This window comes from Vipera ursinii, assembly GCF_947247035.1.
Source record: "Vipera ursinii genome assembly, chromosome: 1".
In the NCBI taxonomy this organism is placed as follows: Eukaryota; Metazoa; Chordata; class Lepidosauria; order Squamata; family Viperidae; genus Vipera; species Vipera ursinii.
Window position 1 is genome coordinate 216,646,902 of NC_139512.1, and position 257,014 is coordinate 216,903,915.

Here is a 257,014-nt window from a genome sequence, read left to right on the forward strand (position 1 = left end):
TGAACTCTCAGGCTTCCCCCTTCCATTATATATTCAAGATGGACAGTATTTTATTGTTATGTATATGGAGGGGTGTGGGTCTATACACATGTTGTATGTAGTATGTTTTAGGTATGTGTCATGTATGTGTTTCACTTTGAGAGTGGGCAACTAAATTTCATGTTTTGATGTGTGCCGTTGTGCCCACAGTAAAAAATGAGAATAAAGATTTTCTCATCTTGATGGCTGACTCTGGCTGTGAGGAGATCTACATTTGGTAGCTGTTCTGGTGTTACTGCAAAATTCAGTCCTTTAGATAACACATTTCTCACCTATCAGTCAGACATGTCACTGTCCTCTCTCATCTGGATTGATTTTTCTGTTTTGTGTGCTTTTTCTTGTCTAAACCGTAGGATAGAACATTTGCCTGCCTTTCCCTTGTAATGTTGTGCTAGTTGTGCCTTTTTCATAAATTCTGTGACCTCCGCCAATATTTCTCTTGGAATAAGTTATTTCAGCTCTTGAAGTTTGTGTTCTACTCTCTCTTTCAAAACCTCAACTGCAAAATTAATCTATCATTCTTTCGTTGAGAAGTTGGAGCTGTGCTTTCAGTAGGAGGTTTTCTGTCCTGTATCCTATCACTGTTGAACACAAGTGCGGGCTGGAGTCCGTGTTATCTGTATCTCAAATTGAAGTGCAAATCCGTTCATATTCCTGCACCATTCAGGAAGGGCATTCATCACAAAGTATATGGTTAAAGGTCTGTGGGGAGTCTCAGTCATCCACATCATAGTTGTCTCAAGGTGTTTTTTCAAAAGGCACAACTGGACTGTTTTTCCTTGAACAAGAAAACATTTGGCTTCTCATCCAAGAAGCTTCATCAATTGTGACACTGGGGGGAATGGAAGGATAGGTTCTGACAGTTGAGAAGGGATGGTTTTAAGTTTGGAAAGTAATCTATGGTATTTTAAGTTGTATAATATATTAGGATAATATGAATTTAAAGCTTAGTTGGAAAGAGGAATAGTTTTAGACAATTGATATAAATTGTTTTATCTGGGATTGTTTTTATTGGGTATTAGATTGAAAAGTATTATTTTGTATTTGAATAATCATTGATATGATATATATATATATATGTTTGGAGTTTATATGAGTTAAAGTTCGATAGTTTAAATAGTTTAGGATTGTTTGCGTAAGTTAGATTATAATTGTTTGTATTTTTATACCCTGTATTTTGCTCTGGGAAGTGGGGGGAGGGGAAAGGGAGGGAGGGGTTGGGGAGGGGGAAGAGGGTGGGAGGGGAGGGGGTTGGGAGGGGTTTTTTTTGGTTTGTTAAAGATAAAATGTATTGTAAAACTTTTTAATAAAAAAAACAAGAGAAGGGATGGTGGGGGGATGGAAGGATAAATACTGACTGTTGAGACTGGATGGTGGGGGGATGAAAGGATAAATACTGACAGTTGAGATTGGATGGTGGGGGGATGGAAGGATAAATACTGACCGTTGAGACTGGATGGTGGGGGGATGGAAGGATAGGTACTGACCGTTGAGACTGGATGATGGGGGGATGGAAGGATAGGTACTTATGGGATGGTGGGAGGGGGAAATGGAAGGATTATATTTCTTTGCAGTAACTGATCATTAACACCCTCTCTGAGAGCTGTTGAGGCCACTTGGGGATTTGTCTTCTTTATCTGTTTATCTGGGTTTGATCTCCTATGTTGTGCCATGCACTTGTGAAGTAGTTGTTTTGTTTCACCAATGTGCAGATATGCATGTTTCACTGCATTTTATTGCATATATCACATTGCTCAGTTTGTGTCTGGGTTTTATCCTTGAGGTGGACAAGCTTCTGACTTTGTGTATCCTATCCTGTTTAAAGTGTGTATGTATTTGTGTTGGCCGAAAATGTCCTGAGCTTTTCAGATATGCAATGACAATGTTGCTATATTTGTTGTTCTCTTCTTTGTCTGTAATGGAGGAGCTTCTCCTGGGTCTTTTTATTTTATTTTATGAAGACCCAGTTAGGATAATCACAAGTTCTTACAGATTCCTTGATATGTTTTTCCTTTCTCTCTTAACTTTCAGCCCAGTCATGTAGGGTTCTGATCACTCCCATTTTGTGCTCCAGTGGGTGATGAGAATCAAAATATAAATACTGATCTCTGTGTGTGGGTTTCCTGCAAACTTCAGTGTTAAGGTTTGGTCTTTCTTAATGTGCACTGCAGTCCAGGAAATCCAGACTGTTTTCCTTAATATCTTCTTGTGTGAATGTATCTATCCACAGAGTTGATGTGTTTGGTGAAGGCTAGAGACAGGATGTGCAGTTACGTCTTGTTATATAGATATAGACTGTTATGTTCAAATCTGAAACATTTTGTTCTGCATAAATGAAGAGTTATATTGATTTTTAGTGAGTTTAACTTCTGGAAAGATAGCCAAGCAAGTTAGCAAAGATGATCAGCTTTTTGGAAAACCTAATCCCAGGATATTTATCTCTTAACATGTGGACCCCATCATGTTCACTTAATGCAAAAGAAATTCCAGGATTACTCCTTGCAGTACTATTTTTTAAACTATCATGTAGATAGAGTTAGAAATAACATACTTTAAAAATGCATTCAATTTGGCAAACTTTGGAAATTGCTATTTTTCTCTTACACTGATTTCAACAAAGACATCCTCCCTCCCCATAAATGAACAAAGAAATAAATAGAATCCCCAGCAAATTCATTTTATCTCCTATCTCATGAGCCTGATTTAACTTTACAAAAAACAATCTATTATGTGCTGCTAGCTGCAGAGGCAGAGCAGGTAAAAATGAACTCTGTTCATTAATGTATAACCAAGCGGTTTTTCTTGACTTGTGCTATGATTATTTCCAAGTAACAACATTTCCAGACATTTATTTATATTTAGATTTCAAATAAAGTTTTAATATAGTTTCTTCCCTATCACAGCTTTGAGAGATCATAGTTTCTTAGAAGGATTATATGGATTACGCATAAGATTAATATTCATTTAAAAAATCTATTTAGAGCTAGAGGATTAAGAGCAAAAGTTGATCTGAAGAAAAGCCCTGGAAGTGTAATTTCCCAGAAATGCCTCCTCTTCTTTTTCTCAAAACAAATCTGAAAGAAGACATTGGCCAACCACTGAAATGTGTCACACAATCTTATTGGGCAGAGAATAGGTTGCCTTTATGTCAATCATAGGCTTGATTACATTGTCTATTCCAGGCATGTCAAACTCACGTCATGTGACGTTGTGCGACGTATCGGGACTTTTCCCCCATTGCCGGCAATGGGGTGGGTGAAGTTTCGGCATGACGCATGAGGCCCACGGGCTGGCAGTATGACATGCCTGGTCTACTCTCTTTTGTTGCTATACAGCATTGTGCCTGACCTAATGTTGTACTATCTATTTTTTCACCTTCTCTTCTTCTCCCCATCCTCACCTTTCCATTCTGCTATCTTCTCTTATAAGAGAAACATATGAACCTTTTTACTGCCATGAAAAACATAAAAGGCTTATTCCTCTCCCCAACATGTCCCCATCACCATCTTTGTATAGTATGTGAAATCTAGATTCTTCTGGTGAATGAATCTCCTCGTTTGAAATTCACAGACTTCTTGAAATAAAAACCTATTTAAGCTCTTCATTTAAACATTGGGAGGAAAAACTTTTACCTTGCAGGTCTTTCCACAAAGATTCAATATGGAACAAAATGATGGGGATTTATGAAGAATCTATCCCTATTCAGCTTTTGCAGAGAAAAATCACCAGCAAAGTGGGAGTGGGAATGTAATATACCTATATATTGATCTAAAATGCATATAGTATTTAATTACACCCTTATTCTGATAAATTTTTAGTTTCATGGCAAGTAAAGAAATACTATTTTGTGTGTTTGCTCTTAACGGTAAATGTACAGCAGAATATTTTAAGAAATACATATTTTGCATGCAATACTCTTTCAATCCCTAATGGCACATATAATTTATATTATGAATTGTTATTTGTGGGATGATCTGAATTGGAATATGATCTGTGCATGGCCATGCTTGATGGATCAATCTGGGACTGAGTCCTTGATGACACCATGATTCAACCACTGGGGGTTTCTTTAAATCTCTTGACAGGGTCTGGGTGGAAGAGCAGCTGCAAGGAAGTCTGTGGTCCACCACTGATTTTAATCCTAGGAAAAATGGCTGATTGTATCCAGGACTTCAAAAGTGCTATTTATAATGTATGCCAGAAAGAAATTCCAATAAACCCCAAGTGGATCTATATTCAGAATTTGTTCATTTTGAATGTGATTGGATTCCTTTTCTAACAAAATCTTAAGTGAAAAGCTTATGGCTTCAGCTATAAATAAACGCCTGCTACTGCTTATATATAAACTACAGTACCGGTAGGTGCATATGCAATTTACCAAACTCACAAGTGCATCTCAGCTGACAAAGGAAGCTCTATATTGCTTTCCATGGCTTTTCAGCTTGCATATCAATTCCTTAAATCTGTTCAGATGCAGGAGTGCAGCTCTGTCTCCCAAATTTGAACTGGTGACCCTTTAAACATGATGCATACAAACAATTGGTTGATGGGTGGCTATACAAATTGAATGAATGAATAAATGGGGTCCAAGCAATTTCTTCAGTCTTGTATGCCATTTTGTGTATTCGTAAAACCGAGAAGCGGCATGTGACCCACTTAACCAATGCCATGATTTTACCACTGTAATTTGGAGTCAGTTAGTCATACATCAAGGTCTACTTGGATTATTATGAGCCTCAATATAAAGCATAGTTTTTATAGCTTTATATCCTGTACTTGTTTTCTAGTACAAAACATTTCCTCTCCATGTACTGAACATGGGGTCCCTGACTCCATTTTTTTTTCTCTTAAACCTAGGACAAACACCTCTTGATGCAGCGATTTACCTCTTGAAAAATCCATGAAGTTGAAGCTTAGAAATCAAATTTTTCACTTTTATTAGTCCTCTTCATATGATTGACTGTAAATTAAAATTAAGACATATATACCATTTTAGAAGAAGGGGACGACAGAGAATGAGGGGGCTGGATGGAGTCACTGAAGCAGTAGGCGTGAGCTTAAATGGACTCCAGAAGATGGTAGAGGACAGGAAGGCCTGGAGGAACATTGTCCATAGGGTCGCGATGGGTCGGACACGACTTCGCAACTAACAACAAAAACAAACCATTTTAGAGTAGGAAAATATGCTGAAGAACTATTTAGCCATAGTAATACAATAATCCGGAATAAATTTATTTATTTATTTATTTTATTTTAATTCCATTTATATCCCGCCCTTCTCCGAAGACTCAGGGTGGCTTACAAGCTTAGCAGTAGCCTTCATTCTATGTATATGCCTGCTTAGTAGGGCTTTCACACACACCCCAAACGGCATTATTACAAAGTCAGCTTATTGCCCCCAACAATCTGGGTCCTCATAGATATAGATACATATCATGCTAGTTTCAATCCAATGAGCAATATCATAAAAGCACAGAACAGGTTAAGAAATTGTAAGGAAAAGGCAGGAGAGATTAAAAATAAAATGATTTCATTTAGGCTCCCCATCTCATCTGAACCACTGTAAACACTTATGCAGCCACCACCTGGAGGCGCCAAACGGTTCCTTCCTTCTCCCCCCCCCCCCCACTCCGGTCACTGCCCTCCCAGTTTCCCCCAGCTCGCCCATCCTATCCGCACCAGCCTCCCTCGCTCATCCCGCGGGTCTCTCCGCGTGGGGTTTTCCCAAGGTTTCTGCCTCAAGAGCGGCTGCTTCTCCGCGGTTCAGGCTCGGCTGCCGGCAACGCTCAGGCTCAGCCTTGGAGGAGAGGAACTCTGCCCTCCGTCCGAGATGGGGCGGCGAGAATTGGCGGGAATGCGCAAGAAAGGAAAAACCAGGCTCTCTATTCACAGCAGAGGTTGAGCCGATGTGCGGCAAGAAGGGTTGCCTTATATACCGCTTCTGGGAGAGCAAGGCAGGCGCCGAATTTTTTATTTTTTATTTTTTGGGGGGAGGGGGTTGTTTAGGAAAAAAAAAGACCCCCAACCCGGGAGAACCCACCCTGTATAATTTAAGATTCAGTGTGCTGTATGAATTAAATAAAGGCATCATCATGACTGGCTCATTTTACGCATAGTAAAAATAGTTTTCTCTCTCCTTTTTAAAACAGCGACAAAAATACAAGTATATAAAAGCAGCAAATACAAGAACGTATTTCTGTTCAAAATGGCATTTATACATACACGCTTCTGTGTTAGGAAATGTTAATATGATGAAGGTGACCAGATTTGAGAAAATGGCTTTCATTATGGGTATTCAAACTTTTTTTTCAGCAATTTTCTATGTGTGTTGTGTACATAACGATTTTTTTTATTAAAACAAACAAGCCAACATTAGGCTTCATTATAAAATGTTGGGTGATTTTCCAAATTTCTAAAGAAAATCATCTCCCTAGAGTGCTTAGTACGTACCAATTTGCTTACAGCACCACTACAGAAGGTAGGAAAATTATAGTTTGTGTTTACTGCCAATTTTGAATTATTTTGTTGATCAGTTAATGACGATCAATGTGGAGGGAGATACAGAGTTCTGGTTCTTGCTCTTCTGCAGGCCTCAAATCAACAAAGGAATTTCCTTAAAATAATTTTTCATAATTGTGACTTTTCAACTTGACTATTGAAAAAAATACATACATATTCTTGCATGCCTTTCCTTGGTAAATTCTGTTAATATATTCCATTTTAAACATACCTACAGCATAGCCTTCCGGAAAGGCATGAAGACATAGCTCTGCAGCCTTGGTTGGGGTGCATAAAAAAAACAAGTGATCATGGGTCTGGTTAGCACCCTGAACTCCCTTCCCCTGACTTTTAATTATTTTTTAACATCACTTGCCTCTTTTAAATGTTACGATTTAAAAAATGTTCTTAACATTTCCACACAGCCATTATCCTCATCTTCAGAATTCCATCTTTTGAGCTGATCAGCCTTTCTCTAGATGGGTGTGTGGGTGGGTGTGTGCACGTGCGCGCTCGCGCTCGCGCACACAAAACAATCAGCCACCAGATGGTATCCCCTCCCCCGTCATTCTTTATGCACCAGTTTCCTTCTGATACAGGTAGTTCTCTACTTATGACCACAACTGAGCCCCGTATTTTTGCATTGCTAAGCAAGACAGCTAAATGAGTTTTGCTCCATTTTATGACCTTTCTTGCCACAGTTATTAAGTGAATCACTGCAATTGTTAAGTTAGTAACATGGTTGTTAAGAGAATCTGGCTTCCCCATTGCTTGTCAGGTGGTGGTCACAAAAGGTGATCACAAGACCCTGGGACACTGAAACCATCATAAATACATGCCTGTTACCAAGCATCTGAATTTTGATCATGTTACCATGGGGATGTGCAACTGTCACACAGGTGTGAAAACTGGTCACATCATTTTTTTCAGGGCCATTGTAACTTGTGTCATTAAACAAATGGTGGTAAGTGGAGGACTGCCTGTAGTCACTGCGTGGAGGAAGCAGCATAAAAGAAACGGAGGGCTCTTTCTTACAGGAAGGAGGAGAACATTCCAGGAAATGTGAGAAAGAGAGGCCTCCTTCCAATGGAAAACTGTAGATCCAGAAAAAAAATATACGAGTGGTCCTAGTGGGAGTAGGAGCTGAGCTGCTAATTAATAAGCTCATCTTCCCAAAACTCACATGAGCTTCACGTGGGATACACTTGATTTCCAGTCTGGTCAGTGTATTTTGCATGAGCTCAGGGCAGGGCAAAAAAACCTGATCCATATTTGGTAGGAACAAGTGGCAGCTTCAAAGATACTTAATTTACAAGGAAGCTCTTGCTACAGAGCTGCTTCAAAAACATCAAAGTCCTGTGAATCCTGTTCACCTTCTGAGAAAGGTGACTGAACAGTGCCAACACCAAATTCATTGTTAACCTGAACAACTCCTCTGAATATGAAAGAAAGATTACGTACAGGTAGTCATTGACAGTTCATTTAGTGACTGTTCAAAGTTACAACGGCACTGGAAAAAGTGATTTATGACCGTTTTTCACATGACAGTTGCAGCATCCCGGTGGTCACGTGATCAAAATTCAGATGCTTGGGAACTGATCATGTGATCACCTTTTATGACCTTCGGACAAGCAACGTCAATGGCAAAAACACAACCGTGTTACTAATTTAACAACTGCAGTGTTTCACTTAATAACTGTGGCAAGAAAGGTCATAAAATTTTGGGCTTAATTATGGTCATAAGTCGAGGACTACTTGTAGTTGATTTTCTTTAAGACAGTACTCACTTCATCCATCCATTCTTCGGGGCAGAGATCTACATTTTTCCTTTTTCTCCTTTTGTATTGGAAAATTAAACAAGGTGCTTGAGGGAAAAATCATTGGTATCCATGTGATTTGTCCATAAATATATTATAGGATTTTGATGTACGTGGCAAAGAATGACATATATCCAATTACATGATATCAAAGTAATTGTTTGGCCTTATTGGAGACTTTACTGTGCCACTGTAGGTGGCAGACTTGTGCTACTTTTTTCTCAGACTTCTAAATGTTTCTGTTTTGGGCACAAGATAATTTTTGAGTGGCACATTATACAAAGCAGAAGTGTAGTTAAATCCAATAATAAATTCAGATCTAGAAAAAATACTTGAATAAACACATTTCAATCGAATAGGGTGTTATAAGTAATTCACTTCATCCCCAAAGGTAAGAACCCCGTTTCCTTATTTATCAATGTCCTATTAACCACAAATTTGCTATTGTTACTGATGTGGCCTTGGTTGTGTATTCTTCTGAGCTCACCTAACAAATGCTCCTTGAGACTGTTCTTTCCCCCCTAAAAGCAGATAGCAATATTTATTACTTCTCCAAAAGCAATATTTATTACTTCTCCAAATATCACATGTTGGCTGGGAAATTGCTCAGTGGCCATTATTTTGATTTTCTACCCCCCAGAAATGACTGAACTGCAAACATGTGACTGTAATGCTTGTGCTTGGCATGATGACATAGGGTCACCCACCATGGGAAACCTGAAGTCGGGAGGCAGAATTATTGAGAGGATGGGAAAGCTAGGTTCATTATTCATTCTGTTCCTTCCTTCCTTCCACCATACTCTCCTTGAGGTATTAATGTATATATTATATAGCATGTGGACACATGCATCTGCGTATGCTTTCTTGGCTCTTAATCTCACAACATATAGCCCATGGAGTCAAAAGGCCTTAGATGACCCAGTGATATATGGTATATACAATGTTAGGGCCCAGGGAGCAGAACCAGCAAGTCATTTTCATGATCACGATATATGCAGTGTTCACACATATGGATATTATTTCTGTTAGTGATAAAAGTGAAGAATTGAAGCAATCAAAATTGGAGGTTTGTTTCATTGCCACTTCTTCTCTGTTACAATTAAAAATAACCCAGAATGAGAAATTACCACTGAACTTGCAAGTCCACGAAACCTGGTCTCTCACCAACTATAATTTTTACTCTAAGTACATTAAAACACACAGGAGACATATAAAACCTTCTGAGTTTAATTTAAATTAAATCAAAATTTAATTTTTGTTCTGGTCTTACTTAGCCTCTGGCTGGTTGCTCATCAAACAGCACGTATGCCCTTGATCTATTGCACTAGCATGTGATCTGTTCTGCGACAGAGTGGAGCATTCAAGGAAATAATGGCATAATTTTGTAGATGCACTGATTTTAGACACAGTACTCTTTGTTCTTACCTGGGAATTAGTTCCCCATATGGGATCTCAGTGCAGACATAGATAGACTGAGGTTTTTAATATGCAAACAAAACTCCAGTGCATTTGATTTTGGAGACTATTGAAAAAGTAAGAGATTCAATGTCTGAATCTGATTTGATTAATTTCAAATGGCTAAGCAAAATTAGCATATGGGATCCATGGAACCTCTGTTCCTATTAATCTATTTACATTGCTATCTGTAATCATTCTTTTCCATAACAGGGAAATTCTGCCATATTTCTTTCTGATATTTATAGCATGAACGTTCTATTAATATAACTGAATATATTTGTTTAAACCTCCAGGGAAGCATCTACCATCTGCTGAGAATAATGCAATAATTTTCCATTAAGCAAACATTTGGTATTTTCTTACACTTAATTCCATATTCAGGGCCCACGTGTGAGAAGGGGAATGTAGAATTTGCCAGGAATCGAAAGCCAGGAGGTATATTAGCACAACGTAAAAAGAAGGAAAAACTCTGAACTATGACAACCTATCCCTAACCTATTCTTATTTCAAGTCTCCTATGGACACGGTGGCTCAGTGGGTTAGGACACTGAGCTTGTCGATCAGAAGGTCGGCAGTTTTGCGGGTCGAATCCCGAGTGCTGCATAACAGAGTGAGCGCCTGTTACTCGTCCCAGCTTCTGCCAACCTAGCAGTTCGAAAGCACGTAAAAATGCAAGTAGAAAAATAGGGTCCACTACAGTGGGAAGGTAACAGCATTCTGTGCGCCTTTGGCATCTAGTCATGCCAGCCACATGACCACAGAGACATCCTCGGACAAGCGCTGGCTCTTCGGCTTTGAAACGGAGATGAGCACCACCCCCTGGAGTCGGAAACGACTAGCACGCATGTGCGGGGGAACCTTTACCTTTACCTATGGTGCACTACTTGCCACTGTTACTGAGCTTCCATCTTGCTGCTGGTCATTCTCTTCTCCAGTATTTAGCTGGAGAGACAGAAAGGTTTGTTTTTCTTTCTAGCATGTTTCTCTTATAATTCAAGTCTGTAGTTGGAAAGACACATAGGTGTGATGTTCTGTAATTATAAAAATTAATCATATCTTTATATAAATTTGTTTAAATAGATTGCCATCTATCCTAAGATTAGACTAAGCTAGACTTCATTATGATCACAGTCAGAAAAGAGTGTATGAATAAGCATTGCATAACCATTAATTTTTAAGATTCATAATAGGTGGAGTTTACACATCATATAACAAACTTTAGCAGCAATTAAGGATAACATGTCTGTGTTACTTAATAGGTGATGTGAGTAAAATGAGTAAGAATATCCTGGAAATTTTGAGAAAAGGAAAATCAACTGCAAAGAGGATGTCCTTGTAGAACTAACAAAACACGGGCTGTAGGTTTTCTTAAATAATAGAATCATAGAGCTTGCACCTGCCTCGTAAAGACACCATAGTTTGACGATATTTTCTTGTACTTTCCTTCTAACACTGTGGTTAAAAGGAGCCAAGGATAAAGATCTTCTGAATTTTGAACCTGTAATCTTCTCCAGATAACTGACTGATTAGGATTTGAGAAATTGATTGTTAATGACTCTATCACGGAGGCCAGCTGCATAATCCAATTGGTGTTCTATGTCTAAAACAGTTTGTTTCAAAACTGAGTTGGTTTGCTTTGGCCCCAGTAGCAAAAGACCTTTCCAAGAAAAGCCTTGGAAGTGCAATTTTCCAGAAATCGCTTTTTCCAGGTAGAACCAGAATCACCTACTATAATTAAAGGGCTATACTAGATGGACTAGGTAATAATTTTAGCCCAAAATTAAAGATAATAATCCAGATTCATATTTAAAGATAAAAGGTAAAGGTTCCCCCGCACATGTGTGCTAGTCGTTTCCGACTCTAGGGGCCGGTGCTCATCTCCGTTTCAAAGCCGAAGAGCCAGCGCTTGTCCGAGGACGTCTCCGTGGTCATGTGGCCAGCATGACTAGACGGCAAAGGCGCACGGAACGCTGTTACCTTCCCACCGTAGTGGTCCCTATTTTTCTACTTGCATTTTTTACGTGCTTTCGAACTGCTAGGTTGGCAGAAGCTGGGATGAGTAACAGGCGCTCACTCTGTTATGCAGCACTCGGGATTTGACCCGCCAAACTGCCAACCTTCTGATCGACAAGCTCAGCGTCCCAACCCACTGAGCCACCGCATCCCTTAGATTCATATTTGGGACACAGCAAAAGACCTGGAAAATATTTCTTAAAAATTTGGAATGGACTTTATTTCATGTTGCCATCTCATGGTAGAAATCTAACTGAACTAGGCAAAACTGTAAATAACTTAAGAACAGCTGGAATGAACTGTGCATCTGGATTAAAATAAAAGATCTTCATTGCTGACTTCTATGCCCTTTGAGACACTTAATCCTGATGGGCAGTTTGGGCTCTGGAAGCTTGTAAAACCATCCTTAGATATTTAAAGGTTGTGACTTATTAGGTGGTGAGCTTTTCTATTTGTCAGTTTGGTAATATGGGGTGTTTGGAAAATATGAGGATCTTACACTTGGAATAGTACTATGGAGTCTTGTTGCAGTCAAGTAGAAGACCATGCAAGGCTCTTTTACGTATCATTACTGTTCTTGGCAGTTAATCCACATTCAAAACCAGAAAATCAAGCATCAGTGCTAGCATAAAAGAAGAAAAGCTGTTGAAATCATTTAATGATTACAATAAAAAAGTGCAAAAGATTCACAGCTAGCTGCTAACTTTGAACCTGTCTTGCTCCAGAGCTGGAAATAGAGAAAGGATTGTGCTATAATGAAACACCTTCAAGAAAACCACCAAGCTCAGACAGCGCCAATGACCCCACACTGTACACTATCCTACGGACGTTATATTAAGTCATGAAATGAGGGATCAGAGTGACTGTGAAGAGAATTGCCTACTATGCAGGAAAATGCAAGAATTGACTCCTTTCATTTGCATTTCTAATTATCATCTCTAAGCCAGGGAGGGGCCAGTCTGTTTCTTGGTCACCTGGTCAACCCAGTTAAAAAGGACAAGGTGACTACAGAAGTCAGTCTTCCTTGCAGCCAGCCCGTCTTGCAGAACAGGTGCCAAGCCCCAGAACCAGACAGAAAGGGACAATCCCACAGCACACCTGTCTAACCAACTGGAGCTAAGCAAGTTCTTGCCCCCAGCTCTACTGTCACAAACCTTTTCCTCCCAGCGTCAAGGGATTGCTTGAATTGGAGGTCTTGACTGAGATAAGAAGGAGGGAATCTGCATGTGGACAATGCAATATATGTGGTAGCATTTGTATTTGGATGGTAATCTTCAGAGAATACTAGGACTTTGGGCTGAGTTGGGGAGTCAAAAGGCATCTGAAAGAAAACATTGGGCAGCCATCGACTATATATATATGTTTTCTGAGGTTTTCGCGGGTGTTTGTATGTAGATCTTTGGTCATTCAGGTTTTTTCCCACATAGAATTGAAGGTATAAGAGCAATGTTTCGACGAAATCTCATCCGTCATCCTCAGGCTGGTGGCTTCAGCTTCCTTCTTCTGGGAGAAGTGTGTGGTAGTGGCTGTTTGTTCCTCTGCACCACCTGCTCCACCACATACATCGGACAGACCAACAGAAGAATAAGTGCACGCATTGAAGAGCACAGGAACTCACTCAGAAAGGGAGAACAAACTTCATCCCTGTTCCAACACTTTAAAGCCACGGGACATGAAATTGATTTTAAAAAAACCAAAACTATCGCCATACCTTTTTGTCATTTGTCAGCATCCTGGTTTCTCAAAAGCAGTCATACAAAAGGAGCATCCCAAGCAAAGTGGCAGGCAAATAGGCTTCTTTCCACTCAGCTACAGTAGATGATGAAATTGGCTGCACTAAGAAGAGTTAGGCTACCACAAGGGTGCTATGCAGGTCGTTCTCGAGATACGACCGTAATGGACCCTGCTCATTAAAGTTGCACCTTGTGACAGTCATTAGGTAAAGCATCCTCACTTACCTGCTTTCCCCGATGAATCATTAAATGCATGTCCTGGTCATGAAGCGGAGCACGGGATGTCTCAGGTGGGAAAGTCCCTTGGAGGCCTAGAACGGGCTCAAGCCTGCCTGCCCTGGCCATCCCAAAGTTTCCCCAAACCAGAAGACACCATGTGTTCTGCCTCTAGCCCCTTGTGTCCCATAGGCCTTTCACCACTCCCACTGGGTCCCCCTTAGGCTGATTCCCACCCCACCAGGCCAAACTGCTAAGCTTGTAAGCCGCCCTGAGTCTTCGGAGAAGGGCGGGATATAAATGGAATTAAAATAAATAAATAAATAAATAAATAAAATAAACACCCTCTTCCTCCTCTTGTTTTTGAAGACCTCCAAGGCCTTCCAAAAGGGACGCGGTGGCTCAGTGGGTTAGGACACTGAGTTTGTCGACCGATGGTCGGCAGTTTGGCGGGTCGAATCCCGAGTGCTGCATAACAGAGTGAGCACCTGTTACTCATCCCAGCTTCTGCCAACCTAGCAGTTCGAAAGCACGTAAAAAATGCAAGTAGAAAAATAGGGACCACTACGGTGGGAAGGTAACAGCGTTCCGTGCGCCTTTGGCGTTTAGTCATGCCGGCCACATGACCACGGAGACGTCCTCGGACAAGCGCTGGCTCTTCGGCTTTGAAACGGAGATGAGCACCGGCCCCTAGAGTCAGAAACGACTAGCACGCATGTGCGGGGGAACCTTTACCTTTTAAGGCCTTCCAAAGTGCTGGAATGGGTTGCTTCTTTGTGTGAACAGGGTGATTCCAGAAGCAGCCACCATTTTGTCCCACCTCCAAAATGGCGGCCACATTTGGGTCACCATTGTGTGGCCTGGGGACAAACAGCTTTGTTTTGCTGTCTTGATGAGGTCTATACAGTGATTTCTGCAACAGCTGTGCAGATCTTGTTAAGGCAGCAAAACAAGTTTGTCTGCGGTCCGCCATTTTGTTCTTGGTCAGAAGTGGGCAGGGACAAAATGGTGGCCGCGTTCTGGTCACTGCTGCATGGGCCAGGGACACGTGGCCTGCCCTCCTTCTCCAACATAAGGTCCAGAAACTTCAAAAGGTAAGTGCAACGGACATGTGGGGAGCAGGCCCAAGTGCTTGCGGGTCCTGGAAGTATATGAGGGGTGACAGATGTGGAGCACTACAGCGTCCCTATGGCTGGTCCTATGTGTGAATGACCACTGCAGCCATTGTATCTTTGAAACAGGATTGCATGGGATTTGGGGGCATCTGTGGTAACTTGGAATGTTTGTTAAGTGAGCTGCTGTACCTCAAGGAATATCTGTACAAACTGCCTCACTATGGTTTATAAAACCCGATTGTTAAGTCCTTTGCATTGTAACTAAATTAAGGCTAAAAATAAAAGCAGCTAATGGAAGGAAAGAGGGTGAAAATAATAGAAACGAAAGCTAAGATAAGTGAAGTCAGTACACTTTGAAAATGTGAGCATAATTCAGAAACCTTTCTTAAGATCCCTTCCTCAGGATATATTTTTATAAGAAAAAGGATTATGGGGTGATGTGTGGTTTTCAGCTATAGAAATGTTGTGCAATCTGGGTAGAAAAGAGGTTGCCTTTCTGCATCTAAATTATTGTCCTTTCTACTCAAGCATGTTTCTGCAGCAGTATGGATGGTTTTAAACAAATAGGATTGGGGGAGTACTTAACTGTAAGGATAGGTTTCTTATAGCCCATTTTGAAACCGCTGCCTGCATATTTTGTATTTCCTCAGAAATACAGGCAAGCTGCAGGATGTGCTGCTAGTTCTCATTGCTCAATTATATAGATATAGCCTATAATATTCAAATGTGGAATGTTTCATTCTACAGGTTGCCCTCAACCTTCAACCTCAATTGGGACAAGAATCTTGGTCAATGAAAGAAGTGGTGGTGAAGAAAGATGCCATGTGATTGTTTTGCTTGTGCCCCCAGTTGGGGTTGTTAAGCAATCTCACAAGCCATTAAGTGAACAGAATCCCAGGCAGAGCACAGGGTGCCTCCCATGGGTAGAAAAGCCCTGGAAATCCTAGTGTAGCCTTATGCAGTATCATTCCACTGGGGGGGGGGGCACGCGGTGTTTGAAAATCCTCCCTGCCAAAATTCAAACAGGATTTTCAGCTCCTGAACCGAAAGACACTTAACGTGCTACCTGCATCAGACCTTCCAGGATCTCTCCAACTCCCCCAAAGCTCCCCATGCTGGCACAGAAATCTTCAAATAGGAACCACATGATTGCAGAGAGTTTGACAATCAACTGTAAGTGCAAACCGAGTGCCAAGCACTAAGATCGTGATGGAGGTGTGATGATGTGATGCTTTGTGAGTGCCAGAAATGGCCGTAAAGCACCTTTCCAAGGCCATCATTAATTTGAACCGTCCTTAAGCAAAAGATAGCAATTCTGAGGACTACCTGTATATAACTGAAGAGTTATATTGATTTTTTAGTCAGTTTGCCTTTTGGAAAGATGGGAAAGCAAGTAAGCAAAGCCAGTAACCTTTTTTGACAGCTTAATCCCAGGACATCGATCTCTTTAACGTGTTGGCTCCATTTTCACTTTATGCAGTACTGCAAATTGAAAAGAAATTTCAGTATCACAGTACTATTTTGTGATCTTTTATGTAGATGGCTAGAAATGGTACACTTTCTTTTAAAAATAAGAGATGGATACAATCTGGCAAAATTATGTTGTCTGTGAAAGTCTACTAGTTTTCTCTGACTCCTACTTCTACATAGGCACCCCCACCAATAAGTGAATGAATAAATATAATTGCAAACAAATCCACTTTTAGCTCCTATCATACCAGCCTGATTTATACCGATAGATCTTGACTTTCAACAATTCATCCAGTGAACATTTGAAGTTACAACGGTACTGGAAAAAGTGACTTATGATCGTTTTTCACACTTACAACCACTGCAGCATCCATGGTCAGGTGATCAAAATTCAGATGCATGGCAACTGGTTCATATTAATGATGGTTTAAATATCCCATGGTCTTGTGATCACCTTCTGACAAGCAATGAGGAAGCCAGATTTACTTAACAACCATGTTACTAACTTAACTGCAGTGATTCAGTTAATGCTGGCAAGAAAGACTGTAAAATGGGGCAAAATTCATTTAACAACTGTCTCGTTTAACACCAGAAATTTTGGGGTTAATTGTTCTTGTAAATCAATGACTACCTGTACTTACAGAGAATAATCTATTAAGTGCTGCTGGGTGCAGAGACTGAGCAGGTAAAAATAAATCCTTTTCACTAAGTGAAACCAAGCAGTTTTATTCACCTGTGCTGTGATTATTTCTAAGGAGAAACATTTTCAAAAAATTATACACATTTAGAATTCAAATAAGGACTTCTGGTTTTGCACGGTAGTGCACGGTCACAGGATTGCAAAGCTCCGCTTCCCGCAGCTCTTTTTGTCCTGCCAGGGGATACTAAATGGGTCTAAAGCTGCCCCGAAGAGGCGGTGAAGAAAGAGGGGTGCCCCAGTGATCCAGGAATGACGGCGGTCGTCCCATTCAAGCTAGGAATTCCCTCTAAACCAACAGGAGAAAGGCTGGCCCCACCTTGGTAACCAGCCCAAGCTACTTGCAGCTGAAGTCCACAAGTACTCACCAGAACATCTGTGAACAGCGTGCTAAAATGGGTGAGAAATTTGATCTTCTCTCTTCTACTCTATATCCTGAACTTTAGGAAAAGATACCCCGAGGAGCAAAAAAGCCTCTGAAAGTGAAAAGGAGGGGAAGCTTTGCCCCTCTCTCCCACGGAAGGAAGCGAAAAATTAAACTATTAAGGGGGACAAAAAACATACTGTTGCTGACATCTAGTGGTGGAAGAGAATATATAACTGTAGCTGTTTTCTTAAAAGTATTGGCAGGACACCAAGAATGAGATAACCTACTTCTTTGATTTTTAAAAAGAACTAAACAAAACACCCCAGAATCTCAAAGCCGGCGATAAGAATAAAAGCCTGACAAAATGGATCACAGAGATACTAAAAAATCTACGACTTGAGAGACAAAAAGAGATAAAAGAAATCAACTTACTGATTTGCCTCTCCCATTCTTAATAACACCCACAAGAAAATGGCAAGACTTTTTAACTAAATGGAATTGATGGATGAGAAAAGCAGTTTGGTGAAAGAAAAAGACTAAAATTAGATTCAAGGGATCAGAAGATTGGACTTATCAGAAGCAATTTTTAAAGATTAAGCATTGGTTTGGATATGGTTAAAATACAATATGGACTACTCAACCAGTAATTATTTAATGGAATAGAGTTAAAAGACTTTTTATGATATGAGAAATGTAAATGTCTTATCAGATGCAATTTTTAAAGATTAAGTACCTGTTTGAATTTGGTTAAAATATAACATGGATTACCTTATTAGTAAATATCAAATGGAATAGAGTTAAAAATGAAAAAAAAATGGAGGATATGAATGAATTTTAGTTTGAGAGAGATATATTTTTCTTTTTCTTCTTTCTTATTCTGAGAATATTGTATTTTTTTATGATGAGCAATGTAATTGTTGGGAGGATTATTGTGAGAGAAGCAGCTTAGATATTTAACCATATATCAATTTTGAAAAAATCTTAACAGATAAAAATGATTACAATTTTGTGGGGAAAAAGTCTAAATGAGAATGTTGAAAACAGGACATATAATGCAACCAGGATGATTAATAGAAAAGAAGTTCTATATTGATGCTATTACCAATTGGATAAATGTTAGAAAAATGTTTATATTTAACCTCTTTGTTACTAAAATATTAAGAACTGTATTAACCTGTTTGCAAAAGAGAACAATATGGGAAGAAGAGAAAATCAAGGAAAGCTGTTATGTAGAGTAAGATATAATACAAGTTGACTATTATTGATAGTTGTGAAATGTGAACCCAGACAACATGCTGTTTACTAAGCACTAAGGTTGTTAGTTTTTAAAAAAATCAATTTTTTGATTTTTTTTATTTCTTGAGTTTTGAGATATTATAGTTTCTTAGAAGAATTATATGGATTATATATGTTAATATTGTTCTTTAAAATTCTACTTAAAGGATTATGTTTACTCCTTTCAGATTTTTACCAATTGATGGAAGAGCAGCAAAATAATTATTCTCAGCAGTTTCATTTATAATCAGCCTGTTTAAGGATTACTACTAAAATCTAAACTCACCATCCTTTGTCCCAACTAAAAATAGACTTTTTGATTAGTGTGTTAATTTAGTAAAAAAAAAAACTAGTACATGAAGATGTTACAAAGTAATTTCATAATAGATTTAATTAACTTCCTTTTCAAAATGTGGCTTTATAGACCAAAGATTTTTCCAAACTAAGGTAGTCCTCAACTTACCACAATTGAGCCTAAAATTTCTGTTGTTAAATGAGACATTTGTTAAATGAATTTCCCTCAATTTTACAACCTATCTTGCCTCAGTTGTTAAGTGAATCACTGCAGTTGATAAGTTAGTAACTCAGCTGTTAAGTGAAACTGGATTCCCCATTGACTTTGCTTGTCAGAAGGTGGCAAAAGGTGATCACATGATCTTGGGACACAGCAAGTGTCATAAATATGAACCAGTTGATAAGCATCTGCATTTTGATGACATGAACCATGGGGATGCTGAAAAGGTCATCATCGTGAAAAACGGCCATAAATTACTTTTTTCCAGTGCTGTTGTAACTTTGAACAGTCACTAAATGAACTGTTGTAAGTCAAGGACTCCTTGTACTGTGAAATACTTTACAGCAAATGGGTAAAATGCAGCTAAACCATATTGCAATGGTATGATACCACCCAAGAATAAAGCTCTTTCCATCATTATCTGCCTCTATCAAACTTCTATGAAAAAATGTTAAAATTGCATATATGTAGCTTGCAGAAGATTAAGAGAAAACTTGACAGATGTTTTCAAATATGCAGAAGGATATTAGCAGAAAAAGGAGTAGGTTCCAGACGGTTGGATTATAGTAAATGTGTGGGACTGCAAAGCTGCTGATTTTGCAAAACTTAGAAAAAACTTTCTAATGATAAAAATAGCATAAAAGTGGAATCTCAGAAGGTGGTGAGTTTTCCTTTGATGGAATTCTTGAAGAAGGCTTGCATCTTTCATTGAGGAACTTGTATTGAGAGAATTTTAACTAGATAAATATAAATCCTTTTGGTAGATAGGCAGGCAGGGTGGTACATCATAAACTGGTGATTTTGGCTCATGAAGAGCATTAGATAGTTAAGTTTGACCTGTGTTTGTGCTTTCATATTATGCTCATCACTACAAATATTTTACAGGGATCAAAGCTGATGTCTGAAACTGTTGTCTTGTAGCTTTGTCTTTAATGAATTTGATCTATAGTTTAAGAGTGGGTTAATTCATACAAGAACAAATGGGTTGATTTCTGCAGATCAATTTTCTTTTAAAGGAACAAAAGCTTACCAGGTTGTTTATCTGGTCCCTTACTGTTGAACATCCCCATGTCTGCTGCTTCCACAAAGCAGATACTTTGGTTACAAAGTTTATAGTGTACTGAGACTTCAAGCACTCCACAAATTGACTTACTCTTTGTAAATATTGTGTGACATCATGCTTGCTGAATAGTTTTGGAAGATAGATGAACTTACTTTAATCTTTCTGTTACTGGATTTGACAACTGCCTGACAACTTGGCAAATGTTTTTCTCTTTCCCCCCCAAAAATCAGCAGTTTTAGAATTACTTGTTTCAGTTTTGATAAAAGAGATTGCTATATTATTGTGATGCTTGTAGGATTCATATTCTATTTTATTAGAAAATTCACCTATGAGGTAATACATACAATTCTGCTTTACACTATTATTTCATCTGTATAAGTTATATCTAACGGCTCTTTTGGGGAGTAAACTTCAGAGTTATTAGAAAGCTATATAAAGAGCTTTATAAAGATCTATTCAACACTGGGAAACGTCAGGAAGACACAAAGGCATTTTGGTATTTCAAATTATGCCCTGTGAATCTGGAAAGTAAATGTTCTTCAGATATTATTTTGAAATTCTAAATGAGTTTTGAGACAGTATGGTTTGTACCTACACTGCAATTTGTAATGTTAGTGTACTCTCATTTAATTGGTTTCCCCCAGGTGTTCAAAATGTCTTCTTTTGCCAGATCTGTCTCAAGAAATTAAAAGAGAATAGTGAGTAACCAACCATCTTCTTTGTGTGAAAATTTGGGGCAAGAGTGGGGATAGAAGAGCAATCCTTCCTCTATACCACACTTGACCTTCCTGTTCTTTAAAAAGCCTTGAAATTTTGGAGGAAAGGAAATGGAGCAGAGCCTCTTAAGAAAACCCCAGACCACTTAAGAATTTCAGTCTTTGGGAGATATAAAGGATCTGAACTCCCTTTAAGATGATGGGGAAAATATGCACATTATAACAAGCTATAAAAAATATATGAGATTTTAGATCGGGCCAACATCAGCGTGGAGTTTCTGGGCCCACCACTTTCTCCCAGTAAGGCCTAAAATGCAGTGCCATATAAGGTTTTTTTTTAATTATGAGAAATTTAATTGCAGTGGCATTAAGGAATCAGCCATTCTTTTTTTCATCTCAGATGTCTAGGCTTAAGCAGGACCTAGTACTGTAGAATGAACTTTCATTGCTCTAAGCCATCATAAAGCATACATATCTATGGCAAGGAGATATCTCTGAGACACAATGATATCTTTGGGTAAAGTGATTCATGTTACCTTACAGCCACAGTTGAGTTTACAATCAGAATTCAATAATGGATTGCCTCCAAAACTCACCAGTCCTCTAAAATGCTATAACATCTTTTCACATGCAACTAATGCAGTGCTGTGATAGATGCAGCACTACAAGGCTTGGAAGTTGATTTGATTAACTATCAGCTCATCTCCTCCTCCAGAAGAAATGATGACAGTGGTGACAGCTTTGGAACTACAGAACTCATTGATGGAAACTCCTGTCTTTTGCCTCCTAACCTTTGGCATTCTCCCCTCCTATAGTCAACATGCTGTGGCATCTTGCCACCATCCTTCCTCTTGATTGTTCCAGCAGCCCAACTCTCGCTCCCTGGAGAAATCAAGCTGATAAAGGAAGAATGAGGGCAATGGTGGAGTGATATGTGGTTATCATTTTGGAGTGCTTTTGGAGTGATATGTGTTTGGATGTGCTGGGCAGCTCCATGGGAGAATGAATGACAACTGGGACGATACCAGTACGTTGATATAAAACTGAAGGCTCATTGGATCAGAGCTTGCTTCTTGCTGCACTGCAGGGGTGTCAAACTCGCAACGTCACAGGATGTGTTGTGACGTATTGTGACTTTTTTTTCATTGCTGGCAATGGGGTGGGCACAGTTTCAGCTTGATGCATCCCGCCCATGGGCTGGCAGTTTGACACCCCTGCTGTAAAGCTAACAGGTAATCTTTCATTATCCAAAACACCATATGTACCATTTAAAGGATTTCAAAATGCCATTAATTCTAATTAGGGGGTAGGTTTTTGGGAGGGGACACATCTGCAGGTGAATAGGACATTTTATGCATGCTCACAACCACCCTTAGCTATTAATAGAAAGGAAGACGTTCGAAATCCAAACACAGTATATTATTACCTTGGGGGGGGGAAATGGACTGGCCAGTTTGCAATCAATATAACAGACATGAATTGTGAATGTTGTGCTACAGTTCTGCAAATACTGTAAGGGGAAAAACAACAAAACAAATCCCAGCCCAGCCAGAAGAGAAAGGGAACGAAGATTGTCTAGAATCACAGTCCTGTAGGTACAGTCCTGCGATCCTAATGATTTGGATAATCAAGGCAGAACAAGTTTCGGCTGCTTCTTCATAAGCGTTTATCTACAATAACAAAGGTCATATAAAACACCGCCTTTCCGATCAGGATATAAGTTGATGGCGTCACTTCAGCTAAGGGCGGCTTCACCTGGCTAAGCACTTTGCTTCGTGGGGCTGCCACACACGCACCTTAACTGTTGCCATGACGAACCCAAGCCGGCTTTTCTTTTTTTTTTCTTCCCTTGCGTGGCCAAAAAAAAAAAAAAAAAAGCCGGCTGATTCAAGGGATGCTGACGGGAGTTTTAAGCCCCCCCCCCCCGCCCCGCGCCCTTTCCTTCGGTCGCCCTCAGCGCTTTATATGGTCTGCGTGCCATCCCGCCAGCATCACCGGCGGGTCCACCTCGGTTGCTATCGCGTTGTTTTCCCTCCCCCGCCTTGGCTATCAGCCGATTGGAGGCGAAGGGTGGCTGAGCAAGAGCAAGCAAACGCAAGGGAGTCACCCGCTGATTTTGGGTGGCCCGAGGGCAGCTTATATCTAGAGAAAAGGCACGCACCTAGATCCGTCTGGGCTGATTGTCGCGCGTGCCATTCCTGGAGCTCAGTCAACAAGTCCCTTGGGGGAGGGAGAGAGGGAGAGAGAGAGGGAGAGAGGGCAACGAAAGCGAATCGTACCAACCCGGCCGCACCGAGGCCAGCCTTTCCCGCTCGAGTTCAGGGGCTACACTGGCAGAGGTCTTCAACCTCGGCCCTTTTATGCCTCGTGGACTTCAACTCCCAGAATTCCTCAGCCAGCATGGCTGGCTGAGGAATTCTGGGAGTTGAAGTCCACGAGTCATTAAAAAGTCCGAGCTTGAAGGGCCCTGACCCGAGGAGAGCTGGCAGAGATACGCGAAGCAGAAGGCTCCCCCGTGCTGTCTTTTCCTTCCCGCTGCTCCTCGCCCACCTCTCGGTGGGGGGGGAGATCCTTCTGCCAGCGAAGGCTTGTGGGTAACGAGGAGGAAGAAGCCATCGCGGTTGTAGTAATCGTGCAGCCGCCGCCGCCGCCAGATTAATTAAGCTTGTAATTGCAAAGAAAGGGTGCCGGGGGGGAGGAGGCGGAGGAGGCGGTAGCGGCAGCAGCAGCTTCAGTCCCTCGTTCGGCCGAAGTAGCGGCAACTCGCAGAGGTCAGTGCGGGGCAGCCCGCTCCCTGGAGAGAAACGCCTCCGGAGAGAGACCCAGCGAGGCGGGCCCAGCCGCACTCCCTCCCATCCTTCTAGCCACAGAGGAAGAGGAGGAGGGAGGAAGTCGGCCGCCGCCGCTGCCGCTTTCCCTCCCTCCCTCCCTCGTCTTCTCCCCGACGGGTAGTGAGTGACCTGGTGCAAAATGGCCGAGGCAGCGTGGGGGGCCCGGTCGTAACTTGCCTTCCCGCCTTGTCGCTGCCGAAGAGACCCAAGGAGAAACAGGAAGGCCGCGGCGGGGCTTCCCCTTTCCCTTCTCCTTCCAGGCGCCCACCTTCCCCTTTCTGGGTTGTTCATGCCTGGGAAGCGGGCGGGTGGAGCAGCGGCAGCAGTGCCCGCCCCAATTGGGAGGCGAGGAGGAGGAGGAGGAGGAGGAGGAGGTCGTCCGCTTGCCCCTCTTTGGCTTCTCCTCCGGAGAGAGGCCTGGCCGGGTGAGGCCGGGACTCAGCCCCGCTTTTCTCCGCCCGGCGGATTTGCTGCTTCCTTCGCCCCAAACTCGGCAGACCCCGAAGTGGAGAGCAATCGGCGGTACTGGAGACTGCGGAGAGTCTCCGCCTGCCGCCGCCGCCTCCTTCTCCTCCTCCTCCTGCTCCTGCTCCGTTTCCAATCGGGCGACGGTCTCCGGATCTGATCTGGCGCCCGAAAACCCAGAGAGACAAAAAGGCGGTGAAAGATCCGTGGCGGACGGGAAAATGAACCACCAGCAGCCGCCAGAGGCGACGAAAATGTCTGCCTCCCCGCCGCCGGTATCCGGGGAAGGGCATTTGACGAGCCGGCAGAGGAAGTTGGAATCCATGATCCGGGACCCCAGATCTCCGGTCAATGTGGAAAGTTTGTTGGTGAGTTCAGCTGATGGCGGCGGTGTGAGTGTGTGATTAGAGAGAAACTGCAAAAAAAAAAAAAAGAAACACTAAAAAACAAAAACTAAACTGAGATTGAGGGCAAGCAAGGATGAGGGGCAGAGCTGTATCATCTCCTTTGGGGTGTTTTAAGCTACATTACTTAGAACAGGGGTCTTCAAACTTGGCCCTTTTATGACTTGTGGACTTCAACTCCCAGAATTCCTCAGCCAGCTTTGCTGGCTGAGGAATTCTGGGAGTTGAAGTCCACAAGTCATAAAAGGGCCAAGTTTGAAGACCCCTGACTTAGAAAGAATGCAGCTCCCGCGTTTTCCGTGATTGGGGAAAAGAGGAGAAAATAGCTCAGGACCTGGGTGGGAAAACCAGAGCCTGCTCCCACTTTTGCGTTGGAAGCGCTAGGCGGGGAGAGGAAGATGTTGTACTGCACACCAGTCCAGTTTCTCAATATGGAGAGTTTGAATACTTCTGACTGGAGGGCCGGACAGACTTTTAACTATTTCGCGGACGCTTGTGTCTAAAATACAATGGCCATCCTGTGCTCTGCCCCGCTCCCTGCGCTCGAAAACGCTCAACACTGAAGGATTTTTTTTATTATTATTTGAGAATCTGGGTTGAGTGGATTAAGAACACTTTTTTTTCTCACGGAAGTGTGTTGACATGGTGAAAAGGGGAAGGGGTGGTCTTACTGAAGGAGTCTGCCCCTCCCATCCCCATCCCCAAAATAAATTCCCAGGGAGAGTATAGATGAGATTTCTGGAACAAAACGTTATGTGTGGTGAAAAAATAATTATTTGCACAGTGTAGGGTTGTCCCTTACCTCTTCCCAGAATTTTGCTATTTGGGAGTCAAAATTCAACATAAGAGTTCTTCGGTCATGGAAGTTTTTTGTTCAATTATTTAGGCATTGTGCATTTTTAAGTTGCTTGTATTGGGAGGTCAGTCTTTGCCACTAACTTTTCAGTGTCATCTTTGTTTTTCAGTGATGCTGTAGTGAACTTGATTTCTGTTAATGGGAAATTAATGTGGACTTGTTGAATGCTCTATGAAGGCACTTTAGAAATTATGGTCATACTTCATGAACCAGTGTTACCTTGAGAAGGTAGATTCAGTAGGAATGATTAAATTTACTAGCTGCACAAAAAAATGAAAAGAAACTTTAGTTAGAGATGTTTGTATACAAGGAACACTTCATTTCTGCTAGAAAGCTTATTAAGGAATACCATTTGAAATTCTTCCAGTCAGTTTGCTGCCTATATTTTGTGATAGCAGTGACCTCACACCAAGGTTGCAGAAAAAGAATGTTTTTTCCCCCCAAGAATTTTTTTCTTGCAGGCATTTTTTTGGTGGGGGGAGCAGCTGGAGCCATCTGCAAAAAATGACTCAGTTCTATTTGGCCAAAATACAGGAATTGACTAAACAATATGGGTATCTCTGTGCTACAGCAATATATGCTTACCTCAGACCCTCCAGGATAGGATTTATCAATCTGTTTCTTTTCTGTAATGTTAGCACTATAAGTTTTACAATTCTTACTCTGCCTCAGTTTAAGAATAGCTCTGCTGGATTAGAGTTTATTTATTTAGCATATTAGATCTACAAAGGTCATACAATCACTGACATACCAATTTTGTTTAAATAAATACAATACACCATAGGAGTTAAAATATTAAATTAAGATAAAACCATAATAAAAGCAGCATAATATGGGGCCATAGAATTGCAGTGGGATAGATGTCATAATTTGATATCTAAGGATCTAACTGTGGTGTAGTTGTGATGAGATCATCCCAGGTGCCTTGAAATTTCCTGAGGAGACATTCTTAAACTATATGTGTTATAGTTTGTTCCAGAGCATCACATTGACATTATGGGCTCTCGGCCATTCCCCACTTAAAGAGCTTTGCCTTTGTTCTGGCATGGCCTGTCTTGATTCTATTCAGATGGTTCATATTTTGGGGGGGGGGGGCAGCTGCATTTCTGGAAGTGGTTTTGTTGGATCTGCATGATTTGTTTGGTTATGGTTATTAAAACTCTCCCATCTTAATCATCTAGATCAGGGGTGTCAAACTCAATTTCATTGAGGGCCGCATAAGCATTGCAGTTGCCCTCAGGGGGGCGGGTGGGTGTGGCCTGGGTGGGCGTGGCCTACTGGGTGGGTGTGGCTAGAGTGCGTATGGCCTACTGGGTGGGCATGGCCCGCTCTACATCGTTCGCATCAAGGGTGCCTATGGGGGCCTGGGCAGGAGTGGGACAGATCTGAGGGTCTCTGGCAGAAGGAGGGTCTCTGGGCCAGGGCCAAGGCAGTGGGGGCCGTTCCCTCACTGTTTCCAGGATGGCTTTGCGGGCCACGTGAAACCACTTCGCGGGCCGGATCTGGCCCCCGGGCCTTGTGTTTGACATGTCTGATCTAGATCGTAAGATTGGTTTCCTAGACTTAAGCCTGGTGAGAGGTAGATTGTCTAATTATATTTTATCTTATTCCACTGTTGGATTGTCACCTGAGATCAGGAGGGGCAATATTAGAACATTTAGCCATGAGAGGGGTGTGGATTTAAGAGTTCCAGATATTATTCTTGTTGTGTCATTAAGGTGAACATCAGTCTTGTTAGTATGACAATGTATTCCCCATACAGGTGTGCAGTATTCAGCAACAGTATACTAATGATTGTGGATCAGGGTAAAACCCACATAGTCCAGTGTTTTCTTTTCCATAATGGCCACTCAGGTGCCTTTGCGGTGCTTAGAAACAGGAGAATGGAGACTTTTCTCCTCCCCTTGTTTTTCTTGCATCTGGCATTTAGAATCATATTTTCCCAACATAGAGTTGAAATTGGCTCTTCAAGATCTAAGTCTTGATTGATTTAAGAATTTATCCCTTTCCCCCTTAAAATCATCTAAACATAAAGCCTTCACTGTGTCTTGTGGTACTGATTTGCACAGGTTAATTAATGTGCTGTATAAAAAAAACATTTTCTTGCCACTTTTAATATTCTTTCGTTCACCTTTACTGGATAACACCTGGTCCTAGAATTTTAAGAGAGGAGAAAAATCTTCCACTTTATCCATGTCAAATTTCACTTTATGTACTTTGATCCTGCTCAGTCACTCTTTTTCCCAAACCAAACAGCTCTAGATACTATGTTTTTATCTCAAAAGGAAACTGTTATAAAACCTTCTATTTTGCATTTTTAAAAAATGTTACTTTTTTTTTAAAATCAGCAATGAGAACTGCGTACAATATTATAGATGCAAGTATAACATAAATTTGTAGAAAGACATTGCAGCGTGGGCAATTTTATTTTCACTTGCTTTCCTAATAATCCCTAGCATGGAGTTTGCCTTTTTCACAGTTACCATGAAATGAGTCAACAACATTTCATTGAATTATTGTCTGTGACCTTAGCATCCTTTTCCTGGATAGTTACAGACAGTTCAAACCAGGTGAATATATGCAAAAGAATGCATCACATTACACTTAATTTAATTGAACTGCATTTACTGTTTGGTTCACCATTCTTCCAGGTGAAAGAGCTCTTTTTGGAACTTTTTACAATCACTTTTGAATTTTACCACCTATCTGGAAATTTGACAGCTGATTACTTTTATGTCAAGATTACATGTGAATAATATGAAGTTAGAAAGCATCATTACAGACAAGGTACTTAAAGGACTCCTTATTTTCCGTCATTGAAAAAAATTATGCATTCTTACTCTAAATTTCTATTTTGTTAACCAATTATTTTATAGGTTTACTTACAGGACATATTAGCAATTATATTTGCAATTAGCAGTCTGTTGAGGGCCCATATTTGATTTTCAAAAAGACTTTGACAATTTCAGTAAAGTCACCTCAACATTTTTTTGCATGTTGATATTCTGAAAAATCTTTATAAGGATGGTAAGGCAGAATTTTTCTATGCAGAATCCAGGCTAATTTTCTTTCAGCACAGCATATTTTTCCATATACGTATTTTGTGTTTTTATTTATCACTTCTGTCCATTTGAACAAAACAGATCTTAAGTGGGGTCTATAATTTCCCAAATCTCCCTTGGATCATCTTTTTAAAAGTTGTGCTTCGTATTGGATACAATTTCGCACTAAGTCTGATTGAGGGACAAGTCACATATTTTTGCCAGACTGTCAGCAATTTCATCTTTGAGTATTTAAGAACTCCCAGATGGATGTGATCATGATCTGATGATTTGTTATTGTGTCATCACTTAAGGTATTGTTGATTGTTACTCAAATTTTCTCAGTTGATACAAATTTCTCTTGAGAAAGTTAATACAAGGTGACTGGGATATCTTTCTGTTATAGCAGGCATGTCAAACTGCCAGCCCATGGGCCAGATGCGTCACACTGAAACCGCGCCCACCTGATTGTCGGCAATGGAGAAAAAGTTCCGATATGTCACGCGATGTCACATGATGTCACGAGATTGACATGCCTGTATTATAGAGACAAATAATTGATCCAGTTTTTTGTTATCTTCATATTCTCCTTCAGCAGCTCTTTCTGTCCTTTCATATTTAATTATCCAATTTGTTTTAATTTAGGATTTTATCATTTCTCTTTAATCTGTTTTGGAGATATACTCCTCCTCTAATAATGGTAGTAATGCTTCTCTTCCCCTATTATCATGCTTTTCTCCCAGAATTTGGCTTCTTTTTTCTTCATTAGGATGGGCTTTCCATTACTTGAAGGACATTATCTTGAATTACACAATTTCCCAGACAGTACAAGAGAATCATGCTGGCTTCTTCTTAGATTTGGTTTATCCTTTCTTACACCATAGCCCGTTATCGTCTTGTTTGGAAAAAACTAATTAGGTAATCCTAGAAGACATCAGACTGAAGTATTTTGCTAAGGATAATTGTTAGAAATATTTCAAAACATTTCAGTGCTTGTACCCAGAAGAATATAACCCTATTACAAGCAGTATAACATTTTACCCTTTGAAGGAAGAATAAGTATTTAATTCTGATCTGATGCTTCTTTTCAGTTGTTCTGTATTAAAAACTGTAGTTTTGAATGATTTCTTATTAACGTGACAAGCCTTTTCTGTTCTTTAAAGCAGTCTGATTTTATTCAGGCCTCTGCATTAGTCTCTAAAAAGTTGTAGCTGCTTTAAGAGAAGTATTAATGAGATGGATCTTTAAAGCAGGGGTATTGTTTTCAGACCGATTTGGGACTTTAAAAAAAGCTGTTTTAATGTTTGGCAGAAATGCCATGCTTGTGCAAGTCTGAAGTATTTATTTTGAACGGCACAATTGTGCTATATATTAATACTGTACAATTGATTTGAAGTAATTTCACCAAGAAAAGCTGGTAGTGTGTCAGATTTTTCTTGTGCTTTTGTGAAAAATATACTTTGTTTGCTCAGTTTACTACATGGTTTTGTAGAACAGGGCTTTTCAATTTTTTTCAACCATTGTGCCACTTTTAGGATAAGGCAACATCTGAGTACCACTAGTTGCCTAGCAAGGTGTCAAAAACTTGATGACAAAAAAAGGAAAAAAGTGATGAAATACAGGTAGTCCTCGACTTTCAACAGTTCTCTTAGTGACTGTTCAAAGTTACAATGGCCGCCGAGCAAGACGTCTGCCTGCCTGGCGGTGCTTTTTCTCCTATCTGAGGTTTTCATTGTTGTGAGCATTTCTGTTGAGGATTGGCAGCTGGGGTGGGGGGGTTGGTTTTTATTTCCCCACCCTCTGCTGGGTGGTTGCAGCAGGTTTGGGTCACTTCACATGATCCTGGGACACTGTGACCATCGTAAATATGAATCAGTTGCCAAGCATCTGAATGTAAATCACAAGACCCTGGAGATGCTGCAATATTCCAGCTGATCAGCGCTTCTTCTGGGCTCAGCAGAAGCGCCAGGATGAGCACCAAGCTCCAGCTGGATCCTGGCGCTGATCCTGGTGCTTCCGCTGAGCCCTGACAACCCTACAGCTCCAGCCATCTCTCGCTCAGGCTTGTGCGGTACTACCACCAGTTCAGCTCATTCCCCTCCCCTGCTACCACTTTTCTAGGATGGTCGTGTACCACCTGCCAGGTGCCAATGTACCACAGGTGGTACCCGTACCACTGGTTGAAAAGCCCTGTTGTAGAAGAAGGCATGATTGCACAACTCTTGTTTAAATAAAATAATTTTTTTCAGTGACTGAGTTCTTTGGATACACATAGGACAGATCAATATCATCTACTTGATATAAAACTGCACTGATTTTAAGGAAAATTTAAATAAGCTTCATTTTTATTGCAGTTTTGTTCATAAGAGAATGTGTCCTTTACAACTATTTCATGCTTGATGTGTGTTAGTATTTCAGACAACTTTGTTTAAAGTGGAGGATCCCCATAGTCCAGACATGTCAAACACAAGGCCCGGGGGCCAGATCCGGCCCGCAAAGTGGTTTCATGTGGCCTCTGAAGCCATCCTGGAAACAGTGAGGGAACGGTCCCCGCTGCCTTGGCCCTGAGACCCTCCTGCTGGAGACCCCCAGATCTGTACCACTCCTGCCCAGGCCCCCATAGGCACCCTTGATGCCAATGATGTAGAGCTGGCCATGCCCACCCAGTAGGCCATACGCACTCCAGCTGTGCCCACCCAGTAGGCCACACCCACCCTGGCCATACCTACCCGGCCCCCCTGAGGGCAACCACAATGCTGATGTGGCCCTCAATGAAATTGAGTTTGACACCCCTGCCATAGTCTATATAAAATAAATGGATTTCTAGTTAAATATGGATATTGTGGTACAATTAAATGTATTTTTTACTCAGACCCCAGAAAGAAAAGACCCTTGTTACTTGACAAGTTAATGTGTGAAAGGTTTGTAAAAGTTGATAGATTTCAAATTTCATTGTGATTAGCAGTTTTTACAACAAAGTAGGTAGTGATAACAGTCATGATTCATAAATAGCTTGGCATATTAATAATAGTTGTAAAATATACAGTTTAATTATTAATATTAAACAGCAGTGAATAGGATTTTGTTTAAACAGAAACAGGACTTTCCCTACTTATGTATTTATCCACATTTGTTGAGGAATTAATGAATGAGCGCTGTCTATATCAGTTTCCTTAATGGGAAGAATTTTACCAATTTCTCCTTATGGGAATATTTTTCTACTGAACATCATTAGAGTGCTGGAAATAATAATATTCAGCATTTAGTTCTGCTTGCGCTTTCAAGAATAAATGTTAACTTAATGGAGTAAATTAATGGTGATTATTTTGTGCATTTTTAATGATTTAAAATATTGAAATCATCCCATCTTCACAATGATTAGTTATAGGAGTGTTACAGGGACTGTACACTTTTTTCCTGTATGTGACTTACCTTTCCCTTTATCATTATTGGTATTATATATGGTTATTAGTCAGAGTGGTTAAACACATGAAAGGATATGCTCAAGTCTAACACTTTAAAACTCTATGGATTGTTCCAGCTTAGTGGTTGCCTTTATTCTGCCTTCTGGTAAAGATACAGCAAAGGCACCTCTGGCAGAGCAGGATGGAATTCTAATTCTATCAGCATCAGCATCTGCATCTCTCTTATACAGTATGTATTTATCAAATTGCTGATTTAGCCAATAGGCTTATATCCTGCCTTTTCTCGAGGTTTGAAGTAAGGCACTTAGGATTTCTTGTTCCACTTTTATCCCCACAACCACAGCCTTGCACAACAGTGGGCCTGTCAAATACTGATGGACTATAATACTTATGTTGTTGTTAGCTGCGAAGTCGTGTCCGACCCATCGCGGCCCTATGGACAACATTCCTCCAGGCCTTCCTGTCCTCTACCATCTTCTGGAGTCCATTTAAGCTCACACCTACTGCTTCAGTGACTCCATCCAGCCACCTCATTCTCTGTTGTCCTCTTCTTCTATTGCCCTCAATCTTTCCCAGCATTAGGCTCTTCTCCAGTGAGTCCTTCCTTCTCATTAGGTGGCCAAAGTATTTTGAGTTTTAGCTTTAGGATCTGGCCTTCTAAAGAGCAGTCAGGATTGATCTCTAGGACTGACCGGTTTGATCACCTTGCAGTCCAAGGAACTCGCAGGAGTCTTCTCCAGCACCATAGCTCAAAGGCCTCAATTCTTTGGTGCTCAGCCTTTCTTATGGTCCAACTTTCACTGCCATACATTGCAACTGGAAAGACCATAGCCTTGACTATATGCACTTTTGTTGGCAAGGTGATGTCTCTGCTTTTTAGTGTGCTGTCTAGATTTGCCATGGCTTTCCTCCCCAGGAGCAAGCGTCTTTTAATTTCTTGGCTACAGTCCCCATCTGCAGTGATCTTGGAGCCCAGGAAAATAAAATCTGTCACTACCTCCATTTCTTCCCCATCTATTTGCCAGGAATTGAGAGGGCCGGATGCCATGATCTTGGTTTTCTTAATGTTAAGTTTCAACCCAAGTTTTGCACTCTCCTTCTTCACCCGCATACATAATACTTATTTCTAGTAAATGACAATTTATGAGTTGCCTGTCTTATTCTGTGTATAACCTGATTACTCTTTTATTAGAACAGTGTTCTTCTCAATATGTTAAACTACTTTTGCGTTATAAGCTGTTTCATTTCACTGTGACTTTAGTACAGTTTTCTGGATTTACATAATACGTTGAGCCATAAACTCATCACACAGACTGATATGTTAGGCTAAAGTGTGTGTTGTGCAACCACAGCCATATTTAAAGTTTTTGTTGTCAGCAACAGGATAGCAACAAAAGAAAAAAAAAGAAAATATCTCCATTTCTTTTCTTTTTTTAGAAGTGTTCGTTTCATACTTAGCCATGAGGTGTTATGCTCTATTTTGGATTAGACTGAGACATAAATACAGCCAGTGTAAAGACTCCTCATCACTATTAATCAGGAAAGAGGGATGGAATGGAATGCTACAACATTCACTCTTGGTTGGGTTCAGTGCTTTTTAACATTTTCATTAACAATACGCATGAAGGAATAGAAATAATAATGCTTTTCATATTTGCAAGTAACACAAAACTGTGGGATGGCTAATGATTGAAAATGATTTTGAGAAGTTCGGGAAACTGTTTAAAAGTCAATAGAAATGCATAGGAAAAACTCAAGTGTGCCAGTGTAGAATATGGGATACTTGAGATTGTCAAAAACATGTTATAATAGTCATTGCAAACTGAATAATATTAGTCACCAGTGTGATATGGCTACTAAAAAGTTAAACACCTTTTTAGAAGGCATTCTTCTGTGCCTTCTATTCAGTATTTTTTCTAACCTTTGTAGTGATACATAGATAGGAAAAACAACAACAACCTTACTCTATCTAATGTTGTCTAGATATGTTGAACTACAGCCTGCTTCTCTGCCAGTCAAGGGTAACCAGAAAGGCCAGGAACAGACAGGTTAGAATTGATAAAATAATTTAGTCTAAGAAATCAGAAGGACAGCAGGTTGGGGATATCTATTTTAACATTTGCTGGATTCTATGGGATTTTTTTTCCATAATCTTAACTGATTTAGTAAATTAGTAGTTTTCTCAAATTATGCATTAGTGCTGGTCTGCTGTTGTGCTAGTGCAAAAGATGATTTACTACATGAAAACATAGCATTAGATTTAAAGTTGTTTCAGGATAAATATTTCTTTTAGTAAGGCTTAAAAGGAGTGTGTTTTCTAGTCGGATTTGAGTTACTATACCGTGCATGAAATCTTTAGTCAAATATATTATGCAATGCCACTTCAGAATCCAGGTCCGATTTTCATAACATTAAGAGTAGCTCTGGTTTGAAGTGCATAGTGGTTAGTGTCCTAAGCAGTAAAAGGTCAAGAGCAATTCTGCTTTCTATTAAAATTAGTGTTTGATTTGCATGAGTGGAACTACTCTAAGCTGAACGCGACAGAGCTACTATTTTGGCTTTGACTTTGAAAGCAAGCCTTTATTTAACATCTTGTCTGCTAGCCATAGTTGACAAGGAGTCCCCATGCGAACAGGTAAGCAAACGGAAGGCAAATGCCTCATCTCTAAGCAGTCGTTCTGCTTGGTCAGTTCCTGGGTAGGAAGTTTGAAAACCTGATCTGTTAATTTTTTCTTCACCCTGTTTGGTAAAAAAAAACATTTTAAAAATCAGACAGCTAGTTAGTTCCTCGTTCAGATGAAGCGTTGACTGCAATTCTGTGTTCATTCAACTGAGAGAAGAGGAGGTGTTTGTAAGAGATATGTATAGAGCTGTGTTTATTTAAAGTTCCATATGTATCCTATTGAGAATTTTGAAAAACTCAAATGAACAAACAGTGCAGATTTTGAAGAAACAATGGCTTTCTACTATATTTTTTTAAAAAATCCCTTGGAAATGTAAATACATTTAAGGTCAGTGCTTTATGTTTGAAATAATGAAAGGTAACTTGCCTTGGGGATAAGAATCCCATCTTTTTCTCCATTAAAGCTTTGGATCACTGACAGAGGAGAAATAAACATATTAATTTTGGAACCTCAGACAAAGAACATGCCAAGTGCACAAAGTATTAAGTAGTGGCAGAATGTGGTAGATTTCATATTCCCAGTGGGCTTAGTGCACTATAGTTATTAGTAATTTACTGTTTACAAATTTAAAAGGGAGTAACAACTGCAATCTGATATTTGCTAAGGCTTCACCAGAGGGCAGATCTGAATGAGAGCCCTGTGTTTTAATCTCGTCTTATAGTCACCAATGCATAAAGGCATGGGCAATAAGATACAGTTGCCTGATGTACACATCACACTGTTTCCTAATATGACATTCAGTTTTGGCTTAGCCCATGATCTGAATGTAATCATTATGCTTAGTAAATCATAGTTTATGATGTATATAAAGTAGAGCTAATAGTGTCTTATTTATTTTACAGTGGTTAATGCTTTTAAAACCATAGGAATTAGCTTTTAATTGTACTTGATGAATATGTTTCCCATGATGACAAAGGTAAAATTTACTTCAAGCTGAGCCTGGTTCCTGATTATTTCTTGGATAGTCAGTCCCATGCAGGTTTTTTTGCGACTTTATAGATATGTTTTGACATTGCTTTCTTCAGGGCTACATTTTGATTTCCCAGTCTAGCCTAGAACCTTGGGATTTCCTGGTAATCTCTCAACTAGGTATTAAGAGACTGAGCCTGCTTAGCATTTGAGAGCAACCAAGATTAGCTTGGTACTACCACTTGCTGAGTTAATGGGGAAAACTCATTTTAATTGTGCTTGACTTCTGATGATTTCCGTGTAGTTTTCTTATCACCAGCATGGGAGAGGATTTGTAGTGCCATGTTTTGGAATACTTTTCAGCTTTCTACCTTTGTCTGCAACTTTGGCATTCCTTGATTCTCTTATCTGAGGCCTAACTGTGTTAAACTTTTAAGGCTACTAGAAAATTGAAGGTCTGCTAAAATAGATAAATCAGTAGTGTTAATACAGTCAAATTAGAATAAAAATATAACTTGTTCTGTAATTCAGAATCAAGATGCCCTCAAAAACCTCTTGCTTCTGTTTTCTCTTGCTAAGAGTTTTTAAAAACTTAGGATGCAATATGGTCCCCTGCTGTCAGTATCCATTACTAGTGGAACATAGCCATAGGAATTAGCCACATGCTGTGTGCTCTGTTTCTAGGTGCTGAATGTCTCATTGCCCCATGAGAAAGAAGGGTTTATAGAATAAACAGAATAAGAGAGTTGGAAGGGACCTTGGAGGTTTTCTAGTCCAATCCCCTGCTCAAGTAGAAAACCCTGTACCCGTGGTGGCAAACCTCTCTGTGGGCATGGGCGCCGTCGCCCTGGTCAGCTGGGTTTTATAAAACCTTTTCACTTTAGGCCTCCTCCGCCATGTGCAAAAAAATAAAGGTTCAATTAATCAATCAATTTCAACTTCTCGCTGGGAAAAAAAAGATCTTGTAAAGTTGGAATTGATTGATTGAACTTTTTAGTCCCACCCAGTCTGCTGTTACCACCGCAGCCACACCCACCCAATGGGCCGTGTCCACCCAATTGGCCACACCCACCCAATGGGCCACGCCCACCCAGCACCCGACGATTCATAAGTGGGTTTTGGGTTGCAGTTTGGGCAGTTGGTCTCTACAAGGTTCGCCATCACTGCCCTATTTCAGACAAATTGTTGTCCAATTTCTTCTTAACAACCTCTAGTGTTGAAGCACCCATAACCTCTGGAGGCAAGTCATCCTACTGATTAATTGTTCTAACTGTCAGGAAATTTCTCCTTAGTTCTAGGTTGGTTGTCTCCTTGATTAGTTTCTATCTATTGCTTCTTGTCCTGCCTTCAGGTGCTTTGAAAAATAGATAAACCCCCTCTTCTTTGTGGCAGCCCCTGAGATATTGGAAGACTGCCATTATGTCATCCCTAGTCCTTGTTTTCATTAAACTACAGTAGATATACCCAATTCCTTCTACCATTCTTCGTATGTTTTAATCTCCAGTCCCCTAATCATCTTTGTTGCTCTTTTCTTCATTCTTTCTAGAGTCTCAACATATTTTTACTGTATATTATGGCGACCAAAGCTGGATGCAGTATTCTAAGTGTGGTCTTACCAAGGCATTATAAAATGGTATTAACGCTTCACGTGATTTGGATTCTATCCCTCTCTTAATGCAGCCTAAGACTGGCTCATATTTAAGTGATTGTCCACTAGGATCCCAAGACTCTTTCGCTTACTACTATTTAGCCAGGTACCACCTATTCTATGCCTGTGCATTTGTTTTTTTCTTGCCTAAATGTAGGCAAGAAAATTAATTTCATTTTGTTAGATAGGGCCCAGTGTTCAGGTCTGTCGAGATTCTTCTATGTCTTGAGCCTACTAGAGTGTTAGCTATTCCTGCCAGCTTGATGTTGTCTGCAAATTTGATGAGTTTATCCCCTCATCTAAATCATTGATGAAGATATTGAAGAATACTGGGCCTAAGACAGAACTTGAGGTACCCCACTGCATGCTTCCCTCCGTGTAGATGCAGTTCTGTTAAGGACTACACGTTGAGTGTAGTTGGTCAAACACTTACAAATCTGTCTGGTGGTGATGCTGTCTAACCCACAGTTTTCTATCTTATCAAGTATTAGGTTATGGTCTACCTTATCAAACGCCATACTGAAATCCAAGTAAATTATATCTATAGCATTTCTCTGGTCCACTAATTTTGTCACTTTGTCAAATAATGCAATAAAATTTGTCTGACATGACCTGTTTTTGACAAACCTATGTTGGTTTCCGGTTATGACAATATTTGCATCTAGGTGTTCACAGATTTGTTGCTTGATTTTTTCCCCAGAATCTTCCTAAATGTTGATGTCAGGCTGATAGGTTGTAGTTTCCTGGATCCATTTATTCTCTCCTTTCTTTGAAGATGGCAACTGCATCAGCCCCTTTCCACTTATCTGGTAGTTCCTCGGTGCTCCAAGATCTTCAAAAGATGTAGATCAGTGATTCTGAGATCATGTCTGCCAGTTCCTTCAGAATCTTGTTGTATAATCCATCTGGTCTGGTGATTTGAATTCATCTAGAGTGGATAGGTGTTCTTTTACCTTTTTCTTGCTTATTTTGGCTTGCATTCTTAAATAAAATACTCCTTTTTTTGGCTGCCTGTCCTTACTATGAGGAAAAGAGAAACCCAATGTTCGCATGGTGAATATCCTTCTCAAGATGTTTAATGTGTGAAGGGATCGAGATATGGAAGAGCTGCCCTCATCCTCTGTCTACTTGACTGTAATACATTTAGCCTGAAGTCCGAAAGTAAGCTATAATGTTTACATTAGCGAGAATATAATGCTCCATGTGATTCAGATTTTGCAGAGATCTATGTTTGAATTTCAGTGCAAGGACACGATTTTTTTTCAAACTTCCAAATTAGTGAATGTATGGAGGACAGGTATAGAAAGGGCTGAATGCTGTATCTTGTCCCCATTCACTTTGTGGTCCAAAGCTACCCAGGTTTTTGGAGGTGTATCCAAAATGCTATCATATTTTATGTTATTTTCAAGGAAAAAGAATGAATTACTCCAGCACTGGATTTTTCTCTCTCTCCTCCAGGTGGTTCGTGTCAGATTCTCTTTGCTACCAGATATCTGAGTGACCTTGCTTTATATCAGCTGATTAAGCAAAGTGCTATTCACATTCCATAGCGTCCACATGGCAGCATGGACAAGCAGCAGTGATGAGTGAAACAGTTGTTGGCTTAAGCCTCACAATGCTTTTGCCATTCTTTCCAGCAAGACACACTGCCAGAATTAAAGAGCTAGTAGGAGTTACTACCAGAGTGAGGCTGGGCTGGGGGTGCTGCATGGGTATTCTTTATGAATTTCTGCTAAAGACAAAGTTGCTGCATGAAGCCTGCATGATGTGCCATTAGTTGCATGCAGAAAACCTATATACCGTATATACTTGAGTATAAGCCGAATTTTTCAGCCCACTTTTTGGGCTGAAAAATTCCACTTCGGCTTATACTCCAGTCAACAAAAAAAAACTTACCGAGGACTTGTGCGCGGCCGAGGCTTTGGTGCTTCCGGGATCGCCCGCACCTCTCCCAAGCCACCGCCGTCCGAGACCTGCCGAATTTGGGGAGGTTTGGGGAGGTGCGCGCGCACCTCCCCAAACTCCGCGCCTTGCCTGCCTGCTTCTTTCCGCAGCGGAAAGAAGCAGGCAGGCAGGGCGCGGAGGAACGGAGACTTGCCGACGTTTGGGGAGGTTTGGGCGTCTCCCCAAACCTCGGCATGTCTCCGTTCCTCCTGCCGACCTTTGGGGAGGTTTGGGCGTCTCCCCAAACCTCGGCAGGTCTCCGTTCCTCCTGCCGACCTTTGGGGAGGTTTGGGCGCCTCCCCAAACCTCCCCAAACCTCGGCAGGTCTCCGTTCCTCCGCGCAGACCTGCCGACATTTGGGAAGGTTTGGGCGCCTCCCCAAACCTCCCCAGGTCTCCGTTCCTGTTTGGGGAGGTTTGGGCGCCTCCCCAAACCTCCCCAAACCTCGGAAGGTCTCCGTTCCTGTTTGGGGAGGTTTGGGCGCCTCCCCAAACCTCCCCAAACCTCGGCAGGTCTCCGTTCCTCCGCGCAGACCTGCCGACCTTTGGGGAGGTTTGGGCGCCTCCCCAAACGTCCCCAAACCTCGGCAGGTCTCCGTTCCTGTTTGGGGAGGTTTGGGCGCCTCCCCAAACCTCCCCAAACCTCGGCAGGTCTCCGTTCCTCCGCGCAGACCTGCCGACGTTTGGGGAGGTTTGGGCGCCTCCCCAAACGTCCCCAAACCTCGGCAGGTCTCCGTTCCTCCGCGCAGACCTGCCGACCTTTGGGGAGGTTTGGGCGCCTCCCCAAACGTCCCCAAACCTCGGCAGGTCTCCGTTCCTCCGCGCAGACCTGCCGACCTTTGGGGAGGTTTGGGCGCCTCCCCAAACGTCCCCAAACCTCGGCAGGTCTCCGTTCCTGTTTGGGGAGCTTTGGGCGCCTCCCCAAACCTCGGCAGGTCTCCGTTCCTCCGCGCAGACCTGCCGACCTTTGGGGAGGTTTGGGCGCCTCCCCAAACGTCCCCAAACCTCGGCAGGTCTCCGTTCCTGTTTGGGGAGGTTTGGGCGCCTCCCCAAACCTCCCCAAACCTCGGCAGGTCTCCGTTCCTCCGCGCAGACCTGCCGACCTTTGGGGAGGTTTGGGCGCCTCCCCAAACGTCCCCAAACCTCGGCAGGTCTCCGTTCCTGTTTGGGGAGGTTTGGGCGCCTCCCCAAACCTCCCCAAACCTCGGCAGGTCTCCGTTCCTCCGCGCAGACCTGCCGACCTTTGGGGAGGTTTGGGCGCCTCCCCAAACGTCCCCAAACCTCGGCAGGTCTCCGTTCCTGTTTGGGGAGGTTTGGGCGCCTCCCCAAACCTCCCCAAACCTCGGCAGGTCTCCGTTACTCCGCGCAGACCTGCCGACGTTTGGGGAGGTTTGGGCGCCTCCCCAAACGTCCCCAAACCTCGGCAGGTCTCCGTTCCTGTTTGGGGAGGTTTGGGCGCCTCCCCAAACCTCCCCAAACCTCGGCAGGTCTCCGTTCCTCCGCGCAGACCTGCCGACCTTTGGGGAGGTTTGGGCGCCTCCCCAAACCTCCCCAAACCTCGGCAGGTCTCCGTTCTTCCTGCCGACCTTTGGGGAGGTTTGGGCGCCTCCCCAAACCTCCCCAAACCTCGGCAGGTCTGCGCGGAGGAACGGAGACCTGCCGAGGTTTGGGGAGGTTTGGGGAGGCGCCCAAACCTCCCCAAACAGGAACGGAGACCTGCCGAGGTTTGGGGACGTTTGGGGAGGCGCCCAAACCTCCCCAAAGGTCGGCAGGTCTGCGCGGAGGAACGGAGACCTGCCGAGGTTTGGGGACGTTTGGGGAGGCGCCCAAACCTCCCCAAACAGGAACGGAGACCTGCCGAGGTTTGGGGACGTTTGGGGAGGCGCCCAAACCTCCCCAAAGGTCGGCAGGTCTGCGCGGAGGAACGGAGACCTGCCGAGGTTTGGGGATGTTTGGGGAGGCGCCCAAACCTCCCCAAACAGGAACGGAGACCTGCCGAGGTTTGGGGACGTTTGGGGAGGCGCCCAAACCTCCCCAAAGGTCGGCAGGTCTGCGCGGAGGAACGGAGACCTGCCGAGGTTTGGGGAGGTTTGGGGAGGCGCCCAAACCTCCCCAAACAGGAACGGAGCCCTGCCGAGGTTTGGGGAGGTTTGGGGAGGCGCCCAAACCTCCCCAAACAGGAACGGAGACCTGCCGAGGTTTGGGGACGTTTGGGGAGGCGCCCAAACCTCCCCAAAGGTCGGCAGGTCTGCACGGAGGAACGGAGACCTGCCGAGGTTTGGGGAGGTTTGGGGAGGCGCCCAAACCTCCCCAAACAGGAACGGAGACCTGCCGAGGTTTGGGGACGTTTGGGGAGGCGCCCAAACCTCCCCAAAGGTCGGCAGGTCTGCGCGGAGGAACGGAGACCTGCCGAGGTTTGGGGACGTTTGGGGAGGCGCCCAAACCTCCCCAAACAGGAACGGAGACCTGCCGAGGTTTGGGGACGTTTGGGGAGGCGCCCAAACCTCCCCAAAGGTCGGCAGGTCTGCGCGGAGGAACGGAGACCTGCCGAGGTTTGGGGACGTTTGGGGAGGCGCCCAAACCTCCCCAAACAGGAACGGAGACCTGCCGAGGTTTGGGGACGTTTGGGGAGGCGCCCAAACCTCCCCAAACAGGAACGGAGACCTGCCGAGGTTTGGGGACGTTTGGGGAGGCGCCCAAACCTCCCCAAAGGTCGGCAGGTCTGCACGGAGGAACAGAGACCTGCCGAGGTTTGGGGAGGTTTGGGGAGGCGCCCAAACCTCCCCAAACAGGAACGGAGACCTGCCGAGGTTTGGGGACGTTTGGGGAGGCGCCCAAACCTCCCCAAAGGTCGGCAGGTCTGCGCGGAGGAACGGAGACCTGCCGACGTTTGGGGAGGCGCCCAAACCTCCCCAAACAGGAACGGAGACCTGCCGAGGTTTGGGGACGTTTGGGGAGGCGCCCAAACCTCCCCAAAGGTCGGCAGGTCTGCGCGGAGGAACGGAGACCTGCCGAGGTTTGGGGACGTTTGGGGAGGCGCCCAAACCTCCCCAAACAGGAACGGAGACCTGCCGAGGTTTGGGGACGTTTGGGGAGGCGCCCAAACCTCCCCAAAGGTCGGCAGGTCTGCGCGGAGGAACGGAGACCTGCCGAGGTTTGGGGACGTTTGGGGAGGCGCCCAAACCTCCCCAAACAGGAACGGAGACCTGCCGAGGTTTGGGGACGTTTGGGGAGGCGCCCAAACCTCCCCAAAGGTCGGCAGGTCTGCGCGGAGGAACGGAGACCTGCCGAGGTTTGGGGAGGTTTGGGGAGGCGCCCAAACCTCCCCAAAGGTCGGCAGGAGGAACGGAGACCTGCCGAGGTTTGGGGAGGTTTGGGGAGGCGCCCAAACCTCCCCAAAGGTCGGCAGGAGGAACGGAGACCTGCCGACGAGCCGCGGCTACACAGGGTATTCCTGTGTATTCAGGCTTGTAAAATGGCGGATCGAGCCTCTGCTGGCGGCAGAGGCTTGCAGAACGGCGGATCGGCTTATACTCGAGTCAATAACTTTTTCCAGTTTTTGGGGGTGAAATTGGGGGTCTCGGCTTATACTCGAGTCGGCTTATACTCAAGTATATACGGTACGTTGAATCCCAAGGAAGAATAAAGCAAGAATAAAGATGCCTTTTCAAAGTTTTATTTTTCTCCCTGTCTACATCAGGGGAGCAGAACGAAAAGTGCTCTTTCCCGAAGTGTTCCAGTTACCCAGTTCTATTTAAATATTAAACACAATTTATTTTGTGTTCTCTAAAGGCACTTAGGTTAAAAAACAAACCTTACAGATGCAGCTGTTCTGGAAGTGAAATATCTCTAAAGGTAACAAAGTCTAAAGTACCATATTTGGAATAAGGGTAGCAAGAGCCTGCCTGCCTGCCTGCTGCCTTTTTACTTTTAGGATATTTTTTTTCTATCTCCCTCAACTTTAGTGGTAGAATTAGGAAACGTTTTACCACTTGAACATAACGATGATATAATCAGATGAAAGTTGGAATTCAATTACTTTGCAACACAGCAGAATCTAATTATATTGCTGATCCAAGAATATGATTTGATAATGACCTTTCCTAATTGACCTGTCTTCTTCAATAAAATAAAGCATAAAATAAATAAATAGTGAGTCATATGGAAACAAAAGTTTATTAATAATTATTTACATGGCAACCCTCCTCTTTAAACAAAAATCATGACGGGTGAAAAAGCCTATTTTAATTTGCTTTCTTAGGAATGTGCCGTTAGTAACAATTTAAAAAATTAATTTGGCATTTATTTTTAAAAGCATTCTTTGTGGAAGCACTGTTGGAATCAATCGCTGAAAGATTATTTTAAAGCAAAAGTAAACTTAAGTTTATTGAGAGTGACTTAAAGAGTTATAGATGGCTGACATTGGATCCTTCTATAGTTTGTGCATTGGGCAGATGCAAATTATTCTGAGACTTCCTTTCTAAAATGACAGAAGTAATGACAACTTGTACTCCTATCAATTTCATGTTGACAGTCTTATGGGAAATCTGATGGATCATTGTGAATATTAATTTTCAGCAATATTCAGTGTTTCAAAACAGGAGAATGGGATTAATTTTCTAGAATTAGGACAATCTGCAAGAGACCAATACATTTTGAGTTAAGACGCCATTCTGTATCCTATGGAAAAGAAGAAGAGGTCTTGATATAAAGTGTTTCATTTATGGCTTTCTGAGGTCAGTTTAAGATTAATACATGTCCCAATTGAAAACAAATATCACTTCGTCTAATAGGCACTTTCACACCACAAAACTCCTCTTTTTCCCCCCTCTCTTTTCAATGAAAGTTGATTTTCCCTTGGAAATGTTCTGTATTTTAGTTTGGCCGTTTTGATTATACTGGTTCTTGATTGAACCACCAAACCTATTATTTCAATTTGTTATTTGAATTATTTACTGTCAGGGATTGGTTAATTGAGGTTTCAGCTTTCCTGTACGCACACATTTTGTGTTCAGTGTAATGAGGTATGTGATTGCGAACACAGATGATTGTGAACACATCTAGCAACGATTTCCATTGGTTGGGTGCTTTAAAAAAAGCATTGTGATTGCAGAAATCATAGCTGTCTTAGTTGTGATTGATTCGTGTGTTTGACTTTGCACTGCCAAATATTTTTTTAATGTGCAGCAAGCATCTTCTGTGGCATAGCCTTTGAACTTTAAGTAAATAATTAATACCCTTTTAAGTTAAATGCAGGGCATTGATTCCTTACCATGATATATTATGCTTATTTCATTCAGTGTTGGATTAGAGGAATATTGACTGTAAATTTATGTGTAAACCGCTGGACTGCTTCCAGTTGTGATGTGAGAAAGTCTCGAGAGAACCAGAAAGCCTTATTTGTTCATTCTGCTTCAGGATGTGACTTTTTTTTTTAGTTTTCTCCCTTCTGCTTGTTCCTGAGTTTTAGGGCAGGAAAACACAAAAATAAACTACTTGTAGTTTGCTTTCCTCTTGAAAACAGCTCTCCCAGAATTTAAGTAAACCAAATATTGGTAGTTGATTACTGGAAGTTTATAGCAGTTCAAACAAAGTTGGTATCAGTTTGGGGCTTTGTAAAATATGCACTTAATTAGCAAGTAGTATCAAAATACTTAAAACTTTTTAAAGTTTAGATTTGAAGCTTAAGAAAGTAGATTTTCAGTTAAATGTATTTGTCCTGTTTCTCCCCCCCCCCCCCCCCCCCCCTTCAACCATAATATCTGATAAACGGCCAAATTCCAAATCTTTGGCGTATAATTCAACATTACCTTAACATCTTTAACATTTAAAGGGTTTTCCCAAAATCTGCTTATAAACATTACTATACTAGCCCATACTATCCTAAATGATCACATGACCATATGATATGGGTCAGTTTTTATATTTTCAGTTTTAAAAAAAATCTGCTGTCCATGCTTTCAAATACATTCTTTGGAGAGTCTAACACGCCTTAAATTCATCTTCTAATCTAAAGGGCATTAAAAGATTACGAAATTGCGATAATATTGGTACTCTCAAAATGAAACTTATTAGCATTTAGTTGGGATAAACAGACTGGAAGGGTAAAATTAAGATACAGTGCTTAGGCCAGGGCTTTTCAACTTTGTCAGAGATTGTACCACTTTTAGGATATGTATCACCAGTCGCCTAGCAGGGGGGGCGTGGCCTGCTCAACGCCACTCAATGGACACAGCTGACCTGTGCTGGCAGGCCTATTGGGATCGGGAAGGCTCCAAGGAAGGTAGCTGGGGGGAGGGGGAAGCAGGAGGCTTTCCAGCAGGTGCCGCCTGGCCTGCAAACACAGCGCTGCCCCTCCACTTTCCAACGCCAAAATTCCGGAGTAAAGTTGGGTGGCATTTGAGTGCCCCTGACAAGTTGCAAATTGAACGTAGCCCCTCGCTGTCTCCAGGGCAGCCCCGGGCCAAATGTATACAACGTGGGGGCATGTCTATCCCCTCCTCCTTTTGTCTTCAGTGTAGCTGCAACTGACTCCTTTCCCCAGGCTACGCGCAGCTTCTGGAAGCGCCAATCAGCTGGAGCCCGGCACAGATCCTGGGGCTCAGCAGAGCCCCAGCAGCACCACAACTCCAGCTGACTCTCCCACAGGCTTGTGCTGCATTGCTGCCGCTTCAGTTCATCTCCATGCTACACTTTTATTCATTATTTTTACACTTTTTTTACAGTGCTTTTCAACCCATTGTAAGCGTACCGCCTGCCAGGTGCTGACGTACCACCAGTGTACGCATTCCACTGGTTGAAAAGCCCTGACTTAGGCTGTAGAATTGGAAAAGTACTTTGCTATTGATAACAATAACAACAACAAAAATCCAGAGTCTGGTGCAGCTTTGCTGGGTGGATACCACAGAAAGGAAAACCATTTGAAAAACAAGACATAATAATAATAATAATAATAAGACTAAGAAAAAGAAAAAGAAGAAGAAGAAGAAGGAGGAGGAGAAGGAGAAGGAGAAGGAGAAGGAGAAGAAGAAGTTGGAAGGAACCTTGGAGGTCATCTAGTACAACCCCCTGCTCAGGCAGGAAACCCTATACCATTTCAGGCAAATGGCTGTCCAGTCTCTTCTTAAAATCTTCCAGTGTTGGAGCATTCACCACTTCTGGAGGCAGGTTGTTCCACTGGTTAGTTGTTCTAACTGTCAGGAAGTTTCTCCTTAGTTCTAGGTTGCTTCTCTCTTTGGTTAGTTTCCATCCATTGCTTCTTGTCCTGCTTTCAGGTGCTTTGGAGAACAGCTTGACTCCCTCTTCTTTGTGGCAGCCCCTGAGATATTGGAACACTGCTACATGTCACCCCTAGTTCTTCTCTTCATTAAACTAGACATACCCAATTCCAGCAACCGTTCCCTATATGTTTTAGTCTCCAGTCCCCCAATCATCTTTGTTGCTCTTCTCTGTACCCTTTCTAGAGTCTCAACATCTTTTTTACATTGTGGTGACCAAAACTGGATGCAGTATTCCAGGTGTGACCTTACCAAAGCATTGTAAAGTGGTATTAGTACTTCACTTGATCTTGATTCTATCCCTCTGTTAATGCAGCCTAGCACTGTGTTGGCTTTTTTGGCAGCTGCAGCACACTGCTGGCTCATATTGAAGTGATTGTCTACTAGGACACCGAGATCCCTCTCACAGTTACTACTATTGAGCAAGGTACCACCTATACTATACCTGTGCATTTGATTTTTCCTGCCTAAATGTAGAACCTTACTTTTTTCACCATTGAACTTCATTTTGTTAGATAGCGTCCAGTGTTCGAGTCTGTCCAGATCCTCCTGTATTTTAAGGCTATCTTCTGGAGTATTGGCTATTCCTGCCAGCTTGTTGTCGTCTGCAAATTTGATGAGTTCCCCATCTATCCCCTCATCCAAATTGTTAATGAAGATATTGAAGAGCACTGGGCCCAGAACAGAGCCCTGGGGCACCCCACTACACACTTCCTTCCATGTAGATGCAGTTCCATTGAGGACCACACGCTGAGTACGGCCTGTCAGCCAGCTATGAATCCATCTGATGGTGATGCTATCTAACCCACATTTTTCTATCTTATCAAGTAGTAGGTCGTGATCTACTTTATCAAATGCCTTACTGAAGTCCAAGTAAATTATATCTACACCATTCCTCTGGTCCACTAATTTTGTCACTTGGTCAAAGAATGTAATAAGGTTTGTCTGGCATGTTCTGTTTTTGACAAACCCATGTTGACTTTTAATGATGACTTTGTTCGCATCGAGGTGTTCGCTGATTTGTTGTTTGATTATCTTTTCCAGAATCTTCCCACGTATTGAGGTCAGGCTGATAGGTCTGTAGTTTCCTGGATCTATTTTTTTCCCCTTTTTTGAAGATGGGAACTACATCAGCTCTCTGATGGGAACTACATCCAGTCCTCTGGTAGTTCCCCAGTGCTCCAGGATCTTTGAAAAATATAGTTCAGTGGTTCTGAGATCACGTCTGCCAGTTCCTTGAGAACTTTGGGGCGTAATCTATCTGGTCCTGGTGATTTGAACTCGTCTAGGCTAGACAGATGTTCACTTACCATTTTTTTGCCTATCTTAACTTGCGTTTCTATTCTGTTTTTTATGGCACTGGTTTTGGTAGGTTGGACTGTTTTTTCCCTTTGTGTAAAGACAGATGCAAAAAACGAGTTAAATAGTTCTGCTTTCTCCCTATTGCTTGTCACTTTTTTGCCACTTTCCCCCACTAATGGACCAATCATTTCCTTAACTTTTTTCTTGTTTTTTATATGTTGAAAGAAGCATTTTTTGTTATTTCTGACTTTGGTTGAAAGCCTTAGTTCATTTTGAGCCTTAGCTTTCCTCATTTCATCTTTGCAGGCACGGGCTATTTGCTGATACTCTGACTTAGTTATGTGCCCCTCTTTCCAATTCTTATACTTGTCCTTTTTATCTTTCAATTTATCAGAGAGTTCTTTATGCAGCCATGCTGGTTTCTTTTGAGAGCTGTTATTTTTCTTTGTTGGTATTGTACTAGACTGGGCCTTTATTATCTCACTTTTCAAAATTTCCCAAGCTTCTTGAGGTTTTTTCCCCTTTAGGATTCTCATCCATGGAATTCTTCCCATGGTCTCTCTAAGTTTATTGAAATTAGCTCTTTTAAAGTCCAAGACTCTAGTTTGGCTGTGTTCTATTGCTTGTGCTTCCAGAATGTTGAATTCCAATATTGCATGATCACTTCCCCCCAAGGTTCCTATGGCTTCGACATTTTCTATCATTTCTATCATTTTATGTTACCTCTTTTCAATTTGAGAATGGCAAATAAGTGCTATAATATGTTGCAATAGACCTATCTGCAAACTGACTACAACGTGTAGGAGACTGGAATGCTAAAGTAGGAAGTCAAGAGGCTATGAGAGTTTGACCATAAGGAAGGCTGAGTGCTAAAGAATTAATGCTTTTGAATTGTGGGGTTAGAGTAGAGTCTCGAGAGTCCCTTGGACTGCAAGGAGATCAAATCAGTCAATCCTAAAAGAAATCAACCCTGACGGTTCTTTGAAAGGACAGATACTGAAGCTAAAGCTCAGAGACTTTGGCCATCTACTGAGAAGACAGGACTCATTGGAAAATAAGTCTATCTTTCCCAGCATCAGAGAAGATGAGATGATGAGAAGCAATGAACATTTTGGGCAAGGTCCAGGAGACAGTGGAGGACAGAGGAGGCCTAGCATGCTGTGGTCCATGGGGTCGCAAAGTGTTGGACACAACTTAGCGACTGAACCACACATCTGTGAATGGTCTCATTTAATTTTAAAAGGCATAAGGGATTTTATTTCAGCTTGGGAGATTTATTTTCTTTATTTACACATTTATATGGCTGTCCAACTCAAGTTATGTGACTGTGACAAAAGACAAAAAAATCATAATAATTAGTGCAAAATAACACAGTGCATTAAAACATGCTAATAGTGCTGAAAATTTCTATACTTCACCCATTGGGGATTCCACTTAACCTGATCTCAGAGCCCCAAACACTGGTGGAGTAAAATAATATTAGAGCTAACTAAAAATCTAGGGCATCTAACTGTTCTAATAAACACCTGATTTTTGTATTATAGATTGTACAGATAACTCTTCTAATGAATAACAGTTTTGAAACCAAATCTTTTATTTTTAAAATTTTCATGCCTCAGTCAACTTTTCTGCATAACATGGGAGCATGCAGAAAGCAAGCTTTCCCCATCCATGTGCCTTTTATGTGTGTTGTTGCTTCAGTACTTAGAATTCACAGCCAACAGAGAATGAATACTCTTCAGAGTAATAATTGACAAGAACTGAGGCAGAGGCTTCTAATGGGGCCTGTAGGCATTTAAGTGTCAAAGGTAATCTTTTTAGTACCTTCCATGCTCTCTGAACCACCTGGATTGACTTAGATATTTGAGATTAGTATAATGTAGAAAGAAAATTTGGAGCTGGTGGCTAATGAAACTCAACTCCACCCCCCAAGTAGAGGTCCAAGAGCTCATGTAACATTGCTGCTGGGGAGCTAGGTCAGAGGTCCCCAACCTTTTGGGCAGCTGGGACCAGTTCCGTAGAGCGAGGTTTTTCCACGGGCCAGATGGGGGCCTTGTTTCACATGCTGCCTGCATCCTGCAGATGGGGCTTTGCTTGCTTGCGTGGCCTGGTTTCTGTCATGCTGCGGATCGGTGCCGGTTCACGGACCGGGGGGGGGGGGGTGGGGACCTGTAAGCTAGGTGGTCAGTGCATCAATAGGTGTTCCAGGTTGTCAACAAGTGGCACTTCCGCGCCCAGGAACTTTCATCCAATCTCATGTGGTGCCCTGCTACTACCATGTATATTTCATTAACTATGGCAGTAACCTGTCCGGTCATAGCATTAAAGCTGCAGCCGGTTCTGAAAGCCTTGAAGGGAGATTTCAGCATGGCTGCCCAGTCAGGTCTCAGTTTGCACATTATTATTCTTGGCCCCTCCCTTTGGGCCCAGCATTTCCAAAGGTATTGTGCCACTAAAATTGGGCCATAAACTGTGAGGTCAAGGTGGCACTGTTTGTCAAAGTAATAAAACAACCTCAGTGCATCTTTTTATCTGTTAACTTGCCAACTCGCTGCAGTACAACTTGCCTTGGCCAACTTGTTTCAGGAAAACTTGACAAGATTTACGCTAATATCGAAGAAATGGTGGAATAGAATCATTAAAGGATGGCAGAGAACGAACAAAATGAAATGTGAATGCCAAAAAATAAAATATGGCATTCTAAATAATTAAATTGAATTTGTTGAATTGTCCTGTGGTGAGTTGGCCATGACAAATTGTCCTGAGGCAAGTTGGTCGTGGTGAGTTGACCACAACGAACTGACCATGACAAGATGGCTGTGGCGAGTTGTCACATTCTTCTTTTTAATCTTATCCATCTCAGCACAAAAAAAAAGTGGCTGCAGCCTTTGTGGTGACTCTGTTCAAGTATCCTTCCTCTTGGAGCTCTTTAAAAGATGCAGCTTATGGCTACAAAAAGTTTGCTAAATCCTGTGATTGTGTGCCAAAATGGTAGTGTAGTACTTTAGGCAGCAGATTAGTAACTGGGAAACTATGACTTCTAACCTAGCTCGGGAGTTCATTGCTTCCATGACGGCCATGGACCTGACCCAAGTAATTCAGGGCCTGACTCATGTGGGGGGTCACACTCTCAACCTGATTTTCCTGTCTGGACAATGGTTGGATGATTTGGGAGGGGGTTCACCAACTATTGTTCCCCTGTCATGGTCCGATCATTACCTCTTGTGGCTGGTCTTCCGTTATGCCACCCCACGCTGCTGGGCTGCGGAACCGACCAGGTGGTTCCGCCCCAGGCGCCTAATGGACCCAGAACGATTCCAGATGGCGCTTGGGTCTATACCCATCGCCCTCACTCACAGCCCAGTCGATGCCTTGGTGGATGCCTGGGAAAGGGTGGCCGACGAGGCACTCGACTGTGTTGCACCCTTGCGACCCCTTACCTGGTGCAGATCCCGTTGGGCTCCCTGGTTTTCTGCGGAGCTCCGGGAGATGAAGCATCGGAGACGGGGTCTAGAGAGCAGTTGGAGGTCCAGCTGTTCCGAATCTGACCGATTGCAGTTAAGAACCTTTGTAAGGTCTTATCTTGCGGCGATGAGGACAGCGAGGGCTAATTACTTCGCTGCCCTCATTGCATCCGCAGATAATCGCCCGGCCGCCCTGTTTAGGGTGACTCGCTCCCTTCTTAATCGGGGTGAGGGAGGATCCCTTACAGGGACGGGCCGAGGAGTTTAGCCATTATCTGACGGACAAAATCGCTCAGATCTGGGCCGGTTTGGACTCTGACTGGGCAGAGTCTGACGTGGAGGAATCGGACGGTCTTGAGCATGTTATCTGGACTGAGTTCGATCCTGTTTCCCCTGATGATGTGGACAGGATTATGGGGAGGCTGAGCTCCACCACCTGTTTATTGGACCCGTGCCCCTCCTGGCTGATTTATGCAGCTTGGGAGGGGACACGAAGCTGGTTCCAGGCAGTAATATCTGCCTCTTTGAGTGGGGGTGTCTTCCCCGCGGCCCTGAAGGATGCAGTGGTAAGGCCCCTTCTCAAGAAGCCTGCCCTGGACCCAGCGATCTTAAATAACTATCGTCCTGTCTCCAACCTTCACTTTTTGTCGAAGGTTGTTGAGAGTGTGGTGGCGCATCAGCTTCCTCTGTTCCTGGAGGAAACTGATTATCTGGACCCATACCAATCGGGTTTCAGGCCCGGGTACAGCACGGAGACGGCATTGGTCGCGCTGGTGAATGATCTCTGGTGGGCTCGGGAGAGGGGTTGCTCCTCTGTCCTAGTTCTATTAGATCTCTCAGCGGCTTTTGATACCATCAATCATGGTATCCTATTGCGGCGTCTCAGGGGGTTGTGAGTTGGGGGCACTGTTTTGCAGTGGTTCTCCTCCTGTCTCCTGGGCCGCTCGCAATCGGTGTTGATGGGAGGGCAGAGGTCTGCCCCGAGGCCTCTCATTTGTGGAGTTCCTCAGGGGTCGGTTCTCTCTCCCCTTCTGTTCAACATCTATATGAAGCCGCTGGGCGAGATCATTCGTGGTTTGGGGGTGGGGTATCATCAGTACACTGTTGATACCCAACTTTTTTTCTCCACCCCGAACCAACCCAGTGATGCCCTCGCCGTGATGTCCCGTTGCCTGGAGGCGGTCCGGGTCTGGATGGGAAGAAACAGGCTTCGTCTCAATCCTGCCAAGACTGAGTGGCTGTGCATACCAGCATCTCGGACTAACCAGCCTATTCCATCTTTAATGATGGGGGGTGAGGTGTTACCCCCCGTCGATAGGGCACGCAACTTGGGTGTCCTCCTGGATTCGCGGCTCAGTTTTGAAGACCATATAGGAGCCGTGACCAGGGGGGCCTTTGCCCAGGTTCGCCTGGTGCGCCAGTTGCGGCCCTATCTGGACCGAGATGCCGTACGCACAGTCACTCATGCACTCGTGACCTCCCGATTGGACTACTGCAGCGCTCTCTACATGGGGCTGCCCTTGAGGACCACTCGGAGGCTTCAGCTGGTGCAGAATGCAGCTGCGCGGGTTGTGATGGGGGTTTCCTGATACTACCACATAACACCTCTGCTCCCCGAGCTGCATTGGCTCCCAGTTGCCCTCTGGGTGAGATTCAAGGTGCTGGTGATTACCTATAAAGCCCTAAATGGCTTGGGTCCGGGATATTTGAGGGAGCACCTGCTGCTGGCATCAAGCTCCCTTCGTCCTGTGCGCTCCCACAGGGAGGGTCTTCTCAGGGTACCGCCGGTAAGAGATTACCGGCGGACAATACCCAGGGGGAGGGCCTTCTCTGTGGGTGCGCCGGCCCTTTGGAACCAGCTGCCTATAGAGCTTAGGACTGCCCCTGACCTCCGTTCATTCCGCCGGGACCTGAAGACCTGGCTGTTTGAGCTTTCTGGCCTGGACTGAGGGTATTGGGGTTTTAACTGGTTTTTAACTAGGTTTTTTATATTCAAGGTTTAATATAATCATTTTAATTGCTTTAACTTTTGTAATTGTAGTATTGTTTCTTTTAAAAAACCTTGTGAACCGCCCTGAGTCCTACGGGAGAAGGGCAGTATATAAGTCTAATAAACTAAACTAAACTACCTTAGGTGAGAAGCCATCTGGGTGAGCTTGGGCCTGTCTTCTCTCTCAGCCCTAGGAAGCAAAGGCAAACCACTTCAGAAAATGTTGGCAAGAAAACATTAGAATACATTAGTAGTCTAAGCAGTCTCCCGAAGTCAACATTGACTGGAAGGCACTAACTACCTTTCAGTGTGCACGCGCATCTCTGTGTGTGTAATCAAAAAATGTACCGTAATCACAATTTCATAAGCTACATTCTTGAGATAAGAGAAAACAACGAGGCTTAATTTTGAGAAAAGTTATTAGAATTAGGTAGAGGTTTTTGGAGACTTGCTGTGATATAAATAGTTGATCTTTCCAGCCACAAATATTTCTGTTTTCGAAGAAAGGAATCGTTTGCTCTAAAAAATGATCAGCTTTTGTTAAAAGTATTGGAATGACAAACTTCCTTTCTGGAATTGTGGCTATGAGTTAACTTTGGTAACTAATGCAAAAAATATTTTCCATTACATCTATTAACGAAGGCTAAGAACTTCAACCATGTTTCCCACTATATAGAATGGGGGAAGGGGTGCTGGGGTGGGCATAGGAATGTCTACGATTTTATGAGTTTGAAAAACATGGGTTATTTAGTGGTATTTAGCTCTTTGTTTAAAGGCAGATTCCATTCCTGAAAGTTTTTAGGTATTTAAAACTTTAGACAGAAGGAAATTGATTCAAGATATTTTTAAAATGTTCTATTAGGGATCAGATTACTGTTAAAAGCTTCATTTTATCCCAAGAATAGTGTATACAGACTTCAGAACAAGTTCTTCTTTTGGATTGTTGTTCTAATTGTTTGAGAAATTTGGAGAATGTGTTAAGAGATGAACAAATGCCTTACTAAGTAAAGTCTTAAAGTTCTTTTGATATCACCATCAAACACTGTTTGAATTTTTGTTACTTTCCAGAATCTTTAAAGTAGGAATCCACATTTAATTATCAATAATCATGCTACTTCTTTTATCATGATACAAGTAGGTAATAAATTACTTAGATCTGTTCCATTATGTAGAAGATATTTTATACAATCTTTTTCTTTATGGTTATACTTTTATTTTTGTTTTCTTATAATATTTTATATTCTGTCTTGAGTTTGACATACGGTATGTACAGACGGGTGAGGTGTGAACACATAAAAGTAGTATTACAGTATTTGTTGTGCAAATAAAACATGAACAAATGAAAACAATAGCTGCCACGTAGACTTTTCCCACAGAAGATCTTCAGTTGAGAAATGCTTTCAGAGATTGGTTGCATGAAAGTTTAAGTGACCTCTTCCAAACACGCACAAAAAAAATCCACTTTAAACAAACTGACTATATTTTCAAAGAAAATCCATGTATTCAGTGCCGTGCCCTCGTATGAAATCCTGCATATGTTGAACTTGAAATGCAAATCCAAAGACATTTAAACATTTTTTTTTGAAAAATATTGAAGAATGCTGTATGAGAAGTCCTTCTGTGTCTTGCTCTTGTAAGTTATCCCTAAGCAGAGGTTTATACCTCAGGATTTTCTCACAGTGAGGTAGACAGCACTTCTGTTTACACAAAGTCATCTTTGTGACTGCATACCAACCGCAGACCAGTCACAGATTGCCTCTGAACAGAAGAAGAAGGCATCATATGCTGTTGGCGAGCTTCTTAGAGACATATTCTTGGTTCCTGGAAAATAGAGTCCTCTGCAGTGACTTTGATCTAGCAGGACTTTTCTTACATTTTGTAGTTTGCTGTGTTTCTGCCACTTGCAAAAACGTCTTCTACTGCCACTTCTAACATCCAATAACTGTTGAGTGGGTTATTTTTTTGTGGAATAGTAGGAAGCTGTAGTGAAGAGAGCACAAGAAAATTCATTGAATGGGTATTCTCTTCTTAGGATCCAAGCAATTGGAAATGTGTGAAGAAATACTGCAACATTAGTTGTGTGAATCCTGTTATTTTAGAAGTTTAGGGGTTGCATTTCCCCTTTTAAAAACAGATTGGGTATCTATTCGGGGGAGATGTGCTTTGCTAAGTCTTTTCCCTACTGTTCTCTGAAGTTTCGTATGCTAGTAGATCAAGTTTAACAGTGCTGAGGTAAATGGGCCTTTAACAGGACTAAGCAACAGAATTGTGCCTGCTTAGAATGTGGATAGGAGACCAGCAGGAAATCCCACAATTATAGACTGAACTGAATAGCAGAAAACATGGGCGTATTCATGAAGTCACCAAGAATCAAGCACAACTCAAAAGGCAACTTTCCCTTTTTAGCCTACTCACTAACTCAAATCATCTAGTTGGAGTTTATCAAAATTAATGAATGATGACTTCAATTTATTGATTTATGTAAATATAGATCCTTGTTCAGCTTTTAATAATTATTTTTGTTCTTAGTTTTAAAAAAATAGGAAAACCAGCGAAACTATAAAAGCAGTAACGCAATCATAAGTAGCACATAAAAATGCTAATAAAATATATTATCCCTTTGTAGTAGGAATATTTGTAAAACCAGAATAATTTATTCCTTTCTGTGTTAGTGAATAATTCTGTTCTGAAGGTACAAGGAGGGCTGCAGATTTTGTTAGGGTGTTCATATATTGGATGGATGGATGGATGGATAGATAGATAGGTAGGTAGGTAGATAGGCAGGCAGGCAGGCAGGCAGGCATCTTAGGCAGCCATTAGCTTCCATCTCTCTGGACAATAGTCTATTCTTTCCTCAGAGGAAAGAAAACTGGATCACTTACTAGGACTGTGCATGGCTTCAAATTCAGGCTCCAAAGGGTGCTTTGGAAAGGTTGAGAGCATAAGCAAAGTGCTGGATTGTAACCATATAAAGTAGTGTGTTTTCTGCAGTGATACAGAAGACTGGGGTCAAAAGAGCTTCTTCCGAAGGCATGAAACTCCCAAGGCTCCTCTTGAAAGATTTGGCCCTAGACAGTAGAAGGTTTTCAGTGCACAAGCTCACAAATAACCCGTATGAGTTAAAACAAGTTGCTTAAATTCAGCAAAGCAACCCCTATGGTCAATTGATACTACAGTTATCTTACATAGTTTGATGACTGGAGATAGGTGAAGCAAATGTTTTTGAAACAAAATGTTCTGGGGTTTTGGATGATAAAAATCAAATCCTTGCATCATGAGTCTGTGATTGATATAAATATCTGCTTTCAAAGAAGGGTTCAGGTTATGAGTCAGTTTAATTACTTATTTCTAGAAATCCTATTTAAGGATCCAGGAGAAGGATTTCTACTAGGGTTATATGACCTAAAATAGTTGATTACAAATGTACTTTGGATTAAGTATACATTGCCAAAATAAGATGTGACTTTTTAATCACTAAGATATGTTGTACAATACTCGTGCTTATATTTTTAGCAAACGATGAGTATGCCAATTTTATATATAGTAGTAAACTCAGCTTTAAATCTGCAAGGATAGCCGTATTCCTTCCTGACTGCCAGTTGCTAAAACCATCTTTCCAGTCCAGGATGGTTGAATGTATGTGAAGGTGATATTGCCACAGGTTTTAAATGAACTGCTGTAAGATTCTGATTTTCAATTCTAAACAATTGTTTCTCAATTTGTCGCTTTCTTTAAAAGTAGGACAGGGAAAGATTGTAGGAAACAGGTAGATAAGAATCATTAGCAGGGGGATTTTTATTTTATTTTCTAAGTACTGCTACTGCCAGTTCAAATCGTAAAGCAATAGTAAAATACAGGTAATCCTCAACTTACAGCACCTTATTTAGTGATCATTCAAAGTTACAACAGCACTGAAAAAAGTGACTGATGACCATTTTTCACACTTGTAACCATTGCACCGTGGTCACATGATCAAAATTCAGACGCTTGGCAACTGACTCATATTTATGACAGTTGCAATGTCCTGGGGTCACGTGATCACCTTTTGCGACCTTCTAATAAAATCAGTGGGAAAGCCAGATTCACCTAACAACCGTGTCACTAGCTTAACAACTGCAATGATTCACTTAATAACTGTGGCAAGAAAATCATAAAATGGGTCAAAATTCACTTAACAAACCTCTCACTTAGCAGGAGAAATTTTGGGCTCAGTTGTGGTTGTAAATTGAGGACTAGCTACCTGTACACTTGGCAGACTTTCCCCTCTGTGTAAGGATGCAGAGTGTGGTGGAATCTGGATCAAGGGTGGGGAATCCCAAATCTTTTGGCCTCATGCGGCCTCTAGGTCAGATTGTGACACTATACCTGTTCCTTCGATAAGCACTTGAATCTTTATAACTCTGTTTATCAAGGGCATTTGTGAATTTCTATGAAATGAGAAAACAGTGATTTTGGGAAAGATTTAAAATAATCCAGGATCCTGGTTTGTTTCAGATAGTATCCATCATTTCTTTTATCACCAGCATTGTAATTAGAATTGACTCAAGCAAAGGGAGAGGCTATTCCTAATATTATGAAGCATAATAAAACAAAAGAGAGAAAAGTTACACATTGGCATATTTATATTGGTGTGTTATATATAAAGTTTGCAAGTGAGCTAATCGTTTGTGTGAGTCTATATATGTAACGTTCTCTACGGCATGTTATCCATATTTTTATACTGAAGCTTAAGCACTGAAAAATGTGTTCTGCTTAGTTTAGATCAGGGCTTTTCAACCTTTTCACAGACTACCACCTTTAGGACATGACAATATTTGAGTACCACCAGTGGCTTAGCAAGGTGTAAACAACTTAAGAACAAGAACAACAAAAAGGAAAAAAGTGATAAAGTACACCCCACCCAGATGCTCCACATTTGAGAAGCTTTTCAGATAGATTTACTGTACCTGGTCACTCATTCTGAAAATATCTGCACTTTGGGTTTTGACAATACAAATTACCATCCCCATTTGGAACTGGTTACTTGGTCACTAAGTAAGACAGTAGCTAAGAGATGCCCCTGCTGTGCTTTTGAACTCTGTTCAGCTTTACAGACCTGCAAAGATTCTAAATGCAAGGATAGGTTGCCCAGTTATTTTTTCCATCAGTTGTTAACTCTGAACAGTTGCTAAATGAGTTAGTCACTAAATGATGACTACTTTTATCAGTAATTTATACTTCATCCCTTTTCTAGTAATGATTACCTTATCACAGAGATATTCGTATGTCTAATAATTTAGCTGTTGTGCAACCAACTTCTACACGCAAGGTGTTCAGTGAGCTGCCTACCAGTCAGGGCTGATTTTTCCGTTAAAGCACTGCTGCTTCAGACCTTTTACTGACCTGGCTGCCTAGCTACATAGGAGCATCTGCTCCCACCCACAAAACTGCACTGAAGAATTTTACATATTTTATTCAAGTTGAGAGCATCTTTCTAAGTACTTTTCAGAAAGCAATGGATATCCTTCTTCAAAACCGCCTGATTTACATAGAGATCATTCAGGGTTCCATAGTCCTCCCTGCTTTTGTCAGAGAGAAGAAGTTCCTAGAGAGGATCAATTCTTACAGACAGGCCTGCTGCAAGCCTCTCGGGTTAATATGATTTCTTGTTGCTGAACTCCAATACCACAGCCACAGGCAGGACCATACTGGGTAGATTGAGGGGAAATACACCCCAGCAAATATGATTGGGCAGAGATTCCCAATTCATCTTAAGGCCAAAAAAAAAAAAAAAAAGAACAAAACATACTGTTTTGTTGAAATAAAAAATTCTGGACTCATGAGCAAACTCTGAGCCTTAGCAATAACTCAGCAATAGTTAATAAAACAGGAAAGGCAACAGAAGAATCCATATATCTTTCCAGGGTTTCTACAAGTCCATTTTTCAAGACAAAAATGACCAGTCCATAATTAGAGATGACTTCCAGCACCTTCGTTTGCATTCCCAGGAGATTAGCAGCCTATTTTTCCCATTTTAATCCTTAGAACCTCCATTTCCCCCCCACACACACAAAAGGTCACCAAAAGCCACATCCAATGGAGCCCCTCTGTCCCTTAAACAAACAAAAAAAGGTTTCCCTATCCTTCATCAGCCTGATATCTGGGAACAAGGAAGCCCTCCATTTGAAGCTTTCTAAACTTCCTTTATCCAGATTTGGAAAATAAACTGGCTGCCCTAATATTTACCCCAAACTAACCTGAATTCCAGAAATGTGGTTTTACAGCTGATCGGTTGTAGCTGCCCTCGGCCAATCCTGGGCTCCCGCCCAGCTCGCTTGATCGTGTTTCTTTGGAAAACATGCTGCTTGCTAACTTAGCAGAAGCCCCAGGATCAGCGCCGGGCTACAGCTGATCCGCGCATCTGGGCGGCTCAGCAGAAGCGCGGACCAGCTGTGGCTGTGCTCCTGGGCTCCTGCCCAGCTTGCTTGCTCGCTAACTCAGCCTTTGCCTGAAAACACGTGCTTGCTAAACATGCCATTTGCTTGCTCTTCCCCAAAAAACATGCCGCTTGCTCACTCACCCTTCCTCCGAAGCTCGCTGTTCCTCTGAAAACAGACCATTTGCTCTGTCTCCTCACTGCTTTGGTAAGAAAAGCCTCTTCTCTTCTTGGTCTGCCCCTTTTATACCTTCTCTTCTCTCCAGCCTCCTCCACCTTTTCTGTTCCGGTTGCACCGGAAGCTCCAATTACCATGTCGCCACATGGCAAATCCTGGGGATTCTGCCAAGCTCTGCAGCTCCAGCTGATCTAATCCAGGTCTGTGCGGCTCCGCTTTAACTGGTTCCCTCCCCCACAACAATTAGCTAGGGCTCCCGTACCATCAGCCAGGTGCTAAAGTACCACTGGTGGTACGTGTACCACCAGTCAAAAAGCCCTGGTTTAGATGTCTCATTTCTAGCTGGATCTGAGAAATTAGGAACAAAATACATGCAATTTTGTTAATATATGAACAAAACAATCAAATACATTCTTCCTTTTCAAATGTTTGAAAGTGTATACTGTGTAACATTGTCTCTATATAGTGTTTATTTTAGCTTAGAAGAAATGCTGTTTCATATTTGTGAACTTTCATTACTATAATTTTTAAACATAAAAGTTTATATATTTATGTTTAAAAATTATAGTAATGAAAGTTCACAAATATGAAACAGCATTTCTTCTAAGCTAAAATAAACACTGGGTGCAAATCAATGAGCTAAAATTCTGTTCTTTCCTGATGTCCTCCTGCTATTATGGAAATAGGAATATCCTTCAGTTGATTTTAAAAACTTTGATGGCAGAATTAAAACTTAAGTGCAACTAATGGTGTTTCCAGAAAAAGGAGGAACATGGGTTAATTTCTCAGAAAACAATGTTTTTTATAACAGGGAGCAGAGATGGACTATAAGTCACGTGCAATCTTCCCAAGGCTGCTTGGGTATTGCTTCTAAAACCATCACATTTCTTGCTGAATTTTGGAGGCATCGCTGAAAATATTCCCATAGGTTGGGCAGGGAGGACCTATCCTTGGCCAGACTTGTCCTGCCCAGCCAAAGGTCAAGAAAGGTATTTTGGAGGCATGTGCGAGCAGCCTCTGTTTGATAAGTTGCAGCTGTAAATAGAATTGTGCTTGTGCAAGGCATTTTCATTCTTGCTCGTGGCTGCTTCTTCCTTTATGCCCCATCCATCTGCACTTTCTCACCATAGCCACCAGTTCTAACCAGCACACACTCGTCTGTCTGCTGTCCCACATAACTCCCTTGTCACACTTATCTCTTACTTAGTTGTTTATCCTTGCTAGTTTCAGAGGAGAAGAGGGTCTTGCCTGCTTTGCTTTCTCTCACTTTCCTTCATTTTTTTTAAAGGTTCCAGGCTTTGGGTTCATTGACTGCCAGGATATGCTATTTGCCTTATCATCTTGATTCCTACTGACTCTCCTGTCAGAACCATAGAAGACTCAGTCTGGTTTCTTGCAGATTCATGCTAACTGGAGTCAGATTTGCACCCCATACATGTCTATAACTTCAGTTGTTGACATCTTGATTTTCCATTAGAGGAATCCAGAGATATACCAGCAGATTATTGTTGGCGTCTTTTTGCAGTTCTGTTTTGGAAAAGAGCAAGATAGTATGTTTGTATAGGACATATTGAGGATTGCTCTTGCTTGCATACTTCTTAGTGTATTTAGAATTTTCCCAAAAATATGCTATTTGGAATAGAAGCTTGGAAAAAAGAACAAGAGATGCCATGGACTGCACGTTTTACAACTTTCAGTGCAATGACAGTTAGAACTAACAAATAAGCCTTTTTAAGAAATCTGTGGCAGATTTTGTTTATATTCCTAAGGAGAGAATTCTGAAGTTTGGCTCAGTAATCAGACAATTATAGCATGTTTTACCTTTGATGAATGTAACTACTTTTTAGCCATGTTATCTCCCATATTTTACTGAAGAAGAGTGAATACAGATCTGCAAGGCCATCCTTACAGAGTAAGATGTGGCTTCGTGAGAAATGTAGTAAATGGGAGAAAAATATTTCACCTTTCAAAACAAAAATATAATTCTCCATAAATGTAAGTTCTTCTCAATCTATCTTGTAAGGGCAAGATCTCAAACTTCAGGTAATTAGGGCAATTCTTTTGAAATTATTTCTTATTTTACAATAAACTGTTTCAATTATCAAAAACAGAGAATTTGTAAATAGTTACTTCTTGGAACAAATTACATTAGCTAATTAAGTCTTTGTGACTTCTGCAGCATAGACATAAAATGTGTCATATGCTTCTTGACTGTGAAAAGAAGAAAGACAGCAGATGGACTGTGGGATGTGAGAAATGAAGAGAAATAAAATCTCAAGAGTTATTTCTACTTACATATATAGTTACATCACAATTATCATTGGTATTTTTATAGAGTTAATAGGTTTGTTGTCCAGTACTTCTCAGCACATAGAAAACATTCTGTGCTTTTATCAGAAGCCTAATTAATTTCAATGTACATGGGATAATGAAATTGACCAGAACAAATCCATGCACATAATGCCTAAATATAAATGCATTTGCTTCGTTGTGTCACTTTTGCTTTGAAAGCCTGCATGCTTCTGAAATCTCAAATTTTTAACTTAATGATAGCAGGATCTCAGAAGCAAAAAATGGATACATTAGTTAAAATGTTTTCTAGCCTTTGCAATTAGTTTTTCGCACAAAGGGAGGACACTATGTTCCAGCTGCAATTAAGCTATTTTTGGCCAAGTCGCTAGCACAGCTTCTCTATGGGACCTTGCTCATACCCTCAGCTTCATGTTTTACACCACTGGAAAGAGTTCAATCCAAATTTATTAGAACAATTCTCCAAATGCCGCGCTGTGTCCCAAATGCAGTTCTGCGCCTGGAGACAGGATTGATAAAAGTTGAAGCAATAATCTGTATAGCTTCCTTAAACACCTGGCTAAGGCTTAATTGCTTTCTGCAAGGCCTTGCTCCACTGATTCTACAATATAAATTTTCCTCTTCATGGATCAAGACAGTTGAGTCCAATCTTGCCAAACTAGGCTTTTGACCCACCTCAATTCTCAAATTGGACTACGACCAAGCAAAACAAACCTTGTGTCAAAGGGTAGAGGACATCAAGAGGCAAGTGGACGGTATCTTAGTCAGTTGGAGTCAGTAAACCACCTGAAAGCATTCTCACTTGCATGGTGCCATGTGTTTCCTTCGGTCGTCCTGTATGGCAAGTACAACAAGACACCACTGTCTGAAAGACTCTGCCCCTGTGGCTCTGGAGAGGTGGAGATCATTGGTCACATACTCCTTCGATGCTCCTTCAACAGAGCCATTTGGAAAAACCTACCCATTATTGATAGGCATCCTGGTCGTTCAGAAAATAGTTATCTCCAGTGGCTGCTTAAGGATGAGCAGGCAGAGATCACAGCACAGGTGGCCAGATTCTGTGCAGCAGCATTGGGGATTCGCCAGAAACTTAAATAATCATTGTATCTTTTATAATTGATTTTATTACATCAGTACCCTTCCTTTAAATATTATTCTTGGTTTACTACCTGTACATAAATTGTCACGACATATATGGTTTCTATTTTATACCTATCAATGTTTTAGATTTATATCCACTCGTGGAACTCTATTAACATAGTAATAGAATGTCAAAGAGTTATAATATGATTTACTTTTCTACTTGTTCATATATTATTCATTTGCTCTATTTTTGTTCTTTTAAACTTTTCTGGTCACTGACCGAATATTGATTGATTGAATTAGTTTCTGAAAGAAAATTATAAATGGAATGTGATTGACTTCTTACTGCTTTGAAGATTACAATGTCCTGATTAGCAATTTGAGAAACAATATAGTTCTAAACAATTTCCATCAGCCCAACCAATCACAGTTGTTGGTAAAGAGATTTATGGAATTCATGGTTGAACACACTATAGCAGGGGTAGCAAACTGCTGGCCCGCAGGCTGGACGTGTCATCTGGAAGCTGCGCCCACCCCATTGCCGGTAATGGCAAAACCATCCCGATATGTTGTGCAATGTCACGTGACATCGCGAGTTTGACATGTCTGGACTATAGGTTGAGTTATTCCAGTTGCCTACAAAAATAGAAGTATGTTAAAATTCTACTTTTATTTAAATTCTGCAACAGGTTGAAGTTTTGCCAGCCAACTATGGATTACATTCTTGCAATATGATTTGAATATTTTCTAATATATTCATCTCTGAGATGAGGGTGGCCCCATTCCTGCTTGCCTTCTGGAAAGCCCTTAAAATGTGTTTTTTCATCAACTCTGGGAATCCTGTGGAGAGCTGGCAAAGTGGTTATGTGATGGTTGTTCTCTTGCTATTTGGGTTTTTTATGTTTCTTCTTTTTCTGTTTTATTTATGTTTGAATGTTTTAGAGTTTTTAATATTTTTCTTTATGGTGCATGACCCAAACTCACAGAGATGGGGGACTAAATAAGTATATATTGGACATACATTTAAATATTAATGATTTGTAGTAGCCATTCTAATGTGAAATAGTCTCCAGTTTTTGGCTGCAGCTCCCAGCAAATTCATACCTTTATTTAATACTTTTTATATATTACAAGTTGAAACAGATATGTTACATGCTAGAGTGTGTGCTTGGGTTGGTACATATGTCTGTCTATCTCAGTATAACATAAGGTTAATTAGGCTACATTCAAAATTATAGATGGCTCTAAATACACTAAGATGGCAAGTAGCTTAACTCTTATTTTGTAATCTGAAGTTGAAATGCTTGATAGTCTTTCCACATAAACTTTCAGTTAGTTTATTACTAGTTTAGCCATCTCAAAAATTTACATTGAGCTGGGAAGAAGGGTGGGTGCAAGTTTTTGTTCCTAGTGAAATTTTCTAATGAACTGAGGATTTTTCTGAAAACACTTAATATTTAGGGTTGGCCCTCCCCTGGGGCTATTAAACTGCAGCAAATATTTTCACTGTGGCTAAACCTCCTAAGGTTTCTCTCCCAAATACAGGGGATTCCAGCAGCATAAATAAACAGAACAGTCTAGTTCAGATATTATGGGGACACACAAAAAAGACACCTTGGCTGAGAGGTCTAAGGACATTCTTGTGCATATAATTGTGCTGACCCTGTGGATGTGTTTTGTTAGATAAAGCTATTTTTAGTTTTGGCAGACTTCAAACTACTGCAAAAAGGGATAAGAGGAAGTCAACAGTGAAATCACTTTAATAACATATTTTCTACGTGAAGTGTTTTCTATCTATGAGGCCTAGACAGAGAATATGTCATTTCCTGGATTAGTTATTTTCAGTATTGATGGCCTGTTGTGCTATATACTCTCTTGACACCTCACACCCCCCCCCCCCAATTCATTCATCAGGAGTTCAGAACTGTAGTACAGAAGGAGCCATAATCCTAAAATCATTGGTTTCTAAGTTTTGGCAATAATTTTAAATACGCTATAACAGGGGTAGGCAACCTTGGCTCTTTTATGACTCATGGACTTCAACTCCCAGAATTCCTGAGCCAGCATGGCTCATCTTGGAAACCTCTCCCTTTCCCCTCAGCATGGCTGGCTCAGGAATTCTGGGAGTTGAAGTCCACGAGTCATAAAAGAGCCAAGGTTACCTAGCCCTGCACTATAACATGTCTGTACAACATACAGTTTGCAGGTTGCATGTAGCCCACCAAACAGTATTATGTGGTTCACCAGCATTTTTTTGAAAACTCAATAATCCATTGTCATCAAGCATGACTGCTATTAGAAAGCATCTGCTACCGCTGGCTAGATTTTCATAGCTGCTTCTCCTCAAAAGACACTCTGCCAAGCATTTCCAGTGCTTCCAGATCATACCAAACCTGGTAGTTACCGGTACATCATTTTTGCCACACTGTTGTTGAATAGTTGATGGCATGTCAGCTATTCCTTTGTAGTCTTTGATTATTTTTAATGGGACAGTATGGCCCTTTCTCTACTATGAGTTGAGCACACCTGTTTTATACATGGGACTGTCATGTAAACATGTGAAAAAGATGTATATGATTATGGTTGGGAGTCTGCCTCTTCTACCTTACTTCCTCTCTTACCACCTGGGTGTCAAGAGAATTAGGCAATCTTAGAGATTCTTAAGCAACAACTAGGTTTAAATGTAAATTTTTGGTTATACATTCTTTGCTGATAATAGAATGTGACAAAGTAGCAGAAAATAATGAACAAATTTTGTTTAATTTTTATTGTTAAGATATCTACATAACATTACAGGTAGTCATCATTTAGCAGTTGTCTCATTTAACTGACTCATTTTGCAACAGTGATGAAAAAGTAACTTTTCAACCACTGCTTAAAAGGTGCATCATTTCTTTAAACATGGGTATAGTTTTAAACAAAAACATTATTCTAAGTAATATATTCATTTTTACCATAGAAATTCATCCAAATATCTGTTTAAATAGGATTTAAACAAGAAGCATGCAGAAGGAATGAGCGCTTCTTTCTCTTAAGGATGCTGTACAATCTGAGTATGATTGTATGACCCATAGAAAGAAAGGAGATCAAACCGGGAAATCAAATAATAATAATAAAAACTCTTATTAGAGCTTTTTGAAGTACTTGCAGAGTCATTTTGCAAAGTATGTTGGTGAGTGTGCAGTGCCCTTTTTTTGAGGCAGCCACATTTCAAGTTGCTTGGTATGGTTGCTTCAAGAGTTCATCTGTGTATGCGTGTTCCCATATGGCTGCAGTTGCAGTTTTTAGAAACATTCTTCAAATTTCAGAGCCATGGGGAAAAATTTAAACCTTTAAAGAAAATTATAGTAGAAAATGCCCAAACTTTAACAGCAATACCTTGGTATAAAAAGAGTATTTTTATTTGCAGTAACTAAATTCATATGATATTAAGGATTTGGGAATGGAAAAAAAACAGGTAAGCCTGTCTTTGCTTTTCAGCTATGAAAAAAATGATGAAGATTGAACTGACCAGCCAGGGTTTTTTTTTTTTGTAGACTGAAATTGCCTATCTCTAATTTAAAAAGTTTAAAACTCAGTTAATGGAAAATGCATGCACCTGTTTTTTGTAAAGACACTACTTTTTACTTTGTTGAAGAGAACTACTGTAACAAAAAACAAATATTAACCACTGTCTGTGCATCTGTACACATGTGTGAACAATCTGGGAAATCCTTTGAGGTAGCCTCATTGCCTCTGGAAAAGGATGTGTCTGTTTCAGGGAGGAGCAGTAGGCAATTTCAGTCAATTTGTACAAAGGCACTTTGCAGAGTGTCTTTTGAACAATATGAACCACCCAGAAGTTTCATGATTAACATGCAAAAAGTGGGCTGTAATCTTGACTGTAATTATAAAATGACATATATTGTATGTTATACAATTCTAAGTGGAACGGTTTCCTGCTTCTTGTTACTGATGGAAGTTATTTTAGTATCATTTTGAATGTTTCATAATTCATCCCTTTATGTATTTAAAAGGCTTTTGAATACTTAACATCCCCTGAAAACCCAAAAACTTCATCCCACACGAAAAACAAAAAACAGCAAAAATGATAGACTAAAGTTGGAAAAAGAAACAATGTTGTCTTTGTCAAGCTATGACGAATGTTATTCCATAGGGTGTTTCCTATGGAAAAGCTGAAGTTGTTGCTGCCCATCAAACCTCTGACTTCTGAGGAATTTGGAACAGGGCCTTAAATAATGAATAGATCATATGATGATAGACACAGAGAAGAAAATGATCTGCAAGATACTTCAGTCCCAGACGGCAATCCATTTATAACTTTGAAGACACCATGTATTGTTCTCTGGAAACAAACTAATGCCCAAAGCACTCCCCCCCCCCGTGCCCAATTTCCCTCCTTATCATTATTTTGAACATAATTCTCTATTTATAGTGGGATATATATATATATATATATATATATATATATATATATATATATATATATATATATATATATATATATATATATATATATATATGATTTTCTGGCCTTCAAAATTTAGCTAGTTAAATCAGATTTTAATTTATTATTTAAATAGTGATTTATACACTGGTGAAGAGGCTTCTATCATAATTTCTAAATGCATTCTTGTTTATTATACCCGAATACATATTCTGTGGTCCTCCAAGAGAAGGAGAAAGTTCATTTTTGAAAAATATTTAACATGTAAAGCCATTTGTTAAGATTTTTTTCCAAGTTAATTTAACCAAAAATGGAATGATGATCTTAATAAGGAAACAGGTGCACATTTATGAAATCAGCTCTAGTTTAAGTTGTTATGGATGGTTGGGGAATTATTTTTTGCCAGGTTAGAACAATGACTTATTTTTAAATGTCATTAATATTTGTTTTTTGTTACAGTAGTTCTCTTCAACAAAGTAAAAAGTAGTGTCTTTACAAAAAACAAGTGCATGCATTTTCCATTAACTGAGTTTTAAACTTTTTAAATTAGAGATAGGCAATTTCAGTCTACAAAAAAAAAACAAAAAACCCTGGCTGGTCAGTACAATCTTCATCATTTTTTTCCTAGCTGAAAAGCAAAGACATGCTTTCCTGTTTTTTCCGTTCCCAAATCCTTAATATCATATGAATTTAGTTACTGCAAATAAAAATACTCTTTTTATACCAAGGTATTGCTGTTAAAGTTTGGGCATTTTCTACTATAATTTTCTTTAAAGCTTTAAATTTTTCCCCATGGCTCTGAAATTTGAAGAATGTTTCTAAAAACTGCAACTGGTATGAAACACAAGAGCCTGATACCATAACTTGCCAAGAGCATGTTACACCTGTAATTTCAGTGCCCTACATTAGTCACCACTTGGTTTCTGGATATAATTCATAGTGATGGTTTTCACTTATAAAGGCATATTTGGCTTAACACTTGGATACTTACAAGACCTGCTTCTCCTACCAGAACACCCTGTTCATTACATTCATCCCAGAAGGTTGACTTTTGTATACCATTTCTACAAACTGAGAGGAACTAAAGCCACAAAGTGCTGATTTTCCATTGTAGCCCCAATTCTGTGGAATAGTTTCCTCTTAAAATTAAAGTTTAATTGTTACATTTATTCCCTTTACAATGCCATTGCCCTACACTTTTATTATGATCTACATATAGGTCTCAACCTACAACCATTGATTAGTAGACGTTTGAAGTTACAACAGCATTGAAAAAAGCGACTTACAAACCATTTTTCACTTATGACCTTTGCAGCATCCCTGTGGTCATGTGATCAAAATTTGGATGCTTGGCAACTGGCATGTATTTATGAAGGTTGCGGTGTCCTAAGGTCATGTGATCCCCTTTTGCGACCTGACAAGCAAAGTCAATGGGGAAGCCAGATTCACTTAACAGCCATGTTACTAACTTAACAACTGCAGTGGTTCACTTAACAACGGTGGCAATAAAGTGGTGACTAATGTAGGTCATAAAATGGGGCAAAACTCACTTAACAACTGTCTTGCTTATGAACAGAAATTTTGGGCTTCATTATGCTTGAAAGTCAAGGACTACCTCTATTATTTACATATAGTGCCTTTTTTGTTGTTGTTGATTGTTTCTGTAAACTACCCTGAGTCTGTGACTGATAAGGCAATACATCAGTGGAAAAAAAAGATAGATAAAATATTTGACATTATTTGAAGGATGATTGTTGATAGGCCCGTTTAAAGCTAACCCCTGTTCTTTAGCAGGTAATGATTTGCCGTGATATTGATCATTTAACTGATGAGAAGGTTGGCCAAAAAAAAAAAAAAAGCTGGAGACAGGGTTTGCTGAATTTATTTTGTAGTGTTTGTAGTATAATTTGTGTTGTTTTTCTTTTTGAGGATGTACTCATTTTCTCCCAAATTTCAACAGCATCAGAACTAAAATAGTTATTTTTCTGTAAATTGTTTAGGCCACTGAAATAGGCTTTAGGATAGTTATCAGATAGGCAAGTTTTGATCTCACGTTGGTAATCATTTTGTAATAGTTCTTCTATTTCTTCATGATTTAATTGCAAATTACTAACAAACTGATTCTTGATATAGCACTCCAAACAGTTCATTTTGTAAGAATGATTAGAACGAATTGCTTTCTTTACAACAACCGCTCCAAAATATTACCAAAATGAATGGAAGCTGCATTACATGAGCATTTCAGTTGTATGCTATTAGAATCTGGACTTCCTTTGCCTTTTTCTAATGATATTAATCAATTACGGTATAAAGACTCATAAAATGGACAATATTCTGTTCTCTTTCAACATAGTTTATTAACAAAACTTGGAATCTCTTGCTCTCTGTGGAGGTGGTGTGGCTAAGAATTTGAGATTTTCTTTCACGTTATGGCTCATTTGCGGGAAAGAAATGCAAGTATTAGAAGAATGCACAGTCTTGTAGGGAAGAGGTTTATAAGGTTCCCAGGTATTAATTCGGTTATAGTGAAAATTCATAAGAAAATTAATTGATAGCATTTAAAATCCCTTTCTTTTTTGTTGTTTTTTTTACTTATGCTTTGAAAGAATAATATGGATATCCTCCTGTTTCTGGAAAATCTTAAAAATTGCCAAACCTCTGCACAGAGTTTAGAATGATTGAGTTGGGTGATACTTAATTCTTTGTGTTATATCAGTGTAGTTAATTTACTTACCTGAGATTAGAGGAATATTTGTTCATGATGAATACGACAGATGTCATAACTAAAAATACTTTAATCAATTTATATTGTCTTTACTATTTTTTTTCTACTTTTCCCTTATGCAAATCTGCTAGGTACTTGGAAGAAAAAAATGTGAACTTTGTAATGAATAGCGTGATTTCACATCCAGATTTCAAAGAACTAGGGTCTGCTTCCTGTTGTCTGAGAAGTGCTTAGTGACAATGGTATTGTCAAAAAGAATCTGGAACTTTATTTTCCTTTTGTGAAGGGGAGTCTAGAATGTAATGAAGAAAGGTGGTCTCCTACAAAATGAGTTCATGATAGATGTTTGGGTGCCAGCAATCTTAGAATGATCCAGACATCATGGAATGCCAGAAGGCTCTGTGCTTTTCATTTTTTTTATCAGTGATGCAAATGATGGAGTTGTTGGGGAGCCTTATAGAATGTACAGATGAACAAACCTTGAAAAGTGGCTGATTAGTTTAGGTGAAAGTGAGAAGATTCAAAAACACGTAGACAGGCTTCAGCTGTGCGTCTGAAATAAATGGGGTGGAATTTGAAATTTTCATAATCTGAAACAATCTCAATAACTGGAAATGGGTCGCACTGAAAACACAGCAATAAATGTATGGATTTATTCATTCAGTTTCTGTGACCCAACTCCCCATGTCCCCAAGTGACTCTGGATAGTGAAAAAAGTTAAAAAATAAAGTAAGAACTATACAATAATACAAAAATTAAAATACATAGCATCAGAGAAAATATACGTTATCAGTATTAAATTATTTAATTATCATTGATTTTTTTAAAAAAAAAAACAGTTTCCTACAAACATTGGGGATACCAGCCCCAGCTAATAGAGTCAGGTCTTTAAAGACTTGCAAAAACCCAGCAGGGTCAGGGCCAACCTGATCTACAGCAGGAGTATATTTTCTAATTAAATCCCATTGGATGTTACAGGAATTGCTTCTGAGTAAACATGACAATATATATATATCAGATGGTGTCTATCTGGGAGTGAAATGATGTCCATCAGCAGATTTGATTCCCAATTCTCATCCAGTGCCCTTCAAAATCTGTACCAGAATACATCAGAGGTTAGAATTGAAAAGGTGCAGCAGCGAAGACGATAAGAAAGATATGTTTTGTTGTGCAATCAGAAGTTGACTAATTTTGTTTTTTGATAGCCTAAAGTATATATAATATGAACTATAGTGAGTGAAATGTAGAATAAACAATACTGTGTAAAATATAAGAAGATGAATATCATTCTAGAAAATTTGTTCATAAAATATGGATAAACATCATATGCAAATGGGGAGCTTGTGTGTTTGGCATCTCATGATTCTTTATTTGTTCAAATATTCATGGGTTAAGGAAAGGTGACATTTCTGAAATAATCTTCCTTTGGGTTATTTTCCCCTTTTTCTTTTTTTTTCTAGGATGGTTTAAACTCCTTAGTCCTTGATCTGGATTATCCAGCCCTGAGGAAGAACAAAAACATAGATAATTTCCTTAACAGATGTAAGTTTTTCTTACGTATAATATCCCTATGTAGATGAAAAATATTATATTTATATCCCTATGTAGATGAAGAATATTTTATATATTCTTTTATATTGCAGTGACAAACCACTTTCTTGGCAAGGTAATCTTGCCAAGAAAGCTTCATGAAATTGTTCAGGCAGTTGCCAGTAGTCAAGTCTAACTTGAAGACGGGGGGTGGGTGGGATGGGAATCCAAAAGAGTATGATTTGATTTCAAGGGTCAATGATAAAAAAGTTAAAATATGATTTTTTTTAAAGGTACAGTACTTTAACATTTCTTATAATTAAATTTCATAGTTAAGGTGTCCCTGATTTTAGTGGGTAAAATTACTAACCAATGCTGTTTTAATGAATATGGTTTTATTTTGTTTTGCTATTTGGCTTACAACCATTCATTTAATGACTATTCAGAGTTACAACGGCACTGAAAACCGTAACATGACCAATTTTCACACTTACGACTATTGCAGCATTCCCACAGGCACACATTCAGACTTTGGGTGTTTAGCAACTGGCATGTATTTACAATAGTTGCAGCACCCTGAGGTTCTGGGATTGCCATTTGCAACCTTCGTAGGGAGCTTCTGATAAGCAAAGTCAATGGGAGAAGCCAGATTCGCTTAACAACCTATGATTCACTTCACAGCTTCATATTCATTTAATTGTTGTTTGTTGTTAGTTGCGAAGTCGTGTCCGACCCATTGCAACCCCATGGACAATGTTCCTCCAGGCCTTCCTGTCCTCTACCATCTTCTGTAGTCCATTTAAGCTCACGCCTACTGCTTCAGTGACTCCATCCAGCCACCTCATTCTCTGTCGTCCCCTTTTTCTCTTGCCCTCAATCTTTCCCAGCATTAGGCTCTTCTCCAGTGACTCCTTCCTTCTCATTAGTTGGCCAAAGTATTTGAGTTTCAGCTTCAGGATCTGGCCTTCTAAAGAGCAGTCAGGGTCGATCTTCTCTAGGACTGACCGGTTTGCTCGCCTTGCAGAGGATGAAATTGACTGGTTCTATGAAGCCCTACAGCACCTTATTCATTTAATAATACTGTCAAAAAAAGGTTGCAAAATGGGGTACGACTCACTTAATTATCTTGCTTAACAAAATAAATCTTGGGGTCAGTTGTGGTCATAGGTTGAGGGCTACCCATATTTTTTAATTTAAGACCTGCTTTTTCTTATTTTTATAAAGGTAATACTTTGCACTGTACCTTTTAAAAGGATCTGTTTTCTTTGTGCATTGCACTGAAAATACAACCTGACACTGCAGATTAAATGGCCCATGCCATTTGTAATTACTAGTCTTAAATTTCTGTATTGTTAGTGGCTTAGTGTGTATTACCTTTTGTGAATATTTTAATAGCACAAATATTTCTCTTTAAACTTTTTCAGATGAAAAAATTGTACAAAAAATTCGTGATCTTCAAATGAAAGTGGAAGATTATGATGTTGTTAAAGTGATTGGAAGAGGTGCATTTGGTGAAGTACAGCTGGTAAGAACGTAATATCAACATAAAGCTATTGGATTTCCATTAATTTTCTTAAGAATAATGTTTTTCTTTATGACCACACTGTTTCACATTAATTTGGTGCAGGTTCCTTGGGGTAGTGGGTAATCTCAGAATAATTTAATTAAAGTTAGGAATACATAACGTAAATTAAAACATAGGCAAATATAAATAATGTGCATTGGAACAAAAGTGCATATTTAATTTATACTGATAAGTATGAACTAAGTAATGGATTACCAGTGAGTTAACAGAAAGCTTTGTGAAGATTACAGAATAGTGAATGGCCATTTTTAAAAAAAGAAAGAAAACATATTTCTAGATAATTAGAGAGGCAGATAAAAGAAAGTATGGCTTCATGCTGTGCACTGACATAGAATCCATTACAAAATTTAAGAATGGCCAACAGCCTTGCTATGTTAGATAAATTGTAGGATGATTAGGGAATTAGCGGTCTCTTGTCATGATGACTGCATATTATCTCCAGTAATGGAAGCATTGCTTTATTGAATCCAGTTATGAGAGAGTATTGGTGTGTTTGTGTGATTCTGTTTTGTTTTGCAGTTTCTGTTGGCATTTTGTTGACTACTATATGGAAAAACACTATTGGACAAGAGAAGACTGGTCAAATTCAGCAAGGCTCTTTTATATTTTTATATAGAAGATTGACAAATCATAGTGATATTATTAGACATAGCAGATTTTTGAGATATAAATACTACAGTTATTGCCAGGATTCTTCAGAATGAACCACATGCTTTAATCATGGGTGTCAGGACCCACCCCAAACCATGTCTTAGGAAGACAAAATTCTTGGAGTCAAATCTATTCCAAAAAGAATCTTTACTATGACATGCTTGGTTGTAGGAAATGAGACAGGACTTAATATTATTCCACAAACTAAACCCTTATATAGAGTTCCCGGTTTAACCCCCCTTAGCCCCATTTGGTCAGTCCCCCATTCTTTATCTCGTATCATCCCTCTCGTGGGAAGAAGGAACTTAGGACCTTTCATGTTTATTGCTCTCTTCCGTGACACAAGCCAGATGCTAGCCCTCCCTTTTGTTTTCCCAGTTCAAAAGGCTTCTCCTTTCCTTTGAAATGCCTAATACCGGTTCAATACACATCCATTCTCTTCTCTTCGGGAGATGGCAGAATCCATGGAATAATGTTTTAAACATACATTTATGAATATGATATAAATGGATTCTGACAATGGGTCTGAAAGATGCATATGTATTGAAGCTGTTTTGGGGCTTTAATTTAATTGGTCATAGAAAAGAGCCAAATTCTGACTATTAACATCTGAAGTGTTTCTGTTCTAAAGATGGTGCCAACACAGTTGTTGGTGTTTAGGAATGATAAATGTTATATATGTGCAATATAGACGGGTGTGAAACATTTCAGTGGTTCTATAATAAATGGCTTGAAGAATGGGATTTTTTTCTAGAATGTCTTTTTGTCTCTCATCTTTTCTCCGTCTTATGGGAGGGATGGAAGGAACTGGCACAAAAACATCTGTCCTCAACTTCTTGATGATGCTACCAACGCTGATTGTCCATCATGGACATTTATTTTGTTTTGTTTTGTTTTTAAAAGAAATAGGGTGTGTGTATATGGCTGACCATCCTGTAAAAGTGGAGTCCCTTTGGCTGATGATTTAATCATCCTTTCTTTCTAAGAGTTCTACCCTTCAGGTTTCTGGTCTCTTTAATTCTATTTCTTGAAAGCTGTTGACTTTCAGCATCCAGATAAGCTTAGAGAACCGTTCTTTGGTATTTGTTATTGATTCTCCATATCCAACTTTCTGTATTATTTAAAATCTGCTATTAAAAAACTTACTACTTTTTTAACAGGTTCGCCATAAAATAACGCAGAAAGCATACGCCATGAAGCTGCTAAGTAAATTTGAGATGCTCAAAAGGTCAGATTCAGCTTTCTTCTGGGAAGAGAGAGATATAATGGCCTTTGCCAACAGTCCATGGGTAGTTCAGGTATGAATATTTGTTGTGTACAAACTTCGGTGGTAATTTAAGGGAAGTGTAAATAAATGGGGAAAATATACTGCTCAAAAAAATAAAGGGAACACTTAAACAACACAATGTACTGTATTTAATAGTAGGATGTCTTATCTTGTGTTCCCTTTAATTTTTTTGAGCAGTATATAAATAAGTGAAATAGCAATTTTTATGTTTTGATACTTGATGTCTATGGAGATTCTCAGTCATCCAGGTCATAGTTGTCTCAAATATGCTTTTCCACGAGGCAACTGGACTTTCTTGTTTTTCTTTGAAGACGTTTCGCTTCTCACCCAAGAAGCTTTGTCAGCTCTGACTGGATGATGGGGAATAGAAAGATTTATACTACTGCAGACAGCATTTGATACCTTTAGAATTTGATATGAATAGGTAGTATGCTGTTTATGTAATTCCTTGATTTTAAAATGCATACATTGCTGTACACTAGACAATCCTTCCATTGCAGGTAGTCCTCAACTCACAACAGTTCATTTATAGTGACCGTTCAAAGTTACAGTGGCACTGAAAAAGTGACTTACGACTGTTTTTCACACTTAGGCCTGTTGCCGCATCTCCATGGTCACCTGATCAAAATCCAGATGTTTGGCAACTGACTCATATTTATTAGTTTCAGTGTCCTGGAGTCTTTTGTAACCTTCTGACAAGTAAAGTCAATTGGGAAGTGACATTTTTACTCAGGAAAGTAGAAAATAAGGCTTGGGACAAGCAGAAATTTTCACATTTTTGCTACATACAAGAATCTTGTATTACAACTTAATGCTGAAAGCTATAATTATAGTATGGATTCTTATCTACTGTGTTTTCCCCAAAATAAGACCTGGTCTTATACTTTTTTTGCCTCCAAAAGAGGCACCAGGTCTTATCTTTGACGGATGTATTACCTGCTTACCTTAGGATTGCTGCAGCCAGACCTCCCATGCCCTGACATCTGCCTTGTCTCGCCGACCCACTTCTTCTGCGGCTGCTCACCGCCGCTCGCACGCATTGCCCTGGGGCTCTTTTTCGCCATTAGAGGCCTTCAGGAAGGGCCTATGATAGTGAAATGAAGGCCAGGGGCCATTGCGCATATCAATCCGTAGCTCGTTTCTTGGCTGCAGAGGCCTTTCCGAAGGACTCTGATGGCCGGGGCATGGGAGGCCGGCTGCAACTGTCCTACAGTAAGTGGGTGTGAGACTTGCGGGGCAGCTCCCCCCCATCCTCACCCCAACTTGATTTTTACCCATGTGCCTCGCCCCACCTTGTGCAACCAGGTGCAATGGAGTGGGTGGGGTCTTAGGGCTTATTTTGGGGATAGGTCTTATATTGGGCGCATGTGTAAAAATCCTAGGGCTTATTTTTCAGGTAGGTCTTATTTTCGGAGAAATGCAATAACAACTCTCAAAATGGCTGTCAACTTTCCACCCTATGCAATGATAGATGTAGTTATTGCTTTACATAGAGGGAAGAAACTCGTTGATAATGCTATACTGAAATGTTTAATGGCACGTAAAACCTTTATTTCATTGAACTAAACTAAATTATTTTGGAACTCCTAAAATCTAATAACAGTGGGCATACCTTATTAAAACTGTTTTTTTAGAAGCTTAAAGGGGAAAAGCTTAACATTCAGCGTGTGTATTTGGCTGAATGCTTAACATGTTGGCAGTCTTTAGAATTGTTCTTTCTTTTGGAAACAGCTTTTTAGTGCCTTTCAAGATGACCGATACCTATACATGGTAATGGAATACATGCCAGGTGGTGATCTTGTCAACCTCATGAGCAATTATGATGTGCCTGAGAAGTGGGCCAAATTTTACACAGCTGAAGTGGTCCTTGCTCTCGATGCAATTCATTCCATGGGCTTGATACACAGAGATGTGAAACCTGATAATATGCTTTTGGATAAATACGGACATCTGAAGCTTGCAGATTTTGGTACTTGTATGAAAATGGATGACGTAAGTATCTGGGTCATTGTGTCTGTTTCAAAAACAGTGTGTACCATCCAAAGAACCTCATTGTAATAGGGCAGCATATGAATATTAGTGAAAGGATTTTAATTATGTCATGGTTAATATTGAACATAGCGTAACGGTTGAGATACTTACTATGAAGATTTGTGACTCAGTGCTTACTATTGTCATGAATTAACTTGGGTTTCTTGAACCAAGCAACTGTTTCTCAGCTGTTGCCTTAAACTTCTCTATATTAAAATTATACTTTGCTGTTTCTTGAGTATGTCTCTAACACAATATGTATTTTGGGGGTTGGTTTAAGGTACTTGCTCAGTATTCCATTTGTTTGTTTGTTTGTTTGTTTTGTAAAATTGAGATTGAACTGCTGGTTTGGAATAGCATTCTGTACTGTAAATCGATTCAGTCTCACACCTGTTCTCGAGAGATTGGGAAATTTGAAGTGTATTATAATGTAATCATCTATTTTGAAAACTAAAAGAGAAGTAGATGGACAGATGTATAAAGTTGATGAGCTAGGTCATAGTTCTGTGGTTCACGTTTATAAAACCAGAGAGCCAGTTTGGTCTAGTGATGAAGAAGCCAGGAGATGGAGAGTTATAGTTTTTGCCTTAGGCATGAAAAACTAGCTGGATGAATTTGGGCCAGTCACTCACTCTCAGGCCAATCCGCCTTCCAGATTTGTTTTTGTGGGGAGAATAGGAAGAGAAAGAAGTATTAGGCGTGTTTCCTGCCTTAAGTTATTTATAAGAACAATAAAGGCAGGATTACAAAATGTAAAAAAGTAAAAGTAATAGACATGTAACCCTAATCTGTCTAAGGAAGGCAGATGTTGCTGTGCTCTAGTGTACCATGCTGTAAAGTTCTAACTTTGTTATGCTGTCAGTATTGATTGTAAGGAAAGGTTTATCAAATACTCTGCTCTCTTTATTACTAGTTTTCAGAATACCCTAAAGGATAATGACATTGAGAAGAGGCAGTATTTGTGTGATGATCCAGTGATCGCACATAGCACTACTTCTGACTTAGGTTTCTTTCAGAATTGTTTGATCTGTAGCTGTTTTTCAGGCTTTCCTTATTTTTCAGAAGGAACCTGTCAAATGTAAGGAGTTCTACAGTATAGTGAGATGGAAGCAGGAGGAGGGGGAGAATGCACAAAAAAATTATATGTAGCTCTTGAAACCATGGTTTATGCTCCTGACTGAACAAGTTTTCTGCCCACACATTGAAATGGTTTGGAATGATTAACCCTAGTGATTAAAAAATTATATTCAGAGCCAGTGTGGTATAGTAGTTAACATCTTAGTCTAGATGTATTAGTTAGACACAGGGATGTCAAACTGCCGGCCTGCGGGCCAGACGCGTCACCAGGAAACCACGCCCACCCCATTGCCGGCAGTGGGGGGAAAGCTCCGATACGTCGTGCGACGTCACGTGATGTCACGAGTTTAACATGCCTGTGTTAGAGTGATGCAGATTGCAATGTCTACTCACCTATAAATTTAGGGGATAACTGAAGGCAGTCATTTCTCTCCCATACAAACGTACCTCAGAGTGTAGTGAGGATGAATTATTTGGCAGCTGGTAGAATAGAAATGGTGGTTTGTGTCCGCCACTCCATATATGTGGAAAAATATATTCACATTGTTAGCAATTTAAATTTACACAAATATATGAGCTGTCACCGGTGTGACTACTGCCTGTCGATGGCCTTCAGGTTAGGCCAGGGGTGTCAAACTCAATTTCATTGAGGGCCGCATCAGCATTGCGGTTGCCCTCAGGGGGCTGGGTGGGTGTGGCTTGGGTGGGTGTGGCCCACTGGATGGGGTTGGCTAGAGTGCGTATGGCCTACTGGGTGGGCGTGGCCAGCTCTACATCGTTCGCATCAAGGGTGCCTATGGGGGCCTGGGCAGGAGTGGGACAGATCTGGGGGTCTCTGGTAGAAGGAGGGTCTCTGGGCCAGGGCCAAGGCAGTGGGGGCCGTTCCCTCACTGTTTCCAGGATGAAACCACTTCGCGGGCCGGATCCGGCCCCCGGGCCTTGTGTTTGACATGTCTGGGTTAGGCTGACACCGGAAATAAAGATTTGTCCCATGTTTGGGGCCTAGCAAGGTAATCTAAAAATAGTTAACAAGCGTTTGACATATATTCATATTACGTATATATTTCTATTCATGGAAAAAACCAGAGATGGATAGTTTGCCAGCATTTGAGCGAGTTGTAGAGTCTCTGCCTTCTAAATTGTTTGTGGCAGCAGCAGTCTCTTCTTTGTTTTTTCCATTCCGCCCCATCTTTCCTTCTTGCCCACTTTCCTTAGTTGTATTAATACAATTGGCCAGGCAGTGAGACTTTTAAATGTATTCCTACAAGAACACAAATCAGGGTGAGTTTAGAGAAGCTGCTAGGATGATAAAGCTAAGATGACATTCAGTATGGAGCTGAAGTGGAAATTCTCTTTTTTTTATATTCTGTTCAATTTTATTAGTTCCACATTTAGGAGCATTTAACATGAGAGCCTCACCAGTTAATTTAGGACTACCATATTTGGACTGCAAAATGTAGGAAGAGCACTAGCTGTCACAAAAAGATACAAACCACTTTAGTGGTCACTAAATTTTTTGTAGCACTAATTAATTAGAATGGTATTTTGATTGAATCATTATGAATATGTTTTTAAAAATATTTATTTACCCTCCAATACTAAGTCATAGAATTTAAAAAATCTAGCATTCTATTTATTTGAGAATTCCTATGAAGTTAAAACTGCATACAAGGGTCCAAATGGTTCTTACAAGCTAAAGCTACAAATAGAATTTTTGCTATGGCCTTCAAAACACCTGAGTATTGGTTATTTAGTAAGAATATCTTAACCTCATCAGGTGGAGTTTATCAAACTAAAGAGTGGGTGCATTAACTCTAAATCAATAGTTTGTACTGTGGGCACTTTAAAAGGATTGATACACACATCATTTCCCATGCTTATGCCCAGTTGTATTTTACAGGCAGCAATAACTTGGGGTCCTCAGCCCCTGGTCTGTGGACTGGTACTGGGCCATGGCATGCCAGCAACCAGCATGCGCAAACAGGCGAAGCCCCATCTGTGCAGGATGGAGGCAGCAGGGGAAACCACGCCTCCTCCGGTCCGTGGAAAGTCTTTTCTCCACGGAACCGGTCCTTGGTGCCCAAAAGGTTGGGGGCCACTGACTTAAGGGGAAACAGTTATTGCTGCTCATGATGATTAAAACAACAATAACACATTTCTCATAGAGCAAACTCTCACCTGTAAGTAAGAGAAAATATTTTTTGTTACTATGCCAGAATCCCAAATTTATCAGCTCATTGAGCCCTTATGTGAAAATAATGTAATGGGTATTTTAACAACTAGCACTAAAATAATAACAGAGATCGTTCAAAGCTTTCTAATAGCTGATTAGAAAATTTTATTTTATTTTTTATTTTAATTCCATTTATATCCCGCCCTTCTCCGAAGACTCAGGGCGGCTTACAAGCTTAGCAGTAGCCTTCATTCTATGTATATGCCTGCTTATTAGGGCTTTCACACACACCCCAAGCGGCATTATTACAAAGTCAGCTTAATTGCCCCCAACAATCTGGGTCCTCATTTTACCTACCTCGGAAGGATGGAAGGCTGAGTCAACCTTGAGCCTGGTGGGACTCGAACCTGCACTAATTGCAGGCAGCTGGTGTTACTTAAGGAGGCATTAGCCCACTGCTCCACCAACGCTCTTTGTAAGGAAGTTGTTCCCTTGTCTCCAGCGCTCTTAAATTCATCTAAAATAGGCAGTTGCCATAGGATGAGCAGCTGTCTGAAGTACTTGTGGGCGATTTCAGGTCCTTTCCTTACTCAGAGAGGAATTATCGAAGAGCTGGTCTGTTTGCTAGCTCTTCATTCCCCTGTGGTTATCTGCTCTGCTTTTCAGAATTCTCTTCAATCCGTGATTTCTTCCTGTGGAATGGATATGATCTTTTTATCAAGGTTCTTACATGTATGTGTGGAAGAACAACAGGTTGAGAAAGGGTATTGAAAAATATACATAGACAAATGCTTGTTGATTAATAAAAGCAGTATCTATCATGTATTTCCTACTCAGAAGCATCCCCTAGTGGCTTTTCGGTTTATTTTAAAATGAACCAAATAGGTCTTTTTGGAATTAAAAAAAATTCTTATTATGGTAGAGTAGAAGATGTAAGTTTTGATTTGTAGTTATCATTGTTCTATTGCAATCGGGGAACTTTATACAATGGATGGATTTTTCTTTCCCTTTTTGCTTTTATAAATTATTAAAATATTTAATCATGCCATTTGGGGGGGGGGAGGAAATTGAACAGTCATAAACTTGGAAAGGCTTGACAGATCTAAAAATATGAACACCTCCCCCTTCAAATCAGCAGAAATCCCATCCTTTGGGTTTTGTGTATATCTAGGTTGCCAGAAATATGTCTATCAACTGTGAAAACATTTCCTGTCCTAGGAGAGAATGCATTAAATTTTAATATCCCGTAGTTCTCTGTGTATAATGTTCAGCTGGGTGAAATTGTGCTTTGTAGGGCAGCCCTGTGGAATAAAACATTTCACACAGTAAAATTTTATAAAACATGATATAAAATGTCACATTGGAAAATATCATAAAACATTTTCTGTGGTCAACTCCTGATGTTTGACTGCACTATACATTTCAACATGGACTACTTTCAAGGCAAATGCACCTCTGAATATTTCCATGAATTTTTTGAAGTACTTTTCATGTACATTCAAAATCTCTGCCATTGTTGAAGGCATTGAGGAATCTGGGAAGGAAAGATCTCTGAAACAATGACCCAGTGAGTAATAGGTTGTTTAATCTCCAATAAACGCTTCAGACATTTTATATATTTAATAGTTCTTTATCACCAACCTTGTTAAAAGGAAGTTATGATTCCACAGATCAGAGAGCAGTATGCATCCATTAAAATTTAGGAGGAAAAATTATTTTTATACTGATTTTGAAATGAACTAAGTACACGACATAAAAACTTCATGACTAGTACAGTTACTGGTTTATTAAAAAAAATACTGCTAAAGCAGGTTGAAAATAATAGACAAGGATACTTGTACAATGGACATTTAATTGGTCAGTCCTAATTTGAGAAGATCCTCTTTCTGCAAGCTTATTTTAAACTTTTAAACTAAATTTTGGTTAATGTATTGATAGAAATGTAAGCAGTCCCTCTGCCTCTAACAGAATACATTATATCATTTCCTTTGGCTCTGTTATGTAGGCTGTTCCATGATACAGTTCTTTATTTTCTAGATGAAAAGTAAAACATACAGAATTGACACTTGTTTAGACTTGGACTTCATTCTTCCATGGAAAAGCTAGCAGTTTGTGTGTGTGTGTGTGTGTGTGTGTGTGTGTGTGTGTGTGTGTAAATGAGTAAACTTGTTTCATTTAAAAGGTACAACTTCTTGTCACCTGAGCCTTTCTTTGTCTGACCCATACAATTCTTTTGTTGTATCCGTTTTATGGCCAACTGTTAAAGCTTCATATTTTCCTAAAATACTTTTTGCAGAGCCCTAACTACATACATGGTTGCTATGATAAAGTTTTGATTATAATCATAATAATAATTCTTTCTAGGTTTTTCACTAGACTCTTCTAAACAGTGTGGTAAAATGATGCAGAATCTTACTTCTCCCAGATAAGCCTCCCTCTAACTAATTTAATAATGGCTGGTAAGGTGATGCTAATGTGTGCAAATACAGGTAGTCCTTGACTTACGGCCACAATTGAGGCTGGAATTTTGATTGTAAGTTGTTACAGTCATTACATGAGGCACCTACACGACTGCTTTACTCAACAACAGCAATTCAAGCTCTTCCCATTGCACGCATGCCTCAGGGATTGGGAGAGTCCCTGACAGGTCCGGTGCCCACTGGCACATGGAAACCTACAGTGGGCCGGGGTATGTCAGCGAACTAACCCCACCAACACTTGGATCCTCTCTCTCCACCCCACCACGCATGGATCCATTTACCTTTTCATTGACTCGCTCCATCCTGCGTGCAGGCCGAATTCTGCGATGGTTCAGGAAGCTCCTTCTCTTAAATCTCTTGTGTGATTCGGAGGAGTCTTCCGAATCATCATGAAAACGATGATATTTGCCAGCATCTTCTGCTCCGGAGAGAAAAATGCAAGGGAAACTTGACATTCTGAAAGGTTCTCCACGTGAGTTTTTCAGTGTTGAGGCTCAGAGCCTTTATAGCCTTTTCATCTCCAGAGAGGAGAACGAAACTAATGAAAGAGGTGGATCCCGGAGGAGAAAATGCCACAGATTCTGAACATACGAAGAACGGCCGCAGGACTTGGGTTTGGCTAGTCTAAAGAAAAGAAGAAATAGGGGAGGCATGATAGCAGTGTTCCAGTATTTGAGGGGCTGCCACAAAAGAAGAGGGGGTCATGTTATTCTCCAAAGCACCAGAGGGCAGGACAAGAAACAATGGTTGGAAACTGACCAAATAGGGAAACAACCTGGAATTAAGGGGAAACTTCTTGATAGTGAGGACAATTAATCAGTGGAACAGTTTACCCCCAGAAATCGTGGGTGCTCCATCACTGGAGATTTTTAAGAAGAGGCTAGACCAGGGGTGTCAAACTCAATTTCATTGAGGGCCACATCAGCATTGCGGTTGCCCTCAGGGGGGCGGGTGGGTGTGGCCTAGGTGGGCGTGGCCTACTGGGTGGGCATGGCTAAAGTGCATATGGCCTACTGGGTGGGCATGGCCAGCTCTACATCGTTCGTATCAAGGGTGCCTATGGGGGCCTGGGCAGGAGTGGGACAGATCTGAGGGTCTCTGGCAGGAGGAGGGTCTCTGGGCCAGGGCCAAGGCAGTGGGGGCCGTTCCCTCACTGTTTCCAGGATGGCTTCGCAGGCCACATGAAACCACTTCGTGGGCCGGATCTGGCCCCCGGGCCTTGTGTTTGAAATGTCTGGGCTAGACACTTGTCTGAGACAGTATAGGTCTTCCTGCTTGAGCAGGGAGCTGGACTAGAAGACCTCCAAGGTCTATTCTATTCTATTCTATTCTATTCTATTCTATTCTATTCTATTCTATTCTATTCTATTCTATTCTATTCTATTCTATTCTATTCTATTCTATTCTATTCTATTCTGTCCCCTGCGGCACTGAGGCTCAGAGCCTTTCAGAATCCATCTCCGTTGTTAGCGTACTTCTGCTTTCTGGAGGAGAAAATACCAGAGGCTCTTGAATCTTAGCTTTCTGAAATAATGAGACGCAGAGCCTTTAGCTGCATTTTCTCCTTTGGAGAGGAGGAGGAGGAGGATGCTATTGAAAGAAGTGTGTGTGGGGGGGAGGGCAGCTAACATTTTGTGATGCCCAGACCTGCTTTACAAATCTGTGGACTCCATTTGAGTCTCTCTCTCTGTGCCTTAGAACATCTCCAGATTCTGCTGTTGAAATATAGAAGCAAGTTTCAGTGCCCAGTTATATGGTTGTAAAATTAGTGTGCTTAACCACACAAGGAATTTGTCACACTTTAACCCTTACAGGTGAAAAAACTAACTAATAATTGACATGCCTGACTCCCAGTGAAATTATATAGCTATAACATGCTTTTGGAGCTCTTGAAGTCTTTTTAAAATGAAAATGTATCCCCAGTCGGGGGGGGGGGGGGAAGAAACGTTATTGTTGTTTTAAGAATTTTGGTTAGAAAATATTTTATGTATTATAAATACAGCATAGCTTCTTAAATAAGGTTTATAGTTAAGTATACTAAAATTAATCATATTTTAAAGTGGCTTTTAATTAGTATCAGACACAAAAGAATCTTATGTCTAACCTTTCTGGATATGAAGAAAGGGAGGGTAACATTTAACCTTCAGGCTTCTGTCTGCATGAAGTCATTGTAAAGAGCTTAAATTGTTTGAATAACTTCCTCCAGTAATGTTAAGGCAGTCAGAATTTCCAATCTGTTAATTATGATTTATTTACAGTGGTGCTTAGAAGTTTGTGAACCTTTTTGAATTTTCAATATTTCTGCATAAATGTAGATTAAAATGTGGTCTGTTCTCCACACAGATCCTAAAACTAGATACAGGTAGTCCATGTAATGGCCACAACGGAGGGAGCCCAAGATTTCCATTGTTAAGCAAGACTGTTCTTAAGTGAGTCTTGCCCCATTTTACAGCCTTTCTTGCCACAGTTGTTAAGTGAATCACTGCAGTTGTTAAGTTAGTAACACGATTGTTAGTAACATGATTGTTAAGAGCCTTGGTGGAGCAGTGGGCTAATGCCTCCTTAAGTAACACCAGCTGCCTGCAATTAGTGCAGGTTCGCATCCCACCAGGCTCAAGGTTGACTCAGCCTTCCATCCTTCCGAGGTAGGTAAAATGAGGGCCCAGATTGTTGGGGGCAATTAAGCTGACTTTGTAATAATGCCGCTGGGGGGGGGAGGCGAAAGCCCTAATAAGCAGGCATATACATAGAATGAAGGCTATTGCTAAGCACATTGGTTTGTGCTTAAAATTGTAAGCTGCCCTGAGTCTTCGGAGAAGGGCGGGATATAAATGGGATTTAAAAAAAAAATCTGGCTTCCCCATTGACTTTGCTTGTTAGAAAGTCACCAAAGGTGCAACTGTCGTAAATATGAACCAGTTGCCAAGCATCTGAAGTTTTGATCACATGATTGTGGGGATGCTGCAATGGTTGTAAGTGCGAAAAATGGTCATTAGTCACTATTTTAGTGCCATTGTAACTTAGGTCACTGAACGAAGTAAGTCAAAAGACTACCTATAAATAGAACCCAATTAAACAAATAAGGAAAAATGTGACCATTAATTTATTGAGGAAAGTGATGCAAAGATTTGTGAAGCAATGGATGGAAACTAATCAAGGAAAGAAGCAACTGAACACTAAGAACAAATTTCCTGAGAGTTAGAACAATTAACCAGTGGAACAACCTGCCTCCAGAAGCTGTGGATGCTCCAACACTGTAAGTTTTTAAGAAGATACTGGACAACCATTTGTCTGAAATGGTACAGGGTTTCCTGCCTGAGCAGGAGGTTGGACACTAGAAGACCTCCAAGGTTCCTTCCAACTTGTTTATCCTATCCTATCCTATCCTATCCTATCCTATCCTATCCTATCCTATCCTATCCTATCCTCAAGGGTTATCACATAATTTGAAGGGGAAATAATAAAAAATATAAACCAAGAAATTCATAGTGTTCCACCATCAGTACAGGTATTCCTTGAGTTATGATCAACCTGAAAAGAGGGAGTTTTGTCCTATATTCAAAAACCAATAGTCATGCCACCTCTCCAGTTACATAACCGAACTTCAGATATTGGCAACATGGCCACATTTACATAAAACTGCACCCATAGCAAAACTTCGTTGGCTTAACGACTGCCACAAAAAAGGTCACAACATTGGGTGGGTCACATAATCAACCCGTTTATTACTGTTATGACATACGACCATAGTGGTCAGTCTCCATTGTGGTTGTATATCAAGGACTACCACAAACGGATGCACCCAGACTATTAGAGATCCAGGCTTAATGATAGAGCCAAGGTTTTTAAGGCCTTGCTTAAGCCAATAGGATTGGAACAATTCTGATCTCAAAGAGGGATTGTGTTCCAAAGGGTGGGAGCCATGGCAGAAAAGGCCCTCTTCTAGGTACGGTTAGATGGCACTCTTTCACAGATGGGACCCAGAGCATGCCTCTCCTGCTGTTGTATATACCTGAGGAGAGATGGCCCTTTAAGTAATCTGACCCCAGGCCTTGAAGAATTGTAAAAGTAAGCAATCGCTCCTTTAATTGTACCCAGAAGCATAATGGTAATAATGCAGTTCATAAAGCAGAGGTATGACGTGCTAAATGGCCAGCAGCCGTAACTGCCCATGCCACCACATTTTGCACCATCTGAAGCTTCCAAATATTCTTCAAGGACAGCTGCAGACAGAGGTTGATTTGGACAGTTCTGAGTTATGCATTAATGTGGTTTTTAATTGTTCTAGTGTGGAAGCAACGAACAAATCTGATTTTATGTAATTCTTGTGTCTTAATAACGTCCAAAGCAACAGTTGCACATGACTTGTAATGATCAGTCTTTAATATATATATTTCTTTCAGGGTGGATCACTACTAATAACTGGTTACTTTTTTTAGTGTTAAATATCACAGATAACGAGCAGGCAAATAGATAAAAGAATTGGACCTGGAACTTCTGCATCACAGCTTTTATTGCACTATAGCTTACTATTAGTAGTACAATTTAGTAGATACGCTATCAGAAAAATATGCTTGCTTTATACATTTATATGGGCTATATTTCGTAACTGGAATGTTTTCAGTCCCCGAGTTACTCTAAATTGAGGTGTGACTATATATTGTTTTCTGTTGTTTAGGAGCAGCTCCAAAAACTCTCTTGAAATTTACTGCAAACCAGTTGATTCTGTGAGCCATTAACTGGACATAGCATACATTCTCAGCTTTTGTTTACTTTGTCTGACTTTGTTTAACTTTAAGCTTAACTCCTTCACTTCATTGAACAAGACTTCTTTATACTGAGGCCTTAAGCTTCATGAAAAAGAAGCACAAGGCATATTGGTAGTTTGGAAAAAATAGTATGATTAAAGTGGGGGGGGAACCGTTGTGCTTACCGTTAACTATCATATCTAACTGTTTAATTGTCATTGTTTATGTGGTTGAATAGACTGGCATGGTGCGTTGTGATACAGCTGTTGGAACACCAGATTATATATCACCTGAAGTATTAAAATCACAAGGTGGTGATGGATGCTATGGACGGGAATGTGATTGGTGGTCTGTCGGAGTTTTTCTGTTTGAAATGCTTGTTGGTAAGTAGTGTTTCTTCCCCCACCCCTTGCTTCTATATAGATGTTTGTCTTGATAGTACTTAATATGCTCTGGTGATGTAATTGCTGCAAATATATAATATAGACTTGCTCTGTTTGTGAAGGTGTGAGGGTGTGTGCACGCGCACATGTTTGTATGTATGCTCACATGCTCTTGCTGCTAATGATACTGGTCCCAAAATGAATCTGATTTTTAATAGTGCTTTTTAGATTGTTATAAAATGACCTTCCCTAAATATCACGGGAAATTGGGGCTTCTACTTGGCATGACCACATTCTGAATTTACAACTTTAACTATTTCTTAGTTAAGGAAAAGCAGTTTTATTTTTTGGACTCTACAACCCAAATCCAAAAGGAAAGAAAACAAAAATAGGCTTCTCACCAGTTTAAAAGGTCTTTCTGATTATATATAAGTTTTATAATGACGAGTTTATGCCTATAAAATCCTTGTTAAAATAATTGAAAGGAGAAATTAGAGCTTTTTAAGTCAGACATTTGATGTTTTAGATTAAAAAAATGGAGCCGAAAAGGCTGATGAAATAATTACTCAGCTTAAAAATTCCAGATAACAACTTTTCATAGAAATGGCAAATGTTTTGAAAACAAAGATCTTCAGGATGAGATTATCTGACTGCAGGGTTTATATAGCAATTACACACACACACACACACACACACACACACACACACGGGGGGGGGAGAGAAAAACACTGTTTCTTCTCTATGTATTATTTTAGCTAAACATTATATTTGCAGCCTATAACAGATTTGATGGAAAAATGTATATCTAAGGTTTTGATCTCTACAGCCATTGCATAATTTTGAAATTGAAGCTACTTATCAGGATTACTATTTCACTTGGTCCAAAAACCTAGTCCTAAAATAGAAGGGGAGTGGTGATTCCATAATCTACATTTGTCATGGCAAGTGGGCCCCTTTGAATTAAAAGGAAGTCCCATTCTTTCTCAACAGGAAGAAAATTATTAGGGGGTGGTTGGTCAAAAATTAGGAGTGGAGTATCTTTGAATAACAAACAAGTGTTCAGAATTTATAGTAGAGCAAGAAATAAATGTTTCAGAAAATTGCTTTAAATACTAGTGCTGGAGGTGCCTTCATAATAATTTAATAATCATTATAATGGTTCTACTACCAGGAACTTTTCAGATGTAGTTTTTATTTATGAAATTTAGATAGATGTTTTGGGTATCTTTTTATTAGGTTGTTTTATTAAATGAGCTTTTTCAATTGGAATAGATTTCATTACAATCTATTTTTTTCTAAATATTTCAAACTTGTATGTTGAATAAGGAAAGAGAAGGTCAGGCAAAATACAAAAGGATGAATCCTAAATAATGGTAAAAAAATTTTAATTTACACATTTCAGAAAACACTCCTGTTTTAAGGATGCTTCTAGAACAGGGGTGTTAAACTGCCGGCCCGTGGGCCAGACGCATCATCCGGAAGCCATGCCCACCCCATTGCGGGCAATGGCAAAACTGTCCCGATACGTTGCTCAATGTCATGTGACGTTGCGAGTTTGACATGTCTGTTCTAGAATATCTGAACTATTTGACACGATGTATCACAACTTTCAAATCCTTTGCAAGAAGATTATACCTTTTTAAAGTTTCACATTAGAATTATTCTAAGCTAGTTTGTTTTTTAGTATTCTAGATGATTGTATTAATATATATGTAATATAGGTTTGATAGCAACCTCAGAAGTGCTTGAGTAAAATTAACAGTTACTATAGGAAGTATTGTCCCCTTTTTATTGATGGTATTTAAGTATTTCTTTATTATCTTTATAAAAGAGCCCATGATCTTTAAAAGGTACAACAAAAATGTGAAGGCATGCTACAAACAGACTTTCTGCAAAAATTTGAACAGGTGTTTTTTTAAATAAGTAGACATTCTACATCCTGAATAGCATATTTTTAATGCATATTGTATTATAGTTTATGCTTCATGGAAAATCAAAAGATTAGAATGGTGGAAAAGGTAAAGAAACTTTTAATATGTATAGGGCTTAGAGATAGAATAGGCGGGTTTTCTGCAGGGGGCTAGACTATAAAACCTCGAAAGTCCCTTTCAACTCTGTTATTCTGTATGAAAGATAGCAATAGCCCTTAGACTTAGCCCTTAGACTTCGCAGCACTTTACAGCCCTCTCTAAGTGGTTTACAGAGTCAGCATATCGACCCCAACAATCTGGATCCTCGTTTTACCGACCTTGGAAAGATAGAAGGCTGAGTCAACCTTGAGCTGGTGAGAATCGAACTGCCGAATTGCTGGCAGCCGGCAATCAGCAGAAGTACTCTTGCAGTTCTGCACCACCCTGGCTCATCACAAAAGATGGCTTTCACTAGGACATCGGTAGGCAACCTTGGCTCTTTTATGACTCATGGACTTCAATTCCCAGAATTCCTGAGCCAGATATGCTGGCTTAGGAATTTTGGGAGTTGAAGTCCATGAGTCATAAAAGAGCCAAGGTTGCCTACCCCTGCACTAGGATATATAAAGCATCTATGAGTTATAAACAGGAACTTTATCAAAGCAGAATATTCACTGAACAGATATTGACAATGAGATTAAAAAAAAGCTGGTGAATTACTGATTCAAACTATTGCAGTAATATAAGTACATTTCCTATGTAGGATGTCCAGTTTAAGATATATAGTGGTTATGACTCAGTAAATCAACAAGCTATTTAAATTCTTGATTGTATAATATTATGATACATTTAATCCTGAATCAAATTAATTACTTTTTATATATATTATATCTCAAGATTATACACGACTTAAGTTTCCCCTTTATCTCACTGACAAATATTTGACACCATTAAATCGGTGTAAATAAGAACCTTCGGCCCAGATGGTTATCTTATTCATTGGTGTTATATATTGATTATACCAATACCTTTCAGATTTTAGAATGGTTCATGCATTATATATGATATTACCTTTAATTATACGTCATTGTTTTTAGAAGTATCTAGTAATATGAGACTGTTAATTGTAATTCCAAGTACATATTCAGAAAAACTGAAGTTAGCAGTGATTTTTCTGGATATGGAAAATGCCTTTGTTGATACGGTGGAAATTTTTTTAAACAATTGTTGCTTAATTTAAGAATTCTTATAGATACCCATAGACAAACTGCACAATCTGTTCCACTAAGCACTTTTTGAGACAGAAGATTCATAATAGCAAGTTCTCCATTCTCAGCTTCTTAGAATCCCACTTCCTCACGCTGCTTTCTACCCCCTCCTCCCTATTTCTATGGCAAGTTGAGTGGCGATAGAAGTTAGCAGGCATCTTAGCGATTCAACCTTGACAAATTCTCTTCTCTGTCTATGATGTAACATATTTTCTTTAAACATTGGTATAAAAGTTAGTGATACTGTAATGAAATACATAAACCAATATAAGGAATGTTGTATACAGTGAGAGTCATTGTTTTGAAGCATGGGGAAATGCAATTTATGCATACTAGAAACAATTGTCATGTGAGTTTCAGCAAAAGATAAATCTTGTTTAGGGTTAAGGAAGGCTGTACAGTTTTCATGAAGCTAGAGCTTGCAGCTTCTTCCCCCATCTCCTCTTGAACAAGTGAAATAGTCGGTTTCAAAAACAATTTCTGATCTAAAACTAAGCAGGATTTCTCCATATGCCCAGACTCAGGAATACAGCTTGGAACCCTAATGATACATTGCTTGAAGAGGACCAGTTTCCCTTGATAGAATGGAATGCTTCCCCCCACCTCTTTTTCTTTTTTTCCAATGCCTCTACAAGATCTGCTTTTCCAAAGGACATTACGGGTATTTTGGGTGGAAGGAAAAAAGGAGAACTACCATTGTGATATGTGACCAACAAAACATTTAATTTCAACTTATAGTTTTGAACAAACCAGGATTGTAAACCATAATTTGATTCTGGTGTTGTTGAAATAGGAGCTGTATAAACTATGAGCTTTCCAGACATTTTTCTACTTAATTTTTAAAAGAGAAGGGAAACGTCACTTATTCTTGGCAGAGGCAGGGGAGGAAGAAGATTATAGAGGTCCAATTCAAATCTGGGGGGAAAAACCAGCAAGTTTTTGTTTTGAATCTTTAAGGGTTGGATGCTCAATTTACCATCTTGAATGCTATGTTACTCTTTAAGATTCAACTGGAACAATAATGTCTGTACATTTTGACTTTTTAGGAGATACTCCGTTTTATGCTGATTCGTTGGTGGGAACATACAGTAAAATAATGGATCACAAGAACTCACTGCTTTTCCCAGAAGATGTAGAAATTTCAAAGCAAGCAAAGGACCTTATCTGTGCTTTTTTGACAGACAGGTTTGCAAACATTTTTTTCTTCTTATTAGGGTGGATTTATTGATTTAGTGTTATTGAAAACTATTCTGTCCGAACCGGCATTTAGGAGATCTCACTGATACAATCTATGAATACAATCTTTGAGATTCCATTTGTAGACAAAATCTACCTTAAATTTTAAAATTTGTCATTATTTCAGGCAGTAATTTCAACTTGGCTTAATTAAGAGAAATTCCATGAGATCAAGCCCTCATGGTTAGGAGAGGTCCTTTACTCCTATGAAGCACTTATCAGGTTTTCTTAGGAGTCATACAGAATCATAATCAGGTTTACCAGCTTATAAATATGTCACTGAATTTGGAAAGATTTTAGGTAAAAAAGAACCCCATTGGCCATAATCTCCCATCAGACATACATCTGATGTTTGTACTAGAGCAGGAGTGTCAAACTCGCAACGTCATGTGATGTGTCGCGACGTATCACGACCTTTTTTCCATTGCTGACAATGGGGTGGGTGCGGTTTCACCATAACACATCCAGCCCGCTGGCCGGCAGTTTGACACCCCTGGTGCTAGAGGCTGTCTCCTCCTTGTCCTGACCACTCAAACCAAGTTTAAATATTGGTAATGTAAGCAAAATTGATTTCCTTCAACTTGTGTCTTAACTATTATTAATATTCAAAATCAGTTTAATGACCCTGATTTTCTTGATTCTCTTGAGGGCTATGTGAACTGGTGGAAATTACACATATTACTGCAAACCAATTATTGTACTTAAACCTGCAGTTTAAGACCTTCATTTTGTTTAACTTTCTGTCCCCATGTGAGGGCAAGGAGTAAAAAAAATACACGCCAAAATATTAAGTTTTAAAGAGAATGACTCTTGAGTTTATATTCCTTTCTGCTATGATGTAGGCCTGTTTGTGTATGTTTATACGTTTGTGTGTATGCGTGTGTGTATGTATGTTTGTCACCAAGGTAATACTTATTATTAGTTATGTGACTAATTTTGATAGACAAGTTTTTCCTTAGGTGAAATTAAGGAACACAGAAATGTTATGTTAAAAAGAAATGAGTTTGCTGCTTACATAATGATTCCATTATACATTGTTGAGGAAAATATGAATATGTGTATGGGTGAGTTTAAAGGATGTGATCTTTGAAATACTTATTTCAGTAAAGTTTGAATAACTTTCTGTGTTAGGAAGCCAGGTCTTCTGTCACTTATGTTAAAATATTTGCACTGTGGTTTGGCAAACTTGTAGGGTATTTTTTTTTTAAAAAAGAGCTTTTTCCAGCATTCCTTTTCTACTGAGTGCAGTTGGAATTATGTCTTACTCCACACGTGGCATATTGAGAATTCCAGTTATTTCATGCTATATATGTGAAAGTATTGAGAAATCTAGTAGCAAATGCACTGGGAAGATTCAGGTTCCAGTGTTAATGTTAATGAACAGTTAAAAATTATTGCTTAATTTAGGCATTTAGGCAGCTGTGGCGTTGAAATAAAATCTGTGAATAGGTTGCTTCAGAACAGAAAATTGTAGCTCTTATAATAAAATTTGACTTAATTGCCATGTTTAGGGAGGTGCGGCTAGGGAGGAGTGGAGTCGAAGAAATTAAATCTCATCTGTTCTTTAAGAATGATCAGTGGGATTGGAATAACATTCGAGACAGTAAGTACCTTTTAAAATTAAAAAAAAATGCCTTTTCCTTGTGTATGCATGTGTGTGCGTCTAAACTAGTTTAATGTGGATTTATAATGTAAGATATTTACTGTGTAAATAACATTAGTTTTTTTTTAATTATACTTTTCTTCAAATGTAAAAGGTTTATGATTACTTACATTTTTCCCCCAGCTAAATCCCAAAGTAAACTTTCTAGATTGAAAGTTGCTAAAATGCTCCTAAAATCAGGTTCAGTATTTTGTTGTTTTTTTTCCATATTTCTTGCAGTAAATATTTTCATTTAATGGAAATCTCCTTTCTAACAGTCTTATGCACTTGAAAGGGCAGGCTTTTTCCTTACATTCAGAGGCCTTCCCTTTATGAGGTAGGAGAAGACCCATAAATACTCCCATGTTCTCTGTGCTTAAAGAAGAGTTGGATTGGAGAAGAGACTAGGGATGGAGTGGTGGGTGATTATAAAGGTGGAGACCCTGGAATGTACTAACTCATAAATAAAAAATTAGGAGATTTCCAAATTTATTGTGGACCATCTTAATATCCATGTGGTTCAGGGAGAGAGACAATCTATGATGCAGCTATTTGGTTCTTTATGAAGTTTTTCGTTTTCATAGTCTATTGTGATGTGTCTCATTCTTAAAGCAACAAATGTCTATGTAGATTCTCAAATCATCCATATCATGGATGGTTTAAAGGTGATTTTCCAAAAGGTAACTTTCTTGAAGTGAAGTCCAGTTGCCTTTTGGAAAGCACCTTTGGGACAAAAAGCAACTAGAAAAGCACCTTTGGGACAAAAGTAAAGAAAGTCCAGTTGCCTTTTGGAAAAACACCTTTGGGATAAAGCAGCCAACTTTCAACTTGAAAGCTTTTTGAAAGGGAAAGATTACAGGAGCCTAAATGAAACTTAAATCTCTTACATACTTTATCTTACATACAATTATTCTTTTGGGAATTACACCTCTATTGTGTCAGCTTTGTATGGTCAAATATTCTTAATATATAAAATTAATTAAGTTGTTTAATAGGGGTTCTGAAATAAATAAAATTTTGTCCCAGTTTGAAATAAGCAGCCTTGGTGTTTGATTGTTCTGAAGTAAAATAATGTTAATTACACATTGAATTAAAATGGTACAAAATTAAAACTTTAATGGCAAAAGAAAAATGCTGTTTAAATATCACAACATTGAATTTTGTTCTAATACTGGTATTTACTTTTTTTAGCTGCTGCACCAGTTGTACCTGAGCTGAGTAGTGACATAGATAGCAGCAATTTTGATGATATTGAAGATGACAAAGGAGATGTCGAAACCTTTCCAGTCCCAAAAGCATTTGTTGGAAACCAACTGCCTTTCATTGGATTTACTTACTTTAGAGAGAACCTGTATGTAACATACATGTAAAAATATACATACCAATTAATCTGATTTTTAGCAGTGATCTTGTGTGTGCATGCATGTGTGTTACGTACGTATGTATGTATATGTGTATGTATGTATGTGTATGTCATTGGATTATGTTTTTGTAATTCCCAAAATATTTATTACTGCTTTTTCAGGGAAAGGAGAATACAGTACACAGAACAGAGGCATTGCTCTTAGAGCCAGTTATGCTGACCTGCATTTTGTATCTGACTATATCTACTTGCATAGACCTTTTTTGAAGCTTTCTGTTTTAAATGGGTTTAAGAAGCTCTTAGGCTCCTCCCTCATTAATCAAAAAGCTCCAGGGTCTGTTAAAAAAGCTAATGCTAAATAAATGCCTTCATTCTGAGCACAGACTAGTGGGATTAGGACTAGAGCAAATTGATTAAAATGAGTTGATTGTCACAGTGTCTAGAGTTTTTGAAAACTTCTGTTTTGAACAGGTTGCTAAGTGACTTTCCTGAGCTTGGTAAGAAAGTTGAATCCTGTAAGAACAATGGGACAAAGAAAAATGAATTTAGGAAAAATGAGGTAAGTACTCGTATTTTAATGTGCTAAACATTTGTTTCATATGTATGGAAAATATGTGCATCAATAGTTAACTGATTGCACAAATCTAAAACCGCTTGTGAATTATCCAGTTTAATAAAAAGATGTTTTGGTCATTATGTGATTTAAGATTTAGATAAGTAGATTTTTAAGGATAATTTAAATCAGGCAATATAAGTTATTGGAAAAAAAGATGGAAAAGTATCCTGTTTTTAAGCATGTATCTGATTTTTATTTTTTACAGGATGGTGAAGAGGTAAGCACATTATTCTGAAGATTTTTTTATCAATATATATTGCTACACGACACACAAACACACATACAATTTTCTCTTTCTGTCCATGAAATATCTCAGTTTAAGAATTTTTTTGAAAAACTTTGTAAATGGACATTTCATAGCATAGGATTTGTTTCTGTATGCAGTTTTTCAGCAAATTTAGATTGGTTTTAATTTAGGAGATCTGGAAGAGGCTTCACATGTTTTGTAAACTTTGCTTCTTTTAAATTTAACTGTGTAACAGCATAATCTCTTGCGGAAATTTAAGAACAATTTTGATATGACAAATCTGTAAGATTTTGATTGAAGTGTTAATTTATATTCATTAACGTGTATTTCAGCAAGTTCAGCATGTTTTGTACATAATCATAAAAACAATTTACTTTCATGTTGGCAAATAACTAGTAAAGAAACAATCAGTATAAATCAGGAATTCCCAGATGTTTAAGCCCTTTTTGTATTTTGGAGACATCTTGCCTCTAGATGAATAATGTTAGATCTGTCCTTCATTTTGCCTAAGTAAATGTACACATTGATCTCCAACTCAATCTTTCCACCATCTTGCCCAACACTTACGTTTATGTTATCCAACCACCAACCTTCAGCATTTCCATCACCTCATTAACCTGTCCCTGGATTATTAGACCCTCATTTGAAAGTTACTGCATTGCTTTCTACAATTATACCTTTGGTAAAAATTTCACATACTCCCACCACCACCACACCCAAATTCTTCATGCCACCCCAGTTTAGGAACTTCTGATGTAAGCCATATAAATAGGGGTATTTTTATGTGCTAACTTTCTATAAATTCTGTCACTTATAAATGCCTAAAAATCAGGGGATTTTTTTTCTGTCAGCTTATACAATTTCAGGAAAAAATAAACAAATTAGAAGATCAGCTCCGTAATGAAATACAAACCAAAGATGACCTCGAGCAAAAATACAGGTATAACTTTATTTTCTTTATAAAAATTAGAAACTCTTAAAAATATAATTTTAGTTTGTTAAAACGTATAGACATAGGCCAAATGCACTCCTTAAAAATACATGTAGTATAAATGAAGAATCTTTCCTATATTAAAAGCTGTAATATCAAAAAGCAGTTGTATCTGTTACATTTTACATACAGTGTTGTTTGAAAGTTTGCGAACCCTTTTGAATTTTTAATATCTCTGCATAAATATTTTTTTTGTTAGCTCATCCAATTTCTGTGGCTGCCCATCTTAACAAGCGACTCTGGGTGACAGAATTAAAACAGAACAAAAACAATAACAAACATTATAAAATTGAAAAGAGAGGCTGTTGAAAAAGAACAATTCACTAACACAAGCAAGAAGCAGGCCCCTGTGCACAGTTGGGGGCTCACTTAATGAGCCATGAAGGGTTGAAAGGTGATAACCAGCACCCTAAATTGCACCCAGAAGCAGACTGGCAACCAATGGTGCTCATGGAGTAGTGGTGTTATGTGTGCCAAGTAACTGGAGCCCATGCTGCTGCCTTCTGCCCCAGTTAAATCTTCTGAGTGCTCTTCAAACTTGCTTGAACATAGAACAATAGAGCCAGGCTGGGTCAAAGCTTGTAGCACCACATCAGGCCCTCACAGCCTCTAGAAATTGGGACAGGGTGTCCATGACGTCACTCCAGTAGCCTGGGGTAGAGAGATGAAGCTGGGTATCATAAGCATATTAGTGATAAAGTCACCCCAAACCATTGGATGACCTTACCTAGTGGCCTCATGTGGATGTTAGGAGGGGGAAAAAGCTTCAGCCCAGTTACACCCTGTGCACTTGGGGCTTTGGACTGGGTTCTCTCGCCCATCAATACCAATTAGAACCAGCCCTGGATGAAAGAGGAACCGACATAATACTTTGTTGCCCACCTTTAATTCCAGAACTGGTCCCAACAGATACCATGATCGATGGAATTGAAAGCCATTGAGAAGTCAGAAGGAGCAGTATGATTTAAAAATCTGACCTAAAATGCAATGTGTTCTCCATACAAGTTCTAAAACTAAATTGAAGAGAACAACTAAGTTAAGAACATTATATTGTTCATTTATTCTTTGAGGAAAACGAACCAAAGAAACATATTTGTGTCTGTGGCAAAAATATAAAAGTTTTTGCTTTCATAACTGGTGTGCCTCCCTTGGACAGAAATAACTACAACTAAATGATTCTGATAGCTGTCGATTATTCACGTGCATTGGCTTGGAGGGAGCTTAGCCCATTCCTTCTTACAGAACAGCTTCACCTCATGTATGTTGGTGAACTTCATTACATGAACCGCTCACTTCAGGCCCTTCCTCACCATTTCTGAAGGATTAAGGTGAGGGTTTTGGTTTGGCCTTTCCGAAACATTAACTTTCTTCTGCTTTAGCTATTTGCTCTTGCAAATTGTGCGTTTTAAGTCATTGTCTTACTGCACGACCTGTTTTCTCATAGCTTCAGCTCTTAGACAGGTACCCTAATATTTTCCTGTAGAATTTGCTAGTATAATTCAAAATTTCATCATCCTATCGATAATAGCAAATAAGCCTGATCTAGAGGCAGCAAAGCAGGCGGAAGCCAAGTTAAGTACTAGGCTGCACAGATGGCCCAAAGCTTTTGCTCTAGAATGCAGGATTTGCCCTTTTTTGCTAAACATAGCGTTTTCATTCAAGCGAAGAAGAAGAAAAAGGAGGGGGTGTTCTATTTTAAATTCTTCCCTTCACATTCTTCCAGTAACTTTCTAGCTTATCCATGTGGTTTTCACAAACTGCAGAGAGGTAGATAGCAAGGTTCTTTTTGGAAAGTATTGGCTTTCTCTTTATTTTATTATTTATTTATTAATTCGGTTTATATACCGCCCTATTCCCGAAGGACTCAGGGGTGGTTTACAGGGCAGAATTTAAAAACAATACAATATAAAATTAAAATAAAATAAAATTAAGTATAGCCCCAAAAAGTCAAAATCACAATTTAAAATCATTAAAACCCCTCAGTCCAGGCCAGATAGCTCAAAGAGCCAGGTTTTTAGGTCTTTGCCACTCTGCCATGCACACCATTGTTATTTAGTATTCTCCTAGTAACAGCTTTATAAACATTGACATTGGCCAGTGCAAGAGAGGCCTTTAGTTCCTTAGATGTTACCCTGGGGTTCTTTGAGGCCACCTGGACTGTTCCATGCCTTGATTTTGACATGGAATTGGTTAGCTGACCACTACTTTGAGGGTAATAATGGTGTTTAATTGCCTCTATTTGTGCATAGTCTGCCTGGCAGTGGACTGGTAGAGTCCTAAATCTTTACAAATCATTTTGTAACTTTTTCTGTCCTGGTGAATATCAAACCTGCTTTTCAGAAGCCCTAAGAAATCTCTCTTGTTCTAGTCATGAAATCCTTTTACATCCCTGGGCTGTAATGATCAGACTGTGATATTGAATACCTAGAATTCTTTTAAGCCAGGCAGGATCACCTACACTCACATCTGATTATCATCCCATTGATTGAAACACCTGGCTCTAATTTCTCCTTCAAATGAACTGTTAATCCTAGAGGTTCACATACTTTTGCACGTGATGTTGTTTTGCATCATTTTCCTCACCAAATAAATGAACAAGTATAATGTTTTAGATTCATTTGTTTAAATGAGTTCTCTTTTATCTAGTTTTAGGACTTTTGCGGAGAATATGACTCTTTAGGTCATATTTATGCAGAAATACTGAAAAATCCAAAAGTGTTCACAGTGCTGCTGTGTATTGGTATGTGGTGATTTTTGAGTTGGAGGATAAAAAGTTTCACACAGAGCAAAGCTGAGCAATATCCTGCTTGCTGGGGGACAACATATAAAATGGGGGGAGATGTTGAGGGATTACGGTGAATACAGATATGACACTTGTTTGGATCTTGGACTTTGTTTTCCAGGGTTGGGGGGGCAGTAGCATTGCAAATGATTTTTTTGTGGAGGAGTTCAATTCTGTAAAGCCTATTTTTGCACTTACACAAAATGACAGGAAAATATACTGAGGTGATCAAAGAAGGTACTGGGGCCTGAAGAAAATATGTCTAAAAACTGGACATAATCCTTTATTAAATAAGGTTTAATAGGGATTGGCTTAATTAGCGGGTCCTACTACTTCTAACCCAAATCTCCAAATTTAACAAACAAAAGCAAAGTATTAAGTAGTGATGCTTTCTCTTCTTCCAGATTCTTCCATCTGCTATTCTATAGGTAACGTGCGTTGTCATTAAGTAGTAAATAGAGAACAGAAAAGCATCCAAAATAAATATTCTTTTGTAGATCACATTGCTCTCTTTGCTTGTTACTTTAGTTTTTGCAAGCTGTTCATGTCATAATTTGGGTATCTAATGTGAATTTTGAGGGGAATTTGGAAAGTTTAGATCTATCTGTAATTTAGCAGCTGCATATATAAGAGTTGGTTCCTGCACTAGTAGAGATTCAAGAGATCATTATTTAAAGAGCCACCTGCAAACTAGCCAATTATTGTTGAAGAGACCTATCTCCTTGTTGGTTTTATGGAAAGGCTGTTAGAATTAGCTAGAATTATCCGTTAGAATCATATAGGTAATATGGGTATATATTGGTTATAACTTGGAAATACTGTAGTTCATTTTTCAGTTCTTATAAGAATTGTGGGAAATCTGACTTCATTCTACCTATCTCAATAAACCTTGCTAAACAGAATTGTGTAAGAATCATATTTAGATAAGCATTACTTGCAATTTAGCCTGCTGCCCAGGACCTTGACCTTGTACCTATAAATGGTTACATTTTCACTGTGGAGAAGATTTTATACTAAAGAAAATCTTTTTTCCATCTGTAATTCTGTCCCTCTCTCACATTAATTGTTCTACAGAGCTATTAATAATCGTCTAGAGAAAATAATGAAGGAATTGGATGAGGAGGTAAATGAATAATTTGTTTTATATTTTGAGTGTAATTAAATACCGTTTTGAATTTTTGAATTTTAATTTGAGACGCTGTAAGTGTTTCAGAATTAATGCAGGACCTGTTTTTTTTTGGGGGGGGGAATCAGTTTAATTCTTATGTGGCACTGATGCATCTTGGGTAAAAACCTTTACTTGGAAAACCCCAAAGTCACACAACTTATTGACTAAGTCACACTATCTTTATTTGTCCTTTTAATAGAGTGTGTAAACATAGCATTGTCTTCTGAACATTGGTGATGTGTGCCAAATTACTTTAAACTCTTTTCTTTCAAAATAAATAAATAAATAAAGTTTAAAAGCAAAAATAACAATCTGGTGAGGCACTGAGCCACCTGATACCACAGGAAATGTATCTGGGAAGGGAAGGGCAATCTCCTCTGGAACTTAGGCGGACCGATTTCAGCCTTGATTATCTATGTATTTCATTTACATATCTACTTTGGCATGTTTTCTTTACATTTGAGGCAGTGGCACTGCGTCAGTGAAAAAGTATGCAGAATATATATTCTTTTTAAAGGCACAAAAGATATATGTTGCTTATCTGTTGTTTCTTTTGGTAGGAAGTCAACTAAATGCCAATCTTTTATGTGATATTTAGGTATTGGACGCTCGCTTACTAATGAGAACAAATCAGAGGTCCTCTTTGCAATGTACCATGGGGCAGTTCAATCTCTCAGTTCCGTGGCTATAATAGCTGGCCTTATCTGGACTCAGAAACTAAGCAGGGTTGGCCCTGGCTAGTGCTTGGATGGGATTCTCCATGGCTACACAAGGAAGTCGAAAAACATAGCAAAATAAGGCAATGGCAGATCTTTTCTGCATTCTTACCATTCTTGTTTCATGAACCTGCCTATAAAGCCTCCGGTAGGCAAGGTCAGTTTAAAGGAGGTATTTTTTTATCCCGCCAAATAGCTCTTTTGGTATTAGTGATGTAGCCAATCCTGTAAATCAAGTACACTAAATTGATTGCTCCCTATCTTTTATACCTTGGGCACCATCAGCCATTGTGTCAAGGAACCTAGGTCGCACGAGGAGAGTAGGATTTTTTTTACTAGTGCTGGAGACAGCTTGTACAAGTAAACCTCCCATCATCTGAAGTTTTTTTAAAATGCAGCACAAGGTCCATTCAGCATGCTCTGTTATGCTGTGGATTGCTTTGGTTTTGGCTCAGTATGTTTCCTGAGACAGGTTTTTGTAGTTTGTATATCATGGGTTATATTTTCATATACTGCGCAAACCAGACCAATGTGAGAAAGTTGAGGTCTTTCCTGATAACCCGTTCTAGAAATCAGTCCCCTGCATCCTCTTAAGAATGAGGCTGATAGTTCAGAATGGCATGAAGCGTTATGTTAACAGAGAGAATTGTTAAGAGAACTGACAATTACTTAGCAATCACTCATTCAGCAAATATTCAAATTTACAACAGTACTGAATAGCTGGACTTATAACACCGGTCCTTGTACTGACAATGGTCCAACACTCCCATTCACGTGATTGCAGAACTCACTAAGTGCCAGAACTGCAGTTGCTAAGCAGCGCTTTTGCACGAAGTTGCACTTTATGACCGTGTCAATTAGCAATAGAAATTCTGATTCCAAGTATTGTTCTTAAGTGAGGACTCCCCTGTATTGTTTGTGTAGCTAGAAATCCATTTTGCTTACTTTATGCTTTCAAACCCTCATGCTCTAACACAGGGGTGTCAAACTCAATTTCATTGAGGGCCGCATCAGCATTGCGGTTGCCCTCAGGGGGCCGGGTGGGTATGGCCAGGGTGGGCGTGGCCTAGTGGGTGGGTGTGGCTAGAGTGTGTATGGCCTACTGGGTGGGTGTGGCCAGCTCTACATCATTCGCATCAAGGGTGCCTATGGGGGCCCGGGCAGGAGTGGGACAGATCTGAGGGTCTCTGGCAGAAGGAGGGTCTCTGGGCCAGGGCCAAGGCTGTGGGGGCCGTTCCCTCACTGTTTCCAGGATGGCTTCGCGGGCCACATGAAACCACTTTGTGGGCTGGATCTGGCCCCTGGGCCTTGTGTTTGACATGTCTGCTCTAACACATGGAATTCTGGGACTTCTCTGCTGTTTGGGAGCGATTTGGCACAATCCCATCTACTGAGTGTTGTGTTGTATATTTGCTGCAGTCAAATGAGAAATGATTTTGATTTTTGCATTGAGAAAATTTGTGGGACTCCTTACTGTCATTTTAGAAAAAATGTCCCCATCGTGTTTCTCTTCCTCCATGATTTTCCCAGACATCTTCAAGGAAACGGCTAGAATCTTCGTTCAGACAGTTGGAAAGGGAAAAGGCTCTTCTTCAGCACAAGAATGCAGAATATCAGCGAAAAGCAGAACACGAAGCAGATCGAAAACGCAATCTAGAAAATGACGGTACGTTCACCAAAAACAATAAAGAAAAACTACATTGTTTGTGGCGTCAGAGGGGGAGAGCATTGACGAATCCCCATTCTCTGCCTTTGCTGCATGGAATAACTTGTGACATATTGTTATGAAACCTGTGTGATGGAATTAATGCTTTGTTTTTTCTTTCAGTGAACAGTTTAAAGGATCAACTTGAGGATATGAAAAAGAGGAATCAAAACTCCCAAATATCAAATGAAAAAATCACTCAGCTACAAAGGCAGGCAAGTTGCCATTCTGTTTTAAGTTCGACTCCCAGTGGCACTTAAGACTTTTAATTTCCGAGTAACTTCATAATTAAAAGCTATATGTTATGCATTGCTACAGTAAATGGATGATACTATCCATGATAAAAGCTTACTTTTTTTAGTTTGTGTGTAATGCTGCAATGTATTTTTGTGTCTCAATAGCTGGATGAAGCCAATGCCTTGCTACGCACAGAGTCTGATACAGCAGCCAGGTTGAGAAAGAACCAAACAGAAAGTACAAAGCAAATTCAGCAGCTGGAAGCTAACAACAGAGATCTGCAGGATAAAAACTGTGCCTTAGAGAATACTAAGCTCCGACTGGAGAAGGATTTTTTGAATCTGCAGTCAGCTCTAGAATCTGAAAGAAGAGATCGGACTCATGGGTCAGAAATTATCCATGACCTCCAGGGTATGAAAACCAGTCTCTTGGAAAGTGATTTTCATATCATAGGGGCAGGGTATTGTGACTATCCATTTTAACGGGGATTTTAGAGGTATTAAACATATAATTTATCAACATGTCCACATTCACAGGAATCAGCCAACTCTTCTCATGTTCCTTCTGCCTTCAGAATATGTCATGAATGGTTTGGTTTTGTAATCAAAGCATGTAAAGTGTTACACTTTAATTAATATGTAGATAATGCTTTTTTCCTTGTTGAAATCTTTTGAATATTCCTAGGCCGAGTGCTTAATTTGGAAGAAGAAGTAAAAAATGGGAAGAATACATTAGCTAAAATGGAGGCGGAGAAAAGGCAATTACAGGATAAGTTGACAGACCTGGAAAAGGTAAACTTAAGAAAAAAAAGAACTATATTGTTCAGTTGAGCTAATAAAATAAGGTCCTATTCATAGCCTTACAAATAGAACTCTGCAGCACTCCAGATTTGAAGGGGAAGCATGATTCGGAGTCAGCAGCTCCTTTAATCAAGTTACACCAGTCTGGAAAAGTTGCAGCTTCTGTAAAGAGTTATTGACAGATACTACACGAACGCCCAGATTTTGAGTCCTAACCACACATAGTGAACTGGGTGGTGGTTTTCAGTGAATATTGGGTTAATAACACCTTTGAAGTTGGAACAAACTAAAAGCAAAAAGGAAATGCACAAGGAGTGCAGAAAGAGCAGATCCGTCAAAAATCTCAAAGGAACAGTTTTCTGCTTGGTATATTTAAATAAAGTTCAAGAACAGCAACAGGCTTGAAGCATAGGTCCACGCACACAATGCATTTGTGTCCCAAGACTAGACAGTTCAACAAAGCCTTAGACTGTGACAGTCTGAGCATTTATGAAACCTCAATAGCAATAACACTGTGTGCTTGTAAGACATAGTAAAGCATATACACATCTTTGCAGTTTCCAACTGCAAAGTAAAATTAGCACAACATGCCAATATGAACGCTTAACTGCAATCTACCCACAGAATCTCTCTATTTTTCTGTAACAATTAAAAAAAAAGTTAAGAGGCAGAATGGCATACATAGAGCTGTAAACAGTCGTGTTCTGTTTGGCCATCTGCTTAACTTCCCTGTTAACATTTTACTCTCACATCAACATGTCCTTATTTGCTAGAGAAACCAGGAAACTTGAAATATTTAAGTTTTATATTGAGGTTTAAATAAAATGTTCAGAATGCTTTTAACAGTTTTTCTGAGGGCAAAACAATTAGCACATCCATGTAAATTTTAAGGAGAGCTAGGAGAGATTTATTGTAACTAGATTAAGCAGAGTTGCTTAATAGTCCACACCAGAATACTATTAGGAAAACAAAATTTTATATGTAATTAGATGTGTTCGTTTCTATAGATTTTTTTAAAAAAAGAATCATAGTCTTCTCCATGCTACAGAGATGAGGGCACACAGGTTTACATAGCTTTCACCTAACCGGTTTGTGCAAGTAGAAAATACCAGCACCGGGCAAAATAGTATCCTCGTTCTCTTTTCACGCATCACTGTCTCTTTTGGTTTCTATTCAATTTAACATGCTGCCTTGATCAGTGGCTCCTATCATCTCACGTTAGGCTTTTCATCATGGTTTTAATATCCGCTTGCTTGCGTAATAATTAAGGTAGCAGACTGAATACCTAGGTCAAAGCCTACATTTTTTCTTGTCTACAACCAACAGTTCCAATAAAGCATTTTACATGGGGTTTATAATAATCATGAGATATAATCATGAGATATTTTGATTTATGCCTAACAGGAGAAGAGCAACACGGAAATAGATATGACTTACAAGCTTAAAGTCATGCAACAAAACCTGGAGCAAGAAGAGGTTGAACATAAAGCAACAAAAGCCCGACTAGCAGACAAAAACAAAATATATAAATCGATTGAGGAAGCCAAGTCTGAAGCTATGAAAGGTAGGCATTTAATATCACATGTTCATAACTTCATTTAGCATTTACTTATATTCAGCCTCTTATTCAAAAAAAAAATGAATGTGACAGTTTAGCTTCAGGATGACTCCACAGAGAAATGATTATTTGATTAAGGTTCTTCCATCAGTTCAGGAATAGAAGAAAGATTGGAAAAGACCTACATGTATAAAAATCCACATATTTCACTGTTGTAACTCAGAAGCTAATCTTAATTTAAAACTTTGTTTTTGTTTGTTTGTTTGTTTGACCATGTGCCATTAAGTCAGACTATTAGTGACCACATAATTTTTCTCCATGATAATCTGCTCCAATCTAGTTCTTCTTCCAACAGCCTTCCTATGCCACTGCAATGGACTCCATCCATCTTGCTGTCGGTTGCTGTCCATTCTCTTCCTCTCTTTCCTGTCACCTCTCCCAGCATTGGAGCCTGCTCCAGTTTCCTAAGTTTTCACGTGATGTGTCCAAATGAGTCTGGTCATTCGTGCCTTAAGTGAGAACTCTGTTCAGTGCTCCCTTGGTTTGTTTTCTTGTCTGTCCAAGGTGTTATCTGGAGTCTTTTTCAACATCAGAGTTGAAAAAAAAATCTATACTTTTCCTCAGTGCTTTTTTTGTAAAAGAAAAAGGTGCCGGAACTCACACATGTCATACAACCCACCTTGCCTACCCTATAAGGTTCCATCCAAAAAAGGTGCCGGAACTCCGTTCTGAGCGTTCTATGACAAAAAAAGCCCTGCTTTTCCTATCCTGCTTCTTCAAAGTCCAACTTTCACTTTCATAAAGGGTTACAAAGAATACCATTGCTTGCACTATTACAGTCTTTATAGGTATAGACCAGGGGTAGGCAACCTCGGCTCTTTTATGACTCATGGACTTCAACTCCCAGAATTCCTGAGTCAGCATAGCTGACTCAGGAATTCTGGGAGTTGAAGTCCATGAGTCATAAAAGCCGAGGTTGCGAACCCCTGGTATAGACATTTGAATGTCTTTACCACGGCCTTCATGGCTGCTTTGCCAAGCGCTAATCTGTGGGACATTTCGTGACTGATGGAGCCTTTACAGTTATCATCAGTCCAACAAGACAAGTATCTTCACTGTCAATTCTAATGCTGGTTCTTTTACCTGCTTGGTCTGTTTTATATTTAATTTTAGTCCCATTTTTTTCCACTTACGTTCTTCAACTTTTATTACTAGAACTTGCAGATCCTTTGCGTTTCAGCCATCAGAGTAGCACCATCAGCACGGAACAAGTTGTTGATGCTTCTTTCTCTGGTTTTAAAACCACTCTTGGCTATTTGCAGACCAGCTTCCTTTAATATATTCAGTGTATAGGTTGAATAAATAGAGCAGAGTATACGGTTTTGTTTCACTCATTTTCCATCCTGGTGCCCATCTCTTTTTTCTTGTGTTTTCTGTATACTGTGGCTTCCTGACCTCTATATAGGATTGGCATGAGGATTTATTTTATTTTATTTATTTTAATTCCATTTATATCCCGCCCTTCTCCGAAGACTCAGGGCGGCTTACAAGCTTAGCAGTAGCCTTCATTCTATGTATATGCCTGCTTATTAGGGCTTTCACACACACACACACACCAAGCGGCATTGTGAAAAGCTGTGGGATTCCTATTCTAAGCACATTTTATAGCTTGAGATGATCAGCACAATAAAAGCCTTCAAATGGAGCTCCTTTGTTCACACACACTTTCTTTTGTGGATCCCTTTGTCATGGTTCCGACAGATGAAACTCCTCAAAAGAACTTTGGATGTTCTTGCTTTGACATCACTTTTTTCAGAAGTTTCTCTAAGCCTTCTTAAAAGTGTTCTAGCCTATGTTTACTTAGTTTCAGACATATGTCTGCATCTACATTGGGGATGGGATTGGAGAGATCTAGGCAAAATATGACTCACTTGACTGGAGCTTCATTTCTGTAAACACTAAAGCAGGCAGTAGAACTGATTCTCGAATGGGTCATACAGAGAATTCTGCTGCTAACCATTTCATAAATTGTATAATACTGCTCTAAACTTATATGAAAATCTTAAATTATGTAACAAAGATAGTATATGAAATCTCCTGATCAAGTAATGTATAGATATATTAACTTGTTTGCACAAAAAAGATTGTGGGCTTGCTTAATGAAAGTGCTTGTTGTATATGTGTACATCCTATATGTTAAACAGTGAATCATATTTTTAAGCAATATTGAGAATACTTGAAACAGTGCACAAAATGTCTTTAGAGAGAGGAAAAAAAGAAAAGCTTACCATGCATTGGAAGGTTGGGAGACCTGAATAAAGTACTAAAATAATTGTCCATTTCAAGTTTTTTTTATTAAAATGGACAGTTCACAGGACTATTATTAATATGCAGATCCTATCCTGAGTTCTGTCATTTCCCTCTCAAAGTTATTCCATCCTTTTTTGTGTGCCTGAATGTATTACTTAGGTCTCAAGTTCTACAAAAAACGTGTATATATTTTAAACAAAGAATTGTTTGTTTAAAATTGTTTACTATATGCCAATGTGAATTTCCCTATAACAAAGTAGCTGTTTTTTTTCCTTTCACAGAAATGGAAAAGAAACTTTCAGAAGAAAGGGCTACAAAGCAAAAAGTAGAAAACTGCTTACTGGAAGTTGAAAAGCAGTGTTCCATGTTGGACTGCGATCTGAAGCAATCCCAGCAGAAAATAAATGAGCTGCTTAAGCAGAAAGATAAACTAAGTGAAGATGTAAGTATAAACTTTTAAAAAAAATCAATTTTAATATTTGCTACGCTCCATCTACTTACAGCTTTTCCCCCTCGTTTGTTACATTTATGATAAAATAATTCTCTATCAAGATCTAAGTTTTTGTTCCGCTTTTATAATTTATATTGGCTTAACTTTTTTTTTATAAAAACCAAATGTGGACTAGATTGAGAGAATCAGCTGATCCCAAAAAATCATATAGGTAATTTTGAGCACGTACAGTTAGTCCTCGACCTACAACCACAATTGAGCCCAAAATTTGTATTGCTAAGTGAGACAGTTGTTAAGTCATCTCCCCCCATTTTGCAATCTTTTTTTGCCACTGTTGTGAAGTGAATCGCTGCAGTTGTTAAGTGAATCTGGCTTCCCCATTGACTTTGCTTGTCAGAAGGTGGCAAAAGGCGATCACGTGACCCCGGGTCACTGCAGCCGTCATAAATATGAGTCAGTTGCCAAGCACCTGAATTTTGATCACGTGAGGCAATGGTTGTAAGTGTGAAAAATGGTCATAAGTCTGTAACTTCGAATGGTCACTAAATGAATGGTTATAAGTCGAGGACTACCTTTACTATGTTTCTTTGTCAAATGCTAGCAGCATATCATGCTCCATTGGTGCACCTTTTGATGATCACAGTACTTGAGCATGGGCTCAGAGGTTGCAGCACAGGAAAAGTTTAAAAATCAGGAATATGAATTCTAGGGTATAAGCTAAAGGTATGGAATATTTTAGGTTCTTATTTCTCCGTTCTGTAAGTAATTTGAAATGTGAAACTTTTAAATGAAAAACAAAAGCTATTTATATTTCATGAATATTAATCAAAACATTTGGCTACATATTAAAAATTGCCATCTTCATTCCCTGTAGCTCTAAAGAGCTTTATTGGATATTAATGTGTTATTTTGAATACACGTTTACTTGTTTCAAAATTCTCCAGTTCAAGGAAGAGTGTTTAATTACTGATTATATTAGCTTCAAGCCTTGTATAATAAAAACGACAAACTTAGCCTTGGGTATAAATCCCACTGGACATTGACAATTAGTTCTGTGTAAATATCTATTAAATTGGGCCGTAAGACTAGTTCTGAAAGGGCACATTTATAGGACTTAAAGTTTGACTGGAGAATGGGACTGGCTTTCAGTTAGGAATGGGACATTAATTTTGTAATGAAATGCTTCATTATGGCTATAAACCTTTTGTTTACAGTTTCTGTTTAGATACGATTTATCCTACTCTGCAGCTGGAACAAAAATCAGTAAACTAGAAAAAAAATTCCTTGACTAAAACTACTCTTTACATAGGACCATTAAGTTCTATTTCAAAGCAGCTGCGATCCGAGGAGAACGATTGCCCATGATTAACATCATGTAATTAAATTACATGAGCGTGAAACACGTTATTTCCCATGCACGTGGTCGTAAAAATCTGTCTACAAAGTATCAATCTGTTTTGCAGGTGGAAAACCTGACTCTGAAAATTGAACAAGAAACGCAAAAACGCTGCCTCATCCAGAATGATTTCAAAATGCAAAGCCAGCAACTGAATGCATTGAAGGTGTCAGAGAAGCAGCTAAAACAAGAAAATAACCATCTTATTGAAATTAAACTAAGCCTAGAAAAGCAAAATAATGAGCTCCGCAAGTAAGTCCTTTAAGGAATAAATGTTCCGTTCCATTACAATTGATCGTGACTCAAAACTGAGCTGGGCAATGCTAAATTATGGTGTATCAACATGTAGGGTTTCAATCAATTCTTCAGCAGTGTTGGCACTATTATCATTCTTTCTTAAATTTATATGCCGTCCATCTCCCCTATCAGGCAAATGGGTGCTTACAGATCATAAAAACATAAATATAAAAGCAATTAAAACATTTAAACTATGCACATTAAAAACAAAACTATTAAAAAAAACTAGGACCAAGAGGTGGTAATGTCTTCTTACCACATCAGCCACTGCCAACGGTAGGTGCACCCTCAGGGCCCCAATCCAAATGGTAAAACCAAGTTTTAATACCCTTCTGGAAGACCAGAAGGGTGAGAGCAATTCTCACCTCTGATGACAGGGTGTTTCACAGGGACAACGGGACATTCTACACCTAAACTGGGGAGCTCTTGACTTTTGCTTTTGTTCACAGCCGTAAGTCAAAAAACATAACTGAATGCCTCTTTTGCATGTACTGGTATCATAAATTGCTACGGAAAAATTACACTTTAAAACCTCATCGACACAGGCAGTTCTGTGGCTGCGCATCTGCTTAGGGAATAAAAAGAATCTGGGTTTGTTCCCCCTATCAGCCTTGTAAGCCAGATACAGTCAGAGGTGGAGAGCAAAGGACATTTCTGAGGTCATTTGTTTCCCTATGTGGGAACAGGTAGAAGGCGTGTCTCCCTGTCTGCTCTTGCTTGGGGAACATCCATCCAAGTATAACGAAACAGGAAAAGTGTGTGTGTGTGTGTGTGTGTGTGTGTGTGTGTGTGTGTGTTTTACCCCATCTCATAAAGAGCACTTTTCTTCATTCTGCAACAGACAGAAAATCACTTCACTTGATCCTGTTCAGGAAAAACTAAGGAATTACTGTGCTTGGTAGACAGATAGGATTTGTCTTTCAAGCCCAATAAGGATTAGGTAGGAAGAGAAGTGGAGACTCAAGATCTACTATTCAGCCAAAACAGCAAGAGAGGTACAAGAAAAGGAACAAGGAATAGTCTGGGGCCAAATACAAATAGTCCTCGACTTATGATTGGCCACTTAGCAACTTGTTCAAACTTTGAAGTTATGACATATCTCCCCAGTGCTTACTTATGACTTGGTTTCGACCGTCTGTTCCTCCCCCCCCCCTAGTCAGATGGTCACATTTTTGGTACTTGGCAAATTGCCTACATCACACTATTTGCAGTTCCCTTGATTGCAATTTACGATGCACTTTGTCAGAAATTTTAGCCGTTCCTTAATAACTACAATATTTGCTTAGCAGCCATGGCATTTACTCAATAACTGCTGCCAAAGAGGTCATAAAATTGGATCCAGTCTTATGGTGACCTGATTAACAACCAGAATGATTTTACTATCATAATTCCAGACTCAATTCTGGTTATAAAGCAAGGAATACCTTTAGTCAGTTCTGGTTAAAAGGGAAAACCTTCTTTCCAGAGCTAACTTCTAGGGTTTTTTTTTCTCCCCTGAGGATAATGGTGAAGCAACAGCATAATAGGCCCTGTCTAGCCTTTCTGCTAAAGGAAACGGTACATTCAGTGGGTCCAGATAAATAAGAAAAGCTAGAATGTGCAAAAATATCGAGAAGATTAAAGCAGGTTTTTTTATTTCCTTTATGTCTTAAAGAAAGAATTTGTGCGCTTGGGTCAAACAGTCCTGCAACCACAGATCTTGACCAGTATCATATAGCAAGGAATCGGAAAGGACATGACTAATATTCTCTTCCCCTCCACAAGCGTCCACAGTCTCATTGTCTTCCTTTGAATTCCAATTCCTCATTGAATGAAATGTGACGTGACAAAACTTTGAAAAGATTTTTTACTAAGCCTTGGCAATCAAGACTTTGAAAGTCATTCCAATCAGGGCAGAAGGAATATCTCCTCCCAGTATGTCCCCATTTCACCTCTATCTAACTTTCATAGTCCTGCCAACTGAGTGGATTAAGTCCATGAATAGTATGTTTTCTCTTCCAAATATAGATAAATTAACCATTTTTTTCTAGTACATTGTTTCTGAAAGTATATCAGTCTTTATTTAGAAATTGCTGGCATACTACTCATGGACTTAATCCACTCAATTGGCAGATAAAAATAAAGGAGAAAGCTAATGGTGCATTTCAGCAATGTTTGTCATAGAAGTAGTAGTATTTTAAAATTGCATTTATCTTATTCTCTGTCAGAGATCGTCAAGATGCAGATGGGCAGATGAAAGAAATTCAAGACCAACTTGAAGCAGAACAATATTTTTCGGTATGTAGAATATTAACGTATTCAGTATTATTTCTTAAGTGTTAAGCCTTATATATTTTCTGGATTTATCATACAGTTACAAATATTCTGGGCTTTATTGATTTATTAGTCACTGTGCTTTATATTTTTCTAAAAGTTTGACCTAGTAGCATATCTCATACTGTTTTATATGAGTGCATAAAGCACCATCAACAGCATGGGCTTACTGTGGTGTCCCTCAAGTTACAAGACTTAGTTCATGTCCACAAGATTCAGTGAATGTCCAGTTTGTTTCTTTGGCAATAATAAAACATTGCCCTTTTATCAGTCTAATATTCTCTCCAGATATTAGACAGGTCCAACACTGATTAACTTTTGAAAATCAAAGTCAGCTAAGTGGTATGATTGGTTATAATATGATTGCTTACAGGAAAGATGTAACAATCCTATTGTTACCATCTTAGCCCAAATCAATACACTGAAGGATGAAGTTCTTCCCATTCCTAGTCTGAATTATTAATCAGTATATCATACTGGCTGTCATATTCCTAATATATTTTATTATAAATGTACATATAGTCCTGGTGGCCATATAACCACGGAAAGTGTCTTCATACAACTCTGGTTTCCTTGGCTAAGAAATGGAGATGAGCACCGCCCCCTAGAGGTGGAAACAACTGGATAGGGAAACTTTTACCTTTACTTTTATAATAATAAATATGAATATATGTATTAATTTAGTCAGGTAGAATATTTGATAGCTATCATATCTACAAGTGATAATTATCTGGTCATTGTAAGTAATATTGAAAAAAACCACCTTGTTTTACATATATTTTAAACCTGATGAAAATGTTACGAAGATTCCTTATCTTAAAGCGGGCCGCTTTTCTAACACAATTCCTTTCCATTTCATCTGGTTGCTCCAATGCTATAATGTGTATATTGCTTTTCTCTTCTAAAACATTTCAGACGCTGTATAAAACACAAGTTCGGGAACTTAAAGAAGAATGTGAAGAAAAAGCCAAACTGTGTAAAGAAATACAACAAAAGATACAAGAGTTACAAGAAGAGAGGTGAGAAGGTGGTAGCTTAAATAATAGAAGTCAGTGACAGAACTCCTATATAGCATCATCGGCCATAGTGCTAATTTATTAGGATACCAATTTTAATTTACACTGATTTATTGCAGGGATTCCTTGGCAGCACAACTGGAGATCACGTTAACAAAGGCAGACTCTGAACAGTTGGCTCGCTCCATTGCTGAGGAACAGTATTCTGACCTGGAAAAAGAGAAGATCATGAAAGAACTGGAGATCAAAGAAATGATGGCAAGGCACAAACAGGAGCTTGCTGAAAAAGATGCCACGATAGGATCAGTAAGTGATTCACTCGAAACAGCCAAGTGATTCGACAATATGACTCGGATCGTAGCCTTGTCGATCTGTGCAAATTTGTCCCTTGAACATGAAGCATTCCTGTTTGGTGGTTTTTTTGTTTTTTTGTTTTGTTTTGTTTTTTAAAAAAACTGCATGAGAAATTGCAACCGACAACAGTACTTAAAACCTCCTGGGATCAAACTTATTTAGACAGTGTCACATAAATATGCCAAGTACAATGTTACACTGCAGTCACTAAATGCTTTGGCTCTGAATTTGGCTAGACATATTATGGCATCAGAAACGTTCCATACCATAAATTTAATTTCTTTGTCCCAGAATTTACAGTAGCACCTTTAATAGATTTCAGTACTTCTGTTACATGTTCATCAGAGTGTATAATAATGTTTTGAGAGTACAATGTATTTATTTGTAAGTAGTTTAGAGGGATTCTAGTTGGAACATTTTTTTTCTAGCACAGATATGATGACGGTTTCTGATGCAAGTGACTCTGCTTTCCAAATTCCACCTGTGCTAATTTTTTTCAACCCTGTTACTTAGTTTTACCTTTAAACCCTACTACTGTTTGATATGTTTCCCTTACAATCCTGTTTTTAAGCTTCTATTTTTGTCTGCTTCCCACACAGTTGCCATGAGTCCCTTTGCTGGAAGCTTCTGCCTCCTCCCCCATCCTCACTTGGAATCTCAACTCCTACTTAAATGCTTGGTTGGCTTTTTTCTGTTCTATGACTTACGCTTCTTATAATTTCTGTGTCTTAGCTGGAAGAAGCAAACAGAACTTTGACTAGTGATGTGGCAAACCTCGCAAATGAAAAGGAAGAGCTGAATAACAAGCTGAAGGAAATTCAAGAAAGTGAGTATTATTTTAAAAGTAAAAGTAAAAGTGATTGATTTCATGTTAGCTTCACAAATGCTACCTATTTTGTTATTTATTGACAGGGCTTGCCCATCTGAATGAAGAAGAAAATGATCTTGAATTGCTAAGGACTCAGTTTGAAAAACAGCTGGCTTATGAGAGAACAATGAAAACACAGGTAACGTATAAATGAAGTAATGGGAAAGCGACTGCAGTTATCACTGCAGTGTTATACATAAGGGAGGAGAGAAAGGAATGTATTTAATTTTAATCACATGAAGTAGCTGCCCATTTATTCTTCTCTTATGCTCCCTTCCTCCAGGCTGTGAATAAGTTGGCAGAAGTTATGAATCGAAAAATTCCCATCCAACGAGGAGCTGACACAGATGTCCGAAGAAAAGAAAAGGAGAACAGGAAACTGCATATGGAGTTGAAAACCGAACGGGAAAAATTAACTCAGATGATGATTAAATATCAGAAAGAAATCAATGAAATGCAAGCTGTAAGTATCTTACATGATAGTAAGAAACTATTGCATAGTTGTTGAAAGTTGTTCGTGAAGTTTCAGGTATTTACAAATTTATTTGACACTGTGATTCTTTAGCTTAATTTTTCCTGTTTTCTTGAAAATCATTAGAGAACGTCCCACAATTTAGTATCCCTCCAGTGACAGGACACTGGTGGTCACGAGGCAGGGGTTGATGACAATTTAAGTGTTAACACTTCTGAGGAGACTTTGTCTCATCTCTTTCTAATCTCCTAATTTCACTACCTCACCCAACTGTACTGAAATAGTACAATCTATTGTTTTTATTTTCTTTAATTTCCTTTTAGTGGTTTGAGTTAAGAGATTGCTGTTAGAACCATCTCTGTAAGCAAGACTTTATCATGCATTAAAGATTAATTCTGATTATGCTTCATCAATCTCCTTTTACAGCAAATAGCAGAAGAGAGCCAGATACGAATTGAACTACAAATGGCTCTGGACAGCAAAGATAGTGACATAGAACAGCTTCGGTCCCAGCTCCAGTCAATACATATTGGCCTAGACAACAGCAGCATATGTGGCCCTGGTGAAGTAGAAACGGATGATGGTTTCCCTGGTAAGATTTGTCCTTCTCTTTTGGGGAGAGAAAGAGACGCGTTTCAATTGATGACTCTCTATTTTGGGAAGTTCCAATTGAAAATGTCATCTCTTCATCCTTCTGTCACTAGAATTTTAATCCATTCGCATCAAGCTACCTTTGAATGTCAAAAGTAGGTTATGGTTCTTGTGCAAATCCAGATCTGTTGCACAGTTTTATTTCAAAATAAGCAGTTGTGTGAGGGGTTTTTTTTAAAATCTATTTTTCATTAATCCTTTTCTGCATTTTCCCCTCCCCCCTCTTTCTGTTGGGTGCTCAGTTCGTATCACTCAGTCCCACACTTCAGAATCTATGTCTTTTACCTACCAACGCTCTTCCACCTCTGTCAGTATTGCTACTAAACCTTCCAGCTCTTGTGTGTTTCTCAATTCTGACTCTGACTCTGAGGAAGAAGCAGTGTCCTCTGCACAAGCCCCTTCAGAACCTGACGATCCAGGTGACCTTCCAGAACATGTGTAGTGACGAAGTGCTGTTGCCTATTTTCCGTTACTAACACTGAGGGCAGTAGAGACCAAGGAGGAATGTCCCGCATGAGAAAGGAGCAGCAACTAATATTAATCTTAAATAATGTGGATGTTGCATTCATATAGGTGCATGAGATATGCATGTTTTCCCTTTTATCTGCAGATCCTCGATGCGTATGATTTGCTGGGGGGAAAAATTAGGACTGCAAGCTTTTTAATAATTTATTTTTTCTTGCTATTTATTTAATATAAAAAAACAAAACAGGAAAGTGTTAAAATAATACTGATATTGATACGTACATTGACAAAAAGATAAAAAAAACATAAAAAGTGCTTTGATGAAAAAGTGAAAAATACAACAAAAACATAACATATATTATTATAACAATAAATAATTATAATTCCATACTGGTCTAATACAAATGTTATTCAAACACATATATATTTCTAGTACATTTTTAACCTACTGTATTTTTTATAAATGAGGCTCTTATTGCAAGCTTCAGTTGTTCCACTGAAATGGTAGTTTCTGACCATTTAGTGAAGGGAAATTTCAATTAGAAATGCAATTAGATTAAATTAGTCCATCTAATTGTAGCTTTGTGCTTTTGAAAAACACTTTCTGTAATATTTCACTCTCTCCAAAAGCCCAAAGTCTAAATTGAGACTTTATTATGAAACACCTTTCAGTGTAGTTATTTAAAAACCAAATAGTGAGTAAGTTTAAATTTAGAGTTGTGGTGATGGATTTTTTTCACATTATGTTCTGTGGCAAGAGCTATTCATATATTGAACAACAACAAAAAATCCCTCCTGAACTAGAATCACTATCTCCTCAGAAATCAGTCTCTGTATCTTTAAAAAACAGACAAACATGGTAAGAGGATATTCTCCAGTCCAAGTGACAACTTTCTGTAGACTATATAGTAGGACCGTGTCCTCCTGTTTCTGTCGTATATATGATAGACTTTCCCTTGCATAAATCATTCTCTCTTAGCCCAACTCACCTCATAGAGTTGCTGTTGTGGAGAAAATGGGAGGAGGAAGGAGTATTAGGTACTGTCACTGCCTAGAGTTGCTTATAAAAAATAATAAAGGCAGGACCTAAATAAAATTAATTAATAATGCTTTACTTGTTAAAGAGAAAAATAATAGATACATTTATTCTAGACTGCCAATCATGGGATTTTTTCCAGGATATGAAAGATCTATAATGAATTTTCTGCAATGAACTATCAAACATTTACAGGTTGCCGCCCCCCCCCCAGAAAAAACCAAAACACCCCACCCTGTGTTGGAGAGCTAATTTGCTTTTCTGGCATGAGGAGAAAATGTAGGCAATATTTCTAAAACCTTTGAAGCTGTTTCAATCATTGGCTGTTATCAGTACAGATGAATACTAAATAACAAAACATCAGTACTAAATTAATTGCTTAGTAGATGTGTTCTTACACAAGCACTTAGGTGGAGTTCCACATTTTATTTGTAAAATATTTTTGAATATGCTGGTGAAAGCAGTAAAATTATATAAATATGAATATTTGATTGTAAAACAAAATAATATTCTGTTGCTAAGCCAATGAATAAGTATATTAACCACATGGAAGACAGAAGAAAAAATCATGTACTGGATATATTAGGTGTATTTTGAGTCTTTCCATCTCTGCATATAGTGAAATCTTGCTGTTGTCATGTATAAGAGTTCCATGGTTTTTTTTAATCTGTCCATCAAGCTTAAAAGGAAAACCTCTGGTTTCAATTGTACATTTAAGAATTCTCTGAATTAAAGTACATATCTGATCAATATATATATAAAGTAAATATCTGGTCTAGATATTTCTTAGCTTTCTTACATATTCAGCAAAGATGATAAAAAGTGCATTCATATTGATTGTATTTCCAACATATATTTGACACTTTCTTATACATTTTTATGATACATCATCCTATAAAAATTCTCTTTCAAGTTATAATTCAATGCAAATTTCAATCCTTTACTCCACATATTCTCCAATTGATCAGGCATTATGTTATTACCAAAATATCTTGTCCATTTGGTCATACAGTCTTGGACATATTCATCCTCTATATTTATTTGCAACATTAACTTATGCATCTTAGCAATCACATATAGTCATTACTACATAATTATGCAAAACATAAGTCCTGTTTTTTCATTGGTAAAAATCAAACTACTTCTTATCCAGTTTGCATATTAATATCTCTCCAGTTAACGTTCAATAATTTTTATATTCCAACTTTATTTCCAATGCTGCACTTTAAGAAAGATCTATAAAAACAACAATTCTTTAAAGAAGATGCGCTTGCTTATTTGAATTTAAGCACTTCATCCTAAATAATAATTCAAAACAAAAATTGGTGTAATTGGTTTTGGGAGAAAGCACACTACATTCTGTATATTAACTGTGGTGCTCCTCACAATCCTGAAATATAACTTCACAGTTCCAAAGATAAAAGTTTTTTTTTTAATTTTCTGTATTGAACTAATAATCAGGTGGCCCTATTCTAATTCCCCAGCTGAAGGCCAGCCAGATGATGCACTAAGACCCCTTGCAGAGTATCTTCCAATACAAAATCTGCTCTGTTTGATTTTTTGCAAAAATGAGTGGAAGGCAGCAATAATAATGCTTTGTGTATTTCTGCTTTGGGATGTAATATATTTACTAATAAGAATGTGATATAGTTACATGATGTGGTATAACTGTAAGAGAACTTTGCTTGTTTTGCTTGTAAATTTCAGCTGTTTTATTGCTTAAAAGATAGATTAATACAGTGAATAATAAATGCCATTTTTCTTAATGAGACATAACATTAAAACAATGGAATATCTGTTTATACTGTTTTAAAATATTAATTTAATCCCTTTCAGAGTCACGACTTGAAGGATGGCTATCGTTGCCTGCTAGAAACAACACAAAGAAATTTGGTTGGGTAAAAAAGGTAAGTAATACAATTTTTAGGAAATTACTTTGACATGATATGCATCACTAGGCACTATTCAAAAACCAACAAAGCAAATCATTGCTTCTGTTATTGTGCTGCTTTTGAGAAATTATGGACCTGGCTATGTATTACAGTCAAAAGACTGCTTCGCTAATAGTATAAGAAGCTATTAGTGAAGAAACTATTATGCCATACTATTTTGCTATGAGATAAGCTTATACAGTCACAGAGAGTTGTTCCTTGTCTATATTCGCTGGCTTTCTTCTGCTTGGTTAAATTTTTCACAGGGAGTGCTAGGTGTAGAAAATTTTCAAAAGGTGTACTGCAGAAAAGAGTGCACAACAGCCCTCCATCCAGATGTTCAGTTTTAGTTTGTCACAGATCAGAGATCAGCAGTTAAGTAATATGTCAGTTGTTGACCAAAATGTCTGCAAGTATCAAGTTGCTTATCTCCTCCCATTTTTTTTCCTTTCATTTTTGTGTCACACGCTGTTCTGTTTTTATCTTTTGTACAGGTAGTTCTCAACTTACAACAGTTCATGTAGTGACTGTTCAAAGTTACAACGGCACTGAAAAAGTGACATGGCCATTTTTCATAGTCACAACCTTAGCAGCATCCCCATGATCATGTGATCAAAATTCAGACGCTTGGCAACTGGTTCCTATTTATGACAGTTGCAGTGTCCTAAGATCATGTGATCTCCTTTTGTGACCCTCTGACAAGCAAAGTCAATGGGGAAGCCAGATTCACTTAATAGCCAGATTACTAACTTATCAACCGCAGAGATCCACCTAACAACTGTGGCAAGAAAGCTCATAAAATGGGGCAAAGCTCAGTTAACCAATGTCTCACTTAACAACAGAAATTTTGGGCTCAATTAACGTTGCAAGTCGAGGACTGCCTGTACTCGTTTTGTTTCATTTTTTTTAAAATGTAAGCTGCTGATAGTTGTTTTTATTGCAGTGGTATAGAAATATGCTTAATAAATAACTAGAGACTAAAATGCTGAAGTTTCAAGTTAAGATGAAATATGTTTTGTAGGAAGAGAGGCTACTCTCATATTTTGACTGTCCATCTGGAAGATACCTGGTCCTTAAATTGCCTTATTAAAATAACATTTTACATACTTTCATTCTGTAAAATTTGCCTTACAAAATTTGATCGTATAAATAAAATCAATTTGCAGCTTATACTTACATTTGTATTCTTTAACAGTATACAATAGTCAGTAGCAAGAAGATACTATTCTATCATAATGAACAAGATAAAGAACAATCCAACCCATATATGGTACTGGACATAGAGTAAGTATTTTAATACGTTTTGTTTTCATTCTGACTATGGTTGATATTTTTGTGATTCTGGAACACTGTTAACATAGTCTACAGTTGCAAGAAAAAGTATGTGACCCCTTTGGGATTAGGTGGAGTTTTGCATGAATTGGCCATAAAATGCGCTCTAAACGTCATGTAAGTCACAACAATAGAAAAACACAGTCTGCTTAAAATAATACTACACAAACATTAGCTGTTGTCATGTTTTAATTGAACATAACATGTAAACATTCACAGTACAGGGTGGAAAAAGTATGTGAAACCCTAGCAAAATGACTTCTCCAAGAGCTAATTGGAGCCAGGAATAAGCCAACCTTGACTCCAATCAGTGTGATGATATTGGATGTGTTGCTGACAGCTGTCCTGCCCTTTAAAAACACACACCTGTTTTGGGTTTACTGGTCTCAAGAAGCACTGTCTGATGTGAACCATGCCTCGCAGAAAAGAGCTCTCAGAAGACCTATGATCAAGAATTGTTGACTTACATGAAGCTGGAAAGGGTTACTAAAGTATCTCCAAAAGCCTTGATGTTCATGTGTCCACGGTAAGACAGACTGTCTACAAATGGAGAAAGTTTAGCACTGTTGCTACTCTCCCTAGGCATGGTCGTCCTGTAAAAATGACTGCAAGAGCACAGCGCATAATGCTTAATGAGGTAAAGAAGAATCCTAGAGTGTCAGCTAAAGACCTACAGAAATCTCTGGCACATGCTAACATTTTTTGTTGACACATCTGCAATAAGCAAAACATTAAACAAGAATGGAGTACATGGGAGGACACCACGGAGGAAGCCATTGCTGTCCAAAAAAAATATTGCAGCATGTTTGAGGTTTGCAAAAGAGCACCTGGATGTTCCACAGCACTACTGGCAAAATATACTGTGGACAGATGAAACCAAAATTGAGTTGTTTGGGAAAAACACACAACACTATGTATAGAGAAAAAAAGGCACAGCACACCAACATCAAAACCTCATCCCCACTGTAAAACATGGCGGAGGGAGCATCATGGTTTGGGGCTGCTTTGCTGCCTCAGGGCCTGGATGGATTGTTGTCATTGATGGGAAAATGAATTCCAGAGTTTTATCAGGACATTTTGCAGGAAAACATACGACCATCTGTCCGCCAACTGAAGCTCCGCACAGGATGGGTGATGCAACAGGACAATGACCTAAAGCATACAAGTAATTCAACAAAACAATGGCTTCAACAGAACAGAATACGCCTTCTGGAGTGGCCCAGTCAGAGTCCTGACCTCAACCCAATTGAAATGCTGTGGCATGACCTTAAGAGAGCGATTCACACCAGACATCCCAAGAATATTGCTACACTGAAACAGTTTTGTGCAGAGGAGTGGTCCAAAATTACTCCAGATCGTTGTGCAGGTCTGATCTGCAACTACAGGAAACGTTTGGTTGAGGTTATTGCTGCCAAAGGAGGGTCAACCAGTTATTAAGTCCAAAGGTTCACATACTTTTTCCACCCTGCACTGTGAATGTTTCCATCTTGTGTTCAATTAAAACATGACAACAGCTAATGTTTGTGTAGTATTATTTTAAGCAGACTGTGTTTTTCTATTGTTGTGACTTACATGACGTTTAGAGCGCATTTTATGGCCAATTCATGCAAAACTCCATGTAATCCCAAAGGGTTCACATACTTTTTATTGCAACTGTATATTTCAATATGGTCAGTTAGTTAATATAAATTAGGTCGCTTTTGATGAATTTGTATGTTTTTTTTTAATCCCATTTATATCCCGCCCTTCTCCGAAGACTCAGGGCGGCTTACAATTTAAAGCACAAATCAATGTACTTAGCAATAGACTTCATTCTATGTATATGCCTCATTATTAGGCCTTTCAGGCCCCCCACAAGCGGCATTATTACAAAGTCAGCTTATTGGCCCCAACAATCTGGGTATGTATTCCATATTCTACCAACCTACTGAGCAACTGGAGCAAATTTGAAATTTGTGTCATTAAAAACAGTGTTTTTAGGGTTTTATGATTTTAAATGGTCATAAATTTAATACATTTTAATGGTTATTCCACTAATCAAATTTAGATCATTATTCCAAAATGGATGCAGGTGGGAGAATCCATTCTAAGTGGATGGAACCTTGAGAAAATCTATGGAGAGTCTCAGTCATCCAGATCATATTTATCCCAAAGATGCTTTTTCAGGAGGCAACTGGACTTTTTTTTTTTCTTTGAAGACATTTCGCTTCTCATCCAAGAAGCTTCTTCAAGTCTCAGACCTGAAGAAGCTTCTTGGATGAGAAGCGAAATGTCTTCAAAGAAAAACAAGAATGTCCAGTTGCCTCCTGAAAAAGCATCTTTGGGAGAACCTTGAGAAAGCTTTAAATCCAGCCGGTTTGAATCTGACCGATCGCGACTAAGGTCCTTTACAAGGTCTTATCTCGCGGCAATGAGGATGGCAAGGTCTAACTACTTTGCTACCCTCATCGCGTCCGCAGATAACCGCCCGGCCGCCCTGTTTAGGGTGACCCGCTCCCTCCTTAATCAGGAGGTGAGGGAGGAGCCCTTGCAGGGTCATGCCGAGGACTTTAGCCAACATCTGTCGGACAAAATCGCTCGGATTCGGACCGGTTTGGACTCCGACTGGGCAGAGTCTGACGATCAGGACATGGGCGGTCTTGTTGATGTTATCTGGGAGGAGTTCGATCCTGTGACTTTGGATGATGTGGACAGGATCATGGGGAAGCTGAGCTCCGCCACGTGTTTATTGGACCCGTGCCCCTCCTGGCTGGTTTATGCGGCTCGGGATGGGACACGAGGCTGGCTCCAGGCGGTGATAACTGTTTCCTTGAGTGAGGGTAGTTTCCCCGCCGCCTTGAAGGAGGCGGTAGTGAGACCTCTCCTCAAGAAGCCTGCCTTGGACCCAGCTGTATTACACAACTTCCGTCCGGTCTCCAACCTTCGCTTTCTTGCGAAGGTTGTTGAGAGCGTGGTGGCGCATCAGCTCCCTTTGTTCCTGGAGGAAGCTGACTATCTGGACCCGTACCAATCGGGTTTCAGGCCCGGGCACAGCACGGAGACGGCATTGGTCACTTTGGTGAATGATCTCTGGAGGGCTCGGGACAGGGGTTGTTCCTCTGTCCTAGTCCTATTAGACCTCTCAGCGGCTTTTGATACCATCGACCATGGTATCTTGCTGCGGCATCTCAGGGGATTGGGAGTGGGAGGCACGGTCCTTCAGTGGTTCTCCTCCTACCTCCTGGGACGCTTGCAGTCAGTGTTGGCAGGGGGGCAGAGGTCGACCTCGAGGCCTCTCGTTTGCGGAGTTCCTCAGGGGTCGGTCCTTTCGCCTCTCCTGTTCAACATCTATATGAAGCCTCTGGGTGAGATCATTCGTGGCTTTGGAGTTGGTTATCATCAGTATGCTGATGATACCCAGCTTTTTATTTTGACCCCAAACCACTCCAGTGATGCCCTCGACGTGATGTCCCGTTGCCTGGAGGCGGTCCGGGTCTGGATGGGGAGGAACAGGCTTCGGCTCAACCCTGACAAGACTGAGTGGCTGTGCGTGCTGGCATCTCGGGAAATTCAGATTATTCCATCTCTTACTATGGGGGGTGAGCTATTTACCCCCCCCCATAGATAGGGCTCGCAACTTGGGAGTCCTCCTAGATTCACAGCTTTCCTTAGAAGATCATATAGTAATTGTGACTAGGGGGGCCTTCGTCCAGGTTCGCCTGGTGCGCCAGTTGCGGCCCTATCTGGACCGGGATGCCTTGCGTACAGTCACTCATGCGCTCGTGACCTCTCGGTTAGACTACTGCAATGCTCTCTACATGGGGCTGCCCTTGAGGACCACTTGGAGGCTTCAACTGGTGCAGAATGCCGCCGCGCAAGTTGTGCTGGGGGTCTCCCGATACTCCCATGTTACACCTCTGCTCCGCGAGCTGCATTGGCTTCCAGTTGCCCTCCGGGTGAGATTCAAGGTGCTGGTGATGACCTATAAAGCCCTACATGGCATGGGTCCGGAGTACCTAAGGGAGCACCTGCGGCCGGCATCAACTTCCCTCCGCCCAGTGCGCTCCCACAGAGAGGGCCTCCTCAGGGTGCCACCGGTCAGAGAATGCCGGCTGGTGACCCCCAGGGGGAGGGCGTTCTCTGTGGGCGCGCCAGACCTTTGGAGCCATTTACCGGTTGAGCTCCGGATGGCTCCCGACCTTCGCTCCTTCCGACGTGATCTAAAAACTTATTTATTTGAACAAGCCGGCCTGGTCTGATGGGTTTGGGGTTTTAATTACTGTTTTTAATTAATTTATTGTATTCGGGCACAATTGTTTAATTTGTTTTTAATTTTTGTATTTTGTAGTTTTGGTATTTATTGCCTTGTACACCGCCCTGAGTCCTTCGGGAGAAGGGCAGTATATAAATTAAATTAAATAAATAAATAAAATAAATTAATTAAATAAAAATCAAAGTTTGGATTAAGAATACAATTGAAATCTTATTTAAACTCCAAGATGGCATCTATGAAGTAAATGGGAAAACTAGAAATGTTGCCAGATTAAGGCTTCATGTTGTAAGTGATTCCTGCTTAATTCACTTACATTTTTGTTTCATATCTGCATTTCTACTACTGCAGCAAACTCTTCCATGTTCGACCTGTCACACAAACGGATGTGTACAGAGCAGATTCTAAAGAAATTCCCAGGATTTTCCAGGTATCAATATTTAAAAACTTTTAACTAAATACGATGTAGACAAAAATGAGGCGCCATGTTTATTGGACAAACATGAAATAAACACACTGAGAGGCAATTGTTCTATAGATTTTTTTCTCCAAAAAAAAATCTTGGCAAGAAAAATGTGGAAGAAGCCTTTTCTGTCTCAATTTTTCCAGATGTTTTTGTGAGGCATCACATCTTTTATTGAGAAGTATTCTTTTTCTTCGGCAGAAATAAGTTATTTTATAATCACTTTATAATAATTATCATATGCATGCTATCAATTTAAGTGGTGAAAATCATTGGTTTCCCATATTAATAAGAGAAAAATAATTTTGCTAAGAATTATTGTGAGGATGACAAATATTTAAGGAGCATTTGAATCTTTTCCGTAATTAATCTTTTATCATTAGAAATAGGTTTTCTCTATCAGTATTACTGACTCCCCCCCCCCCCAATTCTAGATCCTCTACGATAATGAAGGAGAAAGTAAAAAAGAACAAGAGTTTCCTGCAGAGCCATCAGGGGAAAAATCAAATTATATTTGCCACAAGGGACATGAGTTTATACCCACCCTTTATCATTTTCCAACCAACTGTGAAGCTTGCATGAAGCCTTTGTGGAACATGTTCAAACCTCCTCCTGCTCTTGAATGTCGCCGTTGCCATATCAAATGCCATAAAGATCACATGGATAAAAAAGAAGAAATAATAGCACCTTGTAAAGGTAAGCTTGCGGGGTCCTTAGTGTTCTCTGAGCTTGGTTGTTTTTCTCGCAGATGTTTCATTACCCAAATTAGGTAAGGTCATGAGTGTTCAACTCTGAGCTACACATACTGTATCCTCCTTTAAACATACGTTTAAAATAAATAAAGTGCAAGTTGATTGTAAGTTGATCCTTGGAAAACTTGTGAGTCCATAGCTAAATTAAAAATGTCTTATGACCCAGAAGAGCAGTCTACCCCAGATATGCGCAAGAGCCAAGGATGTCCTTTAATTAGGCTGTATCATTCAGGAAAGAAATAAGAGATTTTAAACAACATGCACTTTCTCACAGCATTAGAGAATGCAATAGAATTTAAATGGCTTATCTTGATTAGCTATGGAGGCGCAGTGGGTAGAATGTAGTACTGCAGGCTACTTCTGCCGATTGCTGGCTGCCAGCAGTTCGGCATTGGATTCTCACCAGCTCAAGGCTGACTCAGACTTCCATCCTTCTGAGATTGGTAAAATGAGGACCCAGATTGTTGGAGGCAATAGGCTGACTCTGTAAACTGCTTAGAGAGGGCTGTGAAGCGGTATATAAGTCTAATTGCTATTGCTATTGTACTTGGCTGAATTATTCAAAGGCTAATGCTGTGAGAAAACCAAGATCATGGCATCCGGCCCTCTCAATTCCTGGCAAATAGATGGGGAAGAAATGGAGGTATTGACAGATTTTATTTTCCTGGGCTCCAAGATCACCGCAGACAGGGACTGCAGCCAAGAAATTAAAATACGCTTGCTCCTGGGGAGGAAAGCCATGGCAAATTTAGAAAGCACACTAAAAAGCAGAGACATTACCCTGCCAACAAAAGTGCATATAGTCAAGGCTATGGTCTTCCCAGTTGCAATGTATGGCTGTGAAAGTTGGACCATAAGAAAGGCTGAGCGCCAAAGAATTGAGGCCTTGAACTATGGTGCTGGAGAAGACTCCTGCGAGTCCCTTGGACTGCAAGGCGATCAAACCGGTCAGTCCTAGAGGAGATCAACCCTGACTGCTCTTTAGAAGGCCAGATCCTGAAGCTAAAACTCAAATACTTTGGCCACCTAATGAGAAGGAAGGACTCATTGGAGAAGAGCCTAATGCTGGGAAAGGTTGAGGGCAAGAGAAGAAGGGGACGACAGAGAATGAGGTGGCTGGCTGGAGTCACTGAAGCAGTAGGTGTGAGCTTAAGTGGACTCCAGAAGATGTTAGAGGACAGGAAGGCCTGGAGGAACGTTGCCCATGGGGTCGCGATGGGTCGGACACGACTTCGCAACTAACAACAACAACAAATGCTGTGAAAAATCTTGCTAAAATTCTGCCTGCAAATTTCAGCTGGAAAGTTGCACTTTAGCTTAAAGTACTGCCTCTTTCAACTTGGCTAGTTTTGACTGGACAAAAACGCTGTTTAATCTGTAATTTAATGTGTTGGTTTTTAAAAAGAAAAATTAAATACATGCATTTTTTAAAAAAATAAGATACGGTTTCTCTTGAAACAGTGTATTGTACTAATATGATTCTGTTCTAAACCACTTGTTTTTAATATATTTCAGTGAATTATGATATTTCAACTGCAAAGAATCTATTACTATTAGCCAATTCTACAGAAGAGCAGCAAAAATGGGTGAGCCGTCTAGGAAAAAAAATTCCCAAAAAGCCTCCAGCACCAGATCCTTTTGCACGATGTTCACCCAGAACGTCTATGAAGGTCCAGCCAAGCCAGTCTCTCAGGCGGCCAAGCAAACAGCTTCCACCAAATAAAAAAGAAGGCTTTCCCCCAAGGTAAAAAGTTATATGTACAAAATTGTGATAACTTTTTAGAACACTACCCTGGGCGCTTGAGGGAGTCGTGCTATCCACCTGTGAAAGTCTTCTACTTCCGCTCTTTAGTTAGTCTCTTATAGCATAATCTTAAAGACTTGTGGATTAGGATCTTAGGAACCATGGATCCTTTGCTTTTCTTATCCAGTGTCTGAGGGAACGAAAAGTTATTGGTTTATACAGCTGTCCTTTATAGTAAGGTTATTTGATTTGGAAACTTAAATCTTAGGAAAATATGTGGTGTACAATATATTTCAAGTCTGCATTTGCATTTTATTTATTTAGCATATGGCATATTATACATGGAGTAGCAGTATATATTAACATTTCACCTAGCATTTGTACTAAAATAGTAAAGGTAAAGGTTCCCCCGCACATGCATGCTAGTCGTTTCCAAAATAAAAATAAATAGGATCTAGGATTTTTTACATGGTGCCTTCTTTTACCTTCGTGATAGAAATGGGAGTTTTGTGATGCAGTCAAGAAGACGTGTTAAAATGTATCCATAGCAAGGGAATGCTAGGTTAACAATAATGCTAGGGAAGGTTGACACAAGCATCAATTTTATTAGCAAGAACTAGGTTGCTTATTTGGAGCCTGCAGAATACAGATATAGGGCTGCACAGTCCATGTGCAATATCTAAATGGCCTGGGAGTGCAAATATTAGCACCTGCCTGCAACAAATGAAAACAGCTGCATTTTCTCTAAAATCATGCGCCAGGTACCCTCCAGCCAACTGATTTACAGTTTTCTTTGGCTTGTTTTGTTCCTGTTGGATGGGCCACCCCGTCCTGCTCATTTTTTCAATTCAGGGTAATAGTATAGAATAAGTCGTCAATGGAATTTCATCCATCTAATAAAGGTATAAATAATTACCTGTAGATCTGAACCCAATGGGAAATATTGGCCCATTTTCACTTGTTAAAAGTGTATCAAGACATGATGTGTTTTGAGTTCCTCTACTTCACCACAGTTTTATTTTATTTTTAGTACTGAGCCTGCCCTGCGAATTATTCTTCACTGAATTGTGTTTTTTCTGTACTATATTCTTTTATTAATATATCAAGAGTAAGTAATAGGGAATTATGGTTGGAGTACGGATGCATGTTAAGTGAGAACTAACTGTGAGAATTTGGCTATAAAGGGTAAATGACAATATTTTGAAATATATAGTATTTGTATAATAACTAGCTCAATAGTTTATATAAAATAGTAAGGAGTTTAAAATATATTAAATTTGCATTGCCCAACTGCTATTACCTATAATGGTGCATAGTCCATTAGGGAGCTATAATCTAAAACCAAAATATTGTCATTTAACAACAAATCAGTTTTGAGTATGTTTAATGGCGTGAAAAGCATTTTGTGTGCATTTCATGCTTTGCCTTGTTTTTTTAATTGTTGCATATAAATTATAACTGCAGAATCATAGATAATTCCATTTAATGTCAGGAAAAAAACATAACTGTAATGCAATAAGTGTTCTAGTTTAATCCAGAGAAAACTATACTTTTAAATCCCTTTGAAATTATGAAGTGGCTTTAAGTGCTACAATTCTTAAATACGAACCTTTAGTTTTACTTAAACTATTAGTGCTAAAATCAGTATTCTCCAAGTAATCATAATTATAGTTTCAGACAGGAAGTAGAGATGCGTAAAATCAATCCAGGAACAGAAAGTTCCAGAGAAATCTGGAAAATTCCATTTCCTCCTGGGTCATGCTGAACCTTTTCCTGGACCATATCATTCTACAATCCATGAGTGAAGCAGTTATTTGACAGCATCTTAAATGGTTGGACCTAACATTTTGCATCAGAGGGCACACTGTCCACAGTTTATCCCTCTACCCTTACAGGATGATCTAACTTAGCTCATATCTTGGTCACAGGGTAATTGGTGGGCTTTCCTATTTGCAATAGCACTCCAATATGTGTGCAAATGTGTATATGCATAACTATAGAATACTATGTACAGTTGCAAGAAAAAGTATGTGAACCCTTTGGGATTATGTGGTTTTTTTGCATGAATTGGCCATAAAATGCGCTCTAAATGTCATGTAAGTCACAACAATAGAAAACCACAGTCTGCTTAAAATAATACTACACAAACATTAGCTGTTGTCATGTTTTAATTGAAGATAAGATGGAAACATTCACAGTGCAGGGTGGAAAAAGTATGTGAACCTTTGAACTTAATAACTGGTTGACCCTCCTTTGGCAGCTAATGTTTGTGTAGTATTATTTTAAGCAGACTGTGTTTTTCTATTGATGTGACTTACATGACATTTAGAGCGCATTTTATGGCCAATTCATGCAAAAAACCACATAATCCCAAAGGGTTCACATACTTTTTCTTGCAACTGTAGGTAGTATTGCACAATTGATACATGGTGTGCATAATATAAATGATATCAACTGCAATTTAAATATCAAAGTTTGGGGAATATATGTTTCTTATTAAGAAAATAGGCTTTGGGTTTAGCTTGTTCCTTCATAGATTAATATAAACAGCAATGTAATTAAAAAAAGGTGGATAAAAGGTTGATTTTATATGTGTATAATGGAGATGTTCCTTCATTTTGACTGCCAAATGTATTTTAGTTTATAGTTGCAGTAGTAGAACTTACAAAGGCAGCTGATATGTTTTGACAGCACAGCTCTACTGATTTAACAACATTTTAAAATCTTCTGATTCATAATCAAATAGTTTTGGTTAACTAATCAGCATTTGAAAAAGCAAAACCAAAAGCCAGAAATACCCTTACAAAAGATAGAAAAAGGGTAGGCTTTAGTTTTGAAGAGGATAACATATCTGTTGGAGAATTCATTGATAGATTTATACAGCCCTTGATCCTTCTTCTGATTTACCGAGGTGCACCTGAATTCCCCTTTGTTGAACTTTTCATCAACATCTCATCAAAGGTTTCTTCGGTCTTATTCGGCTTTAAAACAGGCAGTATGGACATTCATTTTGTTCTGCTTCTCTCAGATGCCCCAAATGAATTGAGATGTCACCACATGATGCCACAATGGAGACTAGGGGCAGAGATAACATACCCAACTGAGCCGTGCTGTAGGAAGAACCACTATGAGGAATTTTATACGGTCAAAATAAAATTTGAAGGGCACACAGGACTAACTGAACTTTAGATTCATTTACTTAGAGCTAGACCACTTAGCACTGCATCTGAGATATGCAGATATGCAAGCCTAACATGACATTCACGTGGTTGCTTTAATCACACAAAGTCATCCATTTGTTTCCGCATCTTGATTTCGTTTTGTATTTTGACACATAAAATTGCAGCAAGTCTACATTTGTAGGGTAAGATAATTCAGTATGAAGTACATAAACTTACTTGCATACGCTTTATAACTTGTACTTGTGTACATTCTACAATGGAAATAAAGCACACGTTAAATCATATTTTTCTGTCAAACTTTTGCTTTTAAGTCAGGAATAGGCAACCTTGGCTCTTTTATGACTTGTGGACTTCAACTCCCAGAATTCCTGAGCCAGCCATGCTGAGGAGAAAGGGAGAGGTTTCCAAGCTGAGCCATGCTGGCTCAGGAATTCTGGGAGTTGAAGTCCACGAGTCATAAAAGAGCCAAGGTTGCCTACCCCTGCTTGAAGTGATAATATCTGTCTAATACAGGGGTGTTAAACTGCCGGCCCACAGGACAGATGCATCATAGCAAAACCGCGCCCACCCCATTGCCGGCAAAAAAGTTGTGATATGTCACATCACGTGATGTTGCGAGTTTGACACCCCTGCTCTAATGTTTTATGGCTAGGAAGTTGTATTCCAGGAAAACTGCTGCTTTTTTCTCATTTCTTCCTCCTTGGAAAAATTCTGAAGCACTAGCAAAATGCTTTCAGAAATAAGGTGAGGTGACTGTAAGATTTATGAATGCCAATTCTACATCATTCCAGTTTGTGAGCACTGACAATAAATGAAAACCCTGGGTCATTTGTGCTGGGAAGCAACCTTGTGTATATTTCCATACTTTATGAGCCACACTTTGACATCCAGGAGTCGATTTTAAGAATACACCCAAGACTTGTGTGTATGATTCTTAAATGTTAATCAGTGTCAGAAATGGTAATAACATGCAGAAGAAAAGAAATGACTGTTTCAGTAGTTTTGATGTTCAGAATTGTTCTTAACTTGGCTCATAATAAAACCTCATTTTCCAGATTGATTGATATGGCATGTAGAGACTGGGATTGGTCATTTGATGATATTGATTTTGATGTTGATTTTAATATTGATGATGCTGAGGACGATCTTGATGATAGCGATGATGATAACAATGTGTTTATTCTAAAGAGGTAAATGGATGACTATCTGTAGGAGAATGCGTTGGTTTTATTACAGCATGCGTTTTCAGTTTTTCCCAGTAGAGCTATATGTGCTGGCTTAAGATATACCGGTAATAATAATAACTTGATCCATGCATGATTTTTATTGCCTTGAAATTATAATGTGAAAGTCCCTTATATTTACACATGCTAGTAGACTTTTCATGTATGGCTGCCTTTGTGGAAATCCATTTTTAAACATTCAGATCTATTCTTTGTTATGTCACGTTGCTGCAAGCTTATATGTAGGTGAAAAGGTAAAAACTTGATTTTCCATGCTTGGTTGTGCCTTCTTCGTACTAAAGTGTGGTATAACTTGCTTTGCAAATATATTACACTAGATAATCAGCATAGGAATGATAGAAACCTCTTGTCTCCATCCCCAACAAGTTATTTAAAGTTAGGCTGGATTTCCTAATTTCCAAATCACCTTTGAGGGGAATATAACCTTTCCTTTGAATCATTTTTCATTGGGAGAAAGATAGCTATATAAATGTTACAGAAAGAAAGAGAGAAAGAAAGAAAGGAAAGAAGAAAGAAAGAAAGAAAGAAAGAAAGAAAGAAAGAAAGAAAGAAAGAAAGAAAGAAAGAAAGAAAGAAAGAAAGTTTTTTCACTACAACCCTCAAGATTTTCTGGCTTTCTATGGTGCACCAGGTTCTGTGGAAACTGTTCGAGGAGAGAAGCAACCTAGAATTAAGGAGAAATTTCATGACAGTTAGAACAATTAGTTAGCAGAACAACCTGCCTCCAGAAGCGGTGAATGCTCCAAGGTTTTTAAGAAGAGACTGGACAGCCATTTGTCTGAAATGGTATAGGGTTTCCTGTCTGAGCAGGGGGTTGGACTAGATGACCTCCAAGGTCGCTTCCAGCTCTATTATTATTATTATTATTATTATTATTATTATTATTATTATTATTAGTAGTAGTAGTAGTAGTAGTAGTAGCAGCAGCAGCAGCAGCAGCAGCAGCAGCAGCAGCAGCAGCAGAAGCACTACTAGTAATACTAGTACTTGGGCTGTTTTGTGACCAAGAGTATCTATGATTGCGAGTTCTAAATGAATACACAAAGACAAAGAAATATTTTGCTTTGCTAATGTGAAACAGGCTGGCTGAGAGATCCAGCATTTCCTCGCTGCCTGCCTCTTATTTCCTTAGAATCCACAGATTATGAATTTGAATTTACTATACTATATCTAAACTGACTGAGGTGTTTTCCTTTTTTTTTTCTTCAGCTAACCACCTTCTGGGAATGCAGTTTTCAAGGTGATCTTCATCCCACTGAAACAAGACTGAAACCTCATACCTTGAGTTACGGCTGCAGTTGGCATCAGGCAGCCCGGGAGTCATGGGAAGCAGAAGGAGGCCCAGGAAAGGAATGGGGATATGCTGCAAGGGGGAGGCCCGGCACAGAAGTCAGTTGGGTAGCTAACGGGTGTGGAGGACATGTGATTGGAAGAAGCACAGGCTGCACGCAATCACAGGGAGGCCGAGAAAAGCTGCACCCTGCACCCATTTTCTCATGCCTCCCTGAGCTTGTACATGTGCACCGCACATACATACACACAGGCTACCTGTGCCCTGTTTCCTTCCCTGTCATTGCATACAACTTGTAACCCTCATTCCCTGGCCTTCTGAACTTGTACCACACTGAGCTCTCCTTCCCCCAACTGACACGTGGCTTGCGCTGGGCTATCCAGGGCCTTCCACCCCACCGCCCCACCCCACCCAGCACCTCTGCACTCCTTACCTGGGATTCCCTCTGCTTCCCACTTAGTGACCTGTAAGACTGCGTCTTGGGTTATCTACTACTAAGGACAACCAGGACTGCCTGGATTGTTGTCACTGAGCAATCATGTGGCATTGTGCTTTACCACATCTCACAATCCCCCTCCCAATTGCAGCCATAACTTGAGGACTACCTGCATTTACAAAGATTCTCCTGTATCACCAAATAATGAAGAAATTCCTTTTACGGCTGTTACCGCGCTGTGCTGCGCCGCGCCTCCCTGTGCCTCCAGCAGTGCCTGGCGTCCCCTTCCTTCTGGAGGTCAAAGCAAGGAAGAGACTTCCATCAGTTGGAATGCCCTCAACAAGTGCCCTCCGCACAAGCTATGGGCCTTGACCTTCTCTGATCACCGTGCCCTGACAGCTTCCGCCCTGACGGCCTGGAATGGTAAGAAAGAAAACCTCAAGAACGCCCAGGAGGAAGACATCAAGGGTGCTTTGGACAGCGGCCTTGCCTGGCAAGGTCAGTATATTCCATCTGGCCAAACAGGAGCAGCTGCCAGGTCTTTGTTTCCAACTATGCTTAATAAAAATCAGAGCTTTGGTTTTATTATCTACTCTCTTTTGTTGCTATATTGTGCCTGAGCTACTGTGATGTTTGCTGTCTCTTCTTCACCTGTTTCCTCCCCTCCCTTCTCTCCCCACCTTCACCTGTCCCTTTTGTCGGCTTCTCTCATGAGAGAAAGATATAAATCTGGCTTCCATGAAAAACCTAGAAGTCCTGGCTTATTCTTTTCTCCAGTATGTCCCCATCACCATCTTTGTATGTGAAATCCAGCTTCTTCTGGTCAACGTCAATCCTCATCTGCAGCCAAAACAACAAAATGTCTCCCAAGCAGGGACGTCTCACTCGCAGACCTCTTGAAATAAAAATATATTTAAACCTTTGGGGTGGGGAGAGATTCTCTTGAAGCTCTTTTCACAAAGACTCAACAGGGATCAAAATGGTGAGGAGTCGTGAAGAATCGGATCCTTGTTCAGTTTTTGCAGAGAAACGCCACCAGCAACTTTGCCAAAAGAAAGCAATGAGTGGCAGGGTCATGTCAGATTGACGAAGACTGCATCTTAAAAAGTGACCATTATACTGTGTGTTGTATGTATTTTGGTGTTTAAATAAATACATTGTATTGTAATGCTGCAAAAGTGTTTTTTATTTTATTTTTTCATTTTATTTTTATACATTTATTCATATTCCATTAATACAGTTTGCAACTATGCACTTGTATAAAGCCATAATGTTGACAGTTATATCATTCATACTTGTTTATTCAGCATGTCTGCACTCAGCAGTTAAATATAACGAAAAGTCACAGGTATGTACTTATTACCTAACAAGCAGTCCCAAGTCTTTTATCAGTTGTGAATGCCTTAAATTAATTTTGTTCCCTTAAAGTTTATCCTCATTCCTGATATTTAAGAGAGAAAAGAATGCAGAGGTTTACCAGCTCTTAAATGCAATTTTGCTTTGTTGCAGAATAATAGTGCACTATGTTTACATGTAATAGTTTATATCAATGTCAGTCTATATGAATGTGTACCTAATAGATTTGAGAGGGGAGGGGGGGAATCAACTAATAAACATTGCTTCCAGAAACAATGAACTGGTAGTATTAGAACTAATATATAACTTTCATGCATAGGTATTTTGAAATCAGTTCTTTGTTCAATTCTCAGTATTAGTCACACTGACTTTGTATTATTACTAAGTGCTATGATTTTCACTTTTTTGCATACTATCCTAGCTGTGTGTTTTATTTCTGGAAAAATATAACTATTTTTACATTTTCATCGCACAATGTTTAAGGAATTTTACAATAACTGAAAAATACTGTAGATGTATTTTAAAAACCTTTCAGTCCTATTCTCTAAGCACATAGCTTTAGCAACAGGAAAATAATCTCAGTTGTTTGTGTTTGAGAACTTTGTGGAAGGAAAAGGCCATGGAGGCACTTAATCTATTTTTTTTATGTTGTACAGAATATAATTTGTAAACTCATTCATGCCCTGTCCATAATTTATCCCACAAATGCATGTTTTGTATAAAATTTGCAGGATGCTATGTTAAACACAATGAGAGTAAAAAAGAAAAAAGAAATATTGGAAACTCTTTGGGATTTTTTTAAAAAAATATGCATATGTATGCACAGTTGTATGTTAATAACAGTGGAATGTAGAATCTATTATTTGAACAAAGGGACTGATACATTTCACTAGATTTTGTTTTTATTTCAGTAACAGAAATTAGGTATTTAAAACGAGAGGACCAGGAACTTTGGTTTCCACCCTCATAAAAATTGGAATTGGTGTAGAACTCCTACATATTTCCCATTTATTTGTGCAGTTATATGCAGTTAACGTCTGAGCTCAACACACACTTGAGATCGTCTATAATTCAAGCCTCACTTGTTAGGAGTTCACTTCCGTAGATCACACACAAGAGATTCACTTGGACCTATAACATGGCTGTTTCCACTGACACAAGCTGAAAATCATGTACCTATAAATTAGTGCATATCCTAGCTTGCACATTTAAATATATTTCTATTTTGGTTAATTTTTAAACTTCATGACATGGTGAAAGAATATTGTCTTGTGTGTGCTTGCTCTGAACAGTGAGTGTACAACAAATTATTTTAAGAAATGCATATTTTGCATACAAAATTTACTGTTTAAAAATGTAAACAATAAATCTTGTTTCAATTCACTAATGGCATACATATTTTATATTATAAATTGTTATTTGTGGGATGATCTGAATTGGAAGAAATATATTTTTTTTAAATAAACTATTTGAGTAAGATATTAATATTAGCAAGTTGATTTTTTTTAAAAAAATAACGTGAATAACTGCACTGTACTTGAAACTGGCATTGTATAGATTCAGTTGGCTCTTACATGGCTATGGGAAAATCTATAGTTAAAAAGTAATTTTATTTAGTATCTTTCAGGCTTTTAAATGCAGATCAGAGCTTTGCTTTTAGAAAGAAGCCTGATCATGATTTACTTTTTTATCCAAAATAATTAGTTTAAGCTTATCAGGATATGAGTCCTTCGGGAGAAGGGCGGTATACAAATAAAATTATTATTATTATTTTTATGAAGAGAATTCTGCATGAATTTTTCTGTCAGAGAAGTGTTCCATCAATTCCAAAATAGGAAAACTGTAACACTATTTTGCTCATGTTCACACCTTCCTAGGTCTTAAGTGTTCATATGATTATTATTAAATTTAAAAGCCACCCAATTCTCAAGGATCGTGCAGATCATAATTAAAGAACTTACAATAAAACATAAAAAATAAAGATACAGGATTATTCTTTGCTGTCTGCACAACGTACGCATTGCTTCTGAAACTGACCATAAGTTGCACTCTTCCATAGACATTTTAAAACTTTACTTTGTTCTACCAGACACAATGATGTAATTCATCCATAGACATGAACTATTCAAACCACCTTGGCAAGCTTCACCACATTAGTTAATGTGAAACTATAAACTTAAATCTTAAGATTTCTTCAGTTAAAGCTTCGTCCAGGACCAATTGTTTTGCTTTAGCCCCCATATTTTGCCATTATAAGTATCAAGAGATCTAAGCACTAGCATATAATTACTAAATTCAGTATGAGCCAGTGTTCTATCTTGAAATGGATGGGTGAAATTCTGCAGTGAGAGATGACGTATATTTTTAGATTTGGTAAGCTAGCATCAGCTGTAAAGAGATCTAATTTACTAACTGCCTCATTCAGTGACTATTCAAAGTTATAATGGCGCTGAAAAAATAACTGACCAATGCCTTCATTTATGAGATCTACAGGGTCTTTTAAGTCACCTGATCATCATTAGTCAGAATATAATCTGGGTCTGACATTTTTATTTTTTCCTCTTGCAGAAAATGAGGAAAGGGGTTATAAAAGAGTAAGCAGGAATATTTGATCAAATTTACCATTTTTTCAGAATTCCTAAATTACATCTTGAGTAATTGCAAGTACTTCCAATGAATGTCTTCTGTGGTCATTTTTCTAGTAGTTATTTTTAAGCAAAAAACAAAAAGAAATCCCGAGTAAGAGTAAAAAAACTCCTCTCTTCTTTTTCCCTTATTTCACCCACTTTCACTTCATAGTAAAAATAAAAATAGAAAAATTCTGTCCTCTTAACCATTTAAAAAACTTTTTAGGTCTCACCAATAGTCAAATCTCTCCTCTTACTGATAATCTCAAAAGGAGGTATAACTCACTGCAAGGAATCTTGCTTGCTGCATCTATAATTAATTGCTTCTTAAAAGGTTAAGAGATGGAGAAAGCAAAGCTGTAAATGTCCATATCAGCTCTGTTGCAGTTGAGAATAGAGATGAAAATTCAGAGTATCTGCATTTCCCCCCCTAATTTAATCAGAAGGAGCTTCTGTCCAGAACACACGTTTAATTCCACACTCTTCCTTGATCCAAAGAGATAAAAGATATCGCCAAACTTTGGAGAGCCCCAGATTGAGTCAGGTTCTCATTACCCACTAGAAGCAACTCTCCAGGGGGGAAAACTGATGATTTTGAGAGATGAATGGATGAAAGATTTGTAAAATTAAGACAGGAAATTGAAAAAATATCTGGCAATGTAAAACAAAAATTCTAGAGTAAATCTGAGGTCCAGGATAGACAGTTTGAAAGAAAATTGGATGATTTATAGGAATTGAGAAAGTCATCTGCTTGAAATATAGAGCGATTCTGGAAGTTCTAGATGAAAATATTAGAAGCCCACTTAATCACTTGTAATCCCTTGCTTTCTGCGAGGGGGGAAGAAATAGGTGATTTCTGCAGGCAATCTCCTGTGCCTGGCTCCTTTTTTTCCTCCCTCCTCCAAAGCAGAGATTATTTATTTATTTATTTATTTTGATTTATATACCGCCCTTCTCCTGAAGGACTCAGGGCGGTGTACAGGGCAATAAAAATAAGAATACAGGATACAAGATTTAAAGTTAAATGATTGTGCCCAATGTAGTAAGTTAGTTAAAAATAATGTTAAAACCCCAAACCCATCAGGCCAGGCCGGCTTGTTCGAATAGATAAGTTTTTAGATCACGCCGGAAGGAGCGAAGGTCGGGGGCCATCCGTAGTTCAGCCAGTAAGCGGTTCCAAAGGACTGGTGCGCCCACCGAGAATGCTCTCCCCCTGGGGGTCACCAGTCGACATTACAAGAGAATGAGCAGACACACAATAGAGAATACACTGGGTTGTTTGTATAATGCACTCACAGCCCATGGCCCTCAGACCCCTTCGAGGCTGTGGGCCCAGCACATTTGTTTTGATGAATATTCCCAACTCTTGTAATCCCTTCCTCTCCAAATACAAACAATTCCTGTCTTGCTAATTATCCTAGTACTGGGCTGAACATTCCAAAGGGCAGGGTAGTTGGGGAAAGGGAAACAGTCATAGTCATGTGATTTCTCACTCAGCGACAGCTTCACTTAATGACAGAGTCCCAATTGTGATCACTAAACAAGGATTACCGGTATGTCTTATTTTAATCTGACTAATCTGATTTATTAAGATTTTAATAGGATATTAAATATTTAATAGAATTTTACTCCGCTGTAGGATTTGTTACTGTAAGTCATAATTTGGAGAAGTCTTGCCTGTTGGATCCTGGCTTTTGTCCCTTAAAGATTCATTACCTCCCTAGGACAGTATTAAGGAAAGTGGCAACAACAAAATAAGTAAGTGACAAAGAGTCTTTCTCCTAAATTTGAGAAAAATCAGTTCTTCATTTGAACACAAAGCCACCAGAAAATAACAGTTTTGTCCTATAAATAAAATTGAGCTTTCTTTTATACCCTGTTCAATAATATTCAGGTATCCTGTTCTGATTTCTTCAAGAAATGAATGCATTTACAGAATGACATAGAGTGCATTCAGAAAGTATTCAGACCTTCACTTTTGCCAGTTTTGCTATGCTGCAGCCTGATTCTACAGGTATTGAATGAAATTCATGTTATTTCTCATTAATGTACACTCAGGACCCCATAATGACAAAATGAAATCAGAATTTTAGAAACGTCTGTAAATTTATTTAAAAAAACCTGAAATATCACATTGGAATTAGTATTCAGACTCTTTGCAACAATACTTGAAATTTAACTCGGGTGCCTCCCATTTCTCCTGATTGCTGCTGACATGTTTCTACACCTTGATTGGAATCTACCTGTGGCAAATTAAAGTGCACATGGTTTGGAAAGGAACACACCTCTCTATAAGCCTCACAGCTGACAATGCATACTGCAAGTGAGCAAAAGACATGAGGTCAAAGGAACTGCCTGCAGAGCACAGAGACAGGATTATTGCAAGGCACAGATCTGGGGAAGGCTACAATAAAATTTCTGCTACACTGAAGGTTCGTAAGAGCACAGTGGCCTCCATAATTCTCAAATGGAAGAGGTTTGGCACAACGAGGACTATTCTAAGAGCTGGTTGCCTGGTCAAACTGGGGGGGGGGCGGGGCGGGGAAGGAAGCCTTAGTAAGGAAGGTGACCACTCTGAGCTCCAGAGATCCTGTGTGGAGACGGGACAAAGTTCTAGAAGGATAATCTTCACTGTAGCCCTCCACTGATCTGGGCTTTATGGCAAAGTGGCTAGCTAGACAGATGATGTAAAGCCTCTCCTCAGTGCAAAGCACATGAAAGCCCGCTTGGAGTTTGCAAAAAAAAAAAAAGCACCTGAAATACTCTCAGACTGGGAGGAACAAGATTCTCTGGTCTGATGAAACCTAGATTCGACTCTCTGGCCTCAATTCTAAACGTTATGTTTGGAGGTAATCAGGCACTGCTCATCACCTGCCCAATATCATCCCAACAGTGAAGCATGGTGGCAGCAACATCATGCTGTGGGGGTGTTTTTCAGCAGCAGGGACTAGGAGACTGGTCAAGGTTGAGGGAAAGCTGAATGGAGCAAAGTACAGGGATATCCTGTTCCAGGTTCAGGACCTCAGACTGGGCTGAAGATTCACTTTCCAACATGACAATGATCCTAGGCACACAACCAAGACAACACAGGAGTGGCTTAGGGACAACTTTGTGGGCTTGTATTAATTTAATTGTATTTTATTCTCTCTTTTTGTATTGTTTTTAACTTGCCCTGTGAACTGCCCTGAGTCCTTCGGGAATAGGGTGGTATATAAATTCAATTAAATAAATAAATAAATAAACTGTGTGAATGTCCTAAAGTGGCCTAGCCAGAGCCCTGACCTGAACCCTGAACATCTCTAGAAGGGCCTGAAAATGGCTGTCCACCGACTGTTGCCATCCAACCTGAGCTTGCGAGGATTTGCAAGGAAGAACGGTAGAAAATCCCCAATCTAGGTGTGCAAAGCTTGTCGTATCATCATGCCCCAAGAGACTCGAGGCTGTAAATGCTGCCAAAGATGCTTCAACAAAATACTGAGTGAAGGGTCGGAATACTTATGCCAATGTGATATTTCAGGGTTTTTTTCTTTTTAATAAATTTACAGATATTTCTAAGCTTCTCTCTTCAGTTTCTCATTATTGGATACTGAGTGTAGATTAAGGAGAAAAAAATTAATTTCCACAACTGTAGAATCAGGCTGCAGCAATAACAAAATTGACAAAAGTAAAGGTGTTCTGAATATTTTCTGAATGCGCATAAGTGCACAACCAGTTTGGTCTAGTTCAGACATGTCAAACACAAGGCCTGTGGGCCAGATGCGGCCCGACATGTGGTTCCATCCGGCCCGGGGACCTGCTCTGAAAAGAGCGAAGGACTGGCCCGCTGCACCTTGGCCCGGCCCAGGCCAACTGGGCGCTGATCTACAAGCTGGTTGCATCCATCAAAGCCAGAACGCGCTCAGCGTTAAATCCACGGGGCAGCCCCACCCCCACCCCCTGCGTGCGTGCGCAAGCAGAATCCAGTGTCCCTGCTGGCTGTCTTGTCATGCATGCTGACTTCACCCAGGATGCTGGCGCTGGCCATCTGCTTTGCACACACTCAGGGGGTGGGGCAGAGGTGGCAAGGCATCCTAGCCACACCTACCCGGCCACCAGAGGGCAACCACAATGCTGATGTGGCCCTTAATGAAATTGAGTTTGACACTCCTGGTCTAGTTGGTTAAGGCACCAGGCGAGAATCAGGAGACTCTGAGTTCTAGTTCCACCTTAGGCACACAGCCAGCTGAGTGACCTTGGGCCAGTCACTCCCTCTCAGCCCGAGGCAAACCTCTTCCACAAAACTTTGTCCAATAAAGTACAGGGACTAGTCCAGATAGTCGCTAGGAGTCCACATTGACTCGAAGGTACACTTACAAACACACACAAACACCCTCTTCATCTCAGATGGAATGCATGTATATGTTTTTCTCTCTTAATCCTTATAAAAATCCTGACAAACCAGGCTAAACAAAATGTAGTTTGCCCCACCCCTATGATAAAATCTGTTGCATCTCTAATTTGACAAAAGTCCTTCGGGATAAGCTGAACTCAAAAGTACTTAATTTCTCTGCTGACAATTTCCCACATGATAAGAGCGGGTCATATGCATATATTTTTATTCCCATGTGAGATGCACAATTATTCAGAAGAGTTAAAGAAATTTTGAAAATGTAATTAAGCTCCTTCACTTAACATTAAACCAAAGCACTTTATTTTCTCAATTAAGTTTAATTGCAGAAAGCTGCATACTTAATTCAAAGAATAGACACATAGATTTAGAAGCTTCACTAATATCTTTTGAAATGCCAACATTCTTTATTGCTGAAATAACTTTCAGAATTAAGCACTAGTGATACATTTATACTTCTTGAAACCTAGTGGGCCACTAGACCAAGTTCACAGAGTTGTTGAAATATTGTTGATGTTCTTTAAGTGTCATGTATTTGTTTATATTTGGAAGCAAAGGTATAAGGTTAGCATTGTTACAGCTACTCAAAATAGTAGCAATACAAATTTGGTTCAAAAAAAATATAGACTGAAACATAAACCCAAACAGAGTATCAAGATTAACATATTTAAAGTGCAGGAACTGAAATACAAGAGGTTTTTTTTGTAGTTGAAGCTGTTTTGAAATAACCTTAACTAAATAAAATACACAGTTCTTTTTTAAGATGAAGATTTAGACCTTTAGAGGGCCATTTAGTATGAGGAAATCAGACAAAGATTTCCTTATATAGGCTAATTTATCTTTAGAGGATAAATTTCACCTTTAAGAGTTGCCAGAAACGCAGTTCTGAAAAACCAACCATTCAATATAAAACATTAGTTTTTTGTTGGCTTGAACTGTTGTTGGTCCTACTGTGGTGTGTGCACACACTAGAAGAGTGGGACTCTCCATGGAGATAACCAACAAATAAGACTCAACCAGTTGTAGAAGTCTGTTATGCAATCTGCTCATATAAAATGAAAGACTTCATTCACCTCTAGCCAATATTTTTTTTTACAAACAATAAGTATAACCATCACAATGCACCTGAAGTGTGGGCACTGAATGTTAGGTACATGTACAGTATGTAAACATTAGCTCTCATTTAATGGAATGTCTCATTTTCATCCATGTCATTTAAAAAGGAGCGGGGTCTGCATCTTAGTCTTGCTTCTTAGCCTTCCGGTATTCCAATATAGTAGCGATGACCCAAACATTAAGAGCCATCATGACTACAAAACGGATCAGAACTAGGAAGAGGAGGAAAGAATACTCATTAGCAACTACATATCTTAAAATGAAACAAGCAAGATAAATCAATTTTAAATTTAGGAAATAGCTTCAATAGCTTTCAAACTAATAGCACAATATCCATGCTAGTAGAAGAAAAACTCCTGAACTTTTCTCCTCATCCCAAAGCATCATGTTGTTCCTTCCCCCCTGACTCCTTTCAAACTCCAAATTTGTAGCTTCCAGGGTTCCTTTGAAAGAAGTGACATTTTGAGGTGGTTTATAGAATAAATTGAATTCCTTCTTGTGCCTCTGAAGCTCCACAAGTGGGGAAAAATTTTTTTTCAGTCCTACTTAACTTTGGGCTTCAAGAAGGGCACAAGATCAGTCACAAACCAAAAACAAGTCCTTCAGTAAAGTGAAGTCTGTTCTTAGAAATGGGTTTCTGCACACCAAACCTTTTAATGCAGTGGGAATATGAATTTGACTTAGAAAAGAGGAAGTGCAATATTAAACCATTACAAAGAAAGATATTTGGAGTCCGGGCGAAGTAGAAAGAAATTCAAAATAACACTGCGATTGGACTAGGTGGAAGTGGAAGTGGAGAGAATTTCTGACAGGTTTTCAGGATTCTGTTACAACACCTTCCCCAGTTGTGATGGGAGTTTCCCGACACTCCCATGTAACACCTCTGCTCCGCGAGCTGCACTGGCTTCCAGTTGCCCTCCGGGTGAGATTCAAGGTGCTGGTGATGACCTATAAAGCCCTAAATGGCATGGGTCCGGGTTATCTTAGGGAGCACCTGCTGCCAGCATCAATCTCCCATCATCCTGTGCGCTCCCACAGGGAGGGCCTCCTTAGGGTGCCGCCGGTCAGTGAGTGCCGGTGGGTTATCCCTAGGGGGAGGGCGTTCTCTGTGGGCACGCCTGCCCTGTGGAACGACCTGCCTGTGAAACTCCAGACCGCCCCCGACCTTCGTTTGTTTCGCCGGGACCTGAAAACCTGGTTGTTTGATTTAGCTGGCCTGGGCTGAGGGGTTTTAAATTTTTTAATTTTAAATTAAATTTTAAATTTGGGCTAAGGTTATTTAATTCTATTTTAATTTTAACTGTATTTTAACTTTTGTACTGTTTTAACTGTTTTTAACTTTGCCCTGTAAACCGCCCTGAGTCCTTCGGGAATAGGGCGGTATAGAAATCTAATAAATAAATATAAATAAATAAATAAATAAATAAATAAATAAATAAATAAATAAATAAATAAATAAAAAATATTAAAAGCGCATTCCAAGATCCTAGGCCATTTTATGGTCTGATCCACTTCAAAGGGCAGACATCTCTCAATTAGCATGTAACTAGTAACATAAGGACATTGTGACAGATACTTACTTACCTCACCACCCTTTGACAGGCTCTAGATCTGGGGTGCCAAACTGCCGGCTCGAGGGCCCGTATGCATCATAGCGAAACCGCGCTATGGCAAAAAAGTCACGATTATGTCGCGACACATCACTTGACGTTGTGAGTTTGACACCCCTGCTCTAGCTTATAAGAGGAATTCCCTTGTCTTATGTAGAATCTTGTGTGACTTATACAGAATCCCTCACAATCACAGTATTTAAAGTCAGCTCTCATAAAGCCGTATCGTCATTTCAGCACATCTAGGTAAAGAAATCCTTTCTGCCTCGATGAGGCATTTGCAAAATTATTTTTGTTGTTATTTTCAAATACAAGGGATTAATAGTAAACTTAAAGCCTGTCTTCCCCAGAAAATATACAACATTTGTCTGCATGTAAACGTACATAATCAAATCTGCACAGGCACAGCAAATTTCCAGTTTTGATCATAGTTGCAAAGAGAACCGTTTCAGCACTCCCATTCAAAGCTTTGGAGGATTAGAGGCCAACGAAGGACATAGACTGGGGTTGAATCCTCCACTCTCTGAAGCACCTTCCCAGGCTTTACAGCACTCTGTGCAAATCCAGCCAGCGTCCTCCACTGATTTTTCCAGTGAATGAAGGGCAGCAGATGACCGAATGATGAAGGGGAAGGGGCGTGTTTCCCCACACCCCACACTGCCTATTTCAACTGCTCAAACATGACTAAGCTTTGCAATCAAGGATGCCTTGCTTCACATCTTCCTTTTGATTCTTAAAGAGAAAGTGGCTTGTGAGTGGGAAAGTTTGTGTTGTTCTATTTAGCCCTTTATTCTAATGAGACTTCTTCCCTATTCCTTCTTCTCTTTTTTCCCCATAGCCATTAAGAACATATGGGTAATTTTGGCATCCTTCAAAGGAGGCCAGGTGAGGAGACAGACACTACAAGGACTACAGGTACCGGTAGTAGTCCACCAAGCAATGTGGACATAAAGCAGAACAACACGAGACTGCATCACTTACTGATGGCAATCTTGGCAGTCCCCATTGCTGTCCTTAAAGAGACGTTCACAGGTCATGAAGCAAGGACCTCTGGCACAATTTCCTGCTGGCTTCCAGCAACCAGTCAGTGGGAAAGCCAGCAGGGTGTTGCAAGCGCTGGTCAACTGGCAAGGAGGTTAGGAAGCAGATAGGTGGCTCCTAGCGGGTGGGGAAGGCCATATGCTGAAAGCACATCAAGGGTTGGTGTGGCTTCTGCCAGGTGGAAGAGGGTGTGTGTGTGTGTGGTGGGGTGCTGATGTGGCTCATTGTGAGTGCAGCAAGGGTTGAGGTAACTGCTGCCGGGTGAGAGTGACTTTCAACCTTCCCTGCTGGCTTCTCCATTGACTCTGCTTGTGGGAAGCTAGCAGGGAGGGGTTACAAAGGGCAACCCTGTGACTGTGAGATGTTGCCACTGTTGTAAGAGTGAGCCAACGGCCAAGTGTCCAGACTGAGATCATGTGACTGTGACTCTGGGGGTGCTGGAATAGCTGAAACCTCAAGGACCAGTGGGAATTGCCATTCGTTCAGCGCCACTGATAATTTCAATTGCTGAAGAAGTGGTCATTAATCCGGGACTATCTGTACTAGTATTTTATTGTTATAGAGTATAATAACAGAACATGAAATCCTCTTGTCCCATAGACGATCAAAGCAGGGTTACTTTGAGTCTTAGGCACCCACTTTTCCCAGAGCTAAGATACTGTTGACTGCTAACAGTTCTTGCGTACTTTGCCAATGTTATCTTTACCTTCCTCTACATTTGCACTCTTTCTGCAGAATATGTTTAAAATCTCTGCTAAAAGACTCCCCAATAATAATGTGACATTACCTGTAGAATCCTTTGTAGTCATCAACGTTGTAAATATTCTTGCTTTATTTGGGAGAGAAAGAATGAAAATTAGCAGGTTTGAAATAAATCAGTTTCATATTTTAGCTGATAATACATTTCCATTCCCTTTCAATCCTGGCAAACAAGATATGCAGAATTATTATTGTGCCCGGTGGAGAAATCTTGTCGAGCATCTGCCAGAAATCTTCCTTTTTTTTTCTTTTGACATGCATTCACATGATCCTTCCAAAAGATTATCTTTCAACAAAGAAGGGCATCTTTCAAGCACTTGTTTTTGTCTTATCAGCAATTTTTATAGGACTCAAAGCCTTATTTCAGCAAACTGCATTTAACAGTAGTTCATAAAAGTTAACTTTTAAATTCTTCCAATAATTTTAAATTTCATTTTATTTGGTGTAGTGGTTAAGGCATCAGGCTACACACAAAAGGTCAGGAGTTCTAGTCCTAGCTGAGGCACAAAGCCAACTGGGTGATGTTGGGCCAGCCACTTTCTCTCAGACCTAGAAAAAGAGGGAATGGCAAATCACTTAAAAAAAAAAACTTCAGGTAGTCTCCGAGAATTAGACAAAACAGAACCGAAGGGGGGGGGGGAGAAATCATACTGAGAAATTCCACAAATGTTGGTAGGATAGATATCACTTACCTGCACAGGTGTATGTGGCTAATCCCCAAGTTGTGGCACTCACTTGTTCAGAATCTCTAGTCTGCCAAAGACACTGGAGCTGAGCAAGTTTACTTGCTGCACTGACCACTGTGCTCAAGTTCTGCAGAGGGGGAACAGGAATGCAACTGTTGAAGCAAAGATCGCATTGAAAGGTGGGAAGTGTCCATCGCTCAATTCTTTTTGTAAGCAGACACTAAATCACTGATGTTGCCTATTTAGAAAAGATTTCATGTCCCAGGGCCCAAAGGGCAGATTCAGCTTCAGATATAACAAAGCTGCTGCCAGTTAATGAAGATGACATTTAATGCTTGGGTCTGCACTGATGCATTACGTAATTCCTTTGCAAGTTAAGGTTAAGCCATACTGAGATTTGTTTGACTTAAGGCTATTGTATAATCCACCTACCATGGCTTAGTTAACAAATCATGGTTAAAGAAATATATTTTATTGCAGATCCTGTTTAATTGGGGGCTCTTCCAAGGTGGTATACCTAATACAAAACAGCAACTAAAATCAGTAGCTCAAAAACAGAACCCCAGAGCAACTGCAGCCCCTTTCTAGAAATTTGCATCTGATGGCAGAAGCAGAAAATACTGTAGAAATGGGAAGCAACTTATTTCTCACCTAATACCTAGAGGGTATTAGGGATGCGGTGGCTCAGTGGGTTAGGATGCTGAGCTTGTTGATCAGAAGGTCGGCAGTTTGGCGGGTCGAATCCCGAGTGCCGTGTAACAGAGTGAGCGCCTGTTACTCATCCCAGCTTCTGCCAACCTAGCAGTTCGAAAGCACGTAAAAATGCAAGTAGAAAAAATAGGGACCACTATGGTGGGAAGGTAACAGTGTTCCGTGCGCCTTTGGCGTCTAGTCATGCCGGCCACATGACCACGGAGACGTCCTCGGACAAGCGCTGGCTCTTCGGCTTTGAAACGGAGATGAGCACCGGCCCCTAGAGTTGGAAACGACTAGCACGCATGTGCGGGGGAATCTTTACCTTTACTTAATAGCTAGAGACATGCTTCAGACCCAACATAAAGAAAAGGGCTGATAAGAAGTCAAGACGTATGGAGTTGTCATGATACCAAGTGGTCCTAAACTGGGCCAGACTATGTTGGCCTAGGCCACCATTTAGTCAGCCAGGAACCTAGCTAACACGGATGAGCTGATGCAGGCTAGTGTTCTACTTCTCCAGGGATGGAGAACTTGAGAGCCTAGGACTACAGTGGGCATGCCAGTTGCCATCAGAGCTATAACTGGCAAAAATTGGTGGCAACTACTTTAGATACATAAAATAATAAAATTAAAATAAAATAATAAAATAAAACTCGACATAGTTTTATTTTTAAAAAGAACTTTCCTCCCAGGAAAAAACCCTTTGGCTCATGCAAAAATGCCCAGCCCAGCCCACAGCTCTACGGTATTGTAAGGTATGGCCTTCATTAATAGTCATGCTGATTAACAGTGTAGTGAAGTAGTGCATGATCACTCCCAAGGTCAAGTGATCACTTTAAGTTAACATATTTATTTCTTCCCAAAGCTAAGAACAAGACGAACTTGAATTTTCTGATACAATTTCTATCCATTCATCTTGTGGTTTCCAAATTTCCATGTTTTCAGACTACTTTGACCTGCCTGGCTTTACAACAACGCAAGCAAATACTAATGTGTTTCAAGGCATATACTGTATACTAACCAGTGTACCCACAGAACGTTTCTAAACTTTATTGAAAACCAAAATTAGTGAAGGAAACAATTAGAGGCTCTCTTTATTATAGTCTCTCAAGCTTGAAGTAGCAAGCTATTTTTTAAGCACGCCATACACTGGGGTCCCAAACCCACATGATCTCACTTGCCCTCCCCCTTTGCCCCCTTGCAGAGACCCATGCTGGCATAAAGAGCAATATCTTCCCAACCAACACAACTCGATTTCAACGGCTACGCCACATCATATGTAATGATGCATCTTAACTCAAGTGAAGGAAAGCAAAAGATAAACAATGAGCTTCTGACTCTTCATTTCCATGAAGTTCCTGCCCGACACATTTTATCGTGGCTTCCCATTATAAAACGCAACATCTAGAATGACTAATTATACAAGCACGTTCTTTCAACTCCTTACCATACTCAAGTCCAATATCCATTCTTGCAGAGTTATAGCATACCATCCTGCCACAAATCTAACCTTTCAGGTTAAGATACATAATACAGGTGGAGGTGAAAAGGACGCTTGGTAAATCTGATTTTAATTGATGCCATCACTTTACAGCACTCACCTCCTTTCCTTATTTGCAATCCTTTTGATATACCACTGATTTCTATTATCTTTAACCTTCACATCCACTTACATTAAATTATTCATCAAGAGAAGATGACTGAACTAATAAGTCTAGAATTATTAATTAACCATTTGCTTTTACTTTGTATGTTCAGCAAAACGGCATCGACCTGCCCCCTCAGGATCCCAAGGAAAGCTCTCTTCAGGTTAGCAAATCCAAGTGTGTATTACAAATGAAAATTGTAAAGCAGTTCAGAAAGAGATCAGAGGATGGGTTCAGAGTGTACAAAGGAAGCATCTGTGTTTGCCTCAGTTACATTTTCCCCCAGAGTTCCAAGGCTGCTTATGCAGCTGCATCCTGTTCCTGGGAAAAGATGTAGCTGCTTTAAAGAGTTGCAGACAAATGCTACACTCGTGCCCCTACTTATAGTGAAGGATCTGAATCCAGAGCACTATAGCTTCATTGCACACATTTTGCAGAGATGGACTTATATTAGTCACAGAATGAATAAGCTTGAAATTCTCAGCTTTCACTTCACACTCCATACTCTGATCCCCACATTTCTAACCCTCAGGCTGCATTGTTAGCCAAATCCACTTAAGAAACTATTGTGCAATAGCCCTGATAATACTTGGGAAATGTCTTTATGATTTCATACATCCTAACTGCAAAATGAGGTAAAATGAGGACCCAGATTGTTGAGGGCAATTAAGCTGACTTTGTAATAATGCCGCTTGGGGGGGGGGAAGCCCTAATAAGCAGGCATATACATAGAATGAAGGCTATTGCTAAGCACATTGGTTTGTGCTTAAATTGTAAGCCGCCCTGAGTCTTCGGAGAAGGGCGGGATATAAATGGGATTTTTAAAAAAAATGTTTCATTTTAGAATCCAATGAATAAAAATTTCCTATAAAAGTGTGACCCCAAGTACGTTATGTAAAATATCATATATATTCACCTATACAAACTTCTTTAGAAGCTTTAGACTCCAAGATCCACTAGTCCCAGCTTGAATACCCAACAATTAACATTGATAACAGATTTTATAGCCCAATAACTTGGCAGAGCCACTTCTTCTATCCCTGAATGAAAAGCAGGCCCACTCTGCTACACTTGAAAATTTCTCACAAAGCCCTTCTGCTCCATTAAAGAAACTTCAATTGCCAATGAAGCACATTAATCCATTAGAAAATGTTTGAACGTGAACAAACAACAAACATGGGGGAAGGCTTATTCTAAATATGGAATGCAGAAAAAACTGCCAGAAATGCTGTATAAATGGAAAAGAACAAATCCATAAGTGAAGGATACATGACTGTGTAAGGCAAAGCATGCTTCATTTTGCCATTGAAATGCAGAACAAGCAGGCAAAGAATGATATCTGAAAGAAAACAAAATAAAAGTTCATTACTGCATGACTGACAAAAACGAAAGAATGGTGGAATAATAAATGAGGAACAAATCCTACCTTGCACAATCATGATGGGATATTCTATATATGTTAGTTGAGGATAACGGTAGTAACTCATGTATCTCAAGCAAACAAGGAAACTGGGGGGGAAAAAGTGTAACTTCAATCAATGGGGTCAATTCAGACATAACCATCCAACCCAGTAATCTGAGAGCAAGCTTTATTGTTCTTTCTATTTCTGCATGTGCCTAATTTCACATCAAATAATTGCTCAAGTTTTAAACAATTTATTGTGATATTCAGACCAAGCCAATGAGTGTAAAGGCATCTCCAAAACAAGGCATAAAGGCAGAATTTGATCTTCCCAGGGCAACCAAAGAAGAGGTATTTATTTATTTATTAAATTCCAATGTCACCTATCTCGCTCTGAACAGCAACTCTCAGTGGTTTACAATTAAAATAATAAAATTTTAAAACATTAAACATTTAAAACAAGGCAGGAGAGAGAGAAAAAAAAGCGGCTGGAATCCTACCCTGATACACTGCTGAGATTGGATGCGTTTTTAGAAGGCTAATTATGCCAATTGTGAGTTTTACTAACTGTGATATTATGGCCATGTAAAACAGGAAACAATAGGAGCCAAGAAAGGAGAGGCAGCTGGATTTCACATTTGGGATCAGTGCCATGTTTGGAATGAAGCTGTACATTTTATACAAAACACATGGAGAGAAATTCAAACCTCTGTAAGGTTCTAGTTTACACTTGGGATTTAGTTCGCAAATAACAAGAAAGCCTGGTTTCCTGTCAAAAAATAGTTTTTGTGGGGGGAGGTTTCTCCTGGACTGGGAATAGTTCAAGTGCACTTGGAAATATATGCAACTTTGGGATACAGTAGTTTCTGACCTTGTGAGAAAAGTCTCAGAGAATTTCCCCACTTGTACAGCCTGTCCTGGGAATAAAAGCTTTTGAAAGGGAACACTTGTTTAAAATATCAACTCAGGAAATATTGAAAACAAAGCATAAACATAAGTGGCATTAATCTCTCAAGAATGTCTCCTACCCATTTCAGTGCTAGAATACCTCTGTTCAAGAAACTTTTCCAAGAAAGCCGGAATCTTCATCTGGATCCCATTCTATGTTGATTCTGGTAGAAGCTCTTCCTCAAACTTCACTATTCTGATACACTCTAGAATTCCAGATGTTCAATTCCCAGAATTCCCACCAAATATGCCGGAGGAGTAGAGTTCCAAGACAAGGCTGTTCCATATAAGTTAAAGGAAGAAAACCTATTTTTGTGCCAACCTTGCTTTCAATACCACATAACAGAGGCTTGCAGAACTTGGATATGAAACAGGAGAAAGTATTTCATTATCTTATGAAGAATCCTTGCCATGCCTAAAGAAGCTGCACAATACCTAACGTGGACTCGGGAAAATGCCTGTTTGAATCTTACCTTACAGAATCATTGCCACCTTATATCAAATGCGTGCTTTCATGAGCTGCACAGTTCATACGCGAGACCAAAGTAGTTTTCCACGAGTGCCAGTGAGGACATGAGTGGTCACACTGGACCCAAAATATCTTATCCGCTTTGCATCTCATTATGCATACCTCAACCACATAACTTTCCTGCATTTATGGCCATCTGCAGTATCCTGCAATCATATGACCATTTTTTAAATGTTTTTGCTGAAACCCAGTGTTTAACTTCTAGTTTGGGGCAAAAATTCCCATAACTAAAAGGACAACTGCTGCAATAAAAGGTCATAAAATCAAGTGGTCATGTGGTGAGCCACTTTACCATCACAACTTGACAACCATAATGGGCAGACTCCATTATGGTCGTATGTTAAGAACTACCTGCATGTAAGTTTCCTTGCTACAGGTATCAATGCTAAAGTTATGGAAGCCAAGAATAGGGATGTCCTAAAACAGTAAGGACAAGGCAAAGGTGTCATTTGCACATGAAAAGTAGTAGCTAGCCTTTTTCAACCCAGTATCCTCAGGATATACAGAATTTTCAGCTAGCCAGGTCAATAATAAAACTGGCTGAGAATTATGGGAGATGTAATGCAGGGTATCTGGCATTTACAGGACGAGGGAAATAAAGCTTATTTACCAACCATTTGGAGGACACTGGCTGAGTTGGTAAAGTGCACAAGGAAGAGATCAGAAAAATGATGGTTTTTCTTGTTCAAATCCGAATGTAAGGAGCCAACTGTCCCCAAACTAAGTGGCATACAACTGTCTGCCTCAAGATCCCACTTTGCTTCTTTATAGATAGGTATTGATAAAGGCACTTAGGAATTGCAGAATTATCACTATTAGCCCTATAAAATGTCATTCTTCACTTCCGTGGGGGAAGTTTCACTACAACTATCCATGAAGTGCAACAGCCTTACAGAATAACAGAGTTGGAAGGGACCTTGGAGGTCTTCTTGTCCAACCCCCTGCTCAAGCAGGAGACCCTGTACCACGGGTCGCCATATCACATGACGTGTTGTGACATATCGTGACTTTTTTCACATTGGCAGAGCTGGGATGGGCACAGCCTCCACATGATGCAACCGGCCTGCGGGCCAGCAGTTTGACACCCCTGCCCTATACCATTCCAAAGAAGCGGTAAACAGTCTGAAAAGCAAGCTTACTTAGCCCGGAGAAACAGAGAAAGAGGTTGACACACCTGAACACCACCGGATTGGGAAAAGTTGTAAAGTCTACTCCTAAAGAAAAGAAAGACGCTCATTTCCTAAGAACTTCAATGTGGGAACTCACAGTGCTTTTGGCCTGGAACCTCAAGTATCTGAGATAGGAAAATTACTTGGCATCACAAGGGAAATGCAGCCACGAGATTACCTTTTATTGTATTTATTTTATGAACTAGGGAGGGGCTCGGGGCTGAATTTTGAGTCCAATCTTAGCCTCTCTATGTGCCTCGTTTCCGGGAGGCAACAGAACCAGATATCAGCCTGCTTGCAGCTGCTGCACATTTCTTTGGCTTTACCATCCAATCGAAGGATTATTTTGCCAGTTTCTCCTCCTCCTCCTCCTCAACGACGAAACCAAACTCAAGCAAGCCAGAGAAAAGGGCAGGGCAGCTGTGGTTTGAAGGGGCGCCCGGAAAGAAAGCGGAGAAGCAGCGCCTGTGAGAAGACGAAACGAGGAGGCAAAGCGGCCAAAGCAAGAAGAGGGAAAAAAAACAAACGGCCAGATGAGGCGCCCGAGGAGTCCCAGAAGACACCTCGTGTCCCAGGCCCTCCGCCCGGCTCTCCTCTTCGAAAAACGACGGCCAGAGAGGTTGCCAACCTCCTCCCTCCAGGGAATCTTATGTATCCGCACCCGAAGCTGACTCGAGGTGGGTGGATCTTTGCCCGCGGGGCAGGTTTCCGAAAACCAGCAAAAATAGCCCCGGGCTCCAAGCGGGGAGGTGACTCGCGGGGAAGAGCCGAACCCGCAATTCCCTCCGCGGGTCTCAACTCTTCAGCGGACACCGAGAAAAGAAGCCTTCCCCTTCCCAAAAGACCGGGCAGGCGGGAAGAAGAGCCGCGGAGGTTGGTGCTGCTGCTGCTGCCGCCGCTGCCGCGCAGTTTGGCGGAGAAGTAAGTCCGTCCTTACCCGCCGAGCTCCAGCACTAAACTTTCCAGGCTGACTCCTCGGGCGGATCTGGCGGCCAGCAAGGCGGCTCCCTGGGGCAACTTGAGCACCAGGCACGCCGCGATGGTGCTCCAGTTCGCCGCCTCCAGCAAGAGCCAGCCCGGATCCATCGCTTCTTCCTGCTTCTGCCAGCGAAGAAGCGACCGGAGTGGAGCCGACGAGGGCGGGGAGAGGGTTAACCCTGGCCGGGAGGAGGAGGAGGAGCAGGCTTGGTTGCCGTGGTTACGACGGAGTTCTGCCTGGAGGACCACACTGCCTATCCTTGATGCACCGATTTATTTATTTATTTATTTATTTTTTATTTATTTATTTATTTATTTATTTATTTATTTATTTATTTTTTATTTATTTATTTATTATTTTTATTTATTTATTTATTTATTTATTTATTTATTTATTTATTTATTTATTTATTTATTTTTTTAATCCCATTCATATCCCGTCCTTCTCCGAAGACTCAGGGCGGCTTACCATCTAAGCACAATCAATGTGCTTAGCAATTTGCCGCCTCAATCAATGAAAACTCTAATTTAGGGAAATTACTCTTTTTTTTTAATTGAAAAGTTTTACAGTACATTTTATTTATAACAAAACAAAACAAAACCCCTCTCAACCCCCTCCCCTCTTCCCAACCCTCCCCAACACCTCCCTCCCTCCCCTCCCCCCTCCCCGACTTCCCAGAGCTAAATACAAGGTATAAAAGTAGAAACAATCATAATCTACCATATGCAAACAACAATAAACTATTAAATCTATCGCACTTTAACTTATAAAATGACTACAAGCAATATAAATATCACATCAGTACTTCTTCAAATGCTAAATGAAACTTTTTAGTCCCTTATTTATTCTGGATGTAATCAATCCATTTTTTCCAGTCCACAATATATCTCTGTTGTGAATGGTCTTTCAAATACGCTGAGATCTTTGCCATTTCCGCCAGGTTGGAAACTTTTAAAGTCTATTCTTCTATAGTTGGCAGTTCTTCCTTCTTCCAATATTGCCCTACTAAAAGTCTTGCTGCTGTAATTAAATTCAACATCAACTTAGGGAAATTACTCTTTTCTTCCTCCATTATTTCCCCCCTTCTTGGATCTTATTTATTTTTATTTTTATTTTTCATTTTAATTCCATTTATATCCCGCCCTTCTCCAAAGACTCAGGGCGGCTTGCAAGCTTAGCAGTAGCCTTCATTCTATGTATATGCCTGCTTATTAGGGCTTTCATACACCCCCCAAGCGGCATTATTACAAAGTCAGCTTATTGCCCCCAACAATCTGGGTCCTCATTTTACCTACCTCGGAAGGATGGAAGGCTGAGTCAACCTTGAGCCTGGTGGGATGCGAACCTGCACTAATTGCAGGCAGCTGGTGTTACTTAAGGAGGCATTAGCCCACTGCTCCACCAAGGCTCATTTAACTCAAGGCAGAAGCAGCTGGTACTTTGCATGTGCCCAGAGGCATTTTTTTTAAAAAAAAATCCCTCTCAGCACGTGCCAGGACAGGTTCCAACCCCAAGTTTATTTATTTATTTATTTGATTTGTATACCGCCCTTCTCCCTAAGGACTCAGGGCGGTGAACAGTGAACATAAATAACAGAATGCACAAATAGTTATCTTAAAACAATAATTAAAACAGAACCCGTCAGACCAGACCGGATTGCTTAAACAGATATGTTTTTAGGTCGCGCCGGACCTAAATTAAGCCTGGGGCTTTCTTTGATTGGAGAGGAGGAGGAAGATCTGTTTGATTTTATTTAAATTTTATTCCAGTTTCCTGACATCGTTAGGTTAGCTTAAATCGGCAGCCCTGAGCGGTTTCCTTAAAGACAGCAGCTTCAATTCCTGAAACCAACAGCTGCGGCAAAGAAGCCTTTTTTTTTACTGTTTCCGGGGTGCCTATCGAGCATGCCCAGAAATCGCCTGCCGTCCGGTGTCTTGCGGTAAAACTTTAAGGATGGTTTCTTAGGAAAACAGTACGCGGATGTTGTGTCTGTTCCTTAAGCTGATTGGTTTATAGTCCCTTTCCTGTCCCGTCCCTCCTCCCCCAAAAGTCGACCACAGGACAAAACATAACTAATGACAAAATTAAAGAATGGGAAATTGGCCATTTGGAATGTATGCATTGGACACCATGCTGGTCAAAAAGGGGTTTGTTGCTACTGCAGTAGAAAGTTTCCACAGCAACAGCTGTAGTAAAGAAGATAAGGATAATAATAATGTTACAGCTAGACATTATGGGTAAAAAAATGGTAAAAAAGATGATACCGAAACCCTGGTTTTCTAGAATCTTATATTAATCCAGGTTTTATAAGCCCAAGACTATAACTTTAGTCCAGGGCATTTCAACTCAAAGTTCCTTCAGTAAACTATGCTTTTCCAGATTGCCAAACAAACAAATGAATTTCCCTATATGTAAATATCCATTCTGGTTAGGTGATACAAAGCTAGATACATTCCTGATCTTGATTGGCATGTATGAACTAAAAAAAAGAGAAGAAACCAGACTAGAAGAAGGCCAAGTCAGTAAGCACAAGACAATTTTATTTCAAGCCAGTTGCCAAGTTTTCTGATAAATATAATTGTTCTTCGTTGCAGGAAACCATTGAAAGTTCAATATATTTGGAAAAAGATCGGCTTACTTCAAAGTAAATTCCTTTTTAAAAATTTTTTTATTGCTTTTATATAAACATATATTTAAACAAAAAAATACATATAAAAAACAAGACATGACATAAACAATACAATCAACAACAAAAATACAAAAAGAATACTTAACTTCCATTATTCCTAATCTTTCTAATCATTTTCAGGTGACTTCCTCGAATCCCCCCTATCTATGTTTCTTCGTTAATCCTCATTAGCAATTTCTATTTCATAATTTTAAATCATATTTAATATCTACCTATATTTAATTTCTTATCGTTTAACAATCATTTCATATTATCCTTAATACTAAACATTAAATTCTAAAACTACAACCTATAAACAAAATTCCTGAATTATTCTGAAAGCTACATCGATGCTTGATGACAAACATTCAAAGGCATTTAATGAAGCTGATTATGAGGGGTTTTTTTTGTTTATTGCAATAGTTCTGCGTATATAGAGAAATGTACAGAACAAGACTGCTCAACTCACACAAATATGCCCCTGGGCAGTATATACCAATATAAAACAACAAAAAATCAAATACAATTAAACTGCAACAATAATGGGACAACTAGGGAATCACATTTGCTTCTAACATCCTAGCCCTAACATCTAAAAGAAATATTCATTTTTTGTGCTTTTCAGAAAGCATTCAAGGACATGACCAGCCCATATATTGCGGGAAGATCATTCCAGAAGTCAGGTGCTGCAACAGCTAAGGCATGCCTCTTAGGTCCCCTCAGGTTGCATTGTTTCAAGGAAGGGACCTAAAGCATATCTATCTTAATAGAGCATGGCAGATTGAAATAATTGGAGAAAGGCAGTGTTGCAGATAATCCAGTCCTGAGCCATGTAAGTCTTTATAGATGATAATCAACATCCTGGAAGCATCCTGGGAACAAGTGCAATTTATAAAATAGCGGTGCTGTATAGGTGGATTGAGGTATGCTCATCAATTCACACAGCACTGCATTCTAGACCGGTTGCAGTTCCTGGAGGGTCTTCAAGAGCAGCTCCATATAAAATGCATTACAACAATCCAACCAGGGTCTGATTAAGGCATGAGTGATTGCAAACAGGCCTCCCCAATCCAGGAACAGGTGCAATTGGCACAGCATTAAGCAGCCCGGGCAAAGAAGCTGCTCTGAACTAGGGTGGCTGGTATAGCTGTAGCAATTCTAATTTAATTCTAACACTCAATCTCACAAGTAGGGTCTCACATCTGGTTATCTGCAGGGCAGTGCCTCTGACAATCTCCAGAGTGTCCTGGATGTCCAGTCCCTTCTCCTACCCTGCCCCTAACCCTTGGTTGTAGCTGGCACCATATACAAAACCCAAATAGATAGCAAGGGCACTTAGATTTATATACCGCTTCACAGTGCTTTACAGCCCTCTCTAAGTGGTTTACAGAATCAGCATATTCTCCCCAACAATCTGGGTCCTTATTTTACCGACCTCAGAAGGGTGGAAGGCTGAGTCAACCTTGAGAAAGTCAGGATCAAACTCCCGGCATTGTGAATGCAAAATTACCCTGCAAGACTGCATTCTAAGCACTGTGCCACTATGGCACTTACATATATTTTGATGCCCAGCCGAGTCTTAGAATGTATAACAGGCCAGCGCTCTTATCTGCAATGAAATTTCAGGCTTAATTTGGTGGAAGAAATACAGTTTTCCTATTGAGTGAAAAAAGTAGACCTCAACACAGCTTCATGCAGTTTATGTGTTCAAGAATGTGAAGGTTGGAAACCGTGAAGACTGGTGTGTTTACATGTGACCATTCTCAAGGATAATATTAGCAAACTTTGCTATCAAGTTTAATTTGCTAAATATCATTGCTGACTAGTCTACAGAAGAATTAAGCATGGAAGGGTAAGCGCACAAAGTTTTTGACATTAATCCTATTTCAAAAAGTATAATCTTCAAAAAGATAAGCCCTTTTTTAACAGCAAGATTTCTATTTGATTCTAGGAAGGCTGGAGTTCTTGCTCAGTTTTTGTTTTTCTTCTTCCATAATTGAGGAAATAGTCCATTTTTATCAGCGTTTTACCAAGATCAGTGTTCATTCTGCTCCCAATTACATGGTTGGTAGTATTGGGAATTTTGTCTGAAAATATTGGTATATATTCAGGGAGTTGGACAGATACTTTTTTCTTGCCCTAAAAAATATAAATCAATTATTTATGTGAATAAAAGTTTAATAAGAAGTGCTTCTATTGCCATATTATGCATAATCATTTCCATTGGGAATTAGGAAAGATTTCAAGAATGAACACAATAACATTAGAAGCATTTTACTGGAGCAAAGTTCTGATAACTCCAGGATTTAGCTATCATAACAAAAACATACTGATAGTTCTGGCTTTCATACATTAATTACAATCATTCTGAAAATTACCTTGTTTTAATGGCTTTTGTGTCCATTTTATCCTGTATGAAAAATTCTGCGGCTGTAAGCGAACTGCTAATCCAGTTAATTAAAAAAACCTTTGCAATACAAGATAAACACTGCAGCACCTGTTTTTTAAAGGACGTTTAGCAATACTTTAAAACACAGTTCACTCAACTCTAATGCTATACTTTTTAGTTAGTCATCTGTATAGCATCACCCAAAGCATTCAATTTTTCATAGTCTAAAATACTTTTGAAATATTATTAATGTATGGTTATTTATTATCTATTCCTGTCCCCAAGCACAAGTCATTTGGTCAGAATCAGAATGACTGGCTGGGGCACATTGAATTCACTTCTTAGGCTGTGTAGATGCTAGTTTTTAGAGATGAGAGACAGGAAAAAGAAAGAAACATTAAGCCTGAATAATAGCTTCCAGATCTTGTGACAATTTCAGAAATAAAAGGAAAGAAAAGGAAGTCTTGCTTTCTGGTCACTACAGAGTTAGGAGTTTGCCTTGTTCTGTCCATGAATAGAAGCACAGATGATCTCTCAACCCAACAAAAAAAACCAATGTGATATTGATCTGAGATTTAAAATGTTCCTGTAAAGCTAGGCTTAATGTGTAGAAACCAAAAAGGATGACAAGAAATCATTGGCAGTGACTAGAGGACATATTCTTGATTTCAAAGCTGAACCATTCTAACTTTGTAAAACTGTTTTAAGATTTTAAGAGCCTATCTCAGTGTAAATTTACTGTGCGATAAATAGCACAGTAAATACCTTCCAGTTATCACCAACATTCTGCTGAGATCATGCTGTTCTCTCCAACCCTACCAATTTCTTTCCAAGCTATAAATTGCCTGATTTTCTTTAGAAAAACGCTGTGTTTGCAGCATCATTCAATTGTCAGGAACGTTATTGTAATACTTTTTTTTCTCTCTCTCTCTATTTGAAGTCAAGGTTAGTGATTTCATTTCCTCAGTCCCCAGGAAAATAGTTTCCTTGCCTTTCCAACTTTCTTCAGTTTTGCAAGTCCTCACGTTTTGTTTCCACTTTTCCTGATGGAGATATTAACTTGGGGGGGGGCTTTTCCCTCCCATCCCCAGAACTAATACGTTATCTTGTTTTTTCCTATTCAGGGAAAGAACAAGGGTTTTCCACTGTTTTTTTTCCTAATCCCAGAGGTGGTCAAAAAAGTGAAGATGGTGACCACAGCCATGCAATCAAAGCCCATTAAAAAAGTATGTCATGGCAACCTTACCATTGTCATGGTAATGGCTACCATCTTGGCATCTTTTTTTTAACTCTTTGAGAATGCCCCTGCCCAAATCCTAGGCAGGCTTAAATGAAAAATGAGAAGGGGATGCATAAGGACAATAAAGTCTGTCATTGTTCAATTGGCATCCCTCATTTTTGCCTACCTTTAGAAGACAATGGATCATAGTGATAGAGCTATGCAAAACAGAAACAATGGAAACCCTTTTCATTCCCTGAAGGCTGTGTTTGAAGGAGAAATTGAACTATCCACGAATAGCGCGTTTTGGGAGATTCTCTTAGTATCTTTCCCAATTCAGAGAAGGGCAAGAGAACCCTACAAATTTTGTGCTGAGCCTTCGCTGGATAAGAGCATAAGCTGCTTTTGTGAATCAAGCTATTCCAGCTTGTTCTCTGCTCCATGTAAAAATAAGCCACCGTCTTAACATGAGGTATGGACCCACTGAGTGTAAAGCATCATCACTGTTCATCCTTGACCGCTGTGAACTATGACTATGTTAATTCAGGATGAATATATTATATAAAAATAAGGAAAAAAAATCTGTTTCAAACATGTCAGTATATTTTTAACATGCATGTTTGGATTTTAACTTACCTGGGGATCATAGTCCTTTAGGAAACTCCAGTTCTGATACCTTCAATGTAAAAGGATAATATCTTTTATGATTTATTACGTGAGTATAATTGTACTAACTAGACAAACGAAAATTTAAGTGAATATCTGAAGGCCTAAAAGAAATGCAGTGTTAGAACTAATTCCAATCTTAGATAGATAGATAGATAGATAGATAGATAGATAGATAGATAGATAGATGATAGATAGATAGATAGATAGATGATAGATAGATAGATAGATAGATGATAGATAGATAGATAGATAGATAGATAGATGATAGATAGATGATAGATAGATGATAGATGATAGATAGATAGATAGATAGATAGATAGATAGATAGATAGATAGATGATAGATAGATAGATAGATGATAGATAGATAGATAGATAGATAGATGATAGATAGATAGATAGATAGATAGATAGATAGATAGATAGATAGATAGATGATAGATAGATAGATAACAACTGCCTTGCTTAGCAATGGAAATTTGGGGCTCAGTTGTGGTTGTAAGTCAAGGAGTACCTGTATAACTACTGCTTTTTTTCATCCCCCCACTTATTTTCGATCTCTTCTCCTTCTTCTCTTTTGCTTTTTTAACTTTTCTTCTAAGATTATATTGCTTTTATTCTGTAAAAATCACAGGCAAGTCTCGCATTGCATAGGTCAGCCCAAGCATAATCAAACAGGAACAGTCACATCAAAGCTTTTAAGAGAGAGAGAGAGAGACTACCAAGTTACTCACCAATATTTGGTGGCCTTCCTCTCAGCCTCCACAAGCTCTCTCCAGATCTTGTCTTGTTGGACCTGGTCCCTCTTGAGAGCTTCTTGTTCTTCTCCATGGATTTTGCTTGAGGCCTTCACCAGATTCTGGGAGGTAACAAGTGGGCTTCTTCCAGACCTGCTGCTCAGTGAAAGTGAAGAATATGAAGCTAAATCTCCAGCAGAGCTGGTTGCCGGTAACGGATACCCTGCTGAGGTGGTGCCTCTGAGTCCGTTTATTTTGCTTCCCATGGTATAAACGCTGCTTACAATACTTAACATTGGATCAACCCAGAAAAAAAGTGTGGGAAAGCATTAGCCAGAATGCAGCAGGTTCACCGGTTCAGCAACTTCTTGCCCAACGTTTTGACATAAATGTCAAGAGAAATGTATGATTAATTCTGAGGTTTCCTGAGCGGTTTCGGATCACGCTTGTCAGAGGACCCAACAATCTATTTTTGGACAGTGCACATTGCACAGGGACTTGAAACAAGTTTCAATGCGTTAAAAAGAAGAAGAAGACGACTCAGGTGCTATATCTGTATATATATGTGTGTGTGTGTGTGTCTGTGTCTGTGTCTGTGTGTGTGTGTGTTCCGGAAATAAAAGTAGTATTTCTTTGTTGTTTCTAAGATCCACATCGCATCATAAAGCTTTCTGAACAAATAACAGACAATGGCAGGTAAAGGGATTTTACCCTTTACTAAAAGGATTTTCTTTTTTAAATTGCCGAGCTTTCCTGCAGAGCTGAAACAGAAGACATGGGGAGCCTGGATTAGCCCTGTGTGTTTACTGTCTCCATTGGAGACCAGACTCCTTCCCATGAATATTCATCATGGACAGAAGGTGTGGGTTCAATAAAGACAGCTGCTGGAGGGCTTGGCTGAATTTTTAAGTTGCTGCAAATCTCCTCCTCCTCCTCCTCCTCCTCCTCCTCCTCCTCCTCCTTGTGGACTTCAAGTCCCAGTATTGAATTAAAGTTGCCAAAATTGGGAAGCACTGTTTGAGCGCTGTGGTGGCCTAATGGTGAAGACTCCCACCTCCCACTTGGAAGGTTGAGAGTTCAATCCTAGGTAATGGCAGATGTTTCTTTCGTAGGGTAGAAAGAGAAAATATCTGCTGCATGATGTCAGGAAGGGCATCTGGCCAATAAATTCTCAGCTCCATCTAGTCATCCCGACTCTACCCTGAATTAAGGGATTACAGCAGGTATGTCAAATTCGCGACGTGATGTGACGTCGCACGATATATCGCAACTTTTCCCCCATTGCCAGCAGCAATGGGGTGGGCACGGTTTCAGTGTGACGCATCCGGCCTGTGGACCAGCAGTTTGACATGCCTGGATAACAGGGACAAAAATGCAGTTTTTATTTTAATTTTCCCAAAACTTACTGTCCCAATTGTTTTCTGGGAACCAATTTGGAAAAAGTGAGTGTCTGAAACATGGAGATTAGGACAGAAAAAAGCAGCTGCATTTGCCAGAAGAAAAATAAAAGCTTTCAAAAAAAAACCAGCATGGCTGCATAAAGAACTCTCTGATAAACTGAAAGATAAAAAGGACAAGTATAAGAAGTGGAAAGAGGGGCACATAACTAAGGCAGAATATCAGCAAACAGCCCGTGCCTGCAAAGATGAAGTGAGGGAAGCTAAGGCTCAAAATGAACTAAGGCTTGCGACCAAAGTCAAAAATAACAAAAAAAGCTTCTTTCAACGTATAAGAAACAAGAAAAAGGTTAAGGAAATGATTGGTCCATTAATGGGGGAAAGTGGCAAGAAGGTGACAAGCAACAGGGAGAAAGCAGAACTATTTAACTCGTTTTTTTTGCATCTGTCTTTACACAAAGGGAAAAAACAGTCCAACCTACCAAAACCAGTGCCATAAAAAACAGAATAGAAACACAAGTTAAGATAGGCAAGAAAATGGTAAGTGAGCACCTGTCCAGCCTAGACGAGTTCAAATCACCAGGACCAGATAGATTACACCCCAAGGTTCTCAAGGAACTGGCAGACGTGATCTCAGAACCACTGAACTATATTTTTCAAAGATCCTGGAGCACTGGGGAACTACCAGAGGACTGGAAGAGAGCTGATGTAGTTCCCATCTTCAAAAAAGGGGAAAAAATAGATCCAGGAAACCTATCAGCCTGACCTCAATACCTGGGAAGATTCTGGAAAAGATAATCAAACAACAAATCAGCAAACACCTTGATGCGAACAAAATTATCACTAGAAGCCAACATGGGTTTGTCAAAAACAGATCATGCCAGACAAACCTTATTGCATTCTTTGACCAAATGACAAAACTAGTGGACCAGAGGAATGCTGTAGATATAATTTACTTGGACTTCAGTAAGGCATTTGATAAAATAGATCACAACCTACTACTTGATAAGATAGAAAAATGTGGGTTAGATAGCATCACCATCAGATGGATTCGTAGCTGGCTGACAGGCCGTACTCAGCGTGTGGTCCTCAATGGAACTGCATCTACATGGAAGGAAGTGTGTAGTGGGGTGCCCCAGGGCTCTGTTCTGGGCCCAGTGCTCTTCAACATCTTCATCAACGATTTGGATGAGGGGATAGATGGGGAAATCATCAAATTTGCAGATGACACCAAGCTGGCAGGAATAGCCAATACTCCAGAAGATAGGCTTAAGATACAGGAGGATCTGGACAGACTCAAACACTGGGCACTATCTAACAAAATGAAATTCAATTGTGAAAAAAGTAAGGTTCTACATTTAGGCAGGAAAAATCAAATGCACAGGTATAGTATAGGTGGTACCTTGCTCGATAGTAGTAACTCTGAGAGAGATCTCGGAGTTCTAGTGGACAATGACTTAAATATGAGCCAGCAGTGTGCTGCAGCTGCCAAAAAAGCCAACACAGTGCTAGGCTGCATTAACTGAGGGATAGAATCAAGATCACGTGAAGTACTAATACCACTTTACAATGCCTTGGTAAGGCCACACCTGGAATACTGCATCCAGTTTTGGTCACCACGATGTAAAAAAGATGTCGAGACTCTAGAAACAGTACAGAGAAGAGCAACAAAGATGATTGGGGGACTGGAGGCTAAAACATATAGGGAACGGTTGCTGGAATTGGGTATGTGTAGTTTAATGAAGAGAAGGGTGAGGGGTGACATGATAGCAGTGTTCCAATATCTCAGGGGCTGCCACAAAGAAGATGGAGTCAAGCTATTTCCCAAAGCACCTGAAAGCAGGACAAGAAGCAATGGATGGAAACTAGTCAAGGAGAGAAGCAACCTAGAACTAAGGAGAAACTTCCTGACAGTTAGAACAACTAACCAGTGGAACAACCTGCCTCCAGAAGTGGTGAATGCTCCAACACTGGAAGTTTTTAAGAAGAGACGACAGCCATTTGTCTGAAATGGTATAGGGTTTCCTGCCTTACCAGGGGGTTGGACTAGATGACCTCCAAGATCCCTTCCAACTTATTATTATTATTATTATTATTATTATTATTATTATTATTATTATTATTATTATTATTATTATTATTATTATTATTTCCTCACCAAATTTTTCCCAACGTGCTGGTTTCATGCAGACCTTGAAAATTGTTTACGAAGGGAAAAATCATATGAGAGTTCCCAAAAGCCTCTTTTACAAAGACTCAGATAAACTTCCTTTTAATGGCAAACAGCCCAAACTGCAAAACAGATCTTGGCCAAAAGAGGGTGGTGTAGGACAAAGCAATCCATGCTAATATCTGAATGAATTTCTCAGTGTCTTTTACAAAAGATCTCTACAATGCTAACTTTACATTTATACCAGTGGTGGGATTCAAATATGGGAACAACCGGTTCTCTGTGCGGATGCCGCTTCCGGAAGTCTGTTCTGGGCCCAGGCAAAAAAAAAAAAAATTAGCTACCGGTTCTGCTGAAGTGGTACGAACTGGCTGAATCCCACCACTGATTCATACCAAACATTTGCAAATTTATTTAATGCTATTTCATACTATGAATCAATGATGGTCTTGAGTCTGGTCTGGAAGCTACAACTAAGTGCTGAATTCTGTTGTTTATGCTACTCCTTGGCGTGGGGGGGGCCTAAAAACATCACATGTTATACTAGCGTTAACAGGTTTCTATTGGTAGGACTCTGCCAGATTAAAAGTGTTGACATAAGCAAAGCCTTAACTAATTCAGGATCAATATATGTGTTATAACATGCCCACGTTGGTTTTATCAGTCTTGCAGGATAAACCAGATAGGAATCATCACCAGATGAGCTAATTCTACATTATTGTAAATCTGCACTGACAGAATCTTGCAGATCTCAAAGTATAATTTCCCCCCCACCATTTCCTTTACAGTCTGAAAAACTAGGGAAGGTGATATTCTTGCTCATCCCATTATGCAGTTGTGGGCTATGCTGTAACTTATCTGACTGCTCTCTTAGCATTGTCTCGTCACCCAATCTCCCAAGGTCTTTCCCATATACCAGGGTTAGGCAACCTTGGCTCTTTTATGACTTGTGGACTTCAACTCCCAGAATTCCTGGGCCAGCATGGGAGTTGAAGTCCACGAGTCATAAAAGAGCCAAGGTTGCCTAACCCTGCCATATACCGTTACAGAGTTGCAAGACTTTTGTAACACCACCATTCTGTGCTGATTTTCTCCCCTCTCACTCTTTGTTTCCGAAAAGCTAACACTTAAAAAAGCACCATATACAATATAGCAATCGCAATAAAAACCACAATAACAACACTTAAACAATGGAGCCAAGGTTTTCAAAAAGACATTATACAGCTCCTACAGCAGAATTCACCTAATATCTTACCCCAATACCAGAGGGAATAAATCAGTTTTTCAAATGATCCGGAACATGGCTGACATTGTCTGTTAATACATTATTTTTCCTGGTTTATTTTAAAAAGTTTTTTAGAATTTGTAAATTGCTTTGGGATGCTCTGTAACTACAGGTAGTCCTCGGCTTACAACAGTTTGTTTAGTGACCGTTCAAAGTTATAGCAGCACTGAAAAAGTGACTTAAGACCGTTTTTCACACTTATGACTGATCCCCATAGTCACATAATCAAAATTCGATGCTTGGCAACTGACTCATATTTATGATGGTTGCAGTGTCCAGGGGTCATGTGATCCCTTTTTAAAACCTGACAAGCAGTCAATGGGGAAGCCAGATTCACTTAACAACCGTGTTAGTAACTTATCAATTGCAGTGATTCACTCAACAGTTGTGGCAAGGAAGGTCATAAAGTGGGGCAAAACTCAGTTAACAATTGTCTCACTTAACAGAAATGCTGGCTCAATTGTGGTCATAAGTTGAGGACTATCCGTATCAATATTATAGAACAGGACTTTTCAACCTTTTCACCCATTGTACCACTTTAGGATGTGGCAACATCCAAGTACCACCAGTCGCCTAGCAAGGTGTCAAAAACTTGATGACCAAAAAAAAGAGGAAAAAAGTGATGAAGTACAGGTAGTCCTTGACTTACAACAGTTCGCTTAGTGACTGTTTGAAGTTACAATGGCACTGAAAAAAGTGCCCACCAAGCCACAGCCGAGCAAGCCACCTGCCTGCCTGCCTAGCAGCACTCTTCTTCCTGTCTGAGGTTTTCATTGTTGTGAGCATTTCTGTTGAGGATTGGCAGTGGGGTTGTGGTGGGGGGGGGGTGTTTGGTTTTTGTTCCCCCTTCTGCTGGGTGGTTGCAGCAGGTTTTGGTCACTTCACATGACTCTCGGACACTGACAGTCATAAATATGAATCAGTTGCCAAGCATCTGAATGTAAATCACAAAACCTTGGAGATGCTGCAACATTCCAGCTGATTGGCACTTATTCTGGGCTCAGCAGAAGTGCCAGGATCAGTGCTGAGCTCCAGCTGGAGCCTGGGGCTGATCCTGGTGCTTCCGCTCAGCCCTGATATCCCTGCATCTCCAGCCATCTCTTGCTAAGGCTTGTGCGGTGCTACCACTGGTTCAGCTCATTCCCCTCCCCTGCTACCACTTTTCTAGGATGGTTGCGTACCACCTGCCAGGTGCCAATGTACCACAGGTGGTACCTGTACCACTGATTGAAAAGCCCTGTTTCAAATAAATGTCAAAAATTTATTACTTCAATCTTTTATTTAATGCTGCTTTACTACATAAAAATTTAGACTGACTTCTATATTGTTTTATCTATTATATCTACAGGTAGCCCTCAACTTACAATAGTTTATTTAGTGACTGTTCAAAGTTACAACATCACTGAAAAAAGTGACTTAGGACCGTTTTTCACACTTATGACCATTACAGCTTCCCCGTGGTTATGTGATCCAAAGTCAGATGCTTGGCAACTGACTCATATTTATGATGGTTGCAGTGTCTTGAGGTCCTGTGATCAACAAGCAACATCAACAGGAAGCCAGATTTACCTAACAACCGTGCTACTAATTTAACAAGTGCAGTGATTCACCTAACAACTGTGGCAAAAAAGGTTGTAAAATGGGGCAAAAATCACTTAACAAATGTCTCCCTTAGCAACAGAATTTTTGGGCTCAATTGTGGTCGTAGATCGAGGGCTACCTGCATTTATCTGTCAGCTTTAAGAATGATCCAGTTAAGTCTCTTCCAAATAATCCCATTGAAATAAAGTTGTTTCTATAGCAAAGCTGTTACAGTAACTCTCTCCAACAGAGCATGACCTTGAAAGACTACAATTCTCATCAGTCAGTTTGGTATAATGGTTAAGGCACTAGGCTGGAAAGCTAGAGGCTATGAGTTCAAGTCCCACCTTAGCCATAAAACCCAGCTGGGTGACTTTGGGCCAGTCTCTCAGTTGAATAGGAGAAAGGAAGTGTGTGTTCACCAGTTTGAGTTATTTGTAAAAACAGTAAAGGTGGGAAATAAACAAACAAATATGCAACCATTACAGATTTAGCTACGATGTCAAGTGTGATTGGGCCTTATATATCTAACAGGCGCTAGTTTGTGGAATGCCTAAATTACAATGCAGAACGCCTTTTAAAAGAGCTTGAATTCAACGTTATATTGTCTTGTAAATATACTGCCTTAAAGTATGCACGTGGACTGAAATCCTTCATGGAAATGTGTGGTTTTTGTGAAGCTTCATAGGAGCGGGATCCTGTTTCTGATATTCCATGGGCATGTATTACCTTCCTATTTTTCTTGCAGGTAATTGTCCTTCAGAATGTCCATGTCATAGGAGTCTTGGTGTGCTTAACTACACTATGACACTGAGCTATTGAGTCAGAGAATCTCCATATCCTGCCCGGTAATTTCTAAGAATAGCTGAAGCAGGGACTATAAAATATACTATAAATTCCATTTCTAAAGTTCAGAGTTATTTGAACAACCATGTATTTAAGAATCCTTTTAGGTTGCCTTTCAGAATACAAGCCCAAATAAAGCTGTGCAATAATTAGATTCAAACTGATATAATAAACCAAGCATGTTATATAAAAATACTAAAAAACAAAAAAAAAACAAAAAACCCAGCAGCTATTATAACACCACAAAAATATGACAAATTCATTTTTAGGACTTTCCTACTGGTCTGCAATGTTCTTTTTGTGTTTATTTTTTGACAGCTTTTCTACTGCAAGCATCAAGCTGTGTTGCATATCTGAGAGTACGCAATCGGTACCCATGTCTGACAAATTCTAGGCTTCAAGTTGTAAGTCGAGTACATCTGCAAAAATTAAATACACCTCAGAAGGTTTATAACTCTGCCTTACATCCTGTGAGAACATCCTGTAGGGAGGGCGTTTTGAGCAAAATTCTGTCAATAGTCTCAACAACATACAGAAACCAGTTGTGGAACATACCTCCTTGAGTGAATTTGAGGATCCAAATCCTTTGCCTTGGAAAAAGGACTTGGAAAAGCCATATTGAGGAAGAGTTACTTTGCTCCAAGGAGTCCGAGAAACAGTGTGTTTCCCCAGACACACTATTTGCCAAGAATATCAATTGCTGGCTGGCAGAAGGGTATACCATGGTAACCTCAGCTTCTGTTTACAGTTCAAATACATCCCCATTGGTTGACGGATCTGTGGGAGCTTTTCAGGAAGTCTTCTAATTGCTTCAAATGCAAATCCCTTGAGATGGGGACAATGCAATATTTCTTAATAAGCCCCTTCTATTGTCACACAACAAACAAAAAACATTGCAATCAGCAGGCACTACAACGTTCATTAGTACCTGACAGTTATTTAAAAAAATTTCCTATGTGAAGGAAAGGGCTGCTTTATATGCGTGATTAAAATTGGGGGAAGGATTCTCAAAGGCAGATTAGGGTTCTCACCTTAAGACTAATCTCATTCCCTGTATCGGGGCTGTCTTGGGGCAGGATGAGGGGGGGATCTGAGCTTTCCACACAACCAGAGCTCTTCGGTGACAGCAAACTTAACTAGGAAAGCAAGAACTCATTTTTATTTTTATTTTTTACCCCAAGAGAAACTAAGAGCAAAGGGCCCTCACCCTGGTCTATGGCATTCAGTTATTTCCTTTTTGTTTCTAAAAAATGGGATTACTCAAAATAGTATCATTCCACTGAGATTTCAAAAATGAATGTGGCTTTCATTTTCTGGAATGTATGTATAAATTCATTCAATCGCGTAGGGTAGCCGCCACCCCAATCAATGACTCTGGACGGCTTACAATTCAAAACTATTGAAAACTATTTTCAAAACTACAATTCAACACTGTGAAATCTCTTTTCACTATATTGTTATTATGCTCCCATATTGTATGCAAATAATAAAATATACAAGCATTTTCATTTTTGTCTTTGTAGGTCACCTTGAAGGCATTCTGAAAATACACACAAATAACCGCTATTGTCTGAATTGGGAGTCTGATGTTTGGTTTTTGAGCCTGTCTTCTACATGCTTTTATCAGTCTTATAATATTACAAGGGTAAAGTGAGGATTAATCTTTATATTCAAGGAAGACAGAAAAAAAATGAACTGATGGAGAGAATGTATCCTTTCCTTTCCTCTCTTGTACTTCGCTTGTTTATTTTCCAGGCTTCTTTTCCAAATAGGCAGATGATTAAATAAAGATGCAAAAAAAGAGAGAAGAAGCTCTCTCTCTCTATATATATATGATGACAGTGAAGATTCCTTTATGGAATTAGATGTAAAAGTCATATTTTTTTTTTAAATTAAGATATGGCCAAAGTTGTTTGTATGGTGAAGCACAATAAAGTTAGTTATTGATATATGCTTGGAGAAAGCATCTCAGCAGAGTTTATCAGCCTTTGGACAATAATACTTCTTTAGAGAACTTGGTGGCTCTCTCAGCTTGATTATTTGAACATGTTTCATTATACAACTGATGATGTTACCTAGTTTGGGCAATGAAATATCTGCAAGCAAATAACCAACCACAGAGAGCACCAACCTCTCCACAATTCAGCCTGGTGGAAGAATGCTTATCCTTGTGATCTCTCCTTTGGGCAACTCCCTGATTCCTCCTCAGAGGTCAGCTGAGGGGAGGTTGAGTCCATTCCTGGCACATCAGGAACTGGGTTGCTTGATGGCTCTGAACGGCCATCCAAAAGAGATTTGGAGGAGGCTACATCTGGGGAAAGTTTGCAGTGGCAGACGGCCAGCAAAGAGGAGGAGGAACTGCCCCCTGCACCTGATCAGAGAACATGCAGGGCAGAGAAAAGGCAGGAGCAGTGGAGGTCAGCCAGACTACTTGAGAGGAGAAAACCCTGCCTGCACTGGAAATTTGGCTATTTATCACAGCAAACAGATAGTGGTGTTGCTGGGAACAACGTGTTGGTTTTCTAGCTGTTGTTTGATTGTCATGACTCCTGCTTCGCTCAGGATGGGCATCGTGTTTGGAATTGTACCTTGACGACTCTGAACTTTTCTTGCTATGTGAGCTCTCTTGTGTGTGGATTTAAGTTTAGCCTGATGGACTTATTTTGTTTGAGCAATTTATAATTGCTTTGTGGACTAGTAAGCCATTGCTTTGTGGACTAATCTTGGCCTGCTCCTGACTGGACTTAATTGGGACAGTTCTGAGTTTTTGGTGAAGGGGAACATTAATAAACTCACTAAACCACAGTTAGATGCATGTGTCAGTGAGTGGAGCAGCTCAATCCTACACAGAAAAAAAATAAAATACTGTATCACAAAGGGAAACATTCAGGAATAACATCTAGGACAGATAACAAAAGTAACAGCCAAAAGAAGAACAGTCTCGGGATTCTTCAGCACTTTTATTCTATAATTATCCCTGAGAAGGACTTTAGGAACTGGAGCTGGGTCCATACTAAGTAATCCATACTTCCCAAATATCAAATGATTTCAGTGTAAGCAAAATTATAGAATTTCTTCCTGCCCATTTTTGAAATTTGCTGAAATACTAAAAAAATTCAATGCCAAGAGCATTCTTTCTCTATCTTGATAACTTAAAAGCCATTGTGTCAAGATCTTCACTGAGCCATTTGCTGCTCTGTACTACCTGCAGAGATTTGACATCAATTGTAGCAATTGGGTAAGGATGATTGGAGTTGCAAAACAGACATTGTGAGAGCACATGATGGAAAGAAAGGCTGATCTTGATAATATAATAATATAGTATAGAGTACATTTCTACTCCTCTAGATAAAAGTTTAAAGTGAAGAATCATTGCACTGATAACAGAGTAAAATATTGTCAAGGCCATAGTGAATGTTATTTACTATGATAGCTGGATCATCAGAAAGACTGAATGAAGAAAAATTCAATGCTCCAATCGTAACTTAAGAGACTTCACTGGACCTCCTAATAATAAAGCTAAAACTTAAATGTTTGGGACAAAGTCAATGGGGAAGATCTTGATGCTTACAAAAAGTTTCCCCAGCTACACAAGAGGCACTATAGACTTTCTAAGAAGATTGAACTCCATGTGCAGTCTTCCTAATAACTCCATTGTGTTCAATGTGAATATTGAGACACTATACAAAGAAACCATCAAGAATATGATTGCTGATCTCTATAGAGCACACCTTGGACTAAACTGTGAAACTCTGTGCTCACCCATAACTATTTCATTTTTGGCAATGACACATGCCTACAAATCACTAGTATACCTGTGGATACAGGTATACTAGTGATTTGTAAGCATGTGTCATATGCCTCCACAATTTGTCAACATCTTTAGGTTGATGTATTGAACAAGTCTTGATGTCATGGTAAAACTACACAATGGAGACATCACGCATCACTTTTTACAGGTAACCTACCAATTGCCTGGCATCCCTATATGCTTCTAGATTCTACATAGGTCGATGGGACAAACTTTGCACAAAAAATGAATGCATACAAATTTGACATCAGGGCTCAAAACAAGGACAAAGTTACATCAGAGCATTTCAACTTCCCAGAACACACCAGTGAAGATCTCAAAGTGACCATTTTGGAAAAATGAGTCTTTAACATGATGATTAAATGAGAGACGGCTGAACTTGTGTTCATCAAAATGTTTCAGACTGTCTCAGTATGTCTCAACAAACATAATGAGTTTTTAATACATTACAGCTGTTAATCGAATCTCTCTGCCTCACATATAACCCACAGCTCATGAAAGTTAGGCCTTTTAATAAAATTTGCTACTTGAAAAAGTTGCTACAAGACTTCTGATTTTTGGCATACGTAAAACAACTGCTTTGTGATACAAACCTAGCATTTACTAAAGCTAGAGTAAATTAAAATAAAATGAATGCCTTTCTGACAGGAACATTTTCATCTCTAATAAGGGTTCCAGTAACAAAAAATGATCTGAACAGGAAGTACTTCTTTAAGGAGAAATAAATCTTACTGTGCTGTACCAGGAATGTATTTTGTATCTGACAAAACTAAATGTATGTCCTTATTTAAAGAGTAACTCTATTGTGAATTACAATTCATAGAATTCATTTTTTTTACAAATATAGCTGGTTTCAGAGTAAAGGATTTCAATCCATAATAGATACATTGATGAATTAGGTGTCCATTTAACTTAAACCAGGATGGATAATTTATTCCTCTTGTTTGTGTGATGACCAGTGACTGATTTCCTGGTATTTTGTATCATTGTTTATTGTACAGTAAATAAAGTAAAGCATGCATACTGCTGCAAAAGCAAAACACACACATGTATTTGTGCAAACAAAATCCAGGAAAAGGAAGCATCCAAACATCTTAATTATACATTCTGGACCATTTCCCAAACAAGATAAACCAACCAGGCAAACTTAAATCCATGATACAAGAGGGTTCACAAGGCAAGAAAAGTCCAGAATTCACAAGGCATGATCCAAGTCAAGACACAATGTCAATCTAAAGCAAAGCAGGAATCACAACGACCAGGGAATACACAGCTAGGAAATCAATATGTTGTTCCCAGCATCACCTCCATCTGTTTGTTGTGCTTAAACAACCAGCTTCTGGTGCAGCCCATCAAGAAGGATGCGGATGCCTCCTCATGAGTAATCAGGCTGACCTTCACTGCTCCTGCCTTTTCTCTGCCCTACATGTTCTTGGATCAGATGCAGACGGCAGTTCCTTCTCCTTGTCGCTGACCAGCTGCAGCTGCATGCTTTCCCCACCTGAAGCCTCAGGGTTGCCCTGCTGCAGGAACCTTTGACCAGCTCAATGGCTGGAACTGGTTCATCCTCCTCTGAGATGACATCTTGAAAGGTATCTGGGGAAGCATCCGGGGGAGTCATCTCAAGGATGAGGAAAGGCAAGATTCTTGCAATCCAGAGCCTTAACCCAACAGTGGTTGGTTATTACTGGTGTGACACACAAAAGAACATTCCACAAGTCAGTCCAAAAATCCAACCAGCAGAAGTCCTAGTCAAGATTCCAGACAGCAAAAACTAGAAAGTGACAATCAGGATATCTTCTGATACAATGTAAAGCGGTGACATTGGTGAGTTTAGATTAAGTTATAACCAGATGATTATAGATAAGCAAGACTAATTTTGGTTCAGATCTTATACAAAATCTTGGCTGCTCTGTTGCAGAACCCTCAATGAGATTGCTCAGTTCATCTTCTTCATTGAAGGATTCAGATGGGGTTACAATATGGATATAAATGGTTAACATGCCAGAAGATGGAGGAATCTTAGATTGATATTTCCACTATGCCACAAAGCTTGCTAACTAATGTTACAACAGTGACAGTGGTAATGTTCACCTGATTTTTCTGTGCCATGGATTGATGAATCATGGATTGTCGAATAAACAAAAGTTGGCTATTTTATACATTACAATAAGCCTGAATTATGGTTTATAACTAATGTTTGGCTTTATGGATATGATAAGCCACAAACTCTCCTTATCACGCATTATACCAATGCATGGCCAAACTATCAGAACAAAAGCATCTGAAACAAGCCATGATATCAGAATGACAGGCCATTGTGATGTTATCAGGCAAATATCACAATTACCACAATTATCTGATTTGTGTCAGTCATGTTGTGACAACTGACACAAGTCTGTAAAAGTTGCACTGAGTGCAACTTATGCAACTTGCTCACTATCAGGATCTGTATGTTGTTATTCCCCCTTCCAGGACTGCCCAGGTTAAGACAATCAAATGGTGTGGAACACTTATGTATTCTGCAGCAAATTCTTAGAAGAAGGATAAAAGTTAAACCAATGGCCTATTTTATTCTCATAAAATCCCTGTGTGGAATATGAAGCTGAAAGAATGAGCAATCATTCACTAAACTGGTCAAGCCTGAGAGGGGATTTATTTGGCTGGAAATGAGATTGTTAAATGTTTTGTTAATTTTTATCCTGTGTTTTACCCTCCTGGAAATCACTTTAAAAACATTTATAAACAGTTAAAAGATTTAAATTAAGTACCATAATATAGGGACCTATCAAACGGTCTTGCCATGTTACGCTTTTGATTCCTGAACTTGGGATTTCAATTTTTCCTCTCTTGAAGCAGTGGATGTTCATCACTTAAAAGCCTTTAGGCTCAGCATCAGATTTATTATCACTGTGTCTGGCTGGTGGTAACTTTAGTACTTTTCAACCCAAGCTCTTGAAATTTTACCCTTTCTACCTTCTTGAATTAAGACTGTGGAGTAAATGACATTTCTTAGCCCTGTCAACATTAGGCCAAAAGACAACTGATTATTTGGTTGGTCACCCAATTTGCTTCCAGCAGTTCAAATGTTTACGGAATGTCTCCTTTCACAGTCATTTTTTCTGTCAAAAAGGTGATGTGCAATTCCCAGCAAATGCTGATCAAGGAGATAATAAACCCAGGGAACTCACACCAATAAAAGATTCACTAGAATTGTTCTAGGCATGTTGGCTTGATTAAAATTAATGACCGTACCTAGTTTAGAAAATCAGTTGGAATTTTAGTTATTAATGTACATTGCACTACAAAAAGAAATGCTTGTATTCTATTAATTGCATTTCTGTTACTGAATCAATTGTACGTGGATTTCAGCTGCCTCTCCCAAAGAGGGTAATGGTGGTAAATCAGTTACTTTTGCTTTTCCAGCACTGCAGTACAGTGGATACAGCATTGTGTTATGATAAAGTTCTGTAGAATTAGAGCTTGGGCAAGAAGCTGGGCCAGGCAAATTTGCAAAGTTTAGGAACTAAGGATCTCATTTCATCCGTGTCTCATCTGCTCCTCACCATGAAAAAGCAGAACTAGAAAACATAGAAGCTGCAAACAGTTACAAATAAGATGATCACATAATTGTGGGTTGTTCTGCTATAGTGCATGATTCTTACTTACGTAATTGTAAGCACATATGGCCTGATTTGAAAGTTTTTAGAAAAGAACAATTTTACCCATAAGACAAAGGGTCTGACGATTATGATTACACTTCCCCTTTCATTCATTCATTCATTCATTCATTCAATGGTATTGATCCAGACTCGGCTTAATTAAATAAATAAAATCAGAAATTGGAGCAGGACTACCCAAAGTTTGTGTGCTGTCTACCTTCATTCTTAATTCAAACAGATTAAAAATTAAACTGTTTACAATTGTGTGCAGTTCCATCCTGGGAAGGCTCCAGAGGCCTCTCTCAACAGACAATCCCAGTTTATCCTAAAACAATCCTGAAAAGTAGATTAAGATGAGCCAAGGTGTCCCTGATCCTAGTCTTACACTTTAATTGTGATATCACGTGGGTCATTTTCTCCTATTTATATCAAGAAACCTACTGTACAATCTGTGTCAATGGTTCGATTTCACAGAATAAAAGCTGAAGCCTTGGTGGAGCAGTGGGCTGATGCCTCCTTAAGTAACACCAGCTGCCTGCAATTAGTGCAGGTTCGCATCCCACCAGGTTCAAGGTTGACTCAGCCTTCCATCCTTCCCAGGTAGGTAAAATGAGGACCCAGATTGTTGGGGGCAATAAGCTGACTTTGTAATAATGCCGCTTGGTGTGTGTGTGAAAGCCCTAACAAGCAGGCATATACATAGAATGAAGGCTATTGCTAAGCTTGTAAGCCGCCCTGAGTCTTCGGAGAAGGGCGGGATATAAATGGAATTAAAATAAATAAATAAATAAAATACAGTCCCATTCTACAAAGCAGTGTCTCTCTCAATCTTGGAAACTTTCAGAATTCCAACTCCTATCCAACCATGCTAGCTAGGGAATTCTGGGAGATGAAGTCCACACATCTGAAAGTTGCCAGGGTTGAAAAACACTGCTGTAAAGGATATGCCAATGGCTTGAGATGAGAAATTGTTTTGAAATGTGAAATTATTTTGAAAATGGCTAAGGAAAATGGTACCAAAGAGGAACACACACACACTAACTGGCAGCAAGATTGTTCCTCTTTTCATTTCTCTTTTTGTGAGGAATGTATTTCACGGTTAGCCTTCTATCACCACCAGGGCATGAGGACACATGCAAATCACTGTGAACTGGACAGAGAAATTAAACGCCGTTATGTGCTTGGACTTCTTTAAGCTTAAAATTCAAATGTTAAGTGGGAGTGAGGTGGCAGGACATGATCAGAACGATGTTATTGAGCTTTGAAACATGATGTTGAAGTGATCTCTTTGACCAGCTATAATTATCATAATATAATTAACATTGTGCTAGCTGTTTCAAAGCAATCTAAGGAAGCTGGGAAAAGGTTCATTCCAAATTTAGTCATACAAGATGATTGTAGGCAGTGAGTAATCTGAACTCGGTCTTCACCTGGCAGTAATGATTCTAGCACCCAAATGAATTATAGTAGAAAGGAATTTTTCAGTCTGTTTCCCATAGCAGCAAATTCTCCTGCACCATTATTTGTAGTTATGTACAGTTGAGGACAGGAACATGGGACCTAAACATCTATTCTTAGATTGTTGCTTCCCCCCCACACACACACCCAGTATAAGAATAAATATACTATATCCTGCTACATTTCTACAGGTTTCAACTTTTTGTGTTCTCATATTTTCTCTTGGGCTCTTAGAGAAGTTTCCCTAAAATAAGATATGATAAAGATCATGCTGAAATTATCTATTTTGGTGTAAAAAATATTTTGATAGGGTATTTACAGATCTTCATCAGTACTAATTGATGGAAAGAGTGAACATTTTTAGGGAAGTTAAAATAGCATTGAGAGGGGAGAGGTGAACATTAATGCAGCATGAAAAACAAACTAATATTCATGGCTGATAAAAGAATTTAGAAGAAAATCTGGTCTGACAGCAGACCAGACTATCCTAATTAACTTTTGGAAAAAAAAACCAAGCAGGAAATACTTTAATGTGGTTTTATGCACTCACACAGAACTTCATTGTGGAGCATCTGATTTTTTTCATCATTTTTTAAAATGATGGAAATCTTGTCATCGTCATTGTTTTCAGAGGAATTTTTCCCATGAGCTAGTTTGACAAGAACATAAGCAAACGGCTTTAAGATCATAGCTATGTGCCTAATTCTATTCACAGACACTTGGAGAACATGACTTGATTATGCTGTTTACTTCATGGCTACCATATTCAATAAAATTACATTGTGAGATTCTGCTGTTGGGTTTCTTAACCCTTTGAAACTTATTATATAACAAGCTGTGCTCTTTGATGACTATTTAAGGCAGTCAGAAAATTCAAAAGGTTCATGCAATGTAATCAGAGGCCTAGTAGCTTAGCCTGGAAACAGCTTCAGAACTTGGGGATATATCATGGCTAGTTCCATTCTTGGACACAGATCCTCCAGGTTTATAGCTGGGACTCTGGAAGTAATATCCCAAAAGAACAGAGTGCCAACCATAATTACCCTCATCTGGACTTCATCATACCCAAGGGGATGCTGCAAAGGTCGTAAGTGTGAAAAATGGCCACAGGTCCCTTTTTTCCATGCTGTTGTAACTTTGAACGGTCACTAAATGAATTGTTGTAAGTCGAGGATTACCTGTATTAGCATTCCAGGCATGATTCTGATAACTACTACTAATCAGACACAGGGCTGTGCACGGAATATGCGTATAAGGGAAGGTTTGTACCCCAAACGTACATTCTGTTTACAATTCAGAATCCCAATGGAATGGTTGGGCCTCAGTTTGGGGAATATTGCATTGGACCTCCAGGCATAGAAAAAAGAAACATTTTTAATGGAGCTGACTTCTGTTTCAGGCACACTCTTAAATTACCACTGTCACTCTGCTTTCCCCCAGACTGTCGCAATGGTTTGGTGGCAAGCTGCCATTTAAGAGTGTACTTAGAAAAAGAATTTCCTTGAGAACACATGTTTTTGGAAAGCTTTTCTCTCCCGGGGGCACCGAGAGATTTCCCCCTCTGCTTCCCTTGTAACGCATCGCCAGCCCCTTGCAGGAGATTTTCTGAATATTTTATTTATTTATTTATTTATTTATTAAATTTTTATACCGCCCTTCTCCCGAAGGACTCAGGGCGGTGTACAGGGCAATAAATATCGAAATATAAATACAAAAGTTAAAAAAGATTAAATAATTATGCCCAATATAATGCAATAATTAAAACTATGTTAAAACCAAATCCAAACCCCAAACCCATCAGATCATGCCTTTGAAGGTTGTCCAGAAATTGCAGCTGGTCCAGAATGGGGCAATGAGGGAAGGCTGCCTCTTGGAAGGACCGGTGCTGATACCCCAGTGCTGAGACCAGGTCAAAGTGATCGTTTTAGTTATCTACACAACCATTTTATTTTGTACAGTCTGCTATTCACTCTCAAGTCATTAACTGGGGACCATTTTGCAGGTTACTAGAGGTTCCTCTGCTTTTTCTGGGGTAGGGTTCATGTGATGGAACAAACTTATCAAAGCCTTTTAGAGTGCTAGCCTGTTTTGTGTAGTGTGATGTTTAACGTGTGTGTGTGTGTGTGTGTGTGTATTCCTATTCCCTTCTGACCTGTATGGACGGTCTGTGTCTTCCTCCAGGTCCTAGAGCAGAAGCCTGGGAGTCTGGGGGTTCTACGCAAGATCTTAGCTGTTCCCAGCACTGCTCTCTTCTGGACAGAAACCTCTGACGTCATTCCTGGGATCTGTTGGAGCCATTCTCTCAGCTTAAGAGTGACAGCCTCCACTGCTCCTGCCACCACTGGAACCACTTTGGTCTTTACTTTCCACATCCTCTCCAGTTTCTCCTTCAGGCCCTGGTACTTGTCCAGCTTCTCATACTCTTCTTCCTGATGTTGCTGTCACTTGGCATCACTACTGTCTTCTGGTCTTTGTCTACTACTACCGTGTCTAGTTGATTGGCCAGTACCTGCCTGTTTGGCTGGATCTGGATGTCCCACAGGATTTTAGCCCTTTTATTCTCCATGATCTTCTGTAGGATCTTGACTTGGGAGGGACTAGCTCATACAATGTGCAGATGTTCCTTCACACAATGCCAATTACTTGGTTGTGCCATTCAGCGTATGCTTTTCCTGCATCTTATAACCTTTCTCTTTTCCTTTCCCTCTCTCTCTCTCTCTCTCTCTCTCTCTCTCTCTCTCTCTCTCTCTCTCTCTCTCTCTGTGTGTGTGTGTGTGTGTGTGTGTGTGTGTGTGTACACCCAACAATGTTCAAGAGGTGTTGCTTAGAATTGATGATGGTGAGGACAATAATGATAATGATTATAATACAACAAGTGCCCCATGAAATTTAGAGCAAAACATGAACAAAATACGAACCAGCATATTCACTGTATAATGGAGTTTTTCTGTCTTCCATGAGAAATTTCTCAGATCCTCTTCAACTGTATACCTGGAAGCTGAGAGACTTCTTGAAATGAAACTGAACCTATTGCACTCTATAGAAAGTGAACTGAGTGAAGCGTTGCTGCAGTTAAATAGTTATATGCTCTGTATTTATTGGTCCTCCACGACTTATCTCCTTAGATGGTATTGTATGGTAAATGATTTATATGGTTGTACGGTATACTGAGCCAAACTGGCTGGGTTTGAGAAATCTCTGCTTCTTTTGTCAAGTGAGATCCCAGCCACGACATATGACAGCAAACTACATGGTTATAACCACAGCTATGTGTTGATAACTGTTGCACAACACCATCAGAAAGCAAATGCTACTATTATGTACTTAAATTTTCACACCTGGCATGAAAGTGTACAAGTGCAGTAGCTGTATGATGATATCACTGCACTTGTCATCATCCTCACCTCTCCCCCCACCTCCCACCCCCCCATGCACGCCCTTGTTCCCCAGATATCTGTCCCCAGTTCCTGGCCTAACAGTATCACAGAGCAGAAATGGCCCTCGAAAAGTGTTGCCAAACAACTCCAGAAGACAAAGTGGGTGCAGTTTCCATAAGATCCCATTGTGTATATAACTGACTCTGAGATTTCTATAAATCCTGATCTGCTTATGTCTTGATCAGAGAAATACTGCCACATTCGGGGCTTTTAAAGTAGAAAAGTGGGATTAAAACTGTTTTAAATCAAGTAAAACAATACTTGGTGTATTCCGTGGAAAGATAAGCCCACAGATATAAATTTAAAATATAGTAACTAGTTTCAGGTGGGAGCAAGAATGTTCTCGCTAGGCAGCACAATTTCCCATGAACTTTCTTTTTCTTTTTCTATTTTCTTTGAGAGGTTTTCAGCTAGATACCATATATTAATGCATTTTATAATTGGATTCATTGGAATTCTAAAAATTGTAACTGCTCTCTTTGCATAAGAGCTATAAACAGATACCATTAAGACTCAAATCTGAAGTAAGAGGGTTATTAATGAATGTTAATGAATTGATGAAAGAATAGATACTGTGGTTTGTTCAATGTTGAAACTACCTTATAGAAAGAAAAATTTTAGAATTACCCTCTTCCTCTCGCCTCCCCCAAATTTCTGATGTAAATGATTGCTGCTTCATCTTTGCAGTCTTTTAAATATATTGAACCAATTAAAATGTCTAGAATTTAGGCTTCTGGTTTTGCATTGCAGTAAGACGGATGCAGGAAGGCAGGGCTTTGCATTCGTCGCCTGATTTCACCCTGCTGGGGGCTCTAAAAGGGCCTAAAGTCACCTCGAAGAGGCGATGAAGAAGGAGGGGTGCCTTGTCGATCAAGGAGAGACGGCGGTCTTTCCGTTCAATCCAAGGAAAGCCCTCCAAACCATCAGGGGAAAGATTGGCTACATTCCTGTGGCCAGCCATTAGCTGCTGACAACCGAAGAAGAAAAGCACTAATTAGCATCGTAAACAGCATGTTGGGAACTGGGTGAGAACATTGATCCTTTCTTTACTATTTTACAACTGAATTTCCTGGGAAAGGCTCCCAAGAAGCTAAAATCTTCAAACGTGAACAGAAGCGGCATTTTAATTTCTTTGATGGGGGACAGAAATACGTAATACTAAAGTGGAACATAAAGCTACAGCTTTGATAAATTTGAGAACTGAGATAATTGTTAAGATTTTCTCTTTGGAAAAAAAATTGAGGTGAAATATAAGAAATCAATCCTTTGCCTTAAGAGTGGAAAATGGATTTTGAATGACATCTAGTCATGGATTTGAGTATAGGACTACAACTAGCTTTCTGGCTGCTTGGTGACTCCTAGCTTAATGGAGAACAGCTGGCAATAAAGGAAAATATTTTGGCATATTTATCACCCTGACCTTATTGGACTATAAACACTTACTGAACTTGGACTTTTAATCTCAAGAACTACTGGAAGAGAGAGAGAAAATTGACTTTGGACTACACCTGGCTGGGAGAGACCTTTAAGATATTTTCAGGGTGGTTAAACATTTTGAACACTTTTAATATTGTGGATTACAACCTTGCCTTACTGACAATTCTTGGACACCTGAGATAAAAGATTACTACAAAATATTGCTTTTAGGACTGGACCCATATTCTGGAACCTATTTGGAGTATAAAGGCTACATATAAAGACCAGAAAACTAGATGAAACTTTGTTTTACTCTTATTAAGATTGGTGATACTAGAGGATCTTCAGGAATGATGCCTTAAGAAAAAATAAACAGTATATTTCAGAAGGAAATATACTCTGTGCTACAATTCACTAAACAATTGTCTCACACAAAGAAGACACAAAAAGAAACCATAATGAGACTAAAAATAATTTAGATAATATAAATGAGCAAATCTCCAAATTAAAACTCCAACTAGAAAATTCCCAGACAATGATTAAAAGGATGAACTAATAAACCAGAAATCAGAAGATGATGCAGAGGAAATGGACATAGAGATGGAAGAGATAAAAGAAGGGAAATATAAACTACCATAAACATATAAAATACTGCAAGACTTAACCATAACAACAAAAATGGAAAAGATACTTTATCCCTTAGGTCTGCAAAAGATATCTGATGATAAGGAAGAAGATTTTAAAAAAATGAAATATAGAACTGTCAGGGGAAATGTCACAACTTGAGAGACAAAAAATGAAAAGAGAAATTGAGGAGAAGGAAAGTGGGAATTGCTTAAGGAATATAAATGGGTGGAATTCCCCCCCCCAAAATCCTCCCTAAATTGTCTTCCTCATGCCAAGCAACTTTTATAAAAGTAGAAAGAAAATTCCTGGGTGATTTAATTACCTTGGCTTGGAAAGCTACTTGGCAAAGAAAGAAAGTGAGAGATAGATTTAAAAAACAGAAGACTTGACCTATTAGAGGGGGCATTACATGTTTAAATACTTGTTTGAATATGATTAAAAGAACAGATGACCCTTAGATATAATTAAATTTTATAATGAAAGATAAGATTTAGAATTTAGCATTCTTTTTTCTTTTTTCGATATGAGAAATATGAAAATAAGAGGATAACTGATATGAATAAAACTTTTAGCTATATAAATGTAATTAATATTGAAAAAACATAACTGGCAAAGATATTTCAAATATTGATGGGAAATTAAACCTTAATAACATGAGAAACAGGATATTGATTTATGAATTGATATTATATTTGTATAATATTAGTAAAAAAATGAGGATGTTTATATCTAACTTTGTATACATCAATAGTAACAAGAATTGTAACTGTGTAATGAGGGGAAAATGGAAAAATATGGGGAAGAAAGGAGGATCAGGGAAAAAATACTGGATTGTGCAGTACTGAACATATTTATATTGAAGAGGTTAATGTTAAATATGTGAACCCAGAAAACATGTTGTTTACTAAGCACTAAAGATTGTAATTTTAAAAAATCAATAAAGCATTTAAAAAATGTCTAGTATTTTAGTCAGGAGTTGGAAGTTGAGGGAATTTTTGTCACTAAAATAAATTCTCTTTCAGACACCCATGGCACACAAAGTAGGACAAGTCATTTTCAGATGTCTACTATTTCTCTCAGTGTGCCCTCCAGGCCCAAACATGTTATTGTCCTTATAAGATAAGAGGATCCATTCATCTGCAGCAGGCAATCACCATCCATAGCATGTCAGCTATGGAAGGGAAGTACTGCCTAATCTAATTTGTAGGTGAAAGATGGAAGGAGTGAATCTTATCTTGCCCATGCAAATGCTGGGTTATAATTGGCATTGCCAATCACCCTTTAAAGCACCGTGTTTTTAGAAAGGAAAGGAAGTGACTATTCAAACTGAGCCCTTCAGCCCTGCATGCATCTATTTTCTTGGCGCCTTATTAAAACAAATTTGAAACATTCAAAAATATGATCTGTCCGCTCCCAACACAGCCAATAAAAAGGTAAGATTATGTCATTCAGTTGGCAGATCTAAAAATAGCTGCTGACCATTTAATTAAAGTATCCAGTTATTAATATAGGTAAATATGTTTCTTGTTTATAGGGATGTATGTGAAAATGTAGGATGAAAGGGCCGTCACTTTAAAATAGAAAAATGGGAACAAAATTATGACATGATGACGTTAGGCTCCTATAGTACTAGTGTGTCAGACCTACACGTGCAGCATTCAAGCTAACCACTTTATTATGTTCTGCCTATAATACAGGAATCTCCCCAGCCTGGCAGCCTCCTCTTCTGAACAGTAAGATAAGGCTCCAAGGAACTGGGAGTGGGTGTGGGGGAGTGGGTGTGGTCACTCTTAGGCCTTTTGCAGTTGTGCAGTGACTCTAGGTTAGCTCCGTGCTTGATCCCTTCTCCCTGCCAGGCTGTTGCTTCCCAACATAGCGAGATATTTGTCCACAATTAATTAGAAGCAGATTTAAAACAGAGGTTTCACGTAACTGTTTATTTATTTATTTCATGTCCAGATCAAACCTTAAACTGCCAAAATGAGGCCACTTTTTTCAGGTCAAGGTCACAACATTTTCAGAAAGATTGTGAAAGCATATTCTGAGGATTTGGAACAGGACATTCCAAGAAGATTCAACCTCAACATTTTTGTACTCCTTTAAATTCTTTTTCTGAAATGTCAGTTTCCAAGAGAATAAATAACTTGAAATAGAAACTCCTCTTCTAGGAAACAACAAGGTATTTTGAAGTTTGGCACAACAGCAAGTCTCTGCTCACAATATCAGCAAGTTAATCTTGTGCTGAAACTGGGCCTGCACATTCCTCTAATAAATTCTTCATTTTAAAATGATACTATGTGAATTCTTGTCCTATCGTTGCTCAGAAAGAAGTCCTGTTCTTTCACTATGGCTTTATATATAGCAGTGATGGCAAACCTTTTAGACACCGAGTGCCCAAACTGCAACCCAAAACCCAGTTATGTATTGTCGGGTGCCGGGTGGGTGTGGCCAATTGCATGGGTGTGGCCCATTGGTGGGCATGGCTGCGGTGTTAATGGCAGACTGGGTGGGACTAAAAAGTTCAATCAATCAATTCCAACTTTACGAGATCTTTTTTTTCCCCACGAGAAGTTGAAATTGATTGATTGATTGATTGAACCTTTTTTTTTTTTTGCACATGGCAGCGGAGGCCTAAAGCAAAAAGGTTTTATAAAACCCAGCTGAAGGCCTAGGATTGGGGTGACGGCGCATGTGCCCACAGAGAGGGCTCTGTGTGCCACCTGTGGCACGTGTGCCATAGGTTCACCACTACTGATATATAGCATGCATTGTAATATCAGTCTTATTCCTAAGCAAATAAATATTTGGTAGTTTTGAATCATTTAAACTGCTTCCAAATCTTCTCCAAATGTCTTTAAAAACATGTGGGGAAAATCAACTAGAAATAATTTGTAAATGAATCCAATCAAGATTCAGTTGTCTACTGGAATGATATTTAATGAATAATTTTTAAAAAAGAGAAAATTTTACAGAGATTTTAAAAACTAAAGATACATATTACAAAGTAGTTGTAATTCCCTCCTTAATTAGACAAGGCAGTTTAGCCACTTATGCCAGCTCAGCCATCTTCATCATCCCTTCCTCCATTATGCTAGAATGGTTTTTGAAATGTTTGACTAAATCAGATTTCACATATATTTACTTAGTCGCTTACTTACTTGATTTTTAAGTCTGCCTATTCACCAACTGACTAAAAACATTAAAGTACAAAATAATGAATGCATAAAATTCCAATTAATTCCAAATTAATGGGGGTAATTAAATCCAAATACGTGGCCAAGGAGATTCACACAACATCCTGGGACAGACCTGGTAAGGGGTGAGGGTGGCAATGGAATAGTTTTTCGGTGCTTTACAAAAGTCTACCGAAGTTGGGGATGTCTGGATTTCAGAGGCTATTAGTCCACAAGATGGGCATAGAAGCAAAGTGATTTGATTTGATTTGATTACCTTCTCCCTGAGGATTCAGGGCGGCTCCCAACAATAAAAATTAAAAAACATAAAGTAATTTTTTAAAAAAGAATTAAACAATAGATGCAATAAATACAAGACAATTTAAACCAGTAAAAAGCCTAATTAAAAACTGTAGTCAGTCCAGGCCCGCTTGTTGGAACAACCAGGTCTTCAGGTCAGGGTGGAAGGACCAAAGGTCAGAGGCCGTCTGCAGCTCTGGGGGTAGTTCATTCCAGAGGGTCGGCGCACCCACAGAGAAGGCTCTCCCCCTGGGGGTCACCAGCCGGCATTGCCTGGCCGACGGCACCCTGAGGAGGCCGACTCTGTGGGAGCGAACCAGGCGATGGGAGGTTGACAATGGCAGCAGGTGGTCTTGCAAGTACCCCGGGCCTAAGCCATGTAGGGCTTTAAAGTGTCAACCATCCAGTTGGCAGATCCAGAAAAAGAAACGTATTGTGTTTCTGGTTCGAAAGAGCAGGAAAGATGCCAGACAGATGAGTACAGAGAAAGAGCAGCTTTATTGATAACCATTACTGTACTAAGGGGTTTAGGGTGTACATGCACTCTTTATATACTATCATACAACCAATCAGATTGAACCCACTATTCCCGCTATTTTGGTTCCCGCCTGAACTGTTAGAGCTCAGTACATGTGCTGGAGAACTGTTAGTTCTCAGTATGCAAGTGAATAGGTGTTTTACCAAACCCCAATACATAACACCCCTTCCCCTTGTAAGGATTAAACAGTATAACTCTATATTATTATAGGTGTACATCTTTTACTCCAACTCCAATACACAGTTGAATGATTGACCCCATTCAAGGTTATACACTCCTATAACCCTTATTCAAGGATTATAAAACTCATTCCCAACCACCATCATTAGATTCTGAGTGATTGACCCCACTCAAGGTAATATCCTTATAATCGATTTTCAAGGATTATATACTTGCTCCAACCCTCCAATATTTAGTTTGAGTGATTGACCCCACTCAAGGTAGTAGTTTACAATGCGACCTTCTCGGACGTGCAATGTAAGGGTTGCTGCCTGTAAGATTAAAGACAGACCCATTTTTGCTGCTCTGCCATAGAAATGTACTACTAAGTAGTACATGATGACCCATTAAGAACGTGTCTATGAATAGACCTTCTCCTGTAAGCCCCCTTACAGTATGCCATGCACATTACAAATTAACAAAATCCAAAAAAAAGAGACATGCTTCCTCACTTGGTGATTCATTACATACTTCTTTCTCTTAATTGACCACATAATCAGCAAGGTGTGCAGGTGGCCTATGAGGTCATGAGGAGCGTCTTTGCGGTTCCCTCACTTTGTAGTCTACCAACTTATTAGGCATGCCATGAGAATCAGTGTTCTCCTCAGCTGGAGACTCTGAAGGATTGTTCTGGCTGGCCCTGTCCGGTAGGCCCACCCCAGAGTCAGATCTTGAAGCAGAATTAGCACAGTAGTCACTGAAGATTGGCTGATCCAACTGATCAGGGGTTTCTTGTTGCATCTCTGTGCCCTCTTGGTCCTCCTCAGACTCGAACTCAACTGTGTGCTGAAAATGCTGGTAGGGAGAATAAGGGCTATCCTGTGTGCCAGCTTGAGAACTACGGAAGGAATTATTACCCTCACACTCACTTAGTGACCATTCTGGAAATCTTTTTCTTAGTTGATCCACATGCCGTCTTACCAGACGCCCCCCCCCTCCCCTCCTACTGTGTAAGATAGTGTGCCTGATTTGTCAACCACCTTCCCAGGAACCCACAAGTGCCCTGGACCATAGTTCCTGGCCCAGACCAAGTCACCAGGTTGTAGCCCCCTTGGGGGTTTGGGTTGAGCAGCATCAGATGCCACTCTGTCAGGGTGAAGTCTGTCCAGTCTAGTAATGAGGCGTCTGCCCCAGCGCAGTTCCGCAGGGCTTCTCCCTGTGGCTGTACAAGGTGTGGAGTGTTGACAAAGTAAGAAATCTGCAACTCTGTGGTGCCAGTCACCTGTGATAATGCGCTTGAGTGCGTCTTTGGTTGTTCTCACCATTTGTTCTGCTTTTCCATTCGACGACGGGTGGAAGGGTGCGGAAGTGGCATGTCTGATCATGTTTGCTCTGAGGAAGGCCTGAAACTCAGCAGCGGTAAATTGAGCCCCATTATCAGAGACCAGGACATCAGGTAACCCATCTGTGGCAAAAAGTTTCCTTAGCATCTGGATGGTCCTGGCAGTAGTCATGTTGGGGACTGGCACTACTTACAGCCATTTCGAGTGGCTATCTACTACAATTAAGAAGAGCTGTCCTTGAAATGGGCCAGCGTAATCGATATGGACCCTAGACCAGGGCGTGTGAGTTGCCTCCCACCTATGGACAGGTGCCTGAGGCATTTCTGGTCTAGACCTTTGGCAAATATAGCATCCATGTACCTGCTCCTCAACAGCCTTGTCTAACCGTAGCCACCACAGGTAGCTTCTAGCTAATGCCTTCATGCGCACTATGCCAGGGTGTCCCTCATGTAGGGACTGTAGCACCCTATCTCTCAAGACTGAGGGTGTGATAACCCTATTTCCCCATAATAAACATCCTTTGTGAGCTGATAACTCATGCCTTCTTAGAAAATAAGCTTGGAACTCAGGGCCTGGACTTCTGTCTTGCCATCCCGTGAATACCCAAGTCAGGACTCTGCTTAGAATCTTATATGAAGCAGTCTCAGCAGCTGTGTCCCCTTCAGGTAACTCCTGTAGGGACAGTATTTGTGCAGCAGGGGCTGGATCAGGCTCAATATACGGTAGGGGTAGCCTACTTAGGCCATCAGCATGGCCCATTTCTTTTCCCAGTTTGTGAATCATTTTAAAATCATCGGCAGACAAAAATATGGATCACCTGAGCATTCTAGGTGATAATATGTAGGGTGTTTGCTTTTCTGTTGTGAACAAGCCCAAGAGGGGCTTGTGATCAGTGAACACAGTAAATTTTCTACCATAAAGATAATCGTGACATTTTTTGATCCCTGCTACTATGGCTAAGCCTTCCTTATCTATTCGTGCATAATTTCTTTCTGCCACTGATAAAGTTCTGGAATAATATGCTATGGGAATTTGCTTCCCATTTTTCTCTAAGTGGCTCAATACAGCTCCCACTCCATAGGGAGAAGCATCACAAGCGATGCAGACAGGCTTGGATTCAATGTAGTGAGTGACAGTTGATTTGTCAGATAGCAGACCCTTAAGGTCCTGGAAGCTTCTCTCATGCAGGCTAGACCACTTCCAAACAGCTTTTTTATCAAGCAGCCTATGTAATGGCTCAGCTATAGCAGCTTTGTGAGGTAGGAAAGCATGGTAAAAGTTTTATAAGCCTAAAAATGCTTGCAGTTCAGCTTTATTCTTAGGACTGGGGGCCATTTTAATTGACCTAATCTTAGACTCTGCAAGGTGGATTCCGTTTGCATCTATTTGGAATCCCAGAAATTCTGTAGAATCAACCCCTATGCTGCATTTATCTCTTTTTAATTTGAGACCTGCGGAACGAAGCCTACTCAGTACAGTACTATTGGCTAAAACTTCTTCTGTTTCACCCACGATGAGAACATCTTCAAAGTATGGGCACACGCCCTGGATGCCCTTCAACGTTCTTTCCATGATTTCCTGAAATATCCCTGGTGCTACACTTATGCCAAATTGCAAGCGATTCACTCTGAATGCTCCCTTATGAGTGACAATAGTTTGAGCTGCTGCTGTAGCTGCACTAACAGGCAGCTGCTGGTATGCCTGCGCCAAGTCAAGCTTTGCAAAAATGGCGCCACCCTGAAGGGAAGCGAGAACATGGCCGACCATTGGGACCGGGTAATCATGCTTATTTAAAGCCTTATTTAGGGTGCATTTATAATCTGCACATATACGGATTTCCCCATTAGGTTTAAGTGGGGTAACTATAGGGGTCTCCCACCCCCCCTTCTACAGGCTGCAGCACTCCTTGTTCAACTAGTTTGTCCAATTCCAGTTCAATTTTATGTTTCAACGCGAAAGGGACTCTTCTGGGTTTGATCCTAATGGGCAAAACATTCGGGTCTAATTTAAATGAAATGGGGGGCCCTGCTTTGAATCGAACACGTCTGCAAATTCTTTGCAGACAGATTCGATGTTACTTCCATGCGTTCAATTAATGCCAGTAATTAAGATTCCTAGTGCCTCAAACCAATCTAACCCTATTAAACTGGTTCGTTGGCCCTCTACCACGACAACATCCAGGTGCCCATGAAACTTTTTAAACCTTACCATCAGGGTGGCCTCCCCCTTAATTTTAACCCTGTTGTTCTGAAAATCGGTCAGTATGATACTAGAGGGCCTCAATTTTACCCACTGTTTACTGCAGCCACAAACAAATTTAAAGGTCTCATACGAGATAATTGAGACCACTGAGCCAGAGTCTAGTTCCATCTTGTATGGAATGCCTTGTAAATTAATTTCAAGTCTTAGTTTAGGCTTTAGGGGGTGGCAGGCCCCAGTTCGGCAAATAGTTCTCTGGGTCTCAAAAAAACCCCCACACTGGTTGGACTCTGGGCCCCAGTACCTCTCCTTGTCGAGTTCTCCGGCTGTTGCTTGAACTGACCTTCTCTGGATCGGGCTCGGCATACAACTGCAATGTGTCCTGTTCGTCCGCAGGCCCGACACGTGGTCTTCCGGAACCTGCAATTCACACGTATATAGTTGCCGCCGCAACCCAAGCATCGAGGAAAGAGAGCTGCCTTACGGTTGTTCTCTCTGTGATCCAGTCCGCGCTCTTGTGTCCCAGCTAGCTTCTGAAGCTTGTCTACTTCGGCTTCTTCCTCGATTGTGATTTCATCGTACTTAGCTGCTTCAAGGTGAATTGTTTCTTCAGGTTTCAGGGTTTTGGATGTCTGTACTTCTTGGACCGTGCCTCCGGCTGCTTCATCCGCCATTATTTCACCTTGCGCATCGACTAGCGTTAAATTAGTTCTTGCGAAAAGTCTCTGCTGTAGTGCCTTGTCTTGAAGGACGCATACTAGCTGGTCTCATAGGCGTTTGTCCAGGATGGAAAACCTGCAGAGGTATGCGGTCTGGTGTAAGGCCGCAATTAACTCTGATGCAGTTTTCCCGGGGCGTTGCACTCTCTGATCGAATTTGCAGTGCCAGGCCATCTACGACATTCAAGGTTTGAAATGTCCATTCAGCTTCTCTTTGAGGTCGGCGAACGAAGCAGATTCAATCGGTGTCAGGGCGAATAGACTTTCAGCCAAGCCAAACATCGCAGGCCCACTGATGCAGAGTAGAGTTGCTGCTTTTAGGCCATCTTCTGCGATCTGGTTTGCCTGTAACTAGTTTTCTACTTGCCCAAGGTGCGACGGCCACTGCTTGGGATGGCGGATGTCAAATTCACGGGGCTGACCGACTTTTGGCATCTTCTTCCTATTGCATTTGGATCCTGCTCTGCAGACTTAGACGGGTGATTCTGAGCACGTGGCCGCTAGCGTGCTGAACTAGCCACCCGACAGAGAGGGGGGCAAAGATGCCTCTTTCCTCCAGCTCGTAAGCTGTCCCCTCATGACTTCAGCTCTATGGCGAAGCAGGATCCCACCTTCGTCGCCACTATTGTGTTTCTGGTTCGAATGAGCAGGAAAGATGCCAGACAGATGAGTACAGAGAAAGAGCAGCTTTATTGATAACCATTACTGTACTAAGGGGTTTAGGGTGTACATGCACTCTTTATATACCATCATACAACCAATCAGATTGAACCCACTATTCCCGCTATTTTGGTTCCCGCCTGAACTGTTAGAGCTCAGTACATGTGCTGGAGAACTGTTAGTTCTCAGTATGCAAGTGAATAGGTGTTTTACCAAACCCCAATACATAACAAAACTCCTAGGACATTATTTTACCAAGAGTATAAACTTTACTGAATAAACCATATTGGCACAGACAAAGCAAAACCGGCTCCCGGTTTCCCATGCAAAAGCTAGCATAGTTAATTCCCCCCTTCCCCTGTGGGCCACCCACAGTCCATTATGTCCACCAATCACTGTGTCCCTGGGCTTCATCATATGGCATTGCTCTATTGATGGAACTCAAAGCATGATAATTCTGTCAGCCATTATGCGGCTAGTAGAGACAATGGAGACAGACAATGTAGAGCCATCAGCATCTCGAGTAGTCTGACTCTAAATCATTTTAAATTAAAATCAGGTTAACATCTTAACTGTTTTTATTTTATACCATTAGAGCAATTCAATTTTAATTGTATTTAGTATTCCACTTAATTATTATTTTAATCTTAAAATAAATATCTAAATGAAACACCTGGAAAACTATTTAGGACAACCATGTTATACAAGGTAGCACATATTTTTAGAAAGAAATACTTATACAGGTCATGTTTCATGAATTTTGTTTCATGATACATGATACATCAAAATGGTTAGGACTAGACTTTGACTCTATTTGAAGTAAATTAACAGAGTATCACCTGTTTTTCAGATAACAGTGAATGTTGATTGTTTTTTAAGAGTTGAATTCTGTTCTACTTAGACTTTGACTAAAACTGCCTTTCCCATCTATTAGACCATTGTTCATACTTTACTACAGGTAGTCTTTGACTTACAACAGTTCATTTAGTGACCGTCTGAAGTTACTGGAAAAAAAGACTTATAACTTTTTCACTTTTACAACTGTTGCAGCATCCCTGGGGTCACATGATCAAAAGGCAACTGACTCATTTTTAAGACAGTTGCAGTTTCTTGAGTTCATGTGATCTTCTTTTGCCATTTTCTGACACGCAAATCAATGGGGAAGCCAGATTCACTTAACAACCATGTTATTAACTAAAGAACTACAATGATTCAGTTAACAACATTGGCAAGAAAGGTCATAAAATAGGGCAAAAATCACTTAATAACTGACTCACTTAGCAACAGAAATTTTGGGCTCAATTGTGGTCATAATTTGAGGACTATCTGTACTGAGGCTGAGGCTGGTTTGATTCCAGCTCATACGCCAAGATTGGCAAAGGGGATCTTGAAGCTTCCTCAGAAAAAAAAACACCATTGTTTCCTCTAATGAAAAAGGGGTTGTACTTTAAATTAATTGATTAACTTCATTTCTTAACTGAGGCCATTGAGTTAAAATTCATTCTTTTTTTAAATTTGGGGAATATTATTTTCTGCTTTACTTTTCCCAATGTATCCTGTCTCTTAAATATACATTCTTAAGTTCTCTGTCTGTAAATTGGGATGCACCAAGTGTGTATTTTCTCTGGCATCTTTTGAAGCTGGCCTCCTTTTCTTTTAATTATAATACATTTAGGGATGATCAGTTTATTTCCAGTCTATCTCCCTTTCATATGTGTTCAACCGTAAGTTTATTCTGCTCCATTTGCAAATTTAATCTGAAGAAGTGTTATTTAACAGTGCATTCTTAAATGCATCTTCTCATGAAATACGTATTTGCAAATGTTTTCCTCAAGACACATTCTTATACATGTATTTTATGCTAAATTTATTTATTTCTTTGGTAGGATAATTCATCCCATTCATTTATTTCTTCCTTCAGGAGCTCAAGATGTCATACACAGCGCTCTCTCCTTTCCTACAATGAACCTATGGAGTAATCTGGACTGAGAAGCAGTGGCCAGCCCAAAGTCACCCAGTGTTTTTTCCATAACAGAGGATAGGCTTGAACCAGCCCCTAACTGATCATCATCCAAACCCTTAACCATTATATAATACTAGCTTTCTTACACACAGACAGCAAAACCAGTATGGAACTCTTTACATAATGCATGCATGTACTTTAACATATTTAAAGATCATGACTGAACCATGACATACAAATGGGATAAAGACACTTCAGTCTACAGGTTCATCCACAAAGAAATGGCTCAAATAAGTTGGTTATAGAATTTTCAAAATTGAGTACAGGAAGACAGGATAGACCTTAAGGCACATTGCTTCAAACGACAAAGAATATAATTTCCTAAAACAAACAAACTGATCCCGCGTTTCAGCACTGGCGTTCAAGCGACATCTTGGGGGAGCAGGCTACCACACAGGAGACAGATTGTCTGCTTCATCTTCTTTAATAAAGCCTCAGTTCAGTAGCCCTTCCACTTGGCTTACAGACAAGGGCCAGCCAGTTTCAAGCACTTCCAGATCTGTGGTCTCACTCTCATGTCCTCTGCATGCTTATCATGTCAGTCATCTGTAGCCAGGATGTATTGATACATCCCAGTATGTCCCTAGTTGCGGCATCAAGATTATATCTGTGTAGTTACACTGGAAGATATATGAAGGACAACTAGTGTTGTTTTCAGGGGTACACAGGGAGTCCTCGGCTCTTGACCACAATTTAGTCCAAAACTTCTGTTGCTAAGTGAAATAGCTGTTAAGTGATTTACAACCTTTCTTGCCACTGTTGTTAAGTGAATCTCTGCAGTGGTTAGTAACATGGCTATTATGTGAATCTGGCTTCCACCAATGTCTTTACTTGTCAGAAGGTCCCAAAAAGTGGTTACATGAGCCATCCTAAATATGAACCAGTTGCCAAGCATCCAAACTTTGATCGCATGACCATGGGGACGCTGCAGTGTCGGTTGTAAGTGTGAAAAATGGTCATAAGTCACTTTTTTTAAGTGACATTGCAACTTTGAACAGTTACTAAATTAACCGCTATAACCCGAGGGCTAGCTGTATTAGAGTACCTCAGGGTAAGGTGGGCAGTCAATAAATTTAATAAACAAACAAATAAATAAATAAATAAATAACATATTGCATTTTGCAGTGAAATATATAATATTTTTGTTTTAAAGCACATGGTAACTCCTAGAAGTAGAGGCAAAAATCTAAGCCATCTGGGCTTAACTCTGCTTGGGGCTCAAATTCAAAAGCAATCCTCAACTGTTCCCAACAATTCCCAACTTCATAACCTTTGGATATGATGGTAAAATAACTCCCTCAACTCTCATCCATTCATTCTTCTAACTGGGAATTTTGGAATTTATCATCCCAACATATCTGCAGTGCTTTTTTTGTAAAAGAAAAAGGTGCCGGAACTCACACGTCATACAACCTGCCTTGCCTACCCTACAAGGTTCCATCCAAAAAAGGTGCCGGAACTCCGTTCTGAGCGTTCTATGACAGAAAAAAAAGCCCTGTCTGCCGGGCACCAGAATAGTAAATTCTCCAAATACTTTCAGAGCAGTGGATATGAATACCATTGTCTTATCGGCTAAAAAAAAAGAATTGCTTTGTAAAATAATGGCTACAGTTCCCCCCCCCCCCCCGTATGCCTCCTGTTCATTCAAATGCATCCCTCCTTCCTTCCAAAAACTTTTTTAAAATTAAGCCTTTTTTGGCCAGGAAAGCAAAGCGAATAAATTTGCACGCACGTACAAACACAAAATAATAATAAAAAAATTAGACACTATCAATCAGGTTTTTTCAACTGACTAAACTTGCAATAATGATCAAGAGGTCCAGACTTTTACAGAGACTGAAATAGAAAGGGCTCTTTCAAGGTGTTGAAAAATGCTGCTAAATTGTTACTTGGAGATTATTAGCTAGTTTATACCTAATAAGCTAACCTAACTAACTTAACGTTTACTGATTTAAAAGTCCAGCAGTAAAAATTATACATCCCTAACTATATTTTTTGCTGATGGATTTTTAAAAGCAGCAAATGTTAACGGTATTCTAATGGAAATCTCCTGGCTTTTATTTGAAAATTCAGTTGTTCTCTTCCATTGTGAAACCACAAAAAGCACTGCTTTTTGAATTCTGAGATGTATAAACAGATTGTCATATGAATGCCAAAAGTAGCAGAGAAGACATCTGCTCAGAAAAAAAAGAATATGTATTACTATTAAGGTGATCTTTTAAGGGAAAAAAATGGTCATCCTAACTTCAAATAAAAATAAATTTAAAGAATTGTACTTAGGAAACCCAGCCAAAACTATCAACATTTTAGTGAAATTATTTTGTGGATGAGAGTGAAGGGGCGGCATGATCCTTTTGTTTGGCCTACAAAACATTAAGTGAAAAACCTGTCTAAAATATTGTACAAATCTTTAAAATGCACCAAAATGTAATATTAAGAAAATAGAAAATTAAAAAAAACCAGATCATATTAGCCCTATAAACAGAACAACTAAACAACGAAGAATAGAAGTTGAAAGTATCAAATTTTATGGTATCAAGAGTAAATATCCATGTTACTAGCAACTTACAAATGTGATCCGGAAAACACACACACGTACACACACACACACAGGTTTGAGCTGTTGGATGAGAAGGGTTCTATTCCTAAGTGTGTTTCCTTGTTTGCAGATAAAGTTATTATCTTTTTTAAATATAATCTTTATTAATTATTTACAGTAAGAATGACAACAGAATAATACATAGGGAAAGGGACAAGGGGTTTAAAGACACAAACCATATAATCACGTAACACAAACCATGGAAAACAAACAAAACAGACCGAGAGTTATATCTACTCTCCTATTAACAAAAAATATATCATCCCAGCTAAACTTTCCAATACATAAAATATCCTTATCATTAAAAGAAAAACAAAACTACCATTGGTCATATCTTGTCAACCTTGTAAGCCTAATAAATTACACAGATCAAGTGGGCGATCTCATCACTCGTCTCCTGAATTGAACCTTCTTTTAAGCCATACAAAACATTTGTTCCAACTTATATTATATAGTGATTCAGGTTTATCTTTTAAAATATACGTTAACCTGTCCATCTCGGCACAACGGAGAATCTTGTTTATTATCAAATGGTCAGGGGGTATATCTGGGTCCTTCCACAATTGGGCAAAGGCCATCCTCGCCACTGTTGAGACATGGACAAATATATACCAATCTCTTTTGTTGATATTGTCCGATCTTATACCCAATAAGTAGAGGTCTGGCTGCATAAGGAAACTCACGCCTGTTATTTGCAATAGCCACTGTTGAAGTTATTATCTTTTGATATAAATAGCTGAGACATTCTTAACGGCGCTTCCACCTCTTTTATTAAAGTGCACTTTTGCGAAGGCTTTACAGAGATCTGGATTCGAAGGGCAAAAAAGTGATTCAGAGTGTGGGTGGGCAGTTTTCATCTTCATATTAATGTGTTCCTAACAGGTGCTATGTGCTCACTCAAATGTGCTTCAAATCACAGTTTGCCTTTTAAATCCAGATCACTGCAGGGCTCTATTTATTATTTAAAACCGGAAGAGTAGTGAGAAGTTATGAAAAAGTTGCGTTTTGTCACCTTGAAGAGCTGATAGCAGCAAATAAAGAGAAGATCAGGAAATTCCTAGCTTTCTTGCAGAGTCAGGGACATTCTTCTTGGATTTCAAAAACATCTGGTTTGTAGGTAAAGGTAAAGGTTCCCCCGCACATGCGTGCTAGTTGTTTCCAACTCTAGGGGCCGGTGCTCATCTCCGTTTCAAAGCCGAAGAGCCAGCGCTTGTCCGAGGATGTCTCCGTGGTCATGTGGCCGGCATGACTAGACGCCAAAGGCGCATGGAACACTGTTACCTTCCCACCGTAGTGGTCCCTATTTTTCTACGTGCATTTTTACGTGCTTTCGAACTGCTAGGTTGGCAGAAGCTGGGACGAGTAACAGGTGCTCACTGTTATGTGGCACTCGGGATTCGATCCACCAAACTGCTGACCTTCTGATCGACAAGCTCAGCGTCCTAACCCACTGAGCCACCGCTTCCCTATCTGGTTTGTATCTCTTTGCAAACATTTGCTTCTTCAGTGACATGCTTTACATTTAATAATTCTTTCCTCAACTCCACAGCATGGATAATTAAATGTAAAGGCAAATCTCATCTTGTAGAGAAGGTATCTGTGCCTTATTAATTAACACAAAATCATGGGTTGGTTGGGTCTCAGGCTGACTTCACTATTAAGAACCATAAGTGGGAGAGCATTAGTGGCCTTCAAATCGCGTATAAGTTGGTAGTGTTGTCCCCAAAATGGGTCAGCCTGGCACAGAAGCTGATCACAGCCAGACATGAGTGATGGACGTTTGCAAAACTTTTGTTGAAACTGTTCGGCAAAAGGGTTCCAGTGCGAACAGCAGCAAAGCACTATCTTTTATGCATTTGAGTGCCAGAAACAAGGAAGGAACATTTCATAAAACTCAGTCTATTCTTATTACCTTTTATGGAGTTATACCTTGCTTAAGTCAACGTGTCCCTTTGCCCCTACAGCTTGCTCAAGCCCACATGTCCTTTTGCCCCTACTTGCAGTTTCTGCAATTGAACCATATTTGGTCATTCCACCTCTGTTGCCAAGCCTTGTGACTTCCTATTCAATTTTGGGTACGTGTCATCCCTTTTCCTCCATTTCAAACTGACACAAATTATACAATCACATTTCTCTAGGTTGCTAATTCCTTCCCAGAATGGGGACATCCTTTTTCTTACTGGGCGAGCCATCATTTGTGCTGAGCTAAGAAGGTCCAAGGGCATAATCACCTCTCTGCTACAATGAAATCATTTCTATTTCTGTTTAATGTTACAATATACAAAAAATGTACAATACAAAATTTACGTCTGCATGCATATTTTTTCCCTTATACGAAAGTGTGTTCTTTGAGTGATGTCCTTTCTTGTTTGGCCATACAAACATGGCTATATTAATCCTCCACAAATAAGGAAAACCTGAATCGAAAGCAGGGTGTGGGACAACTTTTGAATGTCCTCCTAGACCAGGGGATCTTCAAGCTTGGCCCTTATATGACACGGACTTCAACTTCCAGAATTCATGTGCCAGGCATGCCTGGCTGAGGAATTCTGGGAGCTGAAGTCCACAAGTCATAAAAGGGCCAAGTTTGAAGACCCCTGTCCTAGACGGCTGGCTTCTAAAGGCTCTGCCAGAACAGATGGAGCACTTTTCAGCCCCCTTTAAATGGTGCTGGCTAATTAAGAGCGTAAATGGCAATACTTCGTTCGTTTGTAGGTACCCACCCTTATTTTTAAAAAATAAAAATAAAATGTCCGCAACTTTTTTTGTTGGGAATAATTACAGATGCTACAGTTGTGGACACTAAGTTGATGTTGAATTTACGGCAGCAAGACTCTTGATAGGTCAGTACTGGAAGAAAGAGGAATTGCCGTCTATAGAAGAGTGGACTTTAAAGGTTTCCGACCTGGCAGAGATGGCGAAGATTTCGGCCTATTTGAAAGATCACTCGCAAGAACGCTATATTATGGAATGGAGAAAATAGATTGAGTTTATCCAGAATAAGTATAGGGTTAAGAAGTTTTATGTAGCATTTGAATAAGTCCTCTTTCTTTTTTCTTCTTTTTTTCTTTTAGTTTTTTTTATATATATATTTAATATTACTAAGGCTTGTTTTATCCTATATAAGCTAGAGAGTGATGGATTTTAGAGTTTATAGTTGTTAGTATATGATTGTTTATGATTGTTTTTTTATATATATACCTTGTATTTAGCTCTGGGAAGTTGGGGGGGAGGGGGGGAGGGGGGAGAGGTAGGGGGGAGGGAGAAGGGAGGGGGAGGGGGGGGTTTAAAGAAAAATTGTATGTTAAAACTTTTCAATAAAAAAAAATAAATAAAAATAAAATGTTCAAAATTATGCCGCTGATGATGTCCATTCTGCCACAGGTTTGATGGTGGGGTCTTCTGGTGTTGAGAGATATTTGTGACTGCGACACTAGCCAGAGGCTGTTGGCAGCTGCACCTGATACAACCATAACAGCCTCAAAGACAACCATAAATCCTGCCGGTTTTTAATCGGATCACCATGTAAGCAAGCCAGATTTTACCACCTGTTTTGCAGCAGTCATCATGCGAACGTTCCAGTTGTTAAGTGAATCCATTGCCTGTAATGGGTGGATTTTGCCACAAAAAAGGTCATAAACCACAGTCATGTGACTGCAGGGTGCTGCAGACAACCCTAAATGCTGGCCAGTTGCTGAGTGCCCAAAATGCATTCATGTCACTTGTGGCATTTTAACTTCAAATCTGGGTCAGTTAGGTCCATCCTAACTGTCACTAAGTGACCAGTCATAAATTGAGGACTACCTGTGTTATATTTGCAGATTTCAGCAAAACATTCATAAGTGCATCTTGAGCTTGATGTATACATCTATGCAGAGTCTTTGTAACAATGTAAAAGTTCCCCATTAACAGTTCTCACAACAACAACCTTGTGAGGTGGGTTGGGCTGACAGACTGGCCCAAAGTCACCTAGCTGGCTTTCATGCCTAGGGCAGGACTAGCACTCACCGTCTCCTATATTTTCCTTATATATTTGTAGTAAATATAAAACAAAATACAGTAAATAAATACAGGAATAAAATAAACAAGAAGCAACGGATGGAAACTACTCAAGGAGAGAAGCAACCTAGAACTAAGGAGAAATTTCCTGACAGTTAGAACAATTAACCAGTGGAACAACCTGCCTCCAGAAGTGGTGAATGCTCCAACACTGGAAGTTTTTAAGAAGAGACTGGACAGCCATTTGAATGAAATGATATAGGGTTTCCTGTCTGAGCAGGGGGCTGGACTAGATGACCTCCAAGGTCCCTTCCAGCTCTATTCTATTCTATTCTATTCTATTCTATTCTATTCTATTCTATTCTATTCTATTCTATTCTATTCTATTCTATTCTATTCTAGACTGTATAGGCAGTAGTAATGCCATTTTAGAAAAAGAAAAGACTGGCTCTTGCCGTTATAAACTGCAAAGAGCCTTGGTGGAGCAGTGGGCTAATGCCTCCTTAAGTAACACCAGCTGCCTGCAATTAGTGCAGGTTCGCATCCCACCAGGCTCAAGGTTGACTCAGCCTTCCATCCTTCCGAGGTAGGTAAAATGAGGACCCAGATTGTTGGGGGCAATTAAGCTGACTTTGTAATAATGCCGCTTGGGGGGTGGGTGAAAGCCCTAATAAGCAGGCATATACATAGAATGAAGGCTACTGCTAAGCTTGTAAGCCACCCTGAGTCTTCGGAGAAGGGCGGGATATAAATGGAATTAAAATAAATAAATAAAATAAATAAATAAACAAATGAGCACATCACATAGCAAAAACTACATTAAAAAGACATGTAAAGGAAGACATGAGAAAGATAAGATATCTATTTTATGTAGACATTCTGGTTAACTATAGATAAGGAAACATCTGTTTTAACAGTATAGGAAGGAAGCATTCCTCAGGAGGAAGATGTTCAGGCTGACTGATAAAGCAGAGACTGTTGTAATAAGCTGACACATTCCATCTTATTTGGTGATGATTACCTAAATCTTTAGAGTAAATACTTATCGGAAGAGAGAAGGACCAGTCCATCACACTTGCCATCTGGTGTTTACTTGGCAACCTTGAATTGAATAAATATATTTTCTTTGAGGTCTACCGATCTTCTGATGTGTTTTATTGGTTTCCCTGTTTGGTCACAAACCTTGGGAAATAAGGTGTCTGATCCTTCCAGTAGGGAGCCCTGTTACCACTGCAAAGAGCCTTGGTGGAGCAGTGGGCTAATGCCTCCTTAAGTAACACCAGCTGCCTGCAATTATTTATTTATTTATTTATTTATTTATTTATTTATTTATTTATTTATTTATTTATTTATTTATTTATTTATTTATTTATTTATTTTATATACCGCCCTTCTCCCGGAGGACTCAGGGCGCTGAACAGGGCAATACATAAAAACTAGATACAAAAATTAAAAATTATTAAAACGTGATTAAACAATGCCCATAATAAATTAATACAGATTAAAAATTAAAGTTCATTTATAAAAATCCCACCCCGTCCCATCAGGCCAGGCCAGCTTGTTTAAAGAGATGGGTTTTAAGATCGCGCCGGAAGGAGCGGAGATCGGGCGCCATCTGGAGCTCGACCGGAAGATGGTTCCATAAATCCGGTGCACCTACAGAGAACGCCCTCCCCCTGGGGGCCAACAGTCGGCATTCTTTGACCGGTGGCACCCTGAGGAGGCCCTCTCTGTGGGAGCGTACTGGGCGGAGGGAAGTTGACGCCGGCTGCAGGTGCTCCCCAAGGTATTCCGGACCCATGCCATGAAGGGCTTTGTAGGTCATTACTAACACCTTGAACCTCACCCGGAAGACAACTGGTAGCCAATGCAGCTCGCGGAGCAAAGGTGTGACATGGGAGTATCGGGAAACTCCCAATACAACTCTCGCGGCTGCATTCTGTACCAGTTGGAGCCTCCGAGTGGTCTTCAAGGGTAGCCCCATGTAGAGAGCGTTGCAGTAATCAAGACGAGAGGTCACGAGTGCATGAGTGACCATACGTAAGGCATCCCGGTCTAGATAGGGCTGCAACTGGCGCACCAGGCAAACCTGGGCGAAGGCCCCCCTAGTCACAGCTACTATATGGTCTTCTAGGGAGAGCTGTGAATCTAGGAGGACTCCCAAGTTGCGAGCCCTATCTACAGGAGGTAATAACTCACCTCCCATAGTGAGGGGTGGGATATCCTGAATATCCCGAGATGCCGGTACGCACAGCCACTCAGTCTTGTCAGGGTTGAGTCGAAGCCTGTTCCTCCCCATCCAGACCCGGACCACCTCCAGGCACCGGGACATCACATCGAGGGCATCACTGGGGTGGTTTGGGGTCGAAATGAAAAGTTGGGTATCATCAGCATACTGATGATACCCAACTCCAAAACCACGAATGATCTCACCCAGCGGTTTCATGTAGATGTTGAACAGGAGAGGCGAGAGGACCGACCCCTGAGGGACTCCACAAACGAGAGGCCTCGCGGTCGACTTTTGCCCCCCTGCCAACACTGACTCCGAGCGTCCCAGGAGATAGGAGGAGAACCACTGAAGAACCGTGCCTCCCACTCCCAATCCCCTGAGACACCGCAGCAGGATACCATGGTCGATGGTATCGAAAGCCGCTGAGAGGTCTAATAGGACTAGGACAGAGGAATATCCCCTGTCCTGAGCCCTCCAGAGATCATTCACCAGCGCGACCAATGCTGTCTCCGTGCTGTACCCGGGCCTGAAGCCCGATTGGTACGGGTCTAGATAATCCGCTTCATCCAGGACCAGAGGGAGCTGATGCGCCACCACGCTCTCAACAACCTTCGCAAGAAAGCGCAGGTTCGAGTCCCACCAGGCTCAAGGTTGACTCAGCCTTCCATCCTTCCGAGGTAGGTAAAATGAGGACCCAGATTGTTGGGGGAAATTAAGCTGACTTTGTAATAATGCCGCTTGGGGGGGGGGCGAAAGCCCTAATAAGCAGGCATATACATAGAATGAAGGCTATTGCTAAGCACATTGATTTGTACTTTAGATTGTAAGCTGCCCTGAGTCTTCGGAGAAGGGCGGGATATAAATGGGATTAAAAAACAAAACAAAATTCTCTGCCAACTTAAGTGAAGCTTAACAGTGGATATCAGCTGAGTGAGCTCTATTTCACCCAGACACCAGCAATAGTTTTTCTTTGAATTAAAGCTTTCAGATTCTGTCTGTTTCACCTGGCAAAGCTACAGGGCCTGTTACGGAATTTCTGGTTCAAGCAAATCCAACTTGCAAATACAGAAGGGTAAAAATGTCCAAGTGTTACTCATTTTCCCTTTCCTATCTGAATGCTACTATCAAGGTCCTTTTCTATGCTATGCAAAATGACTGCCAGTATAATACAATACAATACAATATTCTTTATTAGCCAAGTACGATTGGACACATAAGGAATTTGTGTGTCCAATCACACTTGGGATTTTGCTCCAAAGTTAATTAGCCAAGACTGGGATAGATTTTTCTGAAATTCAGACTGCATGCAACCATTTGAAAGATTAATTTGGGATGAAGGTTTTTTTTTTATAAAGTTGGAAAATTATTCTCTCCCAGTATGAATGGCAAACACGGTTGGACAGTGGGAATGTGTATGGAAAGATAGAATTGGAGTAAGGCAAGTTTTCAGTTTTATATATTCATATTTTTATCCCCTTGCTTCTGTTACACATGGCCAAGTTCTGGGAAGGATGAGAATTATAATTCACAGTACTCAGAAAGTTCTGATATAGGAAAATCTAGCTAGTGAAATTGCATTGCTCCTTCCTTGGGATGTTGAGATAATATTCCCTCATTGCAAAAAGTCAAAAGTAGGTAGCAGTAGACCTGATGTCTTCCTTGAAGATCTGAGGTAGACCAGAAATACTAATAGCAGGGCCAGTTTTGAGGGCCAGTTGGCAGAGTGATTAAAGGTGCTAGACTAGGAGCTAGACGACTATGAGGTGCTAGACTAATTCATGGATGATAGATCCCTAAACCAGTCATGATGGCTCAAAAACTAGCAGAGATAAAGGTGCTTTATGTTTTTTCAAGAACAGTTGCTAAGGAACAAGAAGCAGTAATTTTTTTCATGCCCTGCTTCTTGGAGCTACCTAAGAGGATACGGTGAGAATAGAAGGCAATGCAAGACCAGCCTTTGTTGAAGGGAAATTCCAAAATGATAGAAAACACATTCTTTAGTTCTGTTGTTACATGGTGCTAAATTCCTTCCTTCTTTCCTTCCTTCCTTCCTTCCTTCCTTCCTTCCTTCCTTCCTTCCTTCCTTCCTTCCTTCCTTCCTTCCCCCCTCCCTTCCTCCCTCCCTCCCTCCCTCCCTCCACAGAGACACACATCCATGCATATACCATACAGACCACATAGTGATTTTTATTTCCTTTCCTCCTACAAACAGACTGACCTATTAAACTAATTATTTGGGATTAAATGCCACATGAACCTCGCTTGATTTTTGCTCCTAGGTTTATTGTTAATGGCCATATCTCTGAGGTTTAATTCTGAGGTTGACTAGATCACATCTTATCCCTTTCCCAAGTCTTTACCACAGACATGTAAACAAACAAATCTAAATGCCCTTCAAGGCGCTATCATTTGGGCTGTGTTGACATTTTTCCAAGAGTAGAGCTTGCAAAGGACAAGAATCCAGCTTCACCCCAGCTTTTATTGAGCTAATATTTGAGCATCTAATTAAGTCACCCACAATCCTCCTTCTCCAATTTCGCCTTTGATTGTAAAATTACAGACGTCCTTTCATTTTGCTCCAAAGAGATCAAATAACTAGCTGGCTTGTCCTCACTGTCCATATATTTGTCTGGAGGATTGCTTAGAACAAAACAAGAAACTTGTTTGGAAAGATGGGTTTGTAAAGGTGAAGGAAGATAATACGTAAATGACAGTTCCTGGAGACAGAAGCTTTATGACCAGGGTAGTAAACATTTGTATGCAAAAGCTTTTCTGAACCACCTGCCATTTTGTGGGTCTCCTGCTATGCCTGCATTTCTGATACCTCTTTGAGCAATAAGAAGGAAGGAGTGGACAAAAATAGTTACACATAAAGTATAACTAAATTGTTAGAGCTTTGCAAGGAAGCCGATGCTATATTTACATGGGTGAGATTCTACTTCAGTTCTGAAGCTCTCTGAAGAGGAGCAGAAAGAGGGATGCAGCAGAACCCCCTTCCATGAAAACAGGCTGAAAAAATATGGCAGAGATTATATTGGGGACTATAAAAGAAATGCAAGTTTGGGGGAAAGCGAAGGGAAGAAGATACATGGAGGACACACTGAAACACATAGAGACAATCACCAATAGGCAACATATTTCATCATAAGCCAAAAAAAAAAGAGAGAGAGATATGTTTAGAATACAGCCAGTTTGGTCTAGTAGTGGTTAAAGCAACAGGCTAGAAAGTGAGAACCATGAGTTCAAGTCCTGCCTTAGTTGTGAGAGCCAGACGGGTGACCTTGAGCCAGTCACTCTCTCTCAACCCAAGTCACCTCACAGGGTTGTTGTTGTTTTGAGGAAAATAAGGAGGAAGGTGTGTTGGATATGCTCACTGAATTGAGTTATTTGTAAAAAAAAATAATAAAGGCAGGATATAAATAAAAATACCCTGGAGCTCAACAGTTTTTGAGAGTGGTATGACAAAGACATCATTACTGTACTTTATTTAGCTACCTATTATTTTTGATTAAAAATCTTTGCAGGTGTTTTTGTAAGCACTAAAAACCCTGTTTCAGGATGCATATGCTAGTTTAGCATTTTCATTCTCTTGAAGCAAAATTATTTGCAGCTATTTGTTTGCACTTACAGGTGGAATAATTAATAATAGGACTAATGGAACTATATACTGTAAAGTATTATGTATTGCTGGCATTTCTTAAAGGCTCTAATCTCACTAAAGGCTATTAAATATTTGACCTTCATCTATTTTTTTTTCATAATTCTATCTGTGCTCATTTATCTTTAATAATGCAGCATTACCATTTTAATCATTTTTCTTCTGAATTCTTGTCTTCTGAAAAAGAGGAAAAGGGAGAAGAATATGCATTAAAACAAACAGCTGGAGGTTACCTCAAATACTCTTTCAATTTACCCATCAACCTTTCAGATTAAACTGCAAATTAATAAGCCAGAAATAACTGCTTTAGAGGTTGGGCCAAATAATAAGAGAAACATAGGGAACACATTCATTCTCAGGCTTTAAAGGAATCAAGCAAATACAAATTGCTTATTATTTCATCTGTGGCTTTGTACACCCACAAAGCAGAAAAAAATAAAATAAAATTATAACTGTGGAAAGAAAAACAACAATGCTTGCCTGAAAGAACTCAGAAACTTCTTATTGCTATGCAGCCTTGCTCTCCCAATACCATGACTTTAGCAGATAACCAGCAGGCATCTGACAGTTCTAAATTATATCTAACTGCACAATGTTACTGCACAGTGTTGAACAAAGTATGACTTCCAGGAGAACTTGCAAGGCCAACCTGTGGTTTCATCAATTGAGTTTAAAAGTAAATACATGAGTTGCATACTCCTCATTCGTCTTTCTGAGGGACCCATCTGTCTCTTCTTTTCTGAAAATTAGAAATGCACATAACTTCAGCATCATAAAATAATGGAAAGCTTTAATTTTTTTGCCCACAAAAACAAATTCCCAAGAGCAACTTGGTACAGTGTCAGAAATCACAATGTCTTGACTTCCATGCATGAATACAGTATGTAAGGTCACTGGCCCTTGGCAAAACTTGAGAAATCATAAAAATCCAATCATGAAAACTCAGGCAGAGGCTTCTTAAAGGTACAGCACTTTATTTTTGATCGAAATAAGTCCTGGGTGGGAACACAATCTAAACACTAGCAGCAGTTGCATTCATAAGTGCTACACCTTAGAAAGTTAGTAGCATTGCTTTATAAACTTTGTTAGCCAATGAAAATCAGACAACCGAGTTATTACAATATAAGGAAGACATCAATCATTCCTGTACATTCCCTTATTCCCTCCTTCAGTACATTACCATCCGTGTACATGTTTCCTATGCTTGCATGAAATTTGTCCCTGACACAAACGCTGATTACAGAAGTGAGATAGCAATAGTTAGGCAAGGCTACACAATTTGTTTCTTTTTCTAGTTCCAGTTACAGAACCCCTATAACTTGAATGCTGCCCTGGGCCGCAAGGGAGGCCAGCTTCTCTGAATGAAAAGCTATCAACATAGCTTTTCTTAGAAAACCTAGTTTTTGGCCATGATGCCAAGTAGACCTAACCATAACCCTAACTCTAAATTCATTTTCATTAGCTATGGGAGTTTTCCCATTTATTTCACTGGGGTTCACAAACAACTCAGAAAGAAAAGGGGTCAGATTTGCTTTCCTTAGAAGCCCTCTAAGAATATATTACTAGCAGTTTTGGGGCATGACTCCAAGAAGACCTAACACCAACTGTAATGGTAACCCTAACCCTAGATTCATTTTCATCAACAATGTGATTTTCCCAAGTATTTTACTGAGGTCCACACACAATTGAGAACAAAAAGCTGATACGGTTTCCATCTTCAAAAAAGAAAAAAACATATCCAAGAAACTACAGGCCAATCATCTAACGTCAATACCTGGGAAGATCCTGGAAAAGATCATCAAGAAACAGATCTGCAAATACATAGAAGCAAAGTTATAATAAGAACTCAACATGGGTTTGTCAAAAAAAGATGATGCCAAACAAATTTTATTTCATTCTTTGATCAGGTGACTAAATTGGTGGACCAGAAAAATGCAGTAGACATAATATACTTGAATTTCAGTAAGCCATTTGACAAAGTAGATCACAACCTACTTCTTGATAAGCTAAAAAATATGTGGGATATACAGCCTCACCATCAGATGGATTTGTAACAGACTGATAAATTACACTCAACATGTAGTCCTTAATGGAACTACATCTACATGGAGGGAAGTTAGCAGTGGGGTACCCCAAGATTCTGTTTTATGTCCAATACTCTTCAACATTTTCATAAATGATTTAGATGAGGGAACAGAAGAGGAACTCATCAAATTTGCAGATCACGCTAAATTGGTAGGAATAGCCAACACCCCAGAAGATAGGCTCAAAGTCCAGTTAGATCTTGACAGACTTGAACACTGAGCCCTATCTAACAAAATAAAAGTCAATGTAGAGAAAAGTAAGATTTTACATTTAGGCCAGAAAAATCAAATATATAGGTACAGATTAGGTGAAACCAGGCTCAATAGCAGTAACTGTGAAAGGGATCTTGGAGTTCTAGTGCACGATCATTTAAATATGAGTGTGCTGCAGCTGCCAAAAGAAGCCAACACAATCCCACGTTGCATTAACAGAGGTGCAATATATTGGGCCTACTTTGCTTAAAGCTGTACCACGTGGATTTTGAATGTTGTGAGACTGCTTAAGCAGGTAATTGGGTAATGGTCGCTGGCTCCTCAGACAGAAAGGCTCCAGGACCGCCATTGGTTGGCTCTAGGGAGGCAATAGGTTCCTTTAAACCTATTAGCCGCTGCCTAGTGGCAGAGTATAAATAGCTGCATAGCAGCCTTGGTTTTCAGTTCAGTTCCTGCAATTCAATAAAGCATGTTCCTGCCTGAACTCTCTCACCTCGTCTCCTGCTTCCAGAAAAGAACCCAGTACACAACAAGAGGGATAGAATCAAGATCACATGAAGTATTACTAAGGCTTTATAAAACTTACTAAGACCACACCTAGAATACTGCATCCAGTTTTGATCATCATATTATAAAAAAGATATCGCGATTCTGGAAAGAGGGCAGAAAAGAGCAACAAAGATGATTAGAGAGCTGGAGGCTAAAACATATGAAGAATGGTTTCAGGAATTGGGCATGTCTAGTCTAATGAAAAGAAAATCTAGCAGTGACATGTTAGCAGTGTTTCAATATTTGAGGGGCTGCCACAGAGAAGAGGGGGTCAACCTGTGTTCCAAAGCAGAAGGCAAGGTAAGACAAGAAGCAATGGATGGAAATTAATCAAGGAGAGAAACAACCTAGAACTATTGAGAAATTTCCTAGTACTGAGAACAATTAATCAGTGGAGTGCCTTGCCTTCAGAAGTTGTAGGCACTCAATCACTGGAGGCTTTTAAAAAGAGTCTGGATAGCACCTTATCTGGAATGGTATAGGGTCTCCTGCTTGAGGAGGTGGTTAGACTAGAAGATCTCCAAGGTCTCTTCCAACTGTTATTCTGACCTTGTATGCCACTAAACATTCCATGTATCCTTCAAGGAATATCTAGATCTTTATGGATTTTCACCATGGTTTTATTGTAAAGAAGGAAAGGACATACATAGGTGTGACCAGATAGTATACATAATTTAGTTTCTGTACTTTCAAGAAACTATTTGGGGAGCTCATTTGATTTTTGCTCAGACTACTTTCCACTGCTAAGATTCAGCAATATTGGACAATTTGTATTCCCAACATCCTCCTTCAAATATTGATATAAATGGAAGATCCTTCTATCCACTTCCATTTGCAGTTGGACAGCAACCCTAACTTCCATTTGCAGTTGGACAGCAACCCTAACCCTAAACTGCAAAATCCAGGTCTGAATTGAATTGAGACTTGGTCTGTGTTGTATTGAATATGATATGTGGTGTAATGTATTGGCCTTTTGTATATGTTGTAAGTGTTTGCTCATGTTGCACTACTTGCTAATTGCTTGCATTCAATTGCTAAGTGTATGCTTGTAATGGTTGCTAGCTGGCCCAGACTGGTTGTCTCCAACCAGCTAAGTAGGTCTTTGGGCGGAAAACCTATGCTTCAAACCTATTGGTCACCGCCTATCAGCCAACTGTATAAATAGCTGCGCAGCAGCTCCTTTGTTGCTTCTGTTCTGTTTGACCTTCAATAAAGCATGTTGATCTTTTGAACCTTCCGTCTCACTCAAAGCCTGCAAAGAACCAGCTACACAACTTGTGGGAAATGTCAATACACATTCCCCATCCAGCCTGGTATTTTTTAAGAGCTGTAATGCAAAGAACTTCTATATGTGAAGCTTTTTGTATACAGTAGAGAAAGCTTCATAGTGAATTTATTTTCCAGCTCTCAAGAGAAAAAGAGCACATGGTAAGCCTAGCGTTAGCTCATCGTTTCTGGAAACGTATTTCACAGGTTTACAATTTCAAACAAGTATATGTTAAAGAGGTGATCCAGAAATAATTACATAAATGTCTGTATGCTTATTTTGTTTATTTGCTACATTTGAAAGTTTGCCCACTGCAGAATTTGTTATCCAATATTAAACTGCAAGATAAATACCGTATATAATCTGTCTCTGAGAATTAAAAAAAAATCAGCTTGGAAAGAGTTACATTCCAAAATGGAACAGGAGGTAATTTTACTCTTAATTGTTAAAACTTGATTAGCAAGATATAAATGTATATTTTTTCTTAAGAATAGACTGATTTTGCTTAACTGATGTTCAGTATGTTTAGCACATCTTTCAGAGTTTGCATAAATTGAAACTGCTTTAGACTCTTTAAGTAATAGCATTCATGAATTTGAAAAAAGAGTACATCTCAAGGCACACACCACGAAGTGCTTCCTTCACAATTATTTTTACATTGCACAACGTGGAAAACTAAAGATTAAAGTAATCAATTTATATTTTGCTATGGGGTTGGCTACCATCAGCATGAGCTGTCAATGGCAAGATTTCCTTCCCCATTCTACCCCTGGATTCAACAAATTACTCCAGAAAAAAACTACAAAATGTTTATTCTTCTTTGCAATGTTCGTTGTTCTTGGCAGAATGGATTCATATCAGCTTCGATTACTATAAGTGTTGGGGAAGATGATAGAGAGGTAAGCTTAGCGACTGCTGATCCTGTTCATATGGATTCTTTTCAGCTTGTAGAGAAAATGTACGGAATATTTGAAGAGATGTAGGTTGCCTTGTCTCCTTTCCTCAACTGTGCTATATCCAGTTGAGGGAGGAAAAAGGAGGGGGGGTCCTCTATAACTCCTTTAGTGTGGGATATACAGAGCCAGTTGTGTGGCCTTTGTTAAAAAAAGTTCTTCTTTTGTCTCAGAATGAATCTCAAATCTTCCATTCCCGGATAATATAGTAGACTTTCAATTCCAGAAACGTTTCAATGAAATTGATTATCTATATCCAGATCAATCAAAATTTTGCTATGGATACAGTACTGAGACATTCTGATAGATAAGCTAGAACAGAAATGTATTTGTGTGTGTGTCTGCAAATGTCTCTGTGTGTGTGTGCGTGTGTGTGAAAGAGAGAGAGAGAGACAGACACACACACAACACATAGAGAAAGAGAGAGAGAGAGTTGCTTCATTCAAAAGAACAACCAACATGGATGAAGAACAAGCTGAATAAATTCAGATGAAATAAAAATGATATTATTAAGTAGAAAGGTAAGCCTGTTTTCAATGAAACTACATCCCTACAAAGAGGTCAGATTTGTAGTTCAGGAGTGCTCATAAAGCCCTAGCTGTCACTGGATTTGCATGCAATGTCTGCAGTGAAGTTTGTGCAACTAGGATTTTTGTGCCAATTATCTTTCCTGGGGTAGTTAGAAATGTCCACAGTTATCTGTATCATGCTTAGAACCCATATTGACTACTTCAGTGTGCTCTCTGTAGGTCAGCCCATGATGGTTTGAAGGCTTTTCTCTTGAATTGCCATAAATGGTTGGTGAGGAAGTCAAGACCTAGTCTACTTCGCTGATTGTCTATTTTTTATTTTTTTTATTTTTAATGCCGCTTGTTTTGTTTTATTGTATCTGTAAATAATTTTCCCTGTTTAATGCTTTATTTATATCCAGACTTGGTCAAATTACTCTCAAGGAGAGAATACTATCTTTGGTAGGTATCAACGTATTTATATTTGAGCTACAGCTATAATAAAAAAAGGGAGAGAATGTTGGCTGGCTTGGATTAATAGGAAATTTGTGGTTTCGCAAAATCCAGTTTTTGAAGGTTATAGTTTATTGGCTGTTAACACTGTGTTGAGTCACACCTGATTATGATGTGCTTATCTCTCACATGTACCCATTTTTTCCAAGGTTTTTGCATGAAGATTGACCGAGGGAGGTGAACTAGTTGCTTTCAATGAACAGCAGTGCCATTTGTACCCATTTCAGACATATCCACAGTTCCCTTTTGTTAGAATAATAATGAAAACTCAAGAACTAAAACAATTAGAGATACATTTTGCTTGTTTGCTTCCCTTTCAGGGATCCCTGCAGAAGGATTCACCTGAGATGGTTAGCCAAAGCAGCAGGCAAGGCATGTGTCCGTATGTTCTGTTCACGTTAAGCAAAATGGAAGATGGGACAAGCTGGTCCCTATCTGTGATCCCTTTCAGCTGGCTACCAAAACTGACTGCTTCACCCAACTTATAATCAGGTGGCCCTGGAAAAAAAAATTACATTTAGTAAGTTCCCAACAGCCTCAAAGCAAATGAGTGTTCAATTAACAAAATGGGACTATTTATTGGATACAGTCAAAGCTACCTGTGATCAAATTAGGGGTTTATATATTGCATTTGCAGTCTTGCATCTAGGAGCTCAATAAGTGTTTAAGGTAAGCAATGAGTTGTTGTATGTTAAATGTGGCTGGCCCTGTTTTTTTCTAGAATTATGCCTGCAGTCCAGACCAGAACCTTTTCTACATACATGTCTACCACCTCATCTTTTTTGAGAAGACCTCTAATTTACAAAGGATCATTCCTGACATTTAATTGTTTTCAATCCCCTTCATCAGCTCTTCTTAAGGACAACAGAAAGAAGTGCAGACAGTAGACAAGAGGCTAGAGAAATAGATGTCAGAAGCCAGGCCAGGTCTGTGATAAAACATTTAAGAAGAGTTATTTTGGGTTGAGTTTCTATTTTTGTGAATAATCTGGCTTGAAGATATGTCTTGCAGATAAAATGAGAATGTCACAGCACTGATTGATCTGCACCCAGAAATGAAGAAAAGATATGTCAGCTTTTACTTCCTTTCTGACTGAAGCAGATAAATGAGTGGAATCACTTCAAAGTCTAAGATGGTTAACTTCCTGAAACTTAGCTACTCACGATCGTTAACTGAAGTCATTTTGTAACCAACATAAATTCAATTTCCATTCATTTTTAAAAAAAAATATAAAATGCATTTATACTCTGATATTGTCTGATAAGTAGATATTTAAGCATGATAAAAGCAGAAACAGTGAAGATAAAACAGTTCATTAACATCTAAAAGAAAAATGGATGTTCCTCATCTAAAGGAAAAAGCAAATTAACGTATGAGCACCATTACCACATGAGGCATATCTTAAATCACAATGCGCTTCATCTCTGATAAATATGCTTTTATTTTCCTTCAGCTTGTGGGAGCATCTCAACCTTACAACTTTTAAGAGAGGAAGATTTACACTTTGAATTCCATCAGGAAACAAATGGTAAAGTAGCAATAAAAGTCCTTGCAGCTTTTACTCTGCTAGTCATAGCCTTCCATAGGGGTGCTCCTCATCTCCGTTTCTGTAAGTCATTGACCAAGCACTGTCTGAAGACGTTTCTGTGGTCATATGGCTAGCATGACATCACACCGCAACTCAGAAAATATGGCGAAACACAGAACACTGTTACCTTCCCACCAAACTATACATATTTATTTACTTGCATTTACATGCTTTCCAACTTCTAGGTTGGCAGGAGCTGAGACAAATGATGGGACTTGAACCACTGGAGTATAGAACTTCACCAGTGTCTTTTGAGCCACTGAGCCACTAAATGAATGGTCATAAATCAAGGACTATGTTGTGTATGTAAATAGTTAGCAATAAGCCATAGAAGATATTGCAAACACTGTGCAGCTTTGCAAGGTTTAAAGCGGGAAAAGAAGGTGCAATCATTGGACGCCACAACCAAGGAGCGGGAAAACAGACAGTTTGTATTGGTTACAGTTCAAACGCTTTCTCTATAAAAGGGTTGCAACATTTGACATTTGACAGTTGACTTTGTGTATTCAATAAACTCGTTCAGTGTTAACCACTCTGAGTCCTCGTCAATTCGAACCAAACAACTGGCGACGAAGGTGGGATCGACAGAAGACCAGAGATTAGGAAGAATTGTCGTGAAGGCGGCAAAGTCTGAGCGAGTCACAGTCAACCGAGCGGCCGCGGCAGAATAGGAAAAAAATTCTCCGAATGGCGCAAATCGGGTCATTGAAGGAATTTGACCCTAACTTCCCCGAAGATTGGGAAGAATATATTGGTCAGGTCGAAGGATTCCTGTTAGTGAACGGAATCACCGACGACCGAAAAAAAGCGGCGGCACTTTTGACAATTTGCGGCACACCGGTCTACAGAGTCGCTGTCGGGCTGTGCCAGCCACAACCAGTCTCCAGCGTGCCCTATGCCGACCTCCTTGCAAAACTAAAGGTGCACTTTACTCCCCGAAGGTCCGAACTTTTTTGGCGGCGCATCTTCGAGAAGAGAAATCAGAGACCGGGGGAATCCATACAGAAATTCGTCGCTGCCGTTAGGGAAGCCGCAGTTCGTTGCAAATACGATAATTTAGAAATTAGGATTCGGGACAGAGTTGTGCTAGGCTTACGCGATGAACAATTACAAAACAGAATAATCGCCAAACCTACTGGCGATTTACAGGAAGTGCTCGACGAACTCCTAACGTATGAGTCTACCGGGTATCGCGACCCCCCCCGCAGTAGCATGGCGACAGCACCTGAAATTAACCAAGAGGGCTATGTGGACTGCGGGGAGGTGGATCAGCAGTGGGAGGAAGAGATCGCCGAAGTCTCCAGGCGATTTGGGAAGATGGCACCCAGACAACTTAGAAGCGAAGGGCCCGAACCCGGCCGCCGGCAACAACCCGCAACACCGCAGAGACCACCGACCGGGGCACAACGACCGTGGCGGGACACCGCAACCAGACCGCGCGACAACGACACCCAGAACCGATGCGGCAGCTGTGGCGGCAACCATCCCCGCGCTTCCTGCCGATTCCGCACCGCCAAGTGCAGGGCTTGTGGCAAGACCGGCCACATCCAGGCCATCTGCAGAAACCGCGTCCGGGACTCCCGTCTGAATGAAGTCGATGTGTGGCCAGAGGGTAAGGTAACCCCCAATGCTAGTGGCAAGGAGACCCCTAGATCCCGGGCGAAATTTTCAAACCCAGGGGAGGTGGCCCGAGTCAATCGGAAAAGGCAGGGAAGGGGGCACAATTTTCCGGACGGAAAATTAAAAATCACAGTCCTTCTGCAAGGGGTTCCTTGCAGAATGGAAATCGACTCTGGGGCTTCAGTGTCGATAATTTCCACTGAAACCCTGAAAAAAATTGAACAACTAAGTGGAAAAAGAATTCCACTTAGCCCAACAAATATTCAATTAATGGACTTCCAAAAAAGTCCAATAATCGTAAAGGGAAAGACCAGCCTTAGAGTTAATTTTAAGGGATTTAAGGGGGTCTTAGATGTGGTAGTTACGGAGGGGAATAGGACTAGCTTAATAGGGCTTAATTGGTTTCCTGCCCTGGGAATTTGGATAGGGGGAATAAATTCTGTGATTAAAAATAAGACCCTCGAATCCGTCTGCAAAGAATTTGCAGACGTATTCGATGGATCTCTAGGCAAGTACAAAGGGCCCCCCATTAATTTTAACCTAGACCCCTCAGTAAATCCAATCAGGCTAAAGGCCCGGAGGGTACCTTTTGCCTTAAAAGAAAAAATCGAGGCCGAGCTCGACCGGCTTGTAGGCCTCGGAGTTTTAGAACCCGTTGAGGGCGGTTTATGGGAGACGCCGATCGTCACACCCCTCAAACCCAATGGGGATGTGAGGATCTGCGCCGACTATAAAGCGACCCTCAACATTGGAATGAAAAAGCATGCTTACCCGGTCCCGACGGTGAAGCAGGTCCTCGCCACGATCCAGGACGCCGCCATCTTCGCCAAGCTCGACTTGGCGCATGCGTACTTACAGTTGACTGTTTCCAAAGAGGCTGCAGAGGCGCAAACAATTGTTACCCACAAGGGGGCGTTCCGAGTCCACAGACTGCAATTTGGGATTGCAGCTGCTCCAGGCATCTTCCAAGAAGTGATGGAGAGGACCTTAAAGGGCATACCTGGAGTATGCCCTTACTTTGATGATGTCCTAATAGCTGGAAAAGATGAAGGAATGTTAGTAGAGCGGCTGGAACAGGTACTGGGTAGATTTAGAAAGGCTGGATTAAAATTAAAAAAGGAAAAATGTAGCATAGGGGTTAAATCCACTGATTTTTTGGGGTTCAGGATTGACAAAAGCGGGGTCCACCCTACCCCTGAAAAAATTAAAGCAATAAAAGGGGCTCCTGAACCAAGGAACAAGGCTGAGCTACAGGCCTTCCTAGGCTTGGTAAATTTTTATCACACTTTTGTGCCACATAAGGCTGCCATTGCAGAACCACTGCACAGGCTTTTAGATAAGAAGACCCCTTGGCATTGGCAAGACAAGCACAAAGTGAGTTTCCAGACCTTAAAAGATATCCTTTCCAGTAGCTCAACTGTAACCCACTTTATAGAAAATAGACCAATCTACCTGGCGTGCGATGCTTCGCCTTATGGCGTCGGGGCAGTAATCAGCCATTTAGACACCCAGGGAATGCAAAGACCCATTGCTTACTACTCCCGCACACTAACCAAGGCAGAGCGGAACTATGCTCAAATTGACCGGGAAGCTTTAGCCATAGTGGCAGGAGTTAAAAAGTTCCACGACTACCTGTATGGCAGGAACTTTACAATCCTGACAGACCACAAACCCCTGCTGGGACTGTTTACCACAGATAAACAGACTCCCCAAATTATGTCTCCCAGGATGCTGAGATGGTCCATTTTCCTCTCAGCATATTCATTTTCCCTCCAATACCGACCAGGTAAGGACATGGGTCATGCAGACGCTCTTAGCAGATTGCCCCTTAGCACAACAGAGGAGGACCCTGCCCCAGTGGGACAAGTAATGTCCCTACAAGATATTCCTGATCTGCCCCTAACTGCTAAAGACATAGCGGAGGCAACCAATAAGGACCCCATCTTAAGGAGAGTAATGGCCTGGGTCATGAGCGGTTGGCCCAACGCCAACCCAGACGTAAAATACAGTCCATTTTTCCGAAGGAAGGATGAACTATCAGTTCATATGGGTTGCTTACTTTGGGGAACTCGTGTAGTAATCCCAGGAATCCACAAATCAGCTATTCTATTTGAATTGCATGAAGGACACCCTGGAATAGTAAGGATGAAGGCCTTAGCTAGGAGTCACTTGTGGTGGCCAGGATTGGACCAAGACATTGAGGAATGCGTTGCCAATTGCCATCTGTGCCAACGTTCCAGGCCTGAACAACAACACATCCGCACACATAAATGGGAGTTAGCTAGGAATCCTTGGTCCAGGATTCATATTGACTTCGCTGGACCTTTCCAGGGGTTAACGTTCCTTGTAGTGGTCGACAGCTACTCTAGATGGCTAGAAGTAGTACCGGTCAGTTCAGTAACGGCAGGCAGAACAATACAGGCATTAAGGGGCCTCTTTGCCACTCATGGGTTGCCGGATTTAATAGTGTCTGATAACGGGCCACAATTCACATCTATTGAATTTCAGGATTTCCTCAAGGCCAACTCGATTAAGCATAAGACTTCTGCACCCTTCCACCCCTCCACCAACGGATTGGCTGAAAGGAACGTGAGGACCACGAAGGACGCGCTTAAAAGAATTATTCGAGGTGACTGGCATCAGAGACTAGCTGAGTTCTTGTTGGCCCAACACACAACCCCTTGTTCGGCTACAGGGAAAAGTCCAGCTGAAATGAGGTGGGGAAGAAAAATCTTGACCAAGTTGGACAGACTACACCCCGACCGACTCCAACCAAACATTGAATTTGACATTCCTAACAGAACATTTGAAGTGGGGGACTTGATTTGGGCCAGGAACTACGCCCAAGGGGATAAGTGGATTCCTGGGGTGGTAACTGAAATCTTAGGTCCCTTATCATACATCATTGAGGGGGAAGGGAATAGGGTCTGTAAAAGACACATAGACCAGCTGAGGAAAAGATCTAGTGGGTGTGTGCCAGCTGAGGGGGACCAAAGCTCAGTTAGGGCAAACAGTACAGATAACATTAGGCCTGAAAGTGGTGTAGTGGTGGGGCAAGATGACATATTTCCAGATGCCCATCAACAACAATTCAGTCCAATTGATTGGGAAATACCCCTGCGAAGTAGGCCAGTGACAACTGAATCCCAAACACAACCTAATACACAAGGCAGTACATCTGAAGCCAGTAACCCTGAGCCCAGGTCCAGTAGTAACCAGCATAGTAACCAGCAGCCAAGCAGTCAACCAGGAAAAGGGGCCCCTAGCAGCCAAAGTAACAGATACCCTTCTAGAATACATAGGCCACCAAAATACCTAAAGGACTTTGTAAAGAAATGACACCAACTGGGGGGTAAGGGGTGTTGTGTATGTAAATAGTTAGCAATAAGCCATAGAAGATATTGCAAACACTGTGCAGCTTTGCAAGGTTTAAAGCGGGAAAAGAAGGTGCAATCATTGGACGCCACAACCAAGGAGCGGGAAAACAGACAGTTTGTATTGGTTACAGTTCAAACGCTTTCTCTATAAAAGGGTTGCAACATTTGACATTTGACAGTTGACTTTGTGTATTCAATAAACTCGTTCAGTGTTAACCACTCTGAGTCCTCGTCAATTCGAACCAAACAGACTACCTGAATTAAACAGCAGCCTCACCTCTATTAGGATAGCAACAGTTTGCTTCTCTGCCCTCTGATACTGCATGATTCCATATATACCATCCTAGTCCCTTTCCCAAGGAGTGGTGTTGTTCAAGCACAGCTTGCCAATGGTTAGTGCTAACAGTTATATCAATTAATTATGCAAAACTGAGTGAAAAACTAATTGTTTTTCCTGTGGTTAAAAAAAATACTGATCTACTCATAATATAAAACAGGCACCTTTGGGGTTTGTGAGAATGTACAGGGCATAGAGCTTGGAATAATAGGGGTGGAAAGGATCTTAGAGGTCTTCTAGTCCAACCCTCTGCCTATGAAGATCCTATACTCTCTGAGCTGCTATGCACCTGAAATTAAAAGTTACAATCATAGATAGATTTTTCTTTTCTCTCATTCAGGAATCGGTGCGCTTGAACTACACCAATTCCTTCCTTTAATTGTGAATACATGAATGTGACAGGATGGCACTCAAAGAAACCAGACATAAAAATTACCATTTATTCTCTTCCCAAATTACTTCACTTCTGGAAAGATTTTATTTGACTCTAGATCAGGGGTGTCAAACTCGCAACATCATGTGACGTGTTGCGACATATCACGACTTTTTTTTTCCATTGCCAACAATGGGGTGGCAGCGGTTTCGGCATAATGCATCCGGCCTGCGGGACCAGTTTGACACCCCTGCTCTAGATTAAGGGTGTCAAACTGTCGGCCTGTGGTCCAGTTGCATCATACAGAGGCCATGCCCACCCTAGCTCTGGCAATGCAAAAAAATGTCACGATATGTCGCAACACATCACATGACGTGGTGAGTTTGACACCCGTGCTCTAGATATACCATATATTATAGAAGAGTAGGTACAGCAACACAAAACCAGTTTAGTTTTGGGCCTGGTACAAGCTCAGATGTGTTTATTTTAACTAAGGCAAGTAAGACCTGTAAAGGTCAGTGGTGATAAACGATCCATACCCCTCAAAACACTCACCTAATCAAGGTGATTGTCAGAGAAAATATTTGCAATTCTGTGAGCACAAGAACAAGCAGGATGATTCAGAATAATTTATGTCATCGCTTAATATCAAATTGTTATCATTTGGAGAAATTCTGCATCATAAGCCTGGCTGTCATATAATCATATAACATACATGCTACAATATTTTGACTGTTTAGTTTTTCTTTCCCCCCGGATAAAAGCAAGGTTGGTTTGTTTTAAAAAATGTATTTAATAATGGTTATGGTACCAGGATAGGAACCAGGAGACAGTGAGTTCTAGTTCTGCCTTAGGTATGAAAGCTGGCTGGATGACTTTGCGCCTCTCTCTCTCTCACTCTCTCTCTCTCCTCACAGCTGGTCAGTCAATCTCTGTGGAAACCAACGGATCAATGCTCAACTGGTCCAGGTGGGAAAAATACAACCCTTGCACTTATGTGACAACACTAGAGAGAAATATATTTTTTAACAGGATGTCTCTTCAAAGGAAAGGAACTGGCCTCTCCTCTCAAGGTGTCTTTACTTGTTTTCTGGGTAGGGAAGAAAAAACAGAATTGGGCTGGCTTCATAAAGCTCTTTTTTTCCCCAGCCTGTTTTCTTCATAATATGGTTGTGTATCTAATTTCTAATTACCAGAATCCCTTGATGTGGATTATAATTATTAGATATAGTCACAACATTCACATTCCTCTTAGACAGTTGAAATCTGAAAAGACAGAAAAGCTTGCACTTTTGAGAAAAATAGCAATAGCAGCTGTGGAATTTGCATATTTTCCTCCCCAACAGTCTCTTTGGAAAATGAAAAATTATACTAAGAACAGGGATCCAAAGTCTGCCACTCTCTGAATATGTTGGACTACATTTTCCATAGTTCTTTGTTAGATCACCAATTGTCCATGCTAGTTGGATACCCAGGCAGAAGACTGCAGCTCTTTGTTCTCCAAAACAAAGGGCCCTAAACTCATGGAGTGACATTATGACTGCCTATATGGTGTAGTGTTTGCTTTCCTTTATTGATTTAGGGATCCTTGATTCCCCTCTGGGATGAGCACCTTTGGGGGATAATGCCAACCATGTAAATGAGCTGGGAGAGGCAATCTTTTTTGGGGAGCACCATAAGTGAGAGACAGTTGAAGATAGAAATGTGTACCCCAATAACATGGTAAATAGGGATGGATTTCAGAAATGTTCTCTCAAGTGGATCAGAGGAGACCGAAATTATTTTAGAAATAATGGAATCATTGAGTTGGGAAGGACTTTAGAAGTCATCATTCTCCTGTCCAATACAGATCCATTAGAACATATTTGACAGGCAGACCATCCAGGTTCTGAAAAACTGATGTAAATGAAATTTTACATCATTGTGTGTCAACCAATCCCATTGGCTGACAACTTCTTGATGTCTAGCCTGACTTTTCTTCCTTGTAGTTTTAATCCATTGGTCCCAATCCCGCCCTCTGGAAAAACAAAAAATAAACTGTTGAGTGGCAACTCTTCAGATATCATACCTCCCCTCATCTTTTCTATAAACATACCTCAGATTCTTGAATGGTTCCTCAGAAAGCTTCACCATCTTGATAGCTCTTACCTGAACTTTCTCAAATTTGTCACTGTCCTTTTTGAACAGCAGCACCCAGAACGGGGGGATACAGTACTCGAGACAGGATCTGACCATTGATAGATCTTTTATTTACTCCATGTTGCCTTTGAAAGAAGAAGTAGCACTATGATGGGCTTCAGAAGATTTAGATGTGCATTAGATTCACCAGTTGCAAGGGACTGTGAAAATTGTAGTCTAGAAAATTGAAAGGGCATTTTGCCTTATCCACTTAAAACAGGTTTCCTTGGAGACAGGAACCTAAGCAAAATTGAGTGGCAGTCAGCTACTGATAAAACTACCACAGACCTGGCTGCACCATTGTTGCTGGGAGAAGAAAAATACCGGGAGGAAAAGGTACCACACTGTGGCCCCTGGCAATTGTTGACATTTCAAAAGTTGAGTGGGTGTTACAAATCATGCAGATAACATTTAGAATATGATTAAGATGGAAATAATTTGGGAACAATTACCATTTTAAAGCAGAAAACGGATTGGGTCACAAAATAATAAAGAAAAAACATTGCCAGCAAGGCCCAAACTTAATTTTAATTTTAAATCTGTAGTGCTGACATTTGTTTTGCCTGTGGATGGCTGCAGCTGTGATTTTCATTTTTCTGTCAAGTCATTTGCCAGTCAGAAAGAGCAGCTTATTTTTTTTGTCCCTGGAAGGATAGAAAAGAAAGATATAATCTTCTCAAAATTTGAATGAGGGAGAAAGAACTCTCTTCAGTATCATTTTAAATTAAAACATGATCCTGGACATAGACAAATATTTAGGAAAAAGGCTGCATGTTAACATTTTCATCTGATGCTCTCTGTTAGAATGCTGCTGAAATGTCATTTCTCCTCTTTATTTCACAAAGGCAGAGTTTGCATCAGCCAGCGGGGAAAAGAGCATCTAGAGACAATCCTAGAGGGCTTTATTAAGAAACCCAGGAGGTGTGCTTCAGGGAAGAAAATAGAAATAACCCTGGGACCTAGCATGGACTCAATGACCGGAATGGTCTGTGAAATCTATATGGTGCTGAAGTGTTAAAAGCAGAATATAAATCTATTTTGTGTGTCTAAATTTACACATTCTCTGCAGGTGCGCTGTTTGAGGCTCCAAAGCTATTTTAGTCATCTCAAGGGCTTGGGTGCAATCTTCTCTAGAACCTCTACAAGAATCGTATGACTGAGGACTTCTGGGTGGCAAGGCTCCATCGATGGCGGTCATTTTTGACCGTCAGCCCTGTTGTTCCGTTCAAATCATGAAAACAGCAACTATCAGCTGTTTCGCGGTTTGGGAATCCCCCCTTCAGGAGAAGAGGGGGGGGGTGAGCATTCAGGTAGAGGTAGAGCTCCCCTAGGTCCCCAGAATGATTAGTCTGGGGATCAAAGAGAGAGTGCTCCCTCAGAGCCTGAATTCAGCTCCGGACTCAGGGACTCCTCTGTTTTAAGGCTTTAAAACAGAGCAGGACGCTGCAACCATCCCTGCACTCAATATTGTACTTTGGATTACTCGGATGCAGGCAGAGCTGAGCAGGAGAATATTGAAACAGCAAGTATATGATCTTTAACTCCAGTTTAACTTAAAAGAAGGGGAGGAAGATGGCACTGGAATAAATTTTTTGGAGAAAGCGGGAAGAACAAAAGAATAAGGAAAATAAAATAAAAGATCAAGGAGGAAGACAGAAAGTAGATTTTTAAAGCTGTAAAAGACTGTTAAAAACATTTGAAGTTGGCTTAAAAAAGATTTAAAAGATTTGGATATTTAACAGTGAAGCAATAAAGTTGCAATTTGGGCAGAAAAGTGAAAGTGAGAAACAAAAGTTAATTGGGTGTTAAAATGGCTTCCAAATCACATAGATTTACTGTCTCTAAAAGTGCGAGGGCATCACCAGTTCAACAATCTGGATTTCAGACATTGATGCCATACCCCACAGCACCTACACCCACATTAACATTAAAAGATTTACAAAATGCTTTAAAACTTCAATCCGAGCAAATGGCAGAGCTTATTAATGAGAAAAATAAGGAAATACAAGAGGATATTTTGCTGGTATTTCAGAGACTGACAGTTTGTATTGAGAGTCGGGATGAATGTATGGAAGAAGTAAATCAAAATAATTTGCTGTTGTTGTTAGCTGCGAAGTCGTGTCCGACCCATCGCGACCCTATGGACAATGTTCCTCCAGGCCTTCCTGTCCTCTACCATCTTCTGGAGTCCATTTAAGCTCACGCCTACAGCTTCAGTGACTCCATCCAGCCACCTCATTCTCCGTCGTCCCCTTCTTCTATTGCCCTCGATCTTTCCCAGCATTAGGCTCTTCTCCAGTGAGTCCTTCCTTCTCATTAGGTGGCCAAAGTATTTGAGTTTCAGCCTCAGGATCTGGCCTTCCAAAGAGCAGTCAGGGTTTATCTCCTCTAGGACTGACCGGTTTGATCGCCTTGCAGTCCAAGGGACTCGCAGGAGTCTTCTCCAGCACCATAGTTCAAAGGCCTCAATTCTTTGGCGCTCAGCCTTTCTTATGGTCCAACTTTCACTGCCATACATTGCAACTGGGAAGACCATAGCCTTGACTATACGCACTTTTGTTGACAGGGTGATGTCTCTGCTTTTTAGTGTGCTGTCTAGATTTGCCATGGCTTTCCTCCCCAGGAGCAAGCGTCTTTTAATTTCTTGGCTACAGTCCCCATCTGCAGTGATCTTGGAGCCCAGGAAAATAAAATCTGTCACTACCTCCATTTCTTCCCCATCTATTTGCCAGGAATTGAGAGGGCCAGATGCCATGATCTTGGTTTTCTTAATGTTAAGTTTCAACCCAAGTTTTGCACTCTCCTTCTTCACCCGCAACAAGAGGCTCTTTAGTTCTTCTTCACTTTCTGCCATTAGAGTGGTATCATCTGCGTATCTTAGGTTGTTGATATTTCTTCCGGCAATCTTAATTCCAACTTTTGATTCATCTAGCCCTGCCTTTCTCATGATGTGCTCTGCATATAAGTTAAATAGGCAGGGTGACAGTATACAGCCTTGCCAAACTCCTTTCCCAATTTTGAACCAATCAGTGGTTCCGTGTCCAGTTCTCACTGTTGCTTCTTGGCCCACATATAGGTTTCTCAAGAGACAAATAAGATGGTCTGGTACTCCCATCTCTTTAAGAACTTGCCACAGTTTGTTATGATCCACACAATCAAAGGCTTTAGCATAGTCAATGAAGCAGAAGTAGATGTTTTTCTGGAACTCCCTAGCTTTCTCCATGATCCAGCGTATGTTGGCAATTTGATCTCTAGTTCCTCTGCCTCTTCGAAATCCTGCCTGTACTTCTGGTAGTTCTCGATCCACATACTGCTGAAGTCTAGCTTGTAGGATTTTAAGCATGACTTTACTAGCATGAGAAATGAGTGCAATGGTGCGATAGTTTGAACATTCTTTGGCACTGCCTTTCTTTGGAATTGGAATGTAAACTGATCTTTTCCAATCCTGTGGCCACTGTTGAGTTTTCCAAATTTGCTGGCAAATTGAGTGTAGCACTTTTACTGCACTGTCTTTTAAGATTTTGAATAGCTCAGCTGGAATACTGTCACCTCCACTAGCTTTGTTGTTGCTCAGCTTTTCTAAGGCCCACTTCACTTCACATTCTAGGATGTCTGGCTCGAGGTCAGTGACCAACTCATTGTGATTATCTGGGACATTAAGCTCATTCTTGTATAGTTCTTCTGTGTAATTTTGCCACCTCTTCTTAATCTCTTCTGCCTCTGTTAGGTCCCTGCCATTTTGGTCCTTTATCATGCCCATTTTTGCATTAAACGTTCCCTTCATCTCTCCAATTTTCTTGAAAAGATCTCTGGTCCTCCCTATTCTATTGTTTTCTTCTATTTCTTTGCACTGTTCATTTAAGAAGGCATTCTTATCTCTTCTAGCTATTCTCTGGAATTCTGCATTCAATTGGGCATATCTATGTTTTTCTCCCTTGCCTTTTGCTTCCCTCCTTTCCTCAGCTATTTGCAAAGCTTCCTCAGACAGCCATTTTGCTTTCTTGCATTTCTTTTTCTTTGGGATGGTTTTGGTTGCTACCTGTTGTACAATGTCGCGAACCTCTGTCCATAGTTCTTCAGGCACTCTGTCTATCAGATCTAATTCCTTAAATCTATTTGTCACCTCTACTGTATATTCAACAGGGATATGATTTAATTCATACCTGAGTGGCCTAGTGCTTTTCCCTACTTTCTTCAGTTTAAGCTTAAACTTTGCAAGGAGAAGCTCATGATCTGAGCCACAGTCAGCTCCTGGTCTTGTTTTTACTGACTGTATAGAGCTTCTCCATCTTTGGCTGCAGAGCATATAGTCAATCTGATTTCTGTGTTGACCGTCTGGTGATGTCCATGTGTAGAGCCGTCTCTTGGGTTGTTGGAAAAGAGTGTTTGCTATGACCATCGTATTCTCTTGACAAAATTCTATCAGCCTGTGCCCTGCTTCATTTTGTACTCCAAGGCCAAACTTGCCTGTTATTCCAGTTATCTTTTGGCTTCCTACTTTAGCATTCCAATCCCCCATGATGATAAGGACATCATTTTTTGGTGTTAGTTTTATAAGGTGCTGTAGGGCTTCATAGAACTGGTCAATTTCATCCTCTTCAGCACTGGTGGTTGGGGCATAGACTTGGACTACTGTGATATTGAATGGTTTGCCTTGGATTCGAACTGAGATCATTCTGTCATTTTGAGGATTGTATCCCAGTATTGCTTTTCCTACTCTTTTATTGACTATGAAGGCTACTCCATTTCTTCTGAGGGATTCTTGCCCGCAGTAGTATACCTGATGGTCATCTGAATTAAATTCACCCATTCCTGTCCATTTTAGTTCGCTGATACCTAAGATGTCGATGTTCAGTCTTGTCATCTCTTGTTTGACCACGTCCAGCTTTCCTTGATTCATGGATCTTACATTCCAGGTTCCTATGGAGAAAAAATCTTTACAGCATCGGACTTTCCTTTCACCACCAGACACATCCACAGCTGAGCGTCCTTTCGGCTTTGGCCCAGTCGCTTCATTCTTTCTGGCGCTACTAGTACTAGCCCTCTGCTCTTCCCCAGTAGCATATTGGACGCCTTCCGACCTGAGGGGCTCATCTTCCAGCGTCATATCGTTTTGCCTTTTGGTACTGTCCATAGGGTTTTCATGGCAAAGATACTGGAGTGGGTTGCCATTTCCTTCTCCAGTGGATCACGTTTTGTCAGAACTCTCGGCTATGACCTGTCCGTCTTGGGTGGCCCTGCACGGCATAGCTCATAGCTTCATTGAATTACGCAAGCCCCTTCGCCACGACAAGGCAGTAATCCATGAAGGGGAAAATAATTTGCTATTGGAGGCTAAAATGTGTGAAGCCGAGAATAAAATGGATAAAATTGATGATGAGCTGGTAATGATACAATATAGAGACATGGAGTATGCTTTGAGGATAAGAGGTCTAAAAGAAAATCCACAAGAAAATTTTGAAGAGATATTGGCAAAAGCTGTAGTGCCTATTTTGGGTTGGTGAGATGAAGTCTTTATATTGGAAATAGATAAAATATTTTGTGTCAACTCCTGGATTGCTAGGCAAAGAAAATTACCAAGAGAGGTGGTTGTTTATTTCACAAAGAGAATGATTAGAAATGTGATTATTCAAGCTTTTTATAATAACAGATTTAAAGTGGCTGATCAAGAAGTCTTAATTTTGAAAGAAATTCCTCCAAGAATTTTAAGAAAAAGGAAAGAGTTTGTTTTCCTGACAGATGAATTAAAAAAATGACAGATCCAGTTTAGATGGGAGATACCAACTGGGATAGTGGTGAATTATGCTGGTACAAGATATCGTCTTAATACAGTTCTGAAGGCACGAGATTTTTATTGTAATATACTGAACGCAGACTCACCGCCATCCCCAGAATTTGAAAGAGGAAAGGAAGAGAGAGTGCGACAGATACAATCGGAAGGCATACAGCGAGATGAAAAAATCACCTTGCTGATTTCAAAAGAGGTACAGCAAACTCTGGAAACTGTACAGCCCTTGGTTTCATTAGAAGAATCAAAGGCTCTGAGAGTGACACAGGCTGCAACCAGATGAAATGCCCAACAACAACAGCAACAGAAACAGTATCCTACAATTACAACTCAAGAATCTACTAATAGTGAAGTAGTGGGGGCAGCGAGATCAAAGATACAGATTCTTGAGGATCTGCAAGCCACGCTCTGAAAGCATTAAGTCGCAAAAGATGGTAACAAAGTTTCTATAAAATAATCCAATGGAATTATAAATCGTGTATTTTAATGGAAGACTGGAACGGAGTGCTGGATAAACAGAAAGATAAAAAAGGACCTTTTAAAAGTACTCCAATCATGCAAGATTGCCTAAATTCTTTTTTGATTTGAAAGATGGGATGTGATTTATTATATGGCTGGTATGTATATTAATTGTATGATAAAAAGGTGGATAATGTTTTTATAGAAAGTATAAGTTTGGGATTTAAACATGATGTGATCACATATAAAGATATTTTTAGACTGGAAAGAAATGTATGGCAATCAAAGCCATTTAATATTTTAAAAAGAAGGAAAAATAGTATAAACTTGGTTTTAGTATGGCCAGATATAAGTTAGATGGAAAGAAATTTGGTAAAACAAATTAGAGATAAAAGTTAAGTGCATATAAGAGGAATACATAATGTATTGATAGAAATAGATGCAGAAATGGAATTTGTTAAAGATTGTATGATGGGCCCAGAATATTCAGGAGTTAATAACGAAGGATACCTGGGGAAAAATTTGGGTCAGAAATGTTAAATTTATTCAGGCACAAAATTTATGAGAGAATTTTTATAAAATGTTTTATAGGTGGTATTTAGTTTTTTAAAAAAGTTGCATGTATGTATTCAAATTATCAATCTAAATGTTGCAATGTACTATTATATATGGTGGATTTGTTGGGTATTATTACAGATTGTACTGTTGCAGAAACTAAATTGATGTTGAATTTAATAATGGCAGCAAGACTTTTGGTTTCGCAATACTGGAAGAAGGAGGAACTGCCTACTATAGAAGAGTGGACTTCAAAGGTTTTAAACTTGGCAGAAATGGTAACAATTTTAGCATATTTGAAAGAGCAATCGCAACAGAGAGATATCTCGGAATGGAGAAGATGGACCGATTATATTCAGAATTAATATGGGACTAAAAAATTTCATTTAATATATGAATGTATTAGAATTATAAGATGTATTATTATATAGTTATGTTTAAGTGGAGTTAAAGAGTGATAGGATTTAAAGTGTATTTATAGTTGGTTAGAATATTTTAGCTTAAGTTTGTTAGAGGCAATACCCTGTATTCAGCTCTGGGAAGTCGGGGGGGAGGGGGAGAGAAGGAGTTTATGCTTAAAATGTATTGTAAAACTTTTCAATAATAAAAAAAGAATTGTATGACTGAGGATAAATAATGTATTTTACATTTTAATCAGATCAGAATGTGCTTCTGTTGGCAGGTTTCTTGTTTTGGGCCTTCAACACTGGATGAAGAGCAATTCCTGGCACATCATGGAAGGCCCTGAGAAAGCTGGCTCAGGAATTCTGGGAGTTGAAGTCTATGAGTCATAAAAGACCCAAGGTTGCCTACCCCTGGCATAGGCCATAGGGTCTCCAACTTGAGTAGGGGGTTGGACTAGAAGACCTCCAAGGTCCTTTCCAATTTTGTTATTCTCTTATATTTAGCATACCCTAAATCAGTGTCCCTTACTTGGTGTCTTCCAATATATTGAAACTGCAACCCACACAGCCATGCTTCCTGTAAGTTTATTTATTTTGTATATATCATATTTAGAAACTGCCCATCTTCACAGAACCACCCTTTAAAACGTGAAAGACATACATAAACATTAAAAACAAGAATGATGTAATTACAATTTAAAAATACCTGGAATGGGCTTTGGGGTGCTAACTAGCCCCATGGCTGCATCCTTTTCTGTGAGCCCCAAACAAGTTGGCAGAGCCAGGTCTTCAAGCACTTCCAAAAGGCCAGGAGAGTGGGCACCTGCCTCACCACTGGAGGAATGTGTGGGGAATGTTCTGTAGGGTGGGGGCAATGTCAGAAAAAGGTCTCTTCCTGGATCCCACCAGTTGACTGATGGGGTCCACAGCAAACCTTCCCTGACTGACCAGGTAAGATGGACCAAAGTAATGGGATGAGCATGACTCCACAGTAAGTAGCAGCCCCACTTGAGAGCATCAGGTAGGAATGAGTTGCCAATCAAGTAACAGTTGGTAATAAAAAGTACCAATTAAGATGAATCTGCCCATCCTAGATTAATATCTGTACCTGATATTGAATTTACTGCTAATAACTGATGTCCAGACAATGAACTAGAATAGTAATGGCAAAAAAAGAAAAAAGAAAATGTGATGGTGGACCAAGGATAGTACAGCCCAGGTCATTGGGTGACTTTGGGCTAATCACCTTCTCTCAGTCCAACCCATCTCATAATTCTCTAAGGAAAAACTGAGGTGATTCCAAACGAGGCCTGTCTTGGGCAAAATAGAAATGTCATAATAAAGGTAAATGGTGTTTCAGACAGGGCTGCTATCCTCAGTAAATTGTACTGAATGTCCCCTTGAGATTATGTAAATATTTCTAGAGCCCAGTGTGTTGGGAAGGGCGTTTTATGGTGTTTTAATACTTTAAATGATCAAGCACAATTGTTTTGCCTGGCTGCCTACAAATAGTGGCATTAAGTATATAGCTTTGGAATATATATGATCTGCTTCTCACACTGAGAGCAGAGTCCTTTTAGTGGAGACAGAAAATTACTTTTTGATTTATGCAATCTATAAAATAGGATGTTGTACCACTATGACAATTATGGGCTATTCCGGTATGACCTTTTCACCTTCTGGACTTTAAATGATTAACAGAATCTGCTGTTTTATGCTTGTTTAGGAGACCATCTTCTCAACCCTCAAGCTATTTATTCCTAAATCATTTGAAAGACTAAAATTTGTAGTAATAAAGTACTTTCCTTTGGAAAACATTTTTTAAAAAATGTGTTAAAAATGTATGAATTGTAAAAACAATATGAAAAATGTATACAGGATAAGGTATCATCATAGCTGAGTATGTGATTTTAAGATTTTGCAATTATTAGATGCCTCAGTGCATAGTAACAACAATATGTCTTGCTGCATCAAGACAAAATACATCCAGAGATTCTACATATTTTTTTCTAGCTTTCATATGCGATGATTGGGAAATGACTATCTTGTTTCTGTTAAATATTTTAAATAAGAGTCTCTGTGTCCATAAAAAATGTCAAACCTAGAAAATATGGCCCAAGTATATTCAAATTTAATGTCACTGAGCAACATCTCTTAATCCTGAGATTGGATATGGAGGATCTCCCCAAAGTTGTGGAATTTCAACTTAATCTATGATTATAGATTACTAAAAATAAGCGAGGCAGGCATTTCGTCTTTGGTTGTTGCAAAGAGCTGGGGGAAAAAGGTTGCATCAATGAGTAAAGAACTAGTTCTTTACAGCAACCATGATTTTCAAAACTCTGGGGAGAAAAACAGACTGAAAGAATATAAAGTGACCGTATTAATTTCTCATGCAAAATATAACATATAACAATTGCAAGAAAAATGCCTTTTCAAAAATTGCCTTTTGAAAAACCCATTAAGCTACCAGAATCTTCTGGGTAATTATTGTAGCGTAGTTTCCTTCTAAAGTTGGGGGCTGGGGGGGGAGAAGAGTTTTGTTCTAGGTAGTTGCTATGAAACAATTTCTTCAAGCACTGAGCTAAGGAAGGAAGCAAAGGGAGAAACCTTTCATATCAAATACAATTAGCTCCATATATTGTATTCTTTTCTCTACTGTAAAGACTTTATTTGGAATAAATAATTTTCAGCATACATTATAAATGTTAATTTCCTCCCCCTCCGCTTCCAAAAATTCCTGGGCATAGGTATATGTCTCTGCATTTTTTCTTAACAAATGGCATTTTGTATTTGATCCTGGAAGTGACATGATTAGTAGCTAAGGTCACAGACAAGTCACATGTTAAGTGGGGAAGTGCTCTTCTTATAATCTTATTTTTCTAATTTTGTTAATCTGATATGAACAAACTTAATGGGCAGAGAAGTAGGTGCATTCTTCCCCCCTCCCCCCAAAAAAAGACTTGTAATAATTTGGTTAGATATTATAAGAAACAAAAGTGAAAATGGACAAAGAAGAAGGTGAAATTATACCAGATCAGATTTCTTCCATCCATAATCTGTTGCTATGAATGGAAATGTTCATCGTTTTACAATAACAGAGGAGTATATGGATTCACAAGCACATTATGAAGAGCAGTTGCTGCTAAGGCTCAATAGAATTGTGTCAATAAACTTTAGAGACCACAGATCAGATCTGAGGCAGAACTGTGAAGTCTCAGATGAACCTGAGGCTATACTGTAATCATACAAGCTGCATCACAAGTGATTATTCCAAACAAACTATCCTTCCTGTTTCCCTGCATTTTTTTAATTGTTTTTCCTTATATGACTTGACAGGAAACATTCAGGAGAGCAGATAACCAATTAAAAAAAAAATCCAAATTGTTTCAGATCTCAGTCCGATAAAGCTCGTTTCCATGACCTGCCCCGTTTTGAATCATTTCCTTCGGGATTAATTCAAGAGCTTTATAACTGTATTATCTGCAGTTATCTGTTTCAGTATCGCTTCATATCACTCACATTATAGAACTTTCATAAAAGATTTGTTTGCCCTTTTGATGGGGATGAGGTGGGGATGAGACAGCATATAGGGCGGAGGTACAAAAACTATCCATATGGTGTAGTAACAACAACTTGCACCTAAACATCAGCAAGACGAAAGAGATGGTGTTAGACTTCCGGAGAAAAAAAGAGGAACCTGCCCCACTTTACATCGGGGAGGACTGTGTAGAGAGAGTTCCCTCCTTTAAATTTCTGGGAGTCTACCTCTGTGAAGATCTGACCTGGAAAGTTAACACAACCCAGGTGGCTAGAAAGGCCCAACAGAGGCTTCACTTTCTTAGGATCTTGCGGAAGAACAGGGTAGAACAACAGCTAATGACCCTCTTTTACCGGTCTACCTTAGAGAGCGTCCTCTCATATGGTATTGTGGTTTGGTATGCCGGTCTGACAGCCGCGGATAGGAAAGTATTACAGAGGGTAGTGAGCACAGCACAAGACATTGTGGGCTGTTCCCTGACACCACTGGATGACATCGCCAGGGCTCGTTGCCTTGGAAGAGTGAGGAAGATTCTCAGGGATGACTCACACCCTGGACGGTATCTCTTTACTCTCCTACCATCCGGTAGGAGATATAGGAATATAGCCAGCCGTACCAACAGGCTGAAGAATAGCTTTTATCCGTGGGCTGTTAGGCTTTTGAATGGGATGTAATCTTATGCAGAGTTGACTTGGGAGGCCGGTGTGTGGTGTAGTTGGTTCACATAGTGTGGTGGGATGGAGGGTTTGTTGTCACTGTGTGTTGGGGGGAGAGAGCACAGGGGGAGGCTCAGCTAATCTCAATGTACACATGTTGTACTTTGACAATAAAGGTTTATTATTGATATTCACTTTATTATTTTGGAAGCCAGATGCAAAGCAAATGGAGGCAAAATGCTTCTTGAGAACAAGACAATGACCTGAAGTTGGATTTCTTTATTGGTAACTAGAAGTTACAACTGACATAGGCAATTTATCTTTTCTATGGAAGAAGTGGCTACCAACTGGCAATTACCAGGCCAGTGCCAAACTGCTAGGTGTAGACTTGGTATATGCAATTAATGAAATGCCCTATCTATGTTTCCTGCTAAAATACATGGGAAAATCCCATTGGAGGAAAATTCCACTGAGGGTTAGGTCACCATGAACTTGGAGAGCAAAATGGACATCACCAACAAATTTGGGGTGCTTGGGTATGGTTAGGAGTGTACTTACTTTTCTAGGCTACGTACCTAGTTTTTTGGTAAAATACATGGAAAAATCCCATTGGAGGAAAATTCCACTTAGGGTTAGGTCACCATGAACTCGGAGAGCAAAATGGACATCGCCAACAAATTTGGGGTGCTTGGGTATGGTTAGGAGTGTACTTACTTTTCTAGGCTACGTACCTAGTTTTTTGGTAAAATACATGGGAAAATCCCATTGGAGGAAAATTCCACTTAGGGTTAGGGTAAGGTCAACATGAACTCAAAGAGCAAAATGGACATTGCCACCAAATTCGGAGTGCTTGGGTATGGTTAGGAGAGCACTTACTTTTCTAGGCTGCCCTATCTCTATTTCTCTCTGTCTCTCTGTTTCTCTGTTTCTCTCTTTTTTTTTCTCTGGGGAGGGCAGGCCTTCTGAACCTCCATCTTCTTACAGGTTCCAACCAACTGCTTTGTATCTTGCCAAGGTCCCCGGGCTGTAGCCAAAATAGCTGCGATAGGAATACACAGATAAAGCAGCGTTATGCTGGCATTGAAGGCAAGTAGAGGCAGTGGACGGAGCAGGCAGGGCTCACTCCCAACATCTAGCTTGAGACTCAGGGCAGCTCCTTCAGACTAACAGATTGCCTGCTAGCTAAGCACTCAGAGCTGGCAGCCTGGTGAGCGAGTCTGACTGCCAAAAAGGCCATCCCCCTTTCTCTTTTTGGCAGCAGCTTGGCCGTGGAGTGCAGACATCACACCTGCCCGGGACTAGCCAGGTTCCCACACGAGCCTGGTCTTGGAAAACACCTGTAGCTCCGCTGCGGGCAAGCAAAACTGACTTTGCCGATGGTGGAGACCCATTCCTTTTTAAAACACACACAGCTTCCCTGCAGTCTCTGACCACACCCCCTTTTTTAACCTTCTGCAGGCTTTGTATTGACTCCTTCCTCCTGACCCCCATAAGCAATGCTGCTTTAATTTTTTTCCCTTTTGCAAGGAGGAAAACAAAAACCCCTACAAGGCAGCTTCAGGGGTGGGGCTTGAATTCACCTTTCTATTCGGATTAGAGGTAAAATGAAGTTCTCACCAAGGGGGATGCGGAGAGGGAAGAGAGGGAGTCAGGTTTTGTTTAGCTCAGGGCTTTTCAACCAGTGGTACGAGTACCACCTGTGGTACATTGGCACCTGGCAAGTGGTACACGACCATCCTAGAAAGGTGGTAGCGGGGGAGGGAAATGAGCTGAAGCGGTGGCAGCACCGCACAAGTCTGAGCAAGAGAAGGCTGAACCCAACTGTGGTTAGTTCATTAAACAAGATAAATGAAGCACAATGCAGTGTAATGTTTGAAGCTACAGTAGAGGGGTGAGTTATTTTTCTAATGGCTGTCATTTTGCTTTTATTTTAAGTTCACATGAGATATCTTATAAGACCACTAGAGAGTCTTTTGGCATCCTATGTTTTGCTTGGGAAAGGCATCCTATGGATAGTAAAAATGTCTTTTAAAACTGAAGCCACCAGGCTCACAAACATTTTATATGACAAAGCATTAAAATAATCACTAAGAATAAAAGCTTGTAAATTTATGGCTTATGAGGAAAAATAGCACCATTGGGAAATGTGGCATTAATGGGAACCTATGATCCTGAACAAATGGACAGTAGAAATCACTACACTGTATATGCAATGTTTAAGTATGAAAATTCCAAGATTCCATATTATCTTTGGAACCATGTTGTGATTTATAGGAAAAGCAAATAGAAATATTTGGAACCAGATCAAAAGGATTTGAACTGGCAACTTGTGGCACATCTGTTTCTGGAATTATGCCAATGGCTCAATACATACTGGTACTAAAAATGTTCCATTGACTAAGAATGATTGATTAGCAAGAATCATGTTTTATAGAAAGAAATGTGAGTTATGACTCAGCCTGATCTCAGTAGCCTATCAGCATTTCATGAAACCAAGAGCAATGTTTAAAATAATCCACATAGATCTTTGCAACAATTGTTCTATGGATATGATTTGGAGATACTGAAAATATTTATAGTTTGAAGGGTTTTATTTCTGTTTTGTTTTTGTGATGTTACAAATGGAAAGTTACAACAATAACATATTTCAAGCTGTACCAAAGCTTGACTTAATCATAGAGTTGAAAGGGTCATTCAGAGCAAGGCTTTTCAACTTTTTCACCCATTGTACCACTTTTAGGATATGGCAACATCTGAGTACAACCAGTCGCCTAGCAAGGTGTCAAAAATTTGATTAAAAAAAGGAAAAAAGTGATGAAGTACAGGTAGTCCTCAACTTTCAACAGTTCACTTAGTGACTGTTCGAAGTTACAATGGCACTGAAAAAAGTGCCCCCCAAGCCACAGCCGAGCAGGACACCTGCCTGCCCGCCTGGCAGCGCTCTTCCTCCTGTCCGAGATTTTCATTGTTGTGAGCATTTCTGCTGAGAATTGGCAGAGGGGATGGGTTGGGGAGGTGTTTGGTTTTTATTTCTCTCCCCCCCCACCCTCTGCTGGGTGGTTGCAGCAGGTTTTGGTCACTTCACATGACCCTGGGACACTGTGACCATCATAAATACGATTCAGTTGCCCAGCATCTGAATGTAAATCACAGGACCCTGGAGATGCTGCAACATTCCAGCTGATTGGCGCTTCTTCTGGGCTCAGCAGACGTGCCAAGATCAGTGCCAAGCTCCAGCTGGAGCCTGGTGCTGATCCTGGTGCTTCCACTGAGCCCTGACACCCCTGCAGCTCCAGCCGTCTCTTGCTCAGGCTTCTGCAGTGCTGCCACCGGTTCAGTTCATTCCCCTCCCCCACTACCACTTTTCTAGGATGGTCGTGTACCACCTGCCAGGTGCCAATGTACCACAGGTGGTACCCATACCACTGTTTGAAAAGCCCTGATTCAGAACACCAAATTCAACCTTCTGTTCAGTGTAGGAATCCATATTAAAGTATCTTGGACAAATGACTGCCTGGCTTCCATTTGGGTATATCCAGGGAAGAGGAACCCACCACCTTTCTGGATTGTCAAGCTACTCTTTCTGTTAAGATTTGGTTTCTAACATTCATTAATGTTAATCTGTCTTCTGTAACTTAGATCCCTTATTCTGTGTCATGCACTTTGGACAATAATGTAAGGCTAAGAGCCTTCTTTTGTGTAACACACCACAAGTGATTGAAGAATGCCATCACATTCCTTCTTAGATGTCTTCTTCCGAGGATAAATACATCAGTCTCCCCTCAAATAAGTTTCCAGTTCACTGATAATCTTTGTTCCAATTGGTATGAATTCTTCCTTAAGTGTAAAAAAGGTAAAGGTAAAAGGTAAAGGTTCCCCCGCACATGCGTGCTAGTTGTTTCTGACTCTAGGGGCCAGTGCTCATCTCCGTTTCAAAGCCGAAGAGCCAGCGCTTGTCCGAGGACGTCTCCGTGGTCATGTGGCCGGCATGACTAGACGCCAAAGGCGCACGGAATGCTGTTACCTTCCCACCGTAGTGGTCCCTATTTTTCTACTTGCATTTTTACGTAAGTGTAGCACTTCATAATTGAAACCAGTACTTCAAATACTGAATTACTTGATTTTGAAACTATACTTCTGTTGTTTCCGTCTAGAGTTGCATTATTTTTTCAGCAGCCACATTACACTGGTGAGGCTCAAAGGTGAATTCAGATGACTGTAGCGGCTGAATAAATGGCATCTTACTTTATTTCAACCTACTCCACACACCTAATTTGAGGTGAATGGAGCAGCAGCAGGAAAGACGATCTGGAAAATGACATTCAAATATGAGCTAATAAGAATGTTGTCAAGGGTTCCTTTTACAGTAAGTTCTAGTATGGTTGGATGTTGAATGATGTTGAAATAAAATATTGAAATAAATTATTGTTCTTTTTTTAAAAAATATTTTATTAAATTTCTGCAAAGGTAAAATATAAGAAACAAGAAATAAAGAATTAGAAAGGGAAAAAATAGGGAAGGGGAAGATGCCAAGAAAAAGGAAAAAATAGAAAAATGGGAAATTCCAACTTTCTTTGATACATTTACAAATATAAAATACATTAACTTTTTGATCTAAAATTCAATATTATACAGTATTTCTATAACCGTAAACAACTCTAATGGTCAAATTCCAAAATTAATATAGCATTAATTCAGTTTGTAGCAAAAAGACCCAAAATGGTTTCCAAAGAAACCAGAAACAAAGCTAGACAAAATCTTAAATGAATTGTTGTCTTAAATATTAAGATATTTTACTGTTCTAACAGTTTAGATTTATTCTGTTCCACATTAAATGAAGCACAAATTCATACATTAGGTGCTACTTTATACATCTAAGGGTAGGTAAGTAGTGATAATAAGAAAATATGCATAAGATAAATTATTAAAATAAAATAGACACTTTCATTGTAGACTACAATTATATTTCAGTTTTGGGAATATGAAATGAAAACTTAAATCACTTCCTTTTACTTGCTCCTGAGAGATGACTTATCAAAAAGGTAGTACCACAGCATGCATTTCTTGCTGATGAAAATGGAGCACATACAAAGACTGTTTACTCCTAATATAAAAGAGATGAACACATCTTGAAAATTATGTGACATTTGAAATGACATTTTTAAAAACTTCTGCTTTGATGAATTCATCCAAGGCAGCTAACACTATTTATGAAATGCATCCACAGGAAATGTGAACTCCAAATCCTAATCCAAGCTAGACCTTGCAAAGTGCTTTCAATCAATTAATGCTCATTTGTTCTCAAGTTGACTGTGGACTGTCTTATTGCATTCCTCAGTTCCTTCAAGTCCATGAATAAACCACCCTACTTTCCCATTATGTACATGAATCCGTACACCGTGGAAGCTCTAAGAACATGACACTGAATTTCAAGATGCTGGAAGTGAGGACTGGTAGGTTGAGAAGACACTTCATTGCAGCTGCAAGGTAACCACTAAACGTGGGAGAAACACTGAAGCGGGAATGATCGCCCATGGAAGTACAGTGAGAGCTTTCAGGCAAGTTATGGAATCTTTCCTTCCTTGCAGAAGCGATGAGGAAGAAGGCATTTTCATCCCACAGAGATAAAATCTCCTTTGGCACCATGATCATAACTACACTATCATGCATTCTCTTCTGGAGTAATATGGGTATATGGAATACCTTTTATTGTTTTTGCTGAAGTAGGAAGAGTAGAGTCCCCTTGAATCAGATGCAAGTATGGACATACAAATTTCCAGCAACAACAATTTCCAGCATTTTGTCATTGCCTTCTTCCAGGATATTGTTTCGATTTCCCAGTAACAGTCTAAAATATCTCTCTGGAAACCACATGAGGTACACTTAAATTACTTGCAGGCAAAATTGTTTCCTATTTAAGCTCCTGAAATGTATAAAAAGAGAACTGATCCACCTTCAATGTTTAAATTGAATCAGATTTAAATTAAATCACTCGACTTAGGAAACAAAGATAGAATATTTTTTTAAAAAAATCGAAATGCTTTGCTATCATTAGCGTTACTCTTTGGAAGGATATTAGAGGAAAACCTCCCTATGAAATGCACTCTAAGGCAGAGCAGTCCACAACTCTCACTACTGCATCACTCTGGCTAGAGATTATGAGAATTGTAGCTTGGAGAGCATCACCCTGAGGAAAGCTACAATTTTGGGCACTAATCTGATTTTCTGAGCCAGCAAATTTCATCTGTAATTAGAAAATATTTTATGGTAAAAAAAAATAGTCTCAGCATATTGTTTCCTTTTAAACAATTTGCTGCTTTTAGCTTTTATTTGCACAAGTGAAGCTTTCTGCTTCTGTGACAAAGCACATGTGGTAGGAAGCGAGAATGAATCAGGTTTCTTGCTTTCCATTCTAGATTCCAGCAAACTTTTTCCCCCCAAAAGAGGAAATGTTGCCTACGTGGCAACAGCTGAACTATGCGAACTGCTGACATACATTTAGCATATCTTTCAAGTCTGAAAAGCTAGAAACAAGCATTTATGAAAATCAGGAGGGAAGCTAGGTAACAGGTGTCAAACATGCTTTCTGCCAAAGCTGGCTCCTTAGTCTCCCTGAGCAAAATTTCGATTAGTTAGCTCCTTACCATTGAGGAAATAATGTTAAAAATTCAAACATCAAGGGGAGATCGGTCAACTAGCAATCCTGGCTGCTAGCATCAGAACTCAGATCAAGTTAAAAATAAAAGCACGCATGTGAAGAAGGAAGAAAATCCCAAGTCCCTACGAATGCATTGCTTTCATTAGGCCAAGTAATTTTACAAAAAAAGAGGGCAAATTTCCCTCAATCCTCATCAAGGAACATGGCCAGATATATCCAAGGAAGAGGGGATAAAACCTGTACTAGGCGCCAATTTTTAGTCAAGTACTAAAGAATTTGCAGACATAAACTCTGTATATTTTGGATTATGTACAGAAATGTTATGAAAACGCAGCAAGGACTTCATTGAAGCTTGCCAATAGCAAATATCAAGCAGGTGATTGTGGAGGGAGGTTCATTTTTAGAAATGTAAAATGGTATTGTCAAAGTCAAAACTGTTTCCAGTTTTGAGATGATAGCTGTAAAGCTAATCACAGGAAATGTCAACCTGAACAATCTCCTGTTACTAAGAAAAGAACATTTCATCCTCTTTCTGTTCAATGCTGCAGATCCTTGCTGTTTTACTATCACCTCTATTGGGTTAATTTGCTCAAGCAGTTTTAGTTCTCTTCCCCACCCCCCCACTTGTTCTGAGTTTAGTCATAAAAGATCCAAATGTTTCCAATATAAATTTACTCTAAAGTAGCTCTAAATTTACACTGAAGAAACTTCTTGGATGGAAGTGAAACAACGTCAAAGTAAAACAAAAAAAAGTCCAGTTGCCTCATGAAAAAGGATCTTTGGGACTCTAATTTAATCTTACAATCGAAAGTTCAGGGAGCTCATTCAACCAGTCCAGGGGTCAGCAACCTGAAACAGTGAAAGAGCCACTCGGAACCGGTTCCCTCACAAAAGGAAAAACTGGGAGCCGCAAAAAATGTGCGTGCATGTGCGTACATGCGCGCATGCGCAGAACAGGGTTTGACTGAATAGTGGAGCCAAGGCGAGATATGCACCTACCCTGCATATTTGAATTGATTGGTTGAACTTTTTTAGTCCCACTTTTTTTTTTTGGACTGCACATGGCAGAGGACTGGGAGCCGCAGGAGATGGCTGAAAGAGCCGCATGCGGCTCCGGAGCCATGGGTTGCAGACCTGTGAACCAGTCTATTCTAGCTTGGGCAAAGGAAATGAGAAGGATATTCTGCCATTATTTTACAAAAATCCTCCTCTTTTCTCTCTGCCCCAAGGAGTGGCTTTCTTTTAAAAATAGCCAAATCTCGGGTGGTGGTCATCGCTTGAATATGCCTGTGTGGAGATAAAAAGACCTGCAGTTGCTCGGTTTAGGGCAGGCCAACCAAGATTTAGTTTTCTCTGAAACTTTTTCTTGGTTAAAACAAATCCAGAGAGAGCACAATTAACTCACAAGGCTGTTGTTGTGGGGAAAATAGGAAGAGAATCGAATATTAGGTATGTTCACACCCTTCAGTTATTTATAAACATAATAAAGTCATGATACAAATAAACAAAATCATGCATATGGTTTATCCCCAGTGTTTGTTTCATGATATTTCTTCTAGGCTGATTGGGAGTGAAATTTCACTCTATTTTCCTGTAATTAATCTGTCTTGTTTTGAAACATCATACCAGGGCAGATGTGTTAATAAAAGTGAGTTAATGAGTCTCTCAGCGAACGAGACTGTGATTTTTTTTATTAAAAATGGATAATAAAGAACACAGACAAGGAACATCCCAAGCAGACATAGAACTTTTGAACCTCAGGTTTTCACAGCTATGCATCTATCTTTACATTACTGTCTGTCTCTATGAGCTTCTTTTTGATAGTGTTGTGTACTGAGGTGAGTGAGTTCAGTCAGAAACATTCTCTATTGCTTGCAGGAACCGAACTGGGAAACAGGGCTGCAAATCAGCTATTTATACCCTGGCCTCTAGGTGGCGGCCAATAGGTTTAAAGCAACCTATTGCCGCCCTAGAAGCAGCCAACGGAGGTGCTGGAGATAGGTTGTATGAGGAGCTGGGAGCCATTAGCCAGCTCCCTGCTTAAGCAACCTTCCAGCAATCAAAACCCACGTGATACACTCAGTAAAACAAAGCCCAATACATTACACCCCTCCCCCCTAGAATGTACACACATTATAGCAACAAAAAAAATAAGTATAGCAATTACAGAGTTTACAATAATACAGAACAGTAGTGTGCACGAGTACAGCATTGTTCCACATGTTCGCTAATACAGAGGCTCTCCTGAACTAGCAGCAATTCCAATGACAATACAACATTACAGTACAATTATTTTAGGACAAAATCCTGTAAGTACGCAGGAGGTATGCGAACCCTTGTAGATTGCCTGGGTGATCCTGGCAGCTCCTGGTCTACCAGCTTGCCCGCCGGGCTAGGTAGACCAGGGTCCCTGAGTCCAAGAGAGTCTGGCTGACTCGTGTTTCTCTTGCTGGCCATTCCCGGTCGGCCCACCCCAGAGTCCATTGTTTTTGCAGTGTTAGCACAGCGGCTGTATTGTTCAGGTTGCCTTTGCCCATCGGGGACCTATGTTGCACTCCTGGGCTTTGCCCCTCTATGACCACCTCCCCATTGCTCTGACTGCTAGGGTCCTCAGAGTATGTGAATTGTTCAGCCTGGCTGCCAGTTTGAGGTCCATGGATTGGACCTGGGTCGAAGTCCTCGCTTTGTGGCTGTTCTGGAAACTGCTTTCTCAGCTGATCAACATGGTGGCGAACGACTCGCCCACCATCTAGGGCCACTTTGTATGAGAGAGGGCCCGATATTTTAGTGATTTTGCCTGGCACCCACAAGTTCCCATACCCATAGTTCCAGGCCCACACCCCATCACCCACTTGTAACCCCCTCGGAGGTCTTGGGCAAGAGGCCTCTGCTGCCACCTGGTCTAGGTGCAACCTGTCCAGTTTTGTGATCAGTCGCCTTCCCCAGAGCAGCTCTGCTGGGCTTTTGCCAGTTGCCGTGCACAGCGTGGTATGCTGACAGAGCAAAAAATCGGCCAGGCTGTGGTGCCAATCCCCAGTCATTATGTGCTTCAGCTACTCCTTTGTAGTGCACACCATTCGTTCAGCATGCCCATTGCTAGACAAATGAAATGGAGCTGATATCACGTGCCTAATGAGGTTAGTCCTCAAGAAGGCCTGAAATTCTGCTGCTATGAATTGGGCCCCGTTATCGGACACTACGACATCCGGCAGTCCATGCATTGCAAAGAGTTTCCTAAGCACCTGAATGGTCCTAGCAGTAGTCATATTCACGATTGGTATAACTTCTAGCCATTTAGAGTGGCTGTCGACCACTATAAAAAATAGCTGGCCCTGAAAGGGCCCAGCGAAGTCGATATGAATCCTCAACCAGGGTGTGTGTGTTTCCTCCCATCTATGGACAGGAGCATGTGGCATTTCAAGCCTAGACTGCTGACACATGTAACACCCATGTACTTGCGCTACAATGGCTTTATCTAATCCTGGCCACCATAAATAACTTCGTGCCAATACTTTCATCTGAACAATACCTGGATGACCTTCATGAAGTGATTGCAATACCCTGTCCCTTAATGAGGTGGGGACAACGACCCTGCTCCCCCATAGAATACAACCCTTATGAGCTGAAAGCTTGTGTCTTCATGTGAAGTAGCTCTGGAACTCGGGTCCAGGTCTTTTTTCCAGCCACCCCGTGTGAACCCAGGATAGCACTCTACTTAGAGTCTTGTCTGCAGCCGTTTCTGCAGCTACATCCCCAGCGTGGAGAGGAAACTCTGGCAAGTCCTGAATAGACAAAACGTGGGCCGGTGGGGCCGGAACTGGCTCGATTTGAGGCAGTAGAAGCCTGCTGAGGCTATCTGCATGGCCCATATCTTTGCCAGGTTTGTGAATTAGCCTGAAACTGTAGGCCAATAAGATAGACCATCTTAACATCCTAGGGGATAAGATGTGGGGTGTCTATCTGTCTGTAGTGAATAACCCCAATAGCGGTTTATGGTCTGTGAAGACCGTGAAGTCCCTGCCATACAAGTAGTCATGGAATTTTTTTACTCCAGCTACTATGGCTAATGCCTCTTTATCAATTTGTGCGTAATTACGCTCTGTGGAGGACAGTGTCCTGGAATAGAAAGCAATTGGGACTTGAGTCCCATCGGTCTCCAAGTGGCTTAGAACAGCCCCCACCCCATATGGGGATGCATCACACACGGCACAATGGCATCAACTCTTTAAAATGAGTGATCGTAGAACTGGTGGACAGTAGGGTCTTCAATGCCTTAAAGCTGCTTTCATGAACATTGGTCCATTTCCAAGAAGTATTTTTATCCAAGAGCCGGTGTAACGGCTCTGCCACTCTAGCCTTGTTAGGAAGGAATGCATGGTAAAAATTTAGGAGGCCTAGGAATGCCTGAAACTCTCCCTTGTTTTGGGGCTGGGCGCCATCTGAATGGCTTTCAATTTGGACTCAGCAGGGTGGATGCCATCGGCATCGATATAGAAAACCAAGAACTCAGTTGAAGGGAGTCCAATGCTACACTTCTTTTTCTTAAGTTTAAGGCCCGCTTCATGAAGCCATTGAAGGACGGCTCTGAGCCTCCTTGCAAGCACCTCAATGGACTCGCTGGCTATGAGCACATCGTCAAAGTAGGGGCAGACCCCCGGAATACCCTTGAGTGTATACTTCATAATGCTTTGAAAGATGCTGTGGGCTACACTAACCCCGAATTGCAGGCATTTTACTTTAAAAGCCCCTCTGTGAGTTACAATAGTCTGTGCCATGGCTGTGGCCTCGTCCACAGGAAGCTGTTGGTAGGCCTGAGACAAATCTAACTTTGCGAAAACTGTACCCCCTTGCAGTGATGCCAGGATGTGGCTTACCACTGGCACCGGGTACGCATGCTGTTTAAGTGCATGATTAATTGTGCACTTATAATCAGCGCAAATTCTGACCTCTCCGTTGGCTTTTAGTGGCGTGACGATTGGGGTTTCCCATTTACCCCCATCTACGGGATGTAGTATCCCCTGTTCTACAAGTTTATCTAACTCAGCATCTATCTTGTATTTAAGAGCAAATGGCACTCTTCGAGGTTTAATCCTGACCAGCATTACAGTAGGATCTAGTTTAAATGTTATTGGCGGGCCTGTGTAAGTCCCTAGACCTGAGTCAAACACATCTGCGAATTCCTCGCATACTGTCGCTAGACTCGTGACTTGCGTCCGGTTGATTCTGGTTACTTGGATGCCTAATGCATCAAACCAATCGACCCCGATCAGGCTCATTCGCTGACCCCCTACTATGACAACGTCCAGGAGCCCAGAAAACCCCTTAAATTTGACGGCCAGTGTGGCCTCACCCTTGACTGTGACTCTGGCATTCTGGAGGTCGGTGAGTATAATGTCAGATGGCCTGAGTTTGGCCCATCTCTTGCTGCGATTTCAGACGAAGTTGAATGTCTCAAGTGATTTAATGGACATGGCTGAGCCCGTGTCCAGCTCCATCTGACTATTATAAAAGTCAGGACTTCTGACATTGGTCTACTCCTTGGTCATGGATGAAGAAAGGATCTGGACAGACAGACAGATCCGGAAAGGGTTTTCAGCAGCCCTTTAACTCTACAAGCCTCTTCACATGTGATTTTAGGAGTCAACCATAACAAAGAACTCACAGCAAATATAAAATGACAGGAGACTACATTTTGGGTAATTAACCTGCCTGCCATTTTAGCTCTTCTATTGCATTATAGTTTTTTCTCTCCTATAACGTTGTTAAACATTTTTTTTGCTAAACCTTCTTTGTTTTCACTTTCTGAGAATATTACTGGAATATTTTGATGAACATTAAATACTGAGCATTTGTAAATATATATACATGGGGCATTAGAGTAGTTAATGCTTTACTAATATTTGCTGGATACCGTCTGTTCTTTTCAAATAGGGGCATGATTAAAAGAACAATTGTGTCTTCTCCTTTCTGTTAGTTAAAACAGTGGTCCCCAACCTTTTGGGCACTAGAGACTGGTTCTGTGGAGAAAGATTTTTCTGTGGACCACAGGGGGTGTGGCTTTATGTGCTACCTGCATCCAGTGGATGGGGCTTCACTTGTTTGTGTGGCCCGGTTGCTGGTAAGCCATGGCCCAGTGCTGGTCCACGGACTGGGGTTTGGGGACCCCTGAGTTAAAAAACACAAAGGCAGTTTAAGCCTAGCATTAGTTAATCTGCCAAGACCAAGACTGAAATTACTGCAAAATCCACACGGCCACTAGGTGGCAGCAAAGAAATATAAAACATTTTTTGCTGCCTAGTAGTGGTTGTCCAAGGTTTTGCAACCCAAATATATTAATCCTACCTAAGCTGTACAATCCTCAAGATGGATATTTGCATTAACTTATTTATCACATTTATATGACAACATATCTCACAGAAGAGACTCTGAGTGTATTAAAAATGTTTGCTTAAATTTCTATTTATTTGTATTAGTCAATCCAAAACAACAAGTGACACATAGGTAGGTATTGAGTTTAGAGAAAGAAGACTGAATTTGAAGAGTGAGGGTTAACAATAGATAGGTTTATCCAAAATGGAAATTGAATCTCAAAGGAAAATGGTTAAAAAGGGACTGCATTCAAAGTAAAATGGTATAAACCACGGGTTGGCAACCCGCGGCTCCGGAGCCGCCTGGTGCGCGCGCACCTCTTCAAACGGGCAGTGGTGCGCGCGCACCACTCCAAATGGAGAGTGGCACCGCCCGTTTGGAGAGGTGTGCGCGCACCTCCCCGAATGGGCGGAGGTGCGCGCGCACCTCCCCAAACCTTTGGAGAGGTGCGCGCGTTCCTCCGCGCGAAGGGGCAGCGGCGCCGCTCTTTGAGGAAGCTGCCGTCTCCTGCGGCTCCCAGCCACCCGGTGCGCGCGCACCTCTTCGAACGGGCAGTGGTGCGCGTGCACCTCTCCAAATGGAGAGTGGCACCGCCCGTTTGGAGAGGTGTGCGCGCACCTCCCCGAATGGGCGGAGGTGCGCGCGTACCTCCCCAAACCTTTGGAGAGGTGCGCGCGTTCCTCCGCATGAAGGGGCAGCGGCGCCGCTCTTTGAGGAAGCTGCCACGGCCCGTCTGCAAAGCTGCCGCTTTCGGCAGCTTTGCAGACGGGCCGCGGCATCTTTCTCGAAGAGTGCCGCCACTGCCCATTCCGAGAGGTGCGCGCGCACCTCCCCGAATTGGCGGAGGTGTGCGCGCACCTCCCCAAACCTTTGGAGAGGTGCGCGCGTACCTCCGCGCGAAGGGGCAGCGCCGCCGCTCTTTGAGGAAGCTGCCGCCGCCCGTCTGCAAAGCTGGCACTTTCGGCAGCTTTGCAGACGGGCCGCAGCAGCTTTCTCAAAGAGCGGCGCCGCTGCCCATTCCGAGAGGTGCACGCACACCTCCCCAAATGGGCGGAGGTGCGCGCGCACCTCCCCAAACTTTTGGAGAGGTGCGCGTGTACCTCCGCGCGCACCTCTCGGAATGGGCAGGGGCGCCACTCTTTGAGGAAGCTGCTGCGGCCTGTCTGCAAAGCTGCCGAAAGCAGCAGCTTTGCAGATGGGCTGCGGCAGCTTTCTCAAAGAGCGGCGCCCCTGCCCATTCCGAGAGGTGCGCGCGCACCTCTCCGAACGACCGGAGGTGCGCGCGCACCTCCCCAAACAGTCTATCTCATCTAAAAGTTAACAAGTACAAATGTGATAAGCTGAAAACGCCTGATAACTGAAACCGCAAGTAGTGGAAAAATAACACCTGTAAGTCTAGAGCTCAATGCATAACCACAGGTAGATAAAAAGCAAGCTTCGTTCATAGAATAGCAGATGGTAATAGATAGGATGGGCACAAAGGGGGCTTCTTGGAAAAGGGGAGGGGAGGGGGCATTGGTTTTAGGCGGTCCGGATAGTTTATCAGAGGATTAGGGAAGGGGCGTTGAGTGCGATAGGGAAGGGGGGAATCTGCGTTGGGAGTAGGATATAAAAATGTGTCAAACTGCTCTTGGAGGTGTGACTGAACTCCTGTGTGTGTTTCAGTTCACCAAGCCTTTGCAAATGCTACTTTTTAAATAAAACTTTGTTGCTGGAATTCCAAGTGAGTTTGTTTGTTTTGGGATATTGAGCCACGTTCCAAACATAAGGGACGGTTTGCACTTGGAGCCAGGAGAAATTGAAAGAGAGAACGACCTTGAGGACACCGCTGAAAAGACCAGTTACCAAAACGTGATGCCACTGTGGATTGGCTAGAATTCAAACGAACACTGAGACTCTGGGGGGGAGGAGTATTGAATGTTGCTTTTAATATATTGCTTCGCGGGTTTTTCTCTCAGATTCTGCCTTGATTCCTTACTGTCACTAGCCCCTAATAAAAGTGCCTTTTGAGACAATGCCTGTTTCAAGAGTTCTGCTTTCTTGGGAGGCTTAGCTGAGGTAGGTCCTTACACAAGTCCCTTTGGCTTTCTTGGCAAGATAAATGGTTTGCCATTACCTCCTTCCCAGGGCTGAGGGAAAGTGACTGGCCCAAAGTGACCCAGCTGGAGTTGGGCCTAAGGCAGAATTAGAACTCAAACTTTCCTGTTTCCAGCCTGGGGTTTCTATACCAAATTGGCTCTATTCTTAAGAAATGGTAGCTAAGGCCAAATGTTCAATTTTCTATAACATATTAATAGACATTGTATTCAGAGTTTGAGATTTCTCCAAGCTGCAATTTACTTAATATACCAAAGGAAAGGGGAAAAATTCATTAAAAATGTAAAAACATATTAGTAATTAAAAGTTAAACATTACTGTATTAGCCGTGTAATTATCTGTGCCACTATTTTAACATCATTTTCCTGTACAAGGTGGCTCTCAGATCTAAAGAACTAACTGCCTTTTAACATTTACAATCAAAGCACTCTCACTGACCCTTCTAGGCCGTTATGCTGAGAAGTTAGCTAAGAAGAAGATTACATTTTTTTCATCCAACTTGAACGGACAATTAGCTGGCTAAGAGTTCACAGGTCAATGCACAAAACGTGATAAAACAGGTGCCACAATAAAAAATAGGAAACAGGTTCAATTGCTCCCATCCGACAAGGGCAAAAGAATATTGTTAAAAACCTACAAACATAAATTAGTGCAGAAATATTAGAATCCATACCAATTAAAGATGGTTCCAGCCACCTGGTTAATATAATTAAGCTAAAATACTGTGTAGGACTGATCAGCAAGAATATACAGCAGTAATAATATCTGATTATCGCTTTTAGTCTCAGCAAATATCCCCCTTGCTTGGCCACAAAACCATTTCAATTCTTTCAGATTTTTTGTTGTTGTTATTTTACTTTGTAAACAGCCTCGCACTGAAACCCAAGTGCTGTAATTTGGGATACATGATAAAGAGGCTCCTTGTTTTGCACATCAAATTGTTCTCTTTTTGGTAGACACAGTATAATTATCTAAAGGCCTCAGAAGCAGGAGGAAAGCTTCCAAACTATGCTATAAAGACAAAAAATAAAATAAAATGCTGAAGTGTCAGCATAGATGATATAAGATGCTTTCAATTCAAAGGCAGTTGGGGAAGGGGAGAGAGAAAAAACCATGGTTCACACTAGTTTGTTGCTTTTTTCAACTGTTTTTTTTCCTTTCCTTTTCCTTTTATTTTCCTTTACAATATTATATGTATGTTTTATTTGGGGATTAATGACAAATAGTGGTGATATCAATATCACTATTAAACTTTAGAGTTTTATAGATATTTTTAGCCCTGTCTTAAGAGGATACAATGAATGTAGTTCTACACCAGGCATATCAAACTGCCGGCCACGGGCTGGATGCATCACAACAAGACTGCAGCTTCCCCATTACCGGCAATGGGGGAAAAGTTGTGATACGTCGCGCAACGTCACATGACGTCGCAAGTTTGACATGCCTACACATTTAATTGATTAACAGATGACATCATGAAGTATTGATTTTTTAAAAAAAATGTTAGGATACTTGTAAATCCTTTGTTTATTTACTGATGTTTTATTGTTTACCCACAATGTTTTTCCCCTCTTCTCCCCCTATCTTGTAGCTATTTATTCTGCTTTTTAAATGTCTCAAACAACTTATTAAAAGAGAGAGAGAGAGAAGGAAAACCAATTCAGACTTCCTTAGAAATAAATCTCAGGGTTTTCAAAAGGACCACAGCTCCCCGCACATAGGATCTCCACCTTAAAGCATTCTTCTGATGCCATTGTCCTATTGGTTCTTTTATTTTTATATTTTATTTTCAAATATACCAGCATAGCAGTTATCTTCTTTGCTTCTTCTTCTTTAAACAAAAAATCTAATCAACTGACAATAATAATATTGGGTTATACATGCAGAATGACAGAGTTGGAAGGGATCTTGGAGGTCTTCTAGCCCAACCCCCTGCTGAAGCACAAGACCCATATACCATTTCAGACAAATGGCTGTCCAATCTCTTCTTAAAAACTTCCAGTATTGGAGCACCTACAACTTCTGGAGGCAAGTCGTTCCACTGATTAATTGTTCTAACTGTCAGGAAATTCTTCCTTAATTCTACGTTGGCCCTCTCCTTGATTAGTTTTCATCCCTTGCTTCTTGTCCTGCTTTCAGGTGTTTTGGAGAATATGTTGACCTTCTCTTCTTAGATGTAGATGTACACTCTCTGAAAAAGGTTCTAATGCTGGGAAAGGTAGAAGGAAAGAGAAGAAGAGGATGACCAGCAACAGGGTGGAGCGACTCAGTTATAACGGCAATGGGTGCACCATTAAAAGAGCTGAAGGATAAGGTTAGGAATAGATCATCGGGGAGGAAATCTATCTATGAGGTCCCCAAGACTCAAAAACAATTTGATGGCACGTAGTCACTCCAACAAGTAGACACTTTAAATAAGTTGCACTGGATTCAGTGATGTTCTACTCCCCAGGGTGGTATGCACAAATCCCTGCTGATTGTGCTAAAGATCATAGCCATTCTTGGGTTATAATTGAAACAGGATTATGCGAAACTGTGAATTGAAAAAAGGAAGCGGCTATAATTTTAAGTAATTATTGTAACACTGGAAAAATGTGCAAGAACAAAGCAGTGGAAATAAAAGGCCAGGCTGGGTCTTCAGAAAAAAAACACAAAAAACCAAATTACTTTTCACAGAGTGAACTTCAGTTCCTTCAAGGGGAAAGTATTTATTATGGGCCTCATATTCACACTGCCCGCAAAGTGCCGCAGGAGCAACCATCCATCATAAAGTTCAATGTACAAGTTGCTGATAAACAAAGCTCTGGCTTGTATTAAAAATAGTACTATATATTTCTAGGTCCTTGATATATGCCAAACTAATACAATTTAATGTTTGATTTACAGCATAAAACACTGTTAGCAACATATATCTTCTGTCACATGTTCAGAATTTGCTAAGAACTCTTGTTAGTTTCAGAATCATGTCAAATAAAAAGTATTTTTTTTTAAAAAAACAGTTCTTTTAGCTGAGCTGCTGGCATTCTGACAGATTCTTGTTCCTAAATTTCTTTTATATTCCTTGCTTCTTTTTCATTTTAATCAGAGAATGGTATTCAGATTGATTTACTGTGCCATTCTGTACAGATCTACAGGGTCTACAATTTATTTATCTAGATGCAAATTGTACATGCCAAAGTTCCTGGGGGCCAAAGAGGTTAAAGCCTTTCTTAAGTGGTTCAAACTATAGAAATAAATGTTGGAATAAAGATCTGTAATAATCTATGCACACCATAATACCTTTTGGTTAGTGTGTTATATAATTTGGATAAAGGTGTTCTATAAAGAAGACCAGTATTTCTACCAAGCTGATGCACCCAACTACAGAATGTTGGACTGGCTGTTTCATGATGAATTACAGAATTGGATGCCCAAGACATGTAAAGAACTCAAGAGAGGGGATGAAATGTGAAGAAGTTTCTTTAAAATAATCACTCAGGAACCGTGGTTGCGCAGTGATTAGAATGCAGTATTGCAGGCTAACTCTGCCCACTGCCAGGAGTTCGATCCTGACCAGCTTAAGGTTGACTCAGCCTTCCATCCTTACCAGATTGATAAAACAAGGACCCCAGTGGTGGGATTCAGCCGGTTCGCACCACTTCGGCAGAATCGGTAGCTAATTTTTTGTTGCCCAGGCCCAGAATGGACTTTCAGAAGCGGCATCCACACAGAGAACCCATTGTTCACATATTTGAATCCCACCAACGGAGAACCCAGATTGTTGGGAGCAATATGCTGACATTGTAAACTGCCCAGACAGTGCTGTAAAGCACTGTGAAGCGATATATAAGTCTAAGTGCTATTGCTATAGTCCGGGGGGCAAGACAAGAAAGTCAAGATGGTGACTGCCAGCTTTGTTTGAGAGTCACAGTCACCATTTTGTGACATTTTCACATACACAGACAGAAAGAGAAAGAGAGATCCCCTGTGATCAATATTAAAAATGTCTGTATTTCTTGCATACTTTTACTGACATACGATAAGCAGACAATGTCCACATTACTTTGAAATCAAATTCTGAAACGTTGGCCAACCAAATTGCAGTTTATAGCCTTCTTTTAAAATCATCAGTGGCTTTGATGGGATTCTTCAGGTGAGAAAGGCCTTACTTTTTAGCAAAAAGTAAGAACTTCAACCAAAGTAGAAAGTGACAGCAGAGTTATCAACACAATGCATTTCCTAGCTAAAAAGCAATAAGCAATGCAGCTAATATTTAGTTTAATAGTTTAATGAACTGGTCTTACTTAAAAATCAGAGACACCCAAACATGAATGCATTATGGGTCACCAAATTTTAACTTTCAAGAAAAGGGACATTCCTCATAGGATTGTTTTTTTTAAAAAAAAAACCATGTATGGTCCAAAATGCAACATTTATTTCTGTCTTCTTATCCTGTCCGCTGCCTGCATTCAATGCTTCAGTTCTCATATTCTTGCATATAAGTTGGTGATTGGTTTCCCCCTCCCCCTTATAGCTGATCCAAAGATAAATTATCCCTATGGTCTCACATTCTCAATGCATCAGAGCTCTTTTTCTTTTTCCACAAAGCCACAAGTTCCCTCCGTTTCCAAGCACCTATAATATTATTCCCTAAAACCCTATCTCTCCCATTTTTAAGAAGCTACAATGTTATCTTCTCTTTAAGAAAGCTACAGTTTTGTTTCCTACAATCTTATCAACTGGCTTTTGAAGAAGAGAAAGACCTGGTTATTATACATGATAGCAGTATTCCAATATTTGAGAGATTGCCACAAAGGGGAGGAGGTCAATTTATTTGCCAAAGCACCAGAAGGCAAGACAAGAAACAATGGGTGGGAACTAATCAAGGAGAGAAGCAACCTGGAATTAAGGGGGAAACTTCCTAACAGTGAGAACAATTAACCGGTGGAACAGCTTTTGCCTCCAGAAGTTGTGGTTGCTTCATCACTGGAGGTTTTTAAAACAAGACTGGACAGTCACTTGTCCGAAATAGTATAGGGTGTCCTGCTTGAACAGGGAGTTGGACTAGAAGCCTCCAAGGTCCCTTCCATCTCTATTCTGATTGATTGATTGATTGATATTATATGCAATACTCTGGACTTGAGAAACAGAACTGCTGTCTTTGTAATTTTTTTAGACTCATGTTTGCCTCTCATTCAGGAGCTCAAGACAATAAATATGGTTCTCTTTCCTTTTTTCCTTGCAAAAATACCTCTGAGGTAGGTTGAGCTGAGAGAGAGTTTATGGCCAAAGGTTAATCATTGGAAGTTAAGTTGTGAGTAGGGGTGGATTAGGACCTGGGGGAAAAAAAACCCCAATGCATTATAGCAACTTAAGCATTATAGCACATTGTTTCTCTGTTCTTTATTTTGCCCTTCCCCAACCCAGCATTCTCCAGATATTTTGGATTTCAATTCCCATAACTCTTAGTTACCCCAGTCTGCCTAAGATTTATTGATCAACTGATCTAAAGGGAACAGGAAGTCACATTTATTTACCCATACCCATAATGGCCCTCTCCTAAGGATTTTGGCTAAAAAATTTTTTTCTGCTGCACCAGTTGTCTTGGCACCACTTATCACTTCTGCCACACAACCAACCAGCTTTTAGATGTACACAATCCATACTAGGTCTTCCAACAGGTTTGTGGCAGTGGAAAGGCAAAGAAGAACAGTTCAGAAAGAGAACAACTCCTGTGTTGACAAAGCAAATTACTCTGGAAAGGCTGCCAGCAAGGCCACAGCCCCCTCAGTCATAAAGGAAGTCCTGGCATCTCTTCAGGTTTATAGGAATATGAATGGTCATCTCCCATTGTTTTTGCATGTTGGGACTGTTGATCTGAGTCACCAGTTAGATCCCCAGTGTTAAGAACATAAAGTTAGGACATGTCTAGGGAAAAACCAGAGATATGTGGTAGTCCTAGTACATTTGTATGGGATTGTGTTGTAGGCCAATAATCTCAGGAACTCCATTCTCTCATCAGTGTTGACTAATATAGCTGTAACAAAGTGGTATTGATTATGGTGTCATCATTCCTATAATAAGCAGAAAGTACGTTGCTTCAATTTAGCTTTTCATATTATGTTACAGAACTAAAGAAATGTCTATATAAACATTTCGGAGAAAAAATCACTGCCAGAGAACTTCTGCTCATCACCC

At 40.1% G+C, this 257,014-nt stretch overlaps 3 protein-coding genes across 5 annotated transcripts; 1 reads left to right on the plus strand and 2 right to left on the minus strand.

Annotated features, from left to right (window-relative positions):
• Nucleotides 1-23,481: 23,481 nt before the first annotated feature.
• Nucleotides 23,482-137,663, plus strand: ROCK2 (Rho associated coiled-coil containing protein kinase 2). Of its 2 annotated transcripts, XM_083377894.1 has the most exons (34): nucleotides 23,482-24,655; nucleotides 71,849-71,930; nucleotides 73,343-73,443; nucleotides 75,315-75,452; nucleotides 77,174-77,434; nucleotides 88,190-88,334; nucleotides 92,559-92,697; nucleotides 94,260-94,351; nucleotides 95,582-95,741; nucleotides 96,225-96,312; nucleotides 97,468-97,556; nucleotides 101,464-101,512; nucleotides 103,804-103,939; nucleotides 104,102-104,193; nucleotides 104,380-104,626; nucleotides 104,900-105,006; nucleotides 106,420-106,579; nucleotides 109,165-109,325; nucleotides 110,798-110,982; nucleotides 113,235-113,304; nucleotides 114,256-114,359; nucleotides 114,476-114,662; nucleotides 115,443-115,536; nucleotides 115,623-115,717; nucleotides 115,862-116,041; nucleotides 116,477-116,642; nucleotides 116,944-117,120; nucleotides 120,039-120,109; nucleotides 121,329-121,417; nucleotides 126,066-126,144; nucleotides 126,612-126,873; nucleotides 128,445-128,673; nucleotides 132,911-133,045; nucleotides 134,309-137,663. In XM_083377894.1, exons 1-34 carry the CDS (start codon nucleotides 24,509-24,511, stop codon nucleotides 134,310-134,312), a joined length of 4,521 nt encoding a protein of 1,506 aa, XP_083234020.1. In that variant the 5' UTR covers nucleotides 23,482-24,508; the 3' UTR covers nucleotides 134,313-137,663. The 2 variants fall into 2 exon arrangements, with proteins under 2 accessions (XP_083234020.1, XP_083234021.1); XM_083377895.1 differs by lacking the exon at nucleotides 116,944-117,120.
• A 5,935-nt stretch (nucleotides 137,664-143,598) lies between these two features.
• SLC66A3 (solute carrier family 66 member 3) lies at nucleotides 143,599-155,908 on the minus strand. Its single transcript, XM_083348769.1, has 7 exons — nucleotides 155,736-155,908; nucleotides 152,177-152,259; nucleotides 152,020-152,089; nucleotides 150,552-150,609; nucleotides 148,415-148,535; nucleotides 147,751-147,792; nucleotides 143,599-144,524 (listed from the first exon to the last, which is right to left on the minus strand). The coding sequence occupies exons 1-7, from the start codon at nucleotides 155,882-155,884 to the stop codon at nucleotides 144,436-144,438; spliced, it is 612 nt and encodes a 203-aa protein (XP_083204895.1). The 5' UTR covers nucleotides 155,885-155,908; the 3' UTR covers nucleotides 143,599-144,435.
• Nucleotides 155,909-158,212: 2,304 nt separating this feature from the next.
• CIMIP5 (ciliary microtubule inner protein 5) lies at nucleotides 158,213-163,945 on the minus strand. 2 transcript variants are annotated; one of them, XR_014494327.1, is made up of 4 exons: nucleotides 163,457-163,945; nucleotides 162,690-162,729; nucleotides 158,756-160,584; nucleotides 158,213-158,414 (listed from the first exon to the last, which is right to left on the minus strand). XR_014494327.1 is itself a non-coding variant. In XM_083378985.1 (3 exons), the coding sequence occupies exons 1-3, from the start codon at nucleotides 163,753-163,755 to the stop codon at nucleotides 160,393-160,395; spliced, it is 531 nt and encodes a 176-aa protein (XP_083235111.1). In that variant the 5' UTR covers nucleotides 163,756-163,945; the 3' UTR covers nucleotides 158,213-160,392. The 2 variants fall into 2 exon arrangements, 1 of the variants encoding a protein (XP_083235111.1); XM_083378985.1 differs by having other exon boundaries at nucleotides 158,213-160,584.
• Nucleotides 163,946-257,014: the final 93,069 nt, after the last annotated feature.

Excerpts from the sequence above, each read along its gene's own strand:
- SLC66A3 (XM_083348769.1), bottom strand. The coding sequence starts at position 155,884 with ATGGATCCGGGCTGGCTCTTGCTGGAGGCGGCGAACTGGAGCACCATC. Across the intron at positions 150,610-152,019 it reads GCTTTGCCTTACACAGTCAT|ATTTGTGGCAGGATGGTATG; the intron begins GTATCCTTCACT and ends CTGAAAGGTTAG. Across the intron at positions 148,536-150,551 it reads GGATATTGGACTTGAGTATG|AACTTGAGCACAGTGGTCAG; the intron begins GTAAGGAGTTGA and ends CCCCCTCTGCAG.
- ROCK2 (XM_083377894.1), top strand. The coding sequence starts at position 24,509 with ATGAACCACCAGCAGCCGCCAGAGGCGACGAAAATGTCTGCCTCCCCG. Across the intron at positions 114,663-115,442 it reads AAGATGCCACGATAGGATCA|CTGGAAGAAGCAAACAGAAC; the intron begins GTAAGTGATTCA and ends TCTGTGTCTTAG. Across the intron at positions 115,537-115,622 it reads GCTGAAGGAAATTCAAGAAA|GGCTTGCCCATCTGAATGAA; the intron begins GTGAGTATTATT and ends ATTTATTGACAG.
- CIMIP5 (XM_083378985.1), bottom strand. The coding sequence starts at position 163,755 with ATGTTAAGTATTGTAAGCAGCGTTTATACCATGGGAAGCAAAATAAAC. Across the intron at positions 162,730-163,456 it reads AGGAAGGCCACCAAATATTG|GTATCAGAACTGGAGTTTCC; the intron begins GTGAGTAACTTG and ends TTTACATTGAAG. Across the intron at positions 160,585-162,689 it reads TAAAGGACTATGATCCCCAG|GGCAAGAAAAAAGTATCTGT; the intron begins GTAAGTTAAAAT and ends TATATTTTTTAG.